The sequence below is a fragment of the Aulonocara sp. 'chitande type north' Nkhata Bay genome, linkage group LG7 (assembly GCF_057382095.1).
Source record: "Aulonocara sp. 'chitande type north' Nkhata Bay isolate Kocher_YH1m ecotype deep benthic linkage group LG7, A_spYH_male_GT1.1, whole genome shotgun sequence".
Taxonomy (NCBI): domain Eukaryota; kingdom Metazoa; phylum Chordata; class Actinopteri; order Cichliformes; family Cichlidae; genus Aulonocara; species Aulonocara sp. 'chitande type north' Nkhata Bay.
In genome coordinates, this window is record NC_141350.1 from 9,528,010 (window position 1) to 9,816,367 (window position 288,358).

The 288,358-nt window shown below is 39.8% G+C and overlaps 7 protein-coding genes across 14 annotated transcripts; 2 read left to right on the plus strand and 5 right to left on the minus strand.

Annotated features, from left to right (window-relative positions):
• Positions 1–57,962: 57,962 nt before the first annotated feature.
• On the plus strand, positions 57,963–238,995 carry shank3a (SH3 and multiple ankyrin repeat domains 3a). The gene is made up of 29 exons (XM_086298422.1): positions 57,963–58,096; positions 62,014–62,518; positions 106,742–106,945; positions 110,613–110,684; positions 139,539–139,647; positions 140,170–140,321; positions 142,515–142,682; positions 148,795–148,911; positions 158,207–158,284; positions 158,609–158,675; positions 159,770–159,999; positions 160,133–160,302; positions 169,104–169,285; positions 169,736–169,759; positions 171,806–171,835; positions 172,212–172,238; positions 172,687–172,758; positions 191,282–191,395; positions 218,187–218,262; positions 220,598–220,680; positions 221,768–221,892; positions 222,146–222,281; positions 226,081–226,161; positions 226,345–226,368; positions 226,732–226,859; positions 227,067–227,172; positions 227,785–228,311; positions 228,409–230,504; positions 236,715–238,995. Exons 2-29 carry the CDS (start codon positions 62,213–62,215, stop codon positions 237,277–237,279), a joined length of 6,069 nt encoding a protein of 2,022 aa, XP_086154548.1. The 5' UTR covers positions 57,963–58,096; positions 62,014–62,212; the 3' UTR covers positions 237,280–238,995.
• Positions 238,996–243,354: 4,359 nt separating this feature from the next.
• Positions 243,355–248,469, minus strand: rabl2 (RAB, member of RAS oncogene family-like 2). Its single transcript, XM_086298423.1, has 8 exons — positions 247,832–248,469; positions 247,718–247,747; positions 246,491–246,570; positions 246,301–246,380; positions 246,052–246,163; positions 245,785–245,882; positions 245,531–245,614; positions 243,355–243,963 (listed from the first exon to the last, which is right to left on the minus strand). Exons 1-8 carry the CDS (start codon positions 247,936–247,938, stop codon positions 243,886–243,888), a joined length of 669 nt encoding a protein of 222 aa, XP_086154549.1. The 5' UTR covers positions 247,939–248,469; the 3' UTR covers positions 243,355–243,885.
• Positions 248,470–254,570: 6,101 nt separating this feature from the next.
• cimap1b (ciliary microtubule associated protein 1B) lies at positions 254,571–258,551 on the minus strand. Of its 3 annotated transcripts, none has more exons than XM_086298429.1 (7): positions 258,358–258,551; positions 257,489–257,603; positions 257,187–257,390; positions 256,995–257,096; positions 256,782–256,900; positions 254,830–254,970; positions 254,571–254,740 (listed from the first exon to the last, which is right to left on the minus strand). In XM_086298429.1, the coding sequence occupies exons 2-7, from the start codon at positions 257,598–257,600 to the stop codon at positions 254,648–254,650; spliced, it is 771 nt and encodes a 256-aa protein (XP_086154555.1). In that variant the 5' UTR covers positions 257,601–257,603; positions 258,358–258,551; the 3' UTR covers positions 254,571–254,647. The 3 variants fall into 3 exon arrangements, with proteins under 3 accessions (XP_086154555.1, XP_086154554.1, XP_086154553.1); XM_086298428.1 differs by lacking the exon at positions 258,358–258,551 and adding an exon at positions 258,172–258,325; XM_086298427.1 differs by lacking the exon at positions 258,358–258,551 and having other exon boundaries at positions 257,489–257,636.
• Positions 258,552–258,701: 150 nt separating this feature from the next.
• LOC147324559 (protein tyrosine phosphatase domain-containing protein 1) lies at positions 258,702–263,234 on the minus strand. 3 transcript variants are annotated; one of them, XM_086298426.1, is made up of 13 exons: positions 263,076–263,234; positions 262,614–262,805; positions 262,434–262,514; positions 262,071–262,189; positions 261,792–261,929; positions 261,431–261,702; positions 261,037–261,330; positions 260,664–260,918; positions 260,466–260,582; positions 260,284–260,385; positions 260,107–260,187; positions 259,895–260,005; positions 258,702–259,768 (listed from the first exon to the last, which is right to left on the minus strand). In XM_086298426.1, exons 2-13 carry the CDS (start codon positions 262,802–262,804, stop codon positions 259,646–259,648), a joined length of 1,884 nt encoding a protein of 627 aa, XP_086154552.1. In that variant the 5' UTR covers position 262,805; positions 263,076–263,234; the 3' UTR covers positions 258,702–259,645. The 3 variants fall into 3 exon arrangements, with proteins under 3 accessions (XP_086154552.1, XP_086154551.1, XP_086154550.1); XM_086298425.1 differs by lacking the exon at positions 263,076–263,234 and having other exon boundaries at positions 262,614–262,813; XM_086298424.1 differs by lacking the exon at positions 263,076–263,234 and having other exon boundaries at positions 260,466–260,918; positions 262,614–262,813.
• A 1,689-nt stretch (positions 263,235–264,923) lies between these two features.
• LOC147324560 (ADP-ribosylation factor 5-like) lies at positions 264,924–270,085 on the minus strand. The gene is made up of 6 exons (XM_086298430.1): positions 269,867–270,085; positions 269,148–269,228; positions 268,921–269,030; positions 267,103–267,174; positions 266,232–266,357; positions 264,924–266,115 (listed from the first exon to the last, which is right to left on the minus strand). Exons 1-6 carry the CDS (start codon positions 269,931–269,933, stop codon positions 266,029–266,031), a joined length of 543 nt encoding a protein of 180 aa, XP_086154556.1. The 5' UTR covers positions 269,934–270,085; the 3' UTR covers positions 264,924–266,028.
• A 2,436-nt stretch (positions 270,086–272,521) lies between these two features.
• On the plus strand, positions 272,522–278,514 carry LOC147324561 (uncharacterized). Of its 2 annotated transcripts, XM_086298436.1 has the most exons (12): positions 272,522–272,678; positions 272,822–272,865; positions 274,097–274,160; positions 274,278–274,409; positions 275,955–276,053; positions 276,128–276,177; positions 276,308–276,433; positions 276,550–276,595; positions 276,764–276,835; positions 276,933–277,086; positions 277,165–277,247; positions 277,339–278,511. In XM_086298436.1, exons 1-12 carry the CDS (start codon positions 272,547–272,549, stop codon positions 277,489–277,491), a joined length of 1,155 nt encoding a protein of 384 aa, XP_086154562.1. In that variant the 5' UTR covers positions 272,522–272,546; the 3' UTR covers positions 277,492–278,511. The 2 variants fall into 2 exon arrangements, with proteins under 2 accessions (XP_086154562.1, XP_086154561.1); XM_086298435.1 differs by having other exon boundaries at positions 277,165–278,514.
• neto2b (neuropilin (NRP) and tolloid (TLL)-like 2b) lies at positions 278,196–287,507 on the minus strand. Of its 3 annotated transcripts, none has more exons than XM_086298433.1 (12): positions 287,186–287,507; positions 285,995–286,051; positions 285,645–285,794; positions 285,056–285,304; positions 284,906–284,953; positions 284,627–284,754; positions 282,085–282,186; positions 281,699–281,825; positions 281,301–281,414; positions 280,686–280,816; positions 280,491–280,583; positions 278,196–280,402 (listed from the first exon to the last, which is right to left on the minus strand). In XM_086298433.1, exons 1-12 carry the CDS (start codon positions 287,193–287,195, stop codon positions 279,956–279,958), a joined length of 1,656 nt encoding a protein of 551 aa, XP_086154559.1. In that variant the 5' UTR covers positions 287,196–287,507; the 3' UTR covers positions 278,196–279,955. The 3 variants fall into 3 exon arrangements, with proteins under 3 accessions (XP_086154559.1, XP_086154558.1, XP_086154557.1); XM_086298432.1 differs by having other exon boundaries at positions 285,995–286,351; XM_086298431.1 differs by having other exon boundaries at positions 285,995–287,507.
• Between the last annotated feature and the right edge of the window lie 851 nt (positions 287,508–288,358).

The window sequence follows — 288,358 nt, forward strand, 5'->3', positions numbered from 1 at the left end:
GAGTGTTTTTGCTACTTGGACTGTATAAAAAAACGATGTTTGCAACCACCATTTATTATGTGAAGGCTGTGTGAAGGCAGGAGTGGTAGTAGGAGGACCCAATGTGCAGACACTCGGAGGCAGAACATGAACTCAAAAGGGTAGCAAAACTAAGACTCCAAGGTAAACTTTACACAAACAGACCACACAGCAAGATAAGGGTAGATCGCGACACCGACAAACTGAAACACAGGGAGGGAGCAATCAGGGAATGGGCAACAGGAGGGAAACACAGCTGGGGCAAATCAGGCCTAACAAGACAAAGGAAGCAAAACCAGATGCATTTACATGAGACATGGACTTTCAAAGTAAAACAGGAAACATAACATAGACTGAGCTTACAGACACAGACTCACAGGCAGGCACTACAACAGAGGGAACAGAGACGTGGGACCAGGGCAGACACAGACACTGACTGGACACGGGGATATAGCAACTAAGGATTACACAGAGACATAAACCATAAGACATGACTCTAACAAAGAAACCAAAGACTAGAAATGATAAATAATATAATAAACTCAAAACCCTGGGTCAACAACCCAGGCATCCTAACACCATGATGTTTCAGATTGAGCATTTTTGCATTTTACTTCTCAAGTGAGAGGTAAAGTCTTTTTTTACTACCAGTCTTCCTCTGCTGCCCATGCATAAGAACTCAAGTTTAAGAGATTATTTTTTTAGACCTATAAACTATGCCCATCTTTTGGATAGTTTACGGTTTGTGTGACTAGGTGACTATAATAGTGCAAAGCAGTGGGTCACCCAAAATGCAAAAGATTCTCAGTTTGAGAGTGGGAGGAGACACACACCCGGAAAGCTTGTGTTGGGAATAGCATCCACCATAATAATATGTATCAGATCAAATATCTGGATCCATCCATTGTGGTGACCCCATGTGAATAAGGGAACAACTGAAAGATGATGAATAGTAGTATAAAGCACTTTAAGTGGTCAAAAATAGACAAGGAATCTATAATGCCAGACCTTTTATTTCAGTTTAAAAAGGCCAGTTTTCTGAGTTTCATGAACTGAAGTTGTGAAGCAACTAGAAGTTATTGTACTCTGTTGCAACACAGTCACTGACATTAAGGTCACTTGGTTTCGAGGGAAACAAGGGACAAGGAGTTTGATTTCCCTGTTGGAGTCAGGACCCTTGAGAAGTCTTTACCCTGGAAAACCAGTGAAGAGAAATGCTTTAATAATCACACTTTGATTAGACTTCTACTCCCAAAACATCTAACACAATTACACCGATTAACACAGGTAATTAAACTCCTAAAGGGATGCACACATCTGTTTGTTGTGGTTTTTATGAGTTGAGAAACAGAAGCGTACATGTTACTTTATCTGTAGATAAAGTCCATTAGTAGTTAGAATTTCTCACAAGTGAATACGGGTATGTGTTCAGGTACAAGATATTGCAGAATTGTCCACCAAAGGATTTTATTTAATCTATGTGGAGTTTATTAAACAGAATACACGCAACCAACTGATCCATTTTTGTGAGACAGGTGAGTGAAATGACTATTGAGGGATACCTGAGTTCAACTGATGTCAGCAGGAGTTTGAGGTGGATTACTTATACGACTGTCACTCTGCGACAACCAGGTGAATCATAGAGCGGTGAGAAGACGAAGAAAAGGCAGAGTGATGGACAGGGAGGGGAAAAAGAGGAAATGGAGAAAGGAGGAATGTCAGATCTGGTGCATTGGAAGTGATCTTGGCAGGAAACCCAAGTTACCATAGCGACCTGGTGAAAGCTCTGCAGCAAGAAGCAAAAGAAAGACAGAGAAAGAGAGGAAGAGAGACCTTGAGGTATTGTCTCTCCCGCTGCATTGGTCTTTTATAGTAATATTTTGAGCATGTGTGGCACTTAATTAATGTGTATGAATACACGTGTTTGCCACAAGTACACGACTGACTGTCAATACTCAATGCTTATTGACATCATTTATGTATTATTTATCATGACGATAATGGAAAAGCTTTCAACTATTACTTCATCTGTTCCATTATTAAAGGCCAGTGAAGTAAATCAGGGTCCCGTTAGGCTCATCAGTGCCTAGCTCCACAGTCTGGCAATCCCTGGTTGAAAGGATATGAAGCAGAACTACATGTCCATTTTATATGAGTGCAGGCTTTGTATTGTGGATAGTAATTGGTAGTCTTTGATTAGCTGGACTGCTAGGAGTGATGACTTTAATGAGCTTATTCACCAGCGTGAAGATTCAGATAGGGATTCTGCCATAGACAACCGAGGGGATAAATGAACAAATACACCCACCCACACACACACGCACATATACACAGCATACAGTATATATCCGGATCACATCATATGAAGCTACATTAGGTATTTAGGTTGTTTTTCAACTTGTGGTAGTGTAGCTGTTGTTATGACCTTTAGTTAGTTTGTGTGTACATGTTTGTTCATCGTGGCAAAATGTGATACTGCAGCGAGAACTACTACTGACTTTGACAGGTGTTAAAACATCTGTTTTTGTTTGTTACCTGGCACATTTTGTCAACATGATTTCACCAGAATCGAGTAAGACGCAGTTGCTAAGGTTTACAGGTGTGTAGAAGCTCAAAGTAATAGCCTCTTTACTTTAACGCCCCTCCAGCATATTTTTTGTAGCTTAACACATTGAAACAGCACCTGTTCTGATTCCAACACAAAGCTGTTTTTGATTTACTCTTCTGCCACTATTTTCCAATGGTGAAAAAAGTATTCATATCAGTTACAAAGGTAGCAAAAATGCAAGTCTGCTAACTGTCACATAAATGCAGTCACCAAAAATGAAAAGCCTGGCACAATTAACCCCCAAAATTCTACCAAAGTACAGTATTTAGAGCGACGAAAAATAAAAATTTTAATCCAACTTAGCCACGTTCCTATAATTGGAGCTTAACACCTCTTCTTTTCAGGCTGAAAAACAAAAGCTTCTCTTGTCCAAGAGCACATTTTGGTTCAGAAATATTCCTTTGACAAATTTCCCTCTCTTTCTCCTTTATTCTCAAAGGACGTCCGGGTACAAAAAGCGTCCTTTGCCCTGTCTGTCACCCTACTTATCATCTAGGACTCTCGTGTCATTGCGCTTGCGTCTCTCTGTGATTGCGTGGCTGTTATTGAATGTGCTGGTCGACATTGCTGAAGGCTTGCTTTGTTTGTATGTTCTGGAGACGCTTAGGAAATGTCAATCAAATTTCAGTTGGCACTACATGACTTCATGTGAGCTTGTATTTGTTGAGTTACAAGAAGTCACCTTTTTACACAAGCAAGGATGGGTGGGTAATAAATCATTCCCTGTTCAATCACAACGATTTGAAATGATTTCCATTCGACTTCCTGTTCTCTTTGTGTGTCTGCATGGTCAAGGTGTTACTCATGTAGTACACGCCTTGTGTTACTCAAGGAATGTTTCTTTTTTTTAATGTGGACTAAAGTCCATAAAAATTAATCACGTTTTAAAAGGACTACCGCGTTTTCACAAAATTAAGATAAGTCAATGCAGTGTCCTCATAAGAATTGGATACACAGGTGCATACAAGTGTGTGTGTGTGTGTGTGTGTGTGTGTGTGTGTGTGTGTGTGTGTGTGTGTGTGTGTGTGTGTGTGTGTGTGTGTGTGTGTGTGTATGTTTCTGTCAGTGTGTAGTGTAGTGACATCTGGCACCACATGTGAAAGAGATTAAACATTTCCCACAAAAATCTCATTTCTCTCCCGGGCTCTTTTCCAATGTATTTGTCACCATCGCAACAAATCAAACAATGCTGCTGAAGTTCCAATGAGAGTATTCAGTCCAGCCTTTGCCTATGTGTCTCTGTATGCTTGTGACTTTTCCAAGAAATCACTCAAAGTCCTCTTCAAACGTTTTTTGTTTTTTTTTTTGTTTTTTTGGGAATATTAAATGGTTTAGACTGAGAAAGTGGGCATGGAAAAGAAATCCAAACAGAGCACTGGCAGAACAGAAGATCTATACAGAGAACCCCAAACTTGGTAAGCAGACAAGCAAATGTTACACTGATTAACTTATCACCACAGATATTACATTACTGTAATATATTAGTAATGTATTGTATAGGTTACCCTTGTGGTGGCAAAACAGAGGTTTCATGTCTATGCTATGAGACCTATTATGGGTCCTGTTATGTCTGGTATGGGGTAGTTGGTAGCAGATTGTTTGGATCTTGTGTGGGAAATTATGGTTCACATGTGGTAGAACATGGGGAGTCTGTGACCAGCTTCAGATGCCCCAGTGTCCGATACAGTCCTGATCAAAAAGTTTAAGATTACTTGAAAATAAATAAAAAATTCACTGCGGCATGCTTGACACAAGCGTTTCCATGAGGTGAGTGGGAACATTTCTCCAAGTAGTGAAGACAGCCGCACCTACCTAGGGCATCTACTGTCTGGAACCATTGTCCATTTTTGTAAACTTCCTTTACAATCCATCCCCAAAGGTTCTCAATTGGATTTAGATCAGAGAAACATACAGGATGTCCAAAAGAGTCATCTTATTCTCCTGGCAGAAGTCCCTTGTCGTGCAGGCATTGTGTACTGTAGCATTGTCCTGTTAAAAAATCGAATCATTACCACAGAGACGAGGACCCCCAGTCATGAGGGATGCTCTCTGCAACATCTGGACATAGCCAGTGGCTGTTTGACCCCCCTGCACCTCCTGAAGCTCCATCATTCCACTGAAGGAAAAAGCACCCCAGACCATTATGGCTCCCCCTCCACTGTGGCACGTAGAAAACATCTCAGGTGGAATCTGTTTGTCATGCCAGTAATGCTGGAAACCATTAGAAACATCAAGGTTACATTTTTTCTCATCAGAGAATAAAACTTTCTTCAGCCTTTCAATGTCCCATGTTTGGTGCACTCTTGAAAAGTCCAAAGTTCTGTGGCGGTCAAGGAAAGAAGGCTTTTGAAGACATTTTTTGTTTTTGAAGCCCTTCAGTCTCAGGTGCCGTCTGATGGTTATGGGGCTGCAGTCGACACCAGTAATGGCCTTAATTTGGGTGGATGATCGGGTGTCTTGACGGACAGCCAGTTGGATCCTCTGGCTCACTGCTGGTGAAATGTTTTTGGGTCTTCCACTTGACTTTTTGTTCCATAACCCTCGGGATCATTTAAGAAATTCCAAATGACTGTCTTACTGCTTCCCACCTCAGCAGCGATGCCGAGCTGTGAGAGATGCTACTTATGCAGTTCAACAATCTGACCACATTCAAAAAGGGAAAGTTTTTTTGCCTTCAGAACGTCATGACAGTGTGAATACCTGACACAAAAGACAATGAATCCACATTTTTGCACAGATTTTGCCTTTTAAAGGCACGTGGTCCTAAACTTTTGATTAGCTGTAAAACAGCCTGTTTCACTTTAAGTGTAGTTTTCAATAAACTGCGTGCTCAAAAAAAATATTTTGTCTCACTCCCATTTCTTCTTCTTGCATATTGAAGCTCTACTTGGAACCTTGTTAAGATCCAACAATACAAAATATGATTTTCTTTTTGCCATTTTTCAAGTGGTCTTAACTGTATATGTGGCACAAATGGTTTGCGAGCTACACTTGCTTGTGTTCTTGTTTGTCCATCTGCCACCTACAGAGAAGAGCAAAGTTTTAAGTTACGAAAAACTAAAAGAGAAGCTGAAAAGTAACCACTGCAGCCACTGTCTGCAGTATTCAGCGTTCCACTGACACAACGTCATCCATGTCAAGCACCATGCACTTAGGATTTTGTAGGGCTAGGTGGAAGCACTATCTCCTGGGCAGATAATTCTACAAATGGATAGAACTGTGATTGGATAAATTAAGTATTATTGGCTGAAGGGCAGGGTGGTGGATCTGACTTGCTCCAGAACACCCTGTGGAGACTCAATTGGATTGGGATCTGGGGAGTTTTGAGGTCAAGTCAATGCCTTGGGCTCTTTGTTGTGTTCATTGAACCATTTTCCCACAGTTTTTGTGTAGCAGAGCCAAAGACTGTGTATAACCAGCCAATATGATGCCACACATTGCTTCTCAAACCCCCATTTTGAAGCCTCAAAATGTGAGTTCAGTCTGCCGCAATGTAGGGGTTTTTTTGTTGTTTGTTTTGTTTTTTGAAAGGGAGAAATGGGATATAGAAAAAGTAAAAAAGCTATTTAGAGACATTACTTGATTAGGGGCAGGAGTCATATCTAGAAATTCGCATCAGTGTCAATAACAAAAATGTGCAAATCTTCGTATAGAATATATGGCAGACAGTATAGGTGTTTCTGTATAGTGCTGAGAGGGTATTTATGTGGTGCAAGTGATCACTTATTTCCACTCAGCAATCATTACAACGCTCACTTTCATATTGCGCTGATAGTTAGTATTGATCGGGTCTTTCTGTGTGTGAGAGAAAGACTCGGGGTCATTTGCACTAGATATGAAACTAACAGAAAAGCTGCAGGGTCTCCATGGAAACTAGTAGCCATGCTTCTCCACCTTATGTTAAGGGGATTCTCATTCAAGAAAAAACACAATTTGACATATTGACCTGTGACTTCTAACTCTCAGCTTCACAGGAGCATAAATGCTTGTGTTTGTATTTTTGTCCCCCCGTAATACAATCACATAACCTGAAATTGAAATTGTTTCAACTGAAAGGCGGCTCAGCCAAGCTCTGAACGGTTACCTTAGAAAATAAGTCCAACTATCACACACATCCAGTAAGCTATTGCTTTTTGTATGAATGAAATTCAAGAAAAGAAATTTGGGATGAATGACAGATCTATACAAAGTATGAATCTTCAGTCTGTTGGCTCTCAGTTACAAAGCACACACACACACACACACACACACACACACACACACACACACACGCCAAAACAAAAACATGGGGTGGAGACAGAAGATTACTGGCAGCTCCTCTTTCATGAGCGAGTGTTTGTTTTTATGTCAATTAACAAAACAAGGGTTCAGCATAATGAGGCTAATGAGGAAGCACATCATTTGGCCCAGCTACTTTAACGATCTGTCAGTGGAGACGCAAAACACACACACACATACACACATTTTCTACGCATTGCAAGTAAAGGTCAGTAGAAAAGCTGATTTGAGTTAAAGCTGAAACCATGTATTGAATTTGTTTGATTCGCTGAATAACACTCAAATCCCATTTTTCCACAGCCAATAGCAAACACTTGGACATGGTTTACAAAAGAAATGATTTCGAACCAATGACAATATATTGAGTAAAGATTGTAATCCACCAAGATCGAGCGACTTGATTATTTAAATTATTAATCAGTCTGAGTCATCATAACTAATAATGACTGCAATCAGTCTTTTTCATGGTTGGTGATAAGTACTCTCCATTTCCATTATCATCATCATGGGTATGGTTGTCTATGTTCCCTGTAGTGATGCGTTGAAGTCTGATGCTGGTGATAAGCCTAATCAGGCAATTATTACTGGTGTAGCAAGAGCCTGTGTGTGTGTGTGTGTGTTTGCATAAGTGCATGTAACTGAATTTGAATGTGTCATTAAGAGTTTGCACAGACTTGCGTAAAAGCCTTTAGTGACAACCATGTCAGAGTTGGTTCAGGTCAGCGCTTACAGTGACGGTGGGTTTGCTCAGGAAAAACGAGCATACATTCTTGAAGCTCTTGTAAGAACTAAGAACTAAGATAACCTTTAAAATAGTTCATAGAGCATAATTATTATTAATTAGTTTAATCAGTTCTAATTCATCTCTAAATTCAGTTCAGGTGGCTCTCAGAGGGGTCCAGGCTCATCTGCAGGCACCCTTTTATGCATTTTTCTGCAAACCACTGATTTGCTTTTATGTGAAATGCAACTGATCTGGAAAAGGTTCAACAAAATGCTTTGTTCACCACAAAGTGAAAAATAGACTTTATTCATGTAACTAAACAATAAAATAAACTTAAAAAGCAAGATGACCAACAGTCTGTATTGCTTGCTAAACTCACAACCCACATGAATAGGGTTCTTTCATAGCCAACCATACTGTCAGGTTGCTACATATATTTACATAGTACATCCTTGATGTGGGCCAGACACTGAAATCTAGTCAAATGTGTGACAGCAGGTGTATTCATGGTGGTTTGTTCCTACCTTTCTGTTTGATTGCTGTTTCTGTGTTCTGCATGACTGAACACTGAGCCAAACAGTAACACCACTTTTCTATCTTTGTGCACAATACACACACAGGCACAAACACACACAGAGGGGGGAAAAAAGTACAGTCCAATTTATTTACACCACCAGCTGTTCTCACCTCTCAAAACGGGCTATCACAAACACTTCAGTGTGTCGGAGACAAGATGAACACAAAATTGAATCTCTTTTGCATTAATTAATCCAAGCTCCTTAATAAATATGAAATGAAGTGACAACACAGATGGGAAAATGGCTGTTTAAACACAGTGACATACTATATCCAAATATTGCAAAGTGAGTAAATGGTTAACATGGGCCCCTTTGGCCACACAGCAACAGTTGTGAGCCTGGGCATTTTTTCTGGGTCTGACCTTCATTTATCAGGTTGTTTATTCACCGAGGACTACACAGATTCCAGCCTGGCAGCATGGATGTGAGAACAGTTGATGATGGATTAACAGAGGAAGACACTTGGATCGGTTTAAAGCCAGGAGATGAACTCTGTGATTTGGTTCGTCCCGCTTCCCTCTAAAAGCTGCCACTTTCATTTCTGCTCCGGTTCTCATTTTTTGACACTCTATCCGTCAGCCCTCTGTTATTTTAAAAAAATTTAAGCAACACATTTTCCATATTTATTAGCCCTTTATCTTCATCCTCAGCCACATATTCACAAGCAACCAGAGCCCCATCTCTCTTCTAATCCTGTTATCTGACTTTATATTACTTGGTTTCTTTTCCATTATTTGTTCAATTTTTTTCTCCACCTTCATAAACAATTAATTTCTTCCTGCCAGGTGCAAGTCATATATTTCCTTCCATTTCTCCGCCCTTGTGTTCCTCATCTGCATGCTGTTCGCTCTTTATGCTCCTTTTCTTTCTCCATTCATTAATTCTTTCTTTCTCCGCGTCTGTGTTTTGAGTGGTTGTGTGTGGAATATAAACCTCACAGAGGAAAGATGTCATCTGATACAGTGTTTCCCCAGTTAGCTGTGATCAATGTGTCTTGTTGTCATGCTTGCTTCTCTTGACATCACAACAACTGATCAATATCTTTAGTATAAACACTCCCTGCTAACACTAACCTTCTCAATGCGTGTGCTCACAGATCAGTCACAGTTGTCCCACTCCATTTACATCCAACCCATTGACAAAAGAACCAGTAAAGAGAAATAATGCAACACGCCAGCTATAATTGAAACTGTAATGAAGGAGTAGCCCATTCACTAAAATGTAAAGGACTGAGGCTGCTGTATTGTTTGGTCTTAAATTGGAAGAGCTTGTTGAAGGGATGTTCAGTTTGGAGTAAGTTTTAAACTGTGTGAAATGTTTATATGTAACTATACATTTACTATAGACTAGTGTGCAAATGTTTTGGGCCACCTTCAATTGATTTTTATTTGAATGGGAAAATAGAAAATAGGTGCAATAATTTATTGAGAAGTGCAAACATAAAAAAGTGATAGTGTACAGTTCTACCAAGCTTGAAAGTCAGTATTTGGTATGACCAACTCTCCCACACTGTTTCAATACTGTTGAGGTCTGGGAAGACCAATCCATGATCCTACTGATCGGAAGGTCGGTGGTTCGATCCTTAGCTTCCCCAGTCTGCATGTCAAGTATCCTTGGGCAAGATACTAACCCCAAACTCCGATGCGTTCATCGGAGTGTGAATGCGTGTGAATGCAGGTTAGTTTGCACTTGTGTATAGAAGTGCTTGTACAAGTGGTGAATGAGGGTTATATATATGTTATAGAGCGCTTTGAGTACTCTGGGAGAGTAGAAAAGCGCTATATAAGAATCAGTCCATTTACCATTGTGTGTTTCTGCATCCAGATGTACTTTTACTGTCCTGGTTGTGTATTTGAGATCATTGTCATTCTGAAACATGAAACTGCTGCCAATCAGACCCTTCCCAGATGGCATTGCATGGTGGATCAAAATTGACAAGATCCCCAACCCCACTGGCTGACATACAGCCCCAAAGCATGACAGAGCTCTTACCATGGTTTATGGATGGCTGAACAGTAGACACTTTTTTACCTTCCTGACTTCCTCCCTATATACATGGCTTCTTGACAGCCACACTTCTAGAGAGACCATTTTAGATGAGGCTTCAGCAAAAAGCAGATGGATCAGCTCGCCAGATCTCAGGTCCTGTGTTAGGACTTTACTGTATTTTCTCCTATTTCCGAAGAACATGGCCTTCAGATGAGTTATTTTCATTTAAGTGGCTTAACAAACAAGCAAACAAAACATTCCTTTGAAAATGATCAGGTACAAGGACTAGACTAAAAGTGAGTGAAAAGAAAGCCAATGTCCAAAGAAAACTTTGGAAGACCTTCAGAAAGCCTGGGGAACTATTACTTTGCTTGTAGTGTGTCTACATATTTTCTTATAGCCATACTACAAGATAGTATATCTCTTTGAAAGTAAAATATAAAGACATGAGGGTGACTCATGACTTCTCTGTGGTAATTACAATAACTCGATTATATTTTTAAGGATATTCATGAGATCTTGTTTTTATAAAACCTACAAAAAACAAATTTTTGTTGTAGTTTCTTTTTTATATGTATTAGTAAACCATGCCTCTTCAAATCTGGTGCAGCACAGGACCACGCTGACATTCAGTAATATATCAGTGTGACTTTGATGTAATTTGGTTTCTTTTAAGCCATAATTTGCTTCACAGAAAATGACAGAAATATCAGAAAAATACAGGTTGTTCACTTTTTTAAACTAACTTTAAGAAGCAATTACTTAACAATTCATTTCTTAATTTTCAGTTATTTTACCAAAACGATATCCTTAATCCATCCATTAACAGTCAGCAGTTTAGATTCAAATATAACTTATAGGACTATGGTATAATATACAGAATCAGGCTGATACTTTGTTTTTCTCCCCTAATTATTCTGGAAAGTGATTTAGTAGTCATTAAAATGTGTTCAGAGTTGGCAAATTGATGACGATTAATCTCATAAATCATGACACACCACTCTCTCCTAGATAAACTACCATCATAAGTTGAATTATCTGTATTGGTATCAGCAATACTGGTCCTGTGTTTACTTGGCATCTGATTGATACCAAAAATTGCAGTATCACACACCACTACCATCTCTGTAACTGTATAAGTTGTTTTTTACAAGAAGCAATTTCAGTCAAATGGCAAACCATCAGTTCCCTAGTGCCAATTTTAAGTTAAATGTATTTCTTTAAATAAGAAAATTGATACACACATATTGTTCCACTGTGCCATTTAATATTATAGTTTATAGAATCTATGGTATATTCTACTATGTTTGATATATCACACACAATGTGATAAAACCAAGATTTATGATGTCATCTACTGATCCCTCAAATTCTATGGGAAACTGTCACATGCATAGATGCAATTGTGGAAGTGCAGCATCCATTCATTCATCTTTCAAGCTCACCACTTGATAAAACTAACTTCAGACTATCGCACACATTTATTTCCTCTCCATTTGCATCTCCTCTCTCCTCACTCCTCAACTCCACAAAGTGAAATTAAGGAAATGGAAGAGCCCTCATCAGAGCAGAGTTGGAGCCATTTCTCCGTCATGGTGATAGACAGGATGAGAAGAAGCATGAGTTGGCATAGAAACAACCAAATGTGATCCATCTGTATCTTAACCACTTATTCAACTCAAGGTTGCATCCTAGTGTAACAAGCACGACAACTTCATGTTCCACACTCTTTTTGTGAGTACACTGAGTAGTTCATATCAGCAGAAAGGTACAAAGGTTTAGACACATCTTGTCTTTGCACTGCTTTCTGGGCAATGGTTCAGCACAGATCTGTAGAGATGACGAATCAGAGAGAGAATCGAGTACAAGAGGGGAAAGGAGGTGAATTGGTGGGGTGGAGGTGTCCTGTACAACTGCCCAGTGTGCTGCCCACACTGCCAAGGGAGCACAGAGGAATGTCTGTATCCGTGTTTATCTTAGTGGTCCCATGTGTCTAAATGAGCAGCAAAGGACCAATGTGCCACATCACAAGATCTGTTGTCGGGGTTCTGCAGCCAAGGCTAACACTGGGCTCTCAAAGCCATCTGTCTCCATATACTAACCACTCAGAGAGCAAACCTCTGCCCTCTGTTGCTTTATGCAGCCAGAGTTTAGCTGAATACTAAAGGCTTGATATGCTAATGTGACATGGTGTGAATTTCAATCATTTGAGTAGCTATGAGATAGTTGAGAGGGCATTGTACTATGGTCATTATTGTGTTTAAATGGCATCATATTCTCCTGCAACCCACCTCATTGCAGGCTGCCTTCAGGCCCAAGGCAATTATAATCGCTGGCAGAATCAAGCACATGCTTTATATATGACCCTCCAATAACCCCATGTCTACATCTGATAGTCAAGGTCATTCATTCTCATTGTTCTGCTCTGGTAAGCATGAACTAAGGCAGTGGCATCAGGCTTTTCTTCAGAGTATGTAGACCGAGGTGCATTGCTTTGAATAAGACGGTGCTGAATGTTGAATTCACTGTATCAATACAGTGGACAGGCTTTGATGGCACAGAAAATGTTGTTGTAATATATTTAGCTTGCCACATCTGTAATCTCTCCATTTAATGGTAGATTTGATTTTCTTGGTTCATTTTGAGTAAAAAGGATATTCAAAATTCAAAATAAATATTTTGTGTGCAAGTATGCTTACAAGATAACAGCTGGAAACCTCATTTTTGGAATGTCCTCTTTCTTGTTTTTGTAATATTGGCATAGGTATTATAAAACTATGTACAGGTAACACCTGGGAATTATTGACTTTGGGATGATCCATCCATCCATCCATCCATCCATCCATCCAGACATGCTTATCCTTATCAGGATCGCAGGGATGCTGGAGCCTTTCCCTTTGGCATCATCTTAAAATACAAAGATGTATTCATGTGTTCTCCTGTTTTACTTTGTCACACTCTTGAGCACAATATCACAGATACACACCCAGTCACCTGCTTGAAACAATACCGTGCATTCAAAATCTTTAGAGGCTAGTACATTTGTATTTTTCCAACTTAGTCTCTTTGATCTGACAGTAAGTTGAAGGAAGAGGAGATCAATGACTTAAGCTGTAGGGTGTACGGTATACAGACAGTTAGCTATTTCACTTCCTAAGGTGAATTTTATATTTATGAATCTTTTAGAGCAAACCACCTTCAACCTCAGGGAAAACAGAATGCTAAGTCAACTGTGAAGAAGGAGCCGTTTTTTAAACTTTGATTTATTTATTTTATTTCAAGCTCACCCGGCTGCGGCGTTATATCTTTTTCATTCTGGGATGTTTTCGTAGACACTGTATTATTATAAATGAGAAGGAATTTGTGGATATGTTTAGACTTTACTGTTGCAGTATTGATGCAGAAATATTGGTAAAGAAATACCAAATATTAGAACAAAAATTCATATGAAAAATACGTAGTGAGGTAACTGTGACTGCATCAGCAATTCAAACTGATTTCTTCAGCTGGCACCAGTTGGAAGTAATGGTAATATAATGGGAAAACATATCTTTAGATTTGCTGGATGGTAATATGCAACTAAAACAGTTCTTCCGGGAAGATCCTGTAAAAAATCTGGGATAATTGCTGCATTAGTTTTCTCCTTTTTTTTTTTATTCACCTAAGAATTAAACTGGTGATAAATTAACTCAGTGATGTTATCCACTGGCTTTTCAAATTTAAAATGCCTCTGCTCTTATTCTGGTGGGGAGTGGGTCCATCACCAACTCTCATTTCTACATGCCTTTCAGATATAGCCTCTTTTTTTACTTGGTAAGGTTATTAGCTAATTTCAACTTCAAAGGCAAGATAAACAATTACTAATGCTGACTGTTTGGACATTTTACACTTATTTGGGAATATTAATCAACAGGTTAGCATCGATTGGTCAGCTAACCTTAAAGTGAAGATTAAAGTGAAGTAAACAAATCCTCAGTGTTAATGTCATAATTGTTTTTGGAAATGATGAAGGGGTTTAGTCATTTTGCACAATCGTTTCAATATAAGACTAGCTGAAAGTAATTAATTTATTTAATGAAATGCACTTTGTTGTTCTAGAATGAATTGATATCACATTATTAGTTTTTACTGTTAATATTCTTACACTTTAAGAATGAAATAACACATATGTGTCAAAGTCAGACACAGTTCTAATTTTTTAAATTAGTGACAGTTGCAATTTGATACAACTTCATACAATGGTTTCTTCTGATATTTTGCATGTTGTCTTACTGCACAGCCAGCTGTCACTTCTCATTAGTATAGCAAGGTTGTTACTAAGATGACGGCTGCCACGCAGTGGCATGCATATTGGTTAGATCAAACGGTAGGAAAGTAGCAACGTTTACCAGGAATTTATAAAACAAATAACCATCGAGTAAAATAAATAAAGTTTAAAAAATTCCACAGCTCTTAATCTTGTTAAATTATTCTCTGTCAATTTTCAGCAGTTAGAGCAAAAAGCTTCACATCTTTCATGTACAAATTAGATCAGATTAAATATTTTGGACATATCTAGCAAGCAAAGCATTTTTTCTTGAATAATAACTGCGGACTTATTTATTTACTTATATGCTGAAAAGTAAATAACAACAGCCCAATAAATATATATTTAAAGAAGTTTAAATTAATCACTAAAAGAAACAAAAATATAAATATCTAAGTTTCAATCACACATCCCTAACAGCACTCAGGGAACAAGTAAATACCTCGATTCCATGGATCAATTAGTCCTTTTTTAAACGATTAGCCTATCACCATAAAATATTGTTTGCTTCACAGGGTACTTATAGACTAATTTGATTCGTAACATTATTTACTTACGTTTTTCGACGACTCACAAAATCCAGTCAGCCTCTGACCCCGCCTTCCCCCTTTATATTTCATGATATGGTCTGGTCCAGGTGCACGCGCCCCTAGCAGACGCCGAGTGCTATAACGAAACCTCTCCAGGAGGACAACAGCATGGCTCAGATTAAAGTCTGGGTTTTAAAAAAGAAAAGGAAAAGGCAGGTTGGAAATTAAACTCACAGTAAACTAAGTCCACATGAAAGAAATGACTTGAATTTCCTATTATTAGTTAGCTTACTTCATTCCTAACAACCAGTTACAAGTTTAGCCAACATGCGGTGCCAGGCCAGGCAAATGGAACCTCTGGCTCAGGATTAGCTGTCTCTCTCCCATCTCTCCATACGTATACTTCTGACACAGGACCAGCCCCACTGATATCTGAAGGAGGAGGTGAGTTCTCTTATGTGAGCTTGTGAATAAAATTCAGGGACATATTTTAGTTAACTATGCTTTGCTTGAAAATGGATATCCAAAGTGTTATTAAAGCTGTATTTACCAATACCTAATAATATCAATAAAAATGTTTAAGCAATATTAATTTTCTTTACACTTTTTTATATTTGAGAATTTAAACGTTTATCCAAAAGTTTATTTTATACTTCATTTCTATTTGCATTTGGTGTACGGTACCAATCAATATAAAAACAAACAAAAGAAAATCAATAATGTTATAATGAAAAATATTAAAATGTAAACAAAAAACTTGCACATATCTCATCAACCTTAAGCGATTTTTTAAAACGTTTTTTTATAATGATAATAATAATGGATTGCATTTATATAGCGCTTTTCTAGGCACCCAAAGCGCTTTACAATTCCACTATTCATTCACTCTCACATTCACACACTTGTGGAGGCAGCTACAGTTTTAGCCACGGCTGCCCTGGGGCAGACTGACAGAAGCAAGGCTGCCATATCGCGCCATCGGCCCCTCTGGCCATCAACAGTAGGCAACGGGTGAAGTGTCTTGCCCAAGGACACAACGACCGAGACTGTCCGAGCCGGGGCTTGAACCGGCAGCAACCTTCTGATTACAAGACGAACTGCCAACTCTTGAGCCACAATCGCCCCATTTATCTAAGCAAATTAGTGATCTATGTCTGCACAGTGTTATATTTTTAGTGTTGGTATGATTTACAGTGTTAAAGTGGTGGGGCCCAAATTGGTTGGCCCCTGGTTGAGAGTACCCCGTTATGTTACATAAACCTTATCTAACTGCTGTTCTTTACTCAAGCATCAGAATTATTCAATATTTTTAGATTTACTCTCACCATTAAAATGTGTGCCTACCTAAAGCTGTGAAGTGACCCCGATTTTTTTTTTTTAAAGCCATGTGCACAGGTGTATTCAAACATTCATAGACTCCTTACCATGGTTAATTTAAATAAGGCATGGTATTTGCTTTTTATGGATGTATTTGAATAGTTGCTGGATCTAAACCTTAGCGGAACAGCAGTAACAGCTCAGATGTTCTGTCTCTGTGTGTGAAGCATTAGATAACTGTTAGGTCACCGACATTTTGGCAACAAATGATACATTTGGCTCAAAATCGTCCCTGACATTCTATGTGTGTTGTCACTCCATGACACTTAGCTCCCTGCCTGCATTGATCTAGCTGAGCTTGTCAGCTGTTATTTGATGACTCAGAAAAATGTTCATAATTTGGGGCTGCCGTGTTCATTGTGACTTGCAGAACAAGGCACCGAGGCATGGGTTGACTTTTCGTTTATTATTAGATAGCTAGAAGGTGTGCTTACATTTTGGTTTCTGTAAACGTACGCAACTGCATTTCTTTAGATAGTTAGGCAGGTTAAAGGCAGAGTTTAAGGCAAAGGTGCAATCTATTTCTACTCTTCTTCCTGATCAATTAATTCGATTATTTTTGGCAAATAATCAATGATCTTTACCTTTTCCGACAAGTATAGATTAGCAGATATGAAGTAAAATAATGTCAGTGTTAAATGTTAATCGATACAGGGAATACAGTTCGCTGTTGAGTTTCCAGAAAAAGTGCACAGGGAGGAAACTTAATGGCACTATCAATCACTGTAACAAAATCTGCGAGACAATCTTTAGTCCTAGGCTTAGAGGGTTTTAATGAGATCATTGGACGGTGAACTATCACTAAATGCCAAATGCACTTTAGCTAAGCATATCATCACAGGACTGTGAATGTATGCTGCAGTATTCATGTCATGGTATGTCCTGTGCCAGGTTGTGTATTGTCACAGCCCAGATGAATAGCAGTACTGAAGTACAATGTAGGTAGGCAGCCATTCTGTCTATGTCTTATTAAATGGTTCAGTGCTGTGCTCGGCGTTTCTTAGCTCTCTTCTGTGTTTGATATCTCATTTGGCATTCCCTCTGTGCACAACCCTCGTTATCGTATTCCTATGGAGTGCACTGGCATTTGACACGCAGACACCAAAGACTCTAGCAGCATTACAGATCAACTGCCTTGCACAGCAATAGTCTTTCTCTGTCTCATTCGGTCTTTTCCTCTCCAGTCTATCTTGTCACATAGATCTCAAACAGGTGATGGACTTGAAGGGAACCAGAGGATGTCACTTTCCTAGGCCTTAATATAATTACATTATCCTATGTGTCTCTTGAGCGGTATGTGTCTACAGTCTTGAAAATGACCCTGAGGAGAGAAATGTATGCAGCTGTTAGAAAGTGAGCTCTTTGACATTTGAGATTTTTCTCATGTGTATATACTATGATGACATCTGTTGTTGCACATGAGGTTATATGACCCAGTTTCTACAGAAAATGTAACATCTTCTCACTATTACAAGTTGAATTTCTCACGGTTCAGTGCAGTCATTTTGAACTAAAACTAAAGGAAAAAATGTGTGATAAGTATGAAAATTTATTTTTGGCCTCATAATTATCAGAACTTTGTTTTAAAAAATTAGGTTAAGCCTTTAATGCAGGTCAGTTTTTTTATACATCCCCGATTCCCAAATTTGTAAGTACAGGTTGTTAAATGAAGGCTAAATTACATTCAGTTTGTCTTTAATGCAATGCAATGCAATCAGCAGGCTATCCTATCCTGAAGCTTATTATCCATCAGACTTTGTCCATTTGTTATGGAGATGTCAAAGATAAGTGAAACTAGACAATATACTTCCACATGCAATCGATATTTACAGCAGCTATGTACAGTGTGCTAACCTTGTCACCTCAGCTGTTATCTGATATCAATATTTATTATAGATAGGCTTCTTACACTAATATTACCCAATGAACGCTACTTCTGGCATGAAAAATGACAGTGAAGATATCTGCCAGTTAAAATGATGTAAAAAAGGTCCAAAGGATAGCCAACCTTATGCTGTCGATGCATTGACCACTTAATGTATGCAGACGGGTAGGTGTGCCACCTGCTACAGATAGACTCTGATGATACTCTGGAGAGTTGAGGAGAGCTGAGGGCACCGTAGTCTAGTAGTCATTGAAATCCAGAGGTCTACATGCACCCTCACCCTCACTCTCACTGTTTGATTGCAAAGTTTACATTCCTCAGAGCCAAACAGACCTTTATGCACTTGTGGATGTGAAAACTATATCACCTGTTCAGTGCTGTGTGAGTCACAGGCAAAATATGAAGTTGAGTTTGTACTTTGGGATTGTGGCAAGTAGAACATCTGCATTTTTGCAGATGTTATCAGTGTTAACATCAGATGTTGACATGTGCACTTTTTGGTGGGGAGTTCATATATACTAGTCAGTAGGGCTGCACGATTTTGCATAAAATGGGAATCACGATTTTTTTGCTTAGAATTGAGATCACGATTCTCTCACGATTTTCTTTTCCAGTATAAATATTTATTGCGCTTATTAACTGCACATCAACTTCGTAACATTTGAGACTGAACATAAAAACAATAAATAAACATAAAAACAACAAATGTCTCACATTTTGTCGTTGCCGCAAAATGTTGTACTGCTTGAAATTCCGTCTCCACTGTTGCTCGACACTGCGTGTATAGAACAGGTAGTGCAACAATAGAAAAATAGTTGCGGGACGGCACTGTGTAGCGTTTGTCTAGGGTGTTGATCATTTTCCTAAATCCCTCGTTTTGCACAGTGTTGATGGGAGCCATATCTTTGGTCAGGTGATAAGTAATAGCCTCCGTAATTTCTTTATGCCTGCGGGAGTTCGACGGGTATAGGGAAGCGCTGTATAAGGTTCCCGTTATTGATGTTTGGGTGGTTGACCGGGACGGATTTTCTCCAGTCACTTTCTCGTCATCCCTGACGTGCTCTCCGTTGTTTTTTTTCCCTGCCACTTAACCTATACGGTGGAATATCTTAATTAGTGCTTGAGTTGATGTTGCATTAACACATCTTCAAGCATGTCACTTTGGTGATTGGATCTTTTGCGGCTTTAAAGGAAGAATTAACAGGATTATGTGAACTGCATGTCCTCACCTGGATAGAGAAAAATGTCGACATCATTCCTGTGCACTCTCATAACTCTCTCAAAACTTTGCCTTTCTCTCCTTAAACTCATATGCTTCTTATAAGTTCTCTTCACTGTACTTAACAGTTTTCCACCATAACCCTTTAAAGTATTAATCATGAAATAATTGCCATACAATTCTGTTTTCTTTAATGGAGTGTATTTTGAACTGTCAGAAATTGATTTACATATTTAACTATTAGCATCATATTTGCAACATCCAGCATTGTTTGGTTTTGTCTTGTAATACATTTTTCAATTTATTGCTTAAAAATGCGTTGTGCACTTTGATTATGGTTTTCAGTGAGAAACGAAATCACACTGATAATGTACAAATCTCAAAAACTCAAAAAACACATGTATCAAACATGCTTTATTACGCATTAAGTGTTAAGAGCGCTATTAAGGACTAAGATGCATTGTGAACAACTTTTATCTGCCACAATTAAGTCCTAATTCTTAGGAAATGTCAAAATGTTGAGTTTTGCAAAGCTTTGTTGTGGACTTCTGTATTGGTCAGATGAGATCATCCATTTTCCGGTGAAACAAATACTCAATGCCCCACTGAAATCTTTTTTCTGCTCTAATGATTCACTGCAAGGACATTCTAACCAGACCCTGCCAAAGGTGGAGAACTAGTTTTGCCATACCACATACCACACGGCTCTTTGGTCATGCAACAGTTTTTAGGAAAATCTCTAAATCTTGATGAACAGCAATAAAGAGTGTGGAATAAGTAAGAACTAGAAAGTTTTAATGTATTTATTGGAAAAGACAAAAAACAGCCTTATAAAGTGATCAGAATTGTTTGCTGTTCCTTAACGTTGATGGGTAGTGGATTGTGACAGAGTGAGGACAGAATCAGAAAACAACAGAATTAGCTGTGAGTTATTTAGAGCCTGTCGCGTGTCTTGGGATGAGGCCAGATGGACAACTGTGATCCTATTACCTCTGCTACACAGTTGTAGGTCTGCCTTCAGATCCTGAATTCCACAGTGAACGGGGTACACATGGACAGCTTCGGTTTTTCTGTTCATTAACTCTGAGAGGACCTCTGAGTGCCTTGCCTATCCATTCAGAAAACAGGACTGAACACAGTTTATGGTATGTGTCACTAAAGAAGGATGCTGTTGATCTTTGATGATGTAATTAGGTGCTTACATCAGTGCATTTTACTCTGTGCTGTTTGGTGCCTGTCTTTTAAGTGTAAAATATCTCTCTTTCACTGACATTAAACCCAGAAATATTCTGGTATTCATGACATGTCCTGAATAATTTTTACATAAAAACAGGTTACATGAATAATTAAGATTTTCAGAAAAGTAGAATAGAGTAGAACTTGTGCGTTATGAAAGCCACTTGAGCCAACGAAAGAGAAATGTTTGGATCATAATCCAATTATTTTGCATCAGTAAGGTTTGAAATGATGCGTAAACAAGTGCACAAAGAGGGGAGCAGGGTAGGAAGCAGTGCTGATCACTGGTTGGCTGTTGGCCATGCAGGCTCGCGGGTCAGTTGTGGTCATTCAAGCTCTGGGCCCTGTTTCAGGAAGCCGGTTTAGAAAACTCAGAGTGAAAAACGATACGCAGGGTTGAGTAACCCCGAACTGTCCAACTTGGAATATTCGGTTTCAGAAAGGCTGATAACAATTAGTTCAGTCAACGCGGAGTTGCTTTAACCCCAAGTGAAGCGCGCAGACGAGGATACATAAAGCCCTGATAAGCGGAGCACAGATTAAGCGAGTCACCATGGAGACGGAGGGAAAGAAGGCGCGGTCAATGTATTTTACAGCGCTTGACGCCGAAATTCTGACGGCAGCATATGCCGATAACATGCAGATTCCGCGGAAAAAAGTAACACAGCCACAGCTGCGAAAGACAGGGAGCATGCATGGCAAAACATAGCCGACAGAGTCAATGCGTGAGTGTTAATTTAAACATTGATCTAGGGATTTCCACCCATTTAACATGTTATTTTAATATATTTTATTTTATTTTATACATTTTATTTCCTGATGTGATGTGAGCGCAGGTGCAACCCAACAGGCCCCAAACGTGCCTGGCAGCAAGTAAAAATGAAATATAAAAATATAGTCCAAACAGGTAAGGTGTAATTGTATTATGAGCCATAGTGCTTGGTTTGTTTGTCCGATGTAAATCAATTGCAGTTAGAGGCTACATTAATTTTCTGTCTGTAAGCACTTATTGAAATTATCTGAGCACATTACAAGTACATATTTGCTTACTCTGTATGCTCAAATGTGGCCCGTTATAGCCAACAGAAAAAAAGCGGAGGCCCGAAAAACAGGTGGGGGTCCTCCACCACCACCACTCAGAGGCTGAGCAGTTGGCCCTCAGCCAAAACAGTGGGCGCCCTGTGGCTGAAGGCATCTCTGCGGGGACATCCTCTGAGTCAATAACCCCGCAAGACACAAGTGCCCACATAGGGGGTAAATTCAAAATAATACATGATGTGCATACATCCTTTCTTCACAGTCACCTTTGCAGTGCTACTCATTCATTTGATAAACTCTTCACCATAATGGATTATTTTGTAGTGAAGTTATTTTCCTACTGATTTTGCCTTCCCTCAGTCTTGGTTGTCTTTGAGAGCATAATGACAATGAAGTGTAAGGTGATTGGTATGTTTGTTAATTGCCATTTGGTCCCTTGTAAGTTATAAGTGACCTGTATAAACCTCATATTCTATCAGTTGATGGTGGTGGTGTACTGAATCTGGTGCAGCCTCCTGTTGAGCCAGACCAACATGCAGTTGTGAGTAATACTCCACAGATTATATGAGTTTACAGTAGAACAGCAATGTTGTTTATTTCTTTACTACAGGAAAATAATGAAGAAACATTGACAGCTGTTACAGAGGAGGAAGCAACAGAGACACTTTGTGAGGTTTACATCTTTTAATACTTTGTGTACAGGAAACACAGGCGACCAATAAAGCCAGTTGAACAAAAAATCTGTTTATTCTTCTTTCAACATGTTGAGGTGATGGGTCAAAAGAAATGATTGTGACATATGGTGTCTCTGACTGCGCTTCCATCTTGTATGTCCGTGGGAGGGTCAGGATGTTCATGGTTTGGATCACTGCTGATGTTTGGTTCAGAAGGACAGTGTTCTCCTCTAATTGTGGCAATGTTGTGAAGAATCACACATGCCACAATAATGTCACATGCCCTTTCTGGGGTGACCCTGAGTCTTTGCAGGCACTGGAACCGGGCCTTAAGCATTCCGATAGTCATTTCAGTTCTGGCTCTTGTCCTGCAATTAGCCAGATTATATCGCTGCTGTGGGCCCGGTTCAGGGTCAGAGTAAGGGGTAAGCAAATAGGGTAAACATGGATACCCCCTATCACCAAGCAAGTAGCCAGTGAACTCTCCTAAGACAGAAGGATACACTTCAGTTCAAATGTCCCTGAAGCAATTGGTCTTTATATATTTTAAAGTATTCTCAACTCACCATGTCCAAATTTTGTGCTCAGTGTACATTCACGGAATATTTGTGAGTCATGGACAGAGCCTGGCCACTTGGCTTCCACATTTGTGATAATGTTGGCAGCATCACATATGATCTTCACAGTGCAGAGAACACAAATTAGCATCCATTACTATAATGATATAATTTGTTAGTTTGAAATGCTACAGGGAACTATGTACCTGTACATTAATGCTGTGGGAAGACTTCCTGTACACATAGTCTCCTTCATTTACTGAAGGAGCAATGATTGGAATGTGAGTGCCATCTGTACAGCCAATCATGCCTGGGAACCGTGAAAATAAATGTAGAATTTAAGTAGTAGTCCAAGTATCACCACATCATAAATTAAGTTTTGGTCATCCTGATACCTGCAATTTTGTGGAATCCCTCTTTGATGAATCTTGTGGGTCTATGACTGGGGAACACCACAAACGAGTACAGGAGACGTTTCAGTGCAACTGTAACATTCCTGACTGCCCGACAGACGGTAGCCTTGGAAACGTGCTCAGCGTCACCAATATTATACAGAAAGCTCCCGTTTGCAAAAAACCGAAGTGCAATACAAATAATATGTAATGAACTGAGAGCATGTCCGCGATGTGTCACATGCGTAATATATGGCCTGAGGATGTTATCCAAATAACTTATAGATTGTGCTGAGAAACGGTAACGTTCGCACAGAAAATCATCAGGAAATGATAAAATGTCCAAACGCGCTCTGATCACTCTCTCCCGGCGGAGAGCTCTGCGGAGAATTTGGGCTTCACGATCTACTGGCTCTTCAAGGAAGGGACACGCCATGTCCGACACTTCCTACTGTCAGGTTTCCGACAAAGGGGCGGAGACAGTCAGGGTTAGTTGTAGTAAACCTGCTAGGGGGCAGGTTAGCTTCACGGCGTGTGTCGTCATAGTGACTCACTCAGGCTTCAGCTGAACTCGCTTTGTGAAACCGAAAACCCAGAGTTTTCGTTAACTCAGGGTATACTTACTCAGTTTTTCCACTAAACCGGCTTCCTGAAACAGGGCCCTGGTCATTCAACTGATTACACCAGTGTCACTTGTAAAACATAAAACTGAGAATAAATGAAAAAGACTAAAGTAAACAGCAGTAATTTATTGGGCCAGAGGATGTTATGTTTTGCAGTTAAATTGGAGACCAAAATGTAGAATAACAAGAAAATATATATATTTAATTGAATTACATAAAACGGGCAGGGTTAGTCCTGAAAAGTAATGACTCAGAAGAGGCTAACAGAAAAACTAGACTGGATATACAGCATAGCTCACTGGGAAATGAGACACAGATGGAAAGTCAGCAAAGGGGGGAAAAAGGGTCAAAAATAAAAGCTCAACAAGGTACATGAAAAAAATCAGCCTGAAGAGCTGCAAACACGAAGACAGAGACAGCGAAAATTAGAAGCTGGTAAGAAATGGGAAACTAGAAAGACAAAAGAGCAGAATAAAAGTAGAAGATAACAAGGGGCATGAGAGAGACTGTTTTATTCCACATGTTGCTTTAAGTAAAATTATTCCAAAACTGCGTGTCACAATGATGGTTTTGTGCCTGAACCTGCATGTTTTTCCTCTGGTTGCTCCACTTTCCTGTCACAGTCCAACTTGGCAGTAGGAGTGGGTGTGAGAATTTGTGGTTGTTTGTCTCTCTTTGTTGGCCCTGGTCCAGGGTGTGCCCTGTATTTTGCATTATCAAACCTGGGATATGTTCCAGCTGCCAGTCATTTTAAGGTGGATAAATGATTAGGCAAAAGAATGGGCAGTTTTGAGAACCTAAAAATGCAACGCAATACAGCAGCTCCCTACAAGAACAAAACTGTTTTTTACAAAAGACAGCTTTGACAGAAATCATTACATACATTAAACTTTTATAATATGCGTATGCCTATAATGCAAAAAAAATAGTAACACCACACCCTTGAACCCGCAAAGAAAGATGAAATGAAAGCATATAAAGATAAATGATGTGATATTAAACATTCTTTTTGTTATTTAAATGGATGGCTACACAATGACAACAATTGTCTTGAGGATTTTTTCTTATTTGAGGCATTTTTGTCATGTCCCTGTTAAATATTTATGATGACTTCATTTTGTTTTTTACAAAGTCTGTTTCATATTGCTTATGTTTTGCATTGTTTTTATTTTGTTGGGCGGAATGGGAGTAGTGATGAATGAAGGATAAAAGGTGTTTATCTTTGTTCCTGGGTGGGGGGTAGACAAATGGATGGCCTTAGATATTCAAAGCAGATTTTTTGAAAGGTAAAGATATGACTGCAGTAATTTTAATATAATTAGAAATGTATTTATTTATTTATTATTCATATTTATTTTTTATTATTAATAAGAATTGTATTAGTAATATTCACTTAAGTGATTGAAGCCTGAAACCCTAATTTACGAATAAATTCTTTACAAATCCTACCATGTGGATTCATGGATTTTTTTTTCACATTCTGTCTCTCACAGTTGAAGTGTACCTCTGGTGCAAATTACTGACCTCTGTCATCATTTTAAGTGGGGGAACTTGCACAATCGGTGGCTGACTAAATACTTTTTTTGCCCCACTGTATATGTATGTATATATATATATATATATATATATATATATATATATATATATATATATATATATATATATATATATATATATATATATATATATATATGATCTTTAACTATAAAATGTAAAGAGAAAGTCATCAAAAAAGAGAAGCAAGCGTACCATTAATTTACAATATAAATGTTTATTTTATAGCTGACATTGCTGCATTATTTGTATAAAGCAGATAACTCTGCTAGGTTAATTTTTGAAAGTGAGTTACTATTGCTTAGTTTTAACATTACATTTCATATCAAAATACATACATTTAATAGACATTCATAAGAGTAATAATTCTGAGGTAACAGCCACTCAGTGTCTTATGCTTGATAAATATCCTCTAGAGAAGATATTAAAAAAATCTTGTTCACAGGGTACTTGATATTACATGATAAAAATGAGGTGGTGGGTGATAAATGTACCCGAATACACCAGTGTGTTAATTGTGTTAATCAATGCAAGTTGGGGGAAAGCAGTATTGTAAAAAAACTGCCTCACGGACAATTTTATTCGAAAATAATTAGAAATGACAATAACTACTTTACTAATAACTGATTTACTAAGTAGAGTGAATTAGCATGATGTCACAATCTTAAAAATACACCAATATGAGAAAGTCCTGTAGATGAAATACTAAAAATGTAGTGTTTACATTTAAATCTATAGATACAGCCAGTTAATCTCAGTCATGACCAGCAATTTGCCAAGGGCTGCACATTAGCGGCACAAAACTAGCAGACCTGATGACAAAGTGAGCAACCAACATCCTTACAAAAATAATTCAGGTAAGCACAGGACTTATGTATGTGTTCCTCTCTGGAAACAGCGTGGCAATTTAGATCAATGAGAGGTAACTGAAGGAGAATCAATATGTTTTTGATATAAGAGCTAGCTGTTTTGTTAGAAATTGCTGGTCCTGAGGATTGGGACTCTGGAGGGAACACAGGATTTATCCAGAGGAAAGCTGTGTTATCATAAACTGTTCAACCATATAAACTTGAAATCTTTATTTAACAGATGGCCTCTATCATGCGTACAAGAACTCAAAACAATACTCGCTGTAAGATCTCTAGCTTTCCCTGTGTTAATGAAAAAACTGTTATTGTGCCACGTGTATAAATGCGTGTGTTTCTCTCGATTTCTCTGTAGAATGTGTGATGCTGTAAGTACATATCAAAGTCAATATTACATGCAGTAACATGCTGACACTGTGATACACTGACACATCCCAATAATTGCTGTAGCTTGACAGACATCAATATGATGTGTAATAGCTCTGATAGAGAGTTAAAAAAAAGGGGAAGAAATAAAATAAAAAACTACAGTAAATTAATTTTGTTTGTGCACACTACTGAGAAAAGACTGTGCCTGAAATACTGTAAACTGTAGTGCTCTGTGTGAAAAGTAGCTTGGCTGCCTGCAAACCTAGATATATCATCGGGATTCTGCTGCTTCCTCCCAACACTCCACCTTTTGTTTTGTTCAGTTCTGCTGCATTTGATCTAAATACAGGTAATATTGTGGGGCAGAAAGATGTGGTGCTTTGCTGTAAACTAAAGATGGAGTAAAGTGCATTATGTAAAAGCCAAAGTCTTGGCACCATACTCAGAGCTTTGAGCCATCTAGTTATACACTAGTTCTGATTACATCTCCCCTTCTCATTCCAAATAATTGGACACTCCTGATGATTCACTACCACAAGGTAAAAAAAAAATGACACATACTTCCTTGTTGGCATTAAATTTGGTGTCGTTTTCAGTCAGTGATATGCAATAATCCTTAGCAAATCATTTTTGTGGGTTACCTGAAACAATACCTCTCCCTGCTCATTTAATTTACAAAACTGATGCTGCATTTTTTTCAAATCTGACACGCCAAATGCAAGGGCATTATCCATGTACATACTTCATATGCAACTATGTAACTATGAAAGCAGCAGGACATGGACAGTCATTATAATGTATACAAAATAAAAAAAGGGATTTATATTGTGTGAGGAAGGTTTGCCCACCCATTACGGAGGAGTAAATACAGCCACATATATGTACATGCATAAGCTACGATGATTACAGTAAGAAGATTAAACCTTCAGTTTGATTGGAGTGCTTCTTTCAGTTAGCCCTCAAAGTGTTTAATTAGCCCTGCCACTGTGAGTGTGTAAAATGCTTTTAAGCAACCAATATAATTCTCTGAAAAAGGAAAATAAGTTTGTAACTTTCCTATTCTATAATGCATAAAATATTCATTGTCACAGAAACCACTAGAATTACCTTAAGCTACCTAACCTAAGATAGTTTAGTCAGATTTGTATAAACACATATAATCTGAATCTGCATATGGCTCGTGGAGAATATTTTGGAGGTTGAAACATTAATGATTTTCAGCGCATATGGTTAATTGAGTTTCCTGTTTTTTAGATTATCTTCAAGGCTTCAAGAAAAACAACACCTCTCATGACTCAGAGGCCATGTCAAACACTCCGCGCAGCTTTATTAGTCATTGATTACTTACTTGATGTTCATGGGGCACAAGTCCAGTTGAACTCAAAAATTTAGGATTTAATGGGTTTGCTTATAAAAGTGGTCTTTCTTTGAGATGCTTGGGAAATTTCATACCCTATTTTATCTGTTTTATAAACCATCGTCTTTTGCAATGGGCATAAAACATCATTTGAATCCAGTATTTTTTCAATATGGAAAGGATGATCATGGCGTAGTTATATCAAAGCTAAAGTACTACATATTTAAGGTGTCAGCTGGTGGGGCAAATTCCTGTTACAGGCAATGACATGTAGACCTTTGCATGCTTTTCCTCAGTTGTTAGAGGATGTTTATGTTTTTTAAGCTGAGTTTAAGTTAACTGTCAATTTGTTTTGAAGTGATACTCATTTAGAGTCAGGGTGTAATTGTTTGTTTGCACATCTCTCTGTTCCTTGTCTGTCAGCCTTTTCACATTAGTCACTATCTTCCAGAACATGCAAATGAAATGATAATTATGCAGACATCTTAAAAGTGGTATGGAAGGGCTGCTTTCCGTCTTGTCGGGTTTATCATCTCTCCAGCACCTCTGCTTCACAGTGACTGCTTCCCCAGAGTTATGATTCCTTTTTGTATCTGGCCAACTAGTTTCAAAGTAATTTGCTGAGGTTTGATTTTAAAGAGCTATTTCTTTCCCCATGTTGGTGTAAAATCACCATCTGTCTCATTGTCTGCTCTGATTTGAGTGGTCTCTTTGCCAGACTGGCCTGGAGATGCATTCGGATCAAGCCTCGCACCCTGTTGCCTACACAGTTTTATGCAATATACAATTATTAAAAGTAAAGTGACCATGCTTTCATAATTAATGCTATGAATACTTTATCTGTTATCTCCACACAGTATAAACGTCTGAAATGCCTAAAAGTTCAGTTAAAGGAACTAAAAAAATATGAAATTGTGGCAACTCTTTAAAAATAAATCAACACAATTTTTCTTTGGTTTCTTTAGTCTTTGTAACTCTGGATGTACATTGGGGTGATTGTAATACATCAGACATAATTTGGCCCCAGTTATCATCTTCATGATAATACTGTGGGATGCTGTGAATGTTTTTGCAGAGCCCCGTATATCAATCTCAATAAGGTCAATCATTTCTTGAACAAAGACACAATTTTTGTATCTTTGCCTCTGTGCACCATCACAGTGGATATGTGATTGATTTACAAACTTTCAGCTTTAATTCAAGGGGTTTTCTAAATAAAATTGCAGGTGTAATTTAAGTATTACAACCTTTTTCTAGCATTTCACTGCAATTTCAAGTATGAGTTGCTACTATTCAATTCAATTCAATTTTATTTATATAGCGCCAAATCACAACATAAGTCGCCTCAAGGCGCTTCATAGATACAGAGAAAAAAACCCAACAATCATATGACCCCCTATGAGCAAGCACTTTGGCAACAGTGGGAAGGAAAAACTCCCTTTTAACAGGAAGAAACCTCCGGCAGAATCAGGCTCAGGGAGGGGCGGCCATCTGCTGCGACCGGTTGGGGAGAGAGAAGGAAGACAGGATAAAAGACATGCTGTGGAAGAGAGACAGAGGTTAATAACAGATATGATTCAATGCAGAGAGGTCTGTTAATACATAGTGAGTGAGAAAGGTGACTGGAAGGAAAAACTCAATGCATCATGGGAATCCCCCGGCAGCCTATGTCTATTGCAGCATAACTAAGGGAGGATTCAGGGTCACCTGGTCCAGCCCTAACTATATGCTTTAGCAAAAAGGAAAGTTTTAAGCCTAATCTTAAAAGTAGAGATAGTGTCTGTCTCCCGAATCCAAACTGGAAGCTGGTTCCACAGAAGAGGGGCCTGAAAACTGAAGGCTCTCCCTCCCATTCTACTTTTAAATACTCTAGGAACAACAAGTAGGCCTGCAGAGCGAGAGCGAAGTGCTCTAATAGGGTGATATGGTACTACAAGGTCATTAAGATAAGATGGGGCCTGATTATTTAAGACCTTGTATGTGAGGAGCAGGGTTTTGAATTCAATTCTGGATTTAACAGGAAGCCAATGAAGGGAAGCCAAAACAGGAGAAATATGCTCTCTCTTTCTAGTCCCTGTCAGGACTCTTGCTGCAGCATTTTGGATTAGCTGAAGGCTTTTCAGTGAGTTTTTTGGACATCCTGATAATAATGAATTACAGTAATCCAGCCTGGAAGTAAAAAATGCATGAACTAGTTTTTCAGCGTCACTCTGAGACAGGATATTTCTAATTTTAGAGATGTTGCGCAAATGGAAGAACGCAGTCTTACATATTTGTTTAATATGTGCATTGAAGGACATGTCCTGGTCAAAAATGACTCCAAGGTTCCTCACAGCGTTACTGGAGGCCAAGGTAATGCCATCCAGAGTAAGAATCTGGTTAGATACCATATTTCTAGGCTTTTCAGGGCCGAGTACAATAACCTCAGTTTTATCTGAATTAAGAAGCATGAAGTTAGCAGCCATCCAGGTCTTTATGTCTCTAAGACATTCCTGCAGTTTAACTAATTGGTGTGTGTTATCTGGCTTCATAGATAGATAGAGCTGGGTGTCATCTGCATAGCAGTGAAAATGTATGCTATGTCTTCTAATGATACTGCCTAAGGGAAGCTTGTATAATGTAAACAGAATTGGTCCTAGCACTGAACCCTGTGGAACTCCATAATTAACCTCAGTGTGTGAAGAGGACTCTCCATTTACATGAACAAACTGGAGTCTATTAGATAGATATGATACAAACCACTGCAGTGCAGTACCTGTAATACCTACAGCATGTTCTAATCGCTCTAATAGGATATTATGGTCGACAGTATCGAATGCTGCACTAAGGTCTAGCAGGACAAGCACAGAGATGAGTCCACTGTCAGAGGCCATAAGAAGATCATTTGTAACCTTCACTAAAGCTGTTTCTGTGCTGTGATGAGCTCTGAAACCTGACTGAAACTCTTCAAATAAACCATTCCTCTGCAGATGATCTGTTAGCTGTTTGACAACTACTCTTTCAAGGATTTTTGATATGAAAGGAAGGTTGGAGATTGGCCTATAATTAGCTAAGACTGCTGGGTCTAGAGATGCTTTTTGAGTAAAGGTTTAACTACAGCTAGCTTGAAGGCCTGTGGTACATAGCCGATCATTAGAGATAGGTTGATCATATTTAAGATCGAAGAATTAATTAATGGCAGGACTTCTTTGAGCAGTTTTGTAGGAATGGGGTCTAAAAGACACGTTGATGGCTTGGAGGAAGTAATTATTGAAGTTAACTCAGAAAGATCAATTAGAGAAAAAGAGTCTAACTTAACATCAATGGTACTAAGAGTAGCTGTAGATAATATTACATCTGTGGGATGATTACTGGTAATTTTTTCTCTAATGATAAAAATTTTATTTGTGAAGAAGTTCATGAAGTCATTACTAGTTAACGTTAAAGGGATTGTTGGCTCAAAAGAGCTCTGACTTTTTGTCAGCCTGGCTACAGTGCTGAAGAGAAACCTGGGGTTGTTCTTATTTACTTCAATCAGTGATGAATAGTAAGATGTTCTGGCTTTGCGGAGGGCTTTCTTATAAAGCAGCAAACTATTTCTCCAGGCTAAATGATGATCCTCTAAATTTGTGACACGCCATTTCCTCTCCAGATTACGAGTCATCTGCTTTAGGGTACGTGTTTGAGAATTATACCACGGAGTCAGGTACTTCTGATTAGAGACCTTAGTTTTCACAGGAGCTACAGTATCCAGAGTCGTACGTAGTGAGGAGGTGAAATTATTAACAAGATAATCGACTTCTGTTGGGGTAGCGTTCAGATAGCTGCTCTGCTCTATGTTGGTACAGGGCATTGAAGATGATAACAGTGGGTGGATTATATTCTTAAACTACTACTGGTTAGACTCAAGAAGAGCAAGATCAGAATACACGTTGCCAGTAAAAAATATCCAAAAGAATGTGCACTGTTTTAAAGAAAAATCAAGGTAAACTTGGACCAGAATGATAAGAAGAGAAATGTATGGAGGAGAGAAACGGCTCATGATCCAAAAAAAACAACAACATTCCCTATCAAACATGAGGGAGGTAATGTTATGACATGACAGAAGTAGAAGGATGAAATCTGAAGTGTATAAGGCTGTAGAAAGTGCTTCACAGTGCAAATGGATAATGAGCAAAGCAATCTGCTAAAGCAGCCAAAGAGTTTTTCAAGGTAAAGAAGTGGGATATTTTTCAATGGCAAAGTCAGTGACCTGTTCTCAACTCGACAGAGAATGCTTTTCAGCAACTGAGGACAAAACTAAAGGCAACTGAAGGCAGCTGCATTGATTGCTTGGTTTAAAATCAAAAATACAAAAAATGCCTTTGCTAAAGAAAGGTTGGAAGTGAGGAGTTTTAGTGCAGTTCGTAACTCATACAAAGTCCACTGGTACTACTAGTCTCATGAAAACAGTGCTTTAGTCATCAGACAATAACCAGTGGGTTCCAAGTTTGGGCCCTATGGTTTCCACTTTTAAGTATAGATGTTTATGTATGCAGTTAGACAAAGAGGTCACAGTCAAATGGACACACACAAAATAATAATTAGAAAATGCAGATATAAAGCCAGTACCTTGTAAATTGTTCCAACAGGAGAGAAGAGATTAACATGATTTGCATTAGCATATTTCTAAAAGAGAGGAAGAGCTGCCTTTCCACCGGCAGTTAATTGACTCAATTTCAAATGCATGCATTGCCCTCTCCCTTTCTTTATCCCCCCACCCTCCCTGTCACCCTCTGGGCTGAATTAATGAGAGATCAGTGAAAGGATGCTTACAAGATTAACAAATGCCTCAACACTTAGTCAGTGTATATGAGTGTCATTGGAGGCCTCTGTTGTCCCAAAGGGGCTGTGAGGATTACAGCAGCATACAGTATTGTTTGATTGATGTGTTATGTAAAGGAATTACTAGGGTGTATAGCAAATTATATAGAGGCCATGAAGTAATAGCTGTCTATCCTCTATTTGTCTTTTCTGGACAACACACCTAATACTGACACCAAATTCATTAATGTTCTCTACCAAAGTGAATCTTATTATCATAAAGTAATTTGTGTTTTTTTTTAATGGGCAAACTTAGTCAGCTTTTTATTAAAAAGATGTTTGGGGTTTTTTTTACAGGTTTTTTTCAGGTGCCTTATGTCACTGTTTCCCCAAGATTTTCAAGCTTTTGGGATGATTTTAATGAAGAAAATGTTTATACAAAGCCTGTCATCTGAAACCGGGATTACCCTTTCATATAAAATGCAGGTTAGTGTTGAGATAGATTTTTTTTTCTTGTTAGTCTCATTGTTATACTCATACACGGTACTGTACCACTTTGTATACATACCTAGGGAATTCAAATACAAAGTTATATAAGACTGTTTAAAAGTCTTGAGCCACCCCTCATTTCTTTAGAATGGAAAAGTGGAAATAGTTGTAAGTAATTTATTGAAATATGTGCAAGCCTAAATGAAAATGGAGCCTATAAGTTAAAAACTATTCTAAAGAGCTTGAAACTCAGTACTTGGTATGACCAGCTTGAACTCTTTTGAAGTTTTTGTGTAGTTTCTTTAACTTGTCTTTGGAATAATTCTCCAGAATTCTTGAAGGACATTCAAAGCTCTTCTTTCGATGTTGGCTGCTTTTTGTTCTGTACTCTTAATATGATTCCAGAGTGCTTCAGTAATGTTGAGGTCCAGGCTATGAAGAAACCAGTTTATGGCTGGTAGAGTGTTCCACTGTGTGTTTTCATGTCCATGTATCCTTTTACTGCATTACTACTGTGTGTTATTATTGTCATGCTGAAAAATGATAATTTTTTCCAATGTTTCTTGCAATTTGGCATAAATTGGTACCGTCTGTGAAAGTTGAAATTTCTTAGGTACTGAATAGCAGACAGCCACACTGTACACAACGATTGGCTGGTGTGTACTGCGTCTTTGCCTTAACAAGCGAGTAGAGCAAAAAATGGTGATTTATGACGAGAAAGTGCTCTTGAAGCACACTGGGACATGTAGCTCTGCAGGAAATGCGGTTTTATCGTGTTGGATTTTTTGGAAGCAAGGCAGCAAAGGTAAGATAGAATTTATGCTTATGGTTTTCAAACTTAAAGCCTAATTTTGTTGTTCTTTTGTTGCTGGTTCAGTGAGTTTTGGTTGGAGCCCGCTCTTTAATTGTTTGTTGCTTTTGCCGTGTTTGGTGGTCATGGAAATGGTTTTGTAAGTTTTTAGCTGATATTCTGACATTTCTGTACCATAGATGTCTGCATTTAAACAACAGACCTGGTGGTGCAGCCCTTGAAACCATAACCTTCCCCCCTTGGGCTTAACAGATTAAGAGTTTTTTGCTTGGGAGATGGAGAACAAAAGAAAACAACTGAAGAAAGTATCGCAGATGAACAGTCTCTGAAAGTCATGTAGGAAAAAATAGGAAGTAGAAAGAAATCCAGCGAAGACCTGACAGAGGATGCGAGAGATTCATCTGGTGCTTCAGTTGATCCAGCTACTCTTTACTGAACCCTCAACAGAACTGGTCTCAGTGGAAAAAAGAAGGCATTCTTAAGAAAGGGGGAAAAAGGAGAAAAGATATGACACATTACACAAGAATCATTCTCAAAATAAGTGGCACCAGGTCTTACAGAGCGATGTGAATGACAACTGACAAAGAATTGTCAATCTGCACAAAGGAGGTCAGGAGAGAGATCCAACAGTAAGTTTCAATCCCATGTTTGTTTGCACATTTCAATAAATATTCCAATTTTCTTATCAAAATATAAAGATAGAAGAGAGGCTCAAGATTTTTGCACTGCATATTGTTATAGTTTCAGTAAAGAGCAGGTCTTAATCAATCAATATACTGCTGCATTCAGCTGGGCCATTTTGGGACTGATTACTTTGAATAATGAGATTCTTAGAGCTCAATTCAGGTGCCCTTTATGATTAATTGAAAAGGGCCATGAAGTAATGAATTTAAAGTTACAATAGAAATACAATAAAGGTGTGTTTATTAAATGGCCCCGTGCACCTACTCACACAAATATTTACGCACCCACACAGCAAGTGTTCCCTCAAGTTTAGGAGAGCAGTGAGTAATTAGCATTGGCAAAAGGCATTGACACTACAGAGAGAGATCCATTGAGATACTCCACTGAATTATTCCAACTAATTAGTTTCTCTCTTAGACCTATGGGAGCTGTGCATGGATTTAATGTGGTTCACATGTATGTGTGAATTTGAGTGAAGCATGTAATGTACTGTAATTTTTGTGTGGAAGAGATACGCCTGTGTTGTTTGTCTCCCTGTGCCAAAGGGAAAGCTGTTGCAACAGTCTGTGTCTGGCAGAAAAGAAACTTCAAAAGCTTCTAGCAAGCTGGAGGCACACATACTCGCTAACGGCTACACACAAGACCAGTTTTAAATTCCTTTGAACACTGAATTACTTCAGCACTCTCTAAATTTAACAGTTTTGTGACTGTAGTCTTTGGTTGGTGTAATGGGTATTTCCTATAGCCTTGAGGTTGAAGCTTGTGTGAATCAGCAGCCTTTTGTATTAGTGGTAGCAGGTTTAGGTATTAACTAGCTTAACCTAAACCCAGTTTCCTAAAATTTTGGGATGTTGTTAACCCAAATTGAATTTCATTTAACCATACAAAGAAATAAATGAATATATGGGGTTGAGGTTTCCTGTGTTTAAAAGCTACAGTGTGAGATTATTACCAATATTATTACCATTATTAAGTTGTAGCCACTTGTCCATTTGCCTCGCGCCATAGCCCAGAGACCAAACAGCAGCTTCAGTGGGAGAGTTTGCAGTATTTAAGCCATTGGGTTAGACATGACCAAGAGAATGATCATTTTCATCATCATGGCATTGTGAATTTGTTACCCAGGGTCTCCCTGTCAGTGCTTATTTATAATGTAACATCCTTAGGCAGCTAAAATATATTGGGAGCAAATGTGTAGATGGAAATGTGTGTGTGTGTGTGTGGTTGGCTCAGTCTTAGTGTTAGCCCTGTGACTTGTGCACTGTACCTATGACCTCAAGTTAGATAAGTGGTTATGAAAATGGATGGAAAGATAGACGGGTATCTGTGTCATTTTCTTCCTCATATGAAGTTACCAAGGAACTTGTGACAGATTTTCAAAGCCGTTTTTTTGCATATCATTACCTAAGAAAGATTCTCCATATTATTTACATTACAGTTTACAAGGCTGCCTGGTCTTGAAGTGACCACTACAGGTTATAGAGGAACGGAGCTCCACTCTCATACAGAAGGACTGCATGCTACAGAAGTTCGTTCTGATGAAGCAAGTGTTTACAAGATTGGAAAGTCCCGCGTTCAGAAAATTGGACTGACTTCTGATCACTTTCCTGGGAGACGTGTTCTCTCATTTCAAAACTTGCTAGGAAAGTATGAGTTGAGCATTCAGGTTAAAATTAAATTGGACTTCAGAAATTGTTTTTCCAGGGCAAAAATGTAAATGATTGATTCCTCCATTTGTAACAGTCCCTTTTAATTAAGCAAAGCATACGCTTTAAGTCCACGTAGTTCATCTTTGCCCTTCCTAGCGGAGAGGCTATGGTATTTTTGTTGCCTCTATTATAGGGAAGAAAAGTGCTTGATGTGGTATTGACATGAGAAAAGTGCCCTCACTCCTGGTCATAAACTCATACTCTGTTCAGTATATTAGTTATTGTAATCGAGTTGTATATGAAGGTTATATTTGAAATAATATATCGCATTATAATAAGTTAAGTTTTACAATGCTGTCAGTCAAATTGACAGACTACTATATAAGAAAGTGCTGTCACGGTCGCCGAACCACTCCGTATCTACGTGTGTAAAACCTCACTCTCGCACCCCCAGAGTTGTGCGAGAGTGAGGTGAGGTCAATTTAAGGACAAGACCCTTCAACCCACACCTTTCACATCCCAATGGCCAAAACCTTGACTGGGCGGCACTGTGACAGTAAGAATAACTAGATTGAATATGAAGGTTGTTGCATCACTAATGCAAGAAAGGTGACTGTGGTCATTTCCATAGAGGAATTCTGTCAGCGAGAGCTTAAAAAAATGAGTTCTGTTAATTTGAATTAGAATTACAAATGCTTTTTTAATTTCAGAAGTTGAAATTACTCTGTTAAAACATTAAAAAAAACTTAGGTCAATAAAAAATACAATATTACAGAACAGAAAGCTTTAAAAGCTAAAACCTGACATTAAAGAAGGAGTTTGTTTCAACAGAAAATACAAAAATGTTTTGTTTTGGGGGGTTTTTCCAAAAAAAGAAGAAACTAAAATCTAAATATGATACAATACAGTGGCGAGAGACAGAGGGGAAGACAAGCAGGACAGGAATGCAGGTCAGATTCGAACCCGTGTTGCTGCACTTAAGTTGTGAGTGGCCATAGGTGAAAGTATGAGTGGGTGTCTGCATCCCTGTGATAACCCCATTACCCTGAATTAGATAAGCATGAAAAAATGGATGTTTGGATCTGTCCTTATTCTCTTAGCGGAGACAGATGTTAGAGAAAGCATTCAGCTGCAGTGCAGAGGGTGCGCCAGTAATTATCCATAATCATTTTAGGAGTTTGGTTTAAAGCTGCGATTTGTGACGTATTTAAATGGCATTCATCCCCCTTATTTCCCTTTTTGTGCTTACACATCTCACTGGTTTGACAGTGATATGCTAATTTCATGAAATTATAATTAAATGCAAAGTTTCAAGGATTTCCCCTCCATCAAAAAACTTGCTATGTTTTTTAAGAGTTTCACTTCCTGTGTGTGCTGTTTTTAGTTGGTCGAGACAAGTTGACAAATGAACCCAACTCTGTGAAAATATCATATTTTCCAATTTATGCTACTATGATAATAAATCATCTTGAATATTTGATACAAACACTATTCATAGCATTAATATTATTTACTGTTTGCAGAGTGTCAATAGGGACTTTCGTACCGTTGACTGGTTTTCTTTCATCTCTGTGTAACTGATAACAAATATGTTTAACTTACTGGAATATACTTCTTGAGTACATGAATATAAATGTTCTAAAGTGTTACATTTTTAAAATTTATGCCATTTAAAATTATAGCTATGTACTGTATGTGAGCATTTGTGGCAGCAAACAGCTGTTGGGTGTGTTATACATAAAAGCACACTGCTGACCTCATTATACTACCCCTGAAGACGCTCAGTGATTTATGTGGTAAACATCTGATTCATTGGTAGGGTGCTACACAGCGAGGTCGGTGCCTTAATGCAGCCCTCGTTTAAGCTGTGCAGTGAGGTGTTTTTTCTTACGCTTTTAATCTACAATACCTTTCAGTATTTTTTCTTTCTGTTCCTAGTGGTAGGTTTTTGAAGCAGGAAGAAAAGCATTGAATGCAACAGCTCTAAATTCACAGCCCATGGGAAAGAAGGGAATCATTTTTCTCAGCTGGCCGTTAGGCTGAAGAGCTACAATTTCACATTCAGGCAAATGCACAAACGTACTCACACACATACAGTTACACTCATGGGCAGCGATACACGTGTATATAAAACACACACAGATACATACACAAAGTCACAGAGAGCTCTGTGGACTCACAAGTGGAGGTATTAGGTCATTATTGTAGCTTTAGAGAAATGAACACTTCATCTCCAACCCCTCTCGAGCAGCTATTGATCAGGCTTCCCCCTGTAGAGTTGTGTTTTTCAGTTTCAGGGCATTTTGCCTCTTCAAGGAAATGCCAAATGTGAGCTATCAATTAGAATTTGACTAACATGCAGCCTCCACATGTTTTTTGTTTTGATTTTTTTAATGTGACATTTTAATACTTTATTTGATCGTGATAATGGATTAAAACAGGGCAATGGCTAGCAGAAAATGGTTTGGACACCCTGGAATTGAACCAGAGACTCTCAGCACAGGGTATTTGTGCACATGTTTTATGTACTCTAATCACTCAGCTTAATGAACGGCCTTGGGGGGTGTTACATCTTTAAGACCAGAGTGATGATAAGCTCAAACATTATCAGTTCTGGTTATGGCACCAGAGAAACCCAAAAAATAGATTTCCTATTTATTATTGCTACATAAATCTTGCACGTTATATCTCACCAGTTCTGTTTCTAATTTGCAGTAAGAGATTAAGTAATTTGTCTATGATACATTTCTCTGTTTCCGATCCAGAAAAGATGTATCTTTCCTGACAGTCAAAGAGAAAACTGAACATTCAAAAGTGTTCTGCACTTTACAAGAGTGAGTTTTGACAGGCCGCAAAAAAACATCAATCTTCTCCAAACATGCAAAAAAGATCCATCATATACAGACTGATCTTTGCTTAGCTGATAGTCTTGCAGCTCTTGGTATATATTTATGCTTATTGCTTTGATTGGGTTGACTAAATTATGCAAACATGAAATAATGATTAAAAGTAACTACATACTGTGTAACAGCTTGTCTGTTCATATATTTAGCACCAAATATTTTTCAAAATGCTCAGAGGAGGAGTGAAGCACTCAAAACCCTTTTACTTAAAAACATTTGAATTGTAAACAGTAAAAGAAAAAGTTGCACACACATTATTTTTCCAAGTTCATGATTCTAACTGCGCCAGAGAAACCGCTGGTTTTAACCTAAGTGTCTTTAATTTGGCTGGACATGTAGCTGGTAGCTAGCCAAGACTCTCTGCAGTTAAAAGGAGAGACAGAGAGACGCTGCCATTGCTTTGCATGTACTGGGCCTTTATTTGGTTGCAACAAACGAGAAATTAAAAGACAAATAAAAAGTCTTCTTCGGTTGCTGCAGTTCATCATTCTTTTAATGCTGAATTCTAATGAATTTGTAACTAAGAGAAAGTTCTTGCTTCTATATTTTGTTATATTGCAAACATCATCACATATTGTATATTAAAAATGTCAGATTATGTTACAAGTTTATAAAAGTACATGAATAAGTGACTTACTAGTTCAATATTAAGTATCCATACTGTAAATAGACAATGGATATATTCTCTGTGATGTCAGCCATTTACTTTATGGGTACTTCCTCTAGTGACGTTTTGATTGATGCCATGTTTGTTTCAAAATTAGTATCAAAATGACGACAATAGGGTGGACTGCCAAGGTATTAACTGATGCTTATTAGCCTGGTTACTGTGAGTGCAATGTATAGATGGTTATACACGCTAATTACTGCATGTAAATGAAACACTATAAATTTGCTCACTGAAAAAGCAGCTATATTATGTGTCAGATAATTGCATCCAGTGACTCTAATTAACTCAAGTAATGAGCAGCAGACAGACTAGTTGTAACTCACCTGACTCTCAAACTGGCCACGCCCTTAATAATATAATTTAGACAGGTTTGTTGATACTTTGAAAATGAACCTACCTGGGTTGCAGTTTTTGGTACTCCTGTGTTATTTTTTTTTATTTTCAGCTGTCCTTTGTGCAATTGAAACTTAAGGATATCCATGCCAAGTATTTACTTTTATTAGCCAACGTTTAATACTGTTATTGCTGCCATCAAACACTATTATCCGATCTTATTTGATACACCAGCCAGCCTCCCCTTTCCTAGACTACCAGTTCACATTGCCCCCATGCTATACTTTTAATCCACAGGAAACACTGTGGGAAAGTATCTTCACTCATGTGCATTTGATGATGAAGTTATTTTTACCCACACTTATTATTCCCAACATCATAAACTATCCAATGACCTGGGCCAACTGCCAAGACTGTCAATGCAGTGTAATAGGCAATTTATAAGCAAGTGTATGTGTGTGTTTGTGTGTCAGTAGGTGAGACAAAGTGGGAATGCGGGGATTGGGAGTTACTAGGTGACTCACAGTGTTTGTCTTTTTATTACTGTGCGTAAGTGGCCTGATAGCAAATTATGTACGCCCTACATTATGTTAAAAAATATTTTTAGATGTTCATTGGTATTAATAATAAACTCTAAATACATAGGGAGATATGAAGACAGCAATAGCTGTGGTCTGGTTCTCTGTGGCTTCGCAGCCTGTAGTTCTGAGAATGAGCTTTTACACCCAATGCCCTGTGCAGTCATGTTTGATATGCTGCTTCTCTCCCCATTGCTCAGCTCCTACTGCTGTACTGTAATTACTGCGCTTGGCAGACAGTCACGACACATCGACAACAGACGAGTTTGGGTGTAGGGAGGGGATAAGCAAAAGAAAAGAAAGATGTGGGGGTGGGGATGGGTGTTCTGAGGGAAAAGAGTATCCCAGTTTTTTCCTACAAACTCTCACAGAAAAGCTGCATCACTGTGAAAAGTTTAGCTCTTGAGTAAGCCACACAGGACGAAAGGTAACTTGTATTCATGTGGAAAGATTGACTGTGTATTCATATGCATAGTGTTGTATGTTTTATGTCTGTTTAAGAGGGTGTCTTAGTTAGATTTTTAGCAGAGAGAAAACATTTTCTAGGTGAATACATATTGGAATAATGATGTCCTTGGAGAATTATGGCACTCTTCTTCAGTGTTGGGGTCATTTCTCAAGTAATGTATTATACATAACTTCTTACTTTTTATAAAATGCAGTAAGTTACTTAATTACTTGCCAGAGAACGTGACTTGTTACACTACTTGTTAAATATTTTTCTCATTACTCCATAAAATAAACTAAAACCCATTGTCACATAATTACCAGTTAACAGTATAAAGATGAGGCTACAGCTCCACACACCACCGCAAATCCTCAAAATGAGGACACACATACAATCTTTTTTTTTTGTATTTACGTATGGACACAAAGCCAACAACACAAAGCAACGTTGAAAACCAGCACACAGACTTTAAAGTGATCACCACGGTGACTCTGCTTTAGAAACATGAACAGATGGAGACAGAGGCTGGTGCCTGACTGCCTGTCACTGCTTTTGTTACCTGTTGAAGTTCAGGCTGTGGCCGCTGAGCTGGGGGTCGGCATACACTTAACTTTAAAATCACTCTGGGTTCTTGGCTAGCTTTGTGTTTGCATGCTTGCAAATGTCTATTAGCATTGTAATCCAGTTATTTCTGTCTTGAATGCTGTTTGCCCCTTCCATCACTCTCTTATCCTTTTGTGCAATAAAAGTAATGTCTCTACTCCCCAAAAACTGTACCTCTTCATCATTTTCCTCCTTCCGCTCACGAACCGAAATCAGCTGTTTCATCAGCTGATTTTATCAGGCTGGATGTGACAAAGGAGGACATTAGAGATAGGGTGAGCTGTAGGCAGACGTAACATATTGATCAAACAACTTTAGAGTCTGAAGACGTTTTTCATAATCCTTTGAGCAAACAAAGGATGAGTATGAGCCAGCAGTAGAGGAAGTGTAACACCAATTGAGTGTTCCCATATAAACTTTAATGAAGTGAATAAAATGGATATGCTGTCTTATACAAAAAGAAAAAAGAAAATTGTCAAAAGCTGAAGAGACAATCAACAAATTATGAAGAGAATCCATCGATTTTAAGATCCTTTGTTTAAGATCCAGACTCTCATACCTGGTAAAATTGCAAGAATCTGATGAAAAAGAAACATTGTGATCTTTGACAAACTCCAAGTGGCCTCTCAAAAAGGCTCCTATATAACTCCCTGAGAATCACCTAATTTTGTTTGCTAATCCACATGAGTAAACGTGGATCCTTTTTTGCTATTGACGATTGATAAATTTTGGGGTTTCTGTAGTGAAGCAAGGCAGAAAACAGAGAACCACTGCAGGCAAGTCACATTGTGTCACAGCCTTTGGAGTCCTTCACAAAAAACTGACTCTACAAGCTATTTAGAGGTAACCATGAGAATTGAGGGAGCTGTTCTGGCATTTTTACATGAAAAAAGTTATTTAAATTTCAATACATTCCCTGAAACATATTCCTTTCACCTCTGTCTTTGAGAGAGAGGACACCTGACGTGCCACTGCAGCTTTAAACCTTTGTGCTATCAGCTCCTGATTATGTTTCTGTATCATTAAAATCTGACTTTAAAATCAAATCACCATTATTGAAATCCAAGCTGCGTTAATGCCACTGGCCTAGGGAGTTGAGGCAAATCTTTTCATTTGCAAGTTTAAGAGATTGGCTCCTCCAAATAGTAACTCTTTTCTGAAGTGTATGGACATGTTTAAGAAAGATGATTTTTTCTCCTTGCTGTGAATGGCAACTTCATGCTCTGTGCATGATCTTCTTACTGAGGATATGGAGTAGTGGTTTATATTCCGATGTTGCCTACTTCCAAGGTGCATGAAGAAGAGCCAGCATCTAAAGAGACTGAAGGTCCAGCAACACTTGCAGTATGAAGAACAACTTTATTGCTTGAATAATGTGTTTCAGCATGTAGCCTTCAATGGACTCATGCTTCCTACATACAGGAATACTCACCAGCTCTGGGGAAAAGATGAACTCAGGTTAACATGAAAATACTGGAAAAAAACAAGCTTAAGAGTGATAACCACTTTTGACTGGGTCACCTTTTACCACGAGGAAGTATACAGCCATGAAAACAGTCTCTGGTTGCCTATTGGGGGCTAGCCATATCTCAGCTCACAGTCACTTTTCACCAAATCCGATGAAACTTGTTAAGATTGGAACAAACAGCTCAAATCCAGGTGTGGACATACCTATCCAAATGTACAGACATACCTAAGAAGACTCAAAATTGTAATAGGTAAACAAATAAAGCCTTTTGTAAATGACTGAATTAAAGGATCTATATACTAAAAGCCTGCTTTTCTAAAAGTGGCATTTTTGCCCATTTTAATGTTAATCTATAAAATATAACATTCAAAAGTGAAAGAGTTTGAATGCTTTATGAGATTCAGTGTAGCTTCATTTGTTTCCAGCAGCAGCTGCAATAACAGAATGCAGTCATGCAAATCATTGCTAAATTCACAGAAATCTGGTTCATTTACTCTAGTCATGTGGCTAAGACTTTTTGCAACAAGCAGCCATATCTAGGAACTGTTGTAATAATGTGTGGCTGTTATGATCTACCATTTCCCCTCCTCTTTCCATTAGTCGCAGTGATTGGGATGGGTCGCAACTGAAGCAGAGAGGAACAGTGCAAAAAAGGTTGTTAGCCGCACTGACTAATGCATCTGCTGAGTTACATAAAAACCTAGGAAAGTCTTTCCACAAAGACGCATGTTATTTGTGTCAGCTCAGAAATGATCACAAGAAGTTGGATCCAGTCACAGCAAAAGATATGTTAATAAAGGACCATCATTCCCCTGGTTACTATCTGTAATAATTTACAGATCTCTGACATCACACATGTAAGCTGTAGTGAAAATAAAATCACTGTACCTTGGCCTAATTACTTTCTTCTTTAATTCTTGGCTATAATTTTAATAACGTCAGTTATTTAATTTCAGGCTTAGGTGATTGGTATGTCCATATTGCACTTTCTCTGTGAAAATTGAAACTTTATCTTCATCCTTGTGTGCTGTTTGTGCAGTGCATGCTTTAGCTACCACTTTCAAACCAATTAAGAGCTGAGGGAAAGTCATGTAATTTGCTTCAAGCCATCTACCTCAAGGGTTTTAGTTTGATTAATTAACTGCAGGTTATTGTGTTATAGGCCTGCATGTTTCATAAACACAAATGGAAAGGTAGCTTTGATTGCCCCAGTGTCACCCCCACGTGCAACGCGTGACTTCAGTGGGGATGATTTGACGTCTAGCTTCCAGGACTTTTTTTGCATTCACCCCCTTCTCTCATTGTATGCTGTCTAATGAAGATAGCATTTAAAATGCGATGCAAAAGTCTGACACCACTAATGATAATACTGTTTTTTTTCTACATGGTGGTATAGTGGTTAGCGTTGCTGCCTAAGAGAAGGTCCCCCGTTTGTACCTCCTGGTCGACCGGAGTCTGTGTGGAGTTTTCATGTTGCACATATGCCTGTGTCGGATTTCTTCAGGTACTGTGGTTTTCCAAAGACAATGCTTATTAGGTTATCTGGTGGCTTTAAATGTGGATGTCATGCTAAGTTGGATAAAATGCTCAGAAAATGAATGAATGGATGGATGTTCACATCATTTTAACATTTATCGCACCTTTGCTCCTTGTAAGCCACCACTACGTCTGGTTGGTTACTGAGCAGCTGCTTGTGTGTCTGGAACTTAAAATCCCACAGGATCCTGTGCTGTCTCTCAAGCCATTTCAGCGATGTGTTCCATTGGGACTTAGGGATTTGTAACCTACTCTCAACGCAGATGTTCCTATACACTATTTCAACAACATGGTTATACCTCTCAGCATATGCTATCAGTGTTTGCGCGTTACACCCAGCAGTTATGTGCTGGATTGTGTCATGAACAAATTTACTTGGAGAATAGGACCTGTATTCATGGATGACCTTGTGTCCTGTGTGCTGCTGCAGAGAGTGTCCAGCCTTCATGTTGCTGGTTCTTAGAGTTTCTGTATTTGTTGCTATGATGAGAGCTTCTTTGCTGTCTGTCAGGCTGTCCTTTTTTAAAATGTATTATAATGTCACCCACTTCCATATGTCCGTATGAGGGAATTAATTTTTCCTTTCACAAATACATTTTCGGTCAACAGATTTTTGCCATGTGTGATCTCTCATTCCTTCTGTTGCTCCCTTTGATGCCAGAATCAATAGTTGTCATCCAACTCCAAAATTAAAAAAAATAAGTTAGACTAGTTAATGTAAAACAGTCTTTTTTAAAAAAACAAACAAACCATTGTTTCCCATATTCATCAGTGGTTAAAAAAAAGAAACAATATTAAAGAAACCAAAGAAAAATAGTGAGTCAAAATGAAGCTTAAAAGTCAAAGAAATAATACAAACCTCTGTGAAACAAAAATGTGTCCTCACAGGAAAGTCTCTTGGATTATTTATTGAACAAAAACACAAACTGTATATTTTTCACTTTACTTATGCGACTTATCACTGCAAAAGCTTCAAAAGCTGTTGTTCTTTCAATTCTAAGTTTTTCCCAAAATATTGAATGTCTAATATAGGACATCATATATTAAAGCTAATATAGGGACATCTAAACATCAATAAAAAAGATGAAAGTGTGGCCTTTTTAAAAAATTAAAGATTGCTGAACTGGGCTTATGGTCATGCATACCAAAGCATACTGACTTATCTCTAACTCCATTTTCATGTGCTGATTTTCTTGATTTGGAGCTAACATCACAACATTTTAGTCATCCTTTGTAGTGTGAAAAACAGGCTTAATGCCTTGTGACAGTATTCTGTGCCAAAAATCTGAAACCCTACCGCTGTAACATATATTTGATAGCATTAATTAGAGTCTGGCACAGTGACATCCTTGACCTCCCCAGCATCCCCAGTCTGCCTTTTAAGAGCTGTGGTGGTGTGTGGAGAGATAATGCAGTGTATGGTACGAAACAGGTCTAATTGGCTGCCAGGCTTTATGAAATTCTCTCTGGGGAGCCCCATTGATTATTAATAGGCAGACTGCATCAAAGAATCCACTCCAGCAGCATCCCTGGAAACACATAGATCAACAGATACTGTATATTCGCAATTTTCTGTGGTCATACAGAGGGAATTTATAAACAGAGAGAGACAAAGAGATGGGGAAAGAATGACTTTTGTGAGAAAAAAGGAGAATAACCACAAAGACAGGACGCAAGGGTTTGATACAACAATGGTTGTTAGTGTACTTCTGTTTTCTTATGAATCCCTTTAGAAATTTTTCATTGATGGCTATCCTCCATAACTGTGTGTGTCTGTGTGTGTGTGTGTTTTATAAAGAAAGGAGGCTGGTGGGAGGGTTCTCCACGAAACCAGAGAGGACATATATACTCTGAAGCTAGCTAAAGTTTTTATTAGTTTATTACCACCTTCAATTAATTTTAATACTTTTACTCATTTACAACTTTTACATTTACAAAGGCAGAGCTCAACTTTGTAGGGATTTGTGATACACACTAGAGGAGCATACATGTGTTTGACACACAGAAAAGTGACACAAAATCTGTCACTTTGAGTCAGTTTTATTTCCTATGTTTAGTTGACAATAGTTCTTTGTGTTAAAACAACGCTATTCAATAGGATATTGAAAAGTTCATCTTTCCTACACAATGTAATCTCTGGTCATGGTATTGCAAAAGCTGAAAGTGATAGTCAGTTTCAGATTTGTTGGTTGCACTGTAACTGTTTCAAGATGCAGAGGTGGGGGGTAAAAATATTTTAACATAGGCAGGGACATGAGGGACTGGAAGACGCCCTGTAAGCATGTGTCTGTAAGTGAATTTAGTCCCACAAACAAGTGTTAAAGATTTCTAAAAATCCTTTCTTCAGAGCACAGAAATTGCTGTGTTATCAATCGAACGCAGTCTTTGAAATGTACAAAAAAAAGATGCTAGAGGTTTTCCATAACACAAACATTCTCTCTCAGTTTTTTTCCAGTTCTGTCAGTGAGGTGATGGATTCAAAAGATTTCTAACTTACCAATTAAATCAAGGCACATATAGGTATTATCACTCACAAACACAATAACAGTATAATTAGCCTGCTGTGAGCTTGGTGATATTATTGTAGTTTTTCACATATTACAGAAATAGAGAGAGAGAGAGAGAGAGAGAGAGAGAGAGAGAGAGAGAAAGGGGAGGAGCACTGCTTGCTGTGTCAGCCCATGTGAACTGGATAGAGACAGCAGCTTTGGGATACGGTGCAGATACTGTAGAATATTGATTCCAAAAGCTTTTAGCGCATGGCTAATTTTCCATGTTGAGCCTCTGTGTGTGGTCCTGGGCTCTGGATGAGTCAGGCAGTGTTTTATTTACATTGAGTGGATAATCCATATGAACAGTATGTGTGTTGGTGCATCTCAGAGAAAGACACAGAGATTGTGTATCTGTCTCATAATACTTTGGATGATTCAAAAGACAGTGATCCATAGATGCTAATACACTGCATATACATCATCCAGACAACATGTGATGTGTACCACTTTCCAAATTGCAGATCACTGTACACAGCTACAAATGCCCATCTTAGTGCCTTTTGTCACTTGCATACTGTACTCTAGAAGATCAAGGACAAGGAGGTTCTTAACTTCAAGAGATGCTACATACGACTTATACCGGGGAGGGAGGTGGCTGTGGAGAAACACTCTCTCTGAGTTGTTCTCGATCTCTTCCTCTGGTACAACAGGGAGGCTTGCACACAGAGAGAGGATGCCCTGACCCTCTGTGGGGAACTATGAGGAGGTTTGTATGAGAACTGAGATAGAGTCTTAGGTACTATGCATCATGAAGTCTGGGGAAAAAAAGCATGCGTATAATAAGTATATTATTATACGCATTATATTATATAAGTGGGAAGCTCCACCTCTGCATGTATTAAAATAAAATAGTTGCATTTTTGGGAACTAGATCTTGTTTTACAGTGCTCCCCTGTTCCTCACTCATGTTACACACGACCAACAACCTTGCTTCTCAAACACAGTTGTGTCCGAGAATCCTCAAATGATAGTAACTAATACAGTACAATCCAAACGTCTTGAGACAACCTTCAAATGCTTATATTTTTGCTGCCAAAAAATATTAATGAATGAAGAATCACATTATAGAACCATAATGTTCTATGCATTACACCCGAGTGTTATGTAGCATATTCCCATCTTCTTCATCTTTGTCTTTTCTTTTTAGCTGCTCCCTTTAGGTGTCACCACAGCAGACCTCTATCTCACCCTATCCCTAGCATCCTCCTCTATCATCAACTCTCTGCCGGTCCTTCACTGCATCCATGAATGGTCCATGAGGTCTTCCTCTTTTCCATTCAGCATCCTTTGTCCAGTATATCCCCTTTCCTTCCTCTTCACACATCCAAAAAACATAAGCATTTTATCTGATATACTAATTTCTAATCTTGTACATCCTTGGTCACTCCCAATGAAAATCTTAACATCTGAAACTCTGTCACCTCCATCTTAGCCTCCTATCTTTTTGTTGGTGCCACCATCTCCTAACCACACATCATAGCAGGTCTCACTAGATCACAAGACTCTCAGATTGTGTCAACAATTTTGTTAAAAAGGCCACTTCTCTTTCTCCTGGAAACATCCATAACTCCATAAGTATTTTCTCTGGACCAACTACCTTACCATTCTGCATTCTCTTCATACCTGAGCTCACTTCCTCCTTACTAATACTGTGTATTTCCTTATTCACTAACTTTCCTTCATCTGTCCTCTTCTTTCTCTCATTTTCATCATTCATGAGCTCCTCAAAGTATTCCTCCTATCTTCTCCACGCACTCTCGTCAATCATTTGTACATTTCCATCTCTATCCTTCATCACCTTAACCTGCTGCACACCTTTTCCTGCCTTGCAAAGTGATGCAAGCCCCTTTCTCTTTCCTTAGTGTTATCTTATATATCAGTTCTGCTAAATATAAAGCTGCCTTGTTGCTTTGTGTGTTAGTCAACTTCCTACCTGTCCAATAGACTGGTAGCCAATAAAACTAATAAGAACTCATAAGAAATGAAATCGAATCAAAGCTTGATATATTATTCCAAACCATATTTATTATGCTAAGTTAAGTTAAGTATAATTGTGAAGCGGATGTCTAAGAAAATTAGATTCAGCATATTTATTTTATTTATTTTAAATTAAATTCCCACCGTCTTCTGAGCTCAATTGAAAGAAAGATTAGCCCATTACGTCTGACTGTGTTAAAAATCATCTCTGAGTTTCAGATAATGCAGAAACACCACAGCACACAGTTAAGACCACATCCTGTGTTTTTGTTTGATGCTACCAATGCGTCATCTTAATTTGGATTCCCTATGAAAGAAAGGGAGGTACTGTTGTAAGAACAGAAGAAAGAATAAATAAAAATGAAGAAAATGTCTTCTGGAACAGAGAGATAAAGTGTGTGTGTGTGTGTGCGTGTGTGTGTGTGCGTGTGTGTGTGTGCGTGTGTGTGTGTGTGTGTGTGCATAAATGTGGCCCTAGGTGACTTCAGTTTGTGAGTGGCCATGACATTTGCTTTACCAGGTGTAGAGGAGCGTGAAGCAGGCTCTGATGGGGTCTGTGAACAGTTATCACATTTACTCCAGGCCATGTGGCTATGTGTCTGAGTGTATGTAATCTTTCCCTCCCTCTCTCCCACCCTCTTTCAGGCTCTCCCACTCCCCTCTTTCTGTTGTTACCCCACTAACTTCCCCTTTTCTTCCATGCTTCACTTCTCTCTACTTTTTCTTGGCGCACTGACTATTTCAGTCACATTCCCTGCTTCTTTCTCTGCTTCATGCTACCTTTGCCCCTCCCTCTACCCACGCCTCAGTTTTGTCCAGCGTGGATGTTTTAGAGGGAAACAGGTAAAGGTGGCTGCTGGCTTGCAGTGGATTTTAGTTTAACTTCCTCTTGTTGAAGCTCGGCAGATGTTTCAGATACACACATACATTGAACTGGATCCATGCACACGCTGCTCTGTATAGTCATGAATTATTCACTTTGTTTTCACTGGACTGGAGCGCATGAGATGGTGTGAGAGGGGGTAGGGAGAAAGAGATCTGAGCTGAAGAGAGAGGAGCTGTTAGCTGAGACATGGGTGCTAGCCTCTTTATAATTCTAGACCATTCTCTTAATGCTCCCAAGATACGAGCGTAAGAGAATCTGGACTATAGTTTTAACCTGAATGTATGTTTTAGGTTAGCCAAGTTAGGCCAAGCCAACTTTATTTATAAAGCACTTTTAAAACAGCAACCAGTGACTAAAATGTTGAACATAGGAATAAAAACATGTTATAAGGGGGTTAGCACAGCATTTAGTTTCTGTTCAAATACAGAGTAAGGTTACAACTGATAATATAGAATATTCAGCTGTTGATAAGCCAATGTCATTTTTTTGCAAGCTAAAGTCAAGGTCCAGCTATTTCATTAAGTAGTTGAATCATTGCCAAGTACTCACTGAATATGTGCTTTTATCAGTAGCATAGCATGGGGTTAAACATATATGAAAGCTTGTATCTGCAAAGACTTTACAGTGCAGTAAGTTTTTAATTGTATTTTAATTAAGCCACAGTTTGTTTGTTAATTAACTTGGTTTCATATTTAGGGTCAAGTTGTATTTAATAAATACGAGAATTTCCATGAAAACAAGGAAATTGCTTGTTTTGTCTGGTAAGATTTCTAAAACCAAAAGCATTTTATTGTTAGTGATAACCAAAGGAAAACAAACAAAACCCAGTGCATCCTCACATTTAGAAGGCTGGTTGGTTGATTTGGTACTTTTCTTGGTACTCAAGCAGGTACCAAGTTTGGAATCAAAGTAGTTGCAGAAATGTTTTCTGTCCTCAGTGATTTTAGTTCACCAGCTATTTTCACAATAGTCACAAAGGTACCCTTTAAAAACATATGCAAATATCTAAAATATTGTAGGGTGATTGACTGTACAAGGCTGTAAAAAAAGCTGGAACATATTCTTTTATTTTTCAGTCTTAATTGTTTTTATTAAGTAAATGTGAACAACAAATGTAGAAAGCACAAGTTTCCAACAAAATGGAATAATAATAATAATAAAAAAAGAAAACAAGAAAAGGTGATTTTTACACATTATTTGACTTGAAAAACATTGTTTTTATACAGTATGTCGCAAACGTGATTAGGGCCTTTACTATGCCATATGGATAAGGTGACATCTGTCAGCGACGGGCGAAATAAATGGTTTACTGGTTTTAACCTTTTCATGCATGAATTATGACAACCTCAATCAGGATTTTTTCTGAAGTCTTTTTTATTCATCTTTAGGCATGAAAGGATGAATAAAAATACTGAATACTGAAAAAATCCTGATTGAGGTTGTATGAAGCACTTTGCAATGAAACACATTATACATCTATAGTAACATTAAAGGACCAGTGGGTGGCAGGGTATGGAGTGACACATCAGTGTCCAATGTAGTGGTTTATGTGCAAGTATACCATCAACACTGACACAAATAGCTTTAAATAGCTGTCCACTGTAGTGACCACTATGCGTGAAAGAGTTAAAGAGGAAGCTGAGAAGAATTTAAAATATTGCCTAAACCTATGATTGCTATTACCACTGGTTTATCTGTAAAACCAGAGAGGTTGGTTGGGAAAGGAAAAGTGAGCAATGCTGTAAGGGAAGAGGTAACGCAGGATTTTTCCATTCTGCAACAGGGGACGGCCGAGGACCTAAATCAAAATGTCAGCTTATGGATATGTGCAGACCAGTAGTGTAATGGTGGGTTTGGTAATGCAAGTTTCCCACCGACTTTACACCTCTGGACTAAAGATTTGTGAATCCTAGTTTCTTTTCCCACGCCACAGGAAAGAAGCAATGCTTTGATCAATTGACTTGAAGAATTGTTTCGATAAAATGAAAACATTAAAAACAGCCTTGATTAATTCTAAGGCTAAGAAGAAGACAATGGTAGATTACGCTGTCTTTGTAGGTCAGATTTAGTCTTAGTGATCAGAGGAAAAATAATTAAAGGACATTAGAGAAGTTAAGGTTCGGGTTACATTTACTGAAACGTTTACTGAACATTTATGAAAACATTTACCTTACTAGATAGAATAAGATAAGATGTATATCAATTAATATCTTATAGAAAGAACCCAATCTGTCAAGGACAGGTAATTTTCCTGGGGTGGTATGAACAAAGGTGAAGACCTCAGTAAGATGGCCTACAGTTCTGCTGCAAGAGCCAATAACAGTGGAGATAAAGGGCAGCTTTGGGTAGTCAATGAGATAGTACACAGTAAATAGTTGTACAGCATTAGTGCATTTGTTCATGGAGATGCATAAAGTAATAAAAGCTTTACTTAAGAAGTCTTGATGCATGCTCAATCATCAAGGTAAGGAAATAATCCAAAAGTTGATTCTGGTCCTCTGAATGTAGCTTTTTCAGTAATGAAATCTAAGAAATTAACTTCTCACTAAGATCAAATCTACATAGTAGAGCAAACAGGTAATTTCATTCTGCTCTATCAAATCTAGTCTTCTGGTTTTAGAGTAGCATTTTTAAATAATAGTAAGAGTAATTTGAAAGAGTAAAAGAGTTAAAAGAGTGTGCATATTGGTGAAAAGGTGGCAGCCATTAAAAAATCCCTGTTATCCAACCAAAGTGCTAACACCCTATTAAGGAGAGTGGTCTGTAAGAACTGCATAATATTATTCTTTCTCAAAAGCTAACAGCTTGGTTCATGGAGGGTGGCAAAGAACCTTGTTCCGAGGAATTATTATATACCACAAATAATAGAGGAGCTAATTTATCATGAAATTTCTTCTAGAATTTGACAGGAAATCCATCAGGACTGGAAGCTTATTTTGCATTGCATATTTGCAAAAGTAATTTCTCGTAAAGTTAGCAGAGAAAAACGGGGTTTTTTGCAACCTCGGTGCAAATGGTTAGAAACTCAAGCTTGACCAAAAACTGATCACTTCTGAAATATCGGATTGAAATTCTGACTAAGGAGACTTAAAAGATTGAAAAATACAGTTAATAAGATTGATAGTAAGTGAGCCTGATAGATCTTTAATTAGCAGGATCAAATGTGATGTTCCATAATGCTACCACTGATGTGTGAGGAGCGATGTTCAGAATAAGTTCTGTGAGAGCACTGAAGTAGGTGTAGCAATTAAATCAAATTCCATTTGTAAATCAAGTCAAAAGTTTAAGAAGAGTTTTATTCTGGTTAATGATTTAACCACAATTATTTGTTCCTTTTTTTTTTTCTTGCCGTTTATTCTACTAGATAACTTATTCCTGGTATGTAGATCTCTTCAAGCGCTGTTGCCAACACAATTTATCCTTGCATGATGCAAGTAGGATGAAATGTCTGCCTGGCTCTTCCCCAGATATCTTTGGGGAATCGTTGCTTATTGGCAAGCCAACTTAGGGCTCTTTGTCACATTCACAGACTTAATGTGGGATCTATTGCTATTTCACGTCTATTAAATTCGATTATTCTGGATATCAGTCATTTTGAAAAATTCAAAAGTGTTGGATTCCAAACAGTGTTGTACTCTGAAATGTCCTAATGTAGTTTTAAGCCTGTAAAACCCATTTTAACCAATACTAATAACAACCAATAACACACAGCTGAGCAGCAAGGTTTAATGCTATCAATTTTCTGTACCCATAAGACCTGGCAGGCAAAAGTTACACAAAGCTGGAGTGACCTGCTTGATGCTGTAATGCATTAGGACAACCTGCCATACTCTTTCTTTGGAGCAAATGGGATTACATACTGTGAAGTGTCCAGCATTGGCAGCGGATTTGCATCTAAGCCTCTGTAGTGCTTGGTGCTGGGTAACCCCTCTGTTATTACATAGATACCGGTATGTGATTTAAGCTATTGAAGATGAACTTTACTCTACATTACCTGGAGATGACTAACCCTAGTACAAAATCTGTTTAATGACTAATTGTCGTCTTTGTGAGAGTAGGGCAAGTAATTCACAGCTAGGACATGTGTCCCGCTCAGGCTCAGCCCAGGGAGCAAAATCAAAGTATTTCTAGTGATGACCGCGTGTCTGAAGTGGATGACTTCCTGATATGTGCTTACTGTGAAAACAGGCAAGTGCAGGCATGCCCTAACTCAGATCTGCTGACAGAGGTGTTAGAGTTTGCAGTATGGGAACGATTTTAGAATATGTCCTTGTTTTCATCTAACCTTGCAAATGGGTTTATTTTATTTACCTAGACCTGCTAATATTTGATTTTCTCTTAACTGAAAGCAAATATATGCCTCCAAATTAGCACGTTATCAGTTGTGAGGCTCATATGCAGCCTGATGCTTACTTTTCCCAAGCAGCACAGAATGAAGCCCTTGCACTGTTGAGTGCTGAATATTGTTGAACCTGTAAGATAGCAGCATGATTGACTTCTAAACTATTTATGCTGAGAAGTTCTCGACAGGAATCAAAGGCTTTTCTGATGTCGTGATGCAGTGTGTGTGCTAAAACTCCCCATCGTAGAAAATCCCGTGAGATACACTGAAGCTTTCAAAGATTGTAACTATATTCCCTTCCTTCTCTGTCCCACTCATGTCTCCCTTCAAGAAGATTTGTTAACTAATAGCATTTAGCTTTTTATTTGCATTTATGGATCTCAAAATCAGAATCTTCCATGTTTTTAGGATAAAGATCAAAATGTCTAACGACTGGTAGATCTTATTTGTTCTCATGGAATTTAATCTTGCGCTTCTCTTTCTCATAATTAAATTAGCAGGTCAGTACCTTTATCTAAGATTATAAAATAAAAAAATAATATATATATATATATATATATATAGATGTGTGTGTGTATATGTGTATGTGTGTGTGTATGTGTGTGTGTATATGTGTATGTGTGTGTGTATGTGTGTGTGTATATATATGTGTGTGTATATATATATATATGTGTGTGTGTATGTGTATGTGTGTGTGTATATATATGTGTGTGTATATATATATATATGTGTGTGTGTGTATGTGTATGTGTGTGTGTATATATATGTGTGTGTGTGTGTGTGTATATATGTGTGTGTGTGTGTGTGTATATATGTGTGTGTGTGTGTGTGTATATATATGTGTGTGTGTATATATATGTGTGTGTGTGTGTGTGTGTGTGTGTGTGTGTGTATATATATATATATGTGTGTGTGTGTGTGTGTGTGTGTGTGTGTGTGTGTGTGTGTGTGTATATATGTGTGTGTGTGTGTGTGTATTAGGGCTGCTCGATTATGGCAAAAATGATAATCACGATTATTTTCACTGAAATTGAGATCACGATTATTTGACGATATTTATTTAACCCTTTAAGACCTACTATAGAACCAAGTCCACCAGAGCTTATATTATTTTTTTTTACATGCTGTAGTGCCATTTGTGGGAGCATTTCAAGTTGCTATACATCAATACAACTGTTATAGCCCATATTTTAATAATATGTATGCATTAAGTCCATAGTAATTACATAAATTGCAAAAAAGTGCAATAAACTACAAAAAAAATTGAAAATCGCTTTTGTTTTGTTTACATATATTTCTACTTGGAGAAATTTAAGAGGTTTATCCCTCAAAACTTTAAATACAATAAAGTTGCAAAAAATAGTTTCCCACCACAGGAAATTTATTTTGAGTGTCTTCATAGTTTTATTTTGGAGATACAGCAATTTTTATATATTGCAGGAAAAACAAAAAACAATCCTATGATGCAAATTTGCAAAGAAAACAGCATGCGCATCATTTCACTGTGGGAAGTGTTACGAACAGCTGATAGGAACGGCAAAGCGTGTTTCTGGAATATTATGTTTTTGTTCCTGCAAGCGCTTTTTATGCAATTTTTGCAAAGCTATATGTGGAACGAAACCATGACCGAGGACAAGCTGATGGCATAAGATGTAAGTACAACTCCTCCGGTTTCATATGCAAAACAAATTATTGCGCTAGCTTACACGGTTCAGGTTCTACAGGGATTTAAAAATAGTTACGCAAAACGGAGCGTGCTGCTCTGACCGGCTTTAAAGGGTTAACAATGACTTTAAAAAAATAATATAAAATAGTGTGCAACACCACTGAAGTTTTTTTTTTTTTAAACTCTCTTTTCAACCAACAGCAGTCACTCTCCAAATAACTTCTGCTTAGCTTTCCGAGCTTCCCTCGGGTCCTCTTAATCAGCGGTCTCCAACCTTTTTTGCGCCACGGACCGGTTTATGCCCGACAATATTTTCACGGACCGGCCTTTAAGGTGTCGCGGATAAATTAGGGAGGGGCTAATAATCGGCTCAGTCATTTTTAATGATCGTTGAAAGCCCAGATCGTAATCGTGATTAAAATTCGATTAATTGAGCAGCCCTAGTGTGTGTATATATATATATATATGTGTGTGTGTGTGTGTGTGTGTGTATGTATATATATATATATATGGGGAATCAAGACCAAACGACACCTCCGTCTCCTCCTTGTCTGAGCTCGCCACATTGGTGTCAGAAGTGGGATGATGGTGGCACCCCATGTTCTGACCCGAGTGACTTTTCCCCCGCCGGTCGTGACCGGCCGGTGCGCCAAAAGAAGGCACCTGGACATTTGCAGGACTTTGTGTGGGGCAATGGGGTCGTTGGGGACGACTGACCCCTTAGGTGGGGGGCTATGTAGCGGGTCAGGGCTATTCGGGGTTCTGTTTGTACAGTTATGTTTTGTTTATGTTGCCATAGTGACGCTGCGACGTTGTGTCTTTCCGGGGTCAGAGGGCGCCCTGTGTTGTTGTTGTTGTGCGGTTGCCGCGCTTAGCAGTTAGCTAGCGGCAGTGTTCTTCTGCAGATGTCAATAAACGGCTGTGCTCCCTGGCTAGCTCACGGGAAGCAAGACCAAACGACACCTCCGTCTCCTCCTTGTCTGAGCTCGCCACATTGGTGTCAGAAGTGGGATGATGGTGGCACCCCATGTTCTGACCCGAGTGACTTTTCCCCCGCCGGTCGTGACCGGCAGGTGCAAAAGAAGGCACCTGGACGTTTGCAAAGTGAAAGCAAAAAACAAGCGCAAATTCAAACGCGATTTCAATATGTCACATATTGACAGTGGCTCACCGATGCCAATGACATAATTACCCAGCTACATTTCCGAAAGAATGCAAAAGCATTGACATATATTTTTGCTTCCTACAATAGCCCGACGGGCAGGGCAGAGATAGATTTTGGTAGCCCGGCTGGAAAAATCGCTAACCCGTCGGGCTAGCGATTTTGCAAGCCCTGTGTTACAGGCATGGCCCTTTAAGGATGAAGCCTGATGGGAAATGTATTCGGGATGTGTGTAGCGGGATTGCCTGGTGTGTGTGTGAAGAGAGAGAGCGGAGAAGGGGAAAAAGTAACGGTTAGCTACAGAAGAGACGAAAAGAAAATAAATAAAAGGAATATAATAACTCCCTCGACAGCCAGAGTTGTGTCGGCGATGCTCGCTGTGAGTAAACTGTTTCAGCCCACTGTACACGGTGTTCGTGCCTTAGAAAAGAAATAAAGTTCAGTGAAGCAGTTTCCTACGCCTCCTTCGATCTTTTTGCTAGCGGAGTTGACCTGTATAGTAAGCTGTTGCCGGTGTTGTGCCAAAAAGTGATTGTCTGCCAAAAACTGATTTCCGGTATTTGCCAAAAAGCGATTGCTCATATTTAAAGTGCTATAAGTAACTTGTTGGGCTATAATATGTTAAACATATGTCAAATGCATCCCTTATGGATGACATAAAGTCATCTTGAGCCACAAACAACATTCGTGTAGCAAGATACAAGCCGCAATCAGTTTTTGGCAGCGACTTTTATATAACCTTTATTTATGCAGTAAAAAAAATCTCATTAACATTAAAAATGTATTTTGTAAGAGTAAGTTGGCCAAGAGCACAGCAGAAATGGCAGCAAATATTACAATAGTTCTGTAAAAATATTTTAAGTGGGGATAAAGGACCGGATTGGTTATAATGTAAGTACAAGTTGTAAAGATACTTAAAAAACAGATAATTTTTAATTCTTTATGTAACCCCTTTGTATCCCCTGTTCACCGAAGTCTATTTACGAACATACGTAAAGATATTACACATAAAAAATACACAGAAACACTGGAAATCACTTTTTGGCAGACAATCACTTTTTGGCACAACACCGGCTACGAGTCAGTTACGGAACCTTCAAGTAACTGCCAGAGGTTTCCTTACTACGGTTCGGGGCCGCGGATCTGGCGCGGTAACACCTGTATCTGATTGAGGAATCACTCATCTTTGGAAAAGAGAGTTTATTACAGAGAAATGGCTCTTTCCAAAATAAAAGCTATACTATACGCCTCTTCTGGGCTATATTCTCAGCAGCATATTGTAGCGGGTCAGGGCTGTTCGGGGTTCTGTTTGTACAGTTATGTTTTGTTTATGTTGCCATAGTGACGGGTGACGCCCTCTCGCTGCGACGTTGTCCTTCCGGGGTCAGAGGGCGCCCTGTGTTGTTGTTGTTGCCGTGCGGTTGCCGCGCTGAGCAGTTAGCTAGCAGCAGTGTTCTTCTGCAGATGTCAATAAACGGCTGTGCTCCCTGGCTAGCTCATGGGAAGCAAGACCAAACGACACCTCCGTCTCCTCGCTGTCTGAGCTCGCCACATTGGTGTCAGAAGTGGGATGATGGTGGTACCCCATGTTCTGACCCGAGTGACTTTTCCCTCGCCGGTCGTGACCGGCCGGTGCGCCAAAAGAAGGCACCTGGACATTTGCAGGACTTTGTGTGGGGTAATGGGGTCGTCGGGGACGACTGACCCCTTAGGTGGGGGCTATGTAGCGGGTCAGGGCTGTTCGGGGTTCTGTTTGTACAGTTATGTTTTGTTTATGTTGCCATAGTGACGGGTGACGCCCTCTCGCTGCGACGGTGTGTCCTTCCGGGGTCAGAGGGCGCTCTGTGTGTTGTTGTTGCTGTGCGGTTGCCGCGCTGAGCAGTTAGCTAGCGGCAGTGTTCTTCTGCAGATGTCAATAAACGGCTGTGCTCCCTGGCTAGCTCACGGGAAGCAAGACCAAACGATACCTCCGTCTCCTCCTTGTCTGAGCTCGCCACAATATTAAACATATCAGGTCCCCATAAGGAGAATCATGTGCTAACGGCTGTCTAAATGACTCAGGTAAAGTTTGTAGCATGCATGCTTGTTGTTTTTGTCTGCTTCCACTTGTCTTTGCACTAGGATGATGTCGGCGTAAATGTGCAGTCATATTCGTTGTGTTCCCACTAGTGCTGTCAGCGTTAATCTCGTTGAAATGACGTTAACGCCACAACACGGTAAATCTCCGTTAACGAGCTACCCCTGCGTGGGGCTAGACGGCCAATTCAGCATTGCGTGGCACATCCAACATACTGTTTTACTTTAGTCCATGAGGCGCTTACCTTCAGGGTCATATGTCACATGAAAACCAAAATAATTCCAAACGCCAGATCTGAATGAGGGTAGGGGAGGTTCAATTTGCCATGTTGCAAGGAGAGCTTAACTTCTGTCTCGCTAGCTTGCCCTGCACTCTTCCTTCTGACGATGCTGTCTGTGTTGAATGCTCAGTGGATCTGCGCTCGACAGTGCAGCCTAGGCGGAGTAGTCGAACGCAGATTCACTGAGCGCTCAACACAGACAGCATCGTCAGAAGGAAAGCTGATCAAATAAATTACAAATTTGTACAAATGCGTACGGAACCGAAAGCACTGTATCAACGGTTCAATATCGATACGAGTATCGTTGCACCCCTAATATATATATATATATATATATATATATATATATAGACCAAAAAGTTTTATTGCTAAAAATAAATGAAGGATGCCTTCAAGGTGGTGTTTATTCAGTATTTGTGCTGTAAACAGAAATCCTCTAGGGTTTGGTCATACAATGTATATCAAGTGTACAGTTTTTCAAGCTCTTCAGCAAGTATGCTGCCCTAGTCATTGCTAAGAAACTTGCTACAGTTTTTACTGTGTGTTTACACTGTCTTGAGACTGTTCTCTATCTCATATGCTTCAATGTGATGTGATGGTGCTGGATACATGTTTAGAGTTGTTACTATACTGTAGAATCTGGTGTCTGTTTGATGGACATCCTTTGACGGATAACAACTCAATCCACTAATGCCTAAAACCTTTGCAAACTATTGCATATATGCACACGTACTCAGTTGCTCGCGTTATCCGCTTGCTTTCATCACTTTCTCATTCAAGCGCTCTCTTTAAATTCCACCTAATAAGAAAATGTTGTCTTGGGGCCGTCTGGTCAGCTTGAACTAGGATGTCAGTGAGAACACAATGGGGCATAGCACTGACTTAACATCACGGTTAATAATTTACAGACCTGCTGCAAATGTTTCACAGCACATTTTTTTTCCCATGAGGAGATCACTTGTTTAAATTGTGGTGTGAATAACTGACTATATTCAAGCACAGCTCACAGAGTCCAATTACTAATCTCAGCAGATAAGCATTTCTGCTGTTATCTGGAGTTTTGAATTCAATTGAATGTGAGAACAGGGGCCACGCAAGTTGATGTTGGTCAGTGTAATAATAATGCATCTTTGTTCATATACAATGGCAAACTTTGAAACGCTCGGGATCCCTGCTTAACAAAGCATTTAGATGGAAATCAAGGTCAGATTGATGTTTATTTGTTTTGGCCTTAGGACCTGTATGAAAATAGCCCTCAATGAGGAAAAACTCCCACGAAAACCTCATCAACATTAAAGGCAGTTTGTTCTGTTTGTGTGTTGCTGTTTACCAGGGAGGCTTTTGATCACTGACACCCCCCATAGATAAAGTGAAGCATGAAGGCCAAATCCTGCCCCGCATTGATCTGAACAAACATCCCCCTCCCGTTGCCAGCATACACGCACACGCACACACGCTGTCCTAATATTACCATAGTGTTAGTACTCTACAGCAAGATCAACAGTGTGTGACAACAGCTGTGTCACATTATGAATATTGCAACATCAATGGGTGCAGAGGTCATTATACGAATTAATTGGCAGTGGTGCTGTCATTAACGCTATCCAAACACGCCTATAGTTAATGCGAATGATCCGAAAATGTTTTATCTAATTGTTTATTCATGCTGTCCCTCCATTATTCGTTTTCAGCTTTTGCTAGTAGCATTAGGGTGATCCTGTGTGTAAGTTGCAGACAAGAGATTTTGCACTATTCTGTGAATGTTATTTCTTCAAAGTTGCCCTGCATTATTAATTTGAGTGTTAGTTTCAAGTTGCCTTGGGTACTTATCTTTGTGTTTTTACCCTCCAACCCTCTGTAATCTCCTATTACCCCCTCCACTTTGCCCATTCCCCCTTTGCTACCCTCCTCTCTCTCCCTCCCTTTTTTTCTCTCCCAGGCGAGTGATGCATGCTGCAAACGGTGCGTGCGTGTAGTGTGAGCGAGAGCCATCGGTGTATGCGTGTGCTTGTGTTGCGTGTGTGTTTGACTGTATGAGTGTGTGTGCTTGAATGTGTGTTGAGAGAGCGAGAGAGAGCAAGAGCGAACGAGAGAGAGAGAGAGAGAGAGACGGATAGACCGAGCCTCTAACACGGAGCATGCCTCTGCGTCCGGCAGCCGGCAAACATGAGCCACCGAGCCCTCCACGGCAGGACCAGCAGCAGCACACACACACACACTCACACACAATCACACACCCTCACACACACGCAGCAAACGGCAGCCAGGGGGCCAGCACTGACAGCAGCAGCTCCCGGGAAGAGGACAGTGGCGTTCCCGTTCCTCACGGTGTTCCGGCTTTCCGTCCCAGTGCAGAGCGTAGCAACAGTGCAAGAGCACCCATGGAGGAGCCAACAGGCAACACGGTGGTCATCCGCATTGGAATCCCAGACTTGCAGCAGACGGTAAGAGCTCATTCTGTAGCCAGAGTATAAAAGAGAGGTAATCTGCCTCTCCCCCTTCCTCTTTGAATAGGTGCTTTCTACCTCTCTACTGCTGGCTTTATGTATTATCTGTCCTTTTAAACATCGTCAGCTTTTAATTTTTCGTCTTTTCCGTCAGCTTCTCTTTATCGTTATCACCCATGCTCTTCTTTTCCCTTGTTTTCGGTTTTGGTTTTTTTTGGTATGCACACTTAGTAGCTGTGTTTGCTTGCTGGCTTCTGGGGGTTCCACTCCTCCCCTCCCCACCTTTTCCACTGTTGCCTCGCTAATAAATCTACCTCTTCATTAACTGGGCTTCAGCTGACTTTGACAACTGGCCACTTAGGGTGAGAATGGGGGTCTGAGGGAAGGGGGAGGAACGGAAAAGGCATCAGGGGTAACGGAGGCTGTGAGGTGATTGCAAATGCCCAAGAAGGCACGAGGTAGAGAATCATGACAGTTATACCTAAACAGTAAAACTTTACCTCATCATGTCGTCTTCCCACTGTGTTTGCTCTGTGCCCAGAGAGTATAACAGGTCCAATCATACACTGTTCCTCCACTAATGAAGCTGCAGTTTCTCTGAATGTGTAGCCTGTACCTGTGTAGTATTGCAGCCACTGAAAATAAAAGCAGAACCATCAGACTGTTGAAACCATTTGATCGCCTTCACAAGTGTGTCCATATCTGTATGTGATTGCTGCAGAGGGTGGTGTGAAACAGGACAAATGGGCACATAGTAAATTAGTTCTGTCATTCAGTTTTCAAGCTATCTCATTCATGTAGATTCAACAACATTGAGTAATGCAGTGCAGTGGAACATCTGTCACTGAAGTGTCAAGGTGCCATTTCTTTGAGGTTAACGGGGATCTTCAATTTGATTGCCTGGAACTGCACTTAACTGCAGAGAAATAGCATTTTACTGTTTGATTGGCTGTAAAATAAAACGTTCAGCTCAACATATCTTGACCCCATGTTATATGTCTGCAGCTATTGCTGCTCTCTCTCTCTCGCTCCGTATATATATATATATATATATATATATATATTTGTTTATATAAATATGTCAGTAGCACATATAAGATCACACTATTAGACAAATGAAGTGACTTTCCTCTGGAATAACACATGACTCTGAGTCAACACTTATCAACTTATCTAGCCATTCACCTTCTGTTTCACATTAATACTCGATATATTGTCTATTAATTGTAAAGCAAAACACAGATTATACCCTGGCAGCCATTCGCTACATACTTGTGCTCAGTTACTAAGCTTTTTGCAAGAAGTTAGGCTGAGTGTCCCGTTTCTATTCATTCTGCAGACATTGATGGCGAAGGCAAGAGGCTGGTGCTCTGTTTGTTGTTGTTGATTACCTCATTGTCGTTGGATACTTGGCTGAAATGACCCATTGTATCTTAGTGAGGCTCCAGCACCGAATGCCAGGAATAAAGGCAGGAAATAAAAGGAAGGCAGCTGAAAAGAAAGTAGAGAATTCCCCAAAGGTGCTATAGAATAGCCCTGTGTGGACAAAAATGTTTTCAAGCAAGCTCAAACTCAAAACTCTCAGCATGCAAATATGTATAATATAGAATAAGTATTTGCAGTTACATGAAAGAATACACACACACACACCTGGGCATGGTTTTACAAGCTTACACAGTTACACACTCAAACATGCACTCATGTTCATGATTCCTAATCCCATTGCCCGGGGAATTGCCTTAATGTGGTTATGTAACGTTAAGATGCTCCACGAATTATTAGTTTCAGTTTCAGTCACATTTAGTCCAGTATATGGATAAGAAAGCAAGAACACATATGGGATGACACAGTGATAGAGGGAAAGACAAACAGAGAGTTTGCCTGAAGTCTGACAGACAAACATAGAGGCAGCTGACAGATGGCCAGATTCTGACAGTTTGAATCTTTTATGGAGCAGTCAAAAGTGACTCGTGTGTACTCTGAGTAAGCAGGAGATTACACTAGAATAGTCTGCCTGAAGTAGGATTACACATCTCCTGCTGTTTCAAGCCTAGATCAGGAGAATGAAGCACCATGCAAAGATCATGCTGGGCAACATTTTCCCTTTTCTGCGAGAAATTAGGGTGGAGCACAGCCCAATATGCAGTAAAGCCAGAGTATAAAATAGTTAATAGTTCCTTCACAATTCCTTTCTCAATCTCTGACCTATTATGTTGAGTTCCCAGTATTTTTTCAGCCTAATTAATCTGAAGTAGGGGTATTATTTCTGGTGCTATTCTTGCATGTGAACTGTGTTTTGAGAATTTCTTCTTCAGGTCTGGTTAGGTGATGGAGTAAAATAAAGAGTGGTGTTAAAATTATGGAAGACAATTATGGAAATTAAGGAAGAAAATTAATGGATTTTAGTCATTCAGCTTGCAATTTATTCTAAGCAAGTCCGTCATTACATAAAAGTACTGTTCAGTCTTTGGCAAACATTTAATCTCTAACTGTATTTTGGCAACAGGAGATAGTACAGTTGCATTAGCAGTCAGTACCACCTTTTGTTCGGTCGGGGTGTTTGGGAAATTATTTGTAAAGATTGTACTTTTTTCCCACCATAGGTATCATTTGGTATTCATCATACCCAGCTTCACAAAAATTCTATTTTTGTGATAGAAGCAAAAAAGATAGATTCCCAATACCGCTAATGGGTGTCATTCATCTCTCAAAAGAGAGGGAGACACACACGTAAATAGTCTGCCCCACTATTGCCTACCTGCTTTAATCCATCTTCTCCATTTATTTTTGTGTTACGTCTCTCAGTGCATCCCATTTCTTTATCCATTCACAGAATACATTTTTCTGTCAGATGCAGAAATCTGTCACGATTATGATGTTGAGAAAATAATTTTAAAAATAAACAAAAAACAAACAAAAAAACCCCTCAAGTCTTGTTATATAGACCTTTGGGTTTGAGGGTTACACGCAGTATGCTTTCTCTTTGAAAAAACATTTGTCTTGTGGAAGCTCGAGGTTTCAGCTCTCTTGTTTGTAACAATAGTTGCTGCATCTTATTGGGTCGAACTGAAATAGACATCTTGAAGGCCCTTTCATTGTCTCTGTGCATATTTTCCTGTTCACATGCTTGCATGTAGCAGCATATGGTGTCCCTCCTTACACTTTACATCCTTTTGTGCTGGACTTAGCACTTTGTGATGCCCTCTTTGTCTTTTCTGTTGTTTTTGAATTTTTTTCCACCTCTTCTGTCTGCCTGTGTAGTTGGCTTATAAGGTACCCTGTTTTTCCTGTCTGCTACTGTCTTGAACTGCTGTCTGAGTAAGTTATTTTCTGGAAACATTTGGCACATGTACATATGTAGGCTTAATATTTCATGAAAGACATTGTCCTTGACATTTTTCATTCTACAGTACTCTTCAAAAGTCTTGAGTCACCGCTAATTTCGTTATATTTTGCTAGGAAAATACAAAATAGGTGCAGCAATTTATTGAAGTTGAGGCAGTCTTAAGAAGTCTTCAGGAATAGTTCTCCAGGCTTCTTGAAGAGCATCTTCTTTGGATGTTTGCTGCCTTTTGTTCTGTTCTCTGTTAAGATGATCCCACACTGCTTCAATAATGTCGAGGTCCACATGCTGGGGAGTGTTCCATTGTGCGGTTTTCTCTCCATGGTATAGTTTTGCTGCATTGGCAGTGTGTTTGGAATCAATGCAAAAAAATTATGCTGTTGCCAATCAGGCAGATTCCAGACTTTACTGTGTGGTGTTTAAACATATGATTGCACTTTTCAGTGTTCCACCCAAAACCGATGGAACCCATTGAACCCAAAATTTCAAACTTGGTTTCATCACTCCATTGATTTTCACTCCAGTTCTTGTATAATTTGGCATTGTTCAGTCATTTCTCCCTGTTTCCCTTTCTTTAAAATGGCTTTTGCAAAGCGACCCTTCCACTGAAACCCTGAAGACATAACTTTTACATACTAGTAAAGTTTTCGTTTTGCTTATTAGGCCTGCCCCACTTCTCCTTGTTCAATTTCCTGTGCACGACAAACCGTTCCAAGATAGACCATGTTTTCAGCTGACTGAGGATGGCTTAGTTGGTGCAAAAATCCAGCTTTATACCTGTTAAACTCTGTTATTTTTAGCATTTTTCTTTAAGCTAACTAAAGAAATTCAAAGGCTGCTGACAGGATGCTAGAAATAAAGTCACTAAAGATACTTGTCTGTTATGTGTAAATCCAATGCTGGTTCATCCCTGCTGTCTTTTTTGTGCTGTTGGAATTTTTAAAAAGTCTGTGCTAGTGACTAATTGTTCAAACGCCATCTCAATTATTCAAATTTAGAATTTTTATTAGTCAAAGTAAAAAATGACAGTTTTTGTCGGACTGTTAAATTTAATTTTGATCTCGTGATGTGGAAAATAGACTATAAGTTTAAAAATGTCTCTTCTCCATTAACCCCAAGGCTTGTCATTTTGACCTCACAGTTGTAAATCTGTTGCTGAATAAATAATAGGATTTTTGTTTTCAAGTGGAAATTTCAGAAACTGAAAAAAAGCTAAAAAAAAAAAAGTTCAAGTTGTTTTTATATCACCAGCGTCAAATTCTTTTCTTGGCCAATTTACCGAGTATATATCCAGTGACAGTTATGCCTTATGTCATTTTTGTACTCTGTGGAACATGTGGCCATCATGTTTTGAGTACCTGCTGTGTAGCCTCCTGGCAGATTAATCTCTTTTGTCCCTTTTGTGTGTTCTTGTTTAACTACCATCTGCCTGCATCGTCAGTCCAGATGATATTTTGACGTATTTCCAAATATGCAACTGTTGTTTTCCTTAGCCAGTAAGAGTGGGGACCTGTCGTTTAGTAACTTGTTAATCAGTACTGCTACCTGATTTACACTGTAGATTGGTTGAATGCAGGCTGCAAAATTTAGTAGCTGAAAAACAAATATGATTTCAGTTCTGTTATCCTGGTGTTACCCAAATTAACAGTTCTGCTGGTGCCTTTCTGAGTAGAGAAGGGATTTCCCTGTGTATCTAGTAAATTGGTGCGGGTGTAGGTGTGAGTGGTAGTCTGTCTCTCTGATGACCTGCCCTGGCTGTAGCTCATCTCTCACTCAGTGTCAGCTGGGATAGGCTCCAGCTCCCTGCAACTCAGTTGGATAAGTTGTTAAGAAAATGGATGGATTGAGATTTAGAAGCAGAAACCAAATATTAACAGACCTGGACTGAGCTCAAGCCCCCGAAAATAATTCAGGACTAAGAACGCAACTTTTCAGTCCAAATACTGACACAGACACCTTGACTCAAACGATCTGTTTCTTTAGTTTGTTTGTTTTTTATTTTTTGTCCAGTTGATACTATTGTTAAGTGTTTTTTGTTTTTTTTGAGAAGGACAACCGCTGCCCAAGCAAAAACCTGTAGTGATCCCATATGTGTCAGGAGTATCGGAGCACTTGAGATGCATTTTTTCTAAACACCGGGTTTCTGTGGCTTTTAAACCCCAAAACACGCTGCGCCAAAAATTGGTCCACCCCAAGGATCGGGTCCCCCGACACAAACAGAGTAACATAGTGTACGCTGTTAAGTGCCAGGAGGATTGCCAGGATTTATAGCGGATGGCACAACACAGAAGAGCTACCTCATCAGGCCAGGACTCTGCAGTCTATTTACACCTACAGGCGAGTGGACACTCTTTCAAGGATGAGGATGTACACATCCTGGACAGGGAGGAACGCTGGTTTGAGCGCGGAGTCAAGGAGGCCATTTACGTGAAAAGGGAAAGACCATCTCTGAATCGAGGAGGGGGCCTAAGGATACATCTTTTGCCATCTTACAATGCTGTGATTGCAGCCATTCCCCAACTCTCTGTGAATGGTACTCATGGCTATAGGGCTTTGGAGTTGACGTCACGCCGCAATGCATTATGGGAGCGCAGCACCATTTTCGGGGTCTACGAATCAAACCAAACACACTGTGTTAGAATGACGACTACAAGAAAGATGCTTAAAAGCGGCTCAAAAGAGAATGAACTGTATAGAGACCGATTGCGTCCAGAGGCGAAGCAGCGGTACTTGCAGAAAATAGCGTGCATTGGAAATGTGGACCCGTATGAAATACGGCCGTGGAGTAGAAACCCTGAAGACCAACCGCTATTGATGTAGCCTGACATATTCTCGTACCTTGTCTGTGGAGTCAGCGCGTACAAGTCGTCATTCAAGCAAAGGTAAGTCAGCTCGAGTACTGCGAGTGAAATGCGTTTGATTTCCCTGCAAACATTCAGATTAGTGCAGCATAAATTCATTCATGAGGGGAAATTACAGTGAGAACATGTGGAGGCTGTTAGGTGGATAACATAGTGAGTTCAGTGCATTGATGTGACACTGTCCTGAAGGATTGTTATTCTTTATGGTTAAAGAAATTGCACTAATTTATTCATATTTATTATAAATAATTCTAATTATACATCTTGCTTCCATGTTTGTATCTTGTGTCACTAAAAATACATTTTATTTTAATTTTATATATTGATCAATGACCTGCAGAATCTCCTTATCATATTAAGTGATTCATAATTGTCACTTTATGCTTTCTCCATCTCTAAAGTGATGACATCCTTGCATTACATCCTTTAGGTTCATTTTCTGCAGGCAGGTTTCTGACAGAGAACAGGCAGATTTAGAATATAACATGCAGCGTTCTATAGATGGAAAAAGAAATGAAAAATTACATGTATGTGCTAACTTTCTAAACACTTTGTTACATTTATGATAAAGTAGATTAAACACATTTATGTCTGCCTTGGCTCATTAGTTCTTGTCTTTAAATGAACTTTGTCTGTGTGTGTTTCAGGTCCTGCACTCTCAAAGACTGAATGAACCAGCATTGCAGCCATGGGTCACTGTGAGCATCACAGGGAAGGTTGAAGCCGCGCACTGCACCTGTATGGCCAGAGTCGCAGAGACCTGCAGCCATGTCGCTGCTCTTCTGTTTAATGTAGAAGCAACAGTGTTGATCTGTGGCACAAGGACTGTTACAGATGAACCTGCATACTGGGTTTTGCTGGGTAATATGGCCAAGATACAGCCAGAGGTTGGCCATAAGATAGACTTCTCCTCTTCAGCTGCCCAAAAAAAGGCTCTCAATCAAAACATAATAATAATAATAATAATAATAATAATGGATTGGATTTATATAGCGCTTTTCAAGGCACCCAAAGCGCTTTACAATACCACTATTCATTCACTCTCACATTCATACACTGGTGGAAGCAAGCTACAGTTGTAGCCACAGCTGCCCTGGGGCAGACTGACAGAAGCGAGGCTGCCATATCGCGCCATCGGCCCCTCAGACCATCTGTAGTGACAGGTAAAAGGAGGGGTCCTCAAAACAGAAAAATCCCATCTGCTACTTTGGAGGAGTTGTCACTGCTATTGGATACTTTGCTGGAACACAGTAAAGCTGTGGGTTGTGGGAATGACCCATAATGTTTTATCTAGGGGTCTAGATTTATGCCTGTAGTGCACTGCCGTGTAAATAATTTGCATTTACTGAATATATACTGACTGAGTACCACTGTTCAAAAGTTGAATAAAGAAACAAACTAATTTTTGCCTCTTTTTTTTTTTTTTATTGAAACCACCTTATAGAACATCACATCAGTTACAATGTAGAATCCATGTCATTTATAGTTTACAAATGACAAAATGTTTACACAAAATCATGAGTGTTTACATGACATCACCCACTACTAACATTATTTACTGTATCTTTTGAAAAAATACAGCAATTTTAACAGCACAATACTTAAGAATATTTAACAGGAGCAGGTTTCATTTTTCCCTGGTTTTATTATCACACTGTTCACCAAAACGCAGCAAACCTTCACCATCTTATCCAGGAGGGTCACCTCTTCACCCTCACATGGAAGAAGTAATCTGATTGGCATGGTGGTATGTTTGAAGCAGGTCCCTTTTGTAGCACTGGAACCCAGTCACGATGTTTCATCCATTTCATAGGCTGGTTTGCTGCAATAATGCCAAATAATTAGCATCTCTATTGATAGAAGGTAGTTCTGCAAAATCACTCAGTAGGATGTTTGTTCTAATTTGCTATGACCGCAGAGCGCATAGAAAATAAAACTAATAGGCTATAAAGAGTGATATGAACATATTTAGAACTTACCGGAATGAAAATGTCTGGAGCACCAACAGATATTTGGAGATGGAAGAGAACTACACGTCAGCTCGTCTCACAGCTGCTATCCAGGCTGGACGCCTTCGTTTGGTAACATCGATACACGAGCTGCCTCATGTTGCTTCCGGGTTGGGAAAGAATAAAAAGATAAACCCTTTTCAAGCTTATTCTCTTGCCGGTCGTGCGATCGAACATTGCAGCCGACCACACAGCAAATACGAACCATGGCTGTTGTGTGTGACTTCGCTCCCTTTTCACTTGCGCTAGACCCCCAAAATGGCGGATCGGGCCAAAATCCTTTCCACGCCCACCCCCCGTGACATCACGCTCCAAAGCCCTATAGATCAGTGGGTTTGGTCAGTGGTCATGAGAATTTGCATAATTAAGATTAAGGAACTGACCTCCCAGCCCATTGTTCCTTCAGTGGGCTGGTTTCAGTCATTATGCAAATGTACTGTTTATAAGACTGAAGAAGTCACTTGGATGAGTGACGAAACGTTTCTCCCACAAAACGCTACGTCCAGATGAACAGTATTAACCTTTGGAGATATTGTTAAGTTTGTAAACTGTTAATTTTGTTAACTACCTTTTTAGAAGCGTTTTATGTGTCTGACAAGCTTCCATGTTCAACAGTAAGTTGCTAAGAGCATGTTTTGGCTCATTGGTGCTGAGCAGGTATTCTGCAGTGAGCTTACCACAGAAAGCAGAGGTATTACAAGCGAGAGTGAATGAAAACATCAAATTTGTAGCAGGATAGCTAAAATAAGCTATCCACAAAGCCAACCCTCGTGGTTGTTGCTTTAAGGTTCTTTTCTTGTATTAGAACTGTACTTGACCCCCCCAAAATTTAATTACTCTCATCTTTATTGCATAGCTTTTACATCTTGATGCATAATAATGAATGAAAATAATAAAAAGTCATCTAAACGTCACCCATCCACCAATATGAGGTGTTTGTTGATATGCTGTGTTTGGTTTTCTCTAAACATGGCACTGTGCTTTATGATTAAACCTCTTGGTCTCACCTGTCCAGAGGACATTGCTCCAAAAGTCTGGTGGTTTGTTCACCTTGGGGTGAATTTGGAACATCCACTCCTGAGAAGATTGGCAACTGTGTTAAATCTCGAACTCTGTTTCTGTAATTGGGCTTAGTTGTGTGTTGTTATTCATACGATCTGGGTTAGTTCGATTAGTTATTTCTTGTTGATATTATCAAAATAATAATAGTATAGACAATATATTAGTGTCCTGAAATGATCAACCAAGGTTATGGTTATTCTTAAATTATTATTATTATGTCAAGTCATAATAATATAGGATTTTTAAGACTGATACTAATAGTTGGTGATTTAAAAATGCTTTATTGGCTCTTTTTTTTTCTTTTAGACACACAAAACATGAACAGGTTTCTCTTAAAGTTTTATGTGTAGTTATTTATTAACTCATTCATGCTTTAGTCAACTCACATCAGCAGGTTGTTGTGTTTGTGACATTATAAACATTGTTGCTGTCAGGGATGTTGAAGAGTTGCCTGTGGTAGACAAGCTGTACATTATCAACACTCGTACAGTGACTGAAGGGTGTTTGTGCAAATTCCCTGCTGACTCGGCCTCAGGATGTCTAGAGGCAAGAACCAAGCGCACCCAAATGAGCGCACCAGTGATCATGTGCGCATCACGCAGAGGGAGAGTGAGGGACGAAAAGCAGCAGCAGAGCATGGCAGTTGTATCGCAGTTTGTGTGATTCCGTGTGCATTAATGAGACTACAACCATACTTATAGTCACCGATACTGCACCTGCCACAATTATAAGTGCATATCTTCTGTGAAGCTTCATTAAAGACGGTGAACTAAACTCCTGGACCGCTGCAGTCTTTCTGACCGAAGACTTAGGCCAGACTTGTATACCCAGCACTTCCAGTATATATATATTCTACAAGTGGTCCTTCGAACCCAGCACTTCCAGTATATATATATTCTACAGTGTTTCTTCTTTACTTTAACATTTTTCATTACAATATTAGTTTGAATTGAATTGAATTGAATGAATGCTTTATTGGCCATATGCAGGTTTCCCCGCAGAGGAATAGGACCCCTGCGGTCAAGCTCTAACTATAGGAAAGTTATTTCTCATTAAATACTGTGATTGTTTCATTGATCTTTTTATACCAATCCATTGCTTTTTTTCCTCTGTATTACTTTTTTAGCCCTTTCTGTCTTTTGTGTGTTATCCTCATTTTTATCTTTTTCCTGAGTCTAGTCTGAGAGAAGCCTGGGAATATAAAGAGATATTAATATTAGCCCAGTCAGACTGACCTTTTGTCACAAGAGTGGTCTAGATATTAATTGTGTTTGTGCAGGGAGGACATCCCTCTCCATTGTAATATTATATCTATAACCAACAATGCTTATATAGATATAGATGGCTGGCATGTCCTGTGTTTCAAGCCAAAAGCATCTAATTGCATAAGCCTTCAGCTGTTTGACCATCAAGTTAAAATCAAATGCTATGTGCAGTAGATAGTGCTCTTGGAGACATTTTAAACACAATACTTGAAGTCAATACAGTAAGACTCTCTTCTTTGCAGCCAATGGGAAAAAGGAAGCCCCTAGGCAATACAGACATTTTCAATAGCCTGCACTACAGTAGTGAACTGCTACAGCCCTCTATTCTCAGCAGAGGAGCTCAGCTTCTACTGTTTTAACTGTAGTGAAATAAATCACTTAGCAACAGATAAACAGTCTTTGTGGCTCATGAAAAAGAATAACCATGACATAATTAGTTTTGGTTGCATACAAAAGACAAAAAAATCTTCTAAGTGTAGGTTCGCACACTGTCTTGATGCGGTGCTAAAATTTTTAAAAGATTACGCACACAGTGTTGTCTTACCTACCTTGAACTCTGCTTCTCTAGATCGAATTGATTTTATCACACGGATGCTTATAGAGCAGCCAGGTTGTAATTTCACAGTTAGCTGCTGGATAAATCAAAATGGGGTTTGGTTAAAAATACAGTTTTTATAGTGAAGGTTTTAAAAATGTTTCAAAGTAATCTAATCCAAAATGCAAAAAAGAGTAAAAGCAGGTACAAACGTATTTATTTATTGCAAATCGCTGTGTAGTATCTAAGTGTTTACAGTGGGGCAAAAAAGTATTTAGTCAGCCACCGATTGTGCAAGTTCCCCCACTTAAAATGATGACAGAGGTCAGTAATTTGCACCAGAGGTACACTTCAACTGTGAGAGACAGAATGTGAAAAAAAAATCCATGAATCCACATGGTAGGATTTGTAAAGAATTTATTCGTAAATCAGGGTGGAAAATAAGTATTTGGTCAATAACAAAAATATAACTCAATACTTTGTAACATAACCTTTGTTGGCAATAACAGAGGTCAAACGTTAACTATAGGTCTTTACCAGGTTTGCACACACAGTAGCTGGTATTTTGGCCCATTCCTCCATGCAGATCTTCTCGAGAGCAGTGATGTTTTGGGGCTGTCGCCGAGCAACACGGACTTTCAACTCCCGCCACAGATTTTCTATGGGGTTGAGGTCTGGAGACTGGCTAGGCCACTCCAGGACTTTCAAATGCTTCTTACGGAGCCACTCCTTTGTTGCCCAGGCGGTGTGTTTTGGATCATTGTCATGTTGGAAGACCCAGCCTCGTTTCATCTTCAAAGTTCTCACTGATGGAAGGAGGTTTTGGCTCAAAATCTCACGTCTTGTATGTCTTCCATTTTCTGATGATTGCTCCCACAGTTGATTTTTTCACACCAAGCTGCTTGCCTATTGTAGATTCACTCTTCCCAGTCTGGTGCAGGTCTACAATACTTTTCCTGGTGTCCTTCAAAAGCTCTTTGGTCTTGGCCATGGCGGAGTTTGGAGTCTGACTGTTTGAGGCTGTGGACAGGTGTCTTTTATACAGATGATGAGTTCAAACAGGTGCCATCCATACAGGTAACGAGTGGGGGACAGAAAAGCTTCTTACAGAAGACGTTACAGGTCTGTGAGAGCCAGAGATTTTCCTTGTTTGAGGTGACCAAATACTTATTTTCCACCCTGATTTACGAATAAATTCTTTACAAATCCTACCATGTGAATTCATGGATTTTTTTTTCACATTCTGTCTCTCACAGTTGAAGTGTACCTCTGGTGCAAATTACTGACCTCTGTCATCATTTTAAGTGGGGGAACTTGCACAATCGGTGGCTGACTAAATACTTTTTTGCCCCACTGTATGTGCCTATGCAGTTCTGAGTCTGTGTCTTATTGGAGTGTTCATATCTCAGTGATGACTGGCGTTAACTGTAAATCTTGTTGGCATATCAGTCTCGCCTGTCAACAGTAATGGAAAAGAGGACTTTAATCGATATTTGTTGCGTGTGCTGGTGTGTGTCCTTGTCCAATTATGCATGCATAAAGAACATGGTGTCTGAATGAGACAGATGGGAAGTAGAAGATTCTAAAGAGTTCTTATAACATGGAGTATACTTGTCAGTGGCATTTTTTAACAAGTTCGGAAAACGTACTGCAATAATAAACCATTATGATACCATTTCACAGTTGGCGAAGATTTGTAGGTACATCCCTGGTTTAGATCTGGTGACTGTGGAGGCTATTTAAGTAAACTCATTGTCATGTTCAAGACACCAGTTTGAGCTGAGCTGAGCTTTGTGACATGGAACATTATCCTGCTGGAAGCAGCCATCCAAAGATGAGTACAGTGTGGTCATAAAGGGATCGACATGGCCAGTAATAACGCTCAGGTAGGCAGCGGCGTTGGAATGATGCTCATTTTATGCTAAGGAGCCCAAAGTGTGCCATAAAAGTGATCTCCCACACCATTACATCACCAACAACCTCAGCCTTTGATACAAGGCATATTTTCAGCAGAAATTGAGAGTTATCAGTCCAGGGAACATATTTTAGATCTTCTATTTTATTATTGAAAATTGAAGGGTCTTTACCTTGTTTAGTATAAATTGTCTTGAGGTGACTGTGATTTGTGCTATATAAATAAAATTGAACTGCACTGAATTAAATTATTGTCCAACTTTTGCAAGCCTGTATGATTTATAGCTTCGGTTTACTGCTTTTAGTTGACATGAATGGCTTGAACTTATGCTGCTGTGCTTCATCTGCTTCAAGTTTTGAAGTGTTGTTCATTCAGAGATGCTTGTCTGCATACCTTTGTTTTAGAAGTTGTGATATGAGTTTGGATTGCTGTTATGTTAGCTCAAAGCTTTTTTTAAAATTGTCCTCTGAGCTCTGACATCAACAGAGTATTTACATTCAGAGAACTGCACAGCACTGCCTATTTTTCTTTTTTAAACCATTCTACATAAACCCTAGAGATGGTTTCATGGGAAAATCCCAAGAGATCGGTAGTTTCTGAAGTACTTAGACCAGTCCATCTGGCAACCAGCACTTAAATTGCCTTTCTTCCCCATTCTAATGCTCGGTTTGAACTTTAGCAGGTCATCTTAACCATGTCTACCTGTCAAAATACACAGAGGTGCTGCCATGTGATTGGTTGATTAGATATTTGTGTTAAAAAGCAGTTGGACGGGCGTGCTGGTGTGTATAAATACAGCACTTTTTAAGTGCAGTTGTCTGTGTGTGAACTCCCAAGTGAAGACACAAAGATGTGAAAGAAAGTGTCGTGCAATAACAAATTTGACTAATATGAACAAAACTAAAGACAATGTATCCTATTTTAGCTAGTTTTGTGAGTACCCAGTTATTTTTATATTTTATAATAAAATAAATAAGTGCGCAACCTGACATGTGCCTTGACCCCCAGTTTTAGCTTTTAGCTTAGTGCTAATAATTTCTCACGCTTCTTCTGTGTTCTCCTTAGAGTCCCTAATTAAAGTACGTCTCTGTCTCACCCTTAAACTACTAATGTGTGAACTCATATCATGTTGTGTGTGTTCGTATGCTCAGTAACTGGGTAATTCTGGCTATATGTATGTAAGTGCCATGACTTTGTGCTGCATGAGAGAACATGTCAGTGTAGATCAACAACACTGAGGTTTGTGTGATGCAGTGATCTGAATTTACTGCAACTGCCAAAATGTTTGGTCATAAGATAACCTGACTATTCCCAGCTGGCATACATGGTTTTAGTCATATCTTTATGAAGGTTGCAATATTGAGGTTTTTGTTGAATCTGTTCTGAAGAAGTGACCCTTTGGATTTATTTAGCCTCAATGATAAAATTTAGATGGACAAATATAATAAAATATTTATTTTAAGAGCTGTTACTAATAGTTTTATGCAAGTATAGGACATGAAAATGATATCTACTCACCAGTTAATAAAGACTAAAATGATAAGGTTATTCTTTCAGCAAATTAGAGAAATTGTAACTTGCCTAAAGGACAGGAGATGAATCCAGGGATTTAAAAGTTACATCCATAATCATTAACTGTTTATACTGTGTTTTTAGATTTTTAGAAGTAACAAGTTGAAGGGTCGCTCTAAGCAGTAACCCACCTAAATGCATTTTATCTCCATTTATGCTGCTGCATTTTTTAATTCTACTTGACTTTATTACCAGAAAAAAAAATACCAGTGTGGTCTGTGACTGACTCAACTGCACAGCTTGGGCTAGACTTAGATGTGTGGCTTCATGGTGTGGTCATCCACTTTTTCCATTTAGGAGTTGTTTTCTTTGTACTGCAGACACATCCAAGTCTCAGCAACCTGGCAAAGAGTGAAATCAGTAGCGATAAAAGTATCCGAGATTCTGCATGCAGGTAAGCTGATAAAGTGAAGGGTTGTCGTTTGTGGAATGACAACAGGGAAGGCATACAGGAAGCAGTGTGACCTGGGACGCACACTTGCATTGTGTGCCACTGTACTGATTGTTTTTATAAAGCAAGAAACACAGTGGATATTATGCTGATATTTCTCCAAGAATTTACCGGAATGTCTGAAGACCCTGGGCTGTGACTGGCATCTTTCTGCTGTCATACCTCTTTGTGCTGTGACTCTTGGTAAAGAGGCACTCGAAGGATGATGTCAGTTTCATTCAAGCCCAGCAGGCATCTCAAAAAGCGAGACATAAAGCTGAGAACGTTATTCATCCTCCAGGGAGAAGTGAAGGCCCACAATGAAAACATTAGTTTTTTTATTAGGAACAAGATAATGTGATTTTAGATCTCATTTCAGTCACTTATGCAGATTAAGTAAAGCGCGCATGCCCTTTTTTCCGCATTTTATTAGGCAAGAGAGTGCCCAAACATGCGCACTCGCATTGGAACACATGCAGAAGTTAGGAAATTGCTTTGAATAGGATGATATTCACACCTGGAAATATGCATCTTTTAAGCTGATACTTGAAAACTTGTCACTCCCTGACACATCCTTGAGACCACACTCTTAAAAAAATCTGTAAGAAGCGATCCAGCTGTCTAAAATCTAACATCACCACAGTGACATGAAAAAGATTAAATTTGATGAAAAGCAGAGAAGGGTTATTGACAGGTGATGTACCTGTATCATGACATGAGTTCAGGCATGTCTACAGCAATTTCACAAAAAGGTCTGGCAATACCACAAAGGGGCCTTAAACTTTGACAGACTCCATCACTAAAGAGTGACTGTGGGCTATAGCAACAGTGGACAGACAGGCAGGTCTTACTCAGGAAGGTTAGTTGAAGAAATTTGCTTAAATAGCTTTAATCAGAGAGGCTGGTAAATTTCAGCAAGTTTCCTTGGCAACCAGCTGGGGTGCACTGCTCTTTGGCACACCCCGAAAAGTAACTGGCTGATGTTATGCAAATTTAAGAAAAGAGACACTAGAGCGAACACAGACAGGCCAATAGGCAGGATAAATCTGTCCCTTGAAACCAAATTGTTTCCTCTCTTAAAAAACTGTGTAAAATGTATTATGTAAGCTCACACTGTTTACTGACTGCAGACAGCGTCGTGCTGCACCTGCCTGATGTGATTGTTAAGATGCAGGATAGCCCTCTGTATTGCGCTCGTGCTTCCACGGAGGATGCAGATAAATAGATTGTTCATTTAAAATGCACCGTGTGTTTTAGAGAGGCTGAGGGAGACACAAAGTTTGGTGTAAGAAGAAGCAGAGGAAGCTGCTGAAGAATATCTCTGCAGCAACACCTTTTAGTGTGTGTTTGAGGTGGTGCACTGTACTGTACTGTAGATCACGAGTGATCTGAGTGAGTATTGAGGCTCTCCCACTCCCTGACAAGTTTCTTTTGGTGCTTTAAGTCTTAAATAATGCAGTTCCAGTAGTTTATTTCCATGTGCAGTTATGTTTCTGTGTGTAGCAAGTAGGGCTGCCACGATTAGTCGACTAGTCACGATTACATCGACTATCAAAATCGTCGACGACGAATTTAATAATCGACGCGTCGTTTGAAGCTTTGTAAGATCCCAAAGACGCAGGAATAAGTAGTAGGATTTAAGAGTGTAAAAACGGACTGAAACAGAAGATGGCAGCACTGCATGTACAAGGATGCCAGCTGCCGTTAAACCCCGAAGAAGAAGAAGCTGTATCCCAGAATTCATAGCGCGGCCCAGCTCAGTTTCCAACAATGGCAGCAGCTAGTTAGTTTTAATATTACTCTTATTATTCTTTCTGGGTCACAAAATAAACGTTTAACATATTTTCAGGCGAGAATGTAGCTGTGTAAACCTCAAATATCTGCTCAGTTTATCAAGACACCGCATATTTTCAAAAGCGCTCCGACGTTTTCGGAGACGTCTGTTACCCACTAGCTCGATAGCTAGCCGGGGGCGAGGCTCACTAGAGCCGTGAGAACACCGGACTCCCGGCAGATCGTTTTCAAACCCACCACCGTCTTTCGCTACTCAGGTTAAACATGATATACAAGTCACTTAGATAACTTGAAATGTTATTGTTTGGCTTTTTTCAGTATTTTATTTGTTCCTGAGTAAATCGGTTTGGCTGAGATTAAAGTTATAGTTTTTACACAGCTGAATAAATGTCAAGCAGACAGCTGATTATCAGAAGTGTGAGATGCTTGAGAATTTACTCCGGTGTCCTGTTATATTTTAGATAGCAAGGAGTTTATTAAACTTCACCAAAACAATCTGCAAACTTCATTAAAATTTAATAAACTATCATCTTGTCTTTATATTTAGGTAGCACAGACCTTAAACACTTAAAGCTAAAAGCTAATGATAGTTATATAAGAGCAGATGCTGCTGGTGCAATAAGCTGTACGTTTTACGTTCAATGGATGATGATCTGATTAGTCGACTAATCGCAAAAATAATCGGTGACTAGTCAACTATCAAAATAATCGTTTGTGGCAGCCCTAGTATCAAGAATACGGGTTATAATGATTCCTCCTCATATAAAAATCTATCATATTTACCACCTGAACTTCATAGGGGTTTACTACAAAGATGGCTCTGCAGTGACCGCTGACTGGAGATTACAGCCTGCTATCTCTTTAGAAATTCAGGTCCAGGGTTCCTTGCAGATAAAAAAAAAAAAGTAGGGTAGCTCCGAGTTTCATCTTAAAGCTACTCGATTTTAAGTTGCTAGAACTACACATCTATCTTTCTCTTGCTCGTGCACTCGCCATTACAATTCCTGTCTTCCTCTTTCTACGCTCTTATAGGCATTGACACAGTCCGTCCTTTACACTAGTACTCTTACACTCTGTTCTTCCTCTCTTTTCCTCACTTGATCATTTAGCACCTCTCTTCTTCTCCTGATAACAATATAATCAGTACAGTCTGCAATTATGTTAAAAAAGAGATAAGTAATTGAGGCAGCCTCAGCTTACAGAAGAACTGTAGTGAGATCACCAAGATTTTTTGGAGATCTCGTTATTGTTAAGCACTTGCCTCGGAGAACTGGGGCTGTTTTAAATGTAAAGGTCGGTCATAAAGAAGATTAATTTGATTGATTTTGTTCTGTTTGCAGTTTGTTATCTGTTTTAGGGAGCAAAGAGGAGAGTGTGACTTAGTAATCTATTCATGAAATTATCTTTAGAGTAAGCTTACCTTGCTTTTAGTGCCTAACATTTTTCTGCAGATCTGTGTATGTCTTGCTCTGGAGTGGATAGTGTCAGTATAATTATATACATCATTAGCTCACAGAAAGAGATCAGCAGACAGAAATAAATATTTTTACCAATTAATTTATCTCTGTTGTCTGTGAAAAAACCTCCATGCATGATCAACTTTTTTAAGTTAAAATAAAGTTTGCTATCTTTGTAGATAACAATTATGAACAGGAAGTAGACATTAAAACCCCTTTTGTCATTAAGATTCGTGTAAAACTGGTAATGTGGAACTTAGGACAAATTACGAGCACACACCTATCCTTTTCTGTTCTACTTTCCTTGACAGCATCACCACTTCAACACAAATTAAACTCAAGTACTCGTATCAAATCGACAGCCTGAATCACGCACCATTGTCCATAATTAGGGATGGTCCAGCCTCAGCATTTTCCTTGTGAACAGAGTCTGCAGCACGTGTGTGTTAATGCAATGTCTCCCAAGGTGTCTGAATCTTGATGGTAGCCCATTAATCCGAGTTAATTGAATCAATCCCCCCCCCTTTCATCTCAGGAGTGTAACGTGGTGGTGGTTCAGATGTAAACCCTTAGATGGTGTCTCTACTTTACGCTATGGGATTTAGTGAGGTAGTTTAAAATGGTAGTCTGTTTCCTATGGCCTGTAAATCTTAAGATTAAAATAAGCGTGTTTATTAGATAATGATACTCAAAATCGAACTGAAAATCTTGCGGTCACATGTAGCATGTAATTATCAAAAGGAGTCAGGCTGTCTCATTTTATGTGTATGGATGCTTGTTATGATAGACACAAATTGAGTTATTTTGTGTTTATATTAGTTTTAGAGGAGCCAGATGTGGCCTCGTGCCGTGTTCACTTGTAGCATCAATGTTTCATGGTTGACTTGTTACAAGCAGAGATGGAAGAGTGAGAGAAAAAAGGTGACTGCTGTTTGTTATCGCCAAAATACCTTATCCCATTTTAGTGATAAAAACAAAAAAAAAGGTGTTTGGAAATAGACAATCCTCTTATAAGGGACTGTACTGGGACCAGGTTCACGTAACCCTGTGAGGTCTAAGTCATCATTAGTGTAGACCCTAACTCTATTCTAACGCTATGTTTTGGAGAAAGGCGAAAAGAACAGACTTTTCTGGAAAAAAACATCGAATTAGTTTTAGATAAGTATTTTAAAGAAAATTACATTTTTGGTGCGATGTAAAAAGCAATGTGAAGGATTGTCAGTTAACATGGCTAAACAGAAGGAAAAGGACTTGTGTAAAACACGTCTCCAAAGACCCAGAAATAGCTAACAAAATTTCTGACGTTATTTTAATTTTGTTTTAAGTTCACTCTCCAAAACTGCAACCAATTTCTACTCAAATAACCTCGGGTTTGAGGAAGTTAATTTTTACCTATTAAACTATCCATCCATCCATCCATCCATCTTCATCCGCTTTATCCGAGGCCGGGTCGCGGGGGCAGCAGGCCTAAGCAAAGAGGCCCAGACCTCCCTCTCCCCAGCCACCTCCTCCAGCTTATCCGGGGGAATACCAAGGCGTTCCCAGGCCAGCCGAGAGATATAATCTCTCCAGCGTGTCCTGGGTCTGCCCCGGGGCCTCCTCCAGGAGGCGCCCAGGAGGAATCCTTGTCAGATGCCCGAACCACCTCAGCTGGCTCCTTTCGATGTGGAGCAGCAGCTGCTCTACTCTGAGCCCCTCCCGGATGGCCGAACTTCTCACCCTATCTCTAAGGGAGAGGCCAGCCACCCTTCGGAGGAAGCTCATTTCTGCCGCTTGTATCCGCGATCTCGTTCTTTCGGTCACTACCCACAGCTCGTGGCCATAGGTGAGGGTAGGGACGTAGATCGACCGGTAAATTGAGAGCTTCGCTTTTACACTCAGCTCCCTCTTCACCACGACGGACCGGTGCAGCGTCCGCATTACTGCAGCTGCAGCCCCAATCCGTCTGTCGATCTCCGGCTCCCTTCTCCCATCACTCGCGAACAAGACCCCGAGATACTTGAACTCCTCCACTTGGGGCAGGAACTCATCCCCGACCCGGAGTGGGCACTCCACCCTTTTCCGGCTGAGAACCATGGCCTCAGATTTGGAGGTGCTGATCCTCATTCCCGCTGCTTCACACTCGGCTGCGAACCGTTCCAGTGCGAGCCTATTAAACTAACTAAATTAATTTATAGTTAATTTCAGCTGACTCTGTAATTAGTCAAGTGATAAAGAAAATGAATTGTTAATAATACAGCATTTCACCTGTTAAAAAGAGCCAAGTCACAGCACTAAATTATATGAAACTATTTCAAAATGCAGCTGACGGGTACCTTTAGTGTTGATTGTTTGTAATGATTATAGTTCTGTTCTTTATTGTTTGTGCACTACGATGATACAACTTTCAAAGGTCTCCAGTATTGGCTTGAATGTAATACGTGTAAGTTTTTAACAGCTTTCCTCTATAATTTTACAACTTAACTTGTCACAAGTTTTTACATCCTTGAAAGCTACTGTTTTGGGTTTTTTAAGTAGAAGCAATTTGAGAATGTGCAAATTCATTCAATACAGTTTAGCAAAAGCCTAGATGTACAGATACACAGGCCTTTCGATTTCATTGGTTAACTTGTTCTAGGTCCATGACACCTGGGTTTACATTTCAGTGCACACTATAACTTACACACAGTGAACCCCACAGTTAAATGCCTCCCATGCTTGAATCATTTTTGACTTCTCAGAGAATAATATTGAATTAAATTCACTATTGTAGCAGATTGTCTAATAAATTTGTTAAGCACTATAAACATAACCAGTTAGCTTTTAAAGTGGTTATTAGTGATATTGGTAGGATTTATTGCTTAGCAACATATATTATTTTGTGGAAGTTTTCCATTTAAATAAAGCCTGCAGACGAGCGGTGAGCGGTAGCTAACATTCTTTAATCAAAACACACAAAGAACAGACAACCGAGCTTGTGGAGAGCCTACATGACCGCGGGGCAGACGGTCAGCAGAGTCTCTCTGACTCTAACATACCATAATACCTTCTCCAGGAACAAAAGGCAGTACACAGCTGTTTCACACCTTAAGGTTCACACTCCCTTGCTACCTCCCAGAGTCCTCCAAGAGACAAAAGGCTCTTCCTGTGGAGTTGTCTGCTTCCCCCAACTTCCTTACTAGACCGCTACCATTTGTCTTATAGTATGAGTGTGAAACATGCTTAAAAACCTAGTGGCACCAAGGCATTATACAATAAAATAATGTGATTAATACATAAGTAAAAGAAATTCCTATACAATTGCTTTTCCTATTTAGGGTTCAAAATGAACTTGGGGAACAGGTGGAGATGCACATTATGAATGTTTATTATCTTTTATTTATCCAGATGAAAAGTCTCGTGGAGATTTAAATCTCATTTCCAAGAGAAACATTATGCAGTTATTATACACTATTATACAGAGATGATGGAGAACCTGGCTAACAGATCTACAGGGTGACTTTGAGGTATAATAGTCAGTCAGAGGCTGGTCATTTAGTGTATTCCAAAAACCTAAGCTTGCATGTAGTTGATTGCAAGCATACAAGTAAACATAAGTACCACACAGTAGTATCTGGTGACTGAACTCACGTATTAAACCGATTCCATATATCATCTTGTTTATAATGGAACAAACACATGTTAGTTGCGCTGTTTTACACTAAACCTTTAGGATACTGGACAGGACCCGTAGCTCTCCCTGCGTCCAGTAGGAGGCTCAGCAGCGTTAATTAGTGCATATGTCATCTGGGCAGCGACAGCCAGAGGTCTTGGGAGATGGAGACAGGGCTGTGTGAGAGTCATTACACTCCATCATCTCTGCACTCCTTTTTCTTTCCCTTCACTTCACAACTACACAACTGCATCTTTCTCTTCTATGTCGATGCATCACTTTGTGCTAAAAGGCAACGACAATGACTTGTCTCTTTCTATTCAGACTGGATGCCATCTGTTCCTTTAGAGATACTACAGTCATGGCCTACTGCATGCATCATCCTCCCTTACATAATCTCAAAAAACACACACAAACAATACATCTTAATTAGTAAGACACTTTTGGACTTTGAATTCAGATACTGAAAGATGCAAGGTGTGCTTGTGCTTACTGACACTTACTCAACCTGTTTGCACTTACTGTACCTGAACTTGAGTCCAAATGGGCTTGGTTTTTTTTCTGACTCAGATAAATGTGCTCAACCTATATGCCCTTTTCTGAATGTTGTTAAGCATGTAATGCATTTTGCCAGATTTCTGTGGCATATACAAGTGTTTCCCACACTTTATTCTAAAACAATTTGCTATATTATATTTAGCATTATTTCTTAGATAACTTTTAACCTATTTAGATTCAACATCTTAAGACGCAGTGTGCCACGTCTAGCTTTAGGCCATAATAAAACAGTGATTAATTGAAACCATGCTGCCTTTTTTTGTCTTCCTTCATGCATCCTTTGTTCGTTGCCCCTTCATAGCCCACAAAATGTGACCTACAGTTTGTGTCTCATCTCTTCCTTCAGGCCTATCTTCTCTTTTCCCATAATTTTTCACTTAATATCTCTAATTTAGACAGACAAAAGATCAAGGCCTTAGTTAAAAGGGTGTGAAGACAGGAAGGAGATTAAATAGAAGAATGATATATCCCAGTGTGTCTGATCTCATCCAGATTGTGAATGAGTTTGACATGGCGGCACATAGATAAACAGACCAGGCCATAGAGACAGCACATATGACTCATCACTTTGACCCCTTTTTTAATAGTTTATTTCTCCTTCTTGAACTTGTTCAGGATTCTTGGCACCTTGTTATCTAGCAAACTGGCTCATGTTTCCACCGGTATTTCGAAACCATACAACATGACACACTGACTGATGGTATCAGAGTTTGCACTTTACACCAGACTGGTTTGTCACTGGCACCATGAACTAAACAGATCACATTCTATTTTGATGTATTGGGAATATATATACATATATATTGAAATCCCCTCTCACCCCTGCGGGCGGTCTATCCTTCAAGCTTGGGTCCTCTACCACAGGCCTGGGAGCTTGAGGCTCCTGCACGGTATGTTAGCTTTTCCTAGGACTGAGCTTTTCTGGACAGATATCTCATATGTAGTTCCTGGGATCTGCTGGAGCCGCTTGCCTAGCCTGGGAGTCACTGCACCTAGTGCTCCGATTACCAAAGGGACCACTGTTACCTTCACCCTCCACATCTTCTCGAGCTCTTCTCTGAGCCCTGGGCGTCTCCCATTTTGACCTCGGGACTTCCAGGCCATATCTGGCACAGATTTTTCTGTATACTATGCCAGGAGACCAGCTGCTGGACTTCTGGGGGAGGAAGGTTTTCCCATTCTTGTCTAATATAGGAATCTAGCTGCTCAAAGAAATTCTTTGGTGTACTTTTATGATGGTATTTAGGAATTTCCTGAAAAAAAAAAAACATCATCTAGATGGTAGGATATGTTGCTTAAAAACCTGTATATCTTTTAGCAATTATGATGCCTTTCCAGATGTGCAAGCTGCCAGGTCCATTGACACCACCAATATCAGAATCAAACCCGTTTTTAGTATAGTGCTGCCTGAGGGCCTGGAGATCATCACTGAAGGCATCCAATATTGATTTTTGGCCTTGTAGGGACTTATAGTTGGGGCTTATAGTTGGGCTTTGAGGACTTGCACTCTACCACTGTCTCCATCATGAAGGAATGTGATGTAGTTAAGCACCAGAGTGCAAAATCAGCATGGAAAGTACATTTGGCATGGTCACCCTTAGCAAACTCATATCATAAGTAAAGTTTCTTTGGGCTAAACCAGATAATAAAACTAGATGCATGCCCATTCGGATGATTTGTTTCTGCACTTTTGGTAATCACATGTATGTTAGATAATTTTATATAAGTAAGCTTGGCGTATTGTCAGTGTTTGCTGTTGCCATACAGGAACCTTCAGCAGTGAAGTGAAAAAATGAAATTTCCTCAGGCTGGGGAGGAATCATAAGAGCTCCTGATCCTCGCTCATTCTCGTTTGAGTCGTGCTTCACGCAAAAATGGTGATAGCGTTATACGTTTCTAGCCTTTACATTCTTAAATTGCATTATTTGGTGCTTTTGTGTGGGTTTCTACTTCCTATTGGAGTCTTTTGAACAGCTTAAGTTTTCCTAATCATGAATAGTACAGCATTCTCTCACTGTTGAAATTTCATAGAATTAATTAAAAATATAACTGACTGATTAGCTTAATCACTGAAAATAATTTGTTGCATGAATAATGTGAAAGGAGATCTGATGCTGAACCATTACCAATGACCTTGCTATTTTCTTCTTAATGAATTAAACATCTGTCTTTCCAAAACCCAACGGGCAAATAATTGCTAACCCCATTGCACCAATCACACTGAATGTCAATATGTTCAATTGTTGTTAAGTATGCCTATGTTAAAACCATTGCCAGCAATACTCTGAATACCAAAAGATATACTGTGAGAGGGTTGTCGAAAACAACTTGGTCTAAATGCAATGTGCAAGGCATTTGGCAGCAGAAGATAGGTATTGATGGAGGCAGACTGTCACATTCTTGCCCAAGTGTATGAATGTAACACAGGGCTTTTCAAAGTTTTTCCTAGTATATTCTTGATGATTTAGCCGTAAAGAGGCTTCAAATGATCAAGTATAATATATATATTACACTTTGGGAATAAACAGTTCATTCATAGTTCACCGATTATACATTCTGTCTTTTTCTGCTTCTTATGGATCATTCCCCAGTTCCCCTCCGTTTAGAAACAGTCAGCAGCTGGGTATTCAATCTGCATGACTTCTTTTAGTCATGCTGAGCGTTTATTTAGTTTTGTCTTTTAAAACACATTTTATACTATATGATGACAATGGACAGCAGGAGCAACAGCTGGCAACAGTCACATATCAAGACGAAGATAAGATGTCAAGAGTATGAGAATGACAAACTAGTAGTGGCTCACATTGCTCCAATCCACTTCAGAATCTGCCTAATGGGTGTTTCAGCATCTTGAATTCCTGTGCAGATGTGTTTCTAAGTTATTACTGCCCCTGTATAACTGCTGACAGAGTGGTTTGAGTATTGCAGTAAATGCTGATCTTTTGGGGTTTTCCCCACACAACCTTCTGTAAGGTTAACAGAGAATGGTCAGAAAAGAGAAAATATTTGGTGAGCGGCAGTTCTCTAGGTACAAATGCTTTGTTGATGCCAGAGGTCAGAGGAAAATGACCAGACTGCTTTGAGTTTATAGCAAGACAACGGCAACTCAAATAACCATTTGGTCAAACCGAGGTATGCAAATGAGCATTTCTAAATGCACAGTACATCAAGCCTTGAAGCCGATGGTCTATGGCAGCAGAAGACCACACCAGGTGCAACTCTTGTCAGTAAAGAACAAGAAACTTAGGCTACAGTTTGCATGAGCTCACCAAAATCAGACAGGAAAAGACTGCAAAATTATTATCTGCTCTGATGAAGCTCTGTTTCTGTTGCGGCACTCAGATAGTAGGCTCAAAATCTAGCATATACAAAATAAAAGTATGGATTTATCCTGCCCTGGTTCAATAGCTAAGAATGGTAGCCGTATTGTAATTGGTGTGGGAGATATTTTCATGGATATTTTCTTTTTATGCCCATTCCTTTATGACCACAGTGTACTCATCTGTCCCATGTCACAAAATGAGTAATTTTCTAGAAACATGTTGAATGTAAGAAGAATTAAGCAGTTCGTGAGCCAAAATACTAACACAGTACCAGTAATGTGTACTTTACTAGATGAAATGTTTAGCCGTATCATGGGACATGTCACTAGCTGTCATATCATGAATCAGTTTTCTGGAAAGAAAGTTTAAGACCTTACGATAATAGAGGTAAAACCCCAACAATCAAGCAAGACCCTATAAACAAAAGACTTGGTGACAGTGGAAAGGAAAAACTTCCTTTAAATGGGAAGAAACCTACAGCAGAAACTTGGGGCGGCGCAACATCCGGTGCGGCAGATTGGAGGTGAGGGGAGGAAGATAAGATAAAAACACACTGTGGAAGAGAGCCAGAGATTAAATGCATACTGGTGTATAAGCACATAGTGAGCGAAAAAGGTGAGTGAAGAAAAACATGCGGTGCATAATGGGAAGCCCCCAGCAGCCTAGATCTATTGTAGTGTAACTAAAGGTGGATTCAGGGTCACCTGCTCCAACCCTAATTATGTATAAGCTTTAGGTTTAAAAAGTTCCTTTTTGATCATCTTAAGTAGAGAGAGTGTCTGTCTCCCAAATCCAAAATGGCAGCTGGTTCCACCGAAGAAGGGCCTGAAAGCTCTGTCTCCCATTCTACTTTTAAACATCCTAAGAACTACAAGTAAGGCAGCAGTCTGAGAGCAAAGTGCTCTAATGGAATGATATGGTACTATGAGGTCTTTAATATAATATATAATGTATATTTTCTACCACCTAATCCTAGGCAGATATGCGCACGCGCGCGCGCGCACACACACACACACACACACACACACACACACACACACACACACAGAGTTGCATATTCTCAATAATTGCACACTATGGTTCTTATTGTGTGGAGGCATTTTTCATTATCCTGCTGTTTTTTTCTACCTCCCAATTCAATGGCTATTTGTCTCCTTCTACTGCACTTATGTTCTTTCTTTTGCTCTCATTGGTTTCATTTTGATATTCAGTCTGGAACTGCATTGCAGCTCAAAGCTGAGGAGCAAAGAGGACTCATTCTTTGATATTTGTCATCTAGATTTCTGTGAAACTTTGAGGGACCTTTGTTTTAAGTGGCAACAGAAAAGTAATAATAGTTTAAGACCTGGTGATATGATCTATGCATAGGCGGGCATGTGCGTGTGTGTGTGTGTGTTTGTGCAACCTGTGATATGTCAAATGAACACAATATTTCTCTTAATCATTCCTCACTGTTACATCCTGTGAGGCTGTGGGAGTGTGTGGGCGTGGTGTTGTCTTCTCCCTCTCCTCCTCCTTCTTTCTTGCCCCTCCCCTTGTCTCTCTCTGCCCCTGCCTTCTCCTTTAGGACACACCTGCTGCTCATCTGCCCTCGTTTACCACCAATTACCCTCAGAGGTGATATAAGCTGGAGAAGAGCAGTGTGGAGGTGGGAGAGGCTTCTGGTGGATGTCCTCTGTGCTGGTCAGTGTGTGATACTGGTTTAGGTATGGAAACGGCCTGCTGTGTGTGACCAGCCCCACTGTGTGTGGCTCTTTGTGAGTAGTGCTTAACTGAGCGGTGGTTTCCCATAAGTGATGGCGGCCTCCATTAGTTTGTTTGGCCTGCCTGGGTATTGTTACTAGCAGCGTTGCTGTCTTTTTCTGTTGAAGCCTTATAGTTGTTTTCCTTTGTTGAAGTGGTCACTATCTCTTTGGGTTGACCTGTCTGATTTATCATTAAAGCAGCAGTGCTGTCTCTTTTTGTTGTTACCATTTATATGATTATTGAGGTATTTGATTATAATAAAGATTTATTTTGTGTTAAATACCTCTGCCTGGCGTTCTTTTCATTTCACCCGGATGCAACTGTTACTGTCCCCCACCCTCATCGCCTAGCTTTTATGTGGGGACGTAACACTCACAATAATAAAAATAATTCTTCTAATGGATTTATGAATAATTTTGGTATTTCAGGTTGGCATATGCACAGCTTATAAAAGCACTAACAATAAGAAGGGTTCAGTTCCAGAACCTTGCTCAGCAACAGCCATACAGTCCATCAGAGGCCAAATAAAAGCATTTTACAGTCAGCCACAGTAAATCAGCTTCTGTTGACGACAAGAGTATTATTCACTTTATCTGTCCAGTTTTTGGCAATGAGACTAATGGATACTGTGGATCTGATCTTTTAAATTTTCACGTAAATTGCAGATATATAGTCACCTTAAATAGCAGATTTTGAATGGACACAAAACTAAACTGCAGTAATCGCAACATTATATATTATTACATTAACCACTTTGTGCATCACCTGCAATAGTTCTGGTTCAGTTTTCAAGATTCTGTTCAGTTCATTTCTTAGCAGCATGACTGAAAGACTCTGAAGGATGTCAGTTGGTATATTAAGTCACTCTTGAAGAGCTTCGGTCGATGCCCTTTAAACTCCACAGACCCAAAACATATTGTCTGATGCTTTCCAAGAAATGCTTTTTATGACGTTAGATGCAAATTATTTGGGTCAATTTGTTGGTTGAGGGCTTTTTTTTCCTTGATTTAACAATGGGGTAGTTGTACAGACGTTTTCTGTTTTGTATGTTGTTTTGTTCGAGTCAAAAAGCGATACAAAAAAGTAACACAAACTATAATTTGATTTAATTTTGTGTGCACTCCATCTTGTTTTGTTTCTAGTAAAAAAAAAAAAAAAAAAAAAACCCTTCAAGACCTCATCTTTTTACCCGCTCTTGCCTCAACCATGCTTTTATGTGACAGAAATGCAGTCTTATGATAAAGTAGATGTCTTTAAATACAACTGTGTTTCCAGAAAGTGTCCATCTTAATATTGGAAAAGGCTACGTGGATGATGTGCAAAAGCTAAAAGGATGAAAATAGTACTGCACACAAAACCAACTAAACTGTTAAGCATGGTGGATTACTATTTGTGCATCTTAAATGGGCCGCAGTAGCAGTCCACACATATGGAAAAGATATATAGAAATCTTATAAAGTTTGTATCTGTCTTGTGTGAAACTTGTATGAAAAGCATACAAAAGTGAAAACAGATATAAGATCCCATGAAAAATTATATAAATGAAACTTGTATGTTTTGGATACTTACTAAAACAATATATAAAAGTAATGAGAAAGTGGCCACTTTCATGAGTAGGGATGGGTATCGTTTAGGTTTTATCCGATACCGGTGCCAAACCGGTACTTTTGAAACGGTGCCGGTGCTTAAACGGTGCTCGAACCGATGCTTAAAGAATGGAGAACGCAAACTTTGTCCAAAAACCTCTCATGGTTAGCTGGTTTTTGTAAAAAGATAACAATGTTAGACTTTTCTGCAGCTATAGGGCATATATGGTATCAATCTTGGCTGGAAGCAGAGCTTAAACAATGGAAAAAACACAAACTTTGTCCTAAACCTCTCATGTTCAACTGTTTTCCAATTTTCTTTGGTCATTTTAGCCTTTTTGGCCAGGGTGAAGGGAGCATCTGCCATCAAACAAGAAGACAGCCGCATGTAACTATGATGATGTTTGCTAGTTCACCTTACATGCATTAATGTAATAACGTGGTTAGCCTACTCAATGTAAATTACACACGAACAACATTAAGCTACTCACGCAGAGAAGAACGGCTGCTGCTACCACCATCATCCGTCATCATTTCTGCTACACTGACAGGGCTGAGGGCCAGGACTCTCGTCTTCGGGTTCTTGGGGGAGGTTGCTAATTCCGGGTCCGATAGCAGGCACCACACCCGTAGTAGGTACGCTGCATTTCTCGGCTTTAAAAACCCCCACCATGCGTCGCCAGGTGTTTCATCAGATTCGAGGTGTTACCTCTGTAGAAGCCTACATGCAGTTTAATTTGAAATGTATGCTTTTATTTTGATAGTGCGGAAAACAGGAAGTTGGGCGAGAGGAGAGTGGAGCTATATGGTTTTTTGACCTCGCAATCTCTCTTCATCCATTTTGAATTGACCTTTATAAGTTTTTGTAATTTGGAATTCTGTTGCTATGTACCTGTTTGGACTTTTGAAGTAAATATTGAGAAGCTATCAAGGACTGCGGTTTCGTTTTTTGTTTTTTGTGGATAAGGAAAGAGGGACCAAGCGGAGCGTCAAGCTAAGGCTCCATTAGAAGGAAACCTACATTAGTCAAAAAACCTGCTCTTCACGGATTAATGGAGTTTGGAAACGCCTGACTATAAAGTAAGAAGGAAATACCGAACCGAGAAAAAACTGAAGATGGAAAACCGTAAGTCTTAAATTGCCTTGCCTTTTTTTTAATTTGCTGAGGTGCATGTGTATTGATTGAGTTTGGAATTTTGCTACCCATGGACGAACAAAACAGTGGAAAAAGGATTGTAAAAATGACTGAGAAGGCTATGGAAGACTGCAAGACTAGAAATGTCAACACACGTAGACATAAGCTCTCTCAATTAACCGGCATGAAAAAAGAAATTGAGCAATTAATGGAAGATGATGCAAACGTTGACCTCGTTAAAAATAAATTACGAGTTGACTTTAGCTCTTTGCAGCAAGACTTTGCTAGCCTAAATTCTGAACTGCAACAACTTATGAGTGAAGAGGAATTTTTGGAAGATCAAAATAGTTGGTTTGATCCAAAGAACAAGTCCCTGAATGATTTCTTTTGGAAATGTGAAGGGTGGATGAATGAAGTCATGAAACTCTCTGAACAGAACAGAGAGGACGACACAAGAAAGCAGGCAGACAATAGGTCCATGTCATCAAAGTCGGCAAGCAAACGCTCCAGTAGATCTGGATCACAGCGCGGAAGCATTTCCTCTACATCTTCTTCTACATCTTCCTCTATTAGATTAAAGGTAGAAATGGAGCGTGCTGCATTAAAGGCAAAGGCTGCAGCTCTGGAGAAGAGTTTGGCAATAGAAAAGGAAGAAGCGGATTGGTACGCAGAAATGAAAGGAAAAGAGGCTGCAATAAAGGCTAAAAAGGAAATGCATGCTATGCAGACTGCCCTTGCTGAGTCAGATGCAAAACTGGAAGTTTTGCAAAAATATGAAGATACACAGCCAGACATGAGCATTTTTGCAGATGATGATCAGAATGGCAAAACTGAAATTAAAACCACATTCCACCCAACATCGCAGTACGTCTCATCAGCACCCTACGATGGCGACGATGTGCAGACACCAATGCATGAAAGGACAGTGCCTGCGCCAAGCACTGAAAGGGCCGGTGAACCTGTGCTCGATAGTTTGTGTCAAGCCATTTCTCAGCAAGTTAATGTCACTGAGTACCTGGTAAAGAATCACAAAGCTTCTCTATTACCTGACATCTCCATTCCAACTTTCAACGGAGATCCACTTGAATACAACTCTTTTATCGGTTCCATTGAACATGGAATTGAAAACCGCACTGATAATAATCGTGATCGTCTACAGTATTTGCTTCAGTACACGAGTGGACAACCACATGAGTTGGTTAAAAGTTGCATCCACATGGAACCTTCAGTGGGTTATACAAAGGCGAAACAAATGCTCAAAGAGTTTTTTGGAGATGACTTTAAGATAGCTGAAGCCTACATAAAGGAGGCCTTGGATTGGCAGACAATTAAGCCAGAAGACGGCACTGCACTACAGTCCTTTGCATTGTTTCTCACCGGCTGCTACAATGCAATGACAGATGTTAACTACATGGAAGACTTGGATAATACGTCTAACCTAAGGGCATTAGCTAACAAGCTTCCTTACAAACTTAAAGAAGCGTGGCGAAAATATGCTTGTGACCTGCAAGACAAAACTAAGAAAAAGGTCAAGTTTAAGGATTTTGTCAACTTTATCAATAAGCAAGTTAGGTACGTGCTACACCCACTTTATGGAAATATAAGGGAAACTACAACAGGTGTGAAGGACTCATTCAGACAAAGAGCAAAGCCACAATATGCAGAGACATTCAAACCAAAGAAAGTGTTTACAACAGCAATCACTGACCCTCAAATGGAAAACAAGACAGAAAGTGCCAAACAAGTGGCATCAAAAACACGGACCGTCCAAGTGGATTCAAGCAGCAAACCTTGTGTTTATTGCAAGGGAGAGCAACACAACCTCCAAATCTGCAGAAAGCTCAAGGACAAGCCTCACAAGGACAAGATTGAGTTTTTAAGGAGCATAGGACTGTGTTTTGCCTGTTTGAAACATGGCCACATGAGTAGCAGCTGCAAAGACAAGCTCCATTGTCAAGAATGCTCTCGACTGCATCCTACCCTGCTGCACATCACCAATAGGGACTCACAAGAAGAAACAGCAAGGGGGGCTGCTCAACAGTTCGTATCAAGTGCTCTTGTACAAACAACAGCAACTTTCAGCATGACTGGGGCCGGTAAGGAAGATTGTATTCTTCCAATCGTTCCAGTACGTGTCAAGGCCCAGAAAGGAACCAAGATAGTAACAACATATGCATTCTTGGATCAAGGCAGCTCAGCCACCTTTGTGACAGAGTCACTGATAAAACAACTGAACCTGAATGGACGAATTACGAAAATTTCACTCCGCACGATGGGAAATGAATCTGTTGTGAACACCTGCATTGTGACTGGACTGGAAGTCAGTAGTCTGGATGGTAGCCAGTTTATTAAACTTTCAGAGGTGTATGCACAAGACCACATTCCTGTAAGTAAAAACAATATCCCAAGCCAAGAAGATGTTGACAGGTGGTCACACCTGACGGAAGTGAAACTTCCCACTATCCAAGCGGATGTTGGATTACTCATAGGAGTGAATGTTCCCAAAGCCATGGAACCGCTTAAGGTGGTAAACAGCGTGGACAATGGACCCTATGCAGTGAGAACAATATTAGGTTGGACAGTAAATGGACCACTTAGGAGTGGAGGCGACATGAGTGGGAGAAACAGATCGGCGCAAGTGACTGTGAATAGGATATCAGTAGCCAGGTTGGAAGAGCTCTGGCAGCTACAGTTTAAGCAGGACTTTCCTGATGCAGGACAAGACGAAAATCTTGAAATGTCCAAGGAAGATCGTCAGTTTCTGAACATGGTGTCTCAGTCTGCAAAACTGGAGGATGGCCATTATAGTATTTGTCTTCCAGTGAGAAGCAAGGCGCTGTGCTTGCCAAGCAACAGAGAAGTCGCAGTGCAACGTGCGCTGAACTTACAGAAAAGATTCACCAGAGATGTCAAGTTTTACGAGGAATATGTTGCATATATGGATGATATCCTAAAAAAGGGTTACGCGATCAAACTGAACGATGCTGAATGTAAGTCACTGGAGGGACGAACATGGTATTTGCCTCATCATGGAGTGAGACATCCGGTCAAGCAAAGGTTACGTGTTGTCTTCGACTGCGGGGCAAGCTTTCAAGGAACATCGCTGAACCAGCATCTCTTGCAGGGACCGGATTTGACAAGCTCACTGGTGGGAGTCCTCCTGAGGTTTCGACAGGAGATTGTGGCAGTAATGGCTGATGTGGAGGCCATGTTCCACCAGGTCAGAGTCAGCAAGGAAGATACAGATCTCCTCAGGTTTCTTTGGTGGTCTGATGGGAATTACAAGGAGAAGCTTGCAGAACACAAAATGTTGGTCCACATCTTTGGTGCCACCTCTTCGCCAAGTGTCGCATCTTTTGCACTTCAGAAATGCGCTACTGATTTCGAAAGGGAATTTGGTCAAGAAGCTGCAAGGACAGTCAAGAAAAATTTTTACGTGGACGACTGTCTTAAGTCAATTGCAGAGGAAGATGCAGCAATCACCCTGTGTTCTGACTTGAGGAACATGTTGGCAAAAGGCGGATTTCGACTAACAAAATGGTCAAGCAACAGCAGAAAGTTGCTCAACTCAATTCCTGATGAAGAAAGAGCACAAGGATTTAAAGTTCTGAATCCGGACGAGAGTAATTTGCCGATGGAAAGAGCATTGGGAATTCAGTGGTGTGCTGAATCAGATCAGTTCAAGTTCAAGATCAACCTTAAAAACAGACCGAACACTAGAAGAGGACTGCTTTCCCTTCTCAGCTCCATCTTTGATCCACTGGGATTTGTTGCTCCGGTGATTCTGTGTGCGAAAAAAATCTTGCACGATTTATGTCGGAGGAAATACGGCTGGGATGAATACCTACCGGAGGACGTCATTAAGAGCTGGAATAAGTGGGTTGCAGATTTGCAAAGGCTTGACGACTTTGGAGTTGACAGGAGCATCAAGTCAAAGCAGTTTGGTGCACCAGTCTTTGCGCAGTTGCATCATTTCGCTGATGCAAGCGAAGACGCTTATGGCACAGCAAGCTACCTGTTGCTGCGCAATGCAAGTGGCGAGACTCAGTCCACCTTGGTAATGGCAAAGGCAAGGGTTGCACCTTTGAAGTGTCCAACCATCCCACGAATGGAACTGATTGCCGCAACAGTTGCAGTGAAGATGGATAAACTTCTAAAGAAGGAACTAGAAGTAGAACTGCATGAATCTGTTTTTTGGACAGATAGCACGGCTGTGCTAAAGTACTTGAATAGTGAAGGCACAAGATTCAAGACCTTTGTTTCTAATAGGATCTCAGTAATCTTGAGCCATTCTCACATTCGGCAGTGGAGATATGTCAATACCACTTTGAATCCAGCAGATCATGTCTCTAGAGGACAGACTGTTGCAGCATTCTTAAAATGTGGCGATTGGCTTTCGGGACCAAGTTTCCTATTCTGCTCAGAAGATCAGTGGCCGAAGAATCCAGATCCCAGAATGCTGGATTTTGATGACTTAGAGGTCAAAAGAGAAGCTCAGACACATGTCATTCAGATGCAAGGGCTCAAAGACGCAGTAGACCAGCTGATGAATCACTACTCATCTTGGACAAAGCTAAAGCGTGCTGTAGCCTGGTTCATGAAACTGAAGAGTTTGCTTAAGGAATTAATAGCAAAGAGAAAGGTCTGGTGCGTCAGGTGAAAGTAAAGACCAAGACCAATGAGCTTTGTCGACCAGTTACAAAGCTGTGCCTTTTGCAAGAAGCTGAAGATAATTGATGCACTCTTCGAAAATCAAGAACTAGTTTCCTCTGAGGGGAGGAAAGTGAAAGAAGATTCTTTTAAGATAGTTGAAGTTCAGTTAAGTGATGTAGTCATAGATCTTTTCATTTAAGTTAAAGATTTTGTAGTAATTGTTTCAAAGACATTGATAACAATTAGGGGCCGGTAATGTAGAAGCCTACATGCAGTTTAATTTGAAATGTATGCTTTTATTTTGATAGTGCGGAAAACAGGAAGTTGGGCGAGAGGAGAGTGGAGCTATATGGTTTTTTGACCTCGCAATCTCTCTTCATCCATTTTGAATTGACCTTTATAAGTTTTTGTAATTTGGAATTCTGTTGCTATGTACCTGTTTGGACTTTTGAAGTAAATATTGAGAAGCTATCAAGGACTGCGGTTTCGTTTTTTGTTTTTTGTGGATAAGGAAAGAGGGACCAAGCGGAGCGTCAAGCTAAGGCTCCATTAGAAGGAAACCTACAACCTCCTTTGCACAGTATCACCTTAAAGCACTTGTTGCAGGCTGCTGAGTTTGCATTTCTTGCTGTGAAGTACAGCCAGACTTTGACCACTTCGCCTTGGGCATTTTTAATCTGTAGCGCTGCTTTAAAAGAACGTACGTACCTGGGCCCGCCTACTATCCTTGGAAACGTAAAACGATTGGCTAGAATCTGAAGTGTATCACATCTCAGGAAAAAAAGTACCAAAATAAAGCACCAAAATGTGTGCTGCTTTTCGGTCTGGTTACTACCGTTTATGTCAGAACCGGTGCCATAATGGCACCGGATTCCGGTACCCATCCCTATTCATGAGTAAATCATATAAGCCTTATATGATTCACTATATGAAGTAGGCCACATCTTATGCAAGTCTTTTAGAAGTTTTTACTATTTCTTTTCCATATGGGCATGATGAGCTTAGAAAAGGTTAGGTGATTCTTATTTAATTCTATGAAATTTGGTAAAACTGTTGAATCAATCAATGACAGTAATGCAGTATTCCCATTGTGCATCTCAAAATCATAGCCTGCAAGCTTTGGCCACATCATTTTCCTTGCTAAAAGCATTTCTATGATAAATAATACAATGTGCCTTCATACAAACTTTGTGTGTAGAACTGTGCTTTATTAGAAGCTCTCCGCAGACTTAGGTCAGCCTGACATACTAGACTGGCATACGAGCTGCGGCCCTAAAGTGATTTTCTAGCATATTAAATTTACCCTTAACAAAGTTGCTGTTATGGCTGATATATTCGGTTGTATTTGGTTCAATAATAGAATACCTATCACTAGGGATGGGTATCGTTTAGGTTTTATCCAATACCGGTGCCAAATCGGTACTTTTGAAACGGTGCCGGTGCTTAAACGGTGCTCGAACCGGTGCTTAAAGAATGGAGAACACAAACTTTGTCCAAAAACCTCTCATGTTCAGCTGGGTTTTTTTGTAAAAAGATAACAATGTGTGCCTTTTCTGCAGCTATGTGGCATATATGGTATCACTCTTGGCTGGAAGCAGTGCTTAATCAATGGGAAAAAACACAAACTTTGTCCAAAAACCTCTCATGTTTAACTGTTTTCCACTTTTTCTTTGGTCATTTTAGCCTTTTTGGCCAGGGTGAAGGGAGTATCTGCCATCAAACAAGAAGACAGCCGCATGTAGCTATGATGATGTTTGCTAGTTCACCTTACCTGCATTAATGTAATAACGTGGTTAGCCTACTCAACGTAAATTACACAGAACAACATGAAGCTACTCATGCAGAGAAGAACGGCTGCTGCCATCATCATTTCTGCTACACTGGCAGGGCTAGGGGGCAGGACTCTATTCTTCGGGTTTTTGGGGGATGTTGCTCCAGGTCCGATAACTGGCAACCCACCCGACGTGCACGGTGTGAGGTCTCGCAGCAAGCTATCAAATACGGCGCATTTCTCGGATTTTTAAAAAAACGCTATGCGTCGCCAGCTGTTTAATCGGATTCTTGGTGTTACCTCCTTTGACAGTATCACAGTATCAGCTTAAAGCACTTGTTGCAGGCTGCTGAGTTTGCATATTTTGCTGTGAAGTACAGCCAGACTTTCGACCGCTTCGCCTTGGGCATTTTTAATCTGTAGCTCTGCTCTAACAGAACGTACGTACCTGGCCCCGCCTACTATCCTCGGAAACGTAAAATGATTGGCTAGAAGTGTATCACAGCTCAGGAAAAAAAAGCACCGAAATAAAGCACCGAAATGTGCGTTGCTTTTCGGTCTGGTTACTACCGTTTATGTCAGAACCGGTGCCATCATGGCACCGGACACCGGTACCCATCCCTACCTATCACAGTCTAAAATGGTATTATTATTATTATTATTCTTTTAATACATCAGAAAAAACTCAACTCAAGCAGTGCAGTAAATGTCTCTTTCTTTCAGTTTTTAGGGAAGACTTTTGTTGTCATTCCTTTGTGTTGGGGTAGTGTGCAGCATGGAAATACTGTTCCTTCTGATCAGTGATATAATTGTGCCCAGACTCAGGCGAATCCTAGAGGTTTTGTTCAAAACAAATAAAGAGCCATGTGAGCCTTTCTTTGCAAAATTCAGTTAATTCCAACAGGAATTAATCTTAACCCCTCAGTAATCCAAGCTCTTGATGAAAAATAAATTACAGCCTGAAACAGAACCAACATACAATGTCTCTGAGTCCAACATGACCTGGCCATGGGGTGACGCACCAGTTCAGGAGACTGAGTCGGCCACAAAAGCTCGGTCCAGGATGTGGCCAGCATCGCCTGTGGAGTGGCTCAGGAGGCTGGCCATATCAAAGTCAAAGTCAAAGTCAACTTTATTTGTCGATTCTGCCACATGTACAGGACATACGGAGAATAGAAATTGCGTTACTCTTCAATCCCTAGATAAATAGCAAATGAACATTTAAATATATTTAAATATAAAAGTGATTAAAAAATGCAAGTAAAATAATTAAAAAGTAAAAATTTTAAATAAATACAATTTTACATATAACAAGAAAGCTATATAATATACAATATAATGGGTAAGTGACATTGAGTGTAAACCAGGCAGAGTAGTGCAAATAGGCAAATAGTGCAAATGGAGATTTAGTAGTGTACGGTAAGAGAAAGTGTAACAACAAAGTCTTATGAGGTAATGGCAGTCCAATGCTCCACAAAGTGACTGGTAACTGGTGCAGGCCAGTGAGTGAGTCAGAGAGTGTGTGTGTTTGTGTGTGTGTGACAGAGTTCAGTGAGACCGTGGAGGAGAGAGGGGAGAGGGGGCAGAATCGGGAGGGAGTTAAGCTTCCTGACAGCCTGATGGATGAAGCTGTCCTTCAGCCTGCTGGTCCTGGCCTGGAGACTCCGCAGTCTCCTCCCCGACGGCAGCAGCTTGAAGAAGCTTTGCATTGGGTGTGTGGGATCAGCCGCTATGCAAAGGGCTTTTTTAGTGAGACGGGTGCTGTAAATGTCCTGGAGGGAGGGGAGAGAGACACCAATGATCCTCTCTGCAGCTCTCACTATGCGTTGGAGGGTTCTATGACAGGACGCATTGCAGGCTCCAAACCACACAGTGATGCAGCTCGACAGGATGCTCTCGATGGTGCCTCTGTAGAAAGTGTACATGATGGGGGCTGGTGCTCCTGCTCTTCTTAGTTTGCGGAGAAAGAAGAGACGCTGCTGTGATTTCTTGGCCAGTGCTGTGGTGTTGTACGTCCAGGAGAGATCCTCTGTGATGTGCACACCCAAGAACTTGGTGCTGCTCACTCTCTCCACAGACGCTCCGTCAATGGTCAGAGGAGCATGTTGGGTGTGCATTCTCCTGAAGTCCACAACAATCTCCTTCGTCTTCTCCACGTTCAGAGAGAGATTGTTGTCAGCACACCACGTGGCCAGGCGTCTCACCTCACTTCTGTAGTCGGTCTCATCCCTGTTGCTAATGAGACCCACCACCGTTGTGTCGTCCGCAAACTTGATGAAGAGGTTGGAGCTGTATGATGGAGTGCAGTCATGGGTCAGCAGAGTGAAGAGGAGGGGGCTCAGCACACATCCCTGCGGGGCCCCCGTGTTTAAAATGATGGTGCTGGATGTATTACTGCCAACCCGTACTGCTTGAGGTCTTCCGGTGAGGAAATCCAACAGCCAGTTGCACAGTGAGGTGTTGAGCCCCAGCTGGACCAGTTTTTGAATGAGCTGTTGGGGGATTATGGTGTTGAATGCTGAACTGAAATCTATGAACAGCATTCGAACATATGAGTCGTTTTTGTCCAGGTGTGTGAGTGCCGAGTGGAGTGCAGTGGAGATGGCATCATCGGTTGAGCGGTTGGGCCGATAGGCAAACTGGAAGGGATCCAGGGAGGGGGGCAGGACAGTCTTGATGTGTTGCATGACTAGTCGTTCGAAGCACTTCATCAGGATGGGAGTAAGTGCAACAGGACGGTAGTCATTAAAGCAGGAGGGAGATGACTTTTTTGGAACCGGAATGATTGTGGTGGCTTTAAAACATGTGGGGACGACAGCCTGGATGAGTGATATGTTGAAGATGTCTGTGAAGACATCAGTGAGTTCCACTGCACAGTCTCTCAGTGCACGACCAGGAATGTTGTCAGGACCCGGAGCTTTACGTGCATTGATCCTGCTGAGGGATCTCCTCACGCTGTCCGGTGACAGAGTCATCACCTGGTCACCAGGAGGGGGTGGGGTCTTCTGTGCAGTGGTGCTGTTTTGGACTTCAAAGCGAGCAAAGAAAGTGTTCAGCTCGTTCAGCAGGGGGATAGTGCTATCACAGGTCTGTGGTGGGGGCTTGTAATCTGTGATGGTCTGAATGCCCCGCCACAGGCTCCGTGAGTCTCTGCTGTCTTTGAAGTGATGAGATATTTTCCTGGAGTACTGTCTCTTAGCCTCTCTGATGCCACGGGAAAGGTTGGCCCTAGCTGTCCTCAGGCTTGCCTCGTCTCCAACTCTGAAGGCAACATTCCGAGCCAGTGGAGTTATGGGAGGAGACAAAGAACTTCTCGAGGTTTGCCCCGTTGCCAGCGGCAGAGACTGAGGAGAGGCAGAGACCCTCTGGCAGCTTGGGTTGGAGGCCAGGGTTGGTGGTAACGGGCCTTCGACTCCAACATCAGTAGAGTCCTAATTCATTTAGAAATTTTAACAAATCTCTGGAACTCCTCCCATAACTCATCACCTAGCGCTATTGCAATGCCTGCTGGGTCCAGTGTGGTTGCATTGTTTTGTCATGGTTATGGAAAATCTGGACCCAAAAAAGCAGAAAACAGGACAGGATTTAAGAAACAAAAAACATACCTTTATTTAGGTGAGGCAGCAAATCCAGATGACTGAGGAAAGTGGGGTTCAAAAATAATCCAAAGCAGGTAATACACAAGGAAAATGCTTATGCAGACAAACAGTACAATGCATCAAAAAACTAAGGAGAACCGAGGGTTTAAATACACATGAGGTAATCAGGCACACAGCTGGTGAAAACAAGGTGCAGGTGAACAAAATGAATTAACTACCATGAGGGGAAACAAAACTGAATATAATGCACATGAGATGAGAGATTATCAAAATAAAACAGGAAGCCTAACCACTGAGATGGATCTTGACAGACCAAAGTAAAGACAAAGACAACAACTAACTAAACATGGGAAACATAACAGAAACAGCGACTAGGCATGGAGAACATAAGAATAACCAAGAAAGAAAACTATGGATACAAAATCAAAATGAAAACACAACCTAAGAAAAGATCATATTCAACTCAAAACCACAACAAAGTCAAACAGAAAACATCAAACAGAAGAGCGAGTCTAAAACTGAAAACACTGGATATAAAACCAAAGGATCATGACAGAAATAACTATAACCGTTGTTTTAAACTTTACATTTAATGATGAAATGAATAGTTGCCAACAAATATTCCCCTTAAAGCAATACCAAAGCGATTAACTAAAGAGACCTTGATGGTAAAATCCCGACTGTTTTGAAAGAAGAAAACGCATAGTAAAGCCAAATAGTAGAGAATTTGAAAGGGGACCTCTTTCCTTGGAAATCCCAGGTTAGCTGTGGATTGCTGGATTGATTGGTACAGTAAAAAGTACAACTTGTTGGATAGCTAGAGGGATATAAATTTTAGTAATAGTTTTATTTATTGACCTCATATAGCCAGACCTTTATTTAACAGATCTTAATAAGGAATCCAAATAACCTATTAACAATTATCAACCTAAGAATAATTGGTTAAATGATATCATGACTTGCTGGCTTCAAAAACCATTGATATGGTCACCTGGTATATAAAGTAGGACAGATCAATTCAGGGTAGACAGAACCAATATTTTTCTCATCTGATTCTCTTGACGTAACTGAGGGTTACCATTTAAATTCAATAATCAACAGCATTATCAATAGCAATTTGCCATTTTTAAATATTTTCTTCAGTTACTTCTTAAGGTGACAAAGTCTTACACACTGGGGACAAGCCAATTCTTAAACTGTTAAATGGTCTGTAGCAGTAATACCTCTGGTTCAGGCACATCCTCTGCAATTCTGCTGGTTGAGCTGAGCACAGAGCACATCATGCAGGCCAAGACTGTAGAATGATAAGGTCCCATCAAAGCCCGTGTGATTTTGATTCAGCTGATTTAGTTGAACTTTGGAGCAATGCATGAAAAACGTGGTATAACTCAGTAATATTAAACACGTTGTTTAATATTTTATAACCAGGATTCCATTTATGTGTCTTTGCTTCTGCAACTACTGTAATGTTTGCACTTTCATTTTTGACTCATTTATTACTTTGCCAAACTCAGAATATTAAAGAGATTAACTAATATGCCTCTGCATTTTGACACTTACGTGTGGTTGTTGTTAGTGATGTGTTGCTGTTAGAAGATTTTATTGTTAACATTTTCATCTCACTGTCAGAAATACAGTGATGCTGAATGGGTTAGAGCTGAGGTTTGGAGTTTATATTGCACGCAGGAATTATTGATTTATCACTTATTGGTTTGGTACTTTCTCTGCTCTCTGTGCCATTTATAGCTTAGGCTCTGCAGGTGTTTGAACCTGCCACAATATCCATACACATTTGCACACTGGAGAAGTTGGTTGCATAGCACTGCATATACTGTTAACTAGCCAATATTTGAGTTTTAATTAACAGTTGGCAGACGTTTACAATTTTTGAGATTTTTTTTTTTAGACAGGAGAAGTTTATGCCTAAGAGGCAGATTTCCACTGTATACAGTATGTATTGCATATATATGCGGTTGCTTATCAGAGCACAGAAATCAGCAGAGTGGATTGTTTTTCCACATCTTTCCCACACGCATCAGAACCTTTGAACTCTTGCATTTATGACTAAAGACAGAACTCCTGCTGCTGTTGGTGTAGCAGTTACATACTGCCTTGCTTCATTTTTCCTAGAATAATAAATAATGCACATTCACGTGTTGACACAACATTATGTTGCTGAAAAATGGATGTCGACTTTATGTGTAAGAAATTCTGCTTAGTTTTGTTTACTTTAACTACCACAGGCTCTTAGGGTGAACAGTAATATATAACTGTGAAAAGCCACCATACCTATGTGAATTGCATATTATATTAAAAAACCTGGCTTTTACCTCAGGCGTGACACCAGAAGTTTCTGAAAAATTGATGTCAGCAAAATAAAGGCTTTCTGTGAGAGCTTTTGCCTATTATTCTCTAGTTTTATTTACTGGTAACTACCACTGACTGTTAAGATGACCTTTCGAAGAAAAGTCTCAAAAGTAATTCTGAAGCTATTACTATACTTAAATTACTGCACAAAATCTTGAGCCAACCCTTTATATTTTGTTGAGAAAATGGGGAGGTGGGTGCAATTATGTAATGAAAGGTAGAAATATATATGGAGATACAGTACATAAGGCAAAACTGAGTTTATACAATACAATGGCCATCTGTACACACATAGCCTGAACTCTATCAGGCAAGCTTTCCTGTAGTTTCTTTTGAGTAGCCTTCAGGAATAGTTCTCCAGGCTTCTTGAATTGCATTCAAAGCTCTTCTTTGGATGTTGGCTTTCTTTTGTTCCATTCTCACTGAAGATGATCCCACACTACTTCAGAAATGTTTAGGTCCAGGCTTTTGGGATGTCAGTCCACACCTAATCTTCCTCTGTTGTGTTTTTCTGTTCAGGTATGCGTTTACTACATTGGCTGAGTGTTTGGGATCAAAGTCGTCATTGCTTTCCAGATGGTATTGTATGGTGGATTCAAATCCGATGGTATTTTTCTGTGTTCAATTTTGACAAGATCTCCAACACCACTGAAATGCAGCTTTCAAACCATAACAGAGCTTCCACCATGTGTGACAGATAACTGTAGACATTCAGTGTTGTCCCTCCCTTCTAACCTCCTCTGTATTTGTTGACGGTGGTATGAATTCAAAACTTTACATTAGTATTTACAAATCCAAAAGGCCTGATGCCACTAAATTTTAGTCCAGTTCTTGTGTAACTTGGCACACCTTTTCTCCCTGGTTCACTCCCTTCCTGACATGGCTTCCTAACAGCTACGTTTCCACTGAGACTCTTTCTGATGAGGCATCTCTGAGATCTTGTGTTTCAGGTCATTGCTGGATCTTTTTAAAGGACATGACTTTGAAATACTATTTTGTTCTTTTACTGCAGAAAGTTTTTTAGGCTACTTCTTGTGTCCTCCACTTGTCCAGTTTCCTCACATGTTTTAGGAAAACTGCACACCATGAAGAGATTTGTCAAGTTTTCATCTAATAGCTGTTTTGGACTTCACCTTGTTGGTGCAAAAATACTATTTTATGTCAAACTGTGCTATGTTTTCCTTGATTTCACTAAGAAAGTGGGAACAAATTATGTGGGTTTTTTTTTTTTTTTTGCGATAGGCTGCTAGTAACAAAGTGTCTAAAGATACAATCTAGATTTTTTATACCTTTTCTCATCAGCTCTTATATATATGCAATATATATGTAAGTTTGGCTTCTTGGGAGCAAAGTAGAAAAGTAGAAAGAAATCAGGTTTGGTTTAAGATTCTTGTACAGTACTGTATGTGAATTGGCATTTTCTTATTCTTATGATATTGGACATCCAATGTATGTCTCTGTGATGAAACAGGTCCTTATATTTAATGTTATATGTTCTTATTATATGTTACATATCAGTCTCCTAATTCCGCTTAAGTGCAGTATGTGATATGTTTAAACATGCCGTGAAGTTAACCTTCTTCCCTTTTTTTACTCTTGTCTCTGCAGAAGTGTTTAAAATTCAATGTGGATGCTCCAATCTGGCTGTCCAAGCAGCGAATCCTGTGTACTCTCAACCAGAGCCTGAAGGATGTATTAAACTATGGCCTATTCCAGCCGGCATACAACGGCAGGGCTGGCAAGTTTCTGGATGAGGAGAGACGGCTAAGGGAATACCCCTTCCCATCTATTGCTCCTGTACCTTACCTTGAGGTAGGTGTGGATCGTGTGCATTTATAAGGCTTCCACTGATGTATGATAGGAAGAGAGAAAGAAGCTGTATATGCAACAGCACCATACATAATCGTGTATACATCTTCAAAAAGATTTTTGACTCTGTGAAAAATCAATTCACATTAGAAATGCTTTTATATTCCTCCTATATTTTATTGTATTTTATATATTGTCCTAATAATTATCTTTGCATGATTTAAGTAAAGCACTTTGTGAATACTAAACACACGATCAAAATGAGTATTATTAGGAAAAGCTGAACAACAGATGTTGATACTGGCAAACAAGCCGGCCAATCAGTGCCTCCTGCACCACTTAATGAAACAACTCTGTCCATATCCTGTTTTAATTTGGAAATTTTACAACAGTTCAGCGTTCCCAATAATGGTTGTTTTATTTATTTTGTATGTCACAGAAAAAGCTGGTTGTCGCTGCTTCAGCTGATTTCAACAAGAATGCATACTACTGTAGTTATGGAAGTAGGGCTGTCGAAATATGAAATATATAGAGCTTAACGTTTTTTATTGGAGGTATAAGAAATATGTTTGGGAAACTGAACATGCTTAACGCTGGCTCTGCAGTCTAGTGGCCTCTCTAGCTCTGTTCTAGCTAATAACTGCCAGAGAGGCCATCATAATGCTGCATGAACAGTTTGTTTAATTCCTTTCTGGGGCACAACATTTGGATAACTGAAACCTGAGCTTATTAAGACACTTCATGTTTGATTAGAGTAACCTAATCATTCCAGTCTGCAGTAACTTCACAGCAGCTGAATCTTGCTACACAACAGTGAGAGGTGCTTGCTTCGCATAATAGGGGCCAACACTGCACACCAGTGTCACTATGCCTGCGCACAGTGCTGATTCATTCATATACAGCACGTAGTTTTTGTTTAATTTACCTTTGTTTTAGTGCACTGTTGTTTTGATGTTATATAAATACTGATGCGTTATATTTTATAGGTTTTATCCTAGCATACTGTAGACATCTGTTTTTTAAACCATATTGATGAATGTGTTTTTAGTCATAGTCCCTTTAACCTAATAATAAATACAGCATCTTGCACCTGTGGTTTTTCGGGGAGGGGTCCTTGTTCCCATGGCAGCGTGATTCAGTTTATAGGCCAGTGTAATAGTTTCTCTTATCATTTTTCTCACCATGTCATTTGTCAGTCATATTACAACTCATTGTTGTTCAAAAGTCGTATGTCTATATGTGTGTTTATGCTTCACATGCAGGCTGATGCGACATTTGGATGCATGTGTCTGCATCATTTTAAGTGTGATGTATGCTTTTTCTGATGTGCCAGTCAAACCCGATGGCAATAATGCTGTAGTCAGTGACAGTTTATTGTCTGCTGCAGCTGTCATCTCTCAAAGATAATTACAGTGCTTGTCCATCAAGCTTTTTGATCTGAGAGAATTAGAGACTGTTTAACAGACAAGGGTGTAAAGATGACGGCTAGGTTTTCTTTCTTTTTTTTCCCTGACTGCCTTTGTTTTCAGTGATTTTGTGACATGTCAAGAGCTTGAAATAAAGCGAAATAAAGATCTACCAAAGAGTAAATTCTTCCCTGAAACATTAAGAATTTTTTGTCTCGTTACTTTGTTATAAAACTTTGTTATGAAATTAGCTATGTTAGTTTTCTAGAGTCTTGACTGCAAATCAAGCTTGAGATTGTGTAATGTCTCAGCTTAAGGACGAATAATACTCATTTAAAGTTAATTACGTTGATTTTGGAGTTCTACTAGACTATGTCTACACATTTTAATGTTTCTACTTTCTACTACCCTCTCTCTAAAATTCTCAGTTTTAGCTCATATACTTCTACAGAAGTCACAGCTTATCACAAAAAAACAACAACACAATTTTCTGCAATGGCATTACCAGTTAGGTTCCTTTACCAAACCCCTTAACATTCATTCTACACAGCATTTAGGATGTTACACAATTTAAGAGGCAAAATGATGCAAGAGCTGACAGGGTGGGTAAGTTGTCAGTGCCATTTGTCCATTTGTTTGTCTAGTCTGTACTGTATCTAATTCTATCTGGATTTGTGGTTGTACTTCCTAAAACTTACAATTTAGCTCAATAGGCGTGGATTGATCAGTTTGTGTGTGCACAAGTGTCTGCTGCTACTTTGCCAGAACACTATGTATTGACCTGCAGTTATTCCCTTAGGCATGTTGGGTGTAGAGAAGATTGACAGGTTCGGATTAGCGGCTGAAAATCCTGTGCTCTGCTGTGGATTTACTCTGTTGGTGAATGCCACACATCGCTGGAGAAGCAGACATGCACACACGTACACACACAAGCACAAAGAGACCTGAAATACATGGAGTCCTGGGCAGTGAAAGTCGCAAAGTTTTAAAGGTATTACAGGCTGTCAGTGTTCAGTGAAACCTTTCTACAAAACAAGCAGTTTGCATCAGACCTAATGAATGATCTGGCTTTTGACAAATTCCGGTAAAGCTGCTGACCAAAGTTGGATGGTAGAGGCAGAAAGCTTGATGAATTAGTTTGCAGTAGTGAAAGCTCAAGTCATCATGCTACCTGAACTCACCACTGCCACATCTCTAACCTATTGTCTGATTACTAGACCACTTGTGCCTTGGATCTGTCTTCTTTATGATAAAAAACAAAACAAAGAAGCTTTGTTATAATATTAGGAAACGTGCTGAAATAGTTGAAATAGTTGTGCTCACATCCTCATCTGCTGCTGGAACATTTTCTGGTTAAGCACCTTCGTGCATTCGTCATTTCTTTTATAAATAGCTGGTTGTACTCTATATATGCCAAGCCATGTAATTAGCACACTTTCTCCAACGTATACATTTTTTTCTTTTAAAAAGCTATATTTTGTCTCATATTTGTTAAGCTACAAGGATCCCGACCAAATTGCTGACCACTTTCTTGCTCTGCTTCTGAAAAAGTCATCTTCTGTGGGATTCTCATTTTATATGCCTGGTCTTAATTTATTATCTTGTCATGGAGGATTGTGAGGAGTTGTCAGGTGTGATTTTAGTTGTCTTTATCGCCTTTTCTGTGTACAGCTATACTTATTTATCTGCTATACTTAAGTCAAGTAGTTACTTTTTGACTTTTATTTTGTCAGATTTTCTACTTTTTATTACATAATGTATTGATTGGTTGCCTTCAGAGTTCAAGTTCAACTTTTGTTATGCTTTTCTTTTCTAACTTGATTTTCTAGCTGTAGAAAATATTTTATCTAAAAATGGTGAAAATGTCTTTTTTGTGCTTTTCCTATACATGAGGCGTTTAGCTGATATTGGAAGACTTTTTTTTTTTTAGCTATTTATGTTTCATATTCAAGCTCCAAGTCACAGTTTTTGGGTTTTCAAGCAAGATGTAATATATGACAAACATGACATGAGTGCTGGAAAGAGATGACAGCAAGCTGCAGATAGAAATTTCATTCCATAATGACTTTGAAAGTTATTAAATAAGTCCAAATATGTTTGTTTCTGCTCTCACTTTCTATTTCATAGGACCAACTAATAGAAAATAATTTATTTTACACAAGCTAGGCTAAGCAGATGATGCTGCATGACAATTTTAGTTAATAACTTTAATTTTTTTTGCAAAGCAGAGATAAGAGCCTCTTATATTTGTTCTTCTTTTTCAGTTCCGCTATAAAAGACGTGTCTACACTCAGACCTACCTGGATGAAAAGCAGTTGTCCAAGCTCCACACTAAGGTAAGCCCAAATAGTCGTGCGGTTTTCAATTCCACAAGCTTTTTGTTTGTGCAACCTTTTGAACGCAGTGATACAGGTACAGTAATACAGTAATTAAAACACTGACTGGATAGCATAGTGGCACAGTGGGCCACTACAAGGAAAAATTGTGTCCTTTTTTATGTTTAGATGGTGAAAGTAATGATGGAAGCAATGAGTGTTGCCTATGAAACTGGTCTACATATGTTAGATTGAAATCTTGCTGAAGCGAAGCAAAGCCAAGGATCCAAAATCATGTTGAGACCATTCAGTAATGCCCACATGCTTGTTCCGTGTTCTGCTTTTTCAGATTTTCCTTTTACACACATGTCTGTACAGACTAGAGATGTCACAAGAACCAATATTTAGCTGTCCAAAGCCATATTTTCTGAAAATATGGCTATTATACTGAAAGTGCCAAAGGTATGATTGTGGTTCCATAGTCTTGTGGTTTACACATTTGCCTAACACATAAAGTCCCTGGTTGGACACAAATCCCTTCGGGGATGTGTCAGGAAGGGCATCCGGTGAAAAAAAATCTGTCAAATCAAATATGCGGCGCTATCTGCTGTGTCGACCCTCTGTGAATAAGGGAGCGGCTGAAAGAAGCTTTTACTAAAAGTACCAAAGGAAGCATATTATATCATCATGGGAAATAGTGAGTGAACATGCAATTAATATAACATGTGAAAACACACTAAGAGTATATATATTTTTCATTTCAGACTGATTCATGCTGCTGAAATGAAACAGAACAAAGTTACAGAGGCTTTAGTCAAGACGTAGCTATGCATTTTGCAGTTTGGCATATTTTGGAACCATCTGTGAAAGTTGATATTTCTTAGGTATTAAATAGCAGAAATTAGGCTTCCTTTTTAAAGTGTTTTTTGTAACATAAATAAAAGCTCAAATTAAAAAGTGGACAACAACGCTGTATACAATGGTAGACTGGCATGTAATGCATTTATGCATAAACAAATGAATAAGACAGAAAAAATGCTCTCGGGAAAATATTTTCAAGCCACACTGGGAGATTGAGTTGCTCAGGAAATGTGGTTTTATCGCATTGGATTTAAGTTTTGGAGGCAAGACAGCAAAGGACAACTAGAATTTGGGTTAATTTTCTCAACATGAAATGTATTATCTTTTGCTGATAGTTTAGTAAATTTTGGCGTGATAAAACTTGCAATTTTACTGGGGCCCTTTCATTTTGAGAGGTTTATATGAAATACCTCCATTTTAGTTATTTATTCCTGGTGGATATTGAAAATAGTCATTTCATGGTCTTGGTACTTACTGCCTAATTTCCTGTGTAGTCGCATTTCTCTGGCAAACATCGCTGTCAATCTGATTTTAGAGTTGTTTCGTTTTTTCTTTCCCTTTTTATGTTTTCCCACCAGCAGGCTGATCAGGGTGCTAAAAGTGTTTTTAAAGGTAAAATTCAAAATAATTTCCAGCTGGATTTACTGATTCTCCATTAAGATTATAGAACGGAAATGTTTCACATCACTAAGACAACAAAGCACTTTAGAAATTGCTTACTTGGTACTGTCAGCCAAGTATTTGCATCTGAGAGGCTCTGGTTGAGTTTTATTGTGTAATTTTTTTATGAGATGGTTGAAAAGAGGGCCAAAGTAAGAGTGCTGCTCTTTATGTTTGTTGGTTCATTCATGTGTAATTGAAGTACTCTCTTTAGGCCATGTCAAGCACTAACATGCTTGCATAAGGACAGAGTGTGCTCATACACAAAGAAGCATGGTAGATGTCACATAAACATAAACTAGATCTTTTGTGTTTTACTGTGGCACAATAAAATATTCAGGGAAAAAATAGGGCCACATTCACTAGTATGATTCATCCCGAGCTTTTCCCAAACTTGTATAATTGCTTTTTTGTCAAAATACAACTGAAATTTCTTTTGTAAAATGCATGATTTCCTATTTAACTAGGAAACAGAACAGGAAACAACATGATTTGCAATCCTGAACTAATTTTGTTCACTTAGTATAATTTTTTGTCAGAAACAATATGTTCTTAATGCATGTATAAGTGCAAGGTAAATCAAATTTCAAATCTTTTGTGATTGAAATGCAACTTTTAATTCATATATTGAAAAATATGTGTAAGGGCATGTTGCTAACCGGATGTGAACAGACTGCAGAAGAGAAGGCAGGTTTGGTAAACTAAGCTTGGTGGATCAGCAGGCTCACAGACACAGTATAAAGTGGCAAACAGAACCAAAAGGCTAGTGTTGGCAGACATTTGTGAGGCCCAGGCAGGTGGTCTCAAATACAGAAAAGAAGAGCAGGATAAATGTTGTCTTCTGGGCAGCCTAGATAATCTGGCAAAGCATGCATATTTGCTGGGCACTATTAATATTATTCATGAAATAATGGGAACCAGGTGTGCACACAGGTGACTGATGATATAATTGCTTGCAGCAGGAATTTAGTGAGTACAACTGTGGCCTGTTCTGTGAAGCTGGATTTGGGTTTTTCGGGTAACTTTAAGGTTGTCCATGGGTTTTCAGTACTAAGGAAGTGGTTCCCTCCATACCCAGCTGCATCTCCATGCTTCAAGTTATGTTCAAGATTGGAAATCAAAAGGCATGAAAATATCAATCACTGATCAATCAGATGTCCATTCCTGTAAGATCCCTAGGACTAGGGTCTAAAGTTTTTAAGTGGTGTCTAAAGTTTTCCCCTGTGAGTATTAAATTATATAGATTGAACTTTAGAGCTGGGCGATATGAGATTTTTTCATATCACGATATGTTTTTTTCATTTCAGGCGATAACGATATCTATCACGATATAAGCCAAATAACTATATTTGTAAGATTTAAATGTGCCGTTGCTCACAAGTAAAATGTGAAATAATCAGCAGCTTGTTTTTATTTAAATATTTATTTCCCATGATAAGTTCAACAGGGTAGATGTACTTAAGGAACATGAGACTTTTTCAGATAAATAAAGGCAAATATTGCAAACTACACAAAATGCAGCCGCTAAAGCGTTTAAGTTTCAAAATAGAACAAACGAAACAGACTAAATTGTCAATTCCACTTAGAAACAAAATATTAATTCTAAAAATAAATCTTAGTTTGTTTTACAGAAGAACAGACAAAACTGACTAACTTTTGTCAATATCAAATAAACTGAGAACTAAAAGGAAATTCTCAATCTCTCCTTGTTGTATAGCTTAGCTTTTCAAACAGTTTTAACAGTTACTTTAGTCTGACAAAAGCCGAATGACGAATTAGCGCTTCCAGTCAGAGACTGAGGCTACGTCCACACGTACACGGGTATTTTTGAAAACGGAGATTTTCCGTTTTCGTTTTAAAAAATAATCCCGTCCACACATAAGGCAGAAATGAAGGAAAACGCTGCTATGAACATGCCAAAGCAGCAGGTGGCGCTAGATTCCTAACCGTGCAGAAATGTTGGCCAATCAGAAGTCTAGAAGCTTCGGTGGGAAAAAGTAAACAAAGCTGGGGCATAGAAGCAGAACCGAGTCGTATGTGTGGACGGACAGTAACTGTGTGTATATGTAAGCATTTAAACACTGCAGAGAGTAGAATTAACAGTAACAGTATTGTAGAAATTCATTTCACCGAAACAATAACGTGGCGCACAGTGTGACGCATGCACCAGTTTATTGTATTTCCAGACTTGCTTTCGGCACAATTTACAGTGCACGCTACTCTGTTTTTTGTCAGACTTGAAATAGCCGAAATACCTTCACACTACGGAACTTCTATGGCTCTTCCGTTCGACAATCTCTCCGGCATTGGAACCATCATCTGTTTTCTCTTCGGTCACACTCGGTTGATTTTTCTAGTCGGCACACTCATTTCCTCCATTACGCGCTGGCTCCATTACCCGCTGGCTGCTTCCCAAACAAACACACGTGCGGCTTGGCACTTGTGCTGTACGTAACAAGTCACGCGACGTGACGCTGCGGCTGTGATTGGTTCGGCTCTGCGTTACCTAATTTGGATTGGCTGACTTTTTTTTTTATTTTTAAGAGGACAAGAGCGGCGAGGTCTATCGCGATAGCTTAATTTCTCTATCGAGTAAAAGTTATATCGCGATACATATCGTTATCGTTCTATCGCCCAGCTCTAGATTGAACTTCATCCATTAACTTTTGCTTTGCTGCTTTTGTAACCAGTTTCTGCTTCACCCCGCTGCAACAGTTCGGCCCAAACAGACTCCTCGACTCTGCGTTGTGTTGTGTTTTTAAGAAGACAAGGAGTCTCTGATCGATCGTTGCCAGTTTATTTCCTGAATGCAAACAACGGTGTTGTATCAGTGCAAAGGGCTCGCCACACACCACTCCGCACAGCACACTACGGCAGAACATCCCATTAGCATTCCACTTTAGCATACAGTTTCACACATTAATAAACAAATGAAAAGTACATAAAACTGATGTTGCACATGTGTCCACTAAGCACTTATTACACTCGGTGCCCATCAGTTGATCAAACATGGTTTATGTGTCTGTACTACTTAGCTATATTGTGTGCGGTAAATACAACTCACCTCTCGTATGGCTACGGCAGACTGGCAGCGATTACTGCAGCCAGCCTCACCTAACCAGCCACACCGAGAGGCGGGGCGCTGTTTCCCCATTACACTGATATTTGTGGCAAGTGGAATAATACCACATAAACACTGTTACACTTTCTCCTTTGTTGGCTGCAAGCATGCAAAAATACTTTTTTGTGCTGTAAACCTGCAGAGCTAGCTAGAATGGGAAACCCTGGGTTTACTTATTGTGCTGATAACCACCTTTATGTGATGACTTAGCCTGCTTCATTATGTCGGGTTACCTGAAGCCAGATAACAAAAACAGACATCCTGAGTATCTTAAACAGGCTTCGTAGTACAAGGCTGAGGTGGACAGGTGCAGGTGGCAGGTGTGGTATAGCAGGAGATGACAGTAAATAGTTACTTGTGAAGTCCAGGTTTTCTGTGTGTGTGTGTCTGTAGACTGGAGTGGAGCAGACTAGAGAGAGACGTGAATGCATTTGCATCAGACCCCATCAGATGGCAGGAGATTTGCACTGGAGAGAACGCCAGAACTTCAAACTGTGTTTGTGTACTTTTGTCTGCTACAGAGGGATGTAGAGCTGCTGCAGGGAAGAAATTCTGGAAAAACTGTTTTCATCATTTTCTTCTTTTCACCCTTATTTTATTTATTTATTTTAAAAAAGCTTCAATTTTAACTAAACTCCATGAGAAAATGGTATGTTTGTTATTTGGCATGTGCTTTTCTTGCAGGCAGACATTATTGAAAAATACTGCTTCACATTACAGTTTAATGAAAAAAGAAAAACATAACATTAGATCATGGAGTGCACTGCTGTTACCCCTAATGTGTGGCTAATGTTCTTAGATATGCTCTTTTTTTTTTTTTTTTACAATTAATCGACTAAGACTTGTGAGAACAGTTTAATAGCTGATTATACAGAGCTTTGTGTAATCCCATGAGAAAATTTAATTGTATTGCGAATCCTCACAATCATAGAAACTAACCCAACTGCCTAGTAACAGTTGGTGGTTTAAAGCTATTGATTAAAAATCTGTTGTGTTTTCCTTTTTTTTAAATGTTATTAATAGGGTAGTCAAAGTTATACACATTGTGTTACTGAGTGCTTGTGTGTACTACTTGAATATTTAATGTTTGAGGACGTTAAGCAAGTGTCCCATTTTGTTTCAGGGATACATTTCAAATGAAAGATTCTCTAGTGTTGAAAATGTTCAACACTCTAAAAAAATCACTAAAAAGAAAACAAAAAACATAGAGGGCAAAATGTTGCCTCATGGCAGTGGTTCCCAAACTCTTTTTGCTAGGCCCCCCTTTGTTTTACAAGAAAATGTTTGCCCCCCCCCCCCCCCCCCCCCCCCGTGCACGCACAAACACATCCTCCAACCACACACACCCATATATTGCTCCATTGCGATTTATTTCACACCTCAAACATTTAGTAAACAATTAAGCAAATACAAGTAAACTGCAATAAATGACAGGTAGTAATAAAAATAAACTACTAACTCTTTTACGTTACGTCCGCACCTACACGGGTATTTTTGAAAACGCAGCTGTTTCGTCCACACGTAAACGGCGTTTCGAATCACCGAAAACTAAGATTCTTTTAAAACTCCTTTTTTGCGTTTACGTGTGGACGAGGAATACAGAGTTCGTCGCGCAACGTCAAAGGTATGTGCCTTTTTTCACGTCACGCTGTGCGCCACGTTATTGCTTACATGAGAGGAATTGCAGAGAGACAAAATATTGTTACTGTTAATCTGACTATCTGCAGGTTTTACACGCTTACATATACACACGCAGTTACTGTCCCTCTATTTACAAAGGCAAAGGCATCATGGTGTGATTATTTTACGTGTAGTTGGTTTTTTTTCCTCTTTAAAAATATTCAACATTGCTATCAATACATTTTTCAAAAAATGCCTCTATGTGCAAAATGAGTTCAAAAACATAAACAAGTGTGGGATACTGTTTGTCCGTGATTTGAACAGCCCAGCGCTGCTCCCAACACAGGGAAAACTAATTCTGCAGGGGAGACCTACCTCGGCACTTGTGCAGGTGAAGCCAAAGGGAAGATATGCTTCACCATATTTTCTAGTCTTTGGCTTAGAATGAAGTTGGTTTGGAAACATACTCAGCAATGTTTCATCTCCTGCTTTGCGTTTGTGTGGGAGCCGAGCAGTGTCCAAGCATTTTGTCCTCCCCCCCTCCCCCCTTTCATACCGTGCCCCCCCTGCAATGGCTCTGCGCCCCCCCAGGGGGCGGGCCCCACACTTTGGGAAGGCCTGCCTTATGGGATAGATCCTCAGGTTTGGAGCATTCATTGCTAAGTTTTGAATTTTACATATAAATGTTGAAAAATTGCAGAGTAAAACGTCACTGAACTTGGTTGCGTTTGCATAGAGAAACTTTGAGTTAATTGATCATGATTTTTGGCTTTGATTACTATCATCTGTACATTCACGGGGTTGTGAGGGTCCTCTGCTGCGCTGTTGAAAAGTGTCAAACTACAACAAAACACAAAATGGTGAATGAGATGAAGATGCAGAAAAGCAGTGACAAGTATGAGTCGTGCACTCAATTATTTCTCTTGTTAAGGCAGTCTGGTGTGAAGTGCTGTATTCTGCTTCTGTGTTACACTGCTGTGCCAAAGTGTGAGTGAGTGGTGCTCAACTGACAAACTCAGCGAGGATCAATTTCTGCACGATTGCAATTTAGAGTCATTTCATGCAATAAATCACCTATAAAGACACAATTTGTTATGTGCAGCTCTATGTAACACTGTCTTACAGAGTACAAAGCTCAAAGTGTGAATGGGCTGTGAAGGCTATGCTATATTTCACAAGTAAGTATTTAGTGACAGCTGTTTTATTGGAGAAAATAAGTGTGGTTATTTTGCCGCATAAGCTGCAGAAGCTTAAAAGATTCTTTTTTTCCACTAGTGGATTTAAACTTACAGTTATCTCCCTAGATATTCACAGTGGCACAATTTTTGTACATTTTTGGACCCGGTATAGACAGCTCCAATGAAAAGCAAACAAATGCAGGTTTCACACAAGGAATGAGCTCCAGATCTTTTATTTTTGTCATGGAATAATGAGGGAACAGACAACACGTGGCACATGAGCCTCTGAAAATGGGGGAGAATGTATAAAAATGGGTGTAAATCCTGAACAGGTAATGCACAACTTGTGTGTACATTTTTTTTTTTAATCCTTGAGTTAAGCCTGAGAGGATAATCTTAAATTACAGCTTTACTGTTTGATCTGTGGTTTACACAGGCAAAACTGTGTCACTGTCCACATATTTACTTAAATATTGATCAATGCCGTATCTGTCACTGTATACTGGCATTTATGTCAGTGTGTTTAAAGAATTTTATATTGAATATTAAAAGGTTGTCACTGCCAGTCGCTGGTGTAATTGTCCACAGTAGAGCTCTTAATCTATAACAAGGTCATGTTCAAGTTAGATTTCAGCTTGCTCTGTTTTCTCTATTTCTCAGAAGAATGTCAAACGTTGGCATTTACTTAATCCCAATTGTCATTATCATTTTTGAATTATATAAGCTTTTTGAGGTCAGAATATGTGTTTGCATCAGTGAGCATGAGCTTTAAGCAAAAAAAAAAAACAACAACTTTTATTTTATTCCTTTTTTTAAATAGCAGATTTTCTTTTATGACATAATGACTTAAGGGGTAAGAGGTGGAATCCTGCTCTGGATGAGTCTTGCAGCCTTGGCTGGTACTAGGGTATTCATTCTGCAGCAAGCAGGGGTCAAGCATTACCCTAGTTTGCTTGCATGGAGTTCATTAGCCACAGGGTAAACTATAAAATTGGGTCATAGTTGATAGGATTTTCCCTTTCATTTTCTCCCTTTGCCCAACCAGGCCTCACCCTGCAACTGTCCTGGTTAAGCTTGATGGCTTCATGTAAAATTTATACCATATTCTTTTTGTAATAAAGAGTGCATGTGTGTGGGCGTTGGGTGTAGGCGGTCGGCCACGTAATAGACCGACGCGCTGAATGGGGGGCTTTCTTACAGAGTAAAAAAGGCCTTCCAGTGATAGAAAAACTTTATTATCTTTTAAGTAACTTAGTCACATAGACCCAGTGTTTGTTTGATACTTTAAACTTGATTTGTACTTGAAAAACCTCTGTCTACAGTATTTTACAGCATCAAATACATACTGTATGTGCATGTATATAAGCCCTTTTCCATAAAAGTTTTGTTTTGTAAAATGTGAATAAAAAAGAATGATTGCAAAGTGATTTGCTTATCATCTAAACCTGGGTCGTGGCCCTGAGTACAGCATGTCTGTGTGGATTTGCAGGGAGTTGTCTGTTTTCTGTGTATGAAGTTTCACTTACTTGTAAAATAAATGCTAAGAAAGGTTATTATTAACATCCTGCATTAGACTGAATGGAAAATGATTCGTCTTATACTTGAGAGTAAATAGTAGCAGTAAGCTGCAGGGCAGTGCAAAACGCATTTAGTAATGCACTATTTGTTAATGTGGTCATGATGCCAAAGAGCACAAAGTGGAGCAAGAGAATATCTTATGCGCTATTGTTATATTTGCATTGTTCATTGGCACCCGATATCAAAGTGTAAAATGTGCTCGGAGTTTGGGTAGAAATCTGTGTTCTTATGTGCAGTTATTCACAAGCTAAGCCATTATGCCACATTGTTGTTAATGTGCAAGTGTAGACAAGCATAATGCACAAAAGGCTCCATCATATAATCTATAGTAATTCTAATCCCCCAGCACTGCGGCTCTGTATTTGTGCTAGCACTTCTTTGTATTTATGAATGAGAATTCCTGCATTATTTTCAATTTAAAATAAAACTACACAGTGAATGCAGCCCATCGTGGGTGTGATATTGTTATGAGTTTCCACAAAGCCTTTGTTGAGTGCCTAAACTAGCCTAGCATGCTTCTGTTTTTGCAAACACAGCCAATATGATACACGTATCTGCATGGCACAGGATGAAAGTATATTTCCAGTTGGGAAGCCCTCACATGGAAAAGCGCCCCTAATGGATAAGCCCCTACCAGGAGAGAAATGTAGCTCTTTGAAGACAGTAAAGACAAATCGGGTTCGAACAAGAATACTCCCGGCTCATTCGAGCTCATCCACATGCCCCAAACAAATACAGACATGGAACCTGGGATTTAAAAAATATCTTCCCAGTGAAGGGCACGCCCGCTAAAATTGATGTCACTGATTCTAATGCGAAATGCTCTTGATGTGTTTAACCATACAGTGTGTGCATGCATGCATACTGTATGTGTCGAAGCATGTTTAGTGTAACTATGGACAGTTTGTGTTTTCAGAAACACGTTAGTCAGTTGGCATAAATTCCTCGACTATAACGAATAAGATTTTTAGCAGGTTGCTATATTAATGCAGACTGAACCAGCACCTGCTGTATATTTAAGAACACACTTCTTTTTTTTCTTTACACATTTCTGTTTGCATTTGATATCCATACCTTCCCTCAGCATGGTATCCTCTCTCACTCTCTCTTTTTCTCTTTTGGTTTTCCCTCCCCCTATCACACACTTTCTCTCCTCCCTCTGTGTTCCCTCCCTCTTCTCTTGCTCTCTCTCTCCCCCTCCCTCCGCACTTTCCCTCTGTTCTCTCCAGCATCCTGCAAAATAACCCCTTACCACCTCTCCGTCTGTCTGTGTATGCACAGGAGTTTGTGTGTTGGTCCAGGTTCGGGTGAGTGTTTGTTTCACTGACCAGGTGAGTCTGCACGTGCTAGACGAGACGAAAGGTACTGAAGGAGAAGGAGTGAGAACAAGAAGAGAGTAGACAACAAGGAGGAGGGTGGGGGGCTGGATATGGCCATGTGGAGGATGTTTTGGCATTCAAACTGTAGCTGACCTACGGGACTGCGCGTGTGGTGGAGAGTGTGTCCATGTGTGTGTGTGAGATGGGATCCATTCTGACCAGAAGACAAAGACAATCAGCTGAAAAAAAGGAAAGAAAAGCTAAAGAAGCCAGGAAGGCCAGGCTCAATAGTAAGGTACCCCAGTTGCTTTCATCATCTCTTTAATTTAATTTTGCCATTACCTCTGTTGTAAAGACATCCTTTTTTACCCTCTGTTTCTGAATTTTTGTTTTTCAACTTTCTGTCTCCAGTTATTCACAAACACTTCCTTACCGTTCCCAGACTACCTGTCTATGCACTGGCTTTCATTCTTGTCTGAAACCCTGACAGAATGCTAATGTTTTTCTTTGCACTGGTTGAGTTACTCACTGTGGGCTCGGAACAGTATTTGTATGTTTTCGCATATGTGTGTATGTACCTGATATGTTGGAGGATATGTGGATGCTCGTGTCTAGCTGTGCGTTTTTCCTTCAGATCTGAGCAAGCTAAACACACACTCTGTGTGTGTTTGTGTGACAGCTATTCCTGTATACCTGTGGGTATGTGCACTGTAAGTGTATGGGTGTATAAAAATGTGTTTACGCATGCACATGTCAATGTGTGAATGCAAGGAGCAGCCAGAGCTTCTCCCCAGGACAGAATTTGCCTTGTGATCTTCTATGGCGTTTTTTTTGTGCCGCTATTCTGAGCGCACGTAAAAAAAAAAATTTGAGCGCAAGTAAAAAAGTTTGCAGGTGCAAGTGTTGCATTTTGAGGAGAAATTTATTTTGAGCGAAGAAAAGCTGAATTTGAGTGAACAAAATTATTTGCTGCGTGCAAAAAATGTATTTCAGTGTTTGCTATTATCCACACACACACACAATAGCAGCCCCTCTCGCTCAGTTTTTGTATTTGCGCTCGCTCGCAATGTGTTGCTCGCGCTCTCAACATTTCTGCCCGTGCACGTTCAACTCTTTGTGTACACCGTTATATTTTTGCCACAAAACCAGCCAATCACAGACTTGGATGCAAAAACATCTGATTGGCTCTTCTGGTCTACAATCAGCTCGAAATGATGAAATGCAATATCCCAGAATCCATTTAGTCCAAAACTCAAACGAGGCAGTGGCGGAGGAACACAGAGTGGCGGAGTTTGAAATATTACTCTTTCTGGGGCACAAAATAAACTTTTAAGATATTTTCATGCGAGAATGGTGCTGTGTAAACTTCAAATACCTGCTCGATTCATCAAGACATCACATATTTCCATAAGTGCTCTAACGTTTTCGGAGATGCCTGTTACCCACCAGCTGACCGGGTGGGAACTCGGGTTAAACATAATATATAAGGCTGAACTGACAAAAAAAATCACAGACTACCCCACCAGGTATTATAGGAAAAACCAAAAAGCCTTTGAACGAAAACAAACGCTGTTGTGACAGTGATGTACACTGTCTTGTTGGTATATATGTATGATTTGTATCACCTTCATGTTTCCAAACCGATATCATGAGCAGCAGCTTTTACAGCTGTGGCTCCCACAAACATCAGCTGATACTAGAAAGTAATTTTAAATAAATTCTAACAACAACTTATCAAGCTTGAACGTGCTGCTGTTGTTGTTTAGCGTAACATCCGCTGGTTTCCTGTTTCTGGCGCAAAGTGGGAGATAAACAAGAGAGACGATCAGCTGATCATTGATCGGTTTCATGATTGAAGTAGCAACAGGAGAGGGAGGGAGAGAGAATGAGGGGAGAAGAAGCAGCTGTGCAACGTAAAGACAGACTAACTCCAGCTTTGTCTTTTTTTCATTCTAGCTAAAGTACGGTACTAATCGCTTTCCTTTTCCTCTCAATACGATGTATTGTAATTGGTCCAGCCCAGAGTTGATCATGACCAATTGGCTAATTCACCACCTTTCATTGTTCATACCGTTACAAAAACAAACATAAAAATGAAAAATCACCATCAGCCCACCAGGCAAATGTCCGGTATGCCCAATGACCAGTCCAGCTATGCGGTCAGCTGGTGGGTAACAGGCATCTCCGAAAACGTTAGAGCACTTATGGAAATATGTGATGTCTTGATGAATCGAGCAGGTATTTGAAGTTTACACAGCACCATTCTCGCATGAAAATATCTTAAAAGTTTATTTTGTGCCCCAGAAAGAGTAATATTTCAAACTCCGCCACTTTGTGTTCCTCCGCCACTGCCTCGTTTGAGTTTTGGACGAAATGGATTCTGGGATATTGCATTTTGTCATTTCGAGCTGATTGGAGACCAGAAGAGCCAATCAGATATTTTTGCATCCAAGTCTGTGATTGGCTGGTTTTGTGGTACAAATATAACGGCATACACAAAGAGTTGAACGTGCACGGGCAGAAATGTTGAGAGCGCGAGCAACACAGTGCGAGCGAGCGCAAATACAAAAACTGAGCGAGAGGGGCTGCTATTGTGTGTGTGTGTGTGTGTGTGTGTGTGTGTGTGTGGATAATAGCAAACACTGAAATAGATTTTTTGCACACAGCAATGAATTTTGTTCACTCAAATTCAGCTTTTCTTCACTCAAAATAAATTTCTTCTCAAAATGCAACACTTGCACCTGCAAACTTTCTTACTTGCGCTCAAATTTTTTTTACGTGCGCTCAGAATAGCGGCACAAAAATAACGCCATAGTCTTCAGCGTTTGCTGTCATAATGCTGATTGTGTCACAATGCTGTCTCAGCCAGCTATTGATGCTCAGTGATGGAGATTTTCTCACTGTGTGTGTGTGTGAGAGAGAAAAAGCTGTTGGAAATATTACAATAGTTCAGGCACAGGGTAATCTGGTAAAGCGAAGTAACCACCACGAGTATATTCTGTGAACCTTCTCTGAGAGTCTCAGAGCTGTCGGTCTCAGTCAGCGAGAGTTCACCAGGTGGCAGCTTTTAACAGGATGCCCTGTGGACAGCCTGACTTGAAGTACTCCCCAGGTGGACAGCCTGACCAACCCACTTTCATACAAATGTGTTTTTCATCTTCATATTAGGCGTATTACTCAGTATTAATGGAATGTATGGGCTATAAAAACTCATCAATTAGAGCTCAAGATTATATCTGTTGTATCTTCCATCTTTGTTTTCTGCCTACTTACAAATTCAGACAGTGTAAGTAACATCCAGACTACAAGTGCATTTTCTTTCAGTTTGCTTCGGGTTGGTTTAAAAGGTAACTTATTCACAAATAGCTCATTTTTCTTTATACAGTGGTATACTGCTCTAATGCAAATCTGTTTGAAATTGCAGCATTGTACTCTATCATACTTTTGCTACCAAAAACCTTCATAATGTACCATCATAATTTTTACTTTATCTGAGATGTATGTTTGTAAGGGAGTATATGGATGGGATTTTACTTTCTTGGGAGTAAAACCTGCAGCGACACCGTGTTCAAGTTGTTGCCCCTCTGGGGTTGGAGGAGAAATGTGTATTTGGTGTCCTCATATTGGGCAGGCACACAAACATCCTCACAGAACCTCCTGCTCACCATGTGATGGTGAAATATACGTCACTCACCCAGTCAGACCCATAATGGAAACTATAACACTGGTGAAAAAGAGAGAGAGAGACTGATTACACAGATTTGAAAAAGGAATTGATTCTGTTTAGTTCAGTATGCTCTGAAACCAGGCCATGTAGAAATCATAGCCTCAAGCTCTGTAAAATACACCTCGCTAATCTGTATGTGGGTGTCTGTTTATAGGTACTGATGATACTAATTCATTAGACTCTATTGTTGTAATTCAGATAAATTTGCACATTTGCACACCCACAACAACACAACACAAAAACTCTATTTTAACCTTTGTCTTGATGCATTCTCAATCATCCAGGAAAGTAAATCTCCAAAAGTTGATTCTGTTCATCTGGACGTAGCGTTTTGTGGGAGAAACGTTTCGTCACTCATCCAAGTGACTTCTTCAGTCTCAGCTGACTGCAGGTTTCCCCAAATCGTATTAACAGTACATTTGCATAATGACTGAAACCAGCCCACTGAAGGGATGATTCAGAATTGAGGAGGGGGCTATAGATCAGTGGTCTTTGATCAGTGGGTTTTGGTCAGTGGTTGTTGATCAATGGTCATGAGAATTTGCATAATTAAGATTAAGGAACTGACCTCCCAGCCCATTGTCCCTTCAGTGGGCTGGTTTCAGTCACACAAAACGCTACGTCCAGATGAACAGAATCAACTTTTGGAGATCTACTTTAACCTGTTGAAGTATTAAGTTGGCAGGTAGGTGGAAATCTGTTCCCACTGTACAGATTTGTTCTATTGTGTTCAGATTGTCTACTCCAGGGGTAGGCAACTCCAGGCCTCGAGTGCCGGTGTCCTGCAGGTTTTAGATGTGTCCTTGATCCAACACAGCTGATTACCTCCTCAACATGTCTTGAAGTTCTCCAGAGGCCTGGGAATGAACTAATGATTTGATTCAGCTGTGTTGACACAGGGTGATGTCTAAAACCTGCAGGACACCGGCACTTGAGGCCTGGAGTTGCCTACCCCTGGTCTACTCAGTCATCCCCTATGCAGTGTTTACTGAATAAAAGATAAAGTAGGGTGTAATGGGCAGAATTTGCTAGGTAATTACATAATTACATGATTGTGTGTGTTATATAATTCTGATATTTGTACTTTCCTCCGTCACAAAATACCTGCACCACATTTCAGATCATTCATAATGGTATTACTGTTTCTGGATAAGTATATTTATAAGTAACAAATCTTGGCAATATTAACCACTGAATCTTTAAACGTGAGATTTTATTTAAAAGTTAGACTGGAACCAGCTTATCTGCCAAAAGGCCCTGGACAGTTCATCAGTCCACATTGGGGCCAATACAGAGAAACAGGCAGCCTCTCAAATTCACACCCATGGCATTTAAAATTACCAGTTGGCCTATATAATTCCCAAAGGAAGCAATCAGTTGTTTGTTTGGCATGCCAGTATTTCATAAGCGAGCTAACTTAAAATTTAAAATACGGTTTCCTCCATCAATCCATCCATTTCTGCCTTTACTGGAGTAAGACTTGCTGTTTAGTCTTGATGTTTTTACATCTCATTGCCCAAGTCTTCACAATGAAAAAAACAAAAACATTGCACTAACTGGAGAGTTGTCATTCTAGGTCAGGCTCCATGAATAGATGGCTGAAAAATAGGATGCCAGAGGCATAAAGTACAATGGAGTTTCTAATAATCATCAGGCTGAATAAATTCACTACCCACATACCCCCTGCTTCAGCCTTTGGCTTTCTGCCTGCTCCCTTCTGTTCTCTCTCAGTAACCTGTAGGCCTGTTTAAGAGAGAAAGGGTACGTTTTGCCATATTTTAATTTATATTTAGACAGAAGTTTTACTCAGGTTTGACTCAGTTGTGTTCCATCCCCTGAGTATATCCCCGCGCTGTCCATGTGACTCTGTCCTGGTGTCAGTTTGAAAGCACGTGACTGGACCTGATTCAGCTCTTTCTTTCTCTGAACTCTTTGATTCTGATGACTGCATGCATTCCCCTCATCCTCCCTGACCACCCTGCTTACAAACACACAAAATGACAGTTACCCCTACAAGCAACAACACAGCTGGGTTTTCATATTTCATGTGACGGAATGTATGAACTTTATCTCTATTAGTTATTACTCATCTGAAAACCACTATGGGGGGGGGGGGTCGGGTTAGTTACAGTAGATATTACTGTAGATACTTCTTTTACTGTTGCCACACTTACTGTATATATGTACCAAAATGTCAATTTATTTCGGTCCTCAAGTATATATGTTACAATCAGGTAGTTTTAAATATTTGCCTACTATAGTATGTTTATTTTGATTCTATTGCACTGTAACTGGCATAAATTTAGCCACATACCAAGCCTTTGTATGGTGTATTACAGTAGAACGATGAATATGCTGCCTTGTTTCTATATATGCCTCTGTATATAAACCGTAGACAAAGCTCTACTCTCTGTTCCTGTTTATGTCTCTTTGTCCATTTTTTTTTAATGAATTGTATTAAACTGTTGGCAGGTATGCCAGAGCGCACTTGTCCTGATGGGAGGGACAATGCTGGACAAAACTGTACTGCCAGTGTGGTCAGGAGGGTGGGTGGATTTGGTTGCTGCTGGATGGGTGGGTGGGTTGGGGGTGTGTGGGATCCCATACAATAAGCCTTTGCTCTGCAACTTTGTGTGTGAGTTGTTGAGCGGGAAAGAGGCAGTGGCTTTATTCTGCTTTGTTCAAGCCTTTAGCTAACCCTTTCAGAAAGCTCCCACTGTCCCACCCTCATAAACTGTACTTCATCAAGAGGAGTGGTAGTTATTATACAGACGTCGAAAATCTGTCTTTTTTTCTAAAAAGGATTACTCAGGAGGAACCATGCTGCTACGTTCAGAGAAAGCTACGAGATACCGGGCCACAGAGGTTAGACACAGCACACTACTGCTAAAATGACTCATGTTAATAGTAGTAAATCTAGGTTACTGTTACAACAGGCTCTGCAGGTGCTCTGGCATTGTTCTTATTTCAATACCCAACCTGCGACAGTAAATGCACAATAGTTTGTGTTGTAGAAACTTGTTTGTCTTGAAGTTTATGCTCTTCAAATTTAGGATTTGTATGAAGACGTGTATTGTTGAGTCCTGCTATTTTACCAGGAGCATTAGCCCAAGCAGCTATTTTTGGTACTTACAACAATATTAATGATGAATAAATGGTGACAAATTGTCACATGCTAAAAAATGGCATGTTTTGAATTGAATTGAATTGAATTGATATACCTTTATTAGTCACACAAGGGGAAATTTCATATGCATGTTTGCATGTTTTCTGACAGAAGAATTGCGTCAGTCATTTTGTCCCATTTGAAGTAGCAGTAGGTAACAGAGTACCTATACTGGCATGTGCAAGCAGTGTCAGCAAATGGCAGGAATCCAGCTCGAGCCTGGCTTTAGAAAGCAGAGACTTTTTTTTGTAACTTCTCCGTTTGTGTTTCCTTTCCTTGCTATCCTACACAATCAGAAAGAAATCTCAGTTAAAGGACTACATAATATTCTACATTTCAAACCAGAGAGAACATGCAGGGGGCAAGTTGTTTAGCTATTGCAGTTATGATGATTATGATGATAATGACTGTGTCTCATATGATTTCCTCATAGACAGTTTAGAAGATAGATCTACCTACCATGATGCCACCGACTGGTTTGCAAAGTACTCAAAATTGGCATTTTCGACATAATCACCAGTGAGCATACTGTAGGTATTCCCTGGGGTCTTTGAAACACAGCATAAGCGAGATTTACAGACTTGATTTTTACTTCAATGATCCTCAAAATAAGTGAAACTCACCAGAGAAGTGTTTCCTGAGGTCAAGTCAGATAGCTGTAAAGCCGTAGACTTCTATAGGACCAAAAGTCTATTTGCAACAACAGGTATCGCCGCCTGGTGGCCATGAAAACGGCATGCACTAGAGAGGTGTAAATGTGACTTTTCGGTTATACAGAAGCATTTATACCAGTGAATTATGTGTTAGATGCTGCTGCCATGGTAACAGCACTCCTCACTATGTTAGAGTGCAGGCTTTTTTACTGCACTCATACATCATGAATAAAATGTGTGTGTTTAGTGCGCTAAATTATGAATTAGTGTTTTTTTCCTGTGTAGTTGTGTGTTTGTGTGGGTCCATATGATTGTGAATGTGTCCAGGAAATTTCATCCTTAAGCCTCTAGTGCCATTTTTTTTGTGGCGTTTGACTCACTGTAAGCTTAAGACTGTATCAAATTACTCAGCGATTTATTTTGCTGCAATATAGTAAAGGTTGAAGATTCCCTCACAGAAAATCCTCCTCTTTAGGATCAAATCCTCACTCTGTCATACAGTATATTGGTCATTTTGTAGCTAAGAGCATTACACTTTAAGCCTGTTAGGTATGGATATTGGAGATTACTGAAGCTTTTGTGCTCTCAGACAAACATGGGCTGAGATCCAAAGAAGCACAAATAGAGACAGCATATTGTACTTATAGGCACACAGATAAAGAAGAATCACCACAATCTGCAGTGACAGGCATTGAGCGGTAAGCAGCAGCTCTTTATCTCTGGGGAATTTAAGCACCCGCATTAAACCAAAAAGGTTAATGAATATGTTCTTTAATGGGTGGCTTCATTAAATCAACCAGCCGGATGTTATATTAAACACATTTTTACAGTGAATATGAAGGCAAGCGTCTTGTTTTGTTCCACAGCAAAAAACAGATTTTGGTTAATTGAAAGAAAAAGTGCACAAAGCGACTGCATTTCAGTAGAAAGAATAAGAATAAATGTTTTTTTGTTCATGCATCAAACTGAAATTTAAAAAATATCTATGTGCATTAGGAGCTAGTCATATCTCTTCAGGTTGTTAAAACATTGTCAACCACCCTAAGCAGATTTGATTTTCTCATATCAGTCAGTGGAGACCAGTGTGTACTGCACATACTTAGACAGCCTTTGAGAACAGCTACAGCGTTAGTCCCACCTTTGGTGGTGATCGCCTAATTGTGCTAGAAAGTTGATTCAGTTAGAAGTCAGCTTGGTGGGGTGGATGGATTCAAAAGTCTGGACTCTTCAGACTGTCCAAAGAAGTCTCAGACCGCGTCGTGTTAATTTTCTGTTACTGTGGTTGCTCTCTCAGAGTAAGAGTAACTGAAAGCTTCCAGTCCAAGAGACTTGTTCCTGTAATATTAGTCACGTTATGTGGCTGCTACCAAATTACCAAAACTGCAATGTTTAGGAGTTTTTTTTTTATGGGGAGCTTTTTCCCGATGATTAGATGTTTTTTGCCAAAGTTAGTTGGTCACGATTGTTGCGGGACCAAGGGATGCTCATGAGAAGTGGACTACTAGAACAAGACACACATGGATAAGGGCTGAGAATATGTGAAGATTGAGCTGTTAACAATAATAAATCTTATCGTAAGAGATGCTTGTAGAAGAATACAACATGCATTAAGTAGAAAGAAGTAAAAAATTAGGAAACCAAAAAGGTCTCCCATAGATGTCCAATGGCATCTGGTGACTGAGAAGCATTTATGATGCAATTTACATCATAATCACATTTAATGACCCCTATGGATTGGGCCATTGTTATTCAGCAAGAAATTGCTCCCATCAGATTAATAAAAGATACAAGAACTTTGTATTGATTTGCTTTGACCCTTCCCTCTAAGGGAACAAGAAGACCCATTCCACAAAATTGGTTATTTGTGTAAAGAAAGCGGCAAAAGATTTAACATAATCCGTCAGATGCTCAGACATATGGGTCCAGGTGCTTCGGTTAGGCACAAGCAGACGAAGGCCAAAATTAATGAAAAAACATAATGTTTTTGCCCAACCTTGTTTTAATTTATTCAAAGACCATTATTAATGACTAACAATAACCTGAGATTAATAGAAGTGACCTTTACCTTGTTTTATGATCATCAGTTCAGGCGAAAGTTGCTACAACTTGCTGCTTATCTGGTTAACCTGCCTCTCAGGAAGTAACTGGCCAGTAGTGACCCATCACTGTATCTCCCTGATATGAGAGGTTTTGTGTTAGACTCAAAACTGAAACAAATAAAAAAAATCAGAAACAGCTGAAAAATGAAAAGTGGGAAAAAAAATGGCCACAGGGAGAAAGAAAACACTGAAGGAAATGTGAGAAATATGATAATTAAATAATAATAAATAATAATAAATAGAGTTTCATTTTATTGTTTGGAAATTTAAAAAGAAAGTGTGTGGCATGTACAATAGATTTTATTGTTACACTGACTGTGCTTGGTGCGATGTGCTCATCAAAGCAGTTGTGCTGTGCCTTTTATTCGCTTTAAGAGTCAACAAAAACATCAGGCAGAAAACAAGACTAACGCTGTACTGTAAACAGATTGCTGCTTTGCTCTCGCATTTCTTCTCAGTATTTTTCCTCCCTTTATCATGTTTTGTGCTTCTGTCTTTCTTCCCATTCCTCCCCCTCACGTGACCCATTTTTCTTGTCTTTCTTCCATACGACTTCATTGTGTTGCATTTTTAATGGGAACCTGCTTCTAGACCTTCATACTCTGCAGTAAATTCATGAATTATGAAATAAACTGACAAATAAAACTAGTTAAACCATTAAACTGCTTTTTTTTCTCTCCTTCTTGTGAATAGAGCTTTAAAAAAGAGGAGCCTCTGTTTTGATACTGAGCTTGAATCAAATGGAAGATTCAGTCCACCAGTGGCCGCCTCCTCTTTGCCTGCTTAGTGGTTTTGCCAAAGACCTGAGGTCTACGCTTTACAAAAAAAACCAATCAAACAATGAAATGGAATCACTGTCCCACATCGGTGCTAAAAGAAAAGCAAACAGCAATAAATTATATGCGTATGTGTATATAAAATAATGAAATATATATACAGAATAAAATATATTGCACTACATGGGAAACAAAGCTCATGTTTTTCAACTGAATTAGCTTATTAATGATGTGGTTACAGTTTCTCATCCTTATATTTTAAAACCTCTCTCCTCCTGCTTTCTTTATTAATCAGTCGTACCTTGTCCTGTCTTTAAAATAGACAGTCTTGTTTTTTTTTATTAATTCATTCATGACTCATCTTGGCACTGTTTATTATCAAAGTAAAACCTACTTTTGTGTTATCTGCCACTGAATACACCTCCCTTTCACAACGAAATGAAATCCAGTCCTAACCAGTACTTTTTAGTCTTACTCACAGCATGCACTCTGAGGCTTAATCATTTGTATTTTTTAATTACACTGAAGCACATTAATCTAAAGCCACTGTTATTTCTGTTTTACTGTTTTTTTTTCATGAAATGGATACTAACTCATTTCTTATTGCTTTTAAAATCTGCACGAGCTACAAAATGTAACTGCATGATGCAGAAACCGTTCTGCATGTATTTAACAGGGAGTTGTGTCTCAGTCAGTTGCTGTGTCTAATTAAAATGCAGTGCCCCTGCAGCACTCTGTACAAAGCATCTGGGAGACAGGGGTCAAGGCCTGCTTGCTCTTGCTCTAGCCTTTATATAAGTGGCTGTCAACAAAGAGTAGATCGGCGTAATCGGGAACTCTCTTTGCCAGATAAGGCTGTCTGTGTTTGCTGATGTGGCTACACAAAAATAGGCAGTTTTCCCTTTTTAATGGTTGACTGCTGGTGCCAAAAACATATTAAGTACATCTATTTCACATAATAAAGCATAGACAGCATTTTTTTTGTACTTCTGTGCTATTCACATTGGAGGGATTTCATAGATATGTTGTTTCTATATTAAAAAGGCTCTTACCAGTAATTACATCAAATTGAGCGTCAGCTGTTTTGCTGAGAATCTAAGTGACAGTGTTGGTTCAGGTTTGTCAGACTATCACTCACAGTCATAAATGTTTTCTGCATTGCTGTCATACTGAATATGTCTGACAGCTCCCTGATGGCAGTCTACACCTGATAAGTTGAAGTGTAACCACATATGAGTCAGTTGTGTTGTGCCAACAGTAAGCTCAGTAACATTTTTTACAGTCTTTGTTGCCAAATATTGGGATTATATCGTACCATATGCATGTCTTTACATAGCTAGCACTGTCAGCTGGTTCTATGTTGGGTGAAGGATTCCTTCCATATCTATAGTGGGGCTATGTTCTTCCATAATGTGTAGGCCAGTCCCTAGAGATTCTCCATGACCACACCAGTGTGGTAGTTCTTACTGCAGTTATTGTCCAAGAAGTTATGACAGCCTAAAGCATGTGTGTATTTTATGAGCCAGCTCAGATTAGAGAAGCATATGATGCTCCTGAACATGTATCATGTTAGCGAGCACTGCAATTATCACTCACCCATGGCAAAGCGTACTGTTGGCCAGCTGTGGGACCAGGGGCTATGTAGCCATGTGGTAGTGAGTGTAAATATGGGGCAGCGACAGTGTCTGACACACTTCCTGTAGCTGTGTATGATTTCTTTATTTGTGGCTCATCTCTGGGTTCTGTTTAAACCTGAGTGTATATGTGCTATTAAATAAGACATGAAGTGTTCGCGTCTCTTTGTGTGAAGTTATGAAAAATCTTTTATGAAAGGGGAGCAAAAGACCAAGAGAAAATAGCTGCACAGGGGGATTTGTGTTGTCTCTATAATTTCTGGCCTCCTTCCCTGGCTTTTATGAAGTAGTGGCAGATAATCCCTCTTTAGTGGTGGAAGAGACAAGAACCTCTTCGGGGTACTGAAGTAAAAGAAGAAACCTTTATCCTCTCTTCTCTTGCCAGCTGGAGTAGCTCTTCCACTCACTGCTTGCCACTGATTTGTGACCCTATTCAAAGTCACCTATCCACATATGACAAAATGTATTCAGTTTTCAGAATCCTCAATTAATCAGGGACAAATCCCTCCACTTCATAGATGTTAAACGTTGTGGGTTCAAGAATAAGAACGCTGCCCTTATTACCAACTTATTACCAAGCCTCAAGCAGGAACAAGAGGATATATTCTTGATTTATTGAGCTGGTAAATTGCCATAGATTATACATACTGCCATTCAGTTCTTCCTACCTGACCCTCTCTCTCATTCTCTGTTTTCTTGATCCAACACTGCAGGGGTGCTTCATCACTATTGTAATAGTGTATGCACAAAATCCGCTTTGACCATTTGTCTTATTTTGAAAGTTCAAGTCAAAGCTCAAGACACATATTCCTTATAAAAAAAAAAAACTAGCATGTACTCAGTTTGCAACATGAGGTATTCTAATGACACTTATAGTAACTACTTACAGAAAATATGTTTAGCCGTTTTGTGCAGCAGAAACTCTGAAATAACACATTTTAAAATTCTGTCATTGAAACAGTATGTATGTGTGGCCTATGTGTGGCCGAAGCAGAGCAGAATAATGTCATTTGTTCTCTCAGTGCTTCTCTTTGCTGGGATTACCTTTCCTCTATAGGGACAGAGGTTACTGTGATGTTGTTGCCCATGCTCTCATGAGTAAAGCTGATGCATGCAGGGATGTGACCGTGCATGTTTTTGCTCAGTTCGGGTGATATCTCTTGAGATTGCAAACTGTGGAACTGTAAGGATGTTTATATGAGCAAGGCAAGCCGAGAACAAAAAATGTGTACAGACTGTGTGCAGATTTACTGCTTCTTCTTCTTTGCCTTCTTTTTCTTCTCCTTCTCACTTTAGGTGTCATTGAAGTCGATCATCTCCCTCTATCTCACTCTATCCCCATCATCCTCTTCTGTCACACCAGCCTGCTGTTGTCCTCCTTCAGTACATCCAAGAATCTTTTATGCAACTCCATATCAACATTCTTTGTCCCTCCAAACGTGTCCAAACCATCTCAGCCTTTTTTCCAAACTGCTCAACCTGATCAGTCCTATGATACTGTCACGGCGGGGTACGCCAGTGTTGTGAACAGGGCCCAAAAGCAGATGCGGAGAGAGGAGTTGCAGGAGCCTTTATTTTGGCTGAAAGCAGCAAAAACCATGAAAACTGTGGCAAACTATGAAAAAACTGTGAACACAATGATAAACTATGAAAAATGTGGCTAGAATAACAGACGACCTGACAATGAAACACAGAAAACAGGAGGTGATCAGGGAAAGTGGGAACACATGGGGAAACAGCAGAAATTAACATAATGACGGGACGCGGGAAGGGAAACTAGATACAATGAGCAAAGAACAAAAGACTCTTTCAGAATAAAACTCTTTCAGAATAAAACAGGAAACATGGAGACGCAGACATGACAACACAAGAACTAATAACCACAACCTAGCATGAGAAGCTCAAAAATGCAGAATAAACTCAAAAACGCTGGGTCCGAGACCCATATATCTTATATGGGTCTTATCATACTCTTATAAATTATAAAACCCTTACAAATCTTATTATGCTCAACTCCTGCATTTTGTCAGTCCCTCCATCTCCGAACCATACATCATAGCAGGCCTCTCTATCTTCTTGTAGCTTTCTCTCTTTCAATCCTTCTTTTGGAAATCACCTCTGACACTCATCTGCCTGTGCTTTCTTATTCGCCATTGCTCTCTTTCTCTCTCTCTCTCATTTGCTGATTTTTCTGTTTTTTTCATTGTTTGTATGTTGAGTATTAAATTTTGATTTTTCCACTATTGTTCTTTCTGGAAAACAATGGAAAGAATACTATATCTAAGACTGGATCAATGATAACCAGTGACTAATAAGGAAGACTTGCCACAGTAATGTGTAAATGAGCCTTGGCAAATGATTGAATGAAATGTGAACACACTACTATGGAGGAGACTCTTATTCCATGTGCCAGTCTGCTCTGTGTATATGCACAATCTTGCATAATGAAGTAAAAATGTAGACGATAGAGTCAAAGGAGCTTGCAAAGAAAAGCGTCTGGACTTCTTTAAGTTGCTTGAAGACGTTTCGCCTGAGCCAAGGTGTGAAACTGGGTGTGGGTCCTGTGAGCGACCATCTTTGAACAGAGGCAGGGGTTTACGACACCAACTCTCTGCCATCTATAATCCAGTTTTGAGATCCCTTCCCAGACGCCTTAACGCCCACTCACATCCTGGGCCATCTGACCTCAGGAATTCGCATGATAAGGTGGGGCCAGGTTTCACAATGAACACACCCGAAACTCTGGCTGATTGGGACCCACACCCAGTTTCACACCTTGGCTCAGGCGATTAGAGGATCATCAGGGGGTCCTTTTGTCCCTCTGTGGGGGGTCACTCCCACTAGGTTTATATCTGGGACTCTCCACCATTTGACCTTAGAACTGAAGAAGCTTCTCGGATGAGAGGTGAAACTTCTTCAAGCAACTTAAAAAAGTCCAGACGCTTTTCTTTGCAAGCTCCTTTGACTACGATGACCTGGATGACTGAGAACCTTCACAGACATGTAGACGATAGACTTACCTACTGTTAAGTGGTTCCTAGTAAAAGTAATAGGTAATCAGTGCACAAATGGTTGAAGTAAATTGATGAATGCTCTCCTTGAGCCCACTGAAGTCTTTTCTTCAGTATTTTGTTCAAGCTGGAAAGATGACAGGAAGTTTTTAACTTATTCGGGAAGAAAGAGAATTGCAACATCTAAAGGAGGAGACATAAAAGAGGTGCAGAGATTAAAGTTTGATTATTTTTTTTATCTGGCCCAAAGATAAAATCAGGATGATTTGTGGAGTATTTTTGGTTGAGCTGTACTGTAAATCTGTCTTGCCTACTTTTTTTCTTTACCTTTATGCTTGTTTAGTTGTGGCACTCAGTTAACATTAGCAAGCCATGCCATGTCATCATTTCACTTCATTATGATAGATTTGTAGACCAAGTCACGCTAATCTGGTTGGGTTGTAAATAAACTGTCTGTTTGATATTTAGCAGATATTTTGGAATAACTGAACAAAATCTTTTGACCTTTGTTTTCAAGGTAGAGATTATTAAAATGTATTTTCATTTGTATTATGGCAAATTACTGGCCTTACAGGTAAAGCATACTGAGTTTAGTCGCAGCGGTTTGGCGTTTTAATTTGATGTATGACAGACTGTCACCATTTTAATTATTTTCAGAATTTTTAGTCAAACGTCAGCATGTCGAGAAAATAAAAAAGTGTGCATCCTTCTTTGTGTGTAACACTGACAGAAAGACAGCAAAAGGGAGAAGAATATAAAGAGTTCATTAAGACCTTCACCAAAGCAAATAAATCATTATCCAGGCTTTTTGTCTGTCTTCTGTTCAACAGGCAATAAAACACACATCAGATCCAGCTGATCACTGGCAAATCATCCTTGAGCCTCTTCAAGGCATTATCCTAGGTTTTATGCAGGACACACAACCACACTCGTTCGTAACACATTCACAAACCCAACCTCAATGCTCTTCCCACTCGTGTACATTGGCTGCCAGAGCTGTCTTTGTATCCCATCACCATAACAACTGCCTCTCTGAACGTTGTAAAAAGAAAAAAAAAAGGGAAAAGCCAAAGTGAATTTCTCTCAGTTTGACTTGGAGATAGTGAGAGTAGCAGTCGGCAGCTGCTCACAGCATGTCAGTGGTGTCTGTCTACAAGACACGGGCTTGTAGAGGCAAGCGGGTTGCAGATGACTTGGTGAGAAGAGAAAGGAGGTGTGTGATGTGAAATTTTGGAAGGTGTTGTATCGTGTGACTTTCAGAGCGTGGGATAAACAGTATATGATGCTGCACATGGTGAGTGTCAAATGGCTGCTGCTTTTTGTTCTCGTTACTGCATGTGAGTGCTCGTGTTGGTAAGCACGCGTTTAAATTTGTTGCGTTACATGTCTTCATTAAGTTGTTTGAAATGTAATGAGTTTATGAGTCTCGAGGCTTTAGTACATGCGGATATTATGTAATGAGAGAAACTGGAAGACCTTGAGAGAATGAAGGAGTAATGAAAATTCTCTGTAAATCTCATTTGGGATGCTGCATATATTTTATAATTACATCCTGGAGATGATATTAGGCAATCATCCATGTTTTTTATTGACAGTTTATGTGTTCAGTATTAAAATTTTGTTTGGTCAATTTCTCTCAATAATTCCTTTTGTCTTCTGTAACTACAGTACATTCTTATTGGTACAATTCTAGGCTTCACTTTTGCATTTTAGATTTATTGTTGCCCTGATTCGTCAGACTATTTTAATCTATTATGAAGTGTTAGCACTGGTGCCTTGCTCACAGCTTCATTTCTCGCTTTATACTCTACAGGCTTGCACTCGTATTGGTAAAGGTGATGAATATTTTTAATCATAAGTCACAAAGGAAATTAAGTGTTGTGTGTGTCTGTGTATTTTAGAGTGGATATGATTTACATGTGAGCTTGTGCTTCTGACTGTGTGCTTGTTTTATGAAAGTGGTTTTAAACATTAATTGTAGAGCCATTGTTGTGTGTGTGTGTGTGTGTGTGTGTGTGTGTGTGTTAGAGCTGGGCGATATATCGAGTTTTAAAAAAATATCGATATATTTTTATACGAGATATAAGATGTGACAATATCTTTTATATCGATATAGTCTATGTTACGTTAAAGCTATACTTGTGGAGCCGCAAGTTTGCCTCTCTTTCGTCCACTTTTGTCTTTACGCAACGTTACTCGGCCTCGCCCCTCCTTCACTGAATACAACTCCCCCTCCTCCCCCATCGCTTCACCTGCAGGAAGCGACAAGACGGACACGGCAAATCTCCGTTAATGAGCTACTGCGCATCGACCCGTGCGTGGGGCTGGACGCTGTCAACGTGTTAGCTAGCTAACCACGCTAACGAGCTAACCACGCTAACGCCATGCAGCCCAGAGGCGCTGCACAGCCTAAAATCCTTTCATTTTCTCAAAAGTTGACAGCGCGCCTTATGTATGAATTCTGGTTGTGCTTGATGGCTGCGAACCGATTTTATGTGGTACACAGCGCTCAGCAATCTGTCAAAAAATGTTTTAGTACGACTTTGGTAAGCTACGGAGCTGCACCGCTTGATGGACTGTCAGAGCATTACGGCTACCGAGGAGCCTCGCGGAGTGATACGTACTGTGCTTCAACGTAATATTACCCTACTGTGTATAAGGACCATAAATGGCACCTGTTAAGAGACGTGGTTACGAAGAGGATTTCAAACTCAATGCTGTCAGTCACAGAGTAGAAGTTGGGAACAGAGCAGCTGTGAAATCTGTCTTTGTTATTGTGCTCAGCGTCTTTTAGTTTACATTTTGACTGCACAATTGTGAGCTTTTTGTTATGCACAAAAACAACATTGTTTTCTTTTATTTATGGAGCATTATTATTTAATAAATGCTCATAATTTATTTTTGAGTAAATTTTATGTACATCTATGCTCTATGTTAATAAAAGTGCCTGTGTGACATCTGGGACACAGCTTTGACTAAGAACTCTCTTTTTGTTCTTACTTTATGGCTTAAAAAAAAAAAAAATCGAGATATATATCTTATATCGCCATCTAGGTAAAAAATATCGAGATATGAATTTTGGGTCATATCGCCCAGCCCTAGTGTGTGTGTGTTATAACCATTACATCTGAACTCAAAATATGACGTTAGCCTCAGGATCTCATTTTCTTGCCGCTAATCTCCAAAGGAAAACTCTCCCTTTCAGTGCTGTTTTGCAGCTCTGTCCATTTCTTTTTTTGGTCTGTCCTATAATAGCTTATATACCGTATCTTCTGAACATGTTCCATTAGCTTGCCATGACTGAACAGAAATAAAACCTTCAAACACAGAAGGAGAGTAAGCAATGACTTCAGCTTTCATCTCTGGACTGCATTATTAAACATCCCCATCCACAGGAGTCTGACATCATCCAATCACAGCTGTTTTTTCCTCCTCTTCCCCTACTCCCCGTTCCCTTGTCTCCCTCCATTAGGCAAACCTGAAGAAATTCATGGAGTATGTGCAGCAGAGGAACATTGAAAAGGTCTCAAGGTTCCTGGAAAAAGGCCTGGACCCTAACTTCCATGATCCAGACACAGGAGGTGAGCAAGTCTGCTAAGATTTCCATCCCTGCCATACTTGAGTTTACTTATTGTTGATGATTGTTTTTCTCCATCCTTGATTTGTCATTTCTCTCCTTCTGTCTTCATCACAAATGACCATATATGGATTTTCTGAAATAAGCCTTCTGCATAGCGGGTAAAGCTGGATTACTCTCTTTGCTAATCTCCTCGTGTATATGCAAATGTTTGTCCAGTCATAAAGGAGATTTCAATGCTGGGTGACCTGTAGTGTAGCAGATGAGCTGCGAAGTGAGGGAAACATGAGAATAGGCTGATTTAACACCAACTGGAAGCAGCCAGCAGACAGGAGGGTGACAATCTCGACTGAAAAAGGCAGTGATCCAACTGCAGAGTCATTGAAAATGTAAAGCCACAGACAATTTTGTCCCAAAAAAAATGCAGCGATTCAAGTGGTGGATGTTTTGGGGGAAGAATGCACAATAATGTCAGTGGAAATAAGCTGAGTTTTCAAAAGTGTTCTTTGCTTCCTTGTGCTTGCAGAATGTCCTCTAACGCTAGCAGCACAGCTGGAGAGCTGTGCAGAGCTCATCAAGGTGCTGAAAAGTGGAGGGGCACATCTGGACTTCAGAACAAAAGATGGGATTACTGCTCTGCACAAGGCCGTGCGCAGCAAAAACCATACAGCACTTATAGTGAGCACATTTCACACGTATATACAGTTCAGCCGGCTCAACCACATTCATGCAAACTCCCCGTCTAGAAAAGGAGAATGTATGGGCAGGTAATGTCTGGCAGCAGGTGCTTGAGCTATCGAGCACAGAGGGCACTTACTAAATGTGTGAGATTGAACTTTGAATATGCTGACATAATCACTGAATCACTGAATGGCCTTGCATGTGTCTGGTTTGAGGAGGCTTGTAACCCAAATGAAATGGGTTGTGTGAGTCATGTTTCCTGTTGAAACTGAACTGTTGAAACTGGAATGAGTTATTTCCACTTTTGATACCACAGTTATGGTATTGAATGATCCTAAAGATCCAATAGGAGAGAGTTACAAATTGCAGTAGCTACAGCCTAAAAAGTACTGCCAGCTTTTTCCTGAGCCTCTCAACAAGCCTTGATTGGATGATGTCAGCTTTCTACTGGCTTTCTATTATAAGCCTACAGTAGCTCTTTAACATAAACAGGTGCCTGAACATGCAAGGTTCAGCATTTGAACACACAAGAATTATAAATTTAATGTTAAACAGTATAAAGAACTGGCAGCCTGTCCAGTGTGTGCCTGATCTCTCAGCCTATGACAGCTTCATGCTATCAGCTTATGACAGCATGAATGGATGGATGGATGGATGGAATTAAGTGAGACCTTTAGGGTGACAGAATTCAAGAATTGGAAGGAAAATAAGTGGGAGGAAAGGAGGATGCTGATTAGGGCTGCCACGATTAGTCGACTAGTCACAATTACGTCAATTATCAAAATCGTCGAGGACTGATTTAATAGTCGACGCATCGTTTGAAGCTTTGTAAGATCACAAAAGCCGCAGGAATAAGTAATAGGATTTAAGAGTGTAATAACTGGTGGTGGTCAGAGGGCCCGGTGGCGCCAGTGTCCGGCAGCCTCGCCTCTGTCAGTGCGCCCCAGGGTGGCTGTGGCTACAATGTAGCTTGCCATCACCAGTGTGTGAATGTGTGTGTGAATGGGTGGATGACTGGATATGTAAAGCGCTTTGGGGTCCTTAGGGACTAGTAAAGCGCTATATAAATACAGGCCATTTATTTACCATAATAACGGACTGAAACAGAAGATGGCAGCACTGCATGTACAAGGATGCCAGTTGCCGTTAAACGCCAAAGAAGAAGAAACTGTGTCCCAGAGTTCATAGCGCGGCCCAGCGCAGTTTCCAACAATGGCGGCAGCTAGTTAGTTTTAATATTACTCTTATTATTCTTTCTGGGTCACAAAATAAACGTTTAACATATTTTCAGATGAGAATGTAGCTGTGTAAACCTCAAATATCTGCTCAGTTTATCAAGACACCACATATTTTCAAAAGCGCTCAGACGTTTTCAGAGATGTCTGTTACCCACTAGCTTCTTAGCTAGCCGGGGTTACAGGCTCACTAGAGCCAGTGGACTCGTTTTCACACCCACTGCTATCTTTCGCTACTCAGGTTAAACATATACAAATCACTTAGATAACTTAAAAATCTTATTGTTTGGCTTTTTTCAGTATTTTATTTGTTCCTGAGTAAATCGGTTTGGCTGAGATTAAAGTTATAGTTTTTACACAGCTGAATAAACGTCAAGCAGACAGCTGATTATCAGAAGTGTGAGATGCTCGAGAATATACTCCGGTGTCCAGTTATATTTTAGATAGCAAGGAGCAGACGGCTGAGTTTATTAAACTCCACCAAAGCAATCTGCAAACTTCATTAAAATGTAATAAACTTATCATCTTGTCTTTATTTTTAGTTAGCACATATCTTAAACACTTAAAGCTGTAAGCTAATGATAGTCATATAAGAGCAGATGCATTCTGGTGCAATAAGCTGTATGTTTTATGTTCAATGGATGCATGATCTGATTAGTCGACTAATTGCAAAAATAATCGGTGACTAGTCGACTATCAAAACAATCGTTTGTGGCAGCCCTAATGCTGATATTCTTAGCGTCATAACAGCAATAGAAAACAACTTTAAAAAAGCTTTTATCTTGTATCTTTAACTAGTAAAGTGTAAACATTAACTTGTATTTTAATTCTTATTTATTATTTTTGGTTATTGTTATTCATCCATGCAAAGGTCTCTTTTATCTTCCCATTTCACTGTGAAAATTCAACCAAAACTGGTGACTTAAAACCTTAAACTTGCCTCTTTTCCCACTAGACGCTGTTGGACTTGGGTGCATCTCCTGACTATAAAGACAGCAGGGGGCTAACTCCTCTCTACCACAGTTCGATGGTAGGAGGAGATCCCTACTGCTGTGAGCTGCTGCTGCACGATCATGCACAGGTCGGCTGTGTGGATGAGAATGGCTGGCAGGAGATACACCAGGTAATACACAGTAATACACACATTACCCTAACCCAGACCTTCCCAAAGTGTGGGGCCCGCCCCCTAGGGGGGGGCGCAGAGCCATGGCAGGGAAAAGTGGGGGGAACAAAACGCTTGGACACTGCTAGCACGGGGCGCCTACAGAAACGCAAAGCAGGAGATGAAGCATAGCTGAATATGTTTCCAAACCAACTTCATTCTAAGCCAAAGACTAGAAAATATGGTGAAGCATATCTTCCCTTTGGTTTCACCTGTACAAGTGCCAAGGTAGGTCTCCCCTGCATAATTGGTTTTCCCTTCGTCGGGAGCACGTGCTGGGCTGTTCAAATCAGGGACAAACAGTATCCCACATTCTTGATTTTTAGTTCACAAACACTTGTTGTAATGACTAATTACTCCTGACATTTTGGAGATGTTAGCTCTTTATACAGTAAAGTTACAGCGGGATACAAATAATATCAGGCAGTTCCTGCCACGATTTGTTCCCCTGGTTCAAATCACGGACTAACAGTATCCTACAGCTGTTTATGTGTTTAAACCCATTTTGCACAGAGAGGCATTTTTTGAAAAATGTATTGATAACAATGTTGAATATTATTACACAGGAAAAAAAACAACTACAGGTAAAATAATTACACCGTGACGCCTCTGCCTTTCTAAATGGAGGGACAGTAACTCTGTGTGTATGTAAGCGTGTAAAACCTGCAGATAGTGAGATTAACAGTAACAGTATTTTGTCTCTCTGCAATTCATCTCATGTAAACAATAACGTGGCGCACAGCGTGATGTGAAAAAAGGCACATACCTTTGACGTTGCGCGACGAACTCTGTATTCCTCGTCCACACGTAAACTCAAAAAGGGAGTTTTAAAAAATCTCAGTTTTCGGTGATTCGAAACGCCGTTTACGTGTGGATGAAACAGCTGCGTTTTCAAAAATACCCGTGTAGGTGCGGACGTAGCGTAAAAGAGTTAGTAGTTTATTTTATTACTACCTGCCATTTATTGCAGTTTACTTGTATTTGCTTAATTGTTTACTAAATGTTTGAGGTGTGAAATAAACCGCAGTGGAGCAAAATATGGGTGTGTGTGGTTGGAGGATGTGTTTGTGCGTGTGGGGTGGTGGTGGTGGTGGTGGGGGGGGGGGGGGGGGGGGAACGAACATTTTTCTTGTAAAACAAAGGGGGGCCTAGCAAAAAGAGTTTGGGAACCACTGCCCTAACCCAAACCACATGTTTACCCTAAACCAAATTAACCACAGCCAAATAGCTGAATCTTAAGCCTTAAACCTCTCTTTGAAATCTTCAGGACAGAAAGTGTCTTCACTATAATGGTTTTGGACTTAAACTGTTCTGCTCAGACATGCGCACTTGCATGCACCCACATACACACAGATAACATTGTAGGGCTGTGTACAGACTATTTTATAGTTTTGAAAACCTGTGACTCTTTATATAAAATCAGTTTAACAAAAGCATTGTATTAGGGATATACTAGCTCTATCAATAGATTAAAAAAATGATGTAATTAATCTCACAATTTTCTGTAATTAATTGCGATTAAACGCAATTACTTGATCAATAGCCTGGTTGCAATTACATTTTTTCAACTTTATATTTAAGCTTGTAACTGACATTTATGCAATACAATAAAGTAAATGCAGAATAAACACAAAGAATGTATCCTTAAATTCAAAGAGAATTTGAATAGATTTCTTGAATCTTTTAACACAGGTTCTCTCCTGTGAAATACATCTTTTTAAAAAACCTATATACTGATAGGTAAGTATACACTAATATATAACATATACTAGTGCTATCAAACAATTAAAATGTTTAATCAGATTCATCACAGGGTTACAGTGGATTAATTTTGATTAATCACAATTTAAATCACAATTAATATTTTTATTCTGTCGACACTTTATTCACCTTTAGTCACTTACAGTTATTTACTCACGTATTCAGTCAATGTAATTTTAAAACTGTGTATATACTGTATATTTTAAGTTTTTTTTGTTTTTTTTTAAAATCTCATTCTTATTGCCTCTTTATGCCATGTCCTTATTTTTAGCATCATGCTGCTCTGTTGTATCTTAATTGCCCCTTGGGGATAAATAAAGTCTCTCTGATTCTGAGTAAATATCCTTCACTTTTATTCTATATTAATCTAATTTCATTTTGCATGAGCAAACAGACTCGAGAAAAAAGGGAAAATATACGCACTTAACATGTTTATTGAACATCTCGAACATTCATGTTAACAAAATGTATCCACTCTCTCTCTCTGTCACTCTTGGGGAGGCGCTTCAAGTCCTTGAAACCAAAGCTTTTTAAAGCGCGTATTCTCAACAATAATTAATAGGTCAGTAGTTTGTTGCAATCCACTTGGCAATTGTGTCAGTCAATATGTCAGAGATAGACTTACTGAGTCCCCGATGCTCCGTGAGTGGTTTGTGGCAAGCTGGCTGACACTTTAGCCAAAGTCCGAGCAGCATTCCCGATTAATGTGTGCTTCGCGTCAATGTGATATTTTAAGCTGGAAGTGCTTTGGTGAAAAGAAAATTCCTTCTTGCACAATGTGCATAATACTTTATGTCGGTCGACTGTTCTGTCTTGTTATTTTTTTAATACTCAAATTTCCCGTCGATAGGGCAAATGTGCATTTATCATCTTCCATATTGAGTTGATTGTTTCAGCTGCCCGTCACTACCAGATCTACTGCCCATTTGCGCACGTGCGAGGCTAACTCTACTTGGACATTGTAATCGCGTTGACCGTAATGGCGGATTAGTTTACGTTAACACGTTAATTTTGACAGCACTAGTATATACTATCAAAAAGGCATGAGACCTGTGCGTTAGAGGTTTTGGCTAATCTTTTAAGACAAATTACTTACACCACTGTTGTATAGGCAGCGTAAATTGTCCACATAATGCTAGACAGGTCCAGGCTCTTATGTCACCTCTGGACAACTCACCAACATATGTGTGAAGTGGGTGCGAATGTGAGTCAACAAATAACTGTAGTAGGGCACACTGGGAAAGCTGGTGAGAGGGGAGATCAATCTGAGTTTTATGAAGTGTGTCTCCCGGTGCGCAAATAATCTGCAGGAGTGTCAACAGAAATCTCTGAGCACAGATTGCCTCCGAAAATAACAAAAAACAAACTGAGCTACTGTTTATACATAACTGAGGCTCAGGACCTGTGAAATTTGTGCTTCCAATTGTTTGGGACAGTCATTACCGCAGTTATATTGAAGTATTATGCACATATACTTATGTACACACATATCTTGCTCGCTTTATGGAGAAGTTCATGTCATATTTTGCACCTGCTTCCCTCCCTCCTGAAACTGTCCATGGTGCTGATTTTGTTTTTCTACTTGTTTTAATGATGAATATACCTCTTCCAAAGCACGTGTAAAGAGTACACAGGTGGAAAGACTTACTGAGTCTGATTGTAGACCTTTTATAAAAGAGTATAGCCATGAACAATAACTGTATAAGAAGACCTGGAAAGTAATAGCCTAGTTTATAGAAAGCACATTATTAAACTTGGGCTTTGGCCAAGAAAGCCCGTGAAAAATAAGTAAGGTTGCTTAAATTAACGGGCAAATCGAAGTGCTTTTAACCACTTGTTGCCTACTGTCCTAGAAAATATGCAGTTGTGTCTGAGTTATTACCAACCTAAAGTGGCTGTAAATACACATTGAGTCATTTATGGATACTTTTAGTATTTCGACAGTATTTTTTTTACTGTATTTACTACCTGCTTACTATTAGTAGAAATATAATGTTAGACACACACACACACACACATACAGGTTTGTCATGCCCTATAAAGATAATGCATAGTCCCTATATAGTGTTTTTATTTGTGTCAGGATTTTTATGTCTGAAAGTTCTTGCATTTCAAATGTTGAGTGGCAACATAGTAACAGAATCAAGCTTAGTGTATTTGAATGGGAACCTTCTTTGTCTTTACAAATGTTTATGGCTTTATATTAGGAGGAGGGGGGGGTTGTGTATTCCTCCCGTGAATATAATAAGAAATTTGAAGTTAGGACCAAGAGGAACGCGGATCATTAAACAGGGGCTGCGTGGATCATGTCAGTATCTGTTTGTCTGTCTCCCACACAAACCTTTTTTATTACATGTTGACATGAATTTCACCTTCATCTGTCTGTTTTTCTTTTTCTCCATAGTTACTTAGACAACACTGCTTAAGTGTGTTTGATCTCAAGGTATTGCAATTATTCTTACTTGGAAGTTATTATGAGCAAGATCAAACATTCTCAATTTGTTTTTGATTGCAATGATTAGTTAAAGTGAACTTTGTTTCCAAGGAAAATAAACAAAATTAATAAAAGTCTTAAACGAAATGTAAAAGTTATTTGTGAACTAAACCAGCCTTTGTGTTTGTGAGGGTTTTATTGAACATGTCAGCTCAAAGGAAGCTCGCTGTACTGGAAAGACGAAAAGGCCTCATACGCGAAGGGATATCTAGATGCTGTTTAAGAGATTTTATGGCATTCACTCAGCCTCTACATTTCTGTAGTGAAATGTCAAAACAGTCTACACTTACTTACTTCTCAAGCATACTGCTTGTACAAAGCTCTTTATCATGCACTTTTCTTTCAACCGTTCACACAAACACTGACACACCAATTACAGCAGAGAAACTTGGAGTTCCGTATTTTACCCAAGGACACTTGAATGAATTTAGAATAAACTTTTTACTGTTTTACTGCATCTGTGGTTTTGTGTATGGCCTTCCGGGGCCTGGCCACACAGCCCAAGAAAGACATCCACAAAGCAACTTTAGTGCAGATTATGCTAATAACCACATCTCACCAACACACACCTTCTTACTTTTTAAGGAAGTGGTGTTAAAAAGCAATTCATGACAAGATTGCGTAAAAGAGTTTAGTGAAATCACCCAGGAAGTCTCTTTGCTGAAAATATAGAGGGGGTTTAGGATAAGAGAGCAAAGATGCTTTTACAGTTATTTGTTCTTATGTATGTTTTCACTATTACCCAAAAATAAAGTAAATCTAAGAATTCTTCAGTCCATCACACTTTTACTCCAATCCTTTCATTTTAACTCTCCTTCCACATCTCTCCCCTTCTCTGTGCCCTTCCGAGCATTAGCATTCCTTGGGCATGTATTGTGTACAATAGGATACACTGCAAAAGGGCTGATAACCAACAACAATCCCAGAATCATTTGTGCACATTCGCACTGCTGTCATACACTGTTAGCGAGACAGAATACAGAAGTGAGAGAACAATTGCTGGGGAGAATCGTGTACCTCTTTGTCAGTAAGGCGCACAAACCGCAGATTTGGAGACAAAAAAGAAGAAGGAAAAGATAGAGATTAGATGAAAAGTTTATTGCTCAGAGTTATGTGAAACAAGAAGCAGAAAAAGTAGGAAACGGCATAACTCTTGCCAGCAGAGCTTCACAGATTTCATTTAGCCTTAGGTGATGCAAATAAGATTTCCTCTTCTGTTTAGAAACTGTTAGCATAGGTGAGAATATTTTTTAGAAAGGAATTAGCTCAAGGAAAAGCATGGTCTGAAGATTAGCTTTCAACCATTTAGATAATCTGTATAAAGACATAGAAAGATATCTTGGCTTCTCTTTGTATTATGATTATGATAAATTCAAACTATTCCAGTATACAGTTGTATATTGTGATGAAGAAAAGATTAAGGTTACATTATATTAATTTGGCCATTTTAAAGAGAGATTTTTCTTGGCTTATAACAGTTCCTTGCAGGGGTGATGGGGCATTTAACAAGCAACAAGTCTCTGTTACCTTGTTGGCGAAATTGCTACATTTGCCTGTTATTTTGGACTATTTTAATACAGCGATTATTGCCCTTTGGCTCTTGATGAACCTTAAGACCCGAAAATTGACTAATTTACTTATTTAAGTTGCAAATGCAGATTGCATCTGTGGTTCATTTCTGGACTTTGTCATTCTTTAAAACATTTCATTTCCCTACATATATCACTGTTATCCCATTAATTTGCATTATTTTCCCAGAGACCGTGTTTACTTCTTTTTGACTCTGTTAGTGTAAATGTTTTATCTCTGTCCTTTCAGGCATGTCGCTATGGCCATGTGCAGCATTTGGAACACCTGCTATTCTATGGAGCCGACATGAGTGCTCAAAATGCATCTGGAAACACGGCTCTGCATGTGTGTGCGCTCTACAACCAGGTACAAACACTTGTTTCAGGAAAAACATAAATAACATTTATGGACTATTTGCTTGGAGAATGAAGGGAATTGCATTTGTGTTGTAGCCCTGTGCGTTACACAGTTTACATCCAGTGTAGATGTTTAGTGCCAGTACAGCAGAGAAATGTCACATTCAGTAGCAGGGTGAAAAATCAAGGACATGGTGGTTAATGGCTCTTTGATGCATTTACATTATACGACAGGCACCAGAGCTAGCTTCTCAGCTGAGTGTGTTGGCTTTCTTAATACGCTTTAGACTAGTGATTTTTGTTGTCTAAAAAAACTAAAATTATACATAAATATTCTATTAGGAATAACTCACAAATCTTGCACTGTACATCTGTTGTCTGTGAAGTAGGTCTGAGAAATCCTGCATGTGCACAATCCTTTATTGGACTTCATTGTAATGTTTTTCATATCGGTAAATACTCAATAACCCATAAGGATGAAGTAAACAAATATATGCATAAAACAAAAGAAAATTTATTTACAAAGGATTTCAGATCTTTTCAGACACTTGGGAGCCAGTGCATTCTTGAGTCTTCTTGGTTAAGCCTCTACAGGCTTTACACACCTGGATTTGGTCAGTTTATTTTAATCTTCCTGACAGATCCTCTCAAGCTCCATTTGCCCTTTGGCTGCACCAGTCACAGTCAGAAACTTGTCCTGAAGCCATTTCATTGTTGTCTTGATCTTTTACTAATTGATAGAGTTCTGTTATCCTTTCAACTGCCCCAGTCTCTGTAGAGGACTTCTAAACCTCATTTAGGGCAACTACTGGGTTTTTGGTTGACTCCTTGACTGTGACCCTTCCTCTAAGCTACTCAGTTTGTCTAGGAATATGCTGCAGGATCCAGGCTTAATCTTTTTTCCGATTTATTGAGGGCTTTGTGGAAGAATCAAAGGATAAGATATATCCTTGCTCTGATCAGTGCCTTATTTACCAGTGTGTGAACTGTGGTACCTTTACAAAAACAGGGTCTCCTTTTCTATACTGTACCCTACTAGCTGAATACCATAAAGCATGCAAAAGGTGAAGGATTTGAATACTCTGACGATATATTCTTTCAGTGTAAGTATTTGTCTATGCCTGTTTTCCACGAATAGTAGAAGCAATGATTGTGCTACAGCACTGAACGCTGTGCCACTCAACTTTCTTGGTCAAGGACATATATTAAGCTCAGAGACTCCAGGGATGTTACTTACAGTGTCTGTAAAGTTACAGAACAGCCACCACGCTGCATCGAGTGTTTGTGTGTGTTTCATAACGTCGACGGATTCATAACGTCGAAACCACAGGAATAATCCACCTGGCAATTTTCTCCATTGTATGAATTTTGATGCCAGGCTAAAAAGGCCAACTGAAGAGAATTGGTCTAAGTGTGGTTGTGCCACTGAAGTGAGCAACAATTAGAGATATTTTATCAGTTGTGGGTTACTAATACAGTTTGCATTAAAGTATGCACCAGGCAGGGATAGAATGTAATTTAATTCTTGATGCTTTGCAGATCGTGTTTCTAAACAAAGATGCATTTGAGCCTGCTTATAATTGCCATACAGCTTCCATGCCCCGTCTATTGCTCTTAACGCTAAGCCCACGTTTCTCATACTGAAGATGTCAGTGCAGCGCATATAAACATGCCATTCACTTCTTTTGGTATACCTTGCTGGCATTGGGTTGGACTTTTGCCTTCACAGCAGTTTTAATTCTTTGTGGTGTAGATTCAATAAGGTGCTAGAAACATTTTCTCAGTGATTACTACTGCCATGATAGCATCACACAGTTGCTGCAAATTTACTGCATATCCGTCCTGTGAATCTCCCTTTTCAGGCTTTTTGAATACAGTGAACACATTGTCACGTTCAAGAAACCAGTCGGATATTATCTGAGCTTTGTGAGACGGTTCGTTACCTTGCTGGAAGCAGCCTTTAGAAGATAGGTGTGGTCATACATGCATAGGGATGGACATGGTTCAGGCAGACTGATGTATTTAAACAGTGCTTATTTGGTGATGTTTATTTTCCAATCTTCTGTTGGCTCCATTTCCTGTTTTTCAAGGAAAAGGTTTTCAAGGTTTTTCGTGTTATAACAAGTGGATTTTGAGTCGCCTTCTGACCAACTCAGAGGAATCATTCTCCTCTGACCAGCATTAACAAAAGATTTTTGCACTGCACTGATGCTCAATTTAAACTTCAGCTGGTCATCTTGACTATGTCTAAATGACTAAGTGCAATGTACTGCTGAAATTTGATTGGCTGAGCAGTTATAATGTGTCCGGTGAGTACGTATTCATAGATTGTTTAATTTTTAGAATAAAACTTTGTCTGACAGACTAGGCATTATATACTTATTTAGCAAATCTTACTCAAACAGTAAATGGTGCATGTAGGGCACTATTTCCCACTTCGGGTTTGCACGCATTAAATATTTATGGCAGGAGAATTGTGTACCAGTTTTAAATAAGCTACAGTTTCCATTCCCGTGTTAATAAATATCACCCAGTCTAATTTCACTGTTTCCAACATTTTCAGATAATTGAAAACTTTTATCAGGCTATAGTACGATAGTAAATACTTGTTTATAGAATTAGTTTGTATTTTGTTCTGGTGAAACCAAACAGAAAAAAACAAAACAAAACTGCACAAATCCAAGTATAAATCTGTGAATACGTGCCTACCAGCTTTCATAGTGCCAGATGGCTGTGAGTCTTAGTGAGTTTGACATCCGTGTAATCTACAAGAAAATCTGCATGTAGCTTCAAATCTAGATATAGTAGCTTCAAATAAAACAATATTTTAATAACAATAATAATAATATTAATAATAATGAGGATAAATGCTTGATGTTAACGTGCAGTATTTCGTAATATGAATGAACAAGAAGTAGATTAGGGTAGTGGGAGATGAGGGCAGTATAAACCAGAATTCTCCTGAGCAAACCATGTAGATGTAGAGCAGCCAGGTGCTTTTTGGTTTAACCCCATGAAGCCTGAACCTTGAAAATTCTAATTTTTGAAAATGGAGAGTTTATTGAACCATCTGACAAATTTGTTTTAAATAAAATTAATGAAATTGGAATTTCCGTGAATGACTTTTGAATTGTATTGTATTCGCTACATCTGGCTGTGCAATTTATTTTGTTTTTTCAGGGGGTAAAAATCACACTGATGATGTAGAAGTGTCAAAGAACTGCATGTATTAAATGTGATACACTAGGCTAGGTTAAGGCTTCTCAAAGAGAAGATGCTTTTGTACAGCTTTGCTGGGAAGCAGAGATTTGATTAACATTAAATAAGTGCTTTCTCCTCTCGCTTTCTCTCTCCCAAATGAACTGAAACGTGTGTGTTTGTGTGTGTTGGAATGTTGTGGTTTAACTTAGTGCTGCACAGCTAATTTCAGTCATGATGATCAACATCACATTATCTGTGTGTGTGTGTGTGTGTGTGGTGAACACAGTATAAATACTTAATACTTATTGTTTGTAACACATTCGTGTGATTTAAGGCACTTCATGTTCACTGCTCAGAAGAGTGTGTGTAATGTATTACTCATGTAGTGGGAACATGGACCTGTTTACACAATTACATTGTCACGGTCTCTCTTTTTAGACCAGGAAATTCCCAAAACATCAATCATTAAAATTTAGTATGAAAAAAAAATAGTATGAAGACTTGGTTTGAGGTTTAGATCTTTACCTTTGCTCTGAATTAGAGGTATCATCCATCCATTTTCTCCTACTTAACCATTTCAGGGTTGCGTGGAGTAGGGGGCTTGAAGCCTATTCCAGCTATCACTAGATTTAATGCACCCATTTTTATATCTATCGTTTGTCTTATTTTTCCAGCGTTTTTCTTCTTTCAGCAGTGAAAATGTCACGTAGCTGGTCACTGTTCTTTAAAAGGTCTAAATAAAAAAGCAATATCTTGACCTAAGCTTGTGTAATTTAAGGGCCGGTGACTTGAAGATTTTAATTGTATGAAGGTGGTATTTTGCATGGCCGCACTAAATATGCAGGAATGATTATGGGATACAGTAATTCTCAATCTGTGACCACAAATGTATTCCAACATCATTCCTACTTTGCACCTTAACTATGAGAGTGGACTTTTTTTTCTTCTTTATTTTTTTCATCACTTCAAAAAAAAAAAATCAAGGTATAAACTTAACAGTGGTTTTGAAGAATTACACCACTAGCAAACAGTAGTTAGCTATATTTTCAGGAAAATATTGCCAGTATAAAATCCTCTGAACTGATTGAAACTCATGTGTGCCTGCTTTTTTTGCAGCCACAGACAGACTGGGTAAATAGTTTAATTTACAGTTACTTGTGCAACTTTCTTTTTCTGCAACTTTAAAGTCTTTAGTTTTGTAATGGATCTTGTCCAAGCTCTTGTGATGAGGACTGCTGTTATCCTGCCACTCGAGACGAATACGACGTTGAGCTGATCAATCCCAGGAAAATTGTGTCGAAGGGGGGTTCAGAAGGCCAAAAGCAGGCCTACATGAATGCTTATGTGCAATAAAAGTAAGAAATGCACTGCTACAATCAACTGGGAAACCAGTTGTTCTAATGTCAATAGATCCATACAGATGGATGGACAGAAAGATGAAGATGGAGTTTGCTGAATAAAAAGATTCAGTAATCATCAATAAAATGTACTTGAGCACTGCCCCGAAGGCCCTATTCTTTGGGTCTGACTGGCTATTTAAGTTACTTAGTGGGCTTTCAGCTTGGCAGAAGCAGTGAATGAAGGCAGGGCTCACATGCTTAGGAGGTCATGGGTTTAATGATTTAGAAGGGACAAAGTACTGTAGAAAATGGCAACACTGATGAGTGAAATTAAACAGAGGCTGTGCAAGACACAAACGGATCTATCCAAAGCAGTCAGACCAATGATATCCTGCTAGACCGTTAATTATTATATTGTTGTTGCACAGAAGAATAACATATTAGCTTGATATAAATGTTTCAATTTTAAATCCTCTTTGATGTTAATCACAAACAACTGTAAAAGCATGCTCACTTTTCAGTGAAGGATGCCAGATCTGCTGCTTCAATTTTAAGGGCAAAAGGAATCCTCAAATGTATAAACATGTCTGTTAGAGGAACCATCTGTCACACTTTTTACACATGACTGACCTGATCGTTAGTGAAGAGTACTTGATCTAAATCACTTCTGTTTGTATGTCTATGAATCTAAAGTAATCACATCTAACAAACAGCAGTGAGAACTGGATTATGGATTATTGTAGGAAGACTTGCAGAGAAGAGGAACACATGTGGTCCACATTGTAATTAGACTGTGTGTGTGTGCGTGCGTGCCTGTGCATGTGCATAATGACTTTAGGTTAATTAGAACACATGTTTGAGTCAAGACACATACTCGAGGTTAATACCAATATAACATGCATGTTTACCTTGCAGGTTAAATGCCAAAGTTGCATTAATAAGCAATAATTAATAATGCTAAAGTTCAGGTCCACCTGGTCTGTGTGACAGACACTTATTATCGCTGCTTTCTATCTCCTTATAGAGACTGCTTGGAAAAGTTTTGAAACTTTTGAACTAGCCTGGCCTTGTTGTGTCATTGCTAGAAAGAAAGACTGCGGTGCGCGTTATACTCTAAACGACCTTCACATAGTCTTTGTATCTTCCTCTGTTCTTTCACTTGTAGCATTCCTCTCTAACCTTGATATATATTCTCCATTCTTCTCTGTTGTCACACCAAAGAGATGATGGAAATATATTTGTACATTTTTCATATGCACTCGAAGGCCTGCGTGAATGAAAACCTGTACCCATTTAGCGTTCTCGAAGAATGATGATTATGAGGCTTTACACTGAAAAATGTCTGCGTTTATTTACCTGTGTATGTGTGTATCTGTGTGTGTGCAGCTGCCTGAGGTATGGGTGATTAGCATTACTTAATCTAATAGCCATAGGCATTTATCTATATAGCTTTTTTGGCAATTTTAGCCTCAAGTGTGTTTTAGATATTAGCATAAAGAGTAATCATATATTATGCATATAACACTCGCTCTATTTTTAAATATACTCGGTGTATTCACCATCAGTGTTTACAGAGACTTTTCCTATTTCTTTGTGTTTCACCTGGCGTCATGCCTAATATACAGCCGTACTCAAATGAGTACATTTAGCAATATCAGCCAGAAAGTGTGGAAGCTCCAGTAAATATAGTAAACAAAAAGTTGTTGCACAAATACTTGTGGCATGACATTTTGTAGGTGGTTTGAAAAAGTATTTAACATAATATATAGCTTGTTTGAAAAGCAACAGATTAAAGGTGTGATCCATCACATCCCCCGCCAATACTAGCATCTGTGTTTTACCAGAAGAGGGTGCTCCAGTGCATACAGGAGTGGATCATCTGCTATAAACAGCCTGAAGAGTAAAACCACATGGATGTATTAACTGAACAACAGAATAAATGAATCTGGGCATGCATGTTCCTGAATGTGTGTGACTCACTAAGAGTCACTAGAGTTACTTTGCTGATTTTAGTGAAAGGTTAGTCCTATTAATTCTGCTCTCTGTGTTAAATTACATATCGACCCTCAACCAGCCAGCACATGGACACACAATCCTGTCAATTTACAGCTGGGCTTTCTTGCCTAGGGGTGTGTACTCATTTACACACAGTATGTCACACTAGTTCTACACAGAGTAAAACGGAAACTTGTTGTTGTGAACTAATCAGGAAGTCTGTTCTGTAATTGTTAAGATTCCTTCCTCTTTTTCTTCTTCTCCTTCTTTTAATTATTATTAAATTAAGCCCATGTTTTTTATACCCACACTTTTTGAATTCGAATTAATCTGTTGCTTTTCAAACAAGCTATACATTATGTTAAATACCTTTTCAAACCACCTACAAAATGTCATGCCACAAGTATTTGTGCGACAACTTTTTGTTTACTATATTTACTGGAGCTTTCACACTTTCTGGCTGATATTGCTAAATGTACTCATTTGAGTACATTTGAGTCCAAAGACATGTGTGTAGCGCAGCCAGACACAGTGCAATTAGTAAATTCAATATGTACTAAACATTTGCTTAGATGGAAACGTCCAAGACGTAATACACAAAGTCATAAAAATTATTATTTACTGAAGCATTTACAAAGTGGAAACATTTATATAGAAATACAGTATGTAAACATACATGAAAGTCAGTATTTGGTATGACAACCTTTATTCTTGAGCACGGCCTATATCTTGTAATTTTTTTAACTAAACTTCAGAAATGGTTCTCCAGGTTTTTTAAACTGTACTTCTCTTCTCTGGAGTTTGGCTGTCTTTTGTTCCATTCTCTGCCAAGATGACCTCACACTGCTTTAATAATGTTGAGATCCTTGCTCATTTTCTGTCAAAGTTAGATTCATCCCTCCATGTTGCCACTGATTTTTAGTCCGGTTCTTGTGTAATTTGCCAACTCTTTGCCCTTTCTGCCTTATTTCCTTCCTTAACAATGGCTTCTTGAAAGCTACCCTTCCATTGAGACCATTTCTGATGAGGGCTCACTGAACAGAAAATCCATCAACTGAAGGACCAGATGCTTCTCTCATGTTCTGTTTCAGACTTTGTTGGATTTGTTTTCTTTTTCTTTCTTTTTTTCTTTTCTTTTTAAAGATAGGACCTTCAGATACTGTAGTTTCCACGCCAAGATATGTTAAGTTTCTATTAGTGGTTTTAAAATCACTGTCTTAGTGCAAATATACAAATTATCTGTCTGGCATTTTTAGTAGATTTGCTGAATAAATGGGAACGAATGACTTGACAGTAAAGTGCCTAAACATACAATTTGAAATTGGGTCCTTGCTAAGTTGGCTGTTACATGTAGACACATTTATACTTAAATGTTTCATAGGTTAGTGTTAAGTTGCTTAACAAGCAAACAAACAAGCAAAAAAAAAAAATGCAAATATTCCTCTGAAAATGCTCAGGACTGGACTGAAAAAAGCAATCAGTGTCCAAATAAAGCCTTTGAAGGCCTTCGAATCATCTTAAAAACTATTGCACAAAACCAGTAAAAAAAAAATACAAGAAAGTCTAGAAAAAATGTTGCCTTGTACTGTATCACTGCAATGATGTGGATATAGGTGGGGATTATTTCACATATTGTGGAAACATGAATCTGTATGCACAGTCACACTATGAGGGACCTGTCTGTCTTGGGTTTTAAAAGCCATAATGTAGATCAAGAAAATTTGGAGTGAAGCCTTAGTGTCAGGGCTAGACTAGTAGCAGTTATGGTTAAGGTTACTGTATGTCTATAGGAATAGTGTAAGCCTTCTGAAGTGGGAACACGGCATATGTCTGTGGCTAACTTCTCTTTGTACTTTAGATCATATTTTTGTTTAGATTCAACCTGCAGCAGTTAAAGTGTTCTTCCACCAACGCTTCTCGTCATGAAATAGTGCCTTAGTTGTCAAAAACTCATTGAATTCAAACATCCCTGCCTTGTATTTTTTTAAAAGTACCTCATGGAACGGGCTTCTTCCTGAATTCACAAATTCATGTTTTAGCCACAGGCGTTTCTCAAGAGACATTCTTGTTCTTTTTTTACACTGTCACCTCTGTCAGACTCATTTTCAAACAGTTTTGTAAGTCTGTTTCTTTTAGAAGTGATCAAAGAGGTTGCTTGTAATGCTGCCTCTGGCAACCACTGTCATGCTGCATAGCACACAAATTATTATACTCCTCTTGATATTTGACTTTCTAAAACCATGTCCGAATTGTTACAAAGTTTTTCCTAGTAAATTTAAAATAATTCATCTTGCCTCCATGGTGTGATGTGCTTTTCTTGGTCGTCCTTTTTCAGTAGCATGTGATGTTAGAAAACAGATTCTGGAGACATACAATTTTCTTTGGCCCATCGCTGATACGCCCATTAATAGCTGCACTGGTTAACAGACGAGGAGTTAATTTTAGGTGCACTTTGTCTGATCTGACATTCAGAAAACTATTTTTACTAATGCAGACAGTAGATGTGAAGCAATTCGTTAAACATGACTTATACTTCTTAAACTGTCCGTGTCTAATTGAGAGGACAATTAGAAGCTGCAAAACAACATCCATAAGTGCTCCAAAGAATCACATATGTAAGTGATTGCTGTGTCTATCTAGAATCTGTGTTTGGGAGTCATCATGTGTATTTGTTTGCATATCTGTATGCTGTTGCATACAATAGAATGAAGGACAGTGACATGTAATACTCCTATAGGTAAACACACACAACTCTCTGTTGTCCTTCAGGAGAGCTGTGCACGGGTTCTCCTGTTCCGGGGAGCCAATAAAGAGATAAAGAACTACAATAGCCAGACTGCTTTTCAGGTATGTGAGGTATACAAAAGGTTTACACACTAGTACGTCACAGCTAAATTAACTGAAATATGCAACCTGATGTTGGAGTCCAGCCTTTATAGCTGATGAAGCAGAAAATTGATACTGACATACTGACATTTGTTTTATACACATCAAATATAATTTGCTTGTACATAATGGAGGTTGGTCAGTGTAGCGCTATACAGATTTTTACACAATCTCCTTCAACAAAGTGTTGAAAGTGTTGAATATTTAGTGAAAAAGTTAGGACGGAAATGTTTTTTCATGTTGTTCCTTTCCACTCCCTGTACGTTTCTCTGTTCCCATTTCCAGGTGGCTATTATAGCTGGGAACTTTGACCTGGCAGAAATCGTTAAGGTCCACAAAGCATCAGATGTTGGTAAGTTGACAGAGTGAACTTGGGGTTCCCAGGGTATTTAAAAGTACAATCTGAGGCACAGCCTTCAGCTTTCAGGCCTTCTGTGGAACCAGTTTGGATTTGGGAGACAGGCACTGTCTCTACTCTTAAAATTAGGCTCAAAAATTTCCTTTTTGATGAAACTTACAGTTAGGGCTGGATCAGGTGACTTTGAATCCTCCTCTAGTTACATTGCGAAAGGCCTAGGGTGTAGGGGGCTTGCCATGATGCACTAAGTGTTACTTCTTCACTCATCTTTTTTCACTCACTACACCAATCTGCATTTAAGTTATTAATGATTATTAAACTCAGGCTCTCTCCTATAGTGTGTCTTTTGTCCGATCTCCTTACCCTCACCCCTTACCAGTCATGGCAGATGACTGCTCCTCCCTGATCCTGGTTCTGCTTGCAGTTTCTACTTGTTAAAAGGGAGTTTTTCCTTCCCACTGTTGCCAGGTGCCTGCTCATAGAGGGTCGTCTGATTTCTGTATTAATGTGGGCTTTTCCTTACAATACAGAGCGCAGAATTGAGTGAATAGAATTGAATTGAATTAAGTGAAGGTAGACTTGGAGAGGCATCAAGCTCGACCTAGATAGCGAAGGAGGTCACGGAAAGTGATTATAATTTAAATACAGTGGAAAATACAAAGAAGAAAAAGTGAAAGAGATGAAAATGTAACAGAACTGGAAAATGTTCCTGAGGATTATTGGATCCCTGCTGAGTTTAGTAGTTTCTCTCTCTGAAATAAAGTACAGGAAAACTCTGCCATCTGGTGTGAGCAGGATGTAATGCCTCACTCTCGTCATAAAGGCATTGTGTCTCTTCTTACATTCAGCATGCTGAAATAGAAATTACAGTGAACTTCGTAACAAATTGCATTTTTTTGCAAACAAATTCCAAAAAGTCCAGTGATCCCTTTCTATATACTTTTTTATCTTATTCTGTATTTGATCCTTCAAAGTTAAAATATGGTAATTGCTAAGATTTATAAGCCACTTCAGTGGATTAGGAAATCCATCTTAAGGTTTTACTGAAATGCCAACAGTGTATAATTATGTGTAATTTTTCTTCTTAGTGCCTTTCAGGGAGACTCCCTCCTACACCAACCGTCGACGTGTGATGCCTGGCCCCCTGCCTTCACCCCGTTCCTTACTTCGCTCTGCAAGCGACAACAACCTGAACGGGGACCACGATCACATCCATGCTCAACCAACCAGAGAAGCCCGTGGCCGCCAGGGTCACTCCCCCGTCCCTTCACTACGCAGTCTGCCTGCTTTTGGGCAACAGCACAGCAGCCTTGGAGAAGTAAGCGAAGTCGCGCAGATATGAAATGTAAACCTAAAAAAAAATGAATGCATTCATAAGAAAGAGTGAAGGAGTAAAAGAGAAGGATGATCTCAGGGAAGGTGATTGATGTTTTACACATGTCTTATATCAGAGTCGTCATGGAGAGATCCCTGACAGCAGTCTCCAGAGTACTGGCAGCTCCAGATCCTCCCATTCCCGTTCACCGTCTCTACATCACATGCATGAAGATGACAAACCAGTTCCTAGACGGTCCCACAGCCACGGCTACCCTCATGGGCATGGCCCTCGTGGAAGACTCAGGTTTGTAATAACCTGCGTTCAGTTGCGTTTTTTTTACTCAACTTAGCAGAGAGCTTCATAAAAAAAAGTGAATCTGTTTTTATTTCCTGTTTCTAATTCATGTCTCACATTTGTCAGTCTTGGCAGCTATTCACTTAAGTACATCATTTTTATTGCCCTTGTGATTTTGCTAGCTACTTTGATTTTTAAACCTAATTTCAGAGAGCAAAGGGCCCCATGTGATGTGTCTGAATCACTTGTTAGTCACCAGGCAGCCTTCTGCATCCTATTCCATCTGCTACAGTCTGCTGCTTGTGATAATCATGACATAATATCAGTCAGTACAGAATCTTGTTTATTCATTCAGGCTTTGACATGTGAAAGTCCACCCTGGCTACAAAACTGTGTATTGGATCTAAAAATGTATGTTAATAATGTGGTAGTGACAGATTGAAATACAGATCGGTATCGGTTCCATTTGGCGTAGCTGTTGGGTGGCCCATGGGTTGTAAGGGTGCTTTGGTATGATCAGTGACATGATGAGTGTTAGGCATAAATAAAAACCCTGTTTATGTAACAAGCCCATCTGCGGTATCGTGCTGGAATCACAAATAACATACTTCAGATGTGGTATATGTAATCGTACGTGGAGACACAACCACGTGCACAGGTCAGAGACAGACAGATGGAAAGGGACTAATGATTATCACCACCGGGACCAATTGACAGCTGCCAATGTGTGTTTGTTCAGATGTTGGGTTGTGTGACAGATACTGAGAGACAGTGGTGACATTCTGAAGCTACATCTCTGAGTAATGTCACGTAGTTGATAGATAAATACAGCAGATGAACTGGTGCTGCAGGATGCTGGGACGAATTTCTTCCCCTCTGAACCACCAGACAAACTGCACAGTAAACTAGAGCTCTGATCACATCTTGAACCAAAAGATTAAACTGGTTTGCAGACACTTGTTAAGCTTTTTATTATGGTCATATATCAGCACAAGATCACCTACATAGAGCGCCCACCTAATGTGTTTCCGCGATGCCGCACGCTCTGTGCAAATGTACGTGTGTTTGTGTGAAACAGCTTGATGTCTGTCAAGGGAATTGCATTACGGACACAGCTCCAGCCGTACTCCTCTCTCCTCTAATACTCTCTTGTCACTTTACTCCATCCATCAAAGAGACTCACACGCGCACGTTCACAGGCGCTCACGTTTTTTTACCTCATTTTCTGTCATTAACACACAAACACGCAAACACTGCTCCATAGTCTTGTCATCCGTCTGCAGTTTGCAGCCAGAGAACATTCAGCATAATCTGCTAAATCATATAAAAGACTTGCACGCATCACTAAACACTAAAACTCTAGAGTCTAAAGTGTATGCACTAAGTGTACCACAATCAAATAAAATGAAACAAATGAAGTGGAATACATGAAGTAAATTTAGTTAATTAAAAAAAAGTCTCCCCGCATCGTTAATGTACCTTCCACTCTTTCTGTGAAGCATGTTATGTCCAATAATGATCGCAAAGTAAGTGCGTCCTTTTCTACTATATCTGGTGCTGCGTTGGCGTGAACAGTCACTGACAGAGATATACATCTTTTGCTGTTGTCGTCACTGTGCACAAGGCTTACATAAAGTGACACAAAAGGCAGAACGATGAAAGTAAAGAAAAATGAAATATCGCAGTCTTTTGTACACAAAACGTTGAGACCTTTTTTTTTTTTTTAGTGTGCCATGGATTAAAGTGAGAATGTATAAAAAGCCTAAAACGAGCAGCTGGTCTCCATGGCCAGAATCTGCACCCAAGTGAGACTGATGCTGTCCTTGGATATTTTTTTCTGTAATATTTCTCCCTCCCTCTCTCCGTTTCACTCTCTGACCTTCTGTTTATGCCTGTGGTAACTCTAGAGGCATTATGGGTGCCAGGGGAGTGTGAAATTAGTTGGCCAGTCAACAGCCAACTCTAGCAGGTTCCTGTGGAACTCACCATCACTTCCTCCTCCTCACGTGTGTGCAGTGTTGCCAGGATTTGGCTACCCTTCAGCTAAAGGTTTAGATGGAGACAATAGAAAGGGTAAACAGGTTAGACTTCTGTTTTTTAATTTAAAGATCAAAATCTAACAATAATCAAAGCTGTGGCTACGATTTTCACTCCAACTCCAACTGATGTAGTAGACAGTATGATTAGACATGATTCATGATGTTAATATGATAATATGGCACAGTTTTATCGGGACAAAGCAAATTTGGCTCTGTCGTAAAAGGTTAATTGGCTACTTGCCGTAATGGGCTGACAACACAAAGATATAATTAATCATCAAGAATGGAGCATTGTCTCGTCAGTGTCATTGTCAGAAATTGTGATGTTGAACTGTGCACCTGAGCTCTCAGTTATTTGTCTGGGTTTGTAAGAAAGATTTCAAGCAGCCAGATAGACACTTTGTGATGTTGTTGAGCAATAGATACAATATTTGATCTTTTGTATCCAACTTTCCCCACAGTTGCAGTAGGGAAATATTTCGTCAGTATTTATTTAGAAGTGTATGTATATGAGATGCCCTCTGACCAGGGTACATTAAATAAGAGATGAAGCTGTTCAGTTTTTCGGAGCCAAGTTAGTTTTTTTAAAACTCAGCCAGCACAGGCTCCATTAGATCGTTGCTTGGGCTGTTGGTTGTTTCCGTCCTTTTTTTTCTCAACTCACGGGAGGCTAGGGGACAGTTTATTTTAAATAAAAATTCAGTCACACAACATTGCCAATAGTTAATGAGAAAGAATAGGCCTCATTTCCCTGCTGATATACTGTACAATGACCATTATGTTACAAATAAAAGTGAGAGGTGTGCTGCTCCCTTCAACTTTGAATTACTTGTTCTGTTACTGTTCTCCTCACCTCTTTTTCAACTTCTATCCTTCCTTTCTATGCATTAGTCACACCAGACACTGGCGGTGTGAAGATTATTCATGGCACCTCAACACGGCCATAGGCCCGAGGTATGCATAGAGGACAGGAAAAGGGTAGAGAAACAAAAAGGAGAAAAAGGAGTGTTGAGCTTGCTCTGCTTTACCTGCGGAAAATTCATACATCAAAGAAGGACACAGGGGAGAGGGACTGATCTTTTAGAGTAATCTAACACAGATCCATTTAGCAGTTTCTCTTCCATCTTTGTTTAAAAGAGTACTGCCCTCTGGACTGGGTTAGCCACACAGTAATTCCACATTATGGTAATTTCATGCAGTATAGTGCATTATGTGCAGTCATTTTAGTGTTGTTTTGTGTTTCGACTGGCAGCACTGTCATCTCACAGCATTAAAGTTCTTATTTTGAACCTACCGGTTGGTTTCTCATCTTTTAGGTCCTCCAGTTTCCCCCCCCCCCAGTCCAAAGGCATGCATGTTAGCTTAATTAATAGTTTTAAATTAGTGGTAAATGTATATGTTAGTGTGAGTGGTCGTTTGTCTCTCTATTTTAGCACCGTGATGAACTCATTTCCGGTCCAAGGCCTTCATAGCCGATCTTTGATTGGATAGGCTTTTTAAAAACTAGATGTATGGCTTTCATTTTGTTAAATGTTCAGAGTCAGGTCAGTATTCATCAATAATGTAGATGTGGTTTACTTTTAGCTGGTCTTTCTCCAAAGCTGTTGGCATTGATCTGTAACATACCAGTTCTTCAAGTAGCTTAACCTCTGTTCAGCACGCTCTGACACTCATTTGCGGTAGAAGCTTGATAATTATGATAGCCTTGATGTTGTTCCCACTAGTCACATCCTCCAGCTCTACTTTGGGGTTTCTGAGGTGTTTCCAGTTCACATTCAATATGTAATCCCTTCACTATATTCTAGGGCTGCCCCAGGGTCTTCTCCTGTTTTATGTCCCCTCAAGGTTTTTATGCCAAATCCTTTCTGCATACATTAGTCCTTCATCTTGTCCCTGAGGGTCCAAAAACCTGTGAAGCAAACATAACTTTACTGCCTTGTTTTCTGTCAGTTTCCAGAGCTCATGACTACAGGTGATAGCTGAAATTCTGATCAGGTCCCTTTTCACAGTACAACACCTGTATCGCTGCAGGTGCCACATCGATAAGCGCTGGCAATCTTTGTTGCTGTTTTAGGCTGACTCGTGAGCAAGGCCACGGGATACATACAAATCTGTCATTTCAGTTAGGAATAAATTGTTTATCAAACTCTTTTAGCTATGATCAAGGACTTTCATGGCTCAGTGAAAGGCCTCGGTTCTCCATATTCCCTTTGCACCTTTATAGGAACATGTTGAGGTGTTCTTATAGAAAACGTCCTCTACAAATAGAGCACATCACCTATCTACAGGCTTATGGCCCATTGCCAAGCATAATGTGAAGGAGTTCACATGTGATGTAAGTTACTATAAATCACACCTCCCATACTTTATTTCATATCTTGGGTAAATTTTATATTACAGTGAAAAGTGAATAGCGATTATTTTATGAAAAGACGCAAGACTCTCGTTATAAGGGGTTTGTTTAGCTGAGCTCCTCCCACATATGAGATTGAGGCGCAGTTTAGAGTTATGTGTTAATCACACCAGTTGACTCTTGCTTCTAATTTAGTTTAATGTTAAAGACCCTGCAGAGCATAAGCTGTCTGTGTACAAACAGATTTGCTGTCTAAGACCTTAATATGTTCTGCCCAGTGAGCACAGTCCAAATTCTGCTTTGGCCTTGATAGCCATTAACACTCCCATGTTGCCCAGGAAAGAATGAGAGAGCATATAGCATGTCCATTCATGTGCAGTAAAGCAAAGGACAGACTGATGATCATTACGATGCAAAGTGTGATGCTGATTATGACTGTGTTTATAATGAGCTCATCTCACCTTAGAGAGCTGTGCTATTTGAGGAAAAAGCTATTTACCTGAGAAGACAAGGCAGTCATGTGAGAAAATGCTACACTGAGGCGGCTTAGTTTTGATGGCATCTGTAAAAATGGCATTTGCAGTTGCATCTTTGGACTTATGCTGGGATTTCACACACAGAGACAAACTGAAAGAGCTAGATTTATTAACAAGCTGTTCAAATATTAATCTGTTTTTTTAGCTGTCTTTGCAAAAAAACAAAACAAAATCAATCCTAATTAGGAATCTGATAACTGACATGGAAATGTTTGCACTTACCATATGCAGAGCTTATTCAATTTTTTCCTCGTACACTGAAAATTAAAATGACTTTTTTGTAAAACCTATAAACTTTTTCCCCAAAGGGTTTTATTCCCTAAACTGGAGTGTAATCACTGGGATAACATTTATTTTTGGATCTTATATTATCTGACATCGCCTTTTTTACTGTATTTGCACATGGAATAAAATCATACTAAGTGTCAAGGTCAGTGTGATCTGTGTAAACTGAATTATTGCTACAGCTGCAGTGCACTTTTTTTTAATCAGGATGGAGCTTTATATAAATCAAATCAAATATTTTATGACAAATTTACAGTTTCAGTTCATGTTTTTGACTCTTCGGGATTCTTTTTTTTACCTGAATTTTCTTCTTCTCAAATTGATAGTTGCCATCGTAACGGAGACAAATCCTGGTGTCCTAGGAAACGATGAGTATCCATCATACTGTAGATTGCATTAGGAGTTTGTGCACAAGTGCATGCTTAAGGGTAGATGTAATGGGTCCTACATTTGTATTTTTCTGAAGCTACGCTCAATATTGCAGCAAAACAAGAGAAAAGAAAAAAAGCGCAGTGAATGTTTTTGATGATATGGACTCTATAAAGCTCCAGAGAAAGGCAAGGACCCAGCTGCCTTTGCTGAGTGCTGCCACTCAACACCACATGATAAATCAATTAGAAATCCCTTTAACATTTTTAAATAGTCAACTTTTTGTTGTCCGTCCATCTCAGACTAATTTTAGAAAGCTTATTGATACCCTCTTCCAGGAAGCTGTTAAACAATATTATAACCACGGAGAACACAAAACAATCTAGGATATACCCGAAGCAACCAGTTAACTAACTCTTGCAATGGAAATTGCTTTCTATTGAGAAATGTTGATATACAACATTGACAACGACATCGAGAAAGTAGAAAATGTAATAAAAGCCATTTAGGCTCGTCTTGAGTCAGGCAAATCAAAGCTTGGAATAATTTATTACAGCAGAAGAGTATAATTACAATTTGGAGTTTGGGCTCCAAGCTCGTCACTTCCCACAAACATAATACGCAAACAAATTGGGAAGTGATGAGTAAAAATCCCCCCGGTGCCTACAGGTGGATGGTGGTGTGCTGGAGGGGAATAAATAATGCAGCGGAGCCACGAAGCAGGGGAGCAACACCAATGACGTGGCAGAGAGGGAAACATGGGAACTTTGCAGCTTAATTAGACCACTAAATTTAGAGGGCGTGTTTGATAAATTAGGTGAGGAAAAGTGACACAAAGTGAGTCTTATGTGTGCAGTTCAGCTGTAGTTGTCTGCTTGACTTAGCTCATCCACTTTGCTTTTTCTTTTTTTTCTTTTTTTCTTTCAGGTTTATGATCATTAAGATTTTTATCTGAATTTTTCTAAGTGCCGTTTAAACCTCATCCTTGGCAACTAAAGCAATTTATTACAGGCAAGGAGAGGGCAAAAACAGCTCCAACATCTCCCTTCTGTCTGACACATACAGTAGATAATATGTGTCACCCAGGTCCGGTCAGCTTAATTGCAAGGACCAGCAAAGGTTAGGCTGTGTACACAACCTCACAGTAAGTGTAGTGGATGGGAGGAGGTATATATGAGTTATTGAAATGGATGAAATGGTCCTTTAAGGGTTTTTTTTCCACATCTGTGTCATTCTGACATAGCCTCAACTCCTTGCTTCTCCAATTGTGCACGCTTCCTCCGCTGTGCACGCTGCTGATGTTCAGTGCTCGGGCTCTGACATTAAAATGCGGCAGCCATTCTGGGCCTCAGTCCCGGCGGTAATTGGAAAGCCGTCAGCGAGCTGTTGTTTCGATAGAGAGGGAAGCAGAGAAAGAGAGGCTGGGTCAGATGAGGAGAGCAAGAAAAGCAATAGAGAGTGTGGGCGAGAAAGAGACAAATAATGCTTGAAATCAGGGAAAGAGTAGACCGAAGGATTTAGAAATAAGAGGAAAGGGCACATGAGGTTGGTGAAGGATCGAATGAAGGCTTTAAAGTGACTGATACAATATGCTGAGGGAGAAATGGCAAGAGAGTGAAAGTGATGAAGAGGTTTAGAGATTTCTTGTCTTTTAAGTAAACGTTGCAGAGAGTAGCATCAAGGTCCAAGTTCAGGGCATAAGAAAACCACTTGTTACAGTAAAAATACAGTCTCCTGTCTATATGTGAAACAGAAACAAGAACATCTCAGATTGGTGAAATGCCATTTTAAGCATTTGATTTTTATTAATCTCCTATTTGTGATTACTATAGATGTATTGCTTTTTGTTTTTTGACCTATGGTGAAGCTCTGATCAGACAAGAGGCAGAGTGACGCTGAATGCAACTTACAGAGCGGTGGCAAAGAAGTGATGAATGAAGACTAGGCGGAGCTCTGCTGCTGCTGTATTAGAATTCACCGCCAGAGAGAGAGAGAGCAAAGATGGAAAAGGAAAGAGAGAGAGCGAAGACGCAGCAGAGAGAAATGTTGAGGAGAAAAGGGATAACAGGGTGAAATGAAGGCGAGAGAATGGGAGAGAGAGGGAAAGGATTTGAGACGAGGGAAAAGAGGGAGGAGCGACAATTAAACCAAATCGGCTGGAGCTTTTTGACCCCCACCCCACTGCACACAAGCACACACACACACACATACACATACTATCACTGCCTGCCTCAGGGAGCCATGGTGCGTGCACGTTCGCAGGCAGACAGGCAGGAGATCAATCGTGCTCTGGGACGAGTGTGTATGTCTGTAAGCGACGTGTTAGCAACATGCTGGTGGCGGCATGTGCCGTGCTAGTGAAGGTGCAGTGTTAGCGGGAGCAGAGGGGGCTGTCTGTGTATGTGCCTATGCACACAGCTAGAATGCACATAGAGGGCTTGTGGTGTGTGAATGTGAGCGAGCCGTCAAAGGGGAGGGGAGCCACGGAGCAAAGCAGCAGCAGCAGTAGCAGCAGCATTGCCAGAGTGTGTGCGAGCGTGTGTGAGAGAGCGTGTATGTGTGAGGGGTGGAGGGGAGAGGAGAGGCAGACGCGGCGGGACTCCCGGGAGAGGGAACGGGAGTTGGGGAGCAAACCCAGCCTCTCTCCTCCACAGCAGGACAACCAGGACTCAAGGACGAGGCAAGATCTGTAACCCAGCCTGGAGCATCTGGAATTGGGGACGTATGGGGGATTTCTGTCCCTTTCTGTAGGGGACTTCTGCTGGACACCCAACTCAGGATGTGTTGGACTAAGGGGAGGGGGCTTCCAGACGGATCTGGCAGAACCACACAGAAAAGGAAGCAGTGCAGTTCCTCTAACCGTTATGTTTCTGCTTCTACCTCGATTAGGATGCGAGGGAGAGGGGAGAGATAGAAGGAGGAGGTAAAAGAGAGCAAGGAGGATACTGTCTATTGCTATTAAGGAGGGAAGAGAGGGAATAAGAAGAAGGGAAAGGTGAGGTAGTGGCTGTGAGGGGTGTGCTCTCCACTGATGACTCTCCCATGGAACACTGACTATTGACCCTTCATTGGCAGGTGCTGGAACTTGTTTATGAATCCCTCCCTGGCCACCATAACAACCAGGGGGTGTCACCAGGTTTCTGTCCCGCTGACGAACATGTCGGTGACCACAGGCTTCAGTTACCAGCTCCCTGGAATCACCACAGTGACATATGTATTTGTTTACAGCCCTGGCTCTGTGCAGAGAGACCCAAGCCCACCTCATCACACGCCTCCAGCACTGTCAGGCTCCCGCGGGCCCAAACGGAAACTCTACAGTGCCGTCCCAGGACGTACCTTCATTGTGGTCAAGCCCTACACGCCACAGGGGGAAGGAGAGATCCAACTCAACCGTGGAGAACGGGTCAAAGGTAGGATGGCTACTACATGTTTGACTAGCTCCCTAAACCTACTAAAGTAGGTAGTAATAACACTACTGTTGTTAACATGTTGTATTTCATAGCATGACAGTAACTTTCCATCATCACCAATGTTTACGATGTGCTGCAAAGTCCAGAACTACATGTGGCTTGCATGAGTATCAAAGTTGGGTTTCTTGCAGTGTAAGAAAAATCAAACATTCCTATGCTCTCATACTTCTCAGAAGCAGACCAAACCATTACTTCACTACGATTTTTTGTTGCATAGCAGTTATGTAATCTTTCTGTCTGGGAGTCATTTCGCTGATGTTTGAGTTTGACATTTGATTTATCATTTCATTAACCTCTTAAATGTGCTGTTTTCTGCTTTACACAGAGGTGCAGTGGTTTTCCTTTCATGTGTTTGTGTGTGCTTTTGTCTCCATTTATGCTTCACTCAAGACTATGACTGTAATGACGTAGAAGGTAAACGCAATAATATTCTTCTCACCCTGTACCTCTCCCGCACACCACAGTGTGTCAACCCAACACCTACAGTGAAGCAAGTAGCTCTTGGCCCTGTTTGAATCCACTTGTGATGTGTGTACAATCTCAGTACAAATTTGTGATTACTTCAAGGAGAGGGCATGCAAATTCAAACAGGTCCCGTGTGCTATTGGTTGCTGGTTTGCATACATATATTGTGTTCTTCCTCCTCTCTTAGAGTGCTTCTCCCTGAACACACAACTGCTTTTCTCCCTTCTCTTATCGCCTGTCCACAGACACCCAGCACCGCATTGACCCCACATCCCTACATCCTGCCACTTCACATACATCACCATGGATCAAACCCACATTAGCTTAATGGAAACAGTTCCCTCATGTCCTTAGAAAGACCAGAGAGAGTAGGGCAACACTCATGCGGAGACCTCTTATGTTGCTCTCAGATCTACAGAGGCACAGGAAGTACAGATTAAGGGTCAATTTGGCATTTCAATTTGGATTTTGTGCAAACAACCAAAGCACACAAATGTCCCCACACATGATCGACATGCACAAACACACACACATACACACACCATACCTTTTCCCTCTTATTCCTTTCTTAAAAACATTCAGTAGCGTGTCACTCAAACACTACTCTAAACCTAGTGCCACGATGCCTTCACTGTCCTTACACATACAGAAGTATTCACCAAAATGTTTTCTGTCTTCTGTCTTCCCTGACAAACTTTTTTTTCAGCAGACCTCCTCCTGTGTGTTTTGACGCCTCCTTTTCATAGTATCATGTCTGTTTTGTGGAAATACTGCTGTTGTTTAAAGCTATCAGAGTGCTGTTTTTCCTGTAGAAAACCAAGTGATACAGCATTTTATGAAACAGTGATGCATACTGAGGTTGACACAAATGTTATTGTGAATGTGATGACTCAACAGCAGCCTAGTATGCTTCCATCCACTGAATGGATCTGCTGTCACTAGCTTTTCTGTCTGTGAAACCAAATCCATAACCCTGCCACTAATGTGAAAACCCACTGCTTTGTCGTTATTTCATGTTAGCCATGCAGGAAACGAGCTTATCGTTGCATAGCTGCCAGCACCCCGGCCCGGCCAAGTTAACCATCTGGCTCCCTTATGCAACAGTGACCATCATAACCATAACTATGTTGCATTTACTGCCTTTATGTAGTCTCAGGATATAAAATGAGAAATATGTCACTGATGTCAGCTGGTTATTGAAAGGCTTAAGGTCCTGGCCGTTCAGGTTTAATGAGTTTTGTTTTTTGTGGTTTCTTTCTTTTGTGTATAGAACACTTATCTTGTTAATCAAGGTTTCATGTAATTAAGTGTAATTCACTTTTTTATTTATCAGATGGTCAGAAAATTCAAAAAGCTTTTTATCAAATAAAGTAACACAGAGTAAGTCTGCACTCTACTATCGTGCCACCCCACAATGCCCATTCTGAGCCTGGAAAAACCCTGTTTAGTAAAAAAAAATAGAAAGAAAAATCTGTTTAGTGTTTTTACAATCTTAAAAAGAATGACCAGCTCTCTTGGCACAAAGGGAGGCTCAGCTTGAGAAGCCGTTTTCTTTAGGGATGTATGACCTTTGGTTTGATACATAATGGATCTCATCTAATCTGCATTCATAAATGAATGAGCTGCTAATAGTAGTAGGGCTCTTTAACAGTGGGAGACAGGAAGACGTAAAACAAGTAAAAGAGATCGTGGAACATAGGAGGATCTTTTTTCTTTATCTTTTCTTGTCTGATTATCATGACAGATCAAAAACACATTTAGGGATGCAAGAGTAGTTTCTCTATGTGTGCTTACATGAATTTGCATGCATGCCAAGCAAAAATCATCAGTATTATTTGTTTCCCAAAGCTGAATAAGCTACTTCGTTGGACCTCTAACATGAAGATGATTCATTTGTGTTTAGATAATTAGCTCCCGCCCCCAATATCCAACCAAAGCAAATCTCTGTCCTCCTGTTAATGTCCACACATCCTTGCTAATCACCTGCTATACCAGAGGAGCATCCCTATGATGAGATCAGACTGGGTAAATCTTACTAAATGATTTCTGTGTTTGTGTGTTTCTGTGTGAGTAAGTCTCTGGCTAGAGTCCATGGTTACATGAGCGAGCACAAGCTTACACATGTAACTTTCATTAGCTCACCTGTAAGACTGGCAGCCTGTTGAGGCATAGATTGTTGTATGTTGTACAAGAAAGAGTTTAAAACATCATGTGATCATTGAAGATCTTTACTGATTAGACTCATAGTGTTGTTCTACACAGTAGAATGTAGCATGTAGTATTCCCATTCCATTATGTCTATAATTTTCTCATTTTCTGTTACAATATAATGCATCTAATCCAAAAAAAACTGAGAATAGTATCAACAGTGTATCCATTTCTTGTGTCCTGTCACTTTTAGTGAACAACGATTATCTGGATTCAGATGGTAAATACAACAGATCTGTATTGCAACACATCCCATAGCCTGTAGTTAAACGTAGAACCCATAGTTCAAGTAGGAACCATATGATGTCTCTTATATGTATCCACAGTTAATTATTATTGGGGGGGGTTTTTTGCTGCAAGATATTAATTGGAAATTCTTTGAAATAAATTTAAAAATCGAATAAAAGCAAACTATTTAAACAGCTTCATTTGGCAGTTGAAGAGGGCTTGCAGCAAAAAGTGAAGAGTCATCCTTAATTACTTTTTTAATATTTTTTTTTCAGACAGTTTGCAAATTAAAACGCAACAAAAATTTTACAATTTGTGTTGTGCTTGTTAGGATAAACCATACAAGTTAGCTGTTATTGTTTGTGCATTTGCTTGTGCCATTTAAAGTTCTAAAGTTACACGTTTATCAGCTCTTTATTGATTTCTGTGGTGGTTTATAGCAGACAGTCCATGCTGTGAGGATGCTGATGATTACTCTCTTGACAATGATGATGAATATGATGAACATGAAGGTAAAATGATATATTATTGTTTGAAAGAAGGATGACAAAGTGCTTGAACAGCTAAACCATTAACAAGACAAAATTGTGTGCCATTATTTCATGAAAAACAAATAGTTTGACTGCTGGAGGACTGTATTCTGTATCTGTTTTCCTCAGTGAGTGGGGATCTTCAGGCTTTTCTTTAAATCTAATATTGCAGTGTTGATTTGTGGTGTTGTCTAATTATAAAAGAATGTGCAATATTGTAATAATGTGAAAATTTAAAGTCATTCCACTTTTTCATCCTTCATCAGTAGATGAGTCAGTTTCAGTGACTGAACTAAACAACACTGTAGTCACATTATCATGTACTTTATCATAACCAGTTTCTCTTTGCTTGGAAAAGTTCCCGTTCTTCACTATGTGCTTGTCAGTCTTTTAGTCTGTTGTCTGCAGTCAATGTCTCTAGACAGCCTTGTTCTAGACAAGCAGTCCCTCTGTCCTGCATTTAGCAGGGTCATCCACATCCAGGTCTCCAAGCAGACTGTTAGTGTTAGGTAATGAGTACTGTTCATCTTTTGTCACTCTCTGACTGGTACTGGTATCATGTTGTATTTGAAGGTGTGTTTTTGATTGTGCATCTCTGTGCTCAGGCCCATAATGGTGGTTCAAGGAAATTAATCTTTACAAGACAATCAAGTATTGTAGTCAGCCTGCGTGTGTTGATCCCTACATTACTTTAAAGGCTCCTAAGACCCTCTCGCATCCCTGTTTAAACTCATTCCCTCGCTCACCCCAGTGTTTGTTTCTGCTCTTTCCCTCCATTGATGTAATCTGATCTTATCATCTGGATGGACATCTCTTGAAGGCCACTTATAGTCACTATGGTAACAAATGAGGACACAACCAGGTCAAGCATTTTGCCAAGCATGTATCCTCACACACATGCACACACACACCCACACATGCACACACCAGTATAAACACACACATTATATAGACTTGCTTAAACTCATTTCACGTAGAACACACATTTAAAGTAATGGATGTGTGTGTGTGTGTCATCGTGCTGTCTCCCTACCATCCTACCTCCACAGGGAGCATTAACCGAACGTTCAGGACATTCTTCTCCTCAACAAGGTGACACACTTAAGAGCATGCTTCCGTAACAGTGTATTACATCTCTTGCACACACACACGCGCACCTGTGTGCACACACACCACATACACCTTCTCCAAACGCCATTATAAATCTTGCAGGCAGCCATGAAAATGAAACCAGTGCAAGTAATGTTGAGATTAGACATTCACAAACATGATTAATGGGGTTTGGCCGCACCCAATGTGTGCAGAATATTAACACTGCTGTGGGCAATGGAGGATACCTGGACCAGCTATTGGGGCAAAAATACAAAAATACACACCCATATACTGGGGTTTAATGGATTACCCCGTGTCTACTTTTACACTACCTCAGAAGGCATCTGTTACTGCAGTCGGGTTCTTTGGGAACACACACAGTAGCTTAGCCTTTATCTAAAGCACGCATGCTTAACAAGGCCATTGAACTGCAAAAATTTCCAGTTGAACCCATGTTCTGAAGGCACGCTGCTGTTGTACTTATTGCTTTCCAACAATAGCTATCAATGCGTTATTGTGTACATGCATTTTTGTCAGGGCCAAGAAACAGCGTATTACAAATGAAACATTTAACAGTGCATTATGTTTTTAAATAACACAGCTTGCCTGTATTAACACTAAAATGCATATGGATCTGTCAGTTACCAAGCAACAGGTGCTAAGTGCACTTTACAGCTCTGGCAGGTCATTTAAGACAAAAATAAAAATGATGAAATAGTGGCTTTAGCTAGTTTCTGAAAAATCTGATTTGGTTCCAAAAACCAATATTCTTTTACATGCATTTCATTTTAAATTTTTAAGCTTTATAGTCAGATTCCTCCATTGTCTTGTCTGCAAATCAAGTTGGATAAAAGCCTCTTTGCTAAGTGTTGAATTTAGACTAAATATCATTGTTAGCTTCCAACAGTGAGCTGAGGGTGAATTAATTATCCTTCTTCTCAGTCTGGTAGTGGCATTAAGTGAACCCTCTGTGTGCTTATGTTTTGTGTGTGTGACTGAGCCTGCCTGGGTGGGTGTGTGTGTGTGCGTGCGTGCGTGCGTGCGTGCGTGCGTGCGTGTGCATGCATGTATGCACATCTTCTTATGCATTAGCAAGTGTGAGCATTTCTCCGTTGTTTTCATCACAAAGTGTGCATGGTGTACACATGTATTTCACGTTAGTGTGTGTGTGTGTGTGTGTGTGTGTGTGTGTGTGTGTGTGTGCGCGCGCGCGATTGCCTCTGTGCAGCATAGTGTAAGTAATTGCCTCCCACAAGTTAGATAAACAGCATCCTTCAAGTATTCAGCAGCCAGCTGTCCTAATATCCGAGGCACATATGGGCAAAATGTCTCTCCCTCTCTGTCTCGATCTCTCCGCATCTTTTTTCTTTTTCTGTTTTTATTCTTCTTGCATACCTGCATAGCACCCTGTAAAAATATGTCCATTGTCACATTATGGTGACGCTTGCTTCTTTACGTCAGTGAGATTCAAAGTAACAACAAGGAGACCATAGCTAAGAGATCAGGCTTTAAACAATTATTCTACAGTATTAAGAAGTGATTATCTTGATTACCTGAAGCTAATCTGAGGATCGTGTTTGGCAACCAAAGAGCAACAAATTCTCTTATGACTGGGACGCTTCACGTGACAAGTGTTTTGAAAGTTAATTCCAAATGCATCTATCATTGCAAATGGTAGATGCATTTAATTAGTCAGTGTCAATTAGTTTTTTTTCCTCGTGCTAAAAGTTTGAGATCCCCTGCCTTAAATAATTAAAGATTAACTACAACATCAAGAGAAACCAGAGTCACATGACCTCTGTTTACCAAGGATTTTACTCTCAGATAGAAACTGAAAAGACAGAAGTGAAGTAAACATTTATACAAAGATAAACTATGATGAAACACTTTTTTCTATGTGGTATTTTTTCCATATTTGTGAGCTGTTACAAAAAAGCATTTTCACTAAATGTGCTTAGAGAAATGATCTCTGATTAAAGGCAATTTCTACCAGCAAGTTACACCTTTTATTTAATAAAATGTTGATCTACTTAACAGAGTGAAACTTAAAAATATTTGCTTGCGTGATTCTACAAGGAGAGCCTGAGAGATCATACAGATATTTAATAAAATATTGCAAAAGTGTTTGAGGGATAAGGGACTTGGAGTCTGTGCCCAGTGTCTCTCAGGAGCAATTAATGTTATCACAAAATGGACCTGAAGCTAGTCAGTGTATTAACAGATTTCACTTGTTGGTCATTCATAATGTTCCAAGCTGTGCATCTGCGCTATTGATACTGGACAGGGTCACAAGCCTGAGGCAAGGACATTGCTGTCCAATCAGAGTAGCAGTAGGGTGCAAAGTCCTGCCCACGCACCTACCTGCTCCCTGCTGAACACACCACCTGTCCTCATATTCCACTCTCATCCTTTTTATTTATTTATTTATTTATTTTCCGGTTAGTTAGTTTGTTTTCCAAATATCCCCATATGGTGCACCCTGGCTGACAGGATCATCCCACACTTGCCCTCTAACTGAAATTAAAACCCATGCTTGCCTAACATACATCTAACTTAGTGAGATGTAGCCTGATACAAAATGCTAATTAGAGACACAGCAGAAACAGCAGTTGCAGAGTTAATCAGCGTATGAATAAACATGAGCAGGAACACTGCTGCATAAACAGGAGCCATTGACTGATGCAGATACATATTCAACAGAAACATTGTTATGCTTCTGACTAACAATCACTCTATCATGTACAGTGTGGCACACAGTTTAAGTTGAACAGACTGCGGATGTTTGTTACGAACAGGCGTTTCCTGTTCTGTAAATTATCAACCTACTTAGCAGTCGCGAGCATGGAAATGTGCATATAAAGGTCATGTCCTAACCTGCTGGTGTCAGCTAGGGTGGCTTTTAGCAAATTTCAAAAAGCCCTGTGTCTTGACCTCTTCTTGATCAGCTCTGTTTTCTAATGCATGCAGTTACCCTGAAACTTAAAACAATTTTGCAAGAATTAACTATATTTAAGGCATTAAACTAGCAATTAGACTTTAGTCATAGCATAAATGTATACTAAACAACCACAGCACTAAACCCACAGACAGGTGAAGCGAATAACATTGATGTTCTGCTGGGAAACCTTGGATTTTGGCAGTTAGTTGGATGTTATTGATGCATACCACCCACCTAAGTGTTGCTGGAGACCAAATACCTCCTACTGACACAGGAAATCCACAGTGGTACCATCCCAAAGCATTAGCGCTGTCGCAATGAATGGCATATGGTTTTATTCGTTTTTTATCGATAGATGATGATACTGGCAATTTTCTTTGTCGTCGTGGCAGCAATATCCTACTGTTATGGTCCTTCAAGGTTATTGTTATTACTAATGGCCTTAAATTCAACCTCATGTTCACTAGCCAGCCTGAATCACGTGCAGTTTTAGTCAGCACTGAGCATTTTTTTGGCATGTAATGAATTGTGTGCATGGGTGCAGCAATTTATTTATCACAATTGAACACTATCATTCATGTGAAACTGGTCAGTGACTAGTCGGTCAAACGAATAGCTATGTGATTGAAGACTCAGCAGCAAACAATCCATCGTTGATCTATTTAAAAATCAACAGGCAATCAATAGCTAGTCTGCAGCTAATCAATCGCTGCTATATTCTGGTCCTGCTCATCAGTATGTCAAGTGATCCAGATATGTTTTTTTTCTTCAGTATCAATGTGTGTCTCTGTTTTCATTTTAGACTTCCTTTTATTTAATGACAAACAGTATTTTATTTAATATATTTTTCCTTCATTCCTTTAAAATCTAAGCTGGAATTTTATGTGGCTTTGCCCTGGAGGAAGGGAAAAATAGAACCCAAGAAAGACGGTAAATATTAAGGAAGCTGTTCCTTCTATTTTAATCTCCACCTGAGGGTTGATACAGAAGGAGTGAAAGAATGAATAAAAAGCAAATGAACATGAAAGAATAAGAATGTGATGTAGCTTCCCTTCAAGCCTGTGAGGAAGGTAGGGAGGGAGGAGTTGAGATAAGATGAGAAGTGAGAAGGGATCCCTCTGAGTCAGCCTTGGAGTTTTCCTCACTCCTCTCTTCCTGTTCCTCCTCCCACTATAATTTACGACACTCCCACCCTGTTACCTTTTCTCCAGCTTTCTTCCTTTGCTCCACTCCTTCTCCTGTCATTCACAAAAAGCATCCCCCTTCTGTCCATGTTTCTTTATATTTTTTCTTAAACTTGTCAAGTCTTTATTTCTTTCAGTTTCTCTCCCTCTCCATTCCCACCTCTCTCTCTTTCACTCTCAGTGGAATACTCATGAGCTGGAGACTGCACCACTCTCTCACCCTCTTCTAAGCAAAAGAAGTCCTGTGAGGATGAACAGGGCACAGCACATATTTGACTCTTAGCAGTGTGACCATTCCTCTTCCTTGTTATTTATTGGCCCTGTACTCCATTCTGTCTTGTATCTACTCTGGGGTCCACTTGCCCTTTTGCGCACCTCCTTCTTAATTGCTTGCCACCTCTATTCCTTTCTGTGTCCACCTTCATCTTTTTCAGTGTCCATAATTTTCTTCCCCAATCATTTCTTACATTTTTTCCTCTTGAGTTTTTAGAAAAGCTACTTAATCTTCATCGTTCCAAGTGTCCTCCCTTCATGCAGTCCCCGTCTCACATATTGCAGGCAATAACTATGTCCCTGTTGCATTTCTATACAAAGTACATGGTCCTCTTTGCTCTTGAGTGTGTGTGTTTGTGAGTGTATGTGTGTGCGTGCACATGTGTTAGCATGTCTCTGGTTGTGTCCTCTTGTTTCATAAAGATGCAACTCTGCTCTCACTCTCTATTACAGAGAACTGAACTGAGGTTTAATAAAGACTGCAGGGATCCAAATCTAATAACAGCTGCACTCTGCTTATTGGAATGCTCTCATTCACCTTCACACACTTTGTTTAATGCACGGACACACTCGCACTCATACACATTGCTATGAAGGCTGAGATATAGTCATATCCTGACTCAGCCAGTTCCTATTTCACATCACATAGCATTTATTTAGGCTTTCAGTAATGTTATCAGTGTAACATATCAGTGATGCTTAATGAAGAACAGTTGGATCTTCAGTCGGGGCTATGGGAGCTGTTCCAGTGGCCATATTACAAGTGGAGTTACATTGATGCATTCTGGTACAATACAATACAATGTACACTCACTGACCACTTTATTCAGCTTTTTCAATGTGATAATTGTACTTTTGTTTTCATTTCGTTTTATTGATATTTAGCTTCAAAGGAGCTAAATTTAAAAAAAATCCTTGAGGAATAGTTCTCCAGGCTTGCAATGTTTTGGGGTTTTTTTTTTTTGGACATTTGCTGCCTTTTCACGCATTTTCAGTCCAGTCCTTGTACCCGACCATTTTTAGACCATTTTGTTACGCCAATTAACAATGAGCTTAAAAAAAGGCACTTATCTCAAGATTGAACCAGAATGAACAAGTGTTGTGTTGACAGATAACAAGCAATTTAGTAAAGAATCAGTTTTAAATATTTAGATAATTTGTTACAAGCAGCCTGTTGCAAACATTTTCCATTGCTTTAGCTGAATCTTTGAGAAATGCCAACAATAACAGTGTTTGACAGGCATAAAATAGTATTTTTTGCACTAACAAAGTGATTCCCAAAGAGCTGTTAGCTGAAAATTTGGCACATCTTGGCATGGTGAATGGAGAACAAAAGGCAGCCAGCATCCAAAGAAGAGCTTTCAGTGTTCCTCAAAAAGCCTGGAGAACTATTCCCGATGACTACTTAAAGAAATTATAGGAAAACCTGCCTAAGAACGTACAGGTTCATGTTGAAGAATAAAGGTGATCATACCAAATATTGACTTTCAAGGTCATTAGAATTGTACAAGCTTTTATACTGTATTTCCATGTATTTTTGCATGTTTACGTAAATCACTACACCCATTCCCTTTTTTGTATTGGATTGCATGCGGTTTCATCAATGCACCAAATAAAGTGGCCAGGAAGCGTAAATACACTTAAGTCTATTTAGATCAAGTCTTCACATTTGATGCAATTAAAGCTGGATTATTGAAACTGCAAGTCACTTGAAGTTTTTGTCTCACACTCTAGTACCTCCGAACACTGGTGATCAGAATGTGCTTCTCTTAATGCCTAAGATTCACAGAGGAAACAGAATAAAGGAGCACAGCTCATAAAGTGAACAGCAGGGAGCAGCAACAGGATGGTGAAAAAAAATTACAATAGCTTGTGTTTCATCAGAAAGCTCCTAGTTAGAACAGTTTAAATGTAACTGTTATCGACTGTGAAACAAGCTTCTACCAGGCAAAGTGTATTCACTCTGTCTCATGATATTTCTGTCTGTGTCCCTATGCTATTATGCAGCTGTGGCATGTGACAGCAGACATATGCAGACCATCATTTTTAATGTGACTCTTTTAGATATTTGACTGCCTTAATTTATGTTGGCCCAACAACCAGAGTTAATACATGGAGACTTTGAAAGTAAGAGTGAGTTACAGATCACTTTATAGCATACTTAAAAAGAATTATTACTGCAACACTCCAAATAAATTCAGCAACAAATGCAATATTTAATAATGCCATCATACCATTTCATGGAAATCAAGGTGTACTTTGGCTTTGGCAAATCTTCTGCGGCGTTTCTGTCTGAATCAGTGTGAGTGCATCAGTGGCAGAAAGCCATCAGCCTCTCTCAGAACAGCTGCATCCTTTGTCTGCTTCTGTGGGCAAATACAAGAGTTTGACGCAGCACCCCGTTACCTGGGAAACATGTTTGTGTGTGTGTTTTTAAAAATCTACTCATTTCCTCATCATCTGCCATTCACTGATTCATGAAAGCGACTCTCAGTGGTTTGTGTGTGTGTGAGGAGGGGTTGGTTGGTATAACGAGGAACAAAGACAATGAGAGGCAGAGAAACTAAATGAATGACTCAGCTCAAAGCATTAGAATGACACAAATCATGAACTAAAATGAGCTCAATCACTTGCCAGAAACACACTCGAACAGGGGTGCACTGAAGCCAGCAGGAAGGGTGTGTGAAGCGTATAAATAGCTCTGCATCCTCACTGATGCTATTTTTAAACCAGGAGTCGTGACTGTCTTAACGGAGGGCAAAACACAGTCATATCACGAACAAGAGACAGAACAATACTGTAAGACTTCACCACAGACTTCTTGGACAGTCATGAATAACTAGGCGTCTGTTGAAACATGGCTTTTCCTCTTTGTCAGCTTGCGTATGTCTGGCTCTCATCTCTCTTTGTCACTGCTAAATGCAAGCCTCTGCCTGCCACTTAATTTGCCTTTGTTTCATTCTCGGGTTCTGTTATGCTTTTCTCCTTTTTTGGTCTCACTTCATGCTTAATTTGTATTGTGTTTCTTTAAAGAATTTTTCATTAAAAGGCTGGCGAGGAGCTGCACAGTCTACTGTGGCAAGATGCTTTGAATCCCTACGAGACTTTAAAATATTGTATGTAGAGTACTGTACACTCCACCTGAGCGTATTTAATAGTTAGTCTGTGAATTTTTAAATCTATCAAATGGTAAAATCTGGGGTTTTGCATATACAGTAGCTGAAACACTGTTTAGATCAGGGGTCGGCAACCCTGGGTTGGAAGGGTTAACTGATGGCACGACCATAGCTGGACTGGCCATCGGGCATACTGGGCATCTGCCTAGTGGGCCGATGTGATTTTTCGTTTTTATGGGCCGATGGTTTTTGTTTGTTTATTGTTTTGAGTTACAATAACTCATACTGCGTGCTAGCTAGCATGTTTCTATACAGCTGGGTGGGTGCTATGATGTTACTGATAGTGAACTTTATATTATTCATAAGGTTAGTTAGTAGAGTTGCCAACTGTTCCATAAAAAAATGGAATCGTCCCGCATTCAGAGAAAAGGAACACAGTTTGTCCTGTACTTCAGCTAGAATGGAAAAAGACACAAAGCTGGAGTTATTCTGCATCTTTACGCTGTCAGCTGCCTCTTCTTCTCTCATTCTCTCCCCCTCTCTCACCTGTTGCTACTACAATCATGAAACTAATCAATGATCAGCTGATCGTCTCTCTTGTTTGTTTATCGCCCACTTTGCGCCCGGAAGAGGAAACCAGCAGATGTCGCGCTAAACAACAGCAGCATCTTTAAGCTTGATCAACTGTTGTTAGAATTTATTTAATATTAATTTCTAGTATCAGCTGATGTTTGCTGGAGCCACAGCTGTAAAAGCTGCTGGTCAAGATATCGATTTGGTTATCTGGTGAGAGGGAAACATGAAGATGAAACCAGGAGATGTCCTTACTGAATCATCAGAGCTGTGATGGAGAAACAGGTTTACCTTTTAGGTGACATGAATGAGTTGAAGGGAAGTTATGAACTGTTTCTGAGAGACAAATAACACCAGGATCCTTTTCTAAGTAGCTGACAGCTGGTAACTGTGCAGGGGCGGGTCTAGAAAAGTTTTGCCAGGGGGGCAGGTAGGGCATTAACAGGGAGAGGGGGGCACAAAGAAATACTTTCCTTTCTTATTCTCATTTAAAATGTCTCACTTTTATTAAATAATTATCTGAATCTTACAACCAAAGTTTCTATCCGATGGAAAATGTATAGAAATCATACATATACCAACAAGACAGTGTACATCACTGTCACAACAGCGTTTGTTTTCTTTGTTGTGAGGAGACCATAAATAGCATTTGCATTGTCTGTTTTCTGTTGTTTTTTGTTTCGAAATAGCTGATAACTATTCACTGATAGCTGCCAACATCTGCGAACAAATATAATTCTGTCAAGTTGTTCTATATAGTGTGTAACTGTTCATGTAGAGCGTTATTAAATTTATTGCTAATGCAATCATATGGCACATTGACTTCTGAGGAAATTTTAGACGGCACTCGTCATCAAAAAGGTTGCCGACCCCTGGTTTAGATGTTGCTTCTTTTTTAGACATGTGCCCTCCACCTTTAACCAGCTGTGCCATTCCTCACGTAGTGACAGTATATCCATAGAATTCTTTACTTCAGTGAGTTATTCTGATCAGTAATCCTGTGGCCAAAAGCAGCTCATAGTTGTGAAGGTCAAAGGTAGAAAAGTGAGAATGCAAAAATACTGCAACCTAGAATTAATTAAAAGATTCAGAGAATAGAAGACATTTCTGTAAGCCGGTATTCAGAGACCCTAATAAGCCAGTACTGGGGCATGATTGTGTTGTGGTAATCGCTGCCTGGGCTCAGGAACATTTCTGAACATCATTGTCAGTTACCAGAGTTTGTCATGCCATGCATGAAATATAAACTAAATGCAACAAAGCATAAATAGAGAAGATCCAGATTTTCTGTCTCCTCTGGCAGACCTGAGGTGATTTAAGATGATCATCCTGGGCTGATGTGAAAAACTGTACCGTGGGCTGAGTAATAAAAATAAATGTTTTTTGGGGGGAAATGATGGACTCTATAAAGATTAAAAGGACAGTTTAGCTTGTTACAGGTATCAATGCAGAGATAACTGGCACAATTGTGACTGCACCATGAAAGCTGAATGGTTTATACTGGTCTGTAGCATCATGTGTTGTCATCTAGAGAACATCTTTTTCTAGGAAGTATTTGTTTATTTCAGCAAGGCACACAAAATACATTTCACAGCACCACCCACAATGGCTTTAAAGAGTCACAGTGCTAATCAGAACTGCTTGCAGTCAAGACATGTCACCAGCTAAAAATACCAGCCAAATATAAAGCTGTTTGAGAAAAAACAACTGGAACTGGTAAAATATTTTGCTTTCAAAGCTATACCAATTGTTATTGACACAAATTAAGAGGGGATATGCATCCTAGAGTTTACAGAGAATTAACAACGTAACTTTAAGTACATAGTTTCACAATATTTCATGTCTCGTGACTTCTTATCCATGCTGTATGTTGTTATAATCTATTGCCATTAAAGTATATTGTATACAAATCATTTCTGATGACACTCCTGTGTAAAGATGAGCTATGAGATTCAGTGAAACATGAAATTGTTGTTTGAGTACAATACTGTAAACAGTTGGTAAAAGAATTTGAAAGCCAGATAAAAGGAGAGTAAAAATGTTTCCTGTCATTTTGTGTTTTTGTCTGTTGGTTTAAGAAACAAAACAGCAGGTTCTCAGCAGGTGGCCTGTACAGTCACAGTTCCTCAGTGCAGGGTTGGCTTCGGCATTTTAATGCAATCCTGCACGATCACAGTTTGTGAGGTTATTTAGGATTTCAGAAACACTGAGTTATCAGTTCGTGTCTAATCATTTAGCCACCCATAATAACTTATAGAAGAATTAAATGTGATTATTTGGAGAGCACGGTGGCACGGTGGTTAGCACTGTTGCAGCGCAGCAAGAAGGGCCTGAGTTCAATTCCACCATCAAATCTATGTACTTTCCTGTTTTTTGACCATTTCACATACAACATGCATTTTATTATCGATTAAATGAAATCGAAAACGTTTTTGTCATTTTCTCTTGCATGTGCATGCATGTAAGGGTACTTTCACATAAATTTAAACTTCCTTCAGGAGTCACCACAGCAGATCTTCTCCCTCCACACTATCCCTGGCATCTTCTTCTGTCACCAACCCTCTGCATGTCCTCCTTCACTACATCCATGCCTTTGTCTTAAGCAAATAGTAGCACGATTTCCACCAGCACCCTGCTGGCCAACACCATCAGTGACAGTAATTGTTAACTCAGGCCGCGACAGATTCAGTGGGGAAATCTTATTGATTATCCGCATGTTTGATTTGGGATAGATTTTGTGCCAGCTGCCCTTCCTGACACAACCCTCCCCATTTATCCAGGCTTGGGACTTGCACTAGGAGTACACTGCCTTGGGGCTGTGCCTGTAGCTGTGCTTCTTGGACATAAATTTAAATACTCATGATTATTATTACAAATTATGACCATTAGCTTGTCAGTGTGCCCCTCGAGCACTTGGTGCCCTACATACAGTTTGTGAAGAGTGTGTGTATATAGAAAAGCAGCACTGTTTAGACCTCAACCCTGCTGTGTTCCTCTGGGATGAGCAAAGTGAGGTTTCAGTATGACTGTGCAGGGAATTCTACATTGCAAAATATTCCCCTTTAATGCATCCATCTCCACTTTGTAGATTTAGAGTACCGGTAGTAGCACGGCTTGCAGCTAGTTTCTTAGTGTGAAACCATGTGTGCAGTGGTGTGTTCATGTGAAACTGTGTGTATGAACGAATGTCACCACATGCCACTCACACTGGTTTACCTGTGGAGGTGATTATGACTCAGTGTGGCAGGTCACGCCTAGCAGTCATACAGCTGAGATAGGACTGACCTTTCATCATGCAGTAGAGTGAAAGGCTCATGTCCAGCTGAGGTGTTGATTACAGTGTGTAGCACAGTGTTGTTTATTTAAGCCATGAAAGACCTCCACAGGAAGCAGGACACTGTTTGGGATTTCATAAGTGCATCTAAAGAACCCCAAAGTGAAATTCAACACCAGCAGAGCTCAAAAAAACAGAGAGTCACATTTTGACCAACTGGACTTAAAATGCAAAAAAGGACACGTCTTTTCACTTAATTTATCTTGCACTTGCCCTGACACATTGTAGAGTGAGACAAACACTCTCACACTTATCTAAAACTTGACTGTACAGTAGGGAAGCCTTTTCCGATTGCCGTCTTGAACTGTGGCTCACCATTTGGCAGTTGTAGGAAAGCAGCCTTGTTAATCCAGCGCAGATATGCGCTGTTTGCATTCCTTCCTGTCACCTGGCTTCTGTGTGCCCACATCTGGATCACAGGGACAGCTGTCATTACAGCTTTTACAAGTGACAAAATGTAGTGGCAGTGAAAGGTGGAGGGAACTCACACAGCAGAGAGCTCTGGATGTTATACCAGAGCATGTGCTCGCATGCACTTTTGTTTTGGTGTTTGTAACGTAGTACACACACACGTTTTTTGTGCCCCATGTAAACAAAATCCAGTAACCGTGATATCTGTAGTACTAGTTCTGTTAAAAGCATGGTACCATTTAACACTTTAATTGCCAAATATTACTAGCACTAGCTATATAAATATAATAGCTATAGCTTTTATTATTAAAGGTGCTAGAGAGTTAATGAGATTTTGTTTAAAACAATTTTTTTATCCTCTCTATTTAAACAAATTAGCAAGCATGGCATGCATTTAATTACATCTATGCTTGTGCACACATTTTTGTCACTAATCTTTCTTTATTTCACTTACAAGCAATCAGTTGGATTGATTTCAGATTTCATAGTGGCTGGGGCGTGATTAAAGTTCAGCAAAGAAAGATGATTGCATATACAGTGGGGCAAAAAAGTATTTAGTCAGCCACCGATTGTGCAAGTTCCCCCACTTAAAATGATGACAGAGGTCAGTAATTTGCACCAGAGGTACACTTCAACTGTGAGAGACAGAATGTGAAAGAAAAAAATCCATGAATCCACATGGTAGGATTTGTAAAGAATTTATTCGTAAATCAGGGTGGAAAATAAGTATTTGGTCAATAACAAAAATACAACTCAATACTTTGTAACATAACCTTTGTTGGCAATAACAGAGGTCAAACGTTTACTATAGGTCTTTACCAGGTTTGCACACACAGTAGCTGGTATTTTGGCCCATTCCTCCATGCAGATCTTCTCGAGAGCAGTGATGTTTTGGGGCTGTCGCCGAGCAACACGGACTTTCAACTCCCGCCACAGATTTTCTATGGGGTTGAGGTCTGGAGACTGGCTAGGCCACTCCAGGACTTTCAAATGCCTCTTACGGAGCCACTCCTTTGTTGCCCGGGCGGTGTGTTTTGGATCATTGTCATGTTGGAAGACCCAGCCTCGTTTCATCTTCAAAGTTCTCACTGATGGAAGGAGGTTTTGGCTCAAAATCTCACGATACATGGCCCCATTCATTCTGTCCTTAACACGGATCAGTCGTTCTGTCCCCTTGGCAGAAAAACAGCCCCATAGCATGATGTTTCCACCCCCATGCTTCACAGTAGGTATGGTGTTCTTGGGATGCAACTCAGTATTCTTCTTCCTCCAAACACGACGAGTTGAGTTTATACCAAAAAGTTCTACTTTGGTTTCATCTGACCACATGACATTCTCCCAATCCTCTGCTGTATCATCCATGTGCTCTCTGGCAAACTTCAGACGGGCCTGGACATGCACTGGCTTCAGCAGCGGAACACGTCTGGCACTGGGGGATTTGATTCCCTGCCGTTGTAGTGTGTTACTGATGGTCCCAGCTCTCTGCAGGTCATTCACCAGGTCCCCCCGTGTGGTTCTGGGATCTTTGCTCACCGTTCTCATGATCATTTTGACCCCATGGGATGAGATCTTGCGTGGAGCCCCAGATGGAGGGAGATTATCAGTGGTCTTGTATGTCTTCCATTTTCTGATGATTGCTCCCACAGTTGATTTTTTCACACCAAGCTGCTTGCCTATTGTAGATTCACTCTTCCCAGTCTGGTGCAGGTCTACAATACTTTTCCTGGTGTCCTTCGAAAGCTCTTTGGTCTTGGCCATGGCGGAGTTTGGAGTCTGACTGTTTGAGACTGTGGACAGGTGTCTTTTATACAGATGATGAGTTCAAACAGGTGCCATTCATACAGGTAACGAGTGGGGGACAGAAAAGCTTCTTACAGAGGACGTTACAGGTCTGTGAGAGCCAGAGATTTTCCTTGTTTGAGGTGACCAAATACTTATTTTCCACCCTGATTTACGAATAAATTCTTTACAAATCCTACCATGTGGATTCATGGATTTTTTTCTTTCACATTCTGTCTCTCACAGTTGAAGTGTACCTCTGGTGCAAATTACTGACCTCTGTCATCATTTTAAGTGGGGGAACTTGCACAATCGGTGGCTGACTAAATACTTTTTTGCCCCACTGTACACTGGCAAACATGCAGTATATATATATATATAAAAACACCCAGCACGCCCCTGCGGGCGGTTTATCCTTCAAGCTCGGGTCCTCTACCAGAGGCCTGGGAGCTTGAGGGTCCTGCGCAGTATCTTAGCTGTTCCCAGGACTGCGCTCTTCTGGACAGAGATCTCCGATGTTGTTCCTGGGATCTGCTGGAGCCACTCGCCTAGCTTGGGAGTCACCGCACCTAGTGCTCCGATTACCACGGGGACCACCGTTACCTTCACCCTCCACATCCTCTCGAGCTCTTCTCTGAGCCCTTGGTATTTCTCCAGCTTCTCGTGTTCCTTCTTCCTGATATTGCTGTCATTCGGAACCGCTACATCGATCACTACGGCCGTCTTCTTCTGTTTGTCTACCACCACTATGTCCGGTTGGTTAGCCACCACCATTTTGTCCGTCTGTATCTGGAAGTCCCACAGGATCTTAGCTCGGTCATTCTCCACCACCCTTGGGGGCATCTCCCATTTTGACCTCGGGACTTCCAGGTTATACTCGGCACAGATGTTCCTGTACACTATGCCGGCCACTTGGTTATGGCGTTCCATGTATGCCTTGCCTGCTAGCATCTTGCACCCTGCTGTTATGTGCTGGATTGTCTCTGGATTGTCTATATATATATATATATATATATATATATATATATATATATATAAAAACAGTGAATTTTTCTTATAGTCTCAGACTGGTCGATTCAGTCTGTGTTCTGACCAGAAATAGATTAGTAGTGTGGTATAAGAGAGTGAGGGAATTAAGTGAGGGCGGCCTCAAAGATCAATCAGAGGTCTCACCTTTTCTTTCATTTCTGTCATTGGGGAACAGAAAGCACAGCCAGCACCTGTCTATTGCAGCGACATGATTACAGTATAGGCAGGCACATTGTCAGAGACAAAAGGGTGGATGGAGGTGATAGCTGGGAAATTATTCAGAAGCTCGGCGAACGAAAGACTCGTATAGTAGAGAGAGAATAAAGGGTTTGAGCATGGAAAAAGGAGACAGAGTAAGTCTGTTCTCAGGAGACAGGTGGGGTAAAGTTGTGTTAAGCTGAGATCAGAGAGGGGGATCAGTCCACGCATCCTCTGTGTGCTGAGTGTCATGTTTTTTACAGCAGGGAGTGGGGAGTCAATAAACAGCTGTTCCTTCCTCCTCCACATCGCTTTCGTCTAGTGAGTAAGTGAATGTTGAGCCTGAAAGAAGCAGCTTTTAGAGGGGTTACATGTGTATACAAGTGAAGAGGCAGATTTTTTACAAAAATATGGGATAACCATACCATCATCATAATATTATTATGCAAACTAAGAGCAGCACAGTGGTATTGTGATTAGCACTGTCGCCTCCTGGGTTTCGACATTTCAGTTCGGTTCAGTTCAATTCTGCTTTTGAATGTAGGTTTATTTATATAACACCAAATCATAGCAACTGTTGCCCCAGAGTGCCTTATACTCAAAGGTAAAGACTTACAATATTCTTGAGAAAACCCCAGCAATCTAATGACCCCTTAGAGCAACCGTCTTGAGATGGTAGGAAGGAAAATCTCCCTTTTAACAGGAAGAAACCTCCAGCAGAACCAGGCTCAGTGAGGTTCAGTCATCTGCCTTGACCATTTGGGTGGTGGGGAGAAAGGAGAGTATAGGGAGACAGGACAAAAGACAGACTAACAAAGAGAAAAATTTAATGGCATGCTGCAGTGGTAGCACGTGGGACGTGAGTAGAGAATAGGTGCTCAGTGTTCTCTACTAACAGTATTACTGGAGGCCAAGGTAATGTCATCCAAAATAAGAATATCCTTTCTAAGATTTTTTTAGGAAAAAAACTTGGTTTTGTCTGAATTTGAGAGAAGAAAATTATGGAACACCCAGGCCTTTATATCTTTGAGTCATGCACATAGTTGAACAAATTGCTTTGTCATCCTTCTTCATAGATAGATATAGCTGAGTATCATCTGCGTAGCAGTCAAAATATATACAGTTTTACACTGCCTGAACCCTGTGGAACTCACATGTATAGAAGACTCCCCATTTACATGAACACATTTAATGTAAATGCTCTGAAAGTTTCAAAGATTTCAGAGCATTTCCTTTAATGACTTTTCTAATGCCGGGCTCTAATCTGTGATAGACTGGTGACCTGCCCAGGGTGTACCATGCTTCATGCTCTATCACACACACAGGATAGGCTCCACCACACCTTGGAGCCCAATAGTATTATGAAAACTAATACATTATCTAGTTAACTAAACTTTACCTTTCCCAGAGGAGAAAATAACAACATTCGAGAAAGTCTGCTTTAAAATTAAAACAAAAAGTTTAATTTAACAGGGTTGGTTTAAACATCAAACAGTGTACTGAAGCACAGTTTTCCACTCTGGTCTGCTGCAGCCCATGTGCCTCTGAACATATAGTAAAAAAAAAAAATAAACTGGGGGTTGGGGGTCAGTGGGGGATTTCTGTAGATCTAGGCCTAGTAAGTCAAATAAGTCATTGAGAAAATGTGTTTTTTTGTTTGTTTGGGTTTTTTTTGCAAGATACAGAAAGGAATCCTGTGAATGACTGATATTTGAACATTTACTATCATTTCAGTCCAGCTGGCTGCTTCTCAAAGTGCCCCAGGTTACACCACCATGACATGTCCCCATGCCAGAGTGGAATATAGTTGGAGGAAGCAGACTACATCATTTAGCAAACTGTCTGCTGGCTGCAACATCACACTGGCGTATCCTAGCAACCAGTTTAGAAGAAGGGCTCACTCAGGCAAAGCTTCAGTTCCACCTGGTGATCTCTGAGGAGCGTGTGTGCGTGTGTTTGTGTCCGTGTGTGTGTCTGTTGGCTTGCTGGGATAATGGATGAGTGTTGTAGAAATGAGTGTGCTGGCTCAGTCCTGCAGGGAAGATCAATATCAACTATACATTCATCTCTAATTACCACAGCAGAACTTAGAAGGGATCTCTTTCTTTTTCCTTCCCGCCCTCTTGTTCTCTTTCACAACCTCTACTTGGTCCTTTTTTTTTCGCCTTTTATTAACTCCCACTTCTTTTTTATCATTCCTTTCCTCTGTTTTAAAATATCAGTTTGTCCCTCTACTTAGTTACTGGTATGAGGGGGAATGAAAATATGTTGCCCTTGGTGTGGTACATAAGTTACAGACCAGTATTTCTGCTTCCCAATTTCTTCTCTTTGTGTCAGTGGACTTCGTGTCGGTGTGTGTTTGTGAAACAAAGTCTTTCACTCCTGTCCTTTCTTCCCATTCCCTGTGTGCACACTTCATTGTGTAATTTATGAAGAAAGAACACAAAAAAACTAAATACCCAGTTGGTTATGTGGCCCTTTGTCCTTTTTGTTCCCTTTCCCAAGACTCCACAACCTCACAATGATGACAGCTAAGGCTCATTTAATGAAATGTCCCCATACTCTCTCTCTTTGTCAGTGCTCAGCATTGGGGAAGGAGGTTTCTGGGAAGGCACAGTCAAAGGGAGGACAGGATGGTTCCCAGCAGACTGTGTGGAAGAAGTGCAGATGAGACAATACGATCCACGACTAGGTAAGACATCTACATGCACACTGACCCATACATGCATGTGCATACTGTGCAGTGATGGTGTCAGAGTCTGGCAAGTTATTATAATCTTGCTCTAATGGTCAGAGTCCTGTGTAGCTCTCTTTGTGGAAACAATAGTGTAACATCTGTGTCTCTGTGATGTAATCATCAATTAGTTGGAAATACCCTGAAACCAGAAATGAAAAAAGGTGCACTATAAATTAATTGGCAATTACATTTTTTAAATTGACTATAAACTGCTTTCATTCTAATCACTTTCTTGATTTTTTTTATCATTTAAAATTTCAGGCTTATTAAACGCCTGTGCCAACTATAGAAATTCTGTCAAAAAAATATCTCTCCTGTAACCATCGCCTGCTGCCTAAAATTAAATATTGATCTTAATGATAAATTCTGAGAGGATTTAAATAATTTGGGGAATACTGAACAGCAAAAGCCAAAGTAATAATGATATTTTTTATACATGTGTCCACAAAAAGCATCACCCACCTCTGGCAGTGTAAATACAGTGTTAAGGAGCAATAGTTACAGAGAGGATACTTGGGCTGAAATGGGTTAGTCACTGAATCCACTTTGACTTCAGGTTGGCCATATTTTTGCTGCATGTCAGTCCCCTGCTGTCTGTATGTCTACCCTGCACTTTGTAAATAAATGCAAAAATAAAGCCCGTGTTTGTTGAGGCAAGGGTTTTAAGCACCCAGTTGTACTTCAGAATTATACTTCAAAAGTAAAATTTGCAAATAAATAAGTAATAACAAATAGTAAAAAGTTTATTTGTTCCAGATTCCCAACTGTTGCAAATATTTACAGCTGCTTTGACAGTAAAACTGTATCATCAATAAAATATTCTTACAGTAGCAGCTGAGGTAAATCTCTTGAAAATGTCTAGGCTGCCTGGAAAGACGGTTATGCCGATGCCGGAGACAGTATACTGGCAACAGAGTACTTAAATCTAACCTTCCCTTTTCATTAGTTGACATTTGACTGTTGAGTTATCCACCAAAGATTTTCAAGCTTTTAGGGGCACTTGATTAGTGCATAATTAAATGCAGGTGTACTGCAAAGCCTGAATGGTTTAGCCTGCATTAGAACATGTAGTCAGGGTTTGGATCAGAGGAAAATTCTCATGAAATTTAGCAGTCGACTACAAGTTAATGGAAAATACTTCCTGTATATTTTCCTTCTTTTTATAAAAGGTTTGCTTTTAATTTTCAGTCTTAAAAAGTGTAAAAGCATTGTGTAATAGAGCTGTATGTGAATGATGTGTTATCATTTGTGGAAAGCCCACATGAACAAAAACATACATAAGCATTAGTGGTGACAGACCTAGTTTAGTAAATTAGAGTTTAAGTAGTATTTCATGCTTATCTATTAGTTTTGTTAAATAATTAACCAAAACTTTGAAAATTGGTTTTGTATGGGAGTTTTATGGAGGTGAATAATTCAAACACGTGTAGCCAAACATCTTTTAGTCTCTGTAGTGACACTTGTTGTGGCTGAAGGATTCATGTTTTCAGACTGTCAGTTGGTACATCAGTCATATAGGCCAGGATCACACTGAGCTCACAAAACGTGTTTTGCTAACCATGATGAAATTTCACTCAAATGTCTAGTGGGGGAGGATGATAACATAAAGATCTTCTATATCCAAAAGGTCAAAGGTGAAGTCTGCAGAGAAGTAGATTTAAACAGTAAATCGATTGTTTCATAGAGGCTCACAGCCACAAAGGGATAATTCTAGAAAGAAATCACTTTCACTCCAATTACCCCAAAATGCACACAACAGATTAATAGTCAGCATTTAGCTGGTGTTTGTATTGTTTCATTTGTTTGGCTGCCCATTTTTGTACTAGTTTATAAATGTCTTAATTGATACTGAGGTGGCTATTCTCGACATCAGATTGTCAGTGTTGGGAAGGTTTAGTCTGCTTTCTGTTTGCTGAAAGTCTAGTCTGTCTCACAGATGTCAGACACTGTTAACCTGCAGTTCTCTCAAGTAATCTGCTGACGACTGGATCGCTTTGTTTTTAAGAATCCTTTCTTATCATTATTTATTGACCTTTACATAAACTCATTGGTCTTGAGGAATACAAGCAAGTTTTTAAAAGCTGAAAAATAGTCTACCAGTAAAATGTATTGCAGTAGTATGGTAATGGAATGCATTGCTGTTTGGCTGTAACACACGGAAATGATACAGGAACAATAAATAAAAAAGACCACCTAACAGTAAAGCAGCTCCTGCCCTGCAGTAGGTAATAAAATGGTGTAAAACTTCTATATTTTTTGGCATGCCATTTTGTGTGCTTCATAATTGACCTTCACATCCATGTTGCAGCATTTAAAGACAACATTGTAAACTTTTCAAACAACTCAGAGTACTTCAGATTAATGTGAACGCATCTCCATTTAGACTGTCGTTTAATTAGCAGCTGGCACATTTCGTTTAGTGCAGTCCCAGGGGGAACAACATGTGCAGTGGGGTTGCTGGATTCAAATTTTTGTGCAGCATCATAAACAAATATCATGGAAACCATCTGGTCACTGGGTGAAAACGTTTACCTTGGCATAAAAGGCTGCAGCAGGTTCATAGAGTGGAAATAAGGCAAGGGCATTTTTGGTTGTGAATATCATCCCCTTCCTTGTGTGTTAGTCGTGCGTCTCCTGGGGCCTATTTCTGGAGCAGCTGGGGAATTTTCTTTTTTTAAAGGGGTTGTTGAGGGATTGAGGTTACCTCAGAGTAGGTGTGGAGTGATGAGAAAGGGCGGAATCTCTAAATACTCCATTTAAATGCATTGTGAGAAAAAGATAGGGGAAGGTGGGAAAGAAAGGGCCAGATAGCAAGGGAGACGGATGGTGGAGCATACTCTAAAAGACAGCAAAGTGGAGATGGCAGAGCGTGTCTTTCAGAGAGGAGGAAAAGAGGGAGGAGGGGGGGGGATCTGAATCTCAGTCCCACTCACTCATAAATCCTAAAAAACTCAGTACCTAGAAGCCCTTTTTAGAGATTTGAAGTGATGTCTACCTTCCCCACCAGTAAATAGTTCTTTTTCTTTTATTTAACCGGATGCTAATAATTATATTTGCCTATAATTATATAAATGAAAATAAATTATGAAGTACAAGACAGGCATTTGATATATCAGTGATTAACATACAATTTCTGAATCTACTGAAGCATTTCAAAACTAATCTCATCCTCATCCCTAGATTCATGTGCAGTACAACAGCAAGACAACACAAGATGACATAGTAACACACACTGGGACACACTACAACACCCACAGTGGGTTGTTTATCTGAAGGCAGCCACTCAGGCATCACTGACAGTAAGGGCAATATGTCTCGGCCTAGTGAAGCAGGAAAGACAGCCCTGTCTACAATTAAGTAACCCAAATACCATTATACACGCTCCCTTTCTCTCTGCTCCACTGTGCCATGAGTCGTGAGGTCTAAACTCGAAAAAAAGCCCCCATCACTTCTCTGTTTCTTCTGAGAGGTTTGAAAGAGCAGTGCAGATGGAGGGAAAAGAAAAAATGATGTTGAATGGAAAAAAAGGAGTAGTTTAAGTCTGGGATGGAGGATGTGAAAACAGAGGGAGAAAGTGTGAATGACCATGTGACAGTTTAAGCCATCACCGACTCTCTGGCTGTTATCTGTCACCACATGGCTCTCTGCTCTCAGCATGGAAGGAGCTACCTGCAGCCAGCAGTTCATCTTCAACCAGTGCTCAAGGGGACAGAGAGAGGGAAGTGAGACAAAGGCTGAGTGTAGAAGTCAAAGAGGGAAACAAAAGCAATAGGAAGACCAAAATATTGATTGGATTGATCTACGGGGCCCCAGTAGTCTCGTGTTTCTGTTTGTCAGTGGGTTGTACTGTGTCAGTGTGTTGTTATTTTTCGGGTTAAAAAACAAAACTTGGAAAAGGAAAGGACTTTGTTTTCCAGCGCTGCTGAGAGCCTTGAATCATTTCAGTAAGCAGTAAGCAACTCCCCCTCCCACATACACACACAGATGCTGCTGGCCTGTATCAGGGGGTTAATAGTAGATGTTTACCCGTGTTAATGGAGGGAATAATGATATGAGTATGAACTGCTTTTCCCTTTCTAATGATGCTAACAAATTACCACGCCACTCATTTTTAGCAGTGGTACTGTTAATCTGTTGGCTACCATCTGTTGGGCTCCTACAACCCACCAGCCTAAAGACCCCACCCACCATCCTGCTATCCCCAAACGAGAAATCAACATGCAATAACCAAAAAGACAAGTTGTCCCTAATGGTAAATGAAACAGAGAGTTGTTTTTGATCAGCCTCATTTTCTATTATATTAGCCTTAATTTTCTTTTTTGCTGCCCTGCAGTGTCAAGTGTCCTTAAGGAATTAGAGGCACACGCGCTCACAGGGGATAAAATGCACATTTTTCTCATTGATGGGATAAGCAAGGGCACATTTTTCAGCGGTTTTATATCTTAACAAGCGTGCAAAGTTTTATTTCTTTTCTTTTAGTGCTCATTCACTCCATTCCCTTGCTCTCCTCACACCGCGGCACAGTTGAATGACTCACAGCCGCATGAATCAGCCCAGTCAGATCCAGCCTGAGCTATTTTTAGCCTGCCCATTAAGAAGTTTTGGAGTGTGTCTGCACTCCCCTAGAATGCTTAAACATCAGTGTTGCTGCGGCAGCTGAGACTGACATGAACAGAGCATCACGGAGGGTAGGGTGGAAGAGAGAGGGGTAAGGAGCGATAGGGAGGTAGTGCAATGGACTGGAGAGGAATCACACAGGAAGTCATCTGGTCACAAGTGTGGAATTTTCAGCGCAATTTCCCCTTTGTAGCTTGGTTCTGCAGGCATATCTGAGGTGCAACGGCAATACTGTAATTATCTGTGTCTGCTTATTGACAGTGTTTGACAGAGGTGGGACCAAGTCATTGTTTTGCAAGTCTCAAGTCAAGTCTCAAGTAATGTCAGGCAAGTCAGAGTCGAGTCTCAAGTCACTGGTGTAAAAGTCCGAGTCAAGTCACAAGTCTGAAACTTTGAATTTCAAGTCCTTTCGAGTCTTTAAAAAAAAAAAAAAAAACGAAAAAATAATGTTGCAGTTATATGCTAAATGTAAATATTAGACCATGTAATTTTAAAATCTGTGTTTTTCTCAACACATGACAAAATAGTGAACTTAGAAAATATACACAAATTGTGAAATTGCACCTCTTTAAAATGCAGCTCAATTAAACCTAGCTCCAAGAATAATTTTCACCGACAGTTCTGAGATAAGCTGCATGTTATTCTTGGATGCGGTTGTAGGACCGGCTTTAAAATCGCATGACAAAAATATCATACATATTAAAAAAAACTGTATCACCAACGTAGCCTGGACAACATTTGCTAGTTAGATGAAGTCAGCTATCTCATCTTAGCATATTTATATGCATATTTATAATCATACGGTTCTTGGAGTGAGTGCACACACTCATGAAGTTTAGTAACTTCCGGTCACTGCAACAAGCCCAGGTACAGTTTACCGACAGATGGGTGCAGGACCTTGAAACGCACCGTGTCGAACGAAAGACCATCGTACGTATCATAAGTTTACCAGTCTCACAAATCGTCGTCATAAATATACATTCCTTAACCGTTTATTAATAGGACCTTTGAGCTCAACGGTAATTAATTAGTAGTGGAAATAATTTCTGGTAGCATCACAGAAATGTAGCAGTGACAACAATATTGTATGCTGTAATCGTACTGGGCAATTAGTGATACAAAAAACCTGTTTTATCCTGTGAATAAAAGCATATGTTTTTGTCAATGTACCATAATAACAGAAGCGAAACGCAATATTGTGTCAGGACAATTCACTATTTATGCACAATAAATAAAGGAGCATAGCGCGACAATTTCTGTTCAGCGCCAGACTTGCTTGTAACCTATATCACCAATTATGTTATGAAAATGACGTATTAACTACTAAAAAACACTGACCTTCGTGTAAATGCTTGGAGCAGACTAACCTGTGAGCTGGAGGGTTCTGGGACGTTATATTTGATCTTTGAATGGCTGCAATCCAGGCCATCCGTCGCATCTTTGTTACTTCGGAAACATGGCTTGAACAATTTCTCTTCAACGACATAATCCGATAACAACCGATCTCTTTACCCGTCGGCTTCCCGTGGCTGTCATGCGACCGGCTATTGCAGTTAATAATACAACGGCTTCTTGACATTTTTGTTTTTCTTTTTATCGCTGTATAACTGATTTTAATTGAAAGCCTGCGTGCGCTAGTACCGCTTGCCACGAGTTCCCAGAATCCTTTGCGGTTCTACCCGTGAATGACGTCACATTTTCAATCTCTATATAATATGCATGTTAAATTTTATATTTGGGGTAAAATATCAAGTCTTTTCAAGTAAACCGGTTCAAGTCCAATTCAAGTCCCAAGTCATTGGTGTAAAAGTCCAAGTCAAGTCACAAGTCTTAGAACATTTTTTCAAGTCAAGTCTAAAGTCATAAAATTAATGACTCGAGTCTGACTCGAGTCCAAGTCATGTGACTCGAGTCCACACCTCTGGTGTTTGATGATGCAGTATAGTATAATTTTCTTGGCATTTCAGAAGATTCTCAATGCTCGGCTTTGGTGGTGCAATTGTAAATACCGTGCAGCCTACTTTATATTATTGAAAGATCATTATCAGTCAGAGGTATTTATTTTATAGTTTTCATATTAGGCTAGAAAACAATAATAATTGTTATAGCTATATCAGCCATATTCTTTTGGAGGATGAAACAGGAGACAATCCTGTACACTTGGAACAACATGCTACGATTTAAATATAAACCCTCAATGAAAAAAAAGTGATTAATGAATGACGTCAGTTGTGGAAATGATTGCTCTTGAAGCACTGGGACAAAGAGACAGAAAAGGACAGCCCACACATAAGCAGGAAATGTTCTCAAAGTCCTTGAGGACTGCAAGAGGAGCTAAAGAGGATTCAGTGAAAGAAAAGAGAAGGAGACATGTAAATGCCTGTGTTGTGTAGCTTTTCCCTAATAGCTTATGAATGGATATCTGATGGTGTGGCAAGTGAGCCATGGGCGTAGATTTGGCATGGACAGAAGGGAGATGTCCCCACCAATATCCAGCGATTATTGAATTGCCCCCACCAATAATTTGATGTCTTCGAGTAAAGAAAAACAAAACCAATAGCAAGAAAAAAATGATCTGTCAACGTCTCATTCACTTAGCGGTGCAGAAAGAGTCAAATTACGCTCTCTGCTGGAGTCCTACCTTAGGTGACAAATATGGCCAATGCGATTGGCTGTGCCTTTCAGGGAGCTCTGTTTAGTTTTAGCAGCAGCAAGCCTGCGCTGCGAGGATCTGCAAGGAGGAGAGGGGGATGGCAGCAAAAAGGAAAAACCTGGATATAAGAAAGTAATTTTCAAAGAAACCTGTAAGTGACTTAAAGTCAAGTTCACTCATAAAATGTGTCCGTCATAATAACGTTACAGGCTATGCTAGGCCATACATGCCAACACTCTAGTGATGGGATTGTCGGCTCTTTTTAGAGAACCGGCTCTTTCGGCTTGGCTCAGTAAAAAGAGCCGGCTCTTTCGGCTCCTAACCGGCTCTTCAGGTTGTTTTGTTGCTTTAATTAATTTATTATTAACAATAATATAAAATTATGCACAAAAGGAATTACTAATGTAAAAAAAGTGGTCTTATTTATAAATGTTTATATATAGATATATGCGGTGGCCCCTTGAGACAAAGCACGTACAAACTCCAAAACACATTTCTAGCGTTAACTGAACTTCCGAAACACAGCTACCTAGATCACTTAAATTATACAATTGAAAGCATGAAAGCATATGTGTATTGTTTGTGTATTTATACACAAGCACTCATATATATTCAAATGATTAAAAAAAAAAAAAGTTCATTTACCTATTAATAATAATAATAATAATGGATACTTTATTGATCCCCATGGGGAAATTACTTGTTTTTCTCTGCATTTGACCCATTCACTCAGTGAAGCAGTGGGCAGCCCACTAAGCAGGCGCCCGGGGAGCAGTGTGTAGGGACGGTACCTTGCTCAGGGGTACCTCAGGGTAGCCGTTAAGTGGATTCGAACCGCCGACCTTCCAATCATGGGGCGACCACTTTACCTACTGAGCTATCCCTGCCCTACCACACACCAAATACGGTCGTTGGTACTTGCTGGCTTGTGTAGCCACTAGGTAACAAAAGTTCAACACTGCCCCTAGCATTCTGGAGCACTTCTGTTGTGTTTTGTACGTGTTTTGGAGTTTTTACGTGTTTTGGAGTTTGTACATGCTTCAGGGTTTGTACGTGTTTTGGGGTTTATACGTGCTTTGTCTCTAGGGTACCGTAAATATAATTTTATTTATTCACTCCACATAAAATGTAATAAATAAATCATATAATACAAAAACCAACTATTCACATTTCAACTTTTAAATATTTAAATTTTCAGCTTTTTCCTTTTAAACAAATTTAAAGTGAAACAACACAAAACACTGCAAACCACAACACGATTAAATATAAATTAAAATATGAAAACAAAAAGAAGATGCACATTCTCTGTCATATGGGCCTGCATGAATAAACTTTCTGAATCCTTTATCATCCGCAACTGAAAATAGTTGTGGATCATTACTTAGTGTTCCCTTAGTGCTAATGTACAGGGTGGGCCATTTATATGGTTACACCGTAATAACATGGGAATGGTTGGTGATATTAAAGTCCTGTTTGTGGCTCATTAGTATATGTGAGGGGGCAAACTCCTCAAGATGGGTGGTGACCATGGTGGCCATTTAGAAGTCGGCCATCTTGGATACAACTTTTGTTTTTTCAATCCGGTTGTTCAGTGATGACGCGATGAATCCTACTTCCGGGTCTAAAGTAGTCTGCGTTTAATATGGCTTTTGTGTTGTTAACATGTTTAATGTTATGTATTTTCTTCTATTTGATCTCAAAAAGCTCCTAAAACAGTCAGTGATCACTGTTGACCTCCCTCGGCTTTTATTACCGCTAATCATTTATTTAAGCTCAGTTTTTAAAACCTTAGGATGTAACTACAGCCCAGCCCATGCAGCAGTATATGAATGACTAACCTTGTATTGTGGATGGATTATCTCAGTTGTTCTCCTGGCTGAAGTTTGGTCCTTTTACAGCATCCTGCCATGCGATTACATTTGTTCCTGACCACCGAGAACACTCACGTTAACTTTTATCGAGTGGAAAAAAAGTTAGCTTGTTTATATTATGCTAACATAGCTGTGTCGCTAGTGGTCACGTAGCACATCATTATATACCAGCTAGCCCAATTTCAGTAACCCTACAAACGTCACTGCTGTTTAGTTTTCTGTCTTCATTTATGCTGGAAGTGATAGCAGAGCTGTACGTTTTAATTTGTTTCCAAAACCCTGCAGTCAGGACATGCTATATTGTATTTAGATAGAAGCTAGCGAGCTAACTCCCTGCTAACTTCTAACTCCGTTAAATGTCATAAATTCCGTTTTCATGGATGCCTGGATGTTAAACTCAATTGTTACACCTGGTAGAGGAGAAGGCTGATCATTTTATTAAAGATGAAAGACTTTAGACAGTTTTTCAACTCTCAGTAATGCCATAGTGATCGTTTGATATATGGACCTGCAGCGGAGTTTAGACCCAGACACGGCTAGTGACGTCAGACTGAACAACCGGATAGGAAGAGGGCCATGTGACACATCAAACTTATTGGTAATGTCACAAGAAAAACAATGGTGTGCTTGGTTTCAACATAACTTTATTCTTTCATCAGTTATTTACAAGTTTCTGACCACTTATAAAATGTGTTCAATGTGCTGGATTCATTTGTTCACAGTTCATTGTGTTGGATTGTCAATGCAACCCTCTTCTCTTCACACACTGATAGCAACACCGCAGGAGAAATGCCAGCACAGGCATCCAGTATCCGTAGTTTCAGGTGCTGCACATCTTGTATCTTCACACCATAGACAATTGCCTTCAGATGACCCCAAAGATAAAAGTCTAAGGGGGTCAGATCGAGAGACCTTGGGGGCCATTCAACTGGCCCACGATGACCAATCCACTTTCCAGGAAACTGTTCATCTAGGACTGCTCGGACCTGGCACCCATAATGTGGTGGTGCACCATCTTGCTGGAAAAACTCAGGGAACGTGCCAGCTTCAGTGCATAAAGAGGGAAACACATCATCATGTAGCAATTTCAAATATCCAGTGGCCTTGAGGTTTCCATTGATGAAGAATGGACCCACTATTGTTGTACCCCATATACCACACCAAACCATCACTTCTATTGTTCCAACAGTCTTGGAGGGATCCATCCATGTGGGTTAGTGTCAGACCAATAGCAGTGGTTTTGTTTGTTAACTTCACCATTCACATAAAAGTTTGCCTCATCACTGAACAAAATCTTCTGCGTGAACTGAGGGTCCTGTTCCAATTTTTGTTTTGCCCATTCTGCAAATTCTGTGCGCCGATCTGGGTCATCCTCATTGAGATGCTGCAGTAGCTGGAGTTTGTAAGGTTGCCATTTGTGAGTAGCTAATATCCGCCGAAGGGATGTTCGACTAATGCCACTCTCCAGTCACATGCGGCGAGTGCTACGCTGTGGGCTCTTGTTGAATGAAGCTAGGACAGCCACTGATGTTTCTTCATTAGTGATAGTTTTCTTGCGTCCACATTTTGGCAAATCCAACACTTGAACCAGTTTCACGAAACTTAGCAAGCAGTTTGCTAACTGTAGCATAGGAGATGGGTGGTCTCGTAGGGTGTCTTGCATTGAAATCTGCTGCAATGACCCGGTTACTGCATTCACCAGATATCAACACAATTTTGATCCGCTCCTCACTTGTTAACCTCTTCGACATGTCAATTGCTGTGAACAAAGAGAAACTTGTAAATAACTGATGAAAGAATAAAGTTACGTTGAAACCAAGCACACCATTGTTTTTCTTGTGACATTACCAATAAGTTTGATGTGTCACATGGCCCTCTTCCTATTGAAAAAACAAAAGTTGTATCCAAGATGGCCGACTTCTAAATGGCCACCATGGTCACCATGGAGTTTGCCCCCTCACATATACTAATGAGCCACTAACAGGACTTTAATATCACCAACCATTCCCATGTTGTATCGATTATTTCCAAGACTGTTTGCGTCTCAACGTTTTCTGGATCCTGCTGATGCCTGTTTGGTGCCTGTGGTCGGCTTTGATGATGATGCTCCTCGGCCTCGCTGCCCATGCCCTCCCAGGCTAAACTTCCGCCGTCAACATTATCGGAACCTGAGATTGCTGCGGCGGGTTTCTGGACCTCCTGAACCTTGAGCGCCAACTCCAGCTCCTGCCAGGATTGGCCTGGTGAACGCCAGATCACTTTTAAACAAAACTTTTATTCTTCGGGACTTCTTCAGTTCCCGTGATCTGGATTTTCTGTGTGTGACTGAGACGTGGCTGAGTGTTGGTGAGTCCAGTGCTCTATCTGAACTTTTACCTGTGGATTATTGCTATTTTAACTCGCCACGGACATCAGGCAGAGGTGGAGGCACAGTGACTTTTTACAAAAAGGATTACAAATGTAAGCAGTGTTTTCTATAGCCTTCATTCTCCAGCTTTGAACTTACCTTGTTTGAGGCGAGTCGTACAAACCCGGTTTTCTGTGCTGTCATCTATCGCCCCCAGAAATACAATAAGAACTTCATAAACAACTTTTTTTTTTTTAGCTGGGATTATGCCCAACTATGATAGTGTTCTTATTGTTGGAGATTTTAATATACATGTATGTTGTCCTGATAAACCACTGGTAAAGGACTTTTTAAGCCTTATTGACTCTTTTAGCCTGGCCCTAGCCCTACACATGAGCACGGACACGCACTGCACCTTGTCCTGTCATATGGTCTGTCTGTCACTAACCTGGAGATTTGTGACTGTGCACTCTCAGATCATATGCCTGTGTTATTCAACGTTGGTGTGACATATACTGCAGTTAAATCTGGCGCTGCTACTCGGTGCTGTCGTGTTATTAACCCCTCCACTGCCGCGCAGTTTTCTGCTGCTTTTAATCAGCTCGGTGGCCCTTCTGACTTTGTTTCCTCACTGCAAAAACTCAAAATCTTACCAAGTATATTTGTCTTATTTCTAGTCAAAATTATCTCATTACACTTAAAATAAGACACAATCAGCTACAGGGCAACATTTCAGTAAGCTAAAGGAACTTGTTTCAAGACAGTGAATCTTGAAACTAGAGAAAAACTAGAGATTTTTCACTTGTTCCACTGGCAGATTTTTTCACTTAATACAAGATATTTTAGCTTAAAATAAGTGAAAAAATCTGCCAGTGGCACTGCACTTAATTGGTTTAGGTCTTATTTGTCAGATAGAACTTTCTCTGTCAGCCTTCTCGGTTCCGAATCATCTTCTGCTTCTCTGTCATGCACACAGGGCTCAATTTTAGGGCCACTGCTCTTTTTACTGTATTTCTTGCCTCTGGGTTCCATCCTTAGAAGGCATGGGATCTCATTTCATTGTTATGCAGATGACTGCCAAATTTATTTGCCACTAAAACACAAGGATGGCATCTCCATAAAACCTCTCTTGACATGTCTAGATGACATTAAAGCTTGGTTGGCTCTAAACTTTTTAAATTTTAATGAAAAGAAAACAGAAGTGTTGGTGTTTGGAACCAGTGGTCCCTGTGAGTCCTCCTCCTTGTTTTAGGATCCCTGGAAGTCTATTTTAAGCCTGTTGTTACTGACCTTGGTTTTAAGTTGGACAGTGATTTTAAATTGGACAACCAAATCAGAGCAGTGGTGAAGTCCAGTTTTTATCATTTAAGGCGACTGGCAAGAGTAAAATCTTTTCTTTCGAGGCAGCACCTTGAAACAGTGATCCATGCTTTTATTTCTTCCCGCCTGGACTACTGTAACTCACTTTATGTGGGGGTCAGTCAGTCATTGCTCTCACGTCTGCAGCTGGTTCAAAATGCGGCTGCACGACTCCCCTAACAGGAACTCGAAAAAGAGAGCATATAACCCCCTTGCTAGCCTCTCTGCGCTGGCTGCCTGTGTCTTTTACAGTTAATTTAAAAATTCTCATGTTTGTTTTTAAACTCTTGCCCCACCATACCTCTCTGAACTTCTTCATCCCCACACACCCTGTCGGTCTCTCAGGTCAGCTGACCAGCTGCTCCTGGAGGTACCGAGATCCAGGAGGAAGCTCAGAGGGGACAGGGCCTTCTCTATCGTGGCTCCAAAATTATGGAATAATTTGCCCTTGCACGTTAGAGAGGCCCCTTCACTTTTAAATCGCGTCTTAAAACCCACTTTTATTCCTTGGCTTTTAACCTCAGTGAGACTTAGTTTCTCTTTTATTTGAAGTACCGTAGTTTTCGGGTCATAAGCCACTACTTTTTTCCCACACTGTGAACACTGCGGCTTATACTGACGTGCGGCTGATGCATATTTTTTTTCATGCGGCCAAAAACATTTTGCCTGTAACAGTAGACCAATCAAAATGATAAGTAGTATATATACGGTATATCTTTTTATCGGTCGTTAAGAGATGTTGTAATGTTGTTTGTGCACTGTTCCGTAAAAAAACCCATAAGCAACGCAATTTGTGTGTTACCGATACGTACGTATACTTAAAGGTAGCCGTGTTACAGGCGCTGTTCGAGGAAAAAAAGCATTTGCAGTATGTATTTTTGTATGTTGCCATAACGTTTATGTTATTAACGTGGGTGGCTGTAGCTCAGGTGGCAGAGCAGGTCAGCCACTAATCAGAAGGTCGGTGGTTCGATCCCAGGCTGCATCCTGGCTGCATGCCAAATATCCTTGGGCAAGATACTAACCCCGTGTTTGCCTACTGGTGGTGGTCAGAGGGCCTGGTGGCGCCTGTGTCCGGCAGCCTCGCCTCTGTCAGTGCGCCCCAGGGCAGCTGTGGCTACAATGTAGCTTGCTATCACCAGTGTGTGAATGTGTGTGTGACTGGGTGGATGACTGAATGTAGTGTAAAGCGCTTTGGGGTCCTATGGACTAGAAAAGCGCTATACAAATGCAGGCCATTTATGTTACCATGTTTATGTTAAATTAAACGTTAAAAATCCTCACGTGTAATATTTCTGTGTAAATATCTCATATTACAAGTGAAACGCATACGGTTTTCTTTCTACAATTAGAGCATGTGGCTTTTAATCAGGTGCGCTCTGTAGTCCTGTAGTATTTAATTAATGGTTTCACTCTTCTTTTATTTTGTTTTTATTTATATCTCATGTAATTTTAATTTACAGTTCCAATGTACAGCACTTTGTGTCAGCTGTGGTTGTTTTAAAGTGCTTTATAAATAAAGGTGATGATGATGATGATGATGTTATTACGGTGTATCCATATAAATGGCCACCCTGTATAAGAGATGTTGGTGCACTATAAATGAAGTAATGTTGTTAAGTCCTTAAAGTTATATTCTTTTATTGTCTTGACTGTATTTGAAGCTATTTTTATTTTTGTATGATACCTGATTTATATGGAATATGGCTCAAGTAAACTAAAGTCTAAAATACTTAGTCAGTCATTTGTTTAATAGTAATTTAACATTATATAATTCACACATAAAACCATTAATTGTAATTTTAAATGGTTTAAAAGCATGTAGAATAGCATATGTAGGCAAGTATATTTCTCTTTTTTTTATCAAGAAGCAAAGCCAAAAATTAAAAAAAAAAGAAACGGGGCAGGGTTCGGTGGTTGAATCATCCGTCCCCACCAATGCCAAATCTACGCCCTTGAAGTGAGCGCCACTTATGCCGTATGTATGAAGCCTGTTCTTTCAATGCATCGCTCTGCTTTGAAAATGAACAGTTGGAGCTCAAGGACATCAGCTGCTGATCAGCTTCAGCTTTAGTTTTCATTAGGAAAGATGTACCGGCATCTGTTTTGCTACTGTCAGCTGTTACTTTATTTTATTTCACAGCATTCAGCAATATCCCAAATACACTTAAGCAGATTTTTTTTTTACATGTTTAAATGGCTTCCTCTTTCTGGAAAAGCCTTTCATCACATTCAAATATAAAATTCATGAATACAGTACATATTGTATCCTCATGAGAGTGTTGTAGGACTATTACAGCTTGTTTCTCCTTCCCTTTCTCTTTCATTCTGTAATCTTACCTTTTCCCTGTATGTTTTTTTTTCCTGTCTTTTCAGTTTTTCATGTTATCAGCATTTCAAGGACAGGGCCAGTCTTCGCCCTTCACACCTTGAGTGTCACCCTAACACAATAAATATGAATGTTTTTGTGTGTTAACAAGGCCAGTCAGGCTGAAGACATGTTGGTAGCACCTTCTTTCTTATCACACTCTTCCCTCTGCTTGCTGCAGGAGACAAGGAGTCGCTGTCTTCAACCCCCCCACACCTCCCACACCCCACCTTTATTTTATACAGTTTTATAAACCATGTGTGCTCTAGGCTTAAGGAAAGAAAGGAAAGAAAGAGAAGAGCTTAATGGTACCTCATCAGTGGCAGTAAAGCAAAAAACTTTAACAGGTTATTTTTGAGAAAAGGTCTGTCTGCGTTGACCTTGGGTAAGACTGGTGCAACACCATAAAAGCATCAGTGTCACCTCAAAGGGAGGCTACTTAATTGATAAGCTGCATCCCATTTTTCTGAGCCAGCTCAGTCTAATCCTAAATCATGAAAACCACAAAGCTTAAGAATACATAGGATAGCCATTTGAGCATAAATAGTTTGCTCTTATTGGTGTCCTTAAGCACTCTTGGTCACCTTGTCCATGCGTTGTTGTGATTTATTATAGCGGCAATTCTACAACTTTGAGTTAATATTATTACAGTCGGTAATTTCAGTGCGATACTGAGCAAGCTCATAACAGAAAAAGCATTCACCTTTCAATGACAAACCCCTTTCGTTTCCCTCATGGTTCCATAAATTAGTCGGTACAGGCCCAGATTACAAATTACATAGTGAGTTCAGTCAGTAACTCTCTGGTGACAACTTGTAAAATGCAGAGTGAGTATGCAAATGCTGACACGACAGAGCTGTGCGTGTGCATTCAAATGGACAGGCTTTTTTAAACCTTTATGCTTACACACACGCACGCACTTAAGTTATTGTCTCGAGTCAGCAGATAGATTAGCATAGCCAACTAATCCATCTTATTAGCGAGAGAGAAAGAGAGAGAGGGAGAGACAATAAACCACAGGTTGGAAGGCATGTCTTAGGTATTAAAGTTTAGCTGAGTCAGTGTTATAGACTGGCAGTTCAAGAGAAGTCCTACCATTTAACTCTGGAAAAAAAAATTACACTAAGTGTCCAGTGAGTGTGTGCAGGGCTCTTGTGTTTGTTTGTTCGCCACAGAGTGATGGCCACTATCTGTACTTTTCATCAGAAGTCAGTCGAGTGTGTTGAGCCATCTCTCTCTGGAGGACAGATCCATATCAAATCATAATCGATGGCGATGCTATTTGAACAATGAATCAAAGCTGAAGCAGGGCTGACAGTCGAGCAGAGACATGTTACATCTGACAGGGGCTGCACTGGATGAGAGCGGGTCACAAACGCAAACTCGCTTGTACACACGCGCATGTCCGCACACAAAAGTAAACATGCACATACACACATCGACGGGTTAAGGCACTCTTCTGAAAGTCTAGTCTATTTCACAGTGTCGTGGCGGCTCTCAGACACTGTTCACCTGTGGTTGTTTAAAGTCATCTGTAGATTGTTGGTTGAGTTGCTTTTTTTCCATGAATCCTTTCACTGCCATGACTTGATACCCACTGGGTGTCATTATTGTGGTGTGCTACAACAGTCTTGCTCCAGCCCTCTTTATATTTTGCTTTAAAGGAGAAAAACTTTCTTTTAATTTTTCAAAGTGGTTTTAAACAGCAGTTTCACTGGCTTTCTGGAAGTCTTTCAAAGTTTTTCTTTGGACATCAATCTACTGTCCTGTGAAGCCTCATCAGAAACGGTCTCAGTGGAAGGGTGGCTGTTAAAAAGCCATTCTTAAAGAAGGCAAACAGGGAGAAAAGGCTGAGGTATGCCACAAGAACTGTACTAAAAATCAGTGTTGACAGGTCTTATGAAGCAATTGAAGTGACAAATTTTAAATATTTGGTTCAAATCATTATCATTATATCAGTGGAGGTCAGGAGCGAGGTACAACTCAGTATAGTGTCATCTGGAAAACAGCGGAGGCTCTCTCTTGGTTTGGTCCACAAGTGGTGTTGGGGATCTTGTCATATTGGCAAAAATGTCATTAACAATGATCACAATTACACTGCCAGTGCAGTAAAGGTATACTTTATATCATGTATTTCCGTATGTGTTTCTGAATTTCAGGCACTTCCCAGTTTCCTAGTAAGATATTGTAAATGGCCTGTATTTGTATAGCGCTTTTACTAGTCCCTAAGGACCCCAAAGCGCTTTACACAAACAGTCATCCACACATTCACACACACATTCACACACTGGTGATGGCAAGCTTCATTGTAGTCACAGCCATCCTGGGGCACTGAGGAACACTGGCGCCACCGGGCCCTCTGACCACCACCAGTAGGCAACGGGTGAAGTGTCTTGCCCAAGGACACAACGGCCGAGACTGTCCAAGCCGGGGCTCGAACCGACAACCTTCCAATTACAAGGCGAACTCCCAACTCTTGAGCCACTTTCGCCCAGAAGATATAAAGAAATGAGAGGCGGTTCGATAGAATAATCATCCTTGTTTTCCTCTTTCACCATATTTCACTGTCTTTCTCTTCAGTTTGTGTCACTCGGCATCCCTCTCTCACTCTCCTACGGAGCTACATAATAGAAATTCTGAATCTCTTTTATTATTTACTCCAGCCCAAAGATGTTTCACATTACATTGGTCTTTTGTTTATAAAGTAAGCTGTTCAGCTCCCTTTGGGGATGTTTGTGTGTCTGTATGAGTGATAGCGTCCTGACCTTGACTCAAAAGTGTACTGCGGCGTGCATCACAGCGTTTGAGGGTCTTATACAGTAGTTGCCTGTTGTTGACTGAATTTGATTGAATTATTCAAGGCTTTTGATAGAACTGAGGTATTTATAGGCGTCGGCCTCTGCCTCTGACACTTACGTGGTAACAGCAAGCTCTCTGAAGGCTCTTTAACAAAGCAACCAATTCTGAGGCAGAGGAGGAGGAGAAAGACAGCAGAAAGGCAGAGATATGCTGGAGTTGTTTGCTCGAGGCTAAAACAGAAGAGGACACTGAGGCCACAGACAGTTACACGCAGTTTAGTGCTACTTGTCCAGGAATTCCTGTTTCCTTGTTAAAACGAAGAAAGGAAAATGGTGCTGAGGAAACAGCTGTCACTAGTTTTTCTGCATGAAATGGATTTTTCGGGATTGCTTTTAATCGCCTCAAGGTGAAGACGAGAAGATGAGCGGGAGTTCAGCTTGTCTCAGGGATTCAAATGACAGAGTGGAGAGACAACCTTCTTGTTCAGGTCTTAGCGAGGCTGAAAGGTGGAATTGAAAAATGGACTGTTGTCCAGTCATGGTGTCAGATTTGCCTGTGCTGTGTAGCAGGATAGATGGAGTTGTCACAGTTGTGAAGACAGAGCAAAGCAACTCCTTGTATTATGACCTTTTCTGGGGTAAGTTTCATTGCACTGAGCACCGTTTAGATGTAAACACTCTTTTCAAGACTGAAATAGCCCATTTTTGCAAATGTGAGAAACTTCCAATGTGACTCAGCATACGGAGTAATGTAGTAGAAAAAAGGATGGTGTCTGCTAGCGTACTACTGCTTCCATTTTTAGAAGAGGATGCTCACTACGCTGCACATTTAAATGTGACTTAAAGCTTAATACAGAGCAGGAAAAAAGTTCAATCATCAGGCTATCAAACTATTTGTTAGGTAACAATTTTAAAAATTTACCAAAAATAACTAATTAAAAGTTTTCCAGTTGTCACTCACTGTCATTCTTAAAGAATTGTTATCTTTTGTTAAATTTTCCTTTGTTCTTGCTGTCAGTCTTCTCCTCATTGCAGACCTACTTTCTTCCAAAAGTGGAAAAGCTTTTTTCTATTATCAGATATTTGTTTTGTATTTCTATTTTTAGACTCTGTTGTTGTTTATTATTTATGTCATGATGATCAAATATTCAAACGGCTCGCTCTTCTCATTAAAGTAAGCAACAGAAGATGTGGCATTTTGACTCGCAAGAACTCAACAAAATGGTCAAAAGTTTCACTGGATACTTGATGATGAACTCTTTTCCTATACTGTTGCCATCACTTGATCTCATCTGTCTTTCTCCCTATAATCATTGGTATTTCAATGCCATTGTCGAATTCTTATCAAAGCGCATTGTTAGACTGTGACTGTCCATGCTAAACAAAGACTGTTGAACTGGTGTTCATAAACAGCCTCTGGCCACACTCTCCAGTTCCATTTTTTTTTTTTACTATTGCACCATTTCAGACACCCATCTAGCATGCCTCAGTTGACCATAGGTGCTATGCAGAGCTTCGTAGGCCCACATCTACATGTTCTAGCATATACTCTACCATGGCGAAGACAGAAATCCTATGTGAAGGTCATATTTGTCATGAACCGGCTGTGTGGAGGCAGATGAGGACCCAAACGCAAAACTCACGGAGGCAGGAACTGAACTCAAAATCACTGCTTTATTGCAGGTTTCACAAAGGAACAGAACTAAACTGGGAATACTAACAGAAAACCGTGGGAACACAGAAAGACACACAGGTTCGGGGAGAAGACATTGACGACGCGACACTGACCTGATGGAGATATGCACATAAATACACAGAGGGTTAACGAGGGAAGTGGGAGCACACGGGGAACACAGCTGACACAGATAATCATAACGAGACAGGGCAGGCGTGAACACAACATGACGCATACTGACGAGAGACTGTCAAAGTAAAACAGGAAGTACACAGAGGTTCAGACAGGAGGAGAGAGAGCACGGGGAGAACACGGACATAACAGGCTGGGGGAAACATGGAATAAAACACAAGGAGAGACGAGAGCTCATAAATACACAGAGGGGCACACAGGAGGTAACCAAATAAGGAACATCTTAACTAAATAACCTAGGAACCAAGGCATAAACAGGGAACAAAATACAAAAACACACAAAAACTAAGAATACTGGGCCAACATGGCCCAGGACCATGACAATATTTGTAGCAAACTGATGCTGAATATTAAAAAAATATCTAATCTGTCAACTGCAGCTAATGTCTGAGGTTATCATCAAGTGTTGATGTTTCACCTCACTCCCTTTCCATGCACAAGTTAAACTTGACCACAGTAAAGTAAGTAAATAAAACTTTATTTATATAACATTCTTTTAAAAAGATTTTAACTGGCTTTTAAAGGAAACGGAAGACTACAGGGAAAAAATCTAAGGAAATGAATCCTGCAATACTGTTGGTGTCTGAAAGGCTCAGGCTTTATATTAGTCAGCTAACATGAAAATGTCATCACTGTAACAAAATTATAACAAAACACAACTTTTTCTTCTGTGTATCCTGTTACGAGTATGAAAAATTGTTCTTCGGGAGCAAAATTGTTGGCATCATAACATTATGCTGGACCCTGGTGTTTGTGTGTTTGGCACCTGCAACTCACATCACTAATAAGAGCACAGCTGGTTTAACACTGTACATCTCATAAAAAGCGACTTGCCTGTCTGTTTATGCTGCACTCAAACAAAACAGCTATATTAAATTCGTGATGGATTAAAATGATGCTTGAGGATCATTCCTGTCCTGATGAAAGTTTTGTTGTTTGTTTCGTTTGTTGGATTTCTCTTTTCTTTTCTTTGGTTGATGACTGGCTGTCAGTGGCACAAACTGGGTTTTCGTGCCAAAACACACTCTTTGCTTTGGTATCTTAGAAATAAAAGCCACCATCTGTTTCACCACTTGAGTGCTTCACATGAAGAAACAGAAATGTAATGTTCAGTTTGAATTAAACTCAAAAAGAGCTGATTTTTGTTCGTAGCGCTTCTGATGGACTATAAAATAATGAAGCTATTAGCTGTAATTTGTCGCTCTCGCAGGGTCAAGTCAACAGTAAACAACATTAAACAGTGAGAGTTGTGTCACTTCTCATTTTGAATACTACCCTGGAGTTCTAACCTTGAGCAGTGTTTGTGTGTATCCCTTATATGTACATAGCAGATAAATATTAAACTGGCACAGCGTCCACTTCCAGCCTCTCTTTTATGCTGTTTTCTTTTCCTTCCTCTTTTTCACACTTCTATATATTAACTGTGACTAATTTCACTCCATGAAGAATAAAAGCGTTCGCCTTTCTTTCAAAACTCTTACTGAAGATAGCACTAAGGAAGAAGAGCGAAAAAGAAAATGAAGACATTGGCCTGTCCACTATACTGAGGACAGTTAGCCTTGTATCCACCTGCATGCTCCAGCAACTCCCTGTTGGATCTGTGCAGTGACGGACACATTGTGTGACAGCACAAAAGAGAATGAGATTTCCACAAGCTTCTCCTCGCAACTCTTTTTTTAAACATTTTTTTATTTTTATTTTAAACACTGTTTTTCTTCTCCTATACACCAGGTTTAAGAGGTTAAGAAACAAAATTATGAGGAGACAGAAAGAGGAGAGTAGACATGAGTGGGAGAGTGGCAGGGAAGAATTAAAAAGTCAATGGGGCTTAGTTGATAAGTGTGTGTGTTTGTGTGGATGTGTTTGAATGTTTGTGTGCAGCTCTTATCAGTATTAAAACAGCATAGGTTAATTCCCATTCAGCGTGGACACTGTGTTTGTGCGCGTGTGTGTGTGTGAGTCCACGTGTATGTGTGATGGGACTCTGGCGTCCTTCAGACAAGGACAGCAAAGGTGTTGCAGTCTGTCCAGAATAGAGAAGTGGGAAAGATGTAGCATGTTAACAGTGTTACAGAAAGCGTGACTTATCGCTTGATGTGTAAAATATGCTTTCATCTCAACAGATGATCACTCATAACACACAAAAAAAAACTTTCAGTCAATACCACCCTTCATATATTTTTGATAGTAAAAACATCTATATTTCTGCTCAAATTATAGGGTAGAAGTGCTATTATCAACTTTTACCCTGATTAGTTACGTTTTTTTGAAAGTGGTTTAATAAATCTTACTTTATTGCATTACTGTACCAAGATGACTTCACTAACAGGATATTTTAACAGAGCATATGTCAGAAGAAGACTTCATCAAACAGTGCAGGCTGTAGGCACTTTGGATTTTACTGTCCTAGAACGTTAGACTATATTAGTCCTGTTAGAGTTGATGGTTCAACTTTACGTTGGTTCCAAGGTACGCATTGAGACAACATTTGATTTCATTCAGTGTGGTTATTATTGTTATTATCGTTGTCATTATTATCATTATTACCATTATCATTTTTATTATTATTATTAAGGTGAAAAGCTTGAAAGCTAAACAGTACTAGTACTACAGTACTTCTCAAACTTTCTGTTTTTGTTTTTCTCCATAAACTTTTTGCAGCAAGTTCAATAAGTCATTTCAGTTTGTGACAGAGATCAGATGAATCTCTATCCACTGGGCAAATCAAAAGGAACTTTGACTTTAGCCAAATTTTACCATTTAAATTTTGCCCACATTGTTTTATTCAAGAGGCAATCCAGGCAAAATGTGTTTCTGCTACCAGATGTCGAACATTGTTCAAATGAAAATGTCCCTCGCTTTTGATTTCTGTTTTATTAAAAAGCATTCAGAGGTCAAGTTTTTTTTATGTTCTCAAAGGGAAATGACCTTCCTCTATTTCTTTTTCTTTGTTTTTTTAATACTATGACGTTACAGTTTAATTTTGGAACTGGATGTTTCACTTGAATTTCAATGATATCTCCAAAAAGTAGAATTTGGTTTGAAACCAACATTGTTCTACTGAAAATGTCCTTGTCTCTCTATATCTCTGTTATTAAAAAAGCATTCAGAGGTCTCTCTGTTTTAGACCACATTTGTCTTCAGAGAGAGAAAGTAGTGCATTCAATTTTAAATTAACAAAACCAGATGGAGATTATTTGAGCTTTGTGACACAGCCATCAAAAGATGGGTATACTGTAACCATAAAGGGATGGATATGGTCAGCAACAATACTCAGGTAGGCTGTGGAGTGTAATTATTCTCAATCGGTACTAAGGGGCTCAAAGAAAACACCCCAACACCATTATACCACCATTACCACCAACCTGAACTGACGATATAAGGCAGGATGTATCCACGTTTTCATGTTGTTTAACCCAAATTCTGACCTTAACATCTTAATGTTGCCCATCTAATCGAGACTCATTAGACCAGGCGACATTTTTCTAATCGTCCATTTTCCCATTTTAACGAGACAGTGTGAATTGTAGCCTTGGTTTCCTTTTCTCAGCTGACAGGAGTGGCACCTGGTGTGGTCTCCTGTTGCTGCAGCCCATCTGCTTCAAGATTTAATATTTTGTGCATTTAGAGCTGTTCTTCTGCAAACACTGGTTGTAACAAGTGGTTATTTGAGTCACTGTTGCCTTCCTATTTGCTCAAAGCAGTCTGGCCATTTTCGCCCAGAGAACTGTCGCTCACCGGGTATTTTCTCATTTTCAGACCAGTCTTTGTAAACCCTAGAGATAGTTGCGTGGGAAAAATCCCAGTAGCCCATCTGGCACCAATAACCAATCCACATTTAAAATGAACTGAAATCACATTTGCTTTCTATGATGTTTTGTTACAACTAAAGCAGGTTAGAATTGGTTAGAGCAGGTTGTCTTGACCATGTCAGCATCCCTAAATGCACTGAGGTGCGGCTGTTGGATTGGCTTATAAGATATTTGCCTTACCGAGCAATTGAGTCTCTACATATAGATTTAATATTAAAATGAATCTATATGTATAGATTCAATACATAATAAAAATGATAATAGCTTTTTGTTTACAGTGGAGCCCTGTGTCTCATCTTTTGTTTTCTGCTTTTGTGTGTATGGGTCTGTGATAGATGGAAGTATATTGGAGGTTATCTCTGCTATGAGGGCCCTGTCTTTAGATGCTCCTGGGCTGTACATGACAGTTGTGATGAATAAGTTGCATTTCACACTTCTGGACCGTATCACATGGTACACATGGTGCACAAACACACATACACACACAAACTTAGATGCGCACACTCTAGTAGAAACAGAAATACAAATGCTGCATCTGTTGCTTTCAAGCACTATTCAAACAAACAAATGCAGTCTTCTTAGCTAAACCATTACTAAACAAACAAGTGCCCAGCAGGAACAGCTTTTGCGTACGACATCGATGACCACTGGATGAAAATAATTTACATTTTCGATCCATTGCAAGTTAATCACTTCCCTGCTGGCTTACGCATCAGATAAAATTCATTAACTCTGCAAGTCTAAAAAGGTTTACCATTACAAAAATGTAGTGTCTAATATTGTTACACGTTGAGCAATCAGGATTTCAATTACGTCATTATTGAAGCCCTTGATAGTCATTAATATTATGCTGTGTTTTCTGTAGACATAGCTTGTATTGATGTTGATCATTGTGTTACGGTCATGTTGTCATTATTGTGGGTGTTCAACAAGGGTCCATTCTTGGTCCTCTTTTTATTCATGACAGCCGTAATGCCATGACCATGGACCCGTTTCCTAATCTGGCCAAAGTGCAACCTACTTTTTATATACACACACACACACACACACACACACACACACACACACACACACACACACACACACACACACACACACACACAAATAATGTGTGTGTGCAACTCCTAAGGAATTTGTCTCAGGAAGGATCTGGCACAAAAATCTACCCAATCAAACATGCAGAGCTACCTGCTGTGTTGAGCCCTTGTGAATAAGTGTGTAGGCAAATCATGTGGTCACTTAATATATAAATACAGAACCTAAGATACATGAAAGTCTGTCATTAGCCATAACTCTTATTCATATTCAACTGGTACGTGTATGTGTGCATGAAAGCTGAGTCTAGCCCTAAAAGAAAGCCTCTGAAGGTGTGGGAGAAGACAAGTCCTGACTCATCTATGACTTTCTCCCCAAATATCACCTCTTTTTTCATTACGACTTACCTTTGACAGGCTGTGCTAACAAAATGCCATGTCTTTCCTCCCCAGACCGGATGTAGAGTAACCTTCTAACCTAAAGAAAATACCAACTCACCCTTCTTTTCCCTTTACTTTAATTGATAGATGTACACTGTACAGTAATTGTATTTTAGTTGGATATTTTGAACTCTATACATTTTAAGTTGACTGGGCTTTTTATTTGGTGTCAGAGAATTCAGAGAATTTATTTAATTACATTTCTCACCTGAGCTGAAAAAGACATTCAGATTAACACTCATTCTAACATACAAAGGATGAAGAAAGCCACGCAGTTGGAATCATGCTGAAACAAATCTGCAAGATTCAAAGTGATTCAGATTCATAGAGCACAGCTTGATTATGAAAAACAGGCATATTCAGGCAAACAAGATAATTGTGAAAACGCAGATATAAAAAATGAAGAGGAAGGTCAGAGAGTAAAAACAGTGGCTAAGAGGTTAAAGTTAACTGCTGCTAAATCCCTTTTCATTTTTTGCCCTTTTGCCGTGTCACCAAGTGTCAGTGGATGCACTTATCAAAGCTTCAAGTTGTTCTCAGCTGACAGTCGGTCACTCACACAGTGAATCAGATTGACAGGATAAAGTGGATCTGGAGATGCCAGCCAGTTCAAGACTGCTCACTCACTTTGACCTCTTTCCATTTTCGTTCTTTGCGAGTCTTCTTTTTCCTTTTCACATATACATCTTCTCTCGTTTGCCTGTATTGGAAAGTAAAGCGACAGGAGGCAAGCATGCGACCAAGTTTGCCAAGCAAAGTCATAGGAACATGCTGTGTGTCTCACATCAACACCACTCTTGCTTTCACAGCCTCGTCCAATTAAGAGCTTGTGTGTGCCGTGCAGTGTTTAGTCAGCCAATCGGCTGTTTAGTGGAGATGTATTGTGCTGTGTATTATTGGGATAGAAAAAGGGCATCAGCACTCCTATAGGATAACATCACATATAGTGACAGAAACCACATGCACACGGTGCATACACACACAGTATTCAATGAGCGTCTAATCAAACACATTTGCCTTTAAAAGAAACACTTTGAGGGCAGAATTAGGCAATTACTTCACTGTTTCAAAAGCAAAAAATTACCATAGAACAATTATACTCTATGATAAATGAAGCATGTTAATGATAATTGCTTCTCTGTGGTAGCTTAATTCCTCTCTGTGCTCATCGAATTAGATTATTACTGACATTTTTATACTAACATGCTAAGAACTGGGGCTGACACAGCCTTGACATTTTTGGAATCTTGTGGATTTGTATAAAGTCATTAGCTGGACTAAATCTGATTTAAAAAAATCAACTGTGTACTTCCTAAAACATATTCAAGTAAAGCATTATTGGGATATTTTTAATTTCAGCTTATTTACGGAGATCTGTATACACTGGCAATGTGGCTTTTAAGACAACACACTTCACTTGAACATCTGTTATTAAATCATAGTAATAATTTAGGCAGTTTGATGATGTAAGTGTTTAATGGTCTATATGACCTTGTAGGTAGATCAGTTACCTCCAATATATGTTTTTATAGCATCAAAAAGTATATCACTCAACCAATCCTTTAAATCTATTTTACAGAGACACGGGAGGACCGCACTAAGAGACTGTTCAGACACTACACTGTGGGATCTTACGACAACTTCACCTCATACAGGTACAACCTCTAACTCTGAGCTAGCATCCTACAGCATTGTCTAGTAGTGTATATTGTACTGCTCATTGTACTGTACTGCTGGTCATATCACACACGGTTTCCTTGTCTTGACAGGGTCAGTGAAGTTCATTTGTGCTGTAGAGGTGCTGCCATCTAAAGGCATGATCCTGCTAGTGCACACAGTTCTGATTCTAAAATGCACACAAATGATATTACATAACTCTCTTATACTGTCTGTATGTAAGGGTGTTCACTATGCATGCATAGCACATACTCTCCATTTATGTCTGTCTTCACATTCATCAATTTTGATTCACTTGAATTTCTTCATAATCTAATCTTTTATTCTTTTTTAAGTTTTGTTATCCTGTCCAAATCTCGAGATGACATTTATTATGTACAGAGTGTGAGTGATCCCTCTCTTCCAAATTAGATGTACTAGCTGAGCATTTTGTTGTCATGCAAATTCTCACTCTAATGCCACAGTTTATCGGTTAGAGACACAGAGCTGGTCTGCACGAGCATTGTTTCGACCTGCTTCCTTTGCCTTTCATAAAATGTCATCTCCTTGCAATCTAGGTTTTAGTCAAAGTAAGTGTTGCTTCTGTTTCCACAGCCACAGACTTTTTGAGTTACCATTACTAAAGCTGTGAACCTGTGATAGTCTGCATATACGTTTTTGTTTTAGAATGGGTGCTAACTATAACTAAACATAGTTCTGTTTCTGTTCAGAGGCTCTGAAGTACAAATTAAAGTTCCTTGAAGTCAGTAAAGTACCAGTTGCACACGAAGGACACACACTTGAGTTATACTTGAGTTTCTTCATCCGAGCTATTGTCTGCAGAATATTAGAATTGCAAATGTCAAAGGACATGTCTATTTTGAGGAAACATTTACCGTTGATATGTGAAAAGTGAATATTTTTTCTTTATCGAGTTATGTAGGCGGGTAGATGTTCTGAACAAGGACAGCGAGCACATTGCATTAATGCAGTATTTCGTGTCATAGAGCAGAGATGGAAGCATACCAGATAAAAGGGTTTGGACTGAAGCAAAGTATCTTAGTGGTGCTTAACCAACTCATTTTCCTGTGCATAATAATTAGTGCATAAGTGGTTTCATATCTCTTTATGAAACCAAATCTTTGACCTCCTTCCTGCAGAAAGGTTTGTTATGGTTCTCCTGGCTCCAGCAGCAGGAGCTCTGGGTAAGTCTGAGAAAGTGGAGTGTAACTAAGCTAATGACTCTGCAGCCACCCACTGAGTTGCAACCTGAACCACAGCCCTTTCTAGATCTGCATCTTCTGTCAGGAAAGATGAATGATACTGCTGAAACTTTCAAAATTCTGTAAAGCTAATAGATTTTGTAAAGGCGTTCAGGGTGTAAAGTGTGAGCAGTCCCCCTCAGTCTGTGCTGTTAAAAGAATGGAACATTTATTAGATTTATTAGATTTGAGTTAAGGAATATTGCATTATTCAGGCCACCTTTCTTCAATTTTCCTTTCTATTAAAAATTTTATGTTACCGTTTATCATAAGGCATGATTAAAATATCTTTTAGTTAACTCCCTTCCTTCATTTCACATCTTTGGGCATCAGAAATTTTGATTTAATCCTCACACAACAATCCATACTGCAGATATTTGCTTTGCTGCTTTACTAACTCTACTTTCTGCTCACAGGCTTTAAAAACATATGCATGAGCACCTCAGCTTAACACCGCCTACCTGCCTTCACCACTGAACTCTCAGAAAAATCAGACAGTTATGAACTGCTCACTTACTGTTTCCACTGCCATTAGTCAAGCCACAGTATTACATCTGAGCCAGCTCTGTCAGTTTCTTTCACAAAGTCCCTCAACACACTCCACAGCTGCAGTCTCATCTGAAGGATCAGCTAGAAGATTGATTCACTCTTAGGTTTTATCCCATAGATACTTCAATCATGAGGACTTTCTCTCACCTGCTCATTCTCTAGCGCACTTTTTCATGTTCTGTCTTTCTACTTGTGAGTGTGTTTGTGTGTGTGTGTGTCTTGCTTTCTTTCTTAAAATGCTAGTGCGGCACCTGGGAAACCTGAGCTGTGGTGTCTTGCTTGGCTTTTAACTTGATTGAGAGAGGAAGTACATGTACACGTGTGTGCGCGTGCGGTTTTGTGTGCGCATATGTGTGTGTGTGTTTGTGTGTGCGCGCCTCCACCTCCACCTCCTCCCTCTTCTCAACTCCCACCGACCGACCCGCTTTACTCCCCTGCCCTTTCTCTCGCCCCTCTCTCTTTGTGTCCGTGTGAGGAGGATGTTGGATTCATACCTGCTATCCCCCTGCTCCTCTCTTCACAGTGACTATATCATAGAGGAGAAGAATGCTGTTTTACAGAAGAAAGAAAATGAGGGGTTTGGCTTTGTCCTGCGGGGAGCCAAAGGTGAGCGATGCACATACAGATACACGCCAGTGCCATTCACAAGGTTTTCAAGGTGTGCGAGTGTTTTGGTCTGAGAAGTAGCTTGTTGATCTGAGTCACTGACTACGGCTCAGTCAGTATTGTTACCGTGTGAGTCAACAACACAACCAGCTTTGGTCAACACTCAGTTTGTGTACTCAGTTGCACTCAGGTTTCTGGGTATGTGTTTGTGCGAATGCATGTGGCCCCTTTGGTGGTGTCATCCTTGGCTGAGCTGTCATCTAGCTGTCCCATCTGTTCCCTGCACATGGCGTTGAGTTTTAGTAGAGAAACACTCTACACTCTCTCTCTCCTCCTCTCTCCTCTTTGTCTCTTCTTGTTTTTGTTCCTCTTCGCTCTCCTCCACCTCCTTCACATCCTTCCTGTTCATTATCCTCTCAAAATATTATCATACCTTCTGCACTTTAACCGAAATCGGCTCTCTACTCATCTCCATCACCGCAAATTCGTTTTACTCACGCACGTGCCAGCTCCCTCCCTGCTCGGCATGGTTACCATGGTAACCCCTTTCAGACACCTTGCCGGGAGTCTTAGTGTGCTTTACTGCTCCATCACTCACCACCGTGGGTCTTGGCTCGCCCGTCTCTCTCTTTCAGTCGGTCTTTTACTCCTCACTACCCTTAAACACACACACTGCAGTTCACTTAGTGGTCCTCTGAGAGCTCTCATATGTCAGTGATTTAGCTGGATTCACTCCAACATTAAATGGAGTACATGAAAGCCCGCTCACTTTCCGAAATATTCTTAAGTATTGCATGTCTGCTTTTTAGTCATGCTATAATAATTATGTTTGTATGGAACTATAAGCTTCAGTAACACTGTTTAGATGCAGCAGAAATAAACTCAGTGCTAATGTGTTCATTAAATAAATTGGTTAAGAGAAATTTTAATTATTGTTGCGATTATTGCTTGAGAGGAAAATAAAGGAGCATTTGGAGCATGTGATACATGATCTGTTCTAACTTTCCAGTGAAGCAAAAGGAAGCTATAAATACTTCTTTATTTGACGACGTGGGTTTAAAACTTTTTAAAAACTATTTCTTCCCAGCTGAGACGCCCATTGAGGAGTTCACTCCCACCCCGGCGTTCCCTGCCCTTCAGTATCTGGAGTCTGTTGACGTGGAAGGAGTGGCCTGGAGGGCCGGTCTAAGGACAGGGGACTTCCTCATTGAGGTGATAAAAATTGCCTCATTATTCATCTTGATTTGTATACATTTCACTCCTGAAAGAAGTGTAAATGTCCATAGATCCAGATGAAAATGCAAAGTAAATGTATGGTTTAATCGTGTAAATTTCCCTCTGTAACTGAATATAGTGCTTTAACTATGCTTTTATCAGCATAAAAGCAAAAAATTTAAATAAAACAGGAACTAAGTTGTATGTTTCTTGCTTCCTGTTCTGTCTTTGTTGGTGCATTTTCTCTCAGGTAAATGGGGTGAATGTTGTGAAGGTGGGTCATAAGCAGGTGGTATCCTTGATCCGCCAAGGGGGCAACAGACTGCTGATGAAGGTGGTTTCAGTCACTCGCAAACCAGAGACTGAGGAAGTTGTTCGCAAGAAAGGTACATACTTATTTGTACTCAGCAAAATCATAACACAGTAGTAGGCATTTTATAAACATTACTAGTAAATTAATCAGTTGTGCTGGAATGTGTGAGAAAACATGACCTTACGCATTCTCAGGAACTGTTTTGGTCACTTGAAACAATTCTGTTAAGTCTTGGGTATGTATCAAGGACAAACGCTTTCATCTGTTCCTTTCAGTTGGAGAATAAAGTGGACAACTAAAAAATTTTGCTCTTATTGTTTTGGGATCAAGAGTTGAGAGCGTGGGGGAGTTGTAGCTTTCTACACTGAATATGCAAAATGTATTCACACGTTGGCTCAGATATATCTAGGCCATTAATGCAACAATGGACGGATTTTTAAGCTTATTCATAAATTTACAACATATTCTACATGGCTTGATTACATTAGATTGCCCTTCGAGATATTTTATATGGTACGTGAAGCTCCTGTTGCGATGTTTGTTATTTGTAAATTAATTTTATCAGGTAATGGAGACATATATGTTGATTTTTGTGTACAGAGGGAGATACGTGTGTATTGTCTGGGCAATTTTTACCACGTTTCCCTGCTGTAAATTCATGTAGTTTCCATGTCAACCACAGCTCAGATTACTCAGCTCCCACACAGTCCTGGCACAATGACCTCAGAATTGTGTACACTGCAGCGTGTCCGTCTGTGTGTGTGCTTTTATGCATGGTAGAGTGGTGTGTGCACGTCCTTTGTGATTTTTGAGATACAGACAGTGATAAATGAGTTTGACCTAGTTTCACTAGGACAGTACTGTATCAACTTAATTCTGCTACTCAGGGCTTAATGGTCTCTTAATCTCTCTTTCTTCCTCTTTCTGTCTTTCTTGCCTTAATATCATTTCTCATGCTTGTCGCTTTTAAATAAACCCAGTCTCTTAGTATCATTCATTCATGTAGAAGTCAAATTAGCATGTTTTGACCCCAGAAAGGTCCACTTATTAGCTTTTTTTTTAACCTTTCAACTTCCCATCATGGTGCCATTTTGCCAATTGACTACACCAATCGTAATTTAATTAAAGTAAAAGTTGAAGGTTTTGGAAATCTTTTGTACTTCCTGGTGTCAGTTGATTAAAAAAGACACTACCTCTCTTATTCTTGTCTCTAATGAGAGGCTACAGTCTTTGCACGTAATTCAACACAAAGATAAAGTCTGCCTCTAAAATCTCACTATTTAACATGCCGATGACAAAAACACAATCCATGCAAAAACTGAAATGTAAAAATAGCAGTTTTTCTTTTTTTGTAGGTTTTGTGAGCATCCTCTTTGACTCTGAAGAAAATACTGGGGCAGTGCCATTTACACCTACAATTTCAATTCAGTTTTATTTATATAGTGCCCATTCAAAACAACACTTTGTATTGTAGGATAAAAACACAACAGTATTAGAGAGAAAACCCCAACAGTTAGACTACCTGCTGTGAACAAGCACTGGGCAACAGTGGGAAGAAAAAACTCCCTTTTAACAAGAAGAAAACTCAGGCAGAACCAGGATGATTGTGTTGGAAGCTTAGGGGGAAGAGAACAGAGCAGAGGGAGAGAGGATAAAAAACACACTATAGGAGAGAGCCAGAGTTGAATAATTACTAATTCTGCTTTAAATGTCTGAATAAATTAGTGGTGCATAAACACATGGTGAGTGAAAAGAGCTGAGTGAACAAGAAAGTCAGACAGGTATGAAAAGGTTTTATACTTGGGCTACACTCGGGCTTTTGCTGATAGCACTAACTATGCTAAGCTAGGCTAATTTGCTGGTGCACAAATGTAAATATAATATTGATCATTTAATTTTACTCTTAGACTCAAGTGAAAAGGATTTTCCCGAGATGGTGTTAATTTTTTTTAATGTAACTTGTTATTATTTGCTTTGTTTTGGGGTTGTTTTTGTTTTTGGCATCCCCATCATGCGTTTGGCACTTTGTTAATATTTTATAAATATTTAATTAATGAAATTGTTAAGTGAGACCGCATGACTGCAAGGATTTGGGATTAATGTGGGTTGCAGAGGGGCTTGCACACCAATTTTTCCAAAGCTGCTTTACTGTAGCCAACGTTAAAGCTTTCTTACCTCTGCTTATGTCAAAGCTTCTAAGGCCAGATATTTAGTAGTTGAAAGAGAAAGTAGACAGTAAAGATAATCACTGGTAAGATTCCTTTATTGTCAACTGAAGAAAAAATGTGGAGACAGATTGAAATGATGAGACAGACAGTGCAAACAGCTATAGAGTAGATGGGGTGTATCTGGCGTTTCATGGGTGGGAATGAAATTCTTCATTCCTTTTTCAAACTTCTCTTAAATGCCTTTTTTTTTGCACCCTAATCAATATTGAACACCCCCTCCTGCTGCTCATATCCTCCAGTGGGACTTGGTGTGCTGCACCTTTACACAAACGCACAGAAACATGCAGACACACACGGACCCGCGAGCGAACACACATTCTCTGCACCATGCGTGGCCTCACTACTGCCACCGTTGCCATGGTGACTACACTGCATGTTTGAATTAAGCATTACATTACAGCAAAAGCAACTCTCTCTCCCTCTGAGTCTGTCTCTGTTCCTCTCTCTTTCGCCTTCCTCCTCCATCTCCTCTGCTCCCTGCTCCTGTACCAGAATGTGCAGGCTTGTGAGGAAATGAAGATGTTTGATAAGGACAGTACCCAGGATGGCGTATGTACACTAGATCTGCGGCTGCTGGCGGCAGCGATGATAGTTATGCTCTAGTAAGGCATTGAGGCAACTGTGGGATTTGGAGATCTATCGCGCTACAGTGGTGCATTGAGTGGAGTGTTGGCTGGTCTATCTCAGATAGCGTGAGCTCATCTAGTTCTGTCGTGTGGTATTGTTGGGAAACTTGGTTATAGCATGTAGAGAATGCAGCTATATGTGGTTTCACTGTCAGACTGCATGGCATTGGTGTTGTTACTGCAGGTTTAACATGATTTTAAAATCAGTTGCTGCGTTGTTTTTTACATTACGTTCATTTCAGTGCTTAGTCTAACCTATTTTTAGTCCCATAACTCTATAGTTTGTTTTTGAAGCTAAGATTTGGTAGATATGATTTACTGCTTTGACTGGGACGATTGCCCTGTGTGTATAGTAGGATTGGGAGGCTCCCACAAGCTGTGGGATATAAAGTCTGCAGTGCATCGTTTTCCTTAGCTGTTGAATTTACTATCATCTCTTCATCTGTCAGCCCACATGTCATTATGTGCACCCTCAAGGAATTTTCTCTGGGGGAGGATATGCATGTTTGTATAAGCTGGTTCATTAATGTGTGCCTCTGTCTGATACACATCTGCTAAATTCTAGGCAGGCAGCATATTAAAAGTAAGATGGACGACTTTCTCCCTCTCCTTTCCACACATTTCTTACTTTTTCTGCCTATTGTGGCGGACAAACTCTATTGTTCTTTGTTTACTGGGAGGACTGACCTGTACATTTCCACCCAATGGGCTCCTCAACAGAGAGGAATTCTTGCAGCACAGAGACTAAAAAACTAAAAGTCTTGAAGACAGACTGATACATTTATAAGTCATCTGACAAACAGATAGCAAAATATGAAGAAGCTGGGCTCCAACCGTAGCGTGAACAAGGTCCTGACTAAGTGTGAAGCATCCAGTTCAACCGAATTTGACCAAATCAAATCAGTGAGGACAGGATGGGCTGGCCGTCTCGGGGATGCCAGGAGGGCACTGAGCCGCAAAGCCAAAGGATTTTCATCCCCCTCAAGTTCATCCTCAACTCCATGCCTTTTCTCCACAGCGCCGCCACCACCCAAGAGAGCTCCCAGCACCACCCTGACACTGCGCTCTAAGTCCATGACCGCTGAGCTGGAGGAACTAGGTGAGTGCCAAATAAGTGGTATGCAAACTCGACACTCTTTTTTTTCCCTCCTTTTCTGTCATATTTCTGCTTTGGCTTTGTCATTAAAACTTGGTGTGTCTCCTAACTTTTAGAATAGTCACTTCTGTTGGCTTGTTCTTGTCATTTTCCCTCCTCTGCTGACGCTATCTTTTTCCCACCAAGCTTCTGCTCGGAGGAGAAGAGGAGGTGAGTCTGAGACAAGAAATTGACATCTCTTTGGACGTCACAAAGATGATTTATCAATGATGTGTCAATTTGAGAACCGCTTATTAGAGCAGATGAGCAGAGCAGAAGAACACATGAGCCATGTGGACAGTCTACACTTTTCTGTCACTTATCGCTTCTTTCTTTCGTTCTTTTTTTTCTTTTTCCTGTATTTTATTGAGACAGGGTAGTGATTTTGTACAGTACCACAGAGCATGACCCCACACATATAGCTACATCTTAGAGGTGCCTTTGTATTCTTTATGGTGATATCAACATTTGGAATAGATGCCACAGCGTTTTTATGTCTCAGTATTTAGTTCTGGCCAATTTTCTTCTTAACAGAAAGACTAGATGAGATGTTGGCATCACAGGAGTCTATGTTGCGTTCTCAGCCCTCTGAGGCAGATTACAGAGCAGCCACTGTCAAACAACGGCCCACCAGCAGGAGAATAACCCCAGCAGAGATCAGTGTGAGTGCACCTACACACAGCACATTGGCAGACAGCATATGCTGCTCTGCTGGCATACATACAAACTCAGCGCACATACAAAAATACCTGGCCAACACGACATGCACTGCTGCGCACATTTATGCATATTCTTTGAATTAACCTATAGGAGTCATGGTGTGCTTTCAAGATTTTAAGATACTTTTCTTGTTTTTTTTTTTCATGCAGTCACTGTTTGAGAGACAAGGGATGACTCTACATGGAGGTCTCCATCCAGGGATTGAGAGAGGTCACATACAACTACCAAAGGGCATGTCCAGGACTAAATCTTTTGGTAAAGCAATCACCCATCCTGTACATATTCAAATAAGGTGAATGATAGTGTAATTGTACCTAAAGTAGAGACTAGAATTTGAGGAAGCTTCATTGTGTTTTCATAATTTGTTTCAGGAGAACGACTAGGCAATACTGAGACTGAAGCTCGTTGTTAAGTCGTAATGTGCCATGTCAAAACTTGACTGATTAACAAATGTTGTCAGTTGACAGTGTGGGATATATAATTACTTGGCATTGACTGTTGAAAATTTGTAAATATGAATACTGGATACTGGAACAGATTTAGAAAGCAGTTGTTCAAGTAGCACAGAGCTTGTTTCAAAGTAGCTTAACATATATATTATTAATACGCAACTTTATTATTAAACATTATGCTTTTTGTAAGTATACTCATTAAATGAATCCTATGTGAGTCAAAAATAGAACTGTATGTTTTATTAAACTACTTTAATAATCGTGTTTTTTGACACCTGATACATATTATCTATGTAAGTAAACAAATTTACAGATGGATGCAGTACATTTTTTTATGTGGACCAGCTTGGCACTTTTTCAAGAGCTTGTTTATCACCAGATGATCTGTGCTCTTTGCTCTCTTTACCGTCATCAGGTGCCACTGAGGAGGATCGGCTGTCTGCTCTTGTAGGCGAGCACCGATTTCCCCGCAGTTCCTCTATGACAGACAGCCTCCGAGACCACTCACAACCCCACCCTATCCCTCCCCCTCCACAAACGGCACCTCCTCCTCCTCCTTACTATCTAGACACTGGTCCTCCCCCAGCTTTCTGCCCCCCTCCACCTCCATCGAGAACACAGAGTCAGGGCCATGAGCCTGCAGGACGTTCGAGCTTCAAGCCGTCCTCCTTGGACCTGCCTTACGAGGCCGCTCAGCGGCAGGCCACACACATTGAGAGACAGAAGAAAGCACGCTCCATGATCATTCTGCAGGATTCTTCTCATTTACCTGTTGAACCTACAGAAATTCCACGTCCTTCTGCTGCTACTCCACCTGAGCGAATCAAAAGGAAAGGTCGGGTTATTGACAACCCTTACGCAAACGTGGGTCAGTTTAGCATTGGACTGTACACACCTACCAAGCCCCAAAGAAAGAAGAGTCCTCTGGTGAAACAGCTACAGGTAGGTGGAATGTTATCGATGCTATCTGATTTTGTTGCTTTCATTTGAATGTAAAAAAAAAAGAAGGAACCTGATTTTTTTGGTCTCTACACTGCAGGTGGAAGATGCACAAGAAAAAGCTAGTTTGGCCTTAGCTGCTGCCCACTCGCGAGAGAGCTCACCCTCAGGACGACACCCACTTACCTACGGGCACACACACACCAGCCGTGCAGACTACTACCAGCAGCAGCTGATGGCTGAGCGAGAGCGTATGCGTGTTCAAGGAGAGATGATGTTTCAGGGCAAGGGCCCCTTTGCCGCTGCAATTGCTGGAGCTGTAAAGGATCGTGAGCGTCGCCTAGAAGAACGGAGGAAATCCACTGTCTTCCTTTCTGTTGGGACCATGGAGGGGGCATCTACCACCAGCTCTGATTCCCCCTCTCTGACTCAGTCTCACTCCATCGATGAACGGATGCTGACACGAGAGCTGGGACAGCTGCCTCCCCCTGCCTTGGCTCTGAGCCCCTCACCTAGTGGGACCACCTTTATCCATCCACTTACAGGAAAGCCTCTGGACCCCAATTCACCACTGGCTCTTGCGCTGGCCGCAAGGGAGAGGGCACTGACCTCCCAGAGCCAGTCCCCTACTAGCAGCCCAGAGCCTCGGACTAAACAAGAGCAATTAGGCCAGGGTGTAATATTCATTGACACTCAGACCAAAGAGTCTCCACATGGGGAAGGGGCAGCTACATCTCCCCCTTTTTCACCTAAAAGCGCCAAGGTAGCGGGTTTCGGGGTTGGATCCTCCGCAGCATCAATTTTATCCCCGCAGCCCACCAAGCCACAGTGGGCTGCATCTTCGTCACCTGTATCATTCCGGCAGGAGATGGAGGCCAGGATAGAGGAAAGGAAGGAAGAGAAGAGGTTAGAGGATAAAAAGAGTATGTTGATCAGTATTATGGATACATCACAGCAGAAGACAGCAGGGCTAATCATGGTCCATGCCACCAGTAATGGGCAGGCTGTTGGAGTGGATTCAGAACAAGAGCAGACACCTGCCCCAGCCTCCATGGAGCCCAGCAAATCACCAAGTCCACGCGCTAAATCCCCCAGTCCCAGTGTCGCCCAGCCCCAGACCCAGCTCCAAGCTCAGAGTTCTGCCAGTCCAGTCCAAGAGAAGGGTCTGGCTCAGGGAAGCTCAGAGGAGGATGTGGATCCGTACACAGTAACCCTTCCCCCTGCCATGTTATCCTCCAGCGATGAGGAAACACGAGAGGAGCTACGTAAGATTGGAGTTGTTCCGCCACCAGATGAGTTTGCTAATGGGCTACTGGCACAGGCACAAGGGGCGCCAGTGTCTCCAGCTAAGCCTGCTGTGTCTCCCGCCACCCCTGCAACACCAACGCCACAAACGCCCTCAACCCTAGCAACGCCAGCTGTGACCCCCACTCAGCCTGCTCAACCCCTGCCTCCACCCAGTGCAGCAGCTGTCTCAGGGAAGCCCTCTGACCCTCTGGAGCCCCCACCGGTGGGTGAGTCTGGCTCTGCGGCTGACTCAGGCGTGGAGGAAGCTGACACGCGCAGCTCCAGCGAGAGAGAGCGAGACCACCATCTCGAGACCACCAGCACCGTCTCCACGGTTTCCAGCATGTCCACATTGTCCTCAGAAAGCGGCGAGCCTGCCGACACACACACCACGCACACCTCCTATGCCGACGGGCAGACATTTGTGCTCGACAAGCCGCCAGTGCCTCCTAAGCCCCGACTAAAATCCCAGATAGGAGGCAGTAAAGGCCCCGTCACTTTCAGGGACCCTCTGCTGAAGCAGAGCTCTGACAGCGAGCTGCTATCACAGCAGCAGGCTGCTGCCCTGGCTGCTGCTGCAGCTGGAGGAGCTGGACTCCCCCCAGGTGGTTCAGCCTCAGTTACTGGTCTAGCCCCCACCAAGCCACGCTACCTCTTCCAGAGGAGGTCCAAGCTATGGGGAGACCCAGTGGAGCCCCGTGGCCCAGGAGTGGGGCTAGGTATTGGGAGTTTGGGAAATCTTGGTGGGCTGGGACTGGGGCTGGGTGCAGATGAGGGAGCAAAACCATCTGTTATGGGAGAGCTCAGTTCACGACTACAGCAGCTAAATAAAGACACCAGATCACTAGGAGAGGAACCTCTGGGAGCATCACTTGATCCAGGAAGGAAGTCACCTGTGGCAGGTGCCAGGTAAGACATGATCTTATAAAGTAAGAGAACAAAGGGTTTTAATTAAAAAAAACAAATCCTTTTAAGTTTCATTCTTATCCTTTCTTTATGTAGTGGTAGAGTAAAAAAAAAATCAAGCATTGTGTGTTTTTGATTTATTTAAATTACTTCTTGACACTGAGTTAATTATTTTCTCTAGTTTATCAGCATTTTTATTATATCACTTTATTTGCACCAGTGTCTGTTGTTATCTTCCATTGTGCATTCTTTTTATAAGCTAGTACATTTCTGTTTAAGTTGTGATGGTAAATAGTAATGATATCAGAGGTCACTACCATTGTTGGTGCTAGTTTCCCTGACAATATTAGTGGAACAGCATAGTTAATATATCCTATAACATTAGCAGGTCATGTTTTGGTCTTTAACATCCGTAAGAAGAAGACTTCTCACATAGCAGCAGCTGTCTCAGGGTTAACTGAAGCACACTGGTGTTTTTGTCTGATATCTGTGGGTTTCTTTTTTCACACCTTACCTGAAAGTACAATGAAATCCTTTATATTTCTGCAGATGTGAGGACACCGAAGAGAGTAAACCTTAAGGTTATAGACTCTAGGGTAAACCAAAGCTTTTTTTAAATATATTTTACATAACGAGTCTATCAGCCCATTGAAGGAGAACAGTACTTATATACATCTTTTTTTTCATTAATATTCTTTGTACTGTTATTTGTTACCTTGTTTGCATCAGCTGATTCCCTCACTGACACTTGTACAGTCCCTCAAGAATCATTAAAAAAGACAATTGAAGTATTACTACACCACAATGTTTTTCAAGAAATGATTGTTTTTAGAGATACAGTACAGTAGTACTACAGTTGATGGCTCCTTGTTTCCATAGTTACAGCTGTACTCCTTTGCTTCCTGTTAAGTGTTCTGTGTTGGTAAGAGTAGACGGTAGCAGTTGATAAGCTAGTGGTGTGTGTGTGTGTGTGTGTATATGTGTGTGAGTGTGTGTAGTAGATTATCCGTTGGTGCAAACAAGGTAACGGGGCTTGGAGGCACGTACTTCCTGAAAGCTTCTCCTCATCTCTTGCACAGTCTCACTTCTGGGTTCTAACCTATGACCCTGCTAGTAGCTCCCCTTCCAGTGTTTCCCAAAGCCTTTGTTCAAATAGTGCATAATACATCCTCATATACACTGCTCTTTGCGGTCATCGCTGATAATAATTGATAAGACAAGAGACTTTATCATCAGTGATAACCTCAAAGGTTCAAGGATGTATTTTAACAAGTATTTGAACCTGTCTGAACTATAATGGTGTGTGCCATGTTGAAATCCATCCACTCACAATCTCAGCATTAACAAGGCTGTTAATGCCGAGATTACCAGACAAAGTCTGACCCCGTCAAAAGTCTTCAAGAGTCATGTTGTCATAAGTGGTGGGATCTTCTCTTTTGATTTCCTCCAGTATAAAGCAACCGGCTTCAGACTGGTTGTATTTTTGTGGCTTGACAGGCTGGTAGTTAACATCTGAGGTTAGAAGGACAGATGGTATCTTTTATTGGCTGCCCACTGAAGTGCTACTCATTTAATACAATTGACAGGACGGGATGTTAAATGCATTGTCATGGAGTCGTGGATCTGTCTCAGCCTTACAAAGAGCTCTGTGGTTTGTGATCACTTTTTTAGATGCAGTTGAGTTGGATTTTCTTTCACAGCCTTCTTTCAGCTTCTCTGATTTTTTTTTTCTTGTATCATATTCTCTCTATGTGAATATTGGGAATGGAAGAAGTTGCTTCCACCATACTTCACTGCTGCTAAGAGGAGCTGAAAGATATGAACAGACGATATTACATTGACAAGATGTCAAAACATACTTTTCATAGTCTTCTCATCATGGTGACATCAGCGAAAGGACATGATCAACTTCACACACCAAAGCTTGTGCATCGCATTTTCATGTTTCCATCCACGAGTCAGTGGAATCAGTTACAGCGCTGACTGGGAAAGAACAATGAGAAAGTCTTTGTAGAACTAATCACCATAGAGCTACAAGTTAATGTCCATTCACAGAATTTAATCCTTACTGTTGCTCTAGACAAGTATAGTTTGATGTTCCAACCCCTTAATGCCTAGTATATCATATTTGATACATACAGTTTTTGAGACTTCTACACAATCTGTGTTTTTTTTTCCCTCAGAAAAACAAAATAAATTGTGCAATACATTTAAAAGAAATAGTTTTCAAAAAAAGGCCAGAGGTACGGTGGCCCTAAGGGGCCAAACGGACTGCAACTTAAGAAAACACCAGCAAAAAGAAAAATGCTGCAAAAGCACACAAAAGACAACGGAAATAGGAAAAAAGAAAACAGAAATAGGAAAAAACAGATCCAAAAGCACAAGGGAAGTGTTTCTGGGGAGACAATAGCCCGACGGACCAGTTGCAGGAACCAAAACATGCTAGGTAAGTGTGTTTTAATCTCATGATTCATATAATCGTGATGACGGATTTTTGGGCTAATAGTTAGGCTAACACACTTACCTCTCATCTTTTCTTTCCTCACAAAACCGATAGATCCTCTACTTCTTTTAAGTGTCTCCCAGCACAATTCTCAGCATATTTTGGTTCCTGCAACTGGTCCGCCGGGTTATTGTCTCCCCAGAAACACTTCCCTTGTGCTTTTGGAAATCTGCTTTTTCCTATTTCCATTTTCGTTTTTCCTATTTTCGTTTTTCCTATTTCCGTTGTGTGTGCTTTTGCGTTTTTCTTAATGCTGGTGTTTTCTTAAGTTGCATTCCGTTTGGTCTCTCAGGGCCTCCGTACACATGTAGCAAATATGATACAAAACTACACAACTAAAATATGCAAATTAATATTGATTTTGTTAAAAATAATTTTAAAAAATGTGACTTTCGGGCAATTATTTAATGGTTCAGGGTTAAAGCAATGTGTCTTTACAGAGGAATTCATTACTGCTATTAGAAACAGAAATGTGCTGTCCTAATACTTTGGTGTCCTAAATCCCTGTTTGTACAAGACACTGGACTTTTGGATGACCATAAATTAAATATGAAGCTCGAATTATATCAAATACAACATATCAAGTAAGACCGGTTCAGACTGGATTCACACCTTCCTAATGTTATCCAAATGAAGAGATCACCACTATCTACATGCTGACAGTTGATTGCCCTTGGCTGTAAAAAAGATGACTGCGCACACCATTATTTCTCTCTCTCTCCCTCTCTGCCTCTGTGTCTCTTCACCTGCTGTAGCATTTCACGTAGAGCATCAGCATCTCCGCACTCTTAATTGTCACATTCGTCGATCACTTACCCCATCCCCTCTGTGCCCCATTTAAACCCCTTCAAAAACTACACTGCTGAATTTTGTCTCCACCTTGTTCATGTGCTGTGTATCAGAGCTTTGGGTCACGTACAAAAGTGTGTTTCTCATTTCTGTTGTGCTTTTTGGTTTTCTTTCCTTTGTTTTTTTATTTTATTTCTTTTTTAATGAAAGTTGCATAACTTTGTTTTGATTTTCAGTGTTTGTGTTGAGGATGGCCATGATCCTTGACTGTCTTGTATTTTAAACCATGATAAAACAGAATATGCTCCACCAAAACACACGTGCATTCACCGCTTATATACTGTGCTCTACATACAAATCCATGTTAAAAAAAAAGATTATTTTCTTATATAAATGTATGTGAAACGAAGTACAAAAGCAGCTTTAAAAGTCAAGAGACATGTGCTGTCCTGTTGTGTTTCTTTATTTGTTCGTTTTTCTTTGTGCAGTGTTTGATATGTGAACAGTGTGCTCATTTCTCTCTCATGTAGCCCACTGGTCAGACCTTCAGGTGCTGAAACCCACTCTGCTGTCTTTGTCATGCTGACATGTAGAGCAACCCAAGCACAAAAATGCATTCATGCCCATCTACTGATGAACAGTCATACACTCACACAGTCACATACACCTATACATGTAGATGACGCACAGCAAAGACAGCGGAGCGGGCTGAGGCAGATTATAAGTCTGGTTGGCAGGCTGCGTCTCATTGAGTGATGCTAACATTCTCTCCCATTGCTCTCTCTCTGCTCACCTTGCATGCTCCGCCCTGCTGCTCTGATCTGATTGGTCTAGAACTGACTGTGCGCCCAGGAGGGCAGGACGACTGTGTAAGTGCGCATGGAGCTCATCTCATATCTGTCGGCTCCCCGTAGTCTGAACATTTTTCCAGCCCGAGTGCTGCTTAGCTACCGGTCTTTCATTACACTCTTTTACTCCAAATCTCACCCAATAAAAAAGTTTCAAAAACATGCAGGAGATGGAAAACGTGTGCTACACCTTCAGACATGTTAACGTGCATGAAAAAGACACCACTGTAGTAACTCAGTAGTTTAGTTTCTCCTATCAGTTTTTCCTTGCTTGCACAATGATAGCTAAAATTTCCTTAATTGTATCCATCCCTCTTTCTTACTGTTCTTGTTCTTATACTAACGTTCAGTCTCTAAGACTGTCAAAAATTTATGCTTCTAATAACTTTCAAAAAAAGAGTGATATATATATATGTTAAAAAAGGTGACTAGACTATTTAAACTATTATCCCATATCAGGTCACTATAAAAAAATAATAGTTATACCTCAGTGTTTACGTGAGTACGATCCTTCTTTCTCAGAGTTCCTAAATGCTAAACGTATTGCACTGAATTAAGTGTTAGCCAAGCTTCCAAGATCATTTACTCCTTTGATTAACAAGTAAATAATGCTAATTAGTGTTTAACAACAATTCCCACCTGTTTCTTCAAACAATGTAATTCGTGGTCATGAAATTGAATATTTACTGTATCCATTTTTTTGAGTGAGTCAAAATGTAACTAATGTGCAAGAGAGCTGAAAATCAAATTTAATATTCTACTTTTAGATCTGCCTTCTGCATCTAAATTTGGATGTGTGTGTGTGTGTGTGCGTTTGTTTCTACAGAATTTGTCACACATTAGAAAATGAATTCTGCTTTCAGGTTAGTGATATCAGCAGTTTCAGTGTAACACAATACATCTGTTTAAACACTGTATTTGTAATCTAATGTTGGTCACACTAACCTATTCAAGGATGCTTATAGTAGGACTCAACAGCTTTAATTGAATTAATCATAGCAAAAACACGCTCATTAATGTCACAGGGACTAGGGGTTTTTATGGGTGTGAGTAAAAATTAGGGCTAGGGCTCTTATTTTGGAGAACTACCCTGTAGTCACTTGCATAGCTAGATGTTCTTAGTCTGACTAGTTTGATCTTTCTAACAGCCATTAACCTCTCTTCTGCACTAACCTACTTTAAAATGAATGACTGCTGTTTATATACATGCTGTGAAAGAGTATTTGCCCTCTTTCTGATTTCTTTTTTTTTTTTGACTTATTTCTCGTACTTACATTTGTCAGATCATCAAACAAATTTTAATATTAGATAAACATAACTCAAATAAATACAAAAATGCAGTTTTAATATAATGATGTTATCGATTAAGGGAAAAAAGCTATCCAAAACTACCTGGCCCAATGAGGAAATACAATTGCCCACCTTGTTAAATCACAAATTCATTGTGACTAAATGTTTAGTTTCACTGGACATCCAAGCATGATTACTGCCACACCCTTGAATCAAGAAGTCACTTAAATAGAACCTGTCTGGCAATATGAAGTAGGCTTTGAATGGCTAAAAACAAATAAAAAATGAATTTTGTAGTGGCCTAGTCAAAGCTTCAATCCTACCAAGGTGCCTTAGCATGACCTTAAACAGGCTGTTCATGTTCAAAAACCCTCCAGTGTGGCTGAATTAAAATAGTTCTGCAAAGATGAGAGGATCAGGATTCCTCCACAGTGTAAAGACTCATTGCTCATGCTTGATTGCAATTGAGTGGCATAACTAGTTATTAGGTTTAGGTGGCAACATTTCACGTTTGGATAAATTTTTTCCCTTAATAAATGTAATCATAATTTAAAAATGGCATTTTTTATTAACTCTGGTTTTCTTTGTCTAACATTAAAATGATCTGAAAAATGCAAGTGTGAGAAATATGCAAGAAAAACAATGACTAAGAAATCAGGAATGGGGCAAATATTTTTTTACTGCACTCTATAACCCAAAGTGTCATTTTTTTCTTCTTTATTTTATTTTCGTTAACAGTCTTCCTTATTCTTAAAGCCTTGTGCCTCTGTCTGTTTCCACCAGACTTTTCAGCAGCCTAGGTGAGCTCCACACCATCTCTCAAAGAAGTTATGGAACCACATACACCATCCGCCCTGGCAGTCGCTACCCCATCACCCGACGCACCCCTAGTCCAGGCTCACCTGATCGGGGCGACCCTCTTGGACGATTCTCAGGCTACGGCCTACCAACCTCACCAACCACACCGCCACAAACTATCCTCAAATCCTCGAGCCTCAGCCTACCCCAGGAGCCAAAGGAGGTCCGCTTTGTAATGAGGAGCTCCAGCGCCCGTTCCCGCTCTCGCTCTCCGTCCCCGTCACCTTCCCATTCACCTGGGTTAGGTTCACCACTTTTAGCTCTACGACCCTTTCACCAAAAACCCCTCCACCTCTGGAACAAGTATGATGTTGGAGACTGGTTGGAGAGCATCAACCTGGGGGAGCACAGAGCAGGGTTTCAGGAACATGAGATCGAAGGTTCTCACCTCCCTGCTCTAACCAAGGATGACTTTGCAGAGCTGGGAGTGACACGAGTCGGACACCGCATGAACATTGAGCGAGCACTGAAACAGCTGCTGGAGAGCTGACCCCTGCCCTGAGACACAGCCACAGATGGAGATCGGTGAAGACAGACAGAAGATTCGGGGGTTAAGGAAAATAAGCGATGCGATAGGGGCCGCTCCTCTTTTACTCCGGCTGCTTTTATGTTCGGCATCACAAATGTTGACCTGCAGCTCTTAGGCACACTCTGTTTCCATTCTGCATTAACACCCTGCACTTGGCAATGCACTGAAGAGGAGTCGTCGATACATTCATTTTTCTTCTTGCCCACCACCCTGCTTTTGTGGCCAATTAAATCAGGCCCAAAATGATATTTGGCGTTTTTATTTAATTATTTTTTGCTAAGACGAGCCAGACGAGCTCCAATTAGAACATTTGATTTGTGAAAGGTTCACTTGTTTCCTTAGTAACATCCCCACTTTCTCGCTCCCTCCTCTCCTTTCTACCTCCCCTCCCATAATAACCCCCCAGGTCCCTCTATTAGGCTGCTGAAAGCCTTCTTGCAGTTCGAGTAAAGGAGGAGGAGGAGGAGGCAGAATTTTTTGTTCCACACAGAAAGCTCAGTTGCCTTTCAAAATATTTATACAGAGATCAACAGCAATGAACACAGTGCTACGGACACACAGCCCTGAAAAAGGTGTGTCTTCTGTATACGTGCTGTTTTTAAACCGAAGACTTTAGAGCCCAGAGTCGGAGCTCCACAAAGTAAACCGTGGGAGAAAACCCCCTCTGCCTTGGTACCCAGACTGTGCTATCTATTATATTTGGAGAATGTTTAACCAACACTCGTGGCTTTTTTTCATAATCAGTTTCTTTTTTTGGTTTTCCAAAGGGAATAATATATATAGGTATTATATAATATATACATATATATATATATATATATATATATATATGTATTTAAATATAGCTTTCAGGAGAAAAGACAATGTTGCAAAGAGGAAATATAATAAATTAATCTGCACCTGTTTTTTTGGTTTTTAGTATAGAAGGCAGAGAGAAATCTTTAAATCTATTCCACTAATAGTTTACTCATTTCTACCAATTATATACATACTTATATATATACGTACATATATATAAGTATTCTATATATATATATATATTTGAAAGGAAAAAGTATATAAATATGGAAATGAAGTTTTTGTCATAGGTATCCAACTTTCCTTATGGTCACTCCTTTTTTGAACCGTAGCATGACGAGTTGCTTCATGTTTTTGACAAAGAGTTTGTTGTTTGTTTTTATTTTCTTACGGTCTTCCTTCATACTAAAGGGCATCCCGTAATGTGAGGCTGAGACCCCAGTTGACACCCATCCCTACTGCTTCAGCAACAGATCCCGCTGCCTGTGTATCCACAATAACACATCAAGGGCACCGGCCACCTATGTGCAAGCTGACTGGCTTTAAAGGGGCTCTTCATCTTATGCCTGTTTATCACTCAGGGATGGAAGTTTGGGGCACCAGCATGAAGAGGTTGCTTGCTGTTTTACTACTAGAAATTGAATTTTTCTTACACTTCAACAGTTAAACACCACCATAGTCTGTTAGAGAGCTAGTAAAGATTCCATCCCTGTCCCCGATAGTGTTACTTAGACCAGTTTGCACAAGGTCTGGTATCAATTTCCAAGCATGGAAACCTGGAGAAACAAGCTTTAACTGTTCAAATAATTTTTTTTAAAAAGCTAATAATTGTGTTCCTTTACCTGTATAACCAATAAAAACTTGCCATACAAGCTTAAATGAGCTTGATGTGTATGCCCTTCTGAAATGCCACTGCAGGGAATGTCTGTAGTTTCTCAGGCTGTGGGGATGGGAAAGCCTCTGCAAGGTCTTAAGAAAATTCAGTATTTTACAACCTGACATTATTGCTGCTTTCCTCGATCTTTACCATTTTCTAAGTGAGTAAAATATCATAAACAGAGGGACAGCTACAACTCAAAACAATAAGGCGCAGGTTGTTTAAAAAAAACCACTGAATTTTCCTTTAACAATACAAATCTACAATTGTACTCATGAGTAGCTTCTGCTGGCAGTGAGAAACAGTGAGTTTTATTCACACAACGAAATGCATTTTATAGCTTTTCTCTGACGGGAAGCCAGTAAATGTCTATTACCAGTAAAAAAAGTAAAACCTCTGTGCATCAGCAGAATCCAATCAGTATGCCAAGGCACTTACACCTGGCGAAAAAGTGCACGCATGTTTAGTTTCTTTTTCTCACAGTTTGTAAAAGCAGGTGGGGAATTTAACGGTGTATGTGGGTTGTAGGAATAGCACTCACTGCCTCGCTGTGACCTCACTGATTATTCTTTTGTTTTTGACGTAGATGTCACGTCCTCAGACTCATTTGAACACTTCTTTTTTTTAAATTGTTCTTATCAGTTCTTCTTTTGTCGTTTGATTTGTTACCCTCGGACACGGTGGGTAGATTTTGTAGCGTGTGGATCATGACTCATCTGAATTTTAGAGTGACTGAAAAAGAGCAGAAAAAAAATCTCCTGTCCATTCTAAACATACTTACACTTGTAAAAAATAAACAAACTACAAATATTTGCTTTTTTTAATCACAAGCAATGTATATATAATAGATTTCATATAAATTTTTGAAAAACAAAAAGTATATAGATCTATATATGAATGTTTGGCATATATGCATAGTTAACCACCTGTGAAAAAAAGGTGAGCAGATTTTATTCTTTCTATGAACTCTTGAACTTTTGAACTCTGAACTATGAACTAGGGGATGATTTGCACAAAACAAGGTGACAAGGTGCTAACATAAAAGCCACCCATCGTCCAAGAGCATGCGTGCATCTGGATTCCCTGAATCTCTCTGTGTGGTCGTTCTTCTTCACTGTGTGTATGGCAGTGTGTATGTGTGCAATCGCTTATTTGTTTCCATTTTTGTGCGTTTGTTTGGGATTGAAACAATGAGAATGCGTGTGACAGTGCAAGAGCGTCAGTGTGTGTGTGTGGTTAATTGTTAGGGTTTACATCACTGGAGTTGGTCCACTATAGCCTTACTGTATTACCATCAGATGTTGCCAGCAGTGGCTGTGTCACACAAACACACGTGCTCACAAAACGCACACACACACACACAAACATAAAAATGCACACATGCATTAATCTTCATTTCAAAACTCAACATCATCGTCCGGCATTCTTGTTTTGTACTAAGTGACGTCTTCATAAAGTGGACTGCTCGGCTCAAGAGCAACAAGACAGACTGAGATTACCACATTATTGATGAACACGGTCACATTTTATATTGCAAGACAACCACAGCTCACCTTGTAACTGTGTAGGCACGGCTTATGCAGTATCACTGTTTTGTAAACCCATTCCCAGATGGCATTTGTGCTCTTTACCCTCCACTCTGTCTGGCAGCACTCCTCTTTCCTTTTTCAGACCTTCAGTTTCTGAGTTTTGGATATGCTATATGAAGTGATCCAGTGAGGAACAAACAACACAAAGGAAAAATGTGCCAAAAAGTAAATAAACTTTTCACTGTATATTTGTCTTTGCTTTAGGACTATCTTAGTTACAGCACTCTAAAGCTGTTAGATAACATGATAACATGGTGCCATCTCCTGGAAATCTTGAGAACAGATGTTTGTTAGATCCTTCTGTATTTTCCTGCAGCTGGAAGTACAGTCATTACTTTTATTTTTTGAAGAAGTAGTACATATATATATATATATATTCTCATATTAATTAATATCTGTATTATTAAATTATTGATTTAAATGAAATTTGGAGACAACTGCTTGATTTACTGTGATAAAGGGTGAACATATGCAGTCTGAAGTTTGACACAGCCTGGCCTGGTTAGGAGAATAAGTGCTGTACTAAATAACTGCTTGGACCGGTGGCTAAGATTACCACAGATACAGACTCAAAATGAGCAAAGTGTAACAGAAGTACACATCATTTGGTCAAATAATTTCCTTTGTCTTATTTTGTAATCAACAAAGCACAATCTACATAGTATAGGGGCAGCAGCGTGACCTTTTTTAAAAACCCACTGGAGTCCAGTGACCAAATGGAACCAGTGATCTTATCATCAAAAGGGTTTTTTTTCTTTCATTGTCAGTTTTCTCCTTGTTTGCACTGTGAAGTTTAGATTGGTGGATGTATCACTGCAACACCTCAGCCTTGTCTCACGGGTTAAGCTTCCCCTTATCGGCATCAAATGACCAGAAAACTCATCTGCAATTATTCTCCCTTTGCACACTTAAAAATATTCATATAAAAGTCCCTCTGTATTTTAATACACAAAATCCCGTGTACAAATATGAGTTAACCAGAAGCTACCTAGTATTCCTCATGCAGAGTAAGGGAGATAGTAAAGGTTGAGGCAAGATCTGAGATGTTGCCCAGGATATCTCCACCACAGAGATATATGTTTGTTATATTATGTAATAAATTTATAATTAAAACATGAAAGAGTTTGTCTACTTGTTTTGACTTCAGTCTCTTCAGTGGTTTATTGAACGGAAATACGACACAAAGGGTAAACATGCCAACATATCTACAGGATTTTGGACAATACTACTTTTACTTGTTTTGCACATCACCACAGTGGATCTTAAACAGCAAAACTATATAATATAGCCCCCCATTTTTTAGACACTCAAAAGTAAGATGATTTCCTACGATTGAGAGTCAGTTTGATGCCAGATGAGGCTGTTCAGTATCAGGTCCAAGGATCATCAAAGCAATTGAAGGAACCCATAATTAGGCTGAAAAATGCAAAACAATAGCATAAGACAAAGAGCACAAACTTAAGGAAGGGTCGGTCAAATCACCAACTTAATGGTACATTCTTAAAGGGAATAAATGTCTATTCAGTGACACTAAAAAGGCCCAAAAGATCACAGAAGACAACTAAAGTGGATGATTTCAGAATTCTTTCCTTGGTGGGGAAACCCTTAACATCTAACTAAGGCATAAATATTCATGAGGAAGTAGGCGTGCCGTCCATTAATCAGGAGATTTATATTATAGTTTATGAATGGAACTATAATGAGGTGCAATCCACTCGGTACACTCAAGGAAAAGAAGGCTATATTAGACTTTGTCATGAAACATCTAAGTATCCTGCACAGCTGTGGGGAAAAAAATCTGGTTGAACAGATAAAACTTTATGTCTATAGCATAAAGTGTGCTATAGAGAGCTCATCCGAACCATCATCATGCTCTCAGGAGGTAGATCTGGCTTCTTGCATCTGCATGACCTTGGGCAAGATACTCAACCCCAAGCTGTTTTCTGGTGCATCCAATGGAGTATGAGAGCACTTAGAAAAAAGTTATTATGTGAATGAGGCATACTGTATAAAGCGCTTTGAGTGCTCCAGTTGTGTAGAGAAGCGCTATATAAGAATCAGTCCATCTACCGTCAGACAATGCTGTCTCATGGGCTTATATGGATACAGTGCAGCTGATGTGACCGGTGATAGAAGTGTACGGGGCTTTACTCTCTGCCCGGAATCAGCACGTCACATTCCAAATGGATAATGACCCAAAGCATACTGCAAAAGCAACCCAAGAGCTTCTCAGGGATATTTTTTAATTGCTAAGCCATAACTCTCGACACTCTTTTCATGAACTGAATACAGAATGGCCCACAAACAAGCAGAAACTGGAGGCATCTGCAGTGAAGGCCTAGTAGAGCAGCTCAAGTGAGCTGGGCTCTAGACTTAAGCACTGAGTGCAAAAGAAGTCTTACATCCAGTCTTTGTATTTAAAATGAGTGAAGTTTTCCAGACCTCTGAAAATGGGTGACCATGTATGAAAATGGCAATTATTCATAGACGCTAATGAAAAATTTCAAACACCTCTTGCATTAAAGTCTGCACATCTTGACTGATTTAAAATCCACTGTGGTGGCAAAAATACAAAATTGTGTAACTGCATAAATACATTTGTACCTAACTTTGAATATTAATTAATATCTCTGTTATTATCTACTCATATCACAGGCAGCTTGTTGTCATTTTCTTTTATAAAATGGTGATGAGTTGATTATTTAGTGCTCTGCTCCTATTGCTGCATTACAGCAAGATGGAAAGAGGCATGATAAAGATTTGGTTACATGGTACATTAAGTTCTCATTTATTGAAAAGATAAAAAACACAAAATTTAAATCATAAAATTAATGCAGTCGACAGATGCAGCTCCCCTGCTGGCACGGCACACAACACTACACACAAACACTGAGAACGGCAGCAAGTACAGTTCATAATCACATGTTCTCTTTGCTGTGCGAGTTACTTTTCAATGCTTCACATAGTAATTTTTTCACACTTAAGCAAACATTCATTTTCTACCTTAAGAATAGTAGATATTGTTCAAAGTATGAATGACAGCAGCTAAATGAGCTCTGTAAACAACAGAAATCCTATTCATTCCACCACATTTATTATTCCCGCTACCGTCACTAGACAGAATAGAGGGCAGTAATTTAAAACATCTATAGATTACCGTGCGCCATCCTCCAATCAATTAAAAAGCAGACCACCAAAATTACAATTAGCATTCCTGCTGATGGTGTCGGTCACGGAGATTAAGATGTCTTGACACCGGACAGAAGCAGCAGAAATGATCCTTCAGGTGTCATCAGAAATGTTTTAAACTAACTCTGGACTCTCTGCCTTCAATCCGTCCTCTTCTGCCTCTGAATTATCTTTCTTCTCGAGGTCAAAATTCTGTAAGAAAGCAGTGAATGGAGGATATCAGCACTATCACCAACAGTTATTAGTAAATTTTCTCATAACTACACTTTTTTTTGCCAAAAACAAATGCTGTTTGTACATTTTGTACATTTCTTTATATCATAAATTTGTAGTGATTTTGTTACAGCTTAAAAATCGGAACCACTTTAAATGACACAAGTGTAAAGAGGCAGTTGTAGTCTGCAGATGTTAACTAGGTTTCACTTATTTTGAATGCACTAATCTGACAAATGATATTGATTTTTTTATGCTTTTAAATGTATTAAGAATTCTGATCTTTCAGTTTTGCCCATTGAAACTCGATTTCTTAACACTATTAGCAACGGGGGTTAAAGTGGGCTGGAATGATCCGGAACGGTGTTCCGGCACCTTCATTAAATGCGTAATTAAATCTGATAGGAAGAATAATAGCCACATAATACTGTTGAGAGATTTAATTTTTCATGTGCTGCAGCCTGGAGGTGCTTCCAGCTGACAGCATGTAGTAATAAGAAAATAATGACATCCCACAGTCTCACTTACACCCTAAACACACACCTCTTCACTTTGTATCCCTGTGGTGCGTTCACGGTGCAGATGTAAATAAAGTTGTGGTTCTGAAATTTGTAGGAAGTGATTTCAAATGCTGCTTTCACACAGCTCAACAAACATCACCAAATTCAAACAGCTTTTCTGCAGATTGTACCATAGTGTGTTTTGTTACCTAAATCTACAGTTGCTGTATTTCCCAGGGAGAGATAAAGACTGGATGGGAGAGGAAGATGAATCATTTTCAAAGGTAAGAACTGCTCAGCAAGCAACATTTTATAAAGCTGAAATTTAAAACTTACTTGTAAAGTCCTAATTCATTTCAGAAACAGGGATTGGATATAAAGATGATGTGTTACTGAAGTTATGTATTTTTCATAATGCGAAATGTCTTGCTAAACAAATTAAAGTACAATATTTTTTGTTATTCAAAGTTTGCATGAAAACAGGTTAGTTTGCAATACTGTGGTAAAGTAGACAGTGATGCACTAAGTTGAATGGGTTGCAGTGCAGACTGTGGTGTAAATGTAAGCTCTTGATGCTACATTAGACATTAGATTAAATTCACTCACTAAATTCAAACTTTCCTACTAATTTTATATAGTCTATGAGTTGGAAATCAGATATAACTTAAGCAACATCTGCTTATATCTTGTTGAATTCAGTCAGCTAAATCCAAGATCAGTGAGTCTCAGCAGCAATACAAACTGTGACTAGTTTCTAAGTAACTTTTCCCCATGCTGCACACCTAATCTTAGGATTCCACCTCTTTTCACCTCTCCATCTTTGATATCCAGTATATATATATAGTTCGTCACTAGTCCTAACTCTATGATTGTTGATTTTGAGTAGAGAGGATCTCCAGTAATCATATTAAAACAACAAAGGACAATAATGAACTCATTATATTTCCTACTTTAAGTACCGCACAATCAAATATTTAATTCTTTGAAGTTAAAATTCTACAGTTGCTTAAGGACAAGCACATTAGTAATCAGAGAAGCTAGTGTACCTCTAATTCTTGCATCACTTCATCCATGAAGTCACTGGGGTTTTGCTTGTACTCCACTGCTCTTTTGATCATGTCTCTGAACATCTGACGAAAGAGGTACAGTCAGAGCTATCAGACGGCAGTAGAAGTTCAGGTGGTGTGAACATGTTATAATGACTACACTGACTGAAGTTGATAATTGGCTTATAAAATGAACACTTTCACTCCAGTCATATTATGTAAAACAGCAGGAGAAGAAAGAAACCTGCTCAGACCTTAACTACATTGGTTCCATCAGCTGCTGACACAAAGTAAAACGGGAGTCCTTGCTTCTTCCCGAAATTGAAGCTTCTTTGAGTGACCTTCATGTCGGCTGCAGATGTGGAAAAACAATCACAATCACAAAGTCCAGTTTGCTGGACAAAACAGTTAAAAAAAAAATACTGCAACCTAAAGAAATCATGTCACACATCGAACTCTAACATTACCATTGCATACAGTCATTACAAGAACTCCACACCAACTTTAATGTGCAGACTCACCATCAATTTTGTTGGCAACAACACAGCAGGGTATCTCTGGTCTGTACTCTCTTAGTTCCTTATACCAGTTGACTAAATTCTTATATGTGAGCTTCCTTTGAACATCAAAAACCTTAAAAAAAGAAAAAAAAAAGAAAAAAAAAGATGAAAGATTTAGCAAAAGTTCACCTTGGTTGCTGACAACATAGTTACATTTTTCAGACTATTTTTAATCCTCACTTCTTCATGCACACTTGAATGTGTTCTTACCATAATGCATGCATGTGCTTTGTGGTAGTATGAAGGATGCATGTTTTGAAACCTCTCCTGACCAGCAGTGTCCCAGAAATCTTTGGATCAAAATAATAAAAAAAGAATTTGGTAATTTAAGATTTGCAGATTATTATTTTAAACTGGTTTCAAATATTTTATGTTGTCACAGCAAGTGCATGGTACTTACCAACTGCTATGGTCTTGTCTCCTACAGTGGCTGCGTGTTTGTAGAGAGTCAAGGCATAGGTTGACAACTGCTGGGGACGACTGCACGAGGAGTTAAGGATCTTAACAATATGCAACTTGTTTCTTCAAAGCATCTTAAGGCTAAGAGAATCTTTTTCCAAGTCTTTGTTCCTAGCCCACCTGCTTGAATTTAAAATTAAGTACTCAATTTATAAATTGCTTCTTCGTCTTCTTCTTTTGACTGCTCCCTTTAGGGGTTACAACAGTGCAGCCATCTCACTTCAAAACTAGTGTCTTTGTTTCTTTTATTGTTGAAATTTTACTATGTTTGTCTAAAACAGGTCTCTCTTGTGTAATAGACATTGGCTGGGATTCCCTATATAAATAAAAGTTAAATAAAATCTTCCTCTGTCACAGCAACCATCCACAGGGCCTCCTTCACTACATCCATAAACCTCCATTGAGGTGTCTCTCTTTTCCACCTGTCTGGGAGCTCCACATTCAACATCCTTTGTCCAGTGTATCCACTATCCCTCCTCATCACATGTCCAAATGCTCTCAGGCATGCCTCTCTCACTATGTCTCCAAATTGCTTAACCTGCGTTGTCGCCCTAACTGCATTGTCCTCTAATGAAGTCATTTCTAATTCTGTCCATTCTCATCCCTCCCAATGAAAATCTTAGCATTTATCTTTCCAACCTTCCTTCATATCTACCTCCTGTCTTTCTATTAATGCCACTGTCTCCAATCCATACGCCATAACAGGTCTCACTACCATCTTGTAAACCTTCCAGTTGACTCTTGCTGCTACCCTGACATGTGTCTTCACCCATTCCACCACACCAGCACTCTCTTCTGCAACTCTCTTGTGCGCTGTTTGTTGCTTGGGATGGTTGACCACCAAAGGTATTTAAACACATCTACCTTCACTACCCTTACTGTTACTCCTGTTTACCTCTCATTCGCAAACATGTATTCTGTCTTGCCTCTATTGACTTCAATTCCATTTCTCTCCGGTGCATACCTCCAACCCCTCTTCCACCTGGTCATCTGTCACTCCTACACCTACCTCACCACTGTCTCGCTGTCCTCATATATGTCCTGCATCAGCCTCACAACACTTCTCTACCACTCTCGTTCTTCACGCAGTACCACAGTTCCTCTCTTGGCACCCTGTCACCTGCTTTTTCTAGATCCACAAAGAACTGTATAAACTGCTAAAGGATACTATTCGTCCATGAGAAACCTCTCCATTAGCCTGCGAAAGAAGGAGAAAAGTGCCAACCCCACAATGTTAGGAAAGCTCAAATGTTGTTGATCGCTGCTTCCAGCTAATACTCACTTAGATTTACCAACTGCGCTGTCTCCCAAGCAGATGATCTTCACCTGTTCGTCCGCATCGTATTTCTTTTGGTCCAGTTCAGGGATGCTGCCAGCGTCAACAGCCATATCTCCCTTTTTGATTGCTGCTATAAATACCTGAAAGAAATTCCGTTATGCTCCCACAGGAGCTCCGATAGACGGATAATACCCAAGGAGTATTAGCTAGCTTGCCATTAGTTACTTGAGGTTCGCCTTTACTTCACTTATTCCTGGTTCGTCACGGTTCACGTCAGTAAAAACAGATGCTCACAGAAACTGACAACAAAACTGAGCCCGTCACTGATTACATTCTCTTTCTGAAGTGCTGAAGTGTACCTTTCACAGCGCACTCAGGAGGGAACGATTGTTAATCGCAAGTAAGCTAACAGAACTAGCGTTGGCTGCAGTTGTTAAGCCCGGTTAAACGTCGCTTGTTATCGCGTGAATATCATTCTTTCCCGATATGAAAAGGTGAACGATTTCCTTCATTTATCAGGGTTAACAGGTAGCTCAAGTTTGTAAATGTGCGACGTCCCCGACAATTTTCGTTTCTATGCAACGGGGACGCCCGCAGGACCACTTCGCACTGTATCCGGCTGTCTTTACAGGTGCCTGTCTAAAATCCTCAGTCATTCGCCTCTTCTTCTTCTTCTTCTTCTTCTTCTTCTTCTTCTTCTAAGGAGTTTTTGGAGGTTCACAAACAACGATGTGGTGCATTACCGCCACCAACTGGTTTGGAGTGTGGACCAGAATCCTCTCATACCAAATAATGAAAATGAATAAATTTCTTCCTGATATTTTTTGACAATGCAACAGAAAATGTTGAATGGTTTCACTTATTCCACAGCGACTAAATTTCCCCATTTCATGTTTCCCTATAATGAATAGTGAACTGTTTAATCCAGTGTGTCCAAATCTGATTCGAGATATTATTGTCTCTTCTCTTCTGGTTTTCCTTTGAATAGAATAAAACTATCTCCCCGTCCTCTCCTCCTCACACCACTTTTGCCATCTTTCCCTCATTTTCTGTTTTATCGTGCTCCTCATTTCAGTTTTGCTAATACTGCTATGTAAACCGACTTGATCTCCTTTAGCAGCCTGCGTTGCAATTTTATCTGCCACCTCATTGACAATAAAATAATGTGCTGGTATCCAGACAAATTTAGCAATCACTCCCATCCAATGACTGTAGAAAACAGCAGTTTGTCTGGTCAGGCTTCTGAAGGACTGTTATCCAAGCAGGCCAATGATGAACTAGAGTCTGAAAGTAGTGGTGCTACTGGTAATGGGACTACTGGGCTTATATTAATTTGATCTTTTTGAATTTCTATTGCTTTCTGGGTTGCTGTCCACCCAAAACTCTTTGACTTCTTTACCTCTTTCTCCTAACAAGGAGCCCTGTTCAATTCTGTTTGTGTAAATTATATATTTAGTAAATCATTAGTATCTCCCTCTTGTCTTAATAATTATCCATTCTCTGCCAATGTCTGTCCTTTTCTTCTTTTCCTTTCCATCGATTTTGTCTGAACTATGAATTTTAGCAAATGATTTTGCCATGATATTAGCCTTCTCTTCGTTTCTAATTGCTGTTATATCTCCATCACTCAGGATTGGATACCTATAATCTCTTTTAATCCCAATCATTTCCCTTATCATTGACCATTCCTGATTTATTTTAGTCTGTCTTCCTGCTGAATTACAGAAATTCCTCCACAAATCTCTCTTTGCATTTTTTACAACTCTTCTCAAATTACCCTGTAACCTTTTATACTCAATAAGGTTCTGAGCGTTACAATTTCTTTTCAACATTTTGAAAGCTTTATTTCGAGCCTTAATTGCTTCATCACATTTCTTTGTCCACCACGGTAGTCTTCTTCTTGGTCTTACCTCCTTTCTCCTTTATAAATCAATTTGCTGCTGATTTATAAAATGGCACAACACACAGATAAATTAAAATCATCAACACCAACACTTAAATCAACTTTTTGTAACTCCTGTTCACTTATGAGCCTAAACGATTCCCAATCAGTGCTACTGAAACACATCTCTACTGCTCCCATTCCATACTCTTCCACATTCAAACTTATTTCTGTCATTATAGGATCGTGATCACTACCTATTGTGTTATCTCTAATTACTTTCCATCTACTAATGCCTGCTAGTGACTCTGAAACCAAAGTGAGATCAATTACTTCTTCTGTACCCGCTCTTGCATTCACTCTTGTTCCACTTCAATCATTCAAACATACATACTTTTTGTTTTCCGTGAGTTCCTCAGTTACATTTCCATTCTCATTATTATACAGGGAGTGCAGAATTATTAGGCAAGTTGTATTTTTGAGGAATAATTTTATTATTGAACAACAACCATGTTCTCAATGAACCCAAAAAACTCATTAATATCAAAGCTGAATGTTTTTGGAAGTAGTTTGTAGTTTGTTTTTAGTTTTAGCTATTTTAGGGGGATATCTGTGTGTGCAGGTGACTATTACTGTGCATAATTATTAGGCAACTTAACAAAAAACAAATATATACCCATTTCAATTATTTATTTTTACCAGTGAAACCAATATAACATCTCCACATTCACAAATATACATTTCTGACATTCAAAAACAAAACAAAAACAAATCAGCGACCAATATAGCCACCTTTCTTTGCAAGGACACTCAAAAGCCTGCCATCCATGGATTCTGTCAGTGTTTTGATCTGTTCACCATCAACATTGCGTGCAGCAGCAACCACAGCCTCCCAGACACTGTTCAGAGAGGTGTACTGTTTTCCCTCCTTGTAAATCTCACATTTGATGATGGACCACAGGTTCTCAATGGGGTTCAGATCAGGTGAACAAGGAGGCCATGTCATTAGTTTTTCTTCTTTTATACCCTTTCTTGCCAGCCACGCTGTGGTGTACTTGGACCCGTGTGATGGAGCATTGTCCTGCATGAAAATCGTGTTTTTCTTGAAGGATGCAGACTTCTTCCTGTACCACTGCTTGAAGAAGGTGTCTTCCAGGAACTGGCAGTAGGACTGGGAGTTGAGCTTGACTCCATCCTCAACCCGAAAAGGCCCCACAAGCTCATCTTTGATGGTACCAGCCCAAACCAGTACTCCACCTCCACCTTGCTGGCGTCTGAGTCGGACTGGAGCTCTCTGCCCTTTACCAATCCAGCCACGGGCCCATCCATCTGGCCCATCAAGACTCACTCTCATTTCATCAGTCCATAAAACCTTAGAAAAACCAGTCTTGAGATATTTCTTGGCCCAGTCTTGACGTTTCAGCTTGTGTGTCTTGTTCAGTGGTGGTCGTCTTTCAGCCTTTCTTACCTTGGCCATGTCTCTGAGTATTGCACACCTTGTGCTTTTGGGCATTCCAGTGATGTTGCAGCTCTGAAATATGGCCAAACTGGTGGCAAGTGGCATCTTGGCAGCTGCACGCTTGACTTTTCTCAGTTCATGGGCAGTTATTTTGCGCCTTGGTTTTTCCACACGCTTCTTGCGACCCTGTTGACTATTTTGAATGAAACGCTTGATTGTTCGATGATCACGCTTCAGAAGCTTTGCAATTTTGAGACTGCTGCATCCCTCTGCAAGATATCTCACTATTTTTGACTTTTCTGAGCCTGTCAAGTCCTTCTTTTGACCCATTTTGCCAAAGGAAAGGATGTTGCCTAATAATTATGCACACCTGATATAGGGTGTTGATGTCATTAGACCACACCCCTTCTCATTACAGAGATGCACATCACCTAATATGCTTAATTGGTAGTAGGCTTTCGAGCCTATACAGCTTGGAGTAAGACAACATGCATGAAGAGGATGATGTGGACAAAATACTCATTTGCCTAATAATTCTGCACTCCCTGTAATTACCTCATGCTGTGCCGTGAGCATTAAAGTCTCCACACCATTCCACTTTTCCTTCTATGTACGTATCCATTTCTTCCATAAAATATAATGACAGCCTTTTATATGGATTGCAAAAATTAACAACTTTAATACTTCCTTTCTTTGTCCATGTTTCAATTACAATATATTTCAACTGCATACCTATTGCTAGAACTCTATACTGAATACCTTGTTCTACAAAAATTACACATCCTCCTCCTTTACTTTCTTTCCTATCTCTACCTACACTGCTATATCCTTTGATTACAAAATCTAAATTTGGTGTGAGCCATGTTTCCTGGATGCAAATGATATCAGGTGTCTTATTAAAAAGAATTTTATGAATCCTTTAAACTCTTGTCCATTTTCTAATAAACTTCTGGAATTCTATTGCAACATAATCGTATTATCTTCTCTTGTGATGTTCCTGGCTTCCCATCTTCCCTGGTCTTTTGTGTATATGTTCCCATGAAATCCCTCTCATAAATGATTGTGCTCCCCTCACAACCATTTAGATTTTTTCTGTCTTGTATTTTACTTGATCAGCACAGTTGACTACATATGCAATGAATATCTTTTCCACTGTGCTTTCAGTATCTGTTCTGTCTAATTGAGTCAAACCTGGTGATGACATCTGTTGAAGTCTTCCTATCTCCGTTTTTCCTTTCTGTTTTTGCACCTTTTAACAGCCTCGGCATAGCTTATGTTGTTACCCGCTTTAACCTGCACAACCTCAGTGGTCTTCTTCCTAGCTTCACATTCCTCATATATCACCATGTGCTTTCCTCCAACACTAAAAAATGTATCTGGCCCAATATTTCTCATACCTATGTTTATCCACACACCTAGTACACCTTTACTGTCCTCTGTAGAGTGCTGCTATATGCCAATATCGCTGACAGTTGTAGCATGTAAGAGGGGGAGAAATATATGACCAAACTATGAAACACATGAATTCTATTTTGACTTTTTCTGGAAGCATAGGTTCTTAAAAGGTTTTACATACATATTAAAAAAATGGCTACTTTTTTTTTTTTTTTTTTTTTTACCAGGTCCTAGTACTGGGTCCATTTGTTTATAGAAGGAAAGGTCAAATGCAGAAGCAGTGTGTGAAACAATAAGCACACTAAAAATCATTAAATTACATCTAAAATACAGGGTGGGCCATTTATATGGATACACCGTAATAACAAGGTTATGGTTGGTGATATTAAAGTCCTGTTTGTGGCACATTAGTATATGTGAGGGGGCAAACTCCTCAAGGACCATGTGACCATGGTGGCCATTTAGAAGTCGGCCATCTTGGATACAACTTTTGTTTTTTCAATAGGAAGAGGGCCATGTGACACATCAAACTTATTGGTGATGTCACAAGAAAAACAATGGTGTGCTTGGTTTCAACGTAACTTTATTCTTTCATGAGCTTGAGGACTTTAATATCACCAACCATTCCCATGTCATTACGGTGTATCCATATAAATGGCCCACCCTGTAGTAGGGGTTATTAGCCATTTTGTTGGGCATGTTTCACAGTGGGTACTCTATCTTGTCATATTTGGAATGAAAAAACAGTGTAACTACAGTACTGATTTGGTTGCCTCTAACCAGCTTTAGCAGCAATAATTTGAAGTAATCAGTGACCCAGTTTTGGCCATGCTTAATTCATAGGACAGATGGCATCACATTTGATTCTACAAAACTTTGCTATACAACAAAACCTAGGAAAGATGCCCAAGATGCAAAGTCCCCAAGTCCTGTGGCTCCAAAACCAGCCAACATCATCACTCCTCCACCACTGTGTTTGACTGTTGGTATGAGGTGTTTGTACTGATATGCTCTCTTTAGTTTTCTTTAAATGTGGTGCTGTGAACTTTGGTCTTCTCTGTCCAAAGAAGATATTTCCAGGAGTCTTGTGGTTCGTTGAGATGCAAAACTAAGCTTTGCTGCAGTGCTCTTTTTAGAGAAAAGGGGGCTTCAGTGAAGCCATGCTTGTTCAGCCTTTTTTGGATTGTGGTGCCATAAACTTTAAACATGATATAACTCAGGCCTGTAGAGTCTGAGATGTAGTGCTTGGATTTCTTTGCAGTTTGTCTGAGCATTGCAATGTCTAACTTTGGGTTGATTTTGCTGGGAAATACATTCCTACAAAGACAAATATCTGGCAACTGCCTTGAATAGTTTTTCTCACTGTAGAATTAAATTGTTTGGAAATGTCCTTATAACCCATCACAGAGTGTACTAGTGTAAGCGTGTACTTAGGTTTTCACAGGATTGCATGGAGTTCTCTGAAAACCCTTTTCACAGCTCTATTAGGCAGTTTCACACACTTTTTTTCTTTTCACATAAAGCCAACAATCTGCTTCATAAGCTGCTAGTATTTGGCCAAATATAAAAGCAAAATAACATTATTCTTGCACATAGGCTATGTCTACAGGTATTAAATCTTCTGTATCGGCTGACTTTAACAATTTAGTGGCTCTGTGGATAATATAAATAGCAAAAGCAAAATATCACTGATCATGTAGTTTGTATGTATCATACAGCCTGGTATGAAAGTTGGATGCACATTAAAGTGGCACTTTGCAAAATACCAAATGGCTAACTCAGGAATTGGGATTGCAGAGGTTCTGCTATAAACTGTGCAAAAGGCTAAACCGTAACCTGGAAATTCCACAAAGTTGAGACATAAGACAGAAACAGTAAATTTATCTTATTCTGTAAAAAGACGAGCAATTTCTTAAAGTATTTTTTCCTTAACTGACCTCAAATATGACAAATGGAGAAATCTGGCCTAAATTCTTTGGCATCAAAATACAATCTCACTGTTGCGCTGAGCAGTTTGTATTTTATGCTTTATTGAAAAACTTCTGTGGTCATTTCCAGTTAAATTAAGAGATGACAGAGGACACTATTCCATAACATTCCCAGGAGCTGGTAGGATGTACTCAGAATGACGCAATCCAAAGGTAAAGCTCGGGGCTTTGGTTTTTGTGAGGTTTACCTAGGAAGGAAAAATCTTGATGAATAAAAAATGTTCATATTTGTGGAGCATTTAGGATAATAAGAACACGACATGATCAGGTTTCTTACTTGCTCAGGGTTGTATGCTCCTGGTCCTGGTTTCGCTGTGGTTTCACCGGGAGTGAAGTTGCGGCCTGTCATGCTGAATTGAGGAGGCTTCTGCCCATAAATACTGGGGTCCACAACTTTATAGGCAGCAGGGCCAGGAGTCTGCGGCCAAGAGAAACAAAAGTATAGACAACAACAGTAAACCACAGTTGCTAGGGTTTTTTTTGTTTTGGTTTGGTTTCAGCTTTTTAGGGTTTGCTTGAGTAACTTTTATACCTGTATGTAACCAGTCTGGCCTCACACTGTCCTGCTACAGTCTGTGTTGTGGTTATGGTTTTGTTTCATATACATAGGGAATAGAGCCTGATGGAGGATTTTTAAGATACCAATATTTGGCAATTTATTTTTTTTCTGTCAGACACATGGAACATAAACAGATTTTCCTAGCATTTGTTGCGTATCATCACTTATGAGTCCTTACTTAGATAATATGACAGTGCAGTTTAAAAATAAACTTGTTCTCTGCTCCAACAAGCTGTAGGTTACTCATTTACAATCTGCCTATAGCTGCTTGGATCAGCTGGTTGTTGTATTTGTGGATTTGCAAACACCTGTTGCCAACAGGTAAGTTACAAAGTGCCCTCTAGTTGACAAACTACACAATATCAACAACCACAAGATGGTTGAAGGGTGTTTCTCCCTTCTCATCTTAACTTGTCTTAGCAAATTTCACTTATGAGCCATTTCAAAAGTAGATCAGTAAATGAGATAAAATAGAAAATTTGTTAATATATAATCATGATGCAATGCAATTTCTGTGCAGGTTTTTATATGTGCTTTGTATATATTTTTGGAATTTGAGTAATGAAATTTAATGTGATGGCACACACCTTATCAGTCAGCTAGTGGTCCTGTTGGGGGAGAGGTGTAATAGCTATATATAATAGCTACAATGATTTAGATAAATTTTAATGGAAGTGAAATTTGCAATGAAATGCATTATATAACCATGTATAACCATTACAACTGTTAAACACTGTTTTTACTAGTCACATGAAAAAGTTTTTCACAGGCCAGTCTGAGCACCTCTACAAAAACAGACATTTCAGGCCTCAGTTAGCAGGTTAAATGAAAAAGTTCATGACAGTAGAATTAGAGAACAAAGGAATAAGCACAGCTTGTTTGGAAGTGTTGCCAAAAGAAATAGTCTTCTCTATTAAAAAAAAACGTGGCAGCATGGTTTTCATGTGTAATTTTGCATTGGATCAAACCACAAGACTTCCAGAACAATTCTTAACAGACAACAAAGACCAGTGTTGGAGATGTTCGTCCATACCGCACAGCACCACATTTGGAGAAAACAAAACAGCGTATCAGCACAAATGCCTTAAAGGGGCTTTAAAAGAGCTGTGCATAAAGGAATGCCTGCAGACTTCTATGAACTGAAGCAATATTGTAAAGAAGACTGAGATAAAATACCTCCACAATCATGTCAGAGAAACGTTATACAGGGAGCGATTACTCCATGTTGCTTCACGTTATTGCTGATGAAGGCTCTACAAGCTATCGAACCATGGGGCTTACTTAGTTTTTTAGAGGACTACATAGAGTGATGTGTAAACTCTATTTTTAATGATTATATTAACACCAAATCCTCATAACTACCACCAATATTAACCTGTATTAATTCAATAAATATTACTTAGAAGACATAAAAATTGTTTACAGCAAACTAATACAAACTCAGCCAAAAACAAACACTTTACACTAAAAAGACAAGATGTAAAGTTTATACACAGGTTTAATCTGTAAACAGGAGTACAGTGGGAAACTACTGGAACTGATGTCCATGAGAAGTCAAAGGTCACACAAAGAAACTAAAACCTCCCAATAATATAAATTCATTAAAAAATGACAAAATTTTTCAGGGAAATATAACTCTTAAAAGACATGTTACATATATAACTCTGCACCTTGCTTTGGTCATCATAGAAGGTTCCGATTTTGTTGCGGCCACGTAATGAGAAGCAGGGAGCAGAAGATGCAACCGCAGTGTTCCCTATCATGGGAGGCAGGGAATAGGTTGCAGGACCTGCAGTAGGAGCAAGAGATAAAGCTTACAGATTTTGTACTATGAAACTTTTTTATTCATAGTACAAATACAAAACAACAAATACATATTTTACCTGGTGTTTTGTTGCCACCTAATTCCTTGTGCCTGGCTAACAGTGAATAAGCAGGCGCAGCGCGGTAGATCCACTTTGCTGAGTGCTCTGGGGAATATTGACCTGACAGCAACAAAGAAATTTGTATAAAGACACTGAGACCAGGAGTAAAGCATCTTCATATGCGTTTAATGTGTTAGGAGTTCTGCTGACCTGGTCCAGGAGGCTCGAAGAACTTGGGCTCCTTTGGACGGCTGTGGAGTGAAAATGAAGGCATGCTGCTCAGGCCCTCTCTGGTCATGTTGGTGGGAATCAGGTATCTTGGCCCAGGGGAAACGTTATTATTGACCTCCTTACGACGCATCCCAAAGCTGAACATTGGGGCTTTGCATTTGGTAGGGTCGTGCTGAGACACACCTTTATCATAGAAGAAGAACACACCCTTATTGAATACTACTGCTACTACTAATAATAATAATTGTGCTGATAACAAAAAAAAAATTCTCTAACACTACCTGTGAGTCCAGGCAGTGCATACTTGGGCCCCGGGCTACCATAGAGGGCAGCTATAGGACCTCTTGGCTTGTGGGGCCTCCAGGTGCCAACCCAGGGATCAGCCTTCATCATTACCTTGACAGAGAAAGTCATGGAAAAAAAATAAAATGACTAAGGGGGGTTTGCACATTAAAAAAGAAAGAAAGAAAGAAAAAAAAGATAAAATCACTCATCCTTCTGTGGTATATATATATATTCAGCTGATCCCTTATTAACCACAGCAGGTAGGTCCACATGTTTGATTTAGCAGATTTGCCATGTCATGAAAGTGCATTACTATCGATGAAGGCTCTTTAAGCGTTTGCCAACTCAAAGTTCTTTCAAATCCTGCACCTTTCTGAGTGGCTCAGTAGTAACACGAGTGTGGCTTCACCTGGAACAGCAACACCACGGTGCTAATCATGGCAACAGATTTGGAACAATAATAACAATGACAACCATAACTCATTTCATATGTCATATGAATAACAACACTAACGCCTGAAAGAAACGTTAGTCATTTGCTAACTCGCACTGATTGAGCATAAGTGATCAATAATTATAAAACAGCTTTGCGCTCACCTGTGAAAACAAGCGCTAGCCATGTTAATGAGTTATATAAAGCATCGAGCTAAGTTCATGAATCATACATGGCTTTACTTACGCTTGACTTTTGTTTGACGGAGGCCTGGTTGATTATGTTTTTAACAGAAAAAGCTGTAAATCTTTCACCAAAAAAAGAAATAAAGAAAAACTGTTTCTACCGTTTGCGTTCCAAACTAACGAATCACTGACTGCTTTCAGTTTTATTCAGTTGGTGAAATAAAGTAAACAGATTCGTGATTTTTACCTCACAAAATCCCGATCCTGCTTAGAGTCCGTGACAGGCTTTTTCCACAGAAATGAGCATGTGCGCTGAACCCAAACACAGATTGTTTAATGGTTGTCAACTTCACTATGACAACGTTTCCATGGCAATGACTCTCTGACATTTATTCTTAATATGTGTTGGATATAATGTTCTTTAACCAGTTTGACCGATAAAAAAAATACTACTAATAATAATAATGAAAAAAAGGGAAAGGTTTCTAGTCAGCTCTGTTGGGGTGTCTTGGCTCCCTGGTATAATATCTGACTCACTCACATTTAACCAGAGACATGCAAGAAGTATATACATGCAATACATTATGCAGATGTTGTAAATGATTTATTAGGTATGAAATGCTGTTCTGCTACAGGGTCACACTGTGGGCACACTGCTTGGATTTAACCTCTTAGAACTAATGACAGGACCTGATATACTATTCAGTGCTAAACTCATTAAATGTTTGTTTTTTAATTCTAACTTTATTTCAAGTTTAACCACTTTTCTAGCACTCTATGCAGGACTGGTCCATGGCACAGATGTAGTTTTTACTCTTTGCCTGGTAACTGTTTCAAATACTTCAAATCATCTTAATCCACGGAAACAAACAAATATATGACTTAATCTTAATGCCCTCTACTGGAAATATCTTAGGCTTAATTTATAGACATTGGCACATTTTCATTGTCCCCTGTGAAGTGTGTAACAGTGTAAGCAGGACACATCATAAACAAAATATTTTAGTGCCAGAGGGGACAGTTACAATTGAAGCACATTAACACGGCTTAGACTGAAAGAGTAGAGCAGGTAATAGTTCTCGTTAGATTGTGTAGGTGATACTTTATTTCTTACATCTAAATCAGTATAGGTTATTAGCAATTTTGTTAGGCCCACATTTATTGTGAAATAGGGATATTTTAAAAAAGGGAAGATAAATATGAGACATGAAGGGGGAGGTTGGTCTTTATATATCAAATTCTGCTTTAAATGCACTCCAAAAACCAAACTGTAAAGGGCATTTTTCACAGTGGGTGCTCTATTTTGTCATATTTGGAATTAGGGAAAAAAGTGGCATCTCAGTGTGATGGCAAACACTTACAGGATCCTACAACTAAAGTAATTAGACAGAATTAAGCAATCATTTATTTAAGTGCTTGCACCTCAATTTTTTTTCCTCTGATTTGTCAAAATGTCTCTGTGGGGGGGGGGGGGGGGAAACCCCAACAACAACAATATGCAGTATCAGTTTTTGTTTCTGTATAAACTCTTGTCTTCAAAGTGTAGCATTGGTGCTGCAGGCTCTAGTGAAGTATCTGTAGTTGTGGAAGGTTTCTCTCAAAGTGGCCTTCATGACTTTCATTAGAGGTGCAAGGCTTTCCATTTCCTCTTGGGAGCGCTGTAAGATACATGTATATATGTGTGTTTATTTAAAAAAAAGGAAAATTATAACACTTGAAAAAAAGTTTTCATATTTAGAACAAATGCAACATGATTTACTCATTGAACTTCCACTCTGTCTTACCCTTGTAAGTGCCCGTATCAGGCGGTGAAGCACTGCCTCCTCTCTGTGTGGACAAAGGCTGGTGACTGTGCTCACGCAGCTCAGCAGACAGTAAATGGTGTGTCTCTGTGGCTGTAACAATGTAATATCCCAAATAACATCTTGCATCTAAGGAGATCTACGTATAAATGTATAAATGCTTAGTAAGAAAGCCCAGGAGATTGTTTGCTTACTTTCTTGAGCACACTGAGAGGATTCCTGTTGCTTGCTCTAATACTCAGTCTTTCTATGTCCTCGGCACTGAGGACAGGGTCCTGAATGAGATTGGAGAAAACCAATAAAAGTGAGAGACAAATGTTTACTGCAGTACAGGGTGCTTAATCAGAAATCCCTTGTGTGATGCCACTAACCCTCAGCTTCTCCAGCCAGGTCCACAAGAGACAGCAGAGAACATGAGGATCTGATTCAGTGACCAGCAGAGCCCAGCCACACTCACTACTATTCAGTTCCTCCTATAGAAAAAGTGAGTGGTAGTATTAATTCACTGATATGTTCTGATTCATAACAATGATTACTTGTTTGTTCGTTTTACCTGCAGCAGAGCCGACCTTTGCAGAACTGTTTCTCCTGGAGGACCCTGCTCTGACATTGCTTTAGCTACAGGACGAGCCGTCGAGGTCGGGCCTAGGTTATGTGGATTTCTGCACAGCTGCATGTGACATTGGTTAGAACACATCCACAGCAAAGCTTTCTTTACTGTTACCATTTTTAAAAATAAATGTAAGGTTACCTCCACATTGGAACTGTATTTGGGTAGAGCCTTTTTAGCCTTGCACTTTGACTGCTTAGCACAGCTGCTGTTTGTTCTCATGCTGGACACTGGAATATTGAGTATATGAGTTTCCTTTTTGGTGGTTTGGTAGCCTGATGAAAGCCCACCAAAAACTGGACTAACTGGTCTGAGATCAGTTCGCATACGTTCCGGCAAACACCAGTGGTTCTCATCTCCAAGAGCTGTGGTGCAGTATGGATTCAGCTCCGATCCCTTCAGTACAAAACGCAACAAAGGGGGACAAATCCTTTATAACCAGACCCATTTTACATTATTATTCAAGAATTTGAATAATTCTGTGTGCACAATTTTAAAATTTGACCTCATTTACCTTGATCTTGCTGAGATCAGAGTCACTGTAGCTGCGTTTGTCCATCAGTACCTCCCTCTTCCTCTCCAAGAATCCTAACGGGTCATCCCATGAGGACATTGACCCCGAACCTGCCCACGAGCTTCTATGACCTTCTCTCAGCAAGGGCAAGTACTGCTTGGACACCAGAGTCTCTCTCACAGTGCTGCTCAGGACCCTAAGTGCGGACCTCTTGTCCAGTTCAGTATAGACCTCTGGAGGTGAAGGAAGACCCAGAGCCAAGCAGGAGAGACGCACACACAGGAGGTACACCACCTAATCAAGTGGAAGTCAGAAAAGAGGAGAAGGTTAATTGCTCTACAATCCAGGCATTTCATGACACAGGATTAATGTATTATGATGACAAAATCCAGACCTTTGGTGTTTGTCTGAGATTGCGAGCCTCCTTGCCGTGCAGTAGGAGTGCTTGTCGGTTTAGATAGTGCTGCAGGGTGAAAGGGGCTCCGTGTCTCAGGCTAAGGTCTGGGTATTGAACCAGCTGTGTGCTAAGCAGGCGAGCAAAATCAAACACCTTGCTTATCTGTGCCCGGGTTTGGATAGAGCGAGGTCGTTTAATCCGCACAAAGTGGACGGCCTCACTCGGGCTGATGCGCAAGGTGTAGATTAAGTAGCAAGCTATCAGGACACCTGGCGATCAGGAACACAGCAAGAGCATTATATGTGGCCAATCTGCAACATGCAATACTTACTTACATGGAATATATTTTTAACCCTACCTGTCCTCCCCAGGCCTGCATGACAGTGCACGGCCACTCTTCCTTCCCTCACCGCAAAGGCAATAACCTTCACTGCGTCAATTAACCCAACAAGAGATGACACTCCAAAATCTGGCATCCCAAAGTTGTAAAAGTAAACTGCACATAAACATATGTACATAAGAATAGTGAGCTGAAGGAAAGAGCATTAAAGCCATCAGCATAATGTTTGCACACAAAATAAACTGTTTTCTGTATTGAAAATAAATATGCTTTGCTTTCAGTGTTTTAAGATCTCACTGTCATTGTCCATGAAGATCTGAGGAGAGTAGGTGAAACCACTTTCAGGGTCCAGAGGAGGTCCACAGTGAGCATGCTCGCCTGGGAGCTGCATGTTAACGATCGACCTGATGTTTAACCTGCAAATAAAGTCAAAAACTGGAGGAAACCTGCAGACACTTGGTGTTCATCTCAAAGGTTTTTTGTTTGTTACTTGCTATGTGTCCACAGTTCCAGAAGTTTTAAAACTACTACGATCGTCAAGTGTCGTTGTAAAAAAGTGATACAAGATGCTTTATGTCCTTCCTTTTTTGCAGTAATTACTGTAAGGTTGCAGGCGTCATGCATCAATTTACTACACAGACAATACTGACCAGTGATTACCTTTGAAACTGATCTATGATGTTGTACTTCTCAATTAGATAACTTGATGGTCTTGCCATGGCAACTATGTCATCTGTTACCCTGAGACAAGTAGAAGTTCACAGTCAGCATGGACTCCTTACCGTTTTGCGAAAACACGCGCAACACAAAATTATGTGTGAGATTGCCAAACACTCTCACCAGGAGGAGAAAATGCCTCGAATAACTTGCTGGTTCAGCTTCCAGCACTCTGGTCCCTCGTAGCGACAATCTTTACCTCCACAGGCCAGTAGACAGAGGAGCTTGGGTGGGATAGCTTTCACCAGATTCTCCCTGGCCTGGGAATAGGTGGGCTGTGGTACCGGTATGTGAGGGGTCAACGTCGGCATCATCCTGCACATGTAAAACCTGCAAATCAGCTTTTGCTAACGTATTATATCTGTGAAGGATGCCTCACCTGGAAGAAATAGCAGCTTCCTTCGTCCTTCAACTCTGACAAACATGCAGCTTGCAGTCTGACAGTATTTGTATTACTTTTAGCTGTCATTTTACTTACTGTGCAAGGATCTCATGTCTGAAAGTGTTCTGCTTTAAGAACAGTCCAACTATATTGTTTTTATATAGCTTCATATGTAATAAACAGCAATTAAATGTAATGCTTACCTTTCTGTTTATGTTAAGAAGTGATGGTTTAAATCCCATTTAATGTATTTCTATGAGGCTTTAAGAAATATGAAGAAAAAAACTGATCAACAAAGCAGAGTACACATGGGCTCATCTGTCTTGATGCACACCGCTTGCACTCACTCACAAAACTGTGTGATGACCCAGCTCCACTAAGCCTGATTAGCTGTCATAAATACATTAGAACAGACACTCATGCATCGTAGCAAGCCAATTATATCCTTACACCTTCACCTATAAACACTGTGTATGTCCTAATTACTTAGCACCTGGCGTCATACATGATTTTACTCCACTTGATATGCTGAGAAACTGTAACAAGCAGCAAAAGAGAGACTGTGTAAATGTTGTGCTTATACGGTGATCTCAGATCATCTCACACCAGATCAGTCTGACGACTATGGTAACTGATTTATTGAAAATTGATTGACTATAAAGTCTTCATGGCAGAAAATTGCCACACATTTTAATCTTATTGCACACTAAACTGCTGTGAATTGGAGATAAACGACGATATGTGCCCCTGGTTCTCTGTCTGTATATGACCACCTCCTGCACTACAAGCTGTTTGTGCAATAAATTCACTTCTCATTAGTACACTGGGATCTGCCCAGCCCGGGAGCCGCCACCAGTCCTCTCTGAGGCCTTTCCTAAACCGCAGCCTTACTTCATGCTCAAGCCATCTGCCAACATCTACTAGAAACACTGTCAAACTTAATGAGGATTTGGTCGCAGCTACTGACTCCCCTTTGACATTATCGCCCCCTGCAGTGCTGCAACAGTAACTACATGGTAATGATGAAAAGATGATAATACAACTTTTTTCTATCCCAATTAGGGCTCATCTCCCATTTAAAAAATGATTACTATATGCTGGATAAATTTCACACATCTGCTCCTGCTCAGCACAGGACATGCTGGGGGAACAGAGCTACATTACAAAGCTTTTATTTGAAAGCAATTTTATATTCTAGTCATTTAACATTTCGTGTCCACTTTTTACCCTTCCTCTTTACTTGACAGTGGTATTAATTTAAGCAGATGCTGTGAGTGAGCTGCTCTCCCTTTATGCCCTTTCCAGTGCACCATATGTCATTATACTTCTCTATTATTCAGTCCTTTCAACTTGAATCCCTGCATCTGACAGCCTGGCACTTAGCTTTGACATTTTCCATCCAAACTGCTACAAAAGACCAGACACTCTTATTCAGGAAATTGCCATTTACTAACATTTAGAAGAAATCCACATAACTAATCCTGCTTTTCTCTCCAAGTCACCATCTTATACCACTAGCAGTCAAAATGAAGGGAAACTGCATCAAGGTCACGTAGGCTGAATGTTTTACTCAAAGCATTGATAGCTATTTTCCTCCAGCTCAGTTTGTTAGTTTACAGTCAAATCGCTTCCTCACCTTTAACTCTTTAGTTACATTAGTAAAAAAAATTTATTAATTTAAAAAAAAAAAAAAAAAAAAAAAAAAAAAAAAAATCTTGCTTGCCTGAGGGCCATTTTCAACATGCAGAAGCCGTACAGTTCGCTGTACAGATGACCTTAGGTCATACCCAAACACCAAGGAAGACGTGCTAGGAAATGTGGTGGCTTGAAAGCAAGTAATATATAAGCAAAGACAGGCAGAAGGTGAGATCCGTTTGCAAGGTCTGTCCAAGTTACAGCGCAAAACATACTGGTACTTCCGCTCAGCCTGGTTCCTGATAAAAAGATGTTGACTGATGATGAAACAAACCTGAAAGCCAAGAAAGACCTGCCCTGAAAAAACACTGACAAATTACACCGAATGTCGTCAACAATGAGCAGAGTCGGAAAAATATCTTTAAACACTAACTTTATTTGGAAAATATTGTTAGAGAATATTTTTGACAAGTGTCAACATCTTAAAGCACAAGTTGGAATGTACCCAGATAAATTGATGGGTAGGTATGGGATATGTAACACAGTATTTGTAAAACAGTACAACAGCTGAGAAACAGACAAAAGCAACAAAGAAAAAAAAAAAAAAAAAAAAAACATGCTGCTTTACTGTGTTGCAATGACACTGGTGGTGTGTCAACACTGAAAAGATGCTTCCTTCCTCCTTTTAGTAAAAAGATTTTTTGTCGGGAGGATAGAAGATCACAAGATAAAAGAACTTAAGTTCCCTCTTTTTCCATTGTGGTTCATAAAAACAAAGTGAAAAAAGGCAAATGAGCCAAATTCGCAGATGTTCAAACAGGATAAGTTGCAGAAAGAAATCTGTCCTCACTTTGGTTTTGCTGCACCCCAGCATGCAATCCACCACATCTTATTGCATAATTTTATAAGCATAGAGAGACAAAAGCATATTAGGAGGGAGCATGACCTAACAATGTGATAAAGAAAGGATTACTCAGATTTAGGCAAAGAGGGACCAGAAGGCACGATGCTCCTTTGTGGATACATGTGATTCCACACTAGTAACAAAATCACTGCAATCCTCCTGCACCTCAGACTAAAAGGCACAAGCCTTTTCAAAAATGAGTTGCCATTAGATTAAGGACACAGAGGTGAACCACAGGGCTGGGTCTAACATTCACAGTTTGTGGCCTATAAATTGTCTTTAAATAAAGTTTATTTTGTCATATCCCTCCTAGTAAATGGTTGAGGAAGATAAAGTCTAAGTACAAGGAAATGATTACTGCAGATGCTGCCTAGACAGGAGCCAAGGCATTAAATGGAAATGATAAGTGGTGATAAGTAGGAACAAAAAGAGAATAGACACTAGGTCAAGAGATAATGTAACTGATAACACAATCAAAAAGAGGAGTTATTAATTTTTTCCACCAGCCTTATCCCTTGTGTGATCACTAATGCTTGAAAGTTTCTTGACTGAATGTCTGTGCCTTCAGTCCTATTTTGTGGCGTTTAGTCTCTTTCTTCTATCCAAACAGTCCTTCCTCAGTTCTTGGACAACTCTTGGGATAGCCAGTCAAGTCCTTCATATAGCCCAGTTCCCTGGGTAGCGCAGGTAGACTCAATGTGCCACTGTGGGGGTGAGATAATGTGAGATTGTAAAAAGAGCGCCAAACGTGCTTGTTTTTTGTTTTTGTGTTTTTTTTTTCTTTCTGGTGTAAAGACTGTTTTCTACTCAAATTACTTACAGTTTTGCTGCGAAGGGCATGAAGGCCAAGTTTGTCCGTCAGCTCGCTGACCGATAAGGCGTTGGGAAGATCTTGTTTGTTTGCAAATACCAGCAAAACGGCATCTTTCAACTCGTCTTCTTGCAGCTGCAGAAACCAGATTAAAGATTTCATGTTATAGCAAAATAAACGGGGTGAAACTACTGAGTTTAGATCTTTGTGTGGCACCAATGATTCGACTTTACTGTCGTTTCAAGTCCTGATAAACTTGACTGTTATTTTTCTCTTTGACTACGGGGACCTATCGAGGCAGCAAAGTCATCTTAAATCATGATGCCACCACCTCCGTGCTTCAATTTTGGGACCACGGGTTCATGGCTCTACACCGTAAATATTGTTGCATGCTCATCTCAAACAGTACAACTCTATTTGTCCACAAACTCTATGATTATTTTGTAAAACTTTACAGTTTTACATACCTCAATCCATTTTCAATATGTAAATGGGGACAGGCTTTGGGACAGGCTTATGCACACATATACTCACATCTTTCATTTTCATGGGCTATGCCAGTAACAGTGAGGCAACACTAGAAAGTAGACACTACTTGCTTCTGGATGGCTCAGAAGAAGTAAAAATATGATGAGAAATCCATGTTTCTCCAAGGCACGGCCAAATCAATCAGCACTTCAAACTACAAACAGACTCCTACAGTAAGGAGGACAGTCATCTAACAGTAAAAAACAAACAAAAAAAACAAAAAAGGGGACAAATATTTAAGGATCAAGTACATCCTGTAAAGACTAGGTTTATGTTTTGAGTCCCTGTAAAGCATGATGGGAACAGAATTACACAGAATGAAACTGTTTTTCTTATTTAGCCAAGAACTCACCATCTTAGACAGCTCTTCTGCTGATTCAGCCACTCTTTCTCTGTCATTGCTGTCCACTACAAAGATGAGGCCCTGCACAACAAGAGAGGTTGTTGAAGTGATTACATTAGAATTTAATGTTGGTCATTTAATGAAAAGCAAATATGGTCAGTGTACTGGTATGTAGATTTTAAGATCAACTCAAACATGCCACAAGATAACAACTAAAGACATGTTCATACAGCTTTGGTGAAACTGCAATGACTTAAACTACAAGAAATATAAGACACATAAAATAAAACCAGTCATTATGTATTTTGACAAATACTTTAAATGCTTTAAACATTATGGCTGCGTTGCCATCATTTAGTTTTTTTTGTTTCTTTTGCATTTCTTAGCTGCCAACTGCTACTATTGCTCAATGACACATTGTTATGCCAAACATGAGATTATGTAATCATCAGAAACATTGTATCCAACCAGATGATTACTTTGAATCCCATTAACCTGGCCTCCAGGGACACTGCGAGGAATCTCGGGAGTTGTTTGTGATCAGGACGTGTCCTTCAATGTGCCCATTAAACAAATATCTAGGACTGCTTTCTTTCACCTATGTAACGGCACTAAAATTAGAAACACCCCATCTCAGAGCAATGCTAAAAACTAGTTCGTGCTTTTATTATTTATAAATTAAACTGCTGTAATTTATTATTATCTGGTTTTTCTAAATGTTCCCTGAAAAGTCTCAAACTAATACAAAATGCTTTAACAGAAGTATTAACAGGGACAAGAACGAGAGCTCATATTTCCCACATATCGGCTTCATTGGCTCCCTATTAAGGAATTAAAGTAAAGTGGGAGGCGGAGCCTTTAGCTATTTAGCTCCTCTCCTGTGGAACCAGCTCCCAGTTTGGATTTTAGACACAGAAACCCTCTCTACTACTGAAATTAGATTTAAAACTGTCCTTTTTGATAAAGCTTACAGATAGTACTGATCAAATGACCCTAGGGCAGCGGTCCCCAACCCCCGGGCCTCGGACCGGTACCGGTCCCTGAGTCGTTTGGTACCGGGCCGCGAGAGTTGAGGCTCAGGTGTGAAATGTATGGTTTTCAGGGTTTTTATCGGTTTTCAGCATTATTTTGTTATCATTTTTATTGTTAACTCGGTTTTCCTTGGTCTTTTCACGTGTGTTATGAATAAATCTTAAAGGCCGGTCCGGCCTTTAAGGTGTCGCGGATAAATACAACAAAATAAAACTAGTACCAGTACCGAAAAAAAGAAGATTTATTCATAACACAAGTGAAAAGACCCAGGAAAACCGAGTTAACGATAAAAACGATAACAAAATAACGCTGAAAACCGATAAAAACCCTGAAAACCATACATTTCACACCTGAGCCTCAACTCTCGCGGCCCGGTACCAAACAACTCACGGGCCGGTACCGGTCCGAGGCCCGGGGGTTGGGGACCGCTGCCCTAGGGCATCCATTAATTGCGCTGCTATAGGCTCAGGCTGCTGGGAGACTGCCTCCGGTACTGCCCGTCTCACTTACACACTTCTTTTTACTTTCTCTTTCACTCCACCTCCAACTGGATGGCTTCCTTGACCAAGTGTATTTCTGACTGAGTTTTTTCTTCCTGCTGTTACCTAGCGCCTCCTCTTGAGGCTTACCTGACTGTAGGAGTTTTCTCTCTAACACTGTATGAGCTTTACCTTCCACTATAAAGCACTTTAAAGCAACTGTTATTGAGATTTGATAAGCTTGAACTGAGCTAAATTACCTTTAGGCTATTAATCCAAAGTTGTCACAAAACTGCATGACGGTCATATTACATACCTGTGTGTTCTGGAAGTAATGCCTCCAGAGAGGCCTGATCTTGTCCTGGCCACCCACGTCCCACACGGTGAAACTGATATTTTTAAATTCTACCGTCTCCACATTAAAACCTTTACAGAAGAAGAAGAAGAAGAAGCTCTTAACACTGCTAAACACTGGAGGGAACCATCAAAGAACCATAACTGAACTTCAAGTTGTAAAAGGAAAACTAAAGGAAAGTCTCTCACCGATGGTTGGGATGGTAGTTACAATTTCACCCAGCTTCAGTTTGTACAAGATGGTCGTTTTTCCCGCAGCATCCAATCCAACTGCAGGGAAACAACGTGGTTTAAATACAAGTCAACATTCATATTAAAAGTGAATACAAGTCAGTGCTGAACATTGAACTGATTGCGTAACAGCGTCTTCCTCCAGTCCAGTCACTCACCAGAAGTCGACTAATATCGTGCCCTGTCACGCCATTTGCGCAAATAAACGTCATCAGAAGATAATTGCTTAATTACTCGAGTTAAACAACGTGAAAACGCCGTAACGAGTTACCGTCAAACAACGTATGTTAGCATTTTTAGTTAAAACATTTACAGCTTTAATCGTCGCACTGTTATTCTTTCAAGTGCCCATTTGCCAATGACAATAACATTTCAATAAGATTTTTCTTTTAGTATTTTAACGTAATTTCTTTTAAAATGATGCTTTTTAACAGACTTTACTACGGAACTTCTTTTAAACCACACACATAAAAAATTAAAACCCACGACGACAAAATTTTTTTTATTTTTCTCAAACAACAAAATATTAAGAACAACAATAGTTATTATAATATAATTGTCTCTTCTTTGTGCTTTTCCTCCTCTTTCTCCCCCCAAATTTTAGAAGTCTGGGAAGTGCTCTCCCACGAACGCTCATCAACAACTAGCTAACAGCGCTATCTAAAGCTAGCACTCACCCATCAAAATCCTCATCTGTTTTTTGCCAAAAAGCCGACCGAAGATGGACGAGATGGTGAGCCCCATAACTGTCCGTGGATGTTTAACTTTGTGGGAGTAGAAGTGACACAAGCCGCAGCAGGAACACACACGTAGACTGTGTTGCTTTATCTCTGATCCGCTTTTTCACCGTGATTTCCACACAGGAGCACTGCCGACTGCCACGTCCGGGCCAACGTGGAACACGCACACGTCACAAGTTTGAATCAACTTTATCAACTCAATCTCTGTAAACACCACAACTCTTTTGTACGGTGCTGCCCTTGAGGTCTGTTTGTACGGTATAAAGAGCGGTATTACACGGGATATGAGAGAGTCTTTAACCATTCAAGAAAGTTTATTTAATATAATTTAAATAATTTTTTCCTGCTCTCATATGAACAAAATGCAGAGCCCAATTCTTACCACTAGATGTCCCTGTAACACAGACGTTCAATTACTGTAATCTAATACACCGACCAGTCCTCATCCTGTGAGTGTGTGTGCATCTATAGAATATACGAATGGCAAAAACGGTTTAGGGCCCTTCTATGATCAGCATACATCCCAAAAAGCCCTTGTTGGTTTAGCACAGGGGTAACACGTTTCTTGTAGTTGGTCACCAGGTTTGCACACATCTAAAGTGGGATTTTGACTAACTCTAAATCCTTGAGGTTTGGAGACTGGTAAGCCCACTCCATTACCTTAATATGATTCCTCTTCAGCCTTTCTTGCCTTGGCAGTGTGTGTTGGACCCATCTTCAGTGTTCTCATTGAGGGAAGGTGATTCTCAGCCAAGATTTCACGATGCATGCAATGAAGTTGCCCTGTACCCTAATCAGAAAAACAGCCCCAAAGCATAATGATTCCATCTCCATGCTTGACTGTGGGGATGGTGTTCTTTGGGTCATACTCTGTATTTCTCTTCCTCCAAACACAGCAGGTTGAATTGATGCCACATAGCTTGTTTTAGGTTTCAGCTGACCACAGCAGTTTTTCCCAAGCCTTCTCTTAATCATTTAGATCAGGGGTGTCATACACAAGACACAGGGGCCAGAACTGGCCCGCCACAGACTCTAATCTGGCCCACAGACAGCAGGAGGGCATATATTTGGCACTTTTCATACTTTTTTTTTTTTACACCTTTTTGCACTGATAAAGACCTCCCTTATTGTCATTTGTTCTATGCCATTCATACTACATAAACAGAAATTTTGCTAGTCCGACCCACTCAAGATTTCTTGTCGACTGTGGTCCCAGCTGTCTCCAGATGATTAACAGTCTCCTTCTGTGTAATTTTGGACTGATCCACCACTTTCTGTCATGATCATCTTGACCCAATGAAGATCTTGTATGATGCTCAAGACCAAGGCTGAATGAAGGTAATTTTAAATTTCTTCCATTTCCAAATGATTGCACCAATGGTTGTCACCTTCTCACCAAGCTTCTTGGTGATGGTCTTGTTCCTCATTCCAGCCTTGTGTAGGTCTACAAATAATGTCCCCGATGTCCTGTCACAGCTCTTTGGCCTTGCTCATGGTGATGGAGATGTTGGAGTGGAAGAAACTGATTCTGTGAACAGGTGCGCTTTGCACACATAATGAGTTGCGGTCATAAGTATCTGTAACTGATTGATTGAAATCTGCATGCAACATGGGCACACAGCGAAACTGTGGGTGTCAGAACTCTGGCTACATTGTCTCAAACACTCATTTTATGTAATTTTTATGTAATTGTTTTTCTTGATTTTTACTTGATATTCTACCTCTCTCCTTTTAAAATGACACTACAATAAAAATTAGATAGTGTTCATTTCTTTAGAAATGAGCAAACCCAGAATTTCAAAAATAGATCAAATAATTATTTACCCAACTGTACTTGACAAAAGCGGTAAACAAATTAAGCACTGTGTTGACAAAATAAAAATTGAGTACAATTTTTTTTTAACTTTTAGAGAAAAAAAACTAGTGACTTTCCTGTTCTCCCAGAACTAAAAGTAAAGCAAGTCTTTACAATTTACTATAAATATACTGTGTTAGATAACAAAGTGTGAGAACAAACTGTGTTATTAAACCATGTGATACTTAAACAGGGTAGGATGTACATATTCAGGCTATGGCTTCCAGAAAAAAGAAGCAAGACACACTGATTAGTCAGCACTGCATCTTACAGAAAGTCAGTAACCCAGAATACAAGTGAAAGAAAAACGAAATAGTTAGAATATTTTTTTATTATCAGTATTCATTTTTTTTTTATTGCACATGTGTTTTCAGCTGTGGACTAAGTCAATAAGATTAGGATTTAGGTTTCCATGAAAACCTTAAAAATATTTGATCTGCTGTATGCTTTCATTTTATACTAGACTAAGACATGACACCTTTACTGAAGAATGTTAGGGATGCAAAACTTTTCTCAGACTTTCTCTATTATTTTCTTAGTTTGCAATAATCAGAAGAGGGCAAAACCTCAAACAGTGCAGAAAAACTCCAGTTTCATTGTCTTACTATATCTTCTAAATGGGTCATTATCTTGGAAGGCATCAAGTAAGGCGCAAACTAATTCCACTCTACCTGGGGATTACCAAGTATTGTCACAAACACACACACGCACTGAGTCAAGCAGGCGGAGTCACAACATGTGACAAGGTGCACCTTTTTATAGATGCACTCTATACACAAAGAAGTCACATTTTCATTGGCCTGTAATGAGAGCAGGTTATGGAGCTGTGCACATGCCGAATGTGACTTTTTACTTCTCAGGATGGAGCTAAATACTTTGCTGAGTGGAGCTCAGGTAGGCACTACATTCATTGTTTTTAATGGGCTTTAATTAATTTTTTTTTTTTTGAAAATAATAATAAATAATAAAATAAATAAATAAATAATAAAATCTTTTATCCTTGAAATGACTCAGGCATTTCCAAATTTTGCTTTCAGATCGATGTCCTCTCTACAGTGTACATAGTTTTACTCACTCCCAGGTACTCCTATGCACTTCCTCATATTATTATCATCATAAATATGATCATAGCAAACACAAGAAACTTTATTTTGCATGTTATTACCTTTATGACAGTTTCTAATTTTTTTTAAAAATCAACTGAGACCAGCAGGGCACCATGCAGAGATTTCAGGGACTTTCTCTTTGAATTCTCTCAGTTATCTTACATAATCCATCGTCACCGTCTGATATGTTTGCGTTTTAGGTTATTTAGTGTAGATGATACCTGTAATTTAAACACTTCCTTAAAGATCAATGATACTCCTAACCCTTTGTTGAAGAGTTTTTGTGTTTCTTTTTGTTTCTTGACAAAAGCAAAGCAAGAATAAGGGAGAGAGGAACTTTTTTAATGAATTACATAGTTTGTAATTGTTGTTGTTGACATGGTGCCATATGTCTAAGACATGTGGCAACATGTCTGTTTAAACCCCCCCCCCCCAAAAAAAGCCATCATGCTTTGTGATGTTAACCTGGATGTAAGCAAATTTAGTCTATCACTATCGCTAAACTGAGATATCGTACTTTAGTCTTTTCTTGCCACTTTCTATTTCTACTCCACCTCTCAAAAGGCAAATATTGAACTTTTTTATTTATCTGCATTTATCAGCTTTAGTTACTTTATAAAATCATAAGTTCACCCATTTGCTGCAGAAAATTTAATGGGAATCATTTTGCTGATATTTTGAGTTATCTTTCATATAAAAAACAAACAACAACAAAAGATGTTGGCATTACAATTGTGACAGCTGCTGCTTTTCCTTTTCATAATTTTAACAAGTTTTAATAAATTTAAAAATCTAAGCATTACCTATATTTACCCAGAGTAGTTAAGATTAGCTATACTTTAAGTTAATACAGCAAGAAAATCCTGATCTTGCATGAGTACTAATAATAATTATATGCATTAATGCAACAGTGTCACTTTTCAGGGCTGTTGACGTCTTTTAATACTAATACTAATACTAATAGTGAGTACATTGTTACAATACTTCTTAGCTAAGTAACATTTTCATTGTAAGACTTCTGCTTGCCACAGAATGCTTGAATAATAGTGGTATTACCTGAATAAAGGGTACGAAAAGTTAATGTAACCTGAGCAGTATTCGGGTGAACTGTGGTTTGGCACAATGTTAGTTGTTCATTTCTTTTAAACTTTTCCTTCAAATGACCTGCGGTCATTTAATAGTTTACATATTTCTTATTAACGTCAGTGTGATTGGGAGTTTCTCCGTCCTGGTGGTTTCCATAGCAAGATGGCAGCATCTAAAAGAGCAGGTGAGTCTAGGTGTATGCATTACTAATGGATTATTTAATGAAATTAATTATTACTGTGCATAAGGAACTATGTAGTTTGTCAACACTGCACAAGCCTTCATGCGTACTGTTTTGCAGGTACACCTCCTGGTGCAGCTTGCTCTCGCCGACCTCCTAGCTGCTCTGATCTTGATGTCCACGAGTGTCATGAACAAAATACCGTTTGACAACAGTATAGTCATCTGCCAATACGGCCTGCCGCTGTCACTGGTGAGCAATAGTTTATTTCATTGTTTGATCAGGCTTTTACCACCGCAAATAAATCATTAACAGGATTGCGTTTTGGTGGGGGAGTAGTTTAATCTTAAACAGGTTGGCAACGTTTAGGTGGTTTCACATTCCTTTTGGTACTTCCTGCTATAACAATCAACATTTACAGAGTAAAAAATCAGATTATTGTCAAATAATATAACGTTTTCTAAAGGCACTGAGGACATATCACGTAGTTCAAGCAGTAAAGTAAATCAAAAACACATGTTCCTTATATTGCCTCTATAAAATGACATAGTGAGCAGTTTTGCTGTGTCACGTTCCCTGTTATGCAAACATGTTCACGTTCATCCCTCAGGCTGAGAGGAGGAGCTCCACATGCTTTTCATAACAGTTGTTCTCAGCATAAATTTCTAACTGGCAATGTCCATTGTGAACTCGGTTGACTAAAGTCTTTTGAGTTCTCGTTAGAATTTAGATTGATAAGCATTAAGGACAGTAGATATTGATTGTACATAAAAGCAACAGAAAAAGGAAAGAAAAGAAAAGAATGTTTTGTAGGACCAAACTCTCAAATTCCTCTAGCTCAGATTGTGGAATTCTTTCAAAATGCAGATATGGAAAATATTTAACCTTTTTAAGAGTTCAATATAGAAAAAGAAAGAAAAAAAATGAACTGAACCGGTTCCTAACTTAAGGTTACCTTATTTTGGGGTTCAGAGTCTTTATGCACTTCAACAGACTCATTAAATTCCAAATTTAGTTTACATGCTATAATATATAGACAGGGGTCCCCAACTCCAGGCCTCGAGGGCCGGGGTCCTGCAGTTTTTAGATTATCCGTGAGCCAACACAGCTGATTCAAATGGCTAAATTACCTCCTAAACATGTCTTGCAGTTGTCCAGAGCCTGGTAATGAACTAATCATTTGATTCAGGTGTGTAGACCCAGGGTGAGATCTAAACCTGCAGGACACTGGCCCTCGAGGCCTGGAGTTGGGGACCCCTGCTATAAGATAACAAACATCCACTGCAAATCCTAAAGGAGCATGGTATTAAATCATTTTTATATGGCCCTACATTTTAAAATTCAGCTAATGTAGCATCTCATTTTTATGTCTGCAGGTATGTCAGCAGAGGTTTACTGTACCTTACATTTACATTTAAATAAATAGCTGTATTTATACTTCATATCCTTCTTATACAAAGAACCATGTTTAAAAAAAGAAAAAAATATCTCATTTCATTTTACAAGCAGCAGATGTAAAATCAAATAATAAAATGTCCTCACGTTGCTTCATAAAGATCATCCTCGTAAAGATAAAGGTCCTCTTGCACGTTTGTCGGACACTGGTCCTAAGAATCAGCATAACCAACTGAGAAATCTTCAAGTATAAAGTTGTTCTCTGAGAACCAGAGCTCATCAGTATTCACATAAATTATATTTAACTGACATTTACTCTAAAGTAAATATCAATGCTTGGTCTAAAACTACTTTATTGGTAAAACTGTCACATTTTGCGTTGTTCTTTGTGTTTTGTTCCAGACATTTTATTTCATTTCATTCCTGCTGGTGGTCGTTTACGCCTGGAAGTCAAAGAATGCAATCCAAGGATGGAGAGAAAGACCAGCGGATGATGATCTGGTGAGGCATTCGCTGCATCTGGTGATCATAATTTGTCCAGAAGCCAGATTCACTGACATTTTCTTGTTTTGCAGAATACAGGTCGAAGACCAGAAATAGTCATACCTGTGTATGCCATTGTGTGGTAAGTTTTAACCACTTTTTCAAAAAATAAATGAATTAATAAATGCTTTAGTTTTTACCTAACCCACCATATGGTATCCCATATGTGCACAATTTAATTCTTCTTCTCTATCTTCTGCCCAATATAACAGGTTGATCCCACTTGCACTTTACTTAGCATATGTGCTCACTCCTTTCATGAAAGCTACTTTGCTGATTCCAGCTACCAGCAGCTTGCCAAATCGGGTCTCCAGTAACGATAGCACGTATTGCACCAGGTGAGCATACAACCCAGAGATTCAGCCTCCTTCAAAATCTTTCAAAGACGTCACAGCAGTGAAATGGGTCTGTTCCCTTGTGTTTCTCACCTTTTTTGATTTTCTCTTTTTCACAGTTGTATTTTGTTCTTGCACGTCTGGAGGGAATCCTGCTCAGATGTTGTGAGTGTACAGCTGTCTTATGAAACCCTTTAACACACTTTCTTTTATTGAGGCCTCTGTTGTAGTGTGTGTGCGTATAGTCTCTGTTTAACAGAATAATAATGCTCTTTAGCATTGTTACATTTTGTATAAGCATATTTTTGATACATAATTCTCTTTTGCCCACAGGAGATAATCCATGACGTTTTCATCAGAGCTTTTCTTTTCATTGTGGTGATACCGGTGCTGGTGTCTTGCTCTGTGAGTTACTAACAATCACATTGCTGTAACATAACAAGCAAGTTTAAATACCAGTGTAATCTGATGAAACAAATGTTTTTTTCCTGTTTTGGTTCAGATTATTTACTATAAGGTTGGTAAGTGGTATGAAAGACGAGATCCGGAGGGGCTTTTTCCAGTGGAGGGAGATGGGCGTTCAAGAAGAAGAATGAAAAGAGCAATTTCTACCTCAAGGAATATGGTGACAGTCATCCTAATCTGCTGGGCACCAGGTACACAAATGCACGCACAAAGCTAGTGTAAATATCAACTTTAAGACAAAATTAAACTGATGTTTCTTCTTCTTGTAGCGCTTTTCCTCATCCTGCTATCTACCTTGTTGATGAGAACAAACGTTGAACAATACAGTTTATTTGGTGTTTATATGCTACAGGTATGTTTTAGTTACAGCTTTTCAGTGAGTAGGTTAAAATGTCCTCAGATGGCAGATTTGCAGGCTAAAATATTGCTTTTGTTTACTGCAGGCTGCCAGCGTGTCTCTACAAGGTTTCCTGAACAGCATGGTGTACGCCTGGAGAAGGCCCAACTTCACAGAGGCTGTTCTTGGAGAGAGCACACCCTTGGTGGCCTATAATCACATGCCCTTTTTTGAGGAGTCATTGAGGACCTCGTTTTAATGCTTTGGACTATAAACACATGGATGGACCATGTCGTGCTGCAATACATCATTCTGGCCTTAGGAGCCCGGTCTGCCTGCACACTTTGGACTGAAAGGAGTTTTTTTGTGGACTGAAGATGAAAAAACACCGAACAAAGTGATGAAGGAAACTCAAAGACTTTAAACAAGCTGTTGCTATATTTTCATTTACAGCTGCTGATGCTGACGTGTACTAAGTCATAGTGCAGCAGCACGTTTTCTTATCAATGAGGCCAAAAAACTGCTTGTATAGTTTTATTAAAGACTTATAAAGATGTTATTTTACAATTACAGACCTATTTGTGTTTAATTTCTATGTTATTATGTTTTACCACATTTATTTATTTTGATCAATGAAGTGCTTTTTATTCTTGACTCCTCAGCATCGTCTGTAGTACAAGGCAAAAACTGTGCTAAACATTAGACGTCATTCTTTCCAATCATAGTTACAGTAAACAGTTTTTATAAACATTTCCCAAGCCTTCTTGTCTACCTCTGGATACTCTGAATGGTGGAAAAACTGCATGCCAACCTGCTGCTCTAATGTAAGTTATCACCTGACTTACTGTACTGCAATCTAAAAGTAAACTTGAGGTTCAGTTCTGGTCAAGCATTGTTGTTTTTTCCCCATCCCAGACATTCACCTGCAGGTGATAGATGGATATCATGAAGCATAAGCAAAAGTGTTTGTAGAATATTACAGTTTTAATTTGAAAGGAATCAGCCTAACCAACTGTGACAAAGTAAAAATGTTTTTATAAATGAATTAAAAGTAGTAAAAAAACAACAACAAACAAATGATTATGGCTTTCAAACTATTTGTGGTGACTATAAGCACACAGGGCTTGTAACAATCTAAAAAAAATCAGACAAAAAAACCCAACTTAAACTTCTTTAGCTCCTTAGTGCAGATATTTTCCCAGCGTTGATCAAACTGAGAAAAGAATGAGACACACCTTTGAAGACAGGCTTAACTATTGTCACACAGAGAGTTATTATATAGCAATAATCCTACATCTCCTGTACCTTTTGACCTATTTCTCTGGAGTCATTTATTACCTGAGGTGTTCCAGATATCGTGCCTATTCATGGATGTTGAGATAAAAAAAAGAAAAAAAAAAGACTGTGTACCGGAGCTGATAATGCATATTCCCTACAAACAAGGTCAACTTATGGAAGCATATAAAACAGAGTACATTATCATGACTGACCCATTTACGTTATCTATCACTTGTTTGATCATAGCTTTTATTGTGTACAAAGTAGCCAGTGCATAGAAACTTAACTGGAAGCCTTTAATCGTGAGTTTATAAGTCTATCCTTAGAGGTCAAATGAGAATTGTATAACACTGTGTTACCAGCACACACACTAGCACTGAGAATGCACTGTCAGGCTTTTGTCTATGTCTATGCAGACAAACTATGTTGCCCCATTAATTATTGGTCCAGTGAATTTTTTTGAGGATGACAAATGAACTGCAGAGGTATGCTGACTACACCGCAAGGCTTTCCAAATGAGGTTTGTGCCAGCTACAAGGTTATGTAAGAGGTTCTGTGGGAATTTCAGAGACACTGTGTTTAAGATCACAACACATGAAAACATTGGAATACAGCATTTTAGATCCACTGTGAAACCAGGCGAACCATGTCTAACTTTCTCCATTCAAACACTTTCTTTGAGGTCAGTACTCACATGGTTTCATTTCTTATTAAATGGTTTAATTCCTAAATACCCTCCTTGCTAATTAACAGGACTATGTTGGCTTCTCCCCCACTGTGTTAAGATCTGGTAACCCATTTGTTTTTAAAGATTGTAAAAAGAAACCTAGTTTTCCGGTTTTCATAAGGTCAGGTGTGTCACTGAAGAGTGACATAATTGTAAAATTTCCAACCTGTGTACTTGTGCAACATGCCCAAAAGGGGATTGCAGAACAACCAGACTTTCCTTCAGTAAAACTAAAACCGACTTTAACTCGGAGCTGACTTTTCCTAAGTCAGAGGTGTGGAAATTACCTTTTTGTTTTTAACCAATGTAGTTTTTTCACTAATACTCAAAATGTAATCACACTTCTTCTACACACTGACTCAAAACATACTTCCACAACATCTATTCGCGTTACAGTTAAATGTATTCAACAAAATACATCAAGACAAGAACACTATACAGCTTTTTCTTTTAGTTTCACTTTTACACCAGTGTCAGAGACTTGATAACAGCTCTCTGTTTGCTGTTTCAGTATATAAGCAGATTTGGCAGTGCCTGAGGATCTTCTTGTTGCTCCTTAACAGAGCCTATGTTTTCCAGCCTTACTGAGAAGAAGGAAAGTGTACTTGCACAAGCCATTGGTTTTCTTTCTTTTTCCTTTTTCCTGTAAACTTGAAAAGCTCCTCCCTAAAGTTGAGGCAGTGTTTACCTACCCTAACGCAGATCTTGTGTTTTCTCCTCAAAAGTCCATGGACAGGGATCTTTGCTGGGCTATTTCATAGCCTCTTCGGCTTCCGCCTCTCCGCACATACACATCATACCTTCCGTCCTCCTCCTCTTCTTCCTCTTCCATTACTCTGTCCTGCCGCCCCAGAGCTCTCTCTCCCATACCATGATGGCCCTGCATTCGGCCTGATTTCATACTGGGCCAGCTCTTCTTCCTCAGACTGCTGTTGAAATCTCTTAGGGGAGGCAAGGAGTTTTGGAAGTCTACTCTGAAAGGTGGAAGCTCCATGGATCCCCTTCCCAGGCCTTGCGCCCCTAGGCTGCCTTTAATGGAGTTGATAGAGGCCAGAGAGCCACAATGGTGTTCGTGTATGCAGCGCGATCCTGACGAGGACCTCCTGAGCGCTTGTAGGGACTGGAGCTCCTCTGACAACTCCCCAAGGTCTCTTGAAGAAATCTCCTGTGAAGGACAACGTTAATAAATTAGTAGTTTTAAAACGATATAAACATGTACCAATAATATAATGTGTAAAAGCATTAAAACTGACCTTGTCTCTGAGATTAAAGAGTTCATAGTGAGGAGGGTCAAACACCTCCTGGAAGTCAGCACGAGGAAACAAGTTGTTCTTACGAACCAACACCTTTAAAATATGACAGGGAATCACTATTTTATTTGTAGTTTCTATGAGAAAAATTTAGTGGGATGATGTTAGAAGAATTCGACAACAAATTTTCTTAAATACCTTCTTACGTGGCTGCTTGACTTGCACCAGAATGGAGACAATTAGGAGTAACAGCACCACCCCCGTAGACACACAGATTATTGTCCCGTGAGTCTTTGTGATCTGGTGAAAAAGACCTTTGTTCTTTTTCTCTGGAGGATTGAAATGACGACATAAAGAGTTAAAAATATCAGAGGCTTTCAAAGGCACCGAGAGTGCATTAGTCATTTACTTGTTCCCTCCTGTGTCAACACAATTCGTATCTCTGGATGCCAGGAACAATTCAAAGCAGTTACTAAAAGCTAAGGCACTGATAAACACCCATCCCAGCACTAGAAATGCTTAAGATCCACTTATTAGCCAAAAAGCCTTGAAGGCCTTTCAGTTGGAAACGCGTCAAAACTATGAGATTGTGCTTTTCCTGCCAAGTGGAAACACATCGATATTAACTGTTCTGTAGTTGCTGCAGCCGGTGTGTGTGTTTCATAATGATCCTCAAGGAGACTCAATGTGACACAACAAAGGCAGACATGACATCCATCATTTCACAAAGCATGACAGAATTACACAGCATAACACATCACAGCAGACCAAAGAAAGCATTTCTGCCAAAAGGCTTCAGCAGAATCGAGGTACCTTTGCAGTTGCTTTCGTCCCAAGGAAAGACACAGTTTTGTATGCCGTTGCACACCAGAGAAGTGTTGATGCACATGTTAGTGTGGCAAAAGAACGCACCGCTCATACAGGGTGCTAAAACACAAACACAAGTGTATATGAAGTATGTGTACAACCTGACAAAGCATCGAAAGCTACAAGCAGAAAGAATGTGGCATGTCCTTATCAGAGATCCAACTATAAAATGCTTATCAGAACTATTATTATTTCCTATTGCTAAGACGTACTATATAAGGTGCAGTGATTAAAAGTAACCACCAAAATATGCACCGTATCTTTAATACATGTACTTTCCCATCGCAGCTGAAAAAGCAAAATGATGGGCAGGGGGGAAAGAATAATCTGAAGGAGACACTCACGGTCAGCAAAAGATGTGAACAGCATCCGGAAGCGGCTGAGACGGCTTGTCTCATCAGCCCACATCCTCACTACTCCCACACCAGTGTCCAGCATGATGTCATTAGCTACTGTACTACAAAACCTGGCCTGCAAGAAACCACACACCACTTTCTTTTATGGATGTTGATGTGCGGACTCAATGAGGCCAAGGTCTGTAGAACAGTTGCTACATATTTGTGATTTAAATATGGCATTAAAAAGGAGCATGTATGGCAAAGAAAGAAAGATAAATCCTGTAGCAGAAGAAGAACCTCAGACCTGAAAGCATAGTGCAATGTAATGCGCAACAAACTTAGTGCGTCAGGCAGAGACAGAGTAATATTTATGATGTTATGCAAAGAATTACCTTTAGATCCTCAATGGCATTACTGCCATCATAAACAGCCACAAAGTTCTTCTTACATTCATTGGAGTTTTCCATCTGGTATTCCAAAAATCGCAGGTAAATCTGGAATGAGTAATGGAGAGGGAAACAGTGTACACTTTTCATTTTTCACACACAACCTGATTCCAAAAAAGTCGGGATGCTGTATAAAAAAGGAATCCAATGATTTGTAAATCCCATAAACATGAAAAACAAGTCAACTGTTTAAACTGGGAACAATATTCCTGCCATTTCCATAGAGGTTGGGGTCTACCACACCAGGCAAGACCCCAGCTGCATGCTGGAGCTAGCAGGCAAGGACATACGTGGAACGCTATCACCAAGTGGCTGTTGTAGTCTACAGGGCCTGGAAGTGGCCTGGAAGTCCTGAGGTCAAAATGAGATATGCCCCCTAGGGAGGTTGAGGATGACCGAGCTAAGATCCTGTGGGACTTCCAGATGCAGGCAGACAAACTGGTGATGGCTAACCAACCAGACATAGTAGTGACAGCTGTAGTGATAGATGTAGCTCTATCGAGTGATAACAACATCAGGAAAAAGGTACGCGAGAAGCTCGAGAAGTACCACGGGCTGAGAGAGGAGCTCAAGAAGACGTGAAGGGTGAAGGCAACAGTGGTACCCCCATACGGGACGAGTGCCTCCAGCAGATCTCAGGAACAACATCTGAGATCTTTGTCCAAAAGATCGCCGTCCTAGGAAGCGCAGGATCAGCTGCTGGACTTTTAGGAGAGGAATGTTGTTCTGTTCATGCCTGATGTAGGATTCTAGCTGCTCAGCAGTCCTGGGCATTCTTTGTTGTAGCTTTTGCTTAATGATTCAAATGTTTTGATTTAATGAAAAGTCTCTGCTGCAGACAGGCCGGTTTGGCATCCGAGAAATTCTGCTACAAAGCTATGATGTTGACATATGCGTGCAGTACATTTAGTTTTGTCTTGCTGAAATATAGAAGGCCTTATCTGAAAAAGATATCATATACATGGTACCTGTACAGCCACTTCCATAGGTACTACTTCACTTCCATCAAAGATTCATGCTTTTTAAGTCTGCGCTCATGTCTGCTCTGGCTCATAACAAGACAGATGGTCCCTCTCCTCCTTAGTCCAGAGAAAGCAGCGCCCAAGTTTTCCAAAAAAATAGTTTGAAATTTTGATTTGCCAAACTGTGTTCACAGACAGTGATTTTGGAGCTCATGCAGTTATTTACGTGGCGGACTCACACCTGTTTTTGATGCAGTGCCATCTGAGAGCCTGAAGATTATGGGCATCTGTCATGTTCCAGAGTTTGAGCCTTATTAACTGAATACTATTATTTTATGGTTCTTAGTTGACTGTTAAACTTGATCTTTATGTATCTTGGGCCTTTCAGTTTATTTTCTGGTTTGGGTCGATTTAGCATAGTTGTTTCATGTTTATTTTCCTGGCTTTACCTTCATGTCTTTGTCAAATATGAGTGTGCTAAGGTCTTATCTCTGTGGTAGGTATGTGACTTCCTTTTTTTGTGTTTTATTTCTAGTTTCACTTCTGTTGTCTCTAATTTGTCTTTAGCTGTTTCTCATTTCCTACCTCTTCCCAACCCTCATGATTAGCCTTTAGTGTGTCAGCTTGTATAGACAGGCTTAGTGACTCCCTTTGTCTCTGTCTGTATGTTAATGTTTCTCTCCCCGTGTGTTCCCAACTTTCAGTTGCCTTCTTAATGGACGTTTAGCATTTTTGGTTCTTGCTACATCGAGGTCTGCCTGTCAGAGTCTGCATTTGGATCCTCAATCTGCTAAACTATGACAGCATCCAATTCTGGCTTTCAGCTTTGTCCCTTGCACAGAGATTTCTCCAAATTCTCTCAATCTTTTGAAAATGCACTGTAGATGGTGAAATATTTAAACTCTTTACCATTTAACATGTTCTCTTGTAAATAACATACAGCATGAGATTTGCAAAGCATTGCATTCCCTTCCTATTTACATTTCACAGCTTTTTACAACATGGGTTTGTAATTCAGCTAGTTTCTGTTTGCCAACAGAAGACAGTTGAATCATCACTGATATAAATCATTTTGACTCAGCTTTACTGCAGATGTACTTAAGCTGACTGTCAGATTATCGATGCACATGTTTATTATTTATATGCATAAGCTGCAGATTAGTAGTTGCTTGATATAAAAAAAAAGATGCTTGGGATGCTTTGTTTTTCAAATAAAGTAAAGAATATAGAAAAATACACCACAGCAGATATGGAGAGGGTGAAGGGTGAAAGCAGAAAGCAAAATAAGCTGCAGGCTGCAGACTCATCTTTCATTCCACTGTACTGTTTGTCATTTTGTTCCCAATGAATTATATCCCCTCTCCTTAAATTCATTTTGTTGAGAAGAAATATTTCTCCTTTCCTTTATTTTCCTTTCCTTTCTGCTTTTCCTTTTTAAAACTTTCAGTTATCACTCAGTTGAAAACGCAGAAATGGAGAACTGGATGTATAAATGCAAATTTAACGATGTCATTTCAATATCTTACCCTGTTCTTTGTTGGGGCACGTATAGTCCAGATGCAATCCACTGCCTGGTCTGGCTTCACTTTGGACTCTTCGTCCACCTGACTTGAACGGATTACACCGTCAGCTCCAGACAGCTCAAACTGGCAATCTGACCCAGAGACGACAGTTGGCAAGAAACAAAGTGGAAGCAAAAAGGAGGACATGTGATCAGATGGAAAGTAACAACTTTATTTCACATGGCAGTCTAAAGATGTACACCTGGAGCTGCATGGGTTTTCTTATACATGCTGTTGCACTACCTGGGATGGGGTTTAAAAGTCCTCCCACATGCAGATGAAATTCAGGATCTTCGGGGTGAGAAATAAGAAGAGCACAGAATCACTGGTCCGGAAAGGCTATTTGTTTTTGAGCAGTGTGAAAATGGTACATCCACTCTGCATTTTAGTCACCTGCAGCAAAGCTGTACTGGACCTGGAAGCCAGTCCCCTCCAGCTCTTCATCACTGAAGAAGCGGATCCACATGAAGCGTCCGCTCGACAGGATGAGTCCAGGACTGGCTGATCCGCAGAAGCGATTGATGAGCGGGGAGAAACTAAAGGGACCGTCCCGCACTTCGATGTGGTCGAAGCGACATTCGAACGACGCCTCGATGTGGAAGACTTCGTCAAACATCAGCTCTATTCTCTGGCGAGGCAGGGCTGGGGGAACAATTGGCACTCTTTTACTGTCAGAGCCGATTCAGGAATACAAAACGCTATAAAAACGGCAACAAGAAAGACACGTTTGCTCCTTTCAGATGCTACTCTGTCTCGTATGTTCTTTATATATCATTACTGGTTGAGAAGTTAATGAACGATACATTAAAATAACACAGTTTTGTCTTTAATGACAAAAGAGGAAAATGAGGCATTGTACATAATAGGTTTTATATGTGTCGATGGCATCGGATTCCCGCAGAGCCAATCCGAGCCAATACAAGAATATGTCCCAATATCTGAACTGTTTTTCAGCTTGGGCTGTGTGCTTCTCATCAGTTACCTTCCAGCACATAGAGGCACTCCTTGTTTGGAGGGTACGTATTTGGGTAATTTGGGGAACTGAAAGTGCCGCCATCAGTGGTTCGTACCCAGTTTCCACAGTGACGCGCTCGTAGAGAAGGGTTAACTGCTTTCGACCCTGCACCTGAATCTGCACATTATGAAAACCAAGCAACACAAGGCATTCAAACCTACAAAAAATTATCCGGGTAAAAGCTGCTGACATCTAAAATGCAGTTATGGACACAATTGTGTAATAAATAAATAAATACATCGCAAATTAAAGAAGAATATGGAAATGTATAAAGGAGTCCATTTGTCAAAGGAGCAGAATAAAGATTGCAATCTTACCTTTAATCTTTTGCACCAGTGCAAATCCCCCCTCAATGAATAGGAGAAATATCCAGACTGTACAGAAGTCAACAGTGTGTGAAATCATAGTAAGGAGAGGTACAATCAAGGAATAAAGGAAACGAGAGCTTAGCAGGATTTCTTTGTCTGTGCTTTATGTTTCAGTACACTCAGCAGAATCCTTGAATGTATATTAAAGGCAAGGGTGTGGGGTTCAAAGCTTGGGAGTGAGAGAACAAGCTGCTTCTACCATCTGCTTCCTTAACTCTTACTCTTATCTTTGCATCCTCTTTTTTTTCGTCAAGATTTATGCTGGGTGAGAGGACTGCTGTCTGCCAAGAAGCTGTTCAAGGACACCTAATGGTAAATATGCATTAAAAAAAGAAAAAAAAAGTTTCATGAAATCATATCTTGCACCACATTTGTACCTATTACATAAAATGTGACCCAAATAAATCATCTTGCCCAGGGGCACCAGTCTGCTTAGAACTTGCTTTGAGTTTTCACCAAAGTGGCATGTTGGCATGTTGCTGCACATCCAGGGACAAAAAGCAAAACAAAAATGACAGTTATGATATAGGCTGTGGACGTTCGTGCTGCATGTTCTGTCTGTCACAGCTTGTGACCTGGGAAACAGGCAGATTTATAACTTCGGACTCTGTTTTCAATTCATTATTGTTGTACAATAAGGTAAATAAGATGTGTGGCTCACTGCCATGCTGCATGTAAAATTTACTTGCAGCCCTTCTTCTGAGAACATATTAAGTGGGTGCAGAAGAGGAACAGAGGCAGCAACAGCAGCCCAAATCCTCCACTCGCCCAGGCACTGAGCCACCACACGCTGACGCAAAAGGGGAAAAACGGATTTCCTACTTTTTTTTAAAGAAAAATCCGTGTTGTTTATTTTTCTTACTTTTTTGGAGTAACTGCACCGAGCAAGTGTGGGGAGCTGTTACTTCAGCACCACGAATCGATGCACAAGAGAAACTTTCAAAACAAAGAAAAAAAAAAAACGATTTCTTTGCACAAAGTAACTACACAAACATGTCAGAAAACAGCCAAGAAAAAACCCCTAAAAACCAGATTTGAGACACCCGCGTTTCTAACAACTCTCTCTTTCCCCCTCAGACATTTAAGTAAATAAATACGCGATCTGCTCTAAAGTGCGAAAATATGGATGATTTCTCTTACCTGCGTACATCCTCGCCGCTGAGCTCCTTTTTATGAGTTTTTCTGTTTTCAAACTTGTCCCTCACATCCCCTGTTTATGTCAGTAGTACGGATTACCGCACGTTAAAACTACTGATTTAGAAAATCCGAACTTTCATCCTTGTCGTGTTGGTCAAACTGAGAGCGACTCAGGTGCGAAAAAGAGCAGATTAACTTCTGATTCGTCATCAGAATCAGAAGTTTGCACAGTTTTCCTGCCCAGCTCGGTGTATGAGACTCAGCCTCAAACAAACGGATGATCAGTCTGCAGCTGCTCGCGGTTTAAAGATTGAGCTCAGTTGGCGCTAGACTGTAGGGGAAAGCTGATTGCGCATGTGCCTCATCAGTTATGAGTATTGGTGATATGATAAACCTCCAGTCGCCCGTTTGGCATGGGGATGAATTAAATTGGGATTTCCCATTTTTCAAATTTTAATTAGCTGATACTGGCTGCCGCACTCACTCTCCCAGACAGACAGTCACGCGCGCGCGCACACACACACACACACACACGGCGGGGGGACCGTGCCAAAAAGCCCACTGAGCATAAGTCTGTCGGTGCATTGCTGTGAATTCCTATTCAGAGCAGAGAGCATGGACACATTGGCTCTAGCCTTCTCATTTTTCACCAAGGACACTCATCACCTAAAGCCCCAAAAAGCTGGCTATAGAGCCAGAGAGAGATGGAAATGGAAGCCAAGTGTAGGTGGGATAGAGATTTTCCTTTGATGTGTTAGCTTTTAAGACAAAAACGACTCACCACATCCACTGGAGGATTTGTACTGTATCTTATAGGTGAATGTGCTTGCTTTAAATCAGAAGCTTGTCACAAGAAGTGGGACATTTGCCAGTTCTCCCTTCAGTTGATCAGTTGTATCAAAACCTTCCTACTTGTTTTTCACATTCAATGCATGTTTACAACCAATCAAAGAAGCAGACAAATCTGAATATATTAAGTTGTTATACCATTTATGAATACTTTTGATCTGATAGTGGAGGATATTCCTCAGACTTTCCTTTAGAAGCTACAGGGAAATTTCTTTAAGTAAAAAGATAAGTACTATCAAGAGTTCAAAGTACTTCTACTTGTTACAAGTAATAACATATAAGAGTATACGTTTTAAATATGTATTTAATCGTTGGATTGATATTGCT

Coding starts and splice junctions, on each gene's coding strand:
- cimap1b (XM_086298427.1), bottom strand. CDS start 257,621: ATGACTTTCTCTGTCAAGGTAATGATGAAGGCTGATCCCTGGGTTGGC. Junction 257,391..257,488: donor TGCACTGCCTGGACTCACAG/GTAGTGTTAGAG, acceptor TCTATGATAAAG/GTGTGTCTCAGCACGACCCT. Junction 257,097..257,186: donor CTTCGAGCCTCCTGGACCAG/GTCAGCAGAACT, acceptor TGTTGCTGTCAG/GTCAATATTCCCCAGAGCAC.
- LOC147324561 (XM_086298435.1), top strand. CDS start 272,547: ATGCACTCTATACACAAAGAAGTCACATTTTCATTGGCCTGTAATGAG. Junction 274,161..274,277: donor GGCAGCATCTAAAAGAGCAG/GTGAGTCTAGGT, acceptor ACTGTTTTGCAG/GTACACCTCCTGGTGCAGCT. Junction 277,087..277,164: donor CCTAATCTGCTGGGCACCAG/GTACACAAATGC, acceptor TTCTTCTTGTAG/CGCTTTTCCTCATCCTGCTA.
- shank3a (XM_086298422.1), top strand. CDS start 62,213: ATGCCTCTGCGTCCGGCAGCCGGCAAACATGAGCCACCGAGCCCTCCA. Junction 110,685..139,538: donor TGTCCAAGCTCCACACTAAG/GTAAGCCCAAAT, acceptor TCCCTCCATTAG/GCAAACCTGAAGAAATTCAT. Junction 158,676..159,769: donor CCACAAAGCATCAGATGTTG/GTAAGTTGACAG, acceptor TTTTCTTCTTAG/TGCCTTTCAGGGAGACTCCC.
- LOC147324559 (XM_086298424.1), bottom strand. CDS start 262,813: ATGTGCAGGATGATGCCGACGTTGACCCCTCACATACCGGTACCACAG. Junction 261,331..261,430: donor ATCTCAGACAAACACCAAAG/GTCTGGATTTTG, acceptor CCACTTGATTAG/GTGGTGTACCTCCTGTGTGT. Junction 260,188..260,283: donor CCTGGCTGGAGAAGCTGAGG/GTTAGTGGCATC, acceptor AATCTCATTCAG/GACCCTGTCCTCAGTGCCGA.
- rabl2 (XM_086298423.1), bottom strand. CDS start 247,938: ATGGCTGTTGACGCTGGCAGCATCCCTGAACTGGACCAAAAGAAATAC. Junction 246,571..247,717: donor AGGTTTCTCATGGACGAATA/GTATCCTTTAGC, acceptor CTCCTCGTGCAG/TCGTCCCCAGCAGTTGTCAA. Junction 246,164..246,300: donor AAGCACATGCATGCATTATG/GTAAGAACACAT, acceptor TCTTTTTTTAAG/GTTTTTGATGTTCAAAGGAA.
- neto2b (XM_086298432.1), bottom strand. CDS start 286,082: ATGATTTCACACACTGTTGACTTCTGTACAGTCTGGATATTTCTCCTA. Junction 284,954..285,055: donor CCAGTACAGCTTTGCTGCAG/GTGACTAAAATG, acceptor CTCACCCCGAAG/ATCCTGAATTTCATCTGCAT. Junction 280,403..280,490: donor TCTTTAATCTCAGAGACAAG/GTCAGTTTTAAT, acceptor TGTCCTTCACAG/GAGATTTCTTCAAGAGACCT.
- LOC147324560 (XM_086298430.1), bottom strand. CDS start 269,933: ATGGGGCTCACCATCTCGTCCATCTTCGGTCGGCTTTTTGGCAAAAAA. Junction 266,358..267,102: donor CAGAAGAGCTGTCTAAGATG/GTGAGTTCTTGG, acceptor TGGTTTCTGCAG/CTGCAAGAAGACGAGTTGAA. Junction 266,116..266,231: donor ATGCCCTTCGCAGCAAAACT/GTAAGTAATTTG, acceptor TCACCCCCACAG/TGGCACATTGAGTCTACCTG.